Source organism: Triturus cristatus, chromosome 7, assembly GCF_964204655.1.
Source record: "Triturus cristatus chromosome 7, aTriCri1.1, whole genome shotgun sequence".
Classification (NCBI taxonomy): domain Eukaryota; kingdom Metazoa; phylum Chordata; class Amphibia; order Caudata; family Salamandridae; genus Triturus; species Triturus cristatus.
The window spans coordinates 813,625,697-813,914,054 of NC_140590.1; the positions used below are offsets into that span (position 1 = coordinate 813,625,697).

Genomic DNA, 288,358 nt, shown 5'->3' on the forward strand with positions numbered 1-288,358 from the left:
GGTCTTTCCGAATTGAGGATTGTTACTCAATTAGCAGAAACTATTGAATTGAAGTGCAGTACTGGCATTTTTTTGTTGACTCTTGTATTGGCGCAGCCTTACTGCGTTGGAGCCAGAACCCCTATTGTTGCCACTGATCCATGCGCGAGCAGCTCCTCCAGTTCAGGTTTTTCGCTGTGCCTTCAAAGACTTGTAGCCCTACTTTTAACTCAGTGTTACAGGAGGACTATAAAATAATAATTGTAAGATAAATCTGGATAAATGTTAATGCACTTGCTGGAAAGATCTATGATTTGTCTAGCCTCAGTTTTGACTCACAGTAGCACAGAGGGTTAATGCAAAGCACATCATGTAACATGCAAATGACAGATTTTATTTATGTAGCTAGGTAAGTGGGTTACTGCTTTGAACACAGAGATCCTTATGTTACATGCAGTTGCATTGTACATTTTTTGACATAGCACAGTGAGCTATGAAAGATGATATGTGACTTCTACACCTTGTAATCCCCTACTGTTGTATGTAACGCATCCTGTACAATGATTTACAAATGCATATGATTTAGTGTAAATGTAATATGTAAGTGTGATGTAAAGCGTTCTGACACCCTGCATTAGGACGAGTGGCACTACACAGGAAAACATAATGGCATTCAATTGATTTCCTCAGGGGTAGTAAACACTATCTAAATCACATTTATTTTGTGTAAATACTGGGAAAGACCATCACATCTGACATTGTTACAGTGCATGGATATCTTGTAAACAGAGCCTGAACAAAGTGAAAAGCTGCCTCCTTAAAATGTGTGTGAAGTGCTACCAATGTGTGAGCCTTTGTTTCCCCTCTGCTGTGTTTGCTTCTAGGTGTGAGGGCCCTGCATGTTCCCAGCCAAGAGACTCAAACAAAAGGAGGCCTGATGACCCCCTCAGATTTGGCCTTTGTTGTGGGGCCAGCAGGAGTCTGAACCAAGAAAGTGCACTCCCTGCCTGCACGGTGTTACAGATGGAAAACAGACAACGTGCACGCGCTGCTGAATGTGTCCCGGAGTTTGAAAACAACACCGGGACCAGTTCAGCGTACTTCTGTGGGGCCCAAATTCTTGGCAGGGTGCACGGCGTCCACGCTGTGAAAATAGTGGGTGGACGCCGCCCACCTGCGCGTACCCCCGACTTGTGCCCTGCCCAGACAGATGTCATCTATTATGTCGCTGTCATGCGGACCACTGCAGCCCGCAAAGAAGGTCAGACATTATCAGCCAACCTATTAGAAAATGATTAGAATGCGCGTGCACGTGCGCTATGCCATGCAATTACATTGGCGCTGTTGCATCTGTTCAAATGTTTACAGGCGAAGACTGTTTTGGAGTCAAAGTAGATGTTCGTATAGTAGGTATGTTTAAACACGTTTAATCTAATTGCGTGTCACACTTGGACACACTTACTACTTACAGCATATATTATAGTACATGGTATAGTAATATACATTTGACGAGTTCTGCTGTGATTGCATTATTTGCTTCTTAAATTAATCTGACATTTAAAACATGCGACACTACTAACTAACTCGAAGAAGGCGATGTGAACGTAAGGCCGAGGTTTGATGTCCACCTCACACCCAGCATGGATAGTATTGACACCTCGAGGGTCACCCGCAGAGACCATGTAACTTTTCCATCTTGGAAAATCTGCTGCGGCTGGTGGGATCCTCATACGTTCGGAATATAAAGGGGGGGGGGGGGGGGGTCGGGTTGTCAGAAGCAGTAGGGCTGACAGAACTCCAGACACGCCTCCACTTGCTGCATTTTCTGAGTTCTCATGTGCCCTGATCCATGCGCGAGCAGCTCCTCCAGTTCAGGTTTTTCGCCGTGCCTTCAAAGACTTGAAGCCCAACTTTTAACTCAGTGTTACAGGAGGACTATAAAATAAACCCGGGTATGATTAACTACCCTCGCGAGGACTAAGGAAACTACACGACCCATCATGCATCTGAAGCTGAGCTCACACACATGTAAGCAGAGCGCGTTGCCCCGAACAGTCATAGGCTGTTTCCTTTAATCTCCCCCCTCACACGTACTCCCAAACGTTCCCTTCCCACCACGGCCGCACCACAATCACTATTATTTCCGAATTACCTTAGTTTTGCTCACTGCACCACATTGTTTTGCAACTACCAGCGCTGCCTATCACAGGCCACTGGGAAATTCCCTCAGAGGCGGGGCAAGGGGAAGCGAGCGATGGCGGAAGTGATGCTGTCACAGCAAGGCAGTGCGGGCATGAGACGGAGGACACTGGCAGGCACCCTCAAAAGAGCCAGGTAAGATTTTTGTCCACGGGTCTCAATATCTGCCATGCCTCCGAGGGGGTATCTCCGGGGAGCCTCCCCCGTTGCACAGTCGAGGATTCTTCTTGTGGTGTGTTTGTAAGAAGGATGCAGGTTCGTCCTGGCCAGGCTACTAGTTAGTGCCTGTAGAGGGTATGGGCTTTAATATGGACACAGTGAGTGAGGGGTACATACTGAAGAAGGGCGAATAACTTTGTCAGCTGTGTTGTAGAAAGAGTTGAGGACACACGCCGGGTTCTCTGGTTGGGTACTGGTTATGGTGTGTGTTGGAAGGGAGGAAAGATTGAGGGATGTTGCAGTTGGGGCACTGCTGCATGTGAGCCCCCTTGGATTGCTCAGCGAGGTAAGCTCTCGCTGTTGAGATGTGTGTTTAACTTACTGGTCAAAGACTCGAACACCGGATAGATCGTTTGTTACTGTACTGGGGTGGACAGAGTTAACAGTGCCCCGGTGGTCATTACACTAACTGGGGTTTTATAAAGGATGCTCCGCTGCAAGTGTGGACACCACAGTGCTAAATATATTGAAGTTTAGACGTGCACAAGCCTATGGTCAATAAGGGGTAAGTAGGTTGTCGTGTGCAGGGCCGGCTTTAGCGCTGGTGGCGCCCTGTGCGACAGTGTTTGTTGGCGCCCCCCAATGTCCACCTCCACCACAGATTCTCTCACTAGCACCCTTTAACAGTCTCCATAACTACACTCTCTCATATACATTGAATTAGTTATATAGCGCCACTCATACCAGTGTAGGGTGTCAGAGCACTTTGCATCACACACACATTACACAGAGACAATCAATCATACGTGTTTTAAATCAGAATATAGGAAATGTTTACATAAGCCAAAGGACTAAAAGTGTAGGAGTCACATGTCATCCATACTGGTAGGCAGTATAGGTTAAGAGTGCTTGGTGTGGAGAAGCACACACTCGAAAAAGAAACAGCATAGTTGGGAGTTTTCTTTAATAATAAGAATCGATTTCTAGTCAAATTAACCCTTTATGCAACATTAATCAATGTCCTAATGTATGCTTTGCAGTGTGTATGCAGTTCTATGATGAAAGTTAATAGCTCACTGTTGAATATTAGGACTTTAAGTTATAAATTGCAAGTAACAAAAGGATGTCTCTTTTAAAAGCAGTAACCTGCTGATGTGTTCACATTATATGCACTCTGAAATCGACTTGGTACACGTTCTTTGCAGCAGGCATATTAACCCTCTGCACTAACTTCACAGAGGTCAAAACCTCAACTATACAAAACACTGAGCTCTCTCCAGGAAGATAATTAATCACACGAGTTATTTTGACATTTTTGTGAGTCCTGGCAATTGCCGGAGGAAAGAAACACTGCAGCAGGTGCTTCAAAAACATAACAAACTTGCAAACACGGCGCCCATAGGAAGCCAGCACCCGGTGCGGTGGCACCGGTCGCACCGCCCTAAAGCCGGCCCTGGTCGTGTGCCTCGGAGGTATCACTCTCTGAACCGGGGAGTGTTGAGAACAAGATTCCAACAAGCATTATCTACCATTAGATAACGTCCCTCTGGGCGCTACGAAGGAGAATCGCGTGGGTGAAATTTAAGTAGGTTGGTGAGGTTCAATCAAAATCTTGTGCCAAGAATTGCAAGTATACTTTATTTCTTTCATTAAGATGAATTCAATTCATGTCAATGATGTGGAACAACATCCTGATGCGATTGCAAAATCTTTCATATATGGTCCCAATGCATTTCGGGCTCACTGGGGGCCCTTCATCAGGGGAATCTAAACAATGAAGTAAGCTAGTGTCAAATGAGGGACCACGTCAATAGCAACATTATATTCATGTAATTGGTGGTTAGTTTATGGTGCCCATATTGGAAAGAAAAAAATTCACCGGCTGTGATCAGTCAACTCTGTGGATGCATGCTTAGTACGCTCTGTGGAGGTGGTGGGATGAACAGACGAACATTGATCTAAATCTCCCTTCTGGTTGCTAAAGATATTCAGTCACAGTGTGTCAAGAAATGTGCGGGACGCAAGTGCAGTTAAACGGACAAACGGGCACAATGAAAGAGAAATAATAGCGGCAAATATAAAAAAATCAAAACAAGTGCACTGATGTATAACCAGAGGCGGACGTAAACGCCGAACTGTGGACTTGTCTGCGTTGCTGATCGATGCGATTCGAAGGTTGTAACAGAGCATTGGAAGCTTTGGTAATGGCATTTAGTAGAATTTCATGCGGGTATCCGCGGTCTTGGAACCGACGGATCATCTTCTTAGTCTGTGACTGCAATTCCAGGTCATCTGATACTATCCTCTTTACCCTGAGTAGTTGTGAGAAAGGTAAATGATTTTTCAATGACGGTTGATGGAAACGTTTGTAATGTAGGAAGTTGTTGCGGTCAGTTGATTTTCTGAACATAGTGGTGGTAAGTTTATTGCCATGTTTAGTCAAAAGTACATCCAGATAGGCTATGGAAGTTTTGTGGATGTTAAAGGTGAATTGTATACGGTCATTGATCGTGTTCAGATTTTCCAAAGCTGATGTTAGGGTGGCGAACGTGCCACGCCATAATACAAAGATGTCATCGATATAGTGTAGGAACAACCATGCGTGTTTCTTCCAGGTGTCAAGGCTTAAAATGTGTTTATTTTCGAAGACGTGCATGAAGATATTCGCATATGCCGGTGCGGCACAATTGCCCATTGAAGTGCCGGTTAATTGTAAATCGTATTCATCTTTCCACCTGAAGTAGCTTTGGTACAATGTGAAGGTGAGTAATTCCATGATAAACACTTGGAAATCGTGATCCAATTCTGATTGTAGAAGTGTTTCTTCTATTGCTTCTATCCCGAGGTTATGAGGGATCGAGGTGTAGAGGAATTTTCCGTCGATGGTACATAGCCATATTTCTTCATCGGTAGGAAATTCCAATTGTTTGATTTTTGTCAAAAAGTCAGTGGTGTCCTTGACATAGGTATTCATTTTTACCACAAATTGCTGTAAGTGTGCTCTCACATTTCCCAGTCCCATGTGTATAGAGCACACAGGCTACGATTTTTGCTTTGGACCCGTACCCATGATTTTATAATGTGATACACAACACTACTTGTCCCAGAATGCAAAGCAAAATCCTGAATTGACAAGCAACTCGACTGGGAAGCCTCAGAATTCTGGACATTAGCGTAGGGACCTATCAACCTGAACTATAATACAGAGTTCAGGAAGGACCAGATTCTGGGGAAGAAACCGGTAGGGGGAAGGGGGCTGCCACCACCTCTATCCTCCAAATGGGAGCCGTATGGACCACCCGTGGTTCATTCATATTTGGAAAAGCTGTAGAGTTCCAAAAAACGTGGAGTGTAGTTTTTGTCCTCTCTCGCACTCCCCAGCATCAAGTGGCGAGCAAGGAAAATGCACCTTCCGGCGAGATTTTTGCTTGCGCTCCCCAACGTCAAGTTTACGAGCATGAGTGAGAAAATTCCACCTTCTGGCGAGATTTCTCGATGCAGGCGGTCGGATTTCTCAATAAGGGGGGTAGCGACCGCTCGGTTTGAGAAACCTTTTGTTCACCTTGAGAAAGTTGCCGCTCGAGTAGAAAATCTTCTCGAGGGGCACTAAAGAAGCAGTGCCCTTTTGCACTGCACATGCTGTTTGTGTTAATTTTCCAGCACAGGACAAACACACAGCACTGAAAACCAACGCAAACAGGCATTACCAGGTGCACTCCGCTGCTCACGGAAGTTCCGTGTAGCGCGGCAGATTTTTTTGGTCACTCAGAGTTCCACGTAGTAGTAGTAAATCTTTATTCGGTTATATAGAAACAATTATAACCATAAAAGTACATACAAAGAACATATCATCCGCAATAAACTCAATGTATAAGATTATTTAAGGTAGCAGTGATTATTTCAACCAAGATTTGTTCTATGATAATAAATAAACTTTAAAAATGTCACAACAGTTTTTGTGATAAGTACAGTATTCAAGAATTGTAAGTGCAGCATAGCAGGGCGACATCGTCTGAAACCAAGAGTTCTTAGTGATGGAATTAGCCATATATTACGGTGCTCAGCGTAAAACTTACAGAACAGGACAGTGTGCATTGTTGTTTGAGCCGAAGTTTCATCACAGGGACACGCCCCTAGAACCTCTTTCCATGAATTGCATTTAGGAAATGCTACGAGCCTGTGAAAAACATTCAGTCTAAAACGTGTTAACAAAAAACGCTCAAATTGGGAGTCAACATAGGTCAAATATGGTCCAATGTACATTGTGGTCGCGACTATCATGGAGTGTTGAACAGATGTCTTACTTATCTCTTTGGTTAACCGTATTTCATCCAAAAAGGAGAGAGCTATTGTTTTTAATTCTTTCTTTGAGATCTCGGACATTAGTTCAGGGTTAACATAATATTTGGACAAACCCAAATCAATAAAAAACTTTTTTACATAAAGCAGCCACTCAATTTTCCCTGCATGCCCCAGAGACATGCAGTCTGCTACAATCTCCTTAGTAAGGAAATTTTTTGATGATGTCCAGATACGGCGCCACAAGAGGAGGGGTTGAATTTTGGCCAAATCCTCAATGTGGGCCATACCAAGTTCAGCATGACAGGAAAAAGTGGATGCGCGTTTGGAGGTCATCAGGAGAAATCTCATGAAGGTGTTCTCTGCAACTTGCAGCGCAGTCGTGTTTTTATGCCCCCACACGCCTGCCCCGTAGAGTGCGATTGAATGGCACTTCGCTACATAGATGCGAAGCAATTCTACGGGTGGTCTCTTTCCTAATTTCTGGGAAAATTTTATGAGGGCCGTTATTGCGCGCATAAGTTGGTGTTTACGAGCTTCAATAGCCACTTTCCAATTAAGTTTTTCATCAATCATGACTCCAAGGTACGGGTATTGGGTTGTAGAATCCAGCCTCTCTTTGTCTAGGAAAATGGACTTTCCTCTTTTCATATCCCTTCCTGCCACCATCACATAGGTTTTTTTTATATTTATTTTCAGATCCAGGGTGCCCATAAACGTCGAGTACCTATCTAGGGATTTCTGCAATTCTCGCGGAGTACGCGCTAAGATTACTGCGTCATCCGCATACAGAAGCGCTGGAATGAGGTGATCTTTTGTTTGAGGGAGGTCAAGGGCCCCTCTCAACATCTCTACTTCCAGACCGTTAGTGTAGAGTGAGAAGAGAAAGGGGGCCAAGACACAACCCTGCCTCACGCCGCGTTCCACCCTAAAGGACTCGGATAATTCACCCATTGTTCCAAAACGAACCCTGGACGATGCATTAGAGTATAATGCACGAAGAAGATTTACCAGGGCTGGATCTATACCCATCTCAATAAGGACAGACCAGAGCTTTGAGTGGGAAACACAGTCGAATGCCGCAGTAAGGTCGACATAGACCATGTAGAGTCTTCCTTCTTTTGCTGTAACATATTTTCCCATCAGTAGGCTTAAATTCAATGCCTGTTCTATTGTACCAAAGCCCTCCCGGAAACCAAACTGAAAAACAGATAATATATTATGGTCTTCTGCCCACTCCTGAAGTCGCTGTAATACCACCCTACCCAAAACTTTGCCAAGAGAATCTAGTAATGATATTGGCCGATAGCAGGAGGCCTCCTCTCTATTTCCTTTCTTGAAAATCGGAATCATAATTGATTGAGTCCAAGTTTCAATTAACCCGTGATTCATTGCCGCATCGAACACCCCCTTCAGGATTGGCGCCCACAGGTCGAGTTTAAATTTAAAAAAGTCAACTGGTACACCATCTGGTCCGGGGGCTTTTCCCGATTTACTTGCTTTAACGGCATTTATAACTTCGTGTAATTCAAAGGTTAATGGAATCGGAAATAAGACTTCTTGAGGACTATCATTCGTCTTCTCTAATGGGTCCACTGCTTGTGTTTTACTAAAGACTTTAGAGAAGTGGTTTACCCATGTTACGCCATCAATCGCCACTTCAACTCTTGGCTGATCACAACTATCCGTCAGGAAGGGAGTCTTTACCACCTTCCAAAACATCTCACCATTTTTTGCCTGAGAACTCTCATATAATTGATCCCATAAAGATTTTTTTAATTCCTGTTTCCTTTTTTTACAGGCTAGGCGGTAAGTCCTCCTTAAGTTACTAATTTCCTCTTGATCTCTTACGGGTTTTGTCAAGGCTTTTTTTAAGAGTTTATGAGCTAGGGTGCATTCATGACTAAACCACCCTCTTTTCTCGCCCTTTTCCCCTTTATTAGTGCGCGTTAAAAAATCTTTTACTTTCTCCAATATTATTCTAAAATTATGCAGTAATTCTAATTGATTAGTATCACTGTCTAAACATTTCCCAATGGCGGGATATGCCGCCTGGACCACCTTCTTGGTTAGTACTTCTGGTTCTATCTTGCCCCAACCTATAGTGAAGCCATTTAATTTTGTAAGGTGGATATTATTCTGAGCAAGAACAGTCATCATCGTGTATGGGTTAAATTTCCCCGCATCGATGATCAAGGTGAAAACCAGGGCTGCATGATCACTTAATATATTATTTATTAATCTAAAGCCCTGAGCTTTATTTTCCAATATAGCCGAGACCAGGAAATAATCGATTGTTGTCTCCCAGCCCCTACCCAAATAGGTAGGCTGTAACTGTCCTGAAGAGATATTTATTTTATTTAAAATCACCAGGCCTAATTCTGACATCATTTCATTTAGTGAATCTCCTAACTTTGTGTGACTAAAATGAGTCACATGATTATCAGTTTCTTCCCCCACCCCACAAATGTTACTATTTTTCACGCTGCAGGGGTGGTGATTGAAGTCACCGCCCCAAACGATGCTTGGGACTTCTAACCCTTGTATTTTTTTTGTCAATGTGAGGAGTTTATTACGAAGTGCGCCAAACAGTTCTAGTCTCTCACATTCAGGGAGGTTATCATAGAAATTTACTAGAAATACTACCCCCTTCCTTATAAATGTGAGTTTCAGAACCTGATAGTTAGTGTGGAGTCTAAGGGGGGTTACTTTTAACCCAGGTATGGTGTTTTTTATAAATATCGTCAAGCCCCCCTTTGCCCTGCCATGAGGACCCGCAACTGCCGGTGAAAAATATGTTTTATAGCCCATCAAATGTTGTTCATTGGTGGACCATGTCTCTTGTAAACAGATTACATGGTGGTCTTCAACAAAGTCCATTAAGGACCCGTCCATTATTTTGGGGCGTAGGCCTGCGATGTTCCATGACATTTGTAGTGTAATGTCAGATTCTCTTATAACAGAGCTTTTGTTTATATTAATTGCTTCCACTACGGGGGGATTCTCTGAAGCTCTTAATTCTACGGACCCCGACTGACCATGAGAATCACTACAAATATTCCTCGTTGGGGTAGTTACTATGCCACCAATTTGTAGAAGATTTTGTACCATTTGAGGACCAGTATTTTCTGTTATTTGAGTTTCCACGTTTTCAGTTACAAGATCATTAACATTAATAGGAGATTGACAAAATTCTATGGGTTTCCATGGTTGAGTATCTCCATCTTTGAGTCAGTCTACATTTTCCAAACTATACAGAACTGCGTAAGGATTAGCAGTAGGTATATTGAACCTCTGATGTGTGTAGGGATAATTATTCCAAGAAGATGGATTTAAATCCTGACAAAACTGATGGTTATTGTTCCGGAACCCATCACTTAAGTGGGGATTGGAAAAGTGATTGCGAGGGGCTTGATAGGAGGAATAATGCTCTACTGCCCTCCGATTAAGAGGGGGATCTTTTCTAGCATGGGGTTTAAGATGGGAAATCAATTCTCTTGGGTAGAAGTAGTTGACAAGGTGTGTGGAGATTGCTTCCTCCCCTCTAGCTTCGTACCAATCCCCTATGCATCTAACCGCTCTGTGATCTCTAAAATTTATGATAATCACGTCCCCCTTTTTTTCCTTTGGTCTTGTTCCTACCCAACATGTACGTCTCACCATAAGAATTTCTCCATTTATATGTGCAGGGAGGGGTCTATTATGGGTCAACCAATAAATGGTTTTGTTTTTTAACGCATAAAAGTCCTCCCTTACACCCTCTGGTAGTTCAGGAACCCCTGTCAGGATAATTGTGTATGGGGCTGATTCTGGGGGTAAGTCCACTCTTCTACTTGCCGGAATATATTGGGACTGAGGTAACCAATCACTATTCTCTTGATCTTTTATAACCCTTTTCCTCACATTAGTTGTTGCCGGGGAAATATTAGCGTTTTTGCTTTTTGTCTCTTCAGTTACTTCTGGAAAGCCAATTTTAGGACTATTAACCACCTTTTTCTCCCCATCCAATTCTTTGCCGTTTATTGCATGGTGGGTTTTGCCAGACTCTGTAGTTTTATTAGATACTATTGCCACAGAGTTTTCCCCCCGAGCAATAGTCAATGTCGGCAAGTTATCAGTAGATGGGGATCGCATTGCCGCGAGAGATGTAGAAGGGGGTTGTTCATTAATACTGCTTTTGGTGTAAATATTAAGCAATTCAGAGGTAACTGAGTTATTTCTTTCCACTTGTTTACTTAAATCTTCCAGGTGTACATTTATTAATCTAGACCTTTCCAAAAGTGGAAGTAATAGGGATTTAATCAAAATCTCTATTTTTGTAAGTAGGTTGGTCATAATATCATGGCTAGAAGATACTCCCAAAGCATTAGTGGTTGAGTGAGAGTTTTTTTGCGGTACAAAACCTGGTAGATTCGGGTTTTGGGCTGAGGATTTAGCCTTCTTCTTTTTAGCCACGGATGACTTCATTGAGGTACATCGTCTCTTTCTTACTGGTTGTCTGTTGACCTCTGGTTCCACAATCGGCGGGGGGGGTGATAGCTAGGTTCGGTGAATCTGATAGCCCTGACAGTGTTAGGCTGCTTATGTTATCAGAAAAAGGAACCGTGCCTGAGGAATCAACATGTGGAACTTTTTTTGTCCTTCCGTGCGTAGAGTGGGATTTAAAGGTACCTGCGCCCTCATTTAGGACATCTGGGGAGAGAGCATTACCAATCATACCCAATGAGGAACGCTTGCCTGTTAGCAGATCTAAAGATAAACGCTTTTCAGTATCCGCTATTTCTTTCTCCAAAACGGTAGTTACGCGTTTGAAGAACTGATCGATTGTTCCTGACACTGGACCTTTAGAGGTGTTAACTGTTAAGGTACGGGGATTGTCAGCGTCAAGAGGCATCTTATGAGCTATAGAGGAAAATAGGTATACAAATAAGGTCCGACTGTGCTCTAAAAACAAAAATATCCACAATATACTAGAACTTTAGGTAATACACAAACAATACTCTCACCGAGCTGAGAAGGTTAGAGGGGTGGCCCGTCCCGTCCACGATCGTCCTCGGACGGCCTCAGACGGCCCACCCTTTGCCCAGGCTTCGCCCCAGTCTACGCCCCGCACGCGTCCCGCTCACGCGTTCAGGGGCTAAAGGCTAAATAGCGAGAGGAGGAGGGGCCGGGAAGAGGCACCAGGTGTGTGGGTTTACAGCAGTCCAAGGCACCCTGGTCCTCGCAGTCCCAGCGATTGGTCAGCGCAGCCTTCAGAGGTTGGTTAGCATCACAATGTTCCACCGGCTCCAGCCACGTAAAAATGTGATTGTTAAAATATTATCCGCAGTCTACGCCTACGAGCGGCACCCGCGAAGCGGGGGCCGTGAGGCGTTTTATGGAGAAAGTTGGCGGGAGGAGGGGCCGGGAAGAGGCACCAGGTGTGTGGGTTTACAGCAGTCCAAGGCACCCTGGTCCTCGCAGTCCCAGCGATTGGTCAGCGCAGCCTTCAGAGGTTGGTTAGCATCACAATGTTCCACCGGCTCCAGCCACGTAAAAATGTGATTGTTAAAATATTATCCGCAGTCTACGCCTACGAGCGGCACCCGCGAAGCGGGGGCCGTGAGGCGTTTTATGGAGAAAGTTGGCGGGAGGAGGGGCCGGGAAGAGGCACCAGGTGTGTGGGTTTACAGCAGTCCAAGGCACCCTGGTCCTCGCAGTCCCAGCGATTGGTCAGCGCAGCCTTCAGAGGTTGGTTAGCATCACAATGTTCCACCGGCTCCAGCCACGTAAAAATGTGATTGTTAAAATATTATCCGCAGTCTACGCCTACGAGCGGCACCCGCGAAGCGGGGGCCGTGAGGCGTTTTATGGAGAAAGTTGGCGGGAGGAGGGGCCGGGAAGAGGCACCAGGTGTGTGGGTTTACAGCAGTCCAAGGCACCCTGGTCCTCGCAGTCCCAGCGATTGGTCAGCGCAGCCTTCAGAGGTTGGTTAGCATCACAATGTTCCACCGGCTCCAGCCACGTAAAAATGTGATTGTTAAAATATTATCCGCAGTCTACGCCTACGAGCGGCACCCGCGAAGCGGGGGCCGTGAGGCGTTTTATGGAGAAAGTTGGCGGGAGGAGGGGCCGGGAAGAGGCACCAGGTGTGTGGGTTTACAGCAGTCCAAGGCACCCTGGTCCTCGCAGTCCCAGCGATTGGTCAGCGCAGCCTTCAGAGGTTGGTTAGCATCACAATGTTCCACCGGCTCCAGCCACGTAAAAATGTGATTGTTAAAATATTATCCGCAGTCTACGCCTACGAGCGGCACCCGCGAAGCGGGGGCCGTGAGGCGTTTTATGGAGAAAGTTGGCGGGAGGAGGGGCCGGGAAGAGGCACCAGGTGTGTGGGTTTACAGCAGTCCAAGGCACCCTGGTCCTCGCAGTCCCAGCGATTGGTCAGCGCAGCCTTCAGAGGTTGGTTAGCATCACAATGTTCCACCGGCTCCAGCCACGTAAAAATGTGATTGTTAAAATATTATCCGCAGTCTACGCCTACGAGCGGCTCCCGCGAAGCGGGGGCCGTGAGGCGTTTTATGGAGAAAGTTGGCGGGAGGAGGGGCCGGGAAGAGGCACCAGGTGTGTGGGTTTACAGCAGTCCAAGGCACCCTGGTCCTCGCAGTCCCAGCGATTGGTCAGCGCAGCCTTCAGAGGTTGGTTAGCATCACAATGTTCCACCGGCTCCAGCCACGTAAAAATGTGATTGTTAAAATATTATCCGCAGTCTACGCCTACGAGCGGCACCCGCGAAGCGGGGGCCGTGAGGCGTTTTATGGAGAAAGTTGGCGGGAGGAGGGGCCGGGAAGAGGCACCAGGTGTGTGGGTTTACAGCAGTCCAAGGCACCCTGGTCCTCGCAGTCCCAGCGATTGGTCAGCGCAGCCTTCAGAGGTTGGTTAGCATCACAATGTTCCACCGGCTCCAGCCACGTAAAAATGTGATTGTTAAAATATTATCCGCAGTCTACGCCTACGAGCGGCACCCGCGAAGCGGGGGCCGTGAGGCGTTTTATGGAGAAAGTTGGCGGGAGGAGGGGCCGGGAAGAGGCACCAGGTGTGTGGGTTTACAGCAGTCCAAGGCACCCTGGTCCTCGCAGTCCCAGCGATTGGTCAGCGCAGCCTTCAGAGGTTGGTTAGCATCACAATGTTCCACCGGCTCCAGCCACGTAAAAATGTGATTGTTAAAATATTATCCGCAGTCTACGCCTACGAGCGGCACCCGCGAAGCGGGGGCCGTGAGGCGTTTTATGGAGAAAGTTGGCGGGAGGAGGGGCCGGGAAGAGGCACCAGGTGTGTGGGTTTACAGCAGTCCAAGGCACCCTGGTCCTCGCAGTCCCAGCGATTGGTCAGCGCAGCCTTCAGAGGTTGGTTAGCATCACAATGTTCCACCGGCTCCAGCCACGTAAAAATGTGATTGTTAAAATATTATCCGCAGTCTACGCCTACGAGCGGCACCCGCGAAGCGGGGGCCGTGAGGCGTTTTATGGAGAAAGTTGGCTGGAGGAGGGGCCGGGAAGAGGCACCAGGTGTGTGGGTTTACAGCAGTCCAAGGCACCCTGGTCCTCGCAGTCCCAGCGATTGGTCAGCGCAGCCTTCAGAGGTTGGTTAGCATCACAATGTTCCACCGGCTCCAGCCACGTAAAAATGTGATTGTTAAAATATTATCCGCAGTCTACGCCTACGAGCGGCACCCGCGAAGCGGGGGCCGTGAGGCGTTTTATGGAGAAAGTTGGCGGGAGGAGGGGCCGGGAAGAGGCACCAGGTGTGTGGGTTTACAGCAGTCCAAGGCACCCTGGTCCTCGCAGTCCCAGCGATTGGTCAGCGCAGCCTTCAGAGGTTGGTTAGCATCACAATGTTTCACCGGCTCCAGCCACGTAAAAATGTGATTGTTAAAATATTATCCGCAGTCTACGCCTACGAGCGGCACCCGCGAAGCGGGGGCCGTGAGGCGTTTTATGGAGAAAGTTGGCGGGAGGAGGGGCCGGGAAGAGGCACCAGGTGTGTGGGTTTACAGCAGTCCAAGGCACCCTGGTCCTCGCAGTCCCAGCGATTGGTCAGCGCAGCCTTCAGAGGTTGGTTAGCATCACAATGTTCCACCGGCTCCAGCCACGTAAAAATGTGATTGTTAAAATATTATCCGCAGTCTACGCCTACGAGCGGCACCCGCGAAGCGGGGGCCGTGAGGCGTTTTATGGAGAAAGTTGGCGGGAGGAGGGGCCGGGAAGAGGCACCAGGTGTGTGGGTTTACAGCAGTCCAAGGCACCCTGGTCCTCGCAGTCCCAGCGATTGGTCAGCGCAGCCTTCAGAGGTTGGTTAGCATCACAATGTTCCACCGGCTCCAGCCACGTAAAAATGTGATTGTTAAAATATTATCCGCAGTCTACGCCTACGAGCGGCACCCGCGAAGCGGGGGCCGTGAGGCGTTTTATGGAGAAAGTTGGCGGGAGGAGGGGCCGGGAAGAGGCACCAGGTGTGTGGGTTTACAGCAGTCCAAGGCACCCTGGTCCTCGCAGTCCCAGCGATTGGTCAGCGCAGCCTTCAGAGGTTGGTTAGCATCACAATGTTCCACCGGCTCCAGCCACGTAAAAATGTGATTGTTAAAATATTATCCGCAGTCTACGCCTACGAGCGGCACCCGCGAAGCGGGGGCCGTGAGGCGTTTTATGGAGAAAGTTGGCGGGAGGAGGGGCCGGGAAGAGGCACCAGGTGTGTGGGTTTACAGCAGTCCAAGGCACCCTGGTCCTCGCAGTCCCAGCGATTGGTCAGCGCAGCCTTCAGAGGTTGGTTCGCATCACAATGTTCCACCGGCTCCAGCCACGTAAAAATGTGATTGTTAAAATATTATCCGCAGTCTACGCCTACGAGCGGCACCCGCGAAGCGGGGGCCGTGAGGCGTTTTATGGAGAAAGTTGGCGGGAGGAGGGGCCGGGAAGAGGCACCAGGTGTGTGGGTTTACAGCAGTCCAAGGCACCCTGGTCCTCGCAGTCCCAGCGATTGGTCAGCGCAGCCTTCAGAGGTTGGTTAGCATCACAATGTTCCACCGGCTCCAGCCACGTAAAAATGTGATTGTTAAAATATTATCCGCAGTCTACGCCTACGAGCGGCTCCCGCGAAGCGGGGGCCGTGAGGCGTTTTATGGAGAAAGTTGGCGGGAGGAGGGGCCGGGAAGAGGCACCAGGTGTGTGGGTTTACAGCAGTCCAAGGCACCCTGGTCCTCGCAGTCCCAGCGATTGGTCAGCGCAGCCTTCAGAGGTTGGTTAGCATCACAATGTTCCACCGGCTCCAGCCACGTAAAAATGTGATTGTTAAAATATTATCCGCAGTCTACGCCTACGAGCGGCACCCGCGAAGCGGGGGCCGTGAGGCGTTTTATGGAGAAAGTTGGCGGGAGGAGGGGCCGGGAAGAGGCACCAGGTGTGTGGGTTTACAGCAGTCCAAGGCACCCTGGTCCTCGCAGTCCCAGCGATTGGTCAGCGCAGCCTTCAGAGGTTGGTTAGCATCACAATGTTCCACCGGCTCCAGCCACATAAAAATGTGATTGTTAAAATATTATCCGCAGTCTACGCCTACGAGCGGCACCCGCGAAGCGGGGGCCGTGAGGCGTTTTATGGAGAAAGTTGGCGGGAGGAGGGGCCGGGAAGAGGCACCAGGTGTGTGGGTTTACAGCAGTCCAAGGCACCCTGGTCCTCGCAGTCCCAGCGATTGGTCAGCGCAGCCTTCAGAGGTTGGTTAGCATCACAATGTTCCACCGGCTCCAGCCACGTAAAAATGTGATTGTTAAAATATTATCCGCAGTCTACGCCTACGAGCGGCACCCGCGAAGCGGGGGCCGTGAGGCGTTTTATGGAGAAAGTTGGCGGGAGGAGGGGCCGGGAAGAGGCACCAGGTGTGTGGGTTTACAGCAGTCCAAGGCACCCTGGTCCTCGCAGTCCCAGCGATTGGTCAGCGCAGCCTTCAGAGGTTGGTTAGCATCACAATGTTCCACCGGCTCCAGCCACGTAAAAATGTGATTGTTAAAATATTATCCGCAGTCTACGCCTACGAGCGGCACCCGCGAAGCGGGGGCCGTGAGGCGTTTTATGGAGAAAGTTGGCGGGAGGAGGGGCCGGGAAGAGGCACCAGGTGTGTGGGTTTACAGCAGTCCAAGGCACCCTGGTCCTCGCAGTCCCAGCGATTGGTCAGCGCAGCCTTCAGAGGTTGGTTAGCATCACAATGTTCCACCGGCTCCAGCCACGTAAAAATGTGATTGTTAAAATATTATCCGCAGTCTACGCCTACGAGCGGCTCCCGCGAAGCGGGGGCCGTGAGGCGTTTTATGGAGAAAGTTGGCGGGAGGAGGGGCCGGGAAGAGGCACCAGGTGTGTGGGTTTACAGCAGTCCAAGGCACCCTGGTCCTCGCAGTCCCAGCGATTGGTCAGCGCAGCCTTCAGAGGTTGGTTAGCATCACAATGTTCCACCGGCTCCAGCCACGTAAAAATGTGATTGTTAAAATATTATCCGCAGTCTACGCCTACGAGCGGCACCCGCGAAGCGGGGGCCGTGAGGCGTTTTATGGAGAAAGTTGGCGGGAGGAGGGGCCGGGAAGAGGCACCAGGTGTGTGGGTTTACAGCAGTCCAAGGCACCCTGGTCCTCGCAGTCCCAGCGATTGGTCAGCGCAGCCTTCAGAGGTTGGTTAGCATCACAATGTTCCACCGGCTCCAGCCACGTAAAAATGTGATTGTTAAAATATTATCCGCAGTCTACGCCTACGAGCGGCCCCCGCGAAGCGGGGGCCGGGAGGCGTTTTATGGAGAAAGTTGGCGGGAGGAGGGGCCGGGAAGAGGCACCAGGTGTGTGGGTTTACAGCAGTCCAAGGCACCCTGGTCCTCGCAGTCCCAGCGATTGGTCAGCGCAGCCTTCAGAGGTTGGTTAGCATCACAATGTTCCACCGGCTCCAGCCACGTAAAAATGTGATTGTTAAAATATTATCCGCAGTCTACGCCTACGAGCGGCACCCGCGAAGCGGGGGCCGTGAGGCGTTTTATGGAGAAAGTTGGCGGGAGGAGGGGCCGGGAAGAGGCACCAGGTGTGTGGGTTTACAGCAGTCCAAGGCACCCTGGTCCTCGCAGTCCCAGCGATTGGTCAGCGCAGCCTTCAGAGGTTGGTTAGCATCACAATGTTCCACCGGCTCCAGGCACGTAAAAATGTGATTGTTAAAATATTATCCGCAGTCTACGCCTACGAGCGGCACCCGCGAAGCGGGGGCCGTGAGGCGTTTTATGGAGAAAGTTGGCGGGAGGAGGGGCCGGGAAGAGGCACCAGGTGTGTGGGTTTACAGCAGTCCAAGGCACCCTGGTCCTCGCAGTCCCAGCGATTGGTCAGCGCAGCCTTCAGAGGTTGGTTAGCATCACAATGTTCCACCGGCTCCAGCCACGTAAAAATGTGATTGTTAAAATATTATCCGCAGTCTACGCCTACGAGCGGCACCCGCGAAGCGGGGGCCGTGAGGCGTTTTATGGAGAAAGTTGGCGGGAGGAGGGGCCGGGAAGAGGCACCAGGTGTGTGGGTTTACAGCAGTCCAAGGCACCCTGGTCCTCGCAGTCCCAGCGATTGGTCAGCGCAGCCTTCAGAGGTTGGTTAGCATCACAATGTTCCACCGGCTCCAGCCACGTAAAAATGTGATTGTTAAAATATTATCCGCAGTCTACGCCTACGAGCGGCTCCCGCGAAGCGGGGGCCGTGAGGCGTTTTATGGAGAAAGTTGGCGGGAGGAGGGGCCGGGAAGAGGCACCAGGTGTGTGGGTTTACAGCAGTCCAAGGCACCCTGGTCCTCGCAGTCCCAGCGATTGGTCAGCGCAGCCTTCAGAGGTTGGTTAGCATCACAATGTTCCACCGGCTCCAGCCACGTAAAAATGTGATTGTTAAAATATTATCCGCAGTCTACGCCTACGAGCGGCACCCGCGAAGCGGGGGCCGTGAGGCGTTTTATGGAGAAAGTTGGCGGGAGGAGGGGCCGGGAAGAGGCACCAGGTGTGTGGGTTTACAGCAGTCCAAGGCACCCTGGTCCTCGCAGTCCCAGCGATTGGTCAGCGCAGCCTTCAGAGGTTGGTTAGCATCACAATGTTCCACCGGCTCCAGCCACGTAAAAATGTGATTGTTAAAATATTATCCGCAGTCTACGCCTACGAGCGGCACCCGCGAAGCGGGGGCCGTGAGGCGTTTTATGGAGAAAGTTGGCGGGAGGAGGGGCCGGGAAGAGGCACCAGGTGTGTGGGTTTACAGCAGTCCAAGGCACCCTGGTCCTCGCAGTCCCAGCGATTGGTCAGCGCAGCCTTCAGAGGTTGGTTAGCATCACAATGTTCCACCGGCTCCAGCCACGTAAAAATGTGATTGTTAAAATATTATCCGCAGTCTACGCCTACGAGCGGCTCCCGCGAAGCGGGGGCCGTGAGGCGTTTTATGGAGAAAGATGGCGGGAGGAGGGGCCGGGAAGAGGCACCAGGTGTGTGGGTTTACAGCAGTCCAAGGCACCCTGGTCCTCGCAGTCCCAGCGATTGGTCAGCGCAGCCTTCAGAGGTTGGTTAGCATCACAATGTTCCACCGGCTCCAGCCACGTAAAAATGTGATTGTTAAAATATTATCCGCAGTCTACGCCTACGAGCGGCACCCGCGAAGCGGGGGCCGTGAAGCGTTTTATGGAGAAAGTTGGCGGGAGGAGGGGCCGGGAAGAGGCACCAGGTGTGTGGGTTTACAGCAGTCCAAGGCACCCTGGTCCTCGCAGTCCCAGCGATTGGTCAGCGCAGCCTTCAGAGGTTGGTTAGCATCACAATGTTCCACCGGCTCCAGCCACGTAAAAATGTGATTGTTAAAATATTATCCGCAGTCTACGCCTACGAGCGGCGCCCGCGAAGCGGGGGCCGTGAGGGGTTTTATGGAGAAAGTTGGCGGGAGGTGGGCCGGGAAGAGGCACCAGGTGTGTGGGTTTACAGCAGTCCAAGGCACCCTGGTCCTCGCAGTCCCAGCGATTGGTCAGCGCAGCCTTCAGAGGTTGGTTAGCATCACAATGTTCCACCGGCTCCAGCCACGTAAAAATGTGATTGTTAAAATATTATCCGCAGTCTACGCCTACGAGCGGCACGTAACTCCATGAACTCCGCCCAGGCTTAGTTTCGGGCTGGTTAAACGTGGTATTTCAGTGCTTCATTTTGGGGTCTGCATGTGCTGCAGTAACTTCCATTATGGTAGGATTACCACCATTTTGTTCCATTTCAACAGAGCTGCACTTTCCAGGCCCAGTCTGTCATTTATGAATTATAATAGAAATTGTTACCTTGTTTTGCATCATCTGAGTCACTTGAACCAGTGCACCATCAAAATTAGGGAAATAAAATCTGAATTTCTTGAACTATATATCAGCCTTGCAGCACCACGCTGGGCAACTTTGAGAGGGGCAGCGTCGGCTTCGATAGTACATGGGGTTGAGTCACTCGGGCAGAGGATGTAGCCTTACGGCTAGAGCGATCGGCCTCGAAGCTGGAGAACCGGGTTTGCGTCTTGGCAACGACGCTCAACATCCTGTGATTCTGGGCAAATCACTTAATCCCTCCGTGCCTAACAAAAAAAAAAAAATGTGTCCATCTGTTATGAAACTGGTGCTCATGTAAAGCGCTCTGATACCCGATGTCTCTGGTCTAGTTCTCGCTATATAAACCCCCGCCCCTCCCCCAAAAAATAAAACTTGTCGGAATTCATCTTCTGTGAGGTTGGGAGGTAAGCTGTAATACCTCAGAGGACCAGTGAGTTGTTGTGCGTTGATAGGATACATTCTTGTACAAGGGGAGAGGAGTTGGCCTAACGGCTAGGGCGGTCGACCTTGGATCTGGGGAACTGGGTTCGAGTCTCGGCAATGACACTAAACATCCTGTGATTCTGGCCAAATCACTTAATCTCCCAGTGCCTAACAAAAATGAATGTGTCCTCATGTAACGCAACTGGTGTTATGTAAAGCGCTCTGATAGCCGATACCTTCGGGTCAAGTTTGCGCTATATAAATTTCTGTAAAATAAAAATAAAAGATGAAGCTAAGAAATTTGTGCTTCCTACAGTGCTGGTTTGGTCGTTCAACACAGTAGAGTGCGTTGAGCCAGCCTGCAGCAGGGGTGGAGCAGTTAGATGGGGAGATTAGGAGAAACACTGCATGAAGCGGCTTCTATTTTATAATGCACCATCCTCCCTGGCTCGTCCATCAGCCAAAACATAGGCTTTTTAGGGGCAATCTTTAAGGGAGGACATTTAAAAAAATAGATTTGAGTACCATGCACATTGAGGCCTTCTGGGGTTTTGGAGTGTTTGAGGTTGGAGCTAAAAGATCCTTAAAAAGACTGAAAAGAGCATGTGCGAGATAGAAACCTCGAGGAACACCTTGCTGGAGTGTGAAGGGGTTGGGATGGGTGATTTGTGTACTGACATTGGTTTTCACACTAGTATACTACCCAGCTGAGTACAGGGGACGTTAAGCTTATGCTGTCTAGTTGGAAAAGACCTATTATGAGTTTACCAAGAAATTACACAGGGTCTACAGCCTGCCAGTTGTTAACAATTGTTTGACTTTATTGTCATTCTCATTTACGTGTTCCTTATTCAATGGCTTTCCTTGTCCAATTTGTCCCATAACCTATTGAGCATCCTTTGGCTTGGCTTGCTTGTATCCTTCCACTGCTCACTTTTAGGGAACTACTTTGTAGGTCATGCCTAGACGTTGCATGTGCGGTCTATTCCAGACATTTTGTTTCTTATCAGTGAGCATTGTCACCATCATTTGCACAATTATTTCTTTAGATTAAAAGACTATTTTTTTTTTGCTGGCTCTCTAATGTTTGAAAGTGCTTTTTTAGGTCTCGCCTGCGTTGCAGCATATGCGCTGCTCGCCTGGGCGAGATCTATAGTGGTTGGTTTTCTGTCTGTCTTCTTTGGAAGTGGAGTTTGTGTCCGCCATATCTCCTTTAGGCCCCGCCCACACTGACTGGCGATTCTGCTCGCGCACAGCATCAGCGCAACACAGGACCCTCAGGCAGTCTTGTAACACAGTCCGCCGTCACGCCCGCAGCCTGCCCAGGCCGCCGCACACTCACCGCTATGTCCATCCAAGTCCTCCGGCAGTGCAGCAGGTCAGCCGCGTCTTCGTTCAGCGTGCCTGCCCTGCACACGCCTGGACTCCTCTTTGCCGTCTCCTCTTTTCCGTGCCTGCACGCGCCCGGACAGGGCATGTGCACACGCCTGGACTCCTCTTTGCCGTCTCCTCGCGTTTGCTGTGCGGGCAAATCTTTACAGTGCGACATTTTGCCAAAAACGAGATAGTGAACAAAGGCTTTTTGTACCCCCTTGTCAGGCAGAGTTTGTGATTTTTATACTTTGATAAAAGCAGTTTTATTTGCCTGCGTGCAATATGTGTGTGCGTGTGCGTGCAATAGTGTGTGTGTGTGTGTGTGTGTGTTGGACTCGGAGTGTCCCGTGAGAGTGCGTTTGTCTCTATCAGGTATCCCAAGGCCTGCTGATAAGACTCCCCCAGCCAGTTGCAGGGCTTCATGACAGTCACTGTCCAATGAATCACAGGTGCTGCCTCAGGGCTGCTTTTTCTCACAGTGAGTCTGGCATTCTTAGTACTTAGACTGAGAATAATAAAATATTTCCGTCGCCTGTGCCCATTACCTTCCACAGAGTTCTCTGTGCACCCAAACCCCAGCAGGGCTCGGTACACCTAAGCATCATTCTAAAGGGGCACAGTGCGCAAAACACTCACCAGGTCTCCGTGCACAAAATATCTTTAGAAATACTGACCGTCCCACTGACCTCTGCTCACCAAAGCTTCTCTAGGGATCCGTGCACCTAAGTATCCACAGGGCTCTGCACGTCTAATACACACAAGCATATTTAAAGGGCCTCTCAATCTGTAGGGCCCTCTTCTGTGCCCCAAGCAGCCACGGAGACTATGCATAAAACATACACGTTCATATACATCTAAAAGGCTGTCCGCACCAACATTTCTACTGTGCGCCAAAATAACTACTATGCACTCTCCCCCCCTGAACAAAAAACGACTATAGAGCTCTGTATGCCTCGGATCTATAGGGATCCACACACTTGAAACAATCATTTATAAATCTCTGTAAACACACATAAATATAAATATATCTATAATGTACACCAACATATCTATAGGGTACTATACAATAAATATCTATAGGGTTCTTGTCTTATACACCTGGCCAGTCCGAGGGCTCTGAACCAAAATATCTCTAACAGAGAGTAGTGTAGACTCGCTTATCCCAGTGCTTACAATCCAGCACATTTCACCAGCACCAAAAACAAACCACTGATTCACAGAAGCGCCTAGTGGCCAGTCAGTTGGCACTGTATGGTACACAAGTCAACTCACTCAGAGCCATCCAATTAGTCACTCACTCAGAACCAACCCATTTACCCACCACTTATTCGCTCCCCCACCCACTATCCACACACACATCATCTGTCTCACTCACCAATCAATCATTCCATGATACATTCACACATTGATCCATCGACCCACCTCCTCTCATTTACCTAGCCACTCATTCACAACCTCCCACCTCACCCACCATCTCACTAGCTCTCACCACACCAACTCACTCATTCATTTTCTCGTACACACTTTTTCTGAACGGGTTTTCCTTTAAGGAGTGGAAGGGGCTTGTTCTAACTTAATCAAAAGAGAAAGTGTGAAATATATATCCAAAGACACTGACGGGCAGGAATGTCTGTTGAGCTCGATGTATGTCCACTCCACTCCACGGGACATTGCACCACTATAAACCCTACGTTTCCAAGCAGGGTCGGATTGGGACCGAAAAGGCCCAGGCACCAAAATAAAAGTGTCCGCCAATACTGTAGTAGAAAGCTAAAAAAGTGGGTCATGGTTGCAATTTGGGGCAATTCTGAACTTGTAAAGGCACACTGTATATGTGTTTTGCAAGGTATGGAAGATTGCGTGGATTTGCAGGCAGTGTTTGTTTTAATATCTGGGAAATTAACAGTAAAAACCGGCCCAGAAGATCATAAAACAGGCCCACAAACGGCCAAAGCAAGCATTTGCAATGCAACAGGTTTCACATTTGTAGCAGTTTAAGCTATTGCCATTTTAAATGACAATGCCTTTTATTTATGTTTTTAAAAACATCACATAAATAAAAGGCATTGTCATTTACAATGCCAATAGCTTAAACTCTCGCAAATGCGAGACCTATTTCAATTAACTTTCAGCCATGTGGCAAAGTAGTCGTGTTGCTGCACAAAATAGCTAAAATACCATTGACAGAGCCAATACCTCACGTATGTAAGACCTGTCGGCCTTTCCAATGCTTGTTTCTTTTGCTTAAGCATTTTAGTGCATGTTTTCCAACTCCTTTCTTATTGTGCTTCTGGTCCCCCCAAGTAACCCCCCCACCATGCTTTGATGTGTTTTTTCTGTTGCAAGTTCTCTCTCTCTTTCGTGAGCTTCTACCCCCACCAACCCACAACCTTAGTGTTGCTTTCTTGCTCATTTGCTTAGCTGCCCACCTCTATATAGCTCTTCCTCGTGTGCTGCTTTTCTACTCCCCCCGCAAACTCCACATTAAGTACCTAAGTTGCCCCCACTGTATTTTTTTTTCTGTCAAGATTATATAATGGGTTTTTTTTGGTGGGGGGGGGGGGGGGCAGAATCGGGCATCAAAGTGTTGTTTTGCTCTCTGTTACCTGGGATCTTTGGTGTGTTTTTTTCCCCTGTCTTTTTTGCTTTTGACCTTCTGTTTTTGACTGTGTGCTGTATTTGTTTTTTGCTGGTTTTAGAACTCTGGGTACTTTACCACTGCTGATCAGTGCTAAAGTGCAAGTGCTCCCTGTGTAAACTGTAATTGGTTATCCATGATTGGCATATTTCATTTACTTGTAGGACCCTAGTAAAGTGCAATGTGTGTGCGCATAGGGCCTATAAATCAAATCCTACTAGAGGGCCTGCTTCACTGGTTGTGCCACCCATATGAGTAGCCCTGCAAACATTTCTCAGGCCTGCCACTGCAGTGTCTGTGTGGGCAGATTTAAACTACCATGTCAACCTGGCAAGTGCACCCACTTGCCAGGCCCAAACATTCTCTTTTACTACATGCAAGGCGCCCCTAAAGTAGGCCCAAGGTAGCCCCTTGGGCAAGGTGCAGTGTATTTAAAAGGTAGGACATGTATTGGCGTGTTTTACATGTCCTTCTAGTGAAATACTGTGAATTTCGTTTCACTATTGCAAAGACTATCTCTCCCATAGGTTATCATTGGAGCTGCCTTGTAATCTCTTACAAGTGTGACTTCCAATAGACGTAGAAATGGAGTTTGGGGTCCCAGAATTCACAATTTAAAAATACATCTTTTAGTGAAGTAGGTTTTTAAATTGTGTGTTGGAAAATGCCACTTTAAAAAAAGTGGGCATTTTCATGCTTTACCATTCTGTGCCTCTGCCTGCCTGTGGAATCCAGGTCTGGTTTAGACTGACAGTTGGGCTGTTTGTGGATTCAGTCTAGACAGTCACACAAAGGGAGCTGAGGTGTGCCCTGCATATCCTGATGGTCCATCACCAGGCTGCTGGGTCTTTCCGAGCTAGAGTGGTGGAATGAGTTGTCACTGACACCTTAATAGGGCTATGCCTGTCCTCACACAGAGCTGTCACCACCCCCTTGTAGTGTGTCTGGAGCGAGGTGAGGGAAAGGCAGAGTCTTGTGCACTACAAAGACTTTCCCATGAAGTTTGCCTGCTTCAAAGCCAAAAACTGGTATAAGTACTGGAGCTGTGACACCATAACTTCAGAACATTTGTGGACTAAGAAGACATTCTGCCAGGAAGAAGAACTGGATGCTGTAGGAGGGGAAGTGCACTCTACTTGTTGCTTTGTTGTGCTAGCCTACTGCTTGCTGCTTCTGTCTTGGGCAGTGAAAGGACTGGACTTTGCTTTTTGTATCATGTTTGCCAATGTTCTCCAGGAGCTTGTGTGTGCTTGCCTCCTGTTAAGAAGTCTCAGGGCCATCAAAGACTTCATCGGCAGCCCTTGAGCTCCTCTGCTGGGAGTTTTGACCTTCCAAGTGGTGCCAATTCCAGTACTGGGCTCTTGGGGGTGGCTGTTGCTGCAAAGAAGCCCGAAAATCCACATACTGACCTTCAGCATCTGTTTTTCCTGATGCAGCGCCTGCCGTGCTGCTAAATGATCGCCGCAGACTGAGCTCAAGCACCATGTCTCGACGTCCGAGGCATCTGCTTCAAAGCAGGCTGTGAGGCTGAAGAAATCGACACATCACCTACTTCACAGCTGGAAAATCAACTGCGCCTGTTTCCCCACCACATTGATTCAGTGTGTCCGGATTTTCTATGAATCGCACCTGTGCACCAAGTTTTTCATCGGCGTAGCCTGGCAGTACGAACTGCGGCTGTGTTCGCATTAAGGAATTGCCGCATCACCTACCCTGCGCAGCAGTGAGGACTTGATGCATCACCTACCCTGAGAGTAAGGAATGGACGCATCACTTTGTTTTTCCGGTGCATCATTTCTCCTGCATCTGTTTTCGAGGAATTATTGCTCTACTTCTATTTAATCTTTTAGTTCTAATTACCAATCCATCTCGGGTTGTTAAATTTAAAAGCAAATGGTGCATGTGCGCAGACACATCATCACCCATGCACACGCCTACCAAACGATGCAGCGGCATCACCATGCCTTTTATTTCACCATGCTGCACAGCATCTTTCTGATGCTGTACATCATCACCAAAAGCCATTGGCCAAGTCAATACATCCCAAAGGCGGGGCCTATTTTGCCTGTTTTCTTTGAGTATTTTCAGGAGCGCGGAGTGCTTTATAAGTAGATAGAATTCTTCTTTCCCCTGTAGGTATAGTGCATTTATTTTTAGTTCTGTGCTGCATCCTAAACCGAAACTTGAATGCTCTTGGATTTTTCAGTAGCTGGGATTTCTCTCCCATCGTTAGATGGTAAGGGACTGTCCCTCATGAAATATTTGAGGGGTTGTTAATTAGTTGTCCCAGTGGGGTGCAATGGAAAAGCTTGTCTCATTGTGAAGTGTACAGGGAATAAATACTAGGAAATGGGACAAAGGTATGGTTTACAATTAGTGTGACTTCTCTGAAGGAAGTCCATGTAGCCCTAGATTTCTGTACGGTGTCAAATCGATACTCCTCATCTCAATCAAGGAGTTCTATCTTTAAACTGTCCTCTCAAAAAGTGGAGAACTTCTCATGTTTGTCTTATTTCACTCCAAAGGAGTGTGAGTAGAAACTCCGTATTTAAAAAATCTCTTTAGTTTTTTTTTGTAGGTCAATCTATGATCTGATAAAATTTATTTTTGTGTTAAAGATGAAGGACTCCAAGAATATGTCCAAAAGTATTTTTCTAAGCTGATCAATAGGAACAGGGGAGAGCCAGGCAACACGGCTTCCAGTCCAAGATATCGCTAACAATTGAACTCCTGGACTGGAACACCTTTCTCGACCACCTCTTTTTTTCAAACCAATTTCAGAAGCTATAAAGCAGGGGTCTCCAACCATTTCTGTAGTGAGAGCTACTTCTGCTCAAGGAAAGTCTTCCTGAGCTACTAGCAAATTTTATACCTGTAAAATAGTGACTATAACTACATTATGACCACCCAAAGCAAGATTTTCAGTAGTTACCACCCAAGTATACCAAGTGCAGTTACCAGCAGAAATGCTGGGATAAAGTTCTTCAGGACGGTTAGAGGGGAGGCAACCTAGGGTGAGGTACAGTCAGGATACAGCCCCAGGAGAAGACCCACCTGCAGAGGATATAAATTACCCTCATTGCACCATGGTCGAAACGTCGACACTCTCCCCCAGTGGGCCTGTACCGGATATCATCCCAGCCTGCCTTTTCACAGATGAATGTTCTCTATGCATCATCAGAAAATCATGAAATGAATATTTGTAAATCCATAAGAGACTGGCCTATCTGTAAAACTGGTGCCAGTATGCACCACGTCCAGTTTTACTAGGGATACCAGAATGTGTAATTGATTGGTTATTTGAATTTGCCTTTTGGATTCCCCTCCTGTATATCTGTCCTACCTCACGAACACTTTCCTTTTTCACACTCACCTTGGAGCAACCTCTTTCTCTATTTGGAGCATTGAATATGGTGATCTGTTATACAAGTAACTAAATAATAAACAGTCACTATTGGAGCTATATTTTGTGCCTTTGTGTCTTTTGAGTATATACTTGTTTGCATTGTAAAGAAAATGGTGGTATATTAATGATACAATGCTAATTCTATATGTACTGGATGCCCTTTGACTAATGAATGTTTTTCAAAACTGAATTGTTGCTTTAAAGAAGTCTAGGACTGTTGTTTCCTAAACAAATCTATATCCAGGTCCCTGGACAATTGTGGGTTACCCCATTATATCATAATGGATGCTCACCATAGCACCACGGATGCCTGGATTATGCCAGTAATGCCCACCATTATACTAGGGCCACAGTTGTGCCAAGGCTGGAAACCAGAAGGATCAGGGATAAGACCACATATCAGTCATGACCATTTAGATGCCAGGAATAGGTACATATAGGCCAGTCATGCTCAGAGTAGGTCTATGATGGCTGCCAGCATAACACAACTAGACCAAAAAAACTAAAATAGTCAAGGATGACCATAATTATGCCATTGGCACTATTATGTCAGGAATGAACACAATTATGCCAAATATAACACTTTTATCATAGGGCTAGTATATATATTTGGCGGTTCTTGGCACCAGGCATAGTTTCAGGAAGCAATAGTGTTTATTATGGGCGCACACATAAATGTTGATGAATCTCTTCATTTTGTCTGGTTTGGATCATACCCTGTTCTCCTCAGGTCTTGAGCTGATCATGCATCTAACTGACACATTTTCACTCTGACTCCTGCAGTCCCGCACTTTGGTGGGTCAGCACCGATTACAGCTCGGGCTATTGCTGCCATACTTTTTTGATGGTGCACTGTTCACACACATGTTGTGACTGATAAAGGAGGGACTGCAACATTGTCAATCTCCTTGTGGCTTAATTATATTGAGATTGGATACAGACTGTCATGTAGCAGGTCCTATAAGTTGGCACAGTGTGTGTTTGAGTGTTAGTATGAGTTACTGTGACAAGTTTGGCTGGCTGTCACTCTTAGGGTCTTGAGATGATCAGTGCTGCCTTCTTTAATATGCACCTACTCTGAAATTGATACTGGGTTTGACTTCACCTCAGAGAGCTACTTTGAAGGTACTGGCGAGCTACCAGTAGCTCCCGAGCTACTCGTTGGAGACCCCTGCTATAAAGGATTGGATGGTACTTTGATTGTTTAAAGAAATCTTCCATTAACTCTGTCCTTCACACCATTAGCATGCATAATTTCTCTTCGCATGACACCAACATTTTCACCTGAACCTAAGTGAACTGCACATCCTTCGCACCATGACTCCTATCATATTAGAATTTACTCTTATTGCACACATCCACCAATCTGCTTTTAACCGCATCCGCTGACCACTGTCCTACCATACTATCATAAAGCGAAGCTGGAGTGAACTTACACCAGGGTTTTCTACCTCTAATAATATTAAAAGGAGACAAACCAATAGCATCATGAGTGGTGACCCTATAAGCCCAAACAGCCTTTTGTAATTCCAACTTCCAATCTTTTTGCTTGCACATAGCTGCTTGAATGACCCTCTTCAACACACTGTTGAAGCGCTCAACGGTGCCATTACCACTGGGGTTGTAAAGAGCTGTGGTCTCATGCTTGATACCAACTCTAGCAATATACTCCATGGCACTCCCAGATGTGAATTGCACCCCACTGTCACTCAAAAGACTGACCGGTAAGCCTACCATCACAAACATTTTGTCAAGACATTTAAGAACAGTATCAGTGTCCACCTTTTCTACTATTTTTACAACTGGCCCTTTAGAAAATAAATCGATGGCAACTAAACCATACTCGCTTGACTCTCCAACAGGGCCAAAAATATCCACAGCAACAACCTCCCATGGCAAACTTGGAATCAACCCCTCACTCATTGGTGGTCTTAAGGACACTTGTCGGCAGAAGAACATATCTCACATTCTCTCCACAGCCTTGTCAACACCTGGCCACCAAAAGACACCTTTGACAATAGTCTTGGTTCTTACCACCCCAAAATGTCCTTCATGACACAACTGTAAAACCTTGTTTCTCAAACTCTCAGGTGGTATGACTCTGTCGCCTCGCAAGATCAAATCTTCGTCCATAGACAACTCCATTCTCACCTCCCAAAAAGGTCTCAAAACATCAGTTACACCATCCTTCTTGGTCCAACCTTTGCACAAATACTCCAGAACCAATTGTAACCTACCATCCTTCAGTTGTTCCTCCATCCACTCATCTTTCTTCATAGCTGGTACTCCAGAATCTTGAACCAGTGCAATGTTGAAATTTCACCATGGATCATCCAAACATTCTTCCATTGGAACTGGCAACCTTCACAGAAAATCGGCTACAACGTTCTCTCTGCCAGGTACATAAACTAATTTGTACACCTATTCCTTCATCCTCGTTGAGATACTTGCTAACCTGGCTGACGTTGCTACACTCCTCTCCTTGTTCAAACTTTTTACCAGAGGACGGTGATCGGTACGAATTATGACAGGCTGTCCCCAAACAAAGGCACGGAAATGCTCCAGAAGCCAAGTGCAACCTAGAGCCTCTCTCTCAATAATCAGATATTTACTTTTTGTAGGTGATAATGACCTGGATGCAAATAGAATAATTTTTTCACAACCATTCACACACTTCTGCGATAAAACCGCTTCTAACCCTCTGTCACTGGCATCAGTTGTCAAAAAACATTCCAAATTGGGGTCAAAACTACTTAAAGCATTCACATTTTGCAAATCTCTTTTAACCTGACACAACTCTGTCTCACAGTCCATTTAAATTGTGTATTTTTCTTCAACAGTGAACAAATGTTATATACCTTGCTAGCAAAATTTGAAATGAACTTTGTACAATACTCTGCCATGCCTAAAAATGACCTCCCTTCTTCCTTACTTGTCGGAGCAGGCGAACCAACAATGGAATTGACTAATGCAGGTTTAGGTTTTACACCATCCTCACAAATTACATTTCCCAAATAAGACACACTTCTTTGTGCAAACTTGCATTTACTGAGCTCCACAGTCAAACCAACCTCTTGTAACACACCCAAAACTTCCTTCAACTTGCAATCATGTTCCTCCTTGCACTTAGCAGAAACCAAAATGTCGTCCTGAAAGAACCTCACTCCACTCATTTTGCCAAACAACTTATGCATTGACCGCTGAAAGACTGCAGCCGCCGAGGCAAGGCCAAAAGGCATGCATTTAAATTGGTAGCAACCATAGGGTGTTATGAAAGCTGTAAGTTTCCTTGATTCAGGCTTTAATATGACCTGGTGGTATGCCGCCGAAAGATCAATGGTGGAAAACCAAGTTGCTCCCTTGAGAGATGATACCATCTCATTGATCTTGGGCAACGGAAACCTTTTGATGACAATATTATTAATCAGATGGAGCAAGTCAATGCATAAACAAATCTTCCCGTTACTCTTGCGTGCCACCACCACCGGAGAAATCCATTCAGAACTTTCCACCTCTTTAATCGCATTCCTATCAATCAACCCTTCTAACTCTTTAGCAACTTCGTCTCTTATCCTTTCTGAGCACAATAGTGTGCTTGAATCCTTTAAGAGCACCACATTTCTTACTAAAAACTTTAACAAAACATTCTAGTCATTACGTCTTTCAGTCTACTTTAATCATCCACAATGAGCACCCTTTGCTATTCGGGTCCAGGATAATGTGCAAATTCTTTTGATCCATCCAACCTAAAACAGACGGACCAAGTTTAGCCACGTAAAGTTTCTCTCTCGCTGACCTTCCTTTAAACAAGAATGTCAACCACCTGAACCCCAACATATTGATTTTTTTCACCAGTGAAGCTCAGCGGGTTGACACCAGTAGGAACCAATTGCTGACCTATTTTCTTTATGAACTTTTCCTTCCAACTTTCTTCATTTATTATAGTATAAGGTGACCCTGAGTCCACAAACATCTTAACAGATACACCCCCTATGGATATGTCACATACAGGTTTCTTTTTCACAGAACCATCAGAAATATTTATCACTAAGTTCCCCTGCAAGCTCTTCACACATTCCCACTCAGTCATCATTCTCTACCTCACAATCATTAGGACTGTCCTCCTCCCACACATACTTCACATTGCCTTTTCTCCTCCTACACACTTTACTAAAGTGTCCTATTAATCCGCAAATACTACATTTCTTTTTAGCTGCAGGACAATTTTTGCTGAACGCCAAATGTTCTTTGCTGCTACAACGATCACATGGTCTTTCCTCCGCTTCCTTTTCCTTCCAGGTACTCCTCTGCATTTGACTAGGACCTCTGCCCATGCTTTGTTGATATTGGCCTCGGCTCATGTTCCAATATCCATGTCAGATTCTTTAAGTTCTGTTGCACATCTCCCTGACATTTCCGCCTTCCTTACTATAGTTAGTGCATCTTCCAACGGCGCATCCCCATTGATCCATAAACGCACTTGGATTGCCGAATTATTACTATGCATGACTAACTGATCACGTATAAGGTTGTCCTGTAAGCTTCCAAACTTGCAATCAATAGCAAGTTTCTTAGATCATCAATATACTCATCCACAGGTTCCCCTTTGTTCTGTTTCCTTTGAAAGAATTTATAGCGCACAACATCAATGCAAACCTTTGGTGAAAAATACTTGTCTAAGTCTTTCAATGGTGCCTCAAACATTTATTTCTTCACTTCCGACCATCATGGGCATACGAGTATACGTTCTCAGACCTACTGGCCACAAGGATTGCAAAAGAAGTCTCTTCATTTGATCTGCCTTTATTTTGCCAGCCTCATCCACAGCTTTGATGTAATTCACTAAGTAATCTTTCCACTCCAACCACTTCATTGCTGGATGTGGTCCTGTTGCCCAAAAAACATGTGAAGGACTGATAATAAAACTTTGCTGAGCCATGACTTCCTCAACCTCGTGATCACCTTGTTCCATACAATTCTTCCACTACTTAAATATTGAAACGTATTCCTATTGCTGTCCGTGAAGGTAAAGGGTACTACAGTGCTCTCTCCACTAAATAATACACATTACAGATTAGTTATACATAAAGTCAATGGTTGCTGCTCAACCGGTACAAATCAAGTAAAGTGAAGGAAAAAAAAAAAAGAATCCGCCTCCCGACTCTCTCACCTGTTCCCAATTTCAATTCTGTCGTAGAGATCAGCACTTGGTTAATAGAATAGTCCTTATTGAATCGTAGCTGGGCCGGAACTCCCAGTTTACATCTTGCTTGGTGATCACCTGATACTGAAGATGCTTGCCATCAATAAAACATAGAGCAACTTTTCCAAAATGGCCGTCACGCTGCTCGACCTCGCGTGATGACGTGATACCCTCCGTAATGCACCACGTTCATCAGCGTCACAACAGATTCCATCACAGCCGGTCCAAGGACGTACCTCGCAGAAGCTCAGAACGTTGCCGCCGCTCGAAAAAGAGCGGGCGAAAGACCGTTTCAACAGCTTCAGGAGTCCCCGTAAAAAAAAAAGTACGCTTCCTTCTGCTTACTCACCAGAATGCTAGTAGTGAGCACATCCACGAATTGTAATCCGCAAAAGTATTCCTTCCAATACCTCCGAGTATTCAGCCACTCCAAATAGTAAAGGAAAGGTTTTTTTAAATTAAAAAAAAAAAATCCTTTCTTTGTTTCACGCGTGGATAATCCAGTCGTTGCCAATTGTTAAAGATGAAGGACTCCAAGATTATGTCCAAAAGTATTTATTTAAGCTGACCAATAGGAACAGGCGAGAGCCAGGCACCACAGCTTCCAGTTCAAGATATCGCTAACAACTTAACTCCTGGACTGGAACTCCGTGAAAGAATGCAACAAGCATTCCATGCCTCGCTCCCAGCCAAGCTCTCAACATAAGCAGTACATAACATTTTGCTTTTAAGATATGCTTTTTGTATTTATCAGTTGTGTGAGGTTCTCTATCGGGAGATTTTAGTAATTTGTTTTCCAAGTCCGTTCCACACATTCGGGAGCACAGTCTATAAATCGGAAACTTACATATTCACATCTCCGTCTCTTGCCCTGCTATTACTGAGTGGAGCATAGCATACATCCAGACGTGTTTATTTTCATTTGTAAACCTAACTTAGTCATCACTGTTGGCTTTCGCATGTTAAGTGGGGAGCCAGAACTGGGTAAAGGCGGATTTTTATCCAATTTGGCTTCAAGAGCGAGCAAGACCAAATTCCATATATCAGTGACTTTGCCTCCATACCTGTGCAACATGCCAAATGCCTCTTTCTCAGCTTTAACCCATTTTTAGTGTGAGGAAACAATAGCTCGTGTGGATTAATGTTTATCAATACAGTATATAGTATATAATAATAGAAAAGAAAGGGGTTTAAACGAGATGTCAGAAGAAAAGGCAAAGCCATACACAGTGGGTCTTATTGTAAAGAATATTTTTCCTTTATATTACAAGAATATTTTCATAGAAAGTAGACATAAATACAAAATACAAATTGACATTATACATACAATTTACAAAATAGTGTCCCAATGAAAAAAAAAAATAATAAACCTAAACAAACAGTTAACATAAAGTGCAACATACAAAAAAGGTTTTCATTTTTCTTTTCCAAGGCAATCATAAACAAATAATAATTCAAGTTAACACTCAAGCATTCTGAGTGTTGCTTTATTGATTTGCCTTTCAAGTCAACGGCGTTTCGACCCTGTTCCAATTTAAAGGGTCTCGTCAGGACAGTCTAATAAGGGGACACCTTATCGTCCGGGGCAGGTCTTGCGTTTAAGTATACGGTGACACCGTGCTTAAGGTGAAAATTAAATACTCACAGGTACCCAGCCGGGTGCCCTGTGAGGAAGAACTCACACGGAGGCAGTTGCCCACTGTTAGTATGTCAGCTCTTGAATTAGCTCGATGCGAGAATTTAATAATATACCCAACCCACGGAGGCTCCAAACTGCTAAATAGGGTCGAAACGCCGTTGACTTGAAAGGCAAATCAATAAAGCAACACTCAGAATGCTTGAGTGTTAACTTGAATTATTATTTGTTTATGATTGCCTTGGAAAAGAAAAATGAAAACCTTTTTTGTATGTTGCACTTTATGTTAACTGTTTGTTTAGGTTTATTATTATTTTTTTTCATTGGGACACTATTTTGTAAATTGTATGTATAATGTCAATTTGTATTTTGTATTTATGTCTACTTTCTATGAAAATAAATATTCTTGTAATATATAAAGGAAAAATATTCTTTACAATAAGACCCACTGTGTATGGCTTTGCCTTTTCTTCTGACATCTCGTTTAAACCCCTTTCTTTTCTATTATTATATACTATATACTGTATTGATAAACATTAATCCACACGAGCTATTGTTTCCTCACAACACATAATACCCAGGCTCCTTGTGGGTAGGGTCTCCTTGTCTCCCATTCAATTTAACCCATTTTTAGGTTGAAGCCTGCTAGGAAGCAGAGCCGTCGGGTTTGCAGAGACATCTTTGGGACATTAACCCCTTCTGTGCCCATGACGAGATAGTCTCGTCATGGAGCGCGGTTGCGCTGTGCCCATGACGAGACTGTGCCCATGACGAGACTATCTCGTCATGGACCCCGCCCGCTAATACAATGCCCGGCACAGGAGGGGGAAAGGGCGGGGCACTCAAGGGGTTAAAAGAGCTTCCCTGGGAATGCATTATACCCATTCCTTACCATTGGCTTTGTGGTTTATAACTCACATTTGCCTGTATTTTATTTGCTGGCTTCATTTAATTTAGGCTCTCCAGCATGTCTCTGTTCCTCCCTTGGAGCATAGCCTGTTCACCATTGCTCCCTGTATTCTACCATCAGTGCTCATTTTCTGTAAACAGGCCTTTACATTTTGTTTTTACTGTGTCACGTTTGCTGTACATTCAAAGACAGTGGCCCAATGTCAGGCCCTGTCTTCCAAACGAGCTTGATGTTTACTTTTCTTTCTCTGACTTCAAAGTAAGAGGATTGATGTGACAATCATGCTGGGTACCCAAGTGAGAAGAAAGACTGTAGGGTGTTAATTTTTCTAGCACACAACAAAAATATAAATGTCTGATACACTCTAAAATATTTGCATAATTAATTTAATGAGTTAGGAAAGCACAAATGAAACACTTTTTTGTGGTAATTTTGAAGTGTGGAGATAAAATATTTGAATATGATCAAATCAATACACATGTTTATGCCATTTCCACACATTATCATTTGTGCGCTGAATAGTTTAATCAATAAAACTGAATGTCTATGCAATTATAATGGTCATTTCAATTGAAAATGTGTTGTCTGTAATGGCAGTGAGCAAACAATACTATGCATTTTCCACTCTTCCCAACTCCTATCTATGCCACTTCCATCCACTACGCCACTCCACTCTAGGCCACTCTATGCCAATCCACTTTGACATTCCATTCTGACATTCAACTCCTGTCTACTCTACGCCTCTCCACTATACGACACTCTAGGCCATTCTACTCCATTGTTTGCCACTCCAATCTGCCACTCTACGACCTTCCATGGCACTTTATGATAGGCTACTTTATGACACTGCACTCTGACACTTCAAACTACAACACTCCAATCTGACACTTGAATCCACTCTATGCTTCGACATTCCACTCTACTCCTCTGTGCGGCACTCCACTGCATTCCACTCTGCGCCCCTGGCTGCCACTCTGCGCCCCTGGCTGCCACTCTGCGCCCCTGGCTGCCACTCTGCGCCCCTGGCTGCCACTCTGCGCCCCTGGCTGCCACTCTGCGCCCCTGGCTGCCACTCTGCGCCCCTGGCTGCCACTCTGCGCCCCTGGCTGCCACTCTGCGCCCCTGGCTGCCACTCTGCGCCCTGCAACTCTAGGCCTCTCTGCTCCACTCTACTCAGTGACACTCCACTCTTGTCTACACCACAAACTTTTAGCCTCGCTGAACAGCAACCACGCTGATATACAACATGGATAAAACACATTGGCAAAGCCAATAGCCCTTGCATAGGCTTATTGTTTTTCCAGTGCTTGTTTCACATCTTGTAAACGTTTTTTCACTTCCGGTGCCTTAAAGTCTTGGCTATACCACGCTTAAATAATACTTTGGCCAGAACGATCACTCTGCAAGCGGTTTCATTTCTGAATTAGTTAGCATGTGACCCAGCAGGCCTGAGCCTAGTCTCAACACCACCTCTTGAACTGTCACCTCCCCAATCCTATCTACTAGCTCTGTCCAAAACTGTCTCATATGGGCACACTCCTAAACAGTGTGGAAGAACTCAGCATTACTCTGCCGATAACTGGGATACTCGTCAACCGCCCCTGTATACGTTATGACTACACGCGCCGGTGAGAGGGAAGTCTGATGCAGGAAATTCCGTAATGTGAATTGGAATGCAAAATTTCCTAGCTAGCGTGCAGGAAAGTTTCAATTCTATTAAGGACGCGGAGGCGAGGATTAGGCTTCAACTTTCTCCATTTTATTACTCCAGCAGCTCTGTTAACATTACAATATTCATTTTTTGAACTACGTTTCCCATAGGCATAGGGAAAAAGTGAACACTAAAAATGTCCAACAACATCATCCAATCACGAGTCAGGCTGCCTCATATCCTCCCCTGCGGGCGCTCTGTCCTCCTCTTTCTTCCTGCGACACTTTCATGGTAGTCTTCCACTTAATCCTGCTTACCAGAATCCGAACCTACGGAAGAAGAGACCACTTAAGCGCAGGGAAGTGAACTCCAATACAATCATACATCGCAATATCTCAGACCACAGTACCAAACCAATAACTTTACTATGAATCAAGTCCATAACCAAAAAGTGTTCAGAAAGAGTTTACTCCCCATCGGAACGCAGAGTTCTGGGAGGGCTAGATGAAAAAACCCGGGTGGACTAATCCTCGCCTCCTTAATAGAATTGAAACTTTCCTGCATGCTAGCAAGGAAATTTTGCATTCTATGGCAGGAGCGGAGGCTTCTGATTAGGCTAGTTTAAAGCTTATCCACCACCAAAGAGCCCAGGGATACCACAGGTTTAAAGTAGAACCTTTTGAAGGTGGAATCGGAGGACCAGTCCGCGTCATTTAAAATATCTTCCAGTTGTGCCTCAAGGGTAAACGCCTTCGATGCCATCGCACCCCTGACAGAATGCGCTCCAAACCGGGAGATATCAATACCGACCTCCTGCATAACCCATCGCACCCATCTCGCGATATTAGGAGACGACACCACCCGTGTGGTTTTGTAAGAGCAATAAATGACACCCTGAGGGCGTATATCTATCGTTGCCACCTCATAGGCTTTGAGAGCTCGAACCACACACAGTTTGGGTTCATCGGGAAATGCAGGATAGGATACCGAGCGCGAATTGCACTTCGTACACCTGGAGATGTAAAAGGTAACTCCTTCCAGAGTAAAACTCGACCTGAGAGGTCTAGCGCTCGCACATCCGAAACTCTTTGACAAGAAATCAAACACAGCAACATGGCCAGCTTAGCCGACATCTGTTTGCGGGATAAATACTTATTAGAAGGCCAAGAGCGAAACCGGAGTAGAACTTTGTTCACATCCCATAACACGGAGTAACGCGGCTCCGGGGTGAGTGGAAAGTCTAGTACCCCTCAACAATTTGCAGACTAACGGGTGTTCTCCCACCGGGCGATTATCCAAGGGAACATGGCCCGCCGAAATCGCTAAGCGAAAGGTGTTAACTCACCGATAGGCCAACCCCTCTCGAGCCAGGGAGGCTAGAAAGTTAAGGATGTGGACAACATCCGCCCCCACCGGATCCACCTGTTGTTGCACACACCAACCACTCCATCAGGACCAAGCTGAACGGTATCTCTTATTGGTACTGTCAGCCCAGGATTTTGCAAGCAACATGGCAGCGTGCTGCGAAAGGACTGGGACTTTCCAACGTTGCCTGTAACCCGCCAGGCCATCAGACGTAGACTGCCCGTGGTCAGAAGGTGGTGAAGATTCCCTTGAGGATCTCTGAGCAGATGTGGACTGAGGGGTAGAGGGATTGTAAAATCCCAGGAAAGTTCCATCAGAACCGGAAACCAGGCTTGAGATCTCTATATCGGGTGAAATCAGAACTAGGTCCGCCTGCTGTCTCCTCACCTGGGTGGATAATCTCATGATAATCGCAAAGGGGGGAAACGCATTTCCCCTATCCTTGCTCCAATCCTGAAGAAACGCATCCACCGCCAATGCGTGTGGATCCGGCCGCCAACTGTAGTACCTCGGCAGTTGCGTGTCCAGCCGGGACACGAAGAGATCCACCCCGAAAACGGACCCCATCGAGTCTGGAGGGCTCTGAAGACACTGGGATGGAGTTGCCAGAGGCTGGCGTCCTTCCAGTGGCGAGAGCACCAGTCCGCCACCCGATTGGAAGATCCCGGAAGGTGCTCCGCGAGAAGGGAGATCTGATTGGCCAGACAATACTCCCAGAGATCGCGGGCGAGGTTGGACAATGCTTTCGATCAAGTCCCCCCGAGATGGTTGATGTAGCACACCGCCGCCACGTTGTCCATCTTGAGCAGGACACAGGTCTGAATCTTGTCCTTTGTCCAGCACTTTACTGCAAATGAACCCGCCATCAATTCCAAACAGTTGATGTGCAGGCTTTTTTCTGACGAGGACAATCTTCCACCTGTAGAAACCTCCCCGCAGCGAGCGCCCCAACCCGAGCCACTGGCATCGGGCTCGATTACAAGATCCGGTTTGGACCCAAAATTCGCCCTGCCGTTCCAGGCTTCCATATGCTCGATCCACCATTGTAACTCCGTCCTTGCCTCCTGCGTGAGAACCACCGCCTGCGAGTAGGTGAGACCTTTGCGCAAGTGGAAGGCCTTGAGACGTTGAAGAGCCCTGTAGTGCAAAGGGCCTGGAAATATCGCCTGAATTGACGATGAAAGAAGGCCCACCACTCTGGCCAGATGTAGAAGCAACATTTTGGGCCGCGCCAAAGTGCGCCTCAGTTCGTGTCTGATCTTGGACAACTTCCGGGAGGGCAGGGACAAGGTGGCCGCCACCGAGTCTATCGTGAATCCCAGAAATTGCATTTTCTGGGAAGGAAGAAGATCCGACTTTCCCTCATTGATAACGAATCCTAGCGACTCCAAGAGGGACACTGCTTGGCTCAAGTGAGAGACCAGTCTGCGTGGACATTGACTCATGATGAGTATGTCGTCGAGATAAATTATCAACCGGATGCCCTCCGAGCGGAGACGCTCCACCACCGGCTTCATCACCTTGGTGAAGCACCACGGAGCGGAAGACGGTCCGAAAGGAAGGGAGGTGAATTCGAAGATCTGTGAGTCCCACTGGAATTGAAGGAACCGTCTGTGAGGTGCAAATATTGGGATCGTAAGGTACGCATCCTTCAGGTCCAGACAGACCATCCAATCCCCTTCCTGTAGCAAATCCCGTAGGAGGTGGGTGCCCTCCATTTTGAAATGGCGGTAAGTGAGCCACCCGTTGAATTCTTTGAGATTGATCACTGGGCGATAGCCCCCGTCCCGTTTCTCCACTAAGAAAATATTGCTGAGAAACCCCCGGGGGTGTAGAGTGGAAGGAACAATCGCACCTTTCGTTAGCAGGTCCGCTATCTCGTTGTCTATCAACATTCTCTGCTCCTGAGTAAAGGCTATAGGTCGTGGTCGGAGGGGTTGGATAGGGGTGTCGGAGTATTCGATTTGAAACCCTTGTACGGTCTGCAAGACCCAGGCGTCGGAGATAAGTAAAGACCATCTGGGAAGAAAAAACTGGAGTATGCCCCCCAACGGCACCCCCATTGCATTTTGAATTCTCACCTTTCTGATAGTTGTGACCTCTGTCTCCTCTGCCACCTCGGCGACGGGTGAAACTCCTAGTCTGGTATAAGTTCCCAAACTTGTCAGGGTCCTGATATTGCCCTCTGTGGGATTCGCCTTGTCTGAAGGAGGCTCTATTAGAGGATCGGCCGGCAGAGCGCCCCCTGCATCGACTGGCTGCGCCAAAAACACGCGGGCAAAAAATGCGTTTGATGGACGACTGGGCTTTGTCTAATGAATTGAAAGTGTTGACAAACTTGCCAAGCTCCTTGACGAAGGGGTCTCCAAAGAGATAACCCTCCGCCACTGGTCTTGCCTCAGAAGTGGCCACCTCCCCTAACTTGGGGTCGATTTTAATGAGAATAGACCTGCGGTGCTCCGTAGAGATGGCCACATTCGCATTCCCCAGGAATATTATCGCTCTCTGCGCCCATCCGGAGAGAGTATACGGGGAAATTAGGGTCCCGGAGGCCTTGGCGTCCTCAGCCATGTCTAAGATTTTTGCCAAAAGCCCCGCCATGTCCAAAAGCTTATCTTGATACGCTCTCCACGACCAGTCGATTCCTTTTTTGGGGTCCTTTTGGAATTTCGACAGATAGGTGGTCATCTTTGGGTCATCTTTGGGTCTATCTCAGGGGTAACCGCGACCTTACCCTCCAGGGTAGGACGCGGGCACTCCGCGCGCAGACAGCTCCGCACCTCCTGATCCAGGGGTTTACGTAGCCTGGCCGCCAAATAGGCCGCCACCTTGGGGGCTGGAGCCCACTGTGATGAACGAGGATGTAAGAGTTCGTCGGGGTTTAGCATGTCCGCGCTAAGCTCTGAAGGTGCGGACTGATCAGAATGCGAGGGGCGCCATGGGCGATCCGGTTCCCCCTCCCCATCGGAAGACCGAGGAGAGTCAACTGTATCCCGTGGGGACCCATCGTCCGTAATCGCAGAAGGACCCGCCGGACTTTCCTCCGGAGTACTAGGGACTGTAGGGGCCTTAGTTTCCAGAAAACTTTTTCAGGCGCGAAAACGCGTCCTGATCCACTCCGGCAGTCCCTGAACGCTTCCGTTTGGGCAGAGTGGTATCCGCGGCAGGTTGGCCTGGAGGTGAGGGGGCTGAGGACCCTGAGAAACCTTCCCTCTGTGAAAGGGGTTGGCACTGAGCCTGAAGCATGTCGATCCTCCTCTCCAGTGGCGCAACCACCTGGGATACCGCCTTATATATGGATGAATCCATGACATGACAGAAATGGTCATCCACAGGCAAATACATCTCCTCCTCCTCCTCCTCCTCATAGTACTCATCATACTCCATCATAAAGTACTTTATAATCTGTGACTACGAACAGGGGATAAACGAGGGCAGTACCCAGAACTCTGAACCCAGAATGGGAATATGAGGAAAAACAGGACCAATCCCCCTCTCTATTCTGAGGGAAAAACACTTTGCAGCTTGCTTGGGCCGGTCCTGAAAGGTCAACCTACACGCATCGCGTGTGTTCAAATATGCAAGAGATGTCCTACACGCAGCGCATGTGTTCAGGCTCCAGGCAGGGGCTCTGAATAATGCAAGACTTGGCCCAAGCGCTCTTCTATAAAATAAAGCGTGTCGTCCCCCGCGGCGCGCGAGTCCGTCTAAACCGCCGATGTCCCCGAAGCGGAACTAAATGACTCGCGGCCGCCCGGGGGTAAGCTCGTACACGAGCGAGAGCGCTTAGGCGCGCGGTCCCCTAGCGGCGGGAGGCCGCACCGCGCGCAGAGCCTGAGGGAGAGCGATGCCGCGAAAGGAGTGGAGAGTCACTCCCGCGGAGCCTCCCCGTGAGATCGGGGGAATTACCAATAACCCAGCGCTTGCGCACAGCGCTACCAGCACACAATCCCAAAAACAACACAATTATCCACTAGTAGTAACATTTGAAAAGTAAAGGAAAAGCACTCATCTGAACGCTGCTGGAGCAGCGAACAAAGAGGAGGACAGAGCGCCCGCAGGGGAGGATATGAGGCAGCCTGACTCGTGATTGGATGATGTTGTTGGACATTTTTAGTGTTAACTTTTTCCCTATGCCTATGGGAAATGTAGTTCGAAAAATGAATATTGTGATGTTAACAGAGCTGCTGGAGTAATAAAATTGAGAAAGTTGAAGCCTAATCAGAAGCTTCCGCTCTTGCCATAGAATCTAGAATCCCTGGTCACGTACTTTGTGTGTTGCAGAGCGTGTTCCCTCTGTGTCAGTCATCTCTTTCCCCAGCTTCAGTCCCCAATCTTGTTGGAGTTTTGTCATGTCATTACAAAAGACTGGCAAAATCTGAGACACCGGAACAGTCACCCCATGCCTCCCCTCAAAGTGCGATAATCAAACAGTATTGTCGACCTCTCTGGCTCAGTGTTTTCTGACTTCCATATTTGCCTTACACTCCAGGTCACAGCATAGTATGCCAAAACCACCTCAACATAAAGCCCATACTCCTGCATAAATTCACCAAAGAAAAGGAGAAAACCTCCCGCAAAAAGGACCCCACCTGCGATATTCTAGTCTCTTGCCATTGTGTTACATCACATACCCACATCAGGTCCTCTTGTCTCAGTAGACTCCAGAGGGGAATATCCGATATGTGAATGGGTCCCATGGCTGCCTTCTTGGCATATCTCTGCCAGCAATACATTGCTGCTCTAAGGTATGTCCTCAGGCATGGGGTCGGCCCCAACAACACCCCTAGAACCGTTCTCCCCTTAATTACCATCTTCATTTCTCGCCCCTCATAATCATCCACCCTGTAAGTCACATGATGGACCACACCAATTGTGCTGCCAAGTAATCCGCTTTGAAGTTAGACATCCCCATTCCTTCCAAGGGATGCATACCTTTCACTATTGCAATCCTTCTTCAGCTGTGGCCCCATATAAATTCCCACAACAGACCATTCAGATCCCTGAAAAAGGGTCCATGCAGCACTACGGGAAGTGCCACAAAGTGGTGCAGCAGTCTTAGAAGTAGCAACATTTTCGTTCCAAATAGGAGAGAGTCTGATGGTACTGCTGGACTTCCTTACCCGAATCTGCTGCTTTCTGACTCACCTTGTGCAGAAGTATAGCCAATTCAGGAGGGAGGAGATCCAGTTCATGTTGTTTTTTTTTAACTAAAAATGGCTTCATTTCATCTTCGTCGACAGTAGAATAAGGGTGTTGCTTCCATCTCTCTGCGTGGAAGTTTAGTGGACAGTGTTACTATGTCTAGCGACTCTCTACACCCCACTAGATAAGTTGAGTTCTTTTGTTAACTGAATGCCTTGCCTCGGTTTTTTATGCAGCTAGACCTGTCCTCAGGCAGGTCTTTATTTTTCCGCAGGTTGCCCTCGTCTCTTTTTTTGTTTTTTTGCAGAAAGAAAGAGTTTGTCCTCCTGTCTTTTTTCCTCTCCATTCCTCTCATGAGCACTTTGCGGTATATTTGATGTACAAAGGAGATATCGATGGTATAAGCATGTCTGACTTCCACAATGATGGCCTTTATTGTTGTTGTAACATCTTGTCATAGACTTTTTTCAGCCCTGGCCTTTGCCATATTCTTTCCTTTGTCAGAATTAAGATTCCAGCTGCAGGGCAAGTCCATCAGTAGGGTACAAATGCTTTGTGCAGCTGGTTTCAGTGGGACGAAGGAGTCTACTTTTAATGTCCAAAGGAGATGTCTCCCTAGCTTGGGTCGAATGTAGCTAGGCACATGCATGGCCGTTGCCCTTAAGTTGCAACATTTGCTCTGAGGTAGGGTTCGTCTGGTTTCAGTGGAATGAGACCAAGGTGAAGGCAGGAATAAACGTTAAACAACCTTCATGGTTAAACACTGAAGAGTTTTAAAAAACAGTTGTTTAAATACTTAGAAATTCCTGTAGTTTTCACTTTAAACACAATAAAATTCATAAGTTGTGGCAATAAACATACCCCCAATTCATTCCCAATGCACTTCTCTAGCCCTCAAATATGATGTTACCGAAGAAATGAAATGATTTAGATGACATATCATCTCACCATTGACCTCACGGATGATGTGATGTCCCTGTAAACTGAGTGAAAGCAGTGTATCCCTGTACCAACAAAAAACCCTTTGATGCGAAATGCAGCATGACCTTTGCCTTTGACTGAGTGCCCTGGTGTCGTTATTGCCAATAAATAATTTTTTATTTGATGATTCTAAGGAGGGAAAATCACTGGATGGAAGCAACTAGGGCTTTGCTTCAGTTCAGTTATTGTTGCGTGTATTTGTGTACGCCCCCAAGAAAAGAAATCCAAAAACTGTAGTAGATCCAAAATAATGCTGTCAAACTGACTTGATCTCTTCACGCATTTTGTTCCGAAATCAGCAATCATTGGACTAGTAATCTAATAGAGAAACAAATGCAGGATTATACAATATATATGGAACATACAACAATCCTAACTATAATACCTACAGATACTTAAGCCTCATTAGATCCCCCCTCACCCAATCGTACCCAGCGGTTCCAGATCGGTGAACGGATCTCCTTCCTAGGCACATGGCCCCACAAACACTATTTGCGGATCAACCTACCCTATTCTTAGAAGGGTTCTTCTAGAGATACCAAGCTCTACTTAAGATGTGTGTCTCTTCCTTTGTTATAGAGGTGGGCCTAAATAAATAAAATGACAATTTGGTGAAGTGTTGGTGCTACATAATAAAACAAAGAATGAGAGTTTATGCAGGCTAATTCCAACAGAGAGATCAATCGAAAAAACCTCAAACGACTGAGCACTGATACATTTATAGCACACGTCGGTGTGTGAGATGTGGATATGTTGCGGATTCTAGAAACCATTGTTGTAACCACAACTGTGGTCCGTCACCAAAAATGTGTAATTCTTGGCAAACTTCAATCTCCAGTTGATGAAATTGTAAATTTTCTGCATGTCAAAATTAAATGTAGATTGGGCTGCCTACCACTGTCCCAACTCTACCCATTCTCCCGAATCTGTATAACGTCCTGGTTTCTGAAGCTCATTCTTGCGAAGACCTCGCTCGTTGCACAGTTCTATGTACCCATCTTGGTGTTTGGTATGGTCCTGCTACAATGAAAATATTTTCTGGAGACTCTTATTGGTTTTTAGGTCTGGCTTGACAGCAAAACATGTCTTCTTACCAATCTTTAACATATCATACATAGAGTAGTCTACTGGCTCTCATGCTATTGGCTGCTCAATGTATCAATCTGTTTTCCGGGAAGTGCTTCCATAGGAATGCACGGAGGACTATTTTACTTCTTAACAGAACACTGTATGTCACAGTTAATTTTTTTATCTCTCCTATTCATCTGTAAAGAAAGCAATCCTTTTTTCATTCTTTTTTTCCCCAGCATTGACAAAGCCAATAGGGCTGGTTGTAGTGTGATAAACGGCATTAGTGCATACGGCACATGTAAACAGAATCTGACAATGCATGTGCCAAAGCTTGTTGTTAATCCTTGTCCTGCCTCCTGCAGCTAGAGCCAAGCTGGAGTACTTAAGCCAGAAAGATTCATAAGGAGAAAATGCCTACTGTAGACCACCAGTATGCGCTGTGGATTTCATTACAAGACCGGAGGCTGCCATTATGCATAACTTCTTTTATTGCCACTCCTGCAGCACCTTCAAAGACAATAGAGTAAAACACTAGAACGGGAACACACAAGTCCATAAATATTCCTTCCCTCCAACATTCTTCCTATCTTTTAATTGCAGCTCCTGAATCAGATAAGTCATACTCATTTTGTTTCCTTGTATGAAAGTATGTTAAAAGAATATTGTGATTTGGTAATGTGTAATGTTTGTGATTTAGGTCAGAGCCGACTTCTAATATATGGAAGCATGCTCTTTGTATTTTTATTGTTGTTTTGAGTTAATTTGTTTTTGGCTGAAATAGAAGAACATAAAAAAAAGAAAAGGGGTAAAATTCGAAGTAATATCTTTAATATAAGTATTTTTTAATTAATGTGCATTAAACATGCTTTTTCGACGTGGTTTAAAGCATATTTTTAAAAAGATGCGGCTTTACTGTTGAAATGAAGTGTAGCTGATGCGCGAGATACCAAGAGAATCTTTGGCTGACGCGCGAGGATCCGTTCGCATTTCAGCTGAGTTGGATTTCAAGGGGAACCTTTGGCTGACACACGAGGATCTGCTTGCGTCTCAGCAGACATGAAATCAGATGCGCGGTCAGCTAGAGGCTCCAACGTGCAAGGGAAAGAGAATATCAAGAGATTCACGCAGAGGCACGTTGCTTCATGCGTGTTCTCGTGAGAGTGATGCCTTCTTGGATTTCGGCACAAATACAATATTTAAGTCCGTTATATGCAAACGTAGTGAACAGTTTAACTATTGTTTCCCTAGCGTTTATAGCGTCGGAAATATATCCGCTGTTTTGGTGCACAGTGATTTATCGGAGAGAGTTATTTGTAGGTACTGCGGAAAAAGTTGTTTTTTAGCTTTTTACTAGAAAAGTGAATATATATATAATTAATTTTCAATTAATAGAAGCGGTAGCAAATTAGGAAATGGAGAGTGATGAAGACAGATGTGGAGATTACAGGAGAAAAAATGTATGAAGAAATTGTTAAAAGACTAATTGAATTAGAAATAAGGCAACAGGTTAAAGAATCTATGGAAGACATTTTGAAAAGTAAAAAAAGGAGCGGTAATGAATCTGGAGAAGAGTTTTATTCTTTGTCAGAGGGTGAAGGAATGAGTTCAGAGGTAGTAGGAAGGAAAAGAACAAAGAAAACCAGACACATTGAGGAAGTGGAAATGGCACAAAAAGAAAAGGTTGGTAGTTTAACAACTGAAAACAAAGGTGTCCTTGAGGGCACAAAAAGGAAAGGTGTTCATAGCGGCACACAAGGAGAGGATGCCCTTTGCGGCACACAGGAGGAGGAAAATTTTGAAGAAGGGATGCTAAATTATTTGTCTGGGAAAAATTATGATAATTTGGATGAATATGTCTTAGATTTAGAAGAAGATGATAGATATGAGGATTTTGAAAATATGGGGGTCGAGGCTTCTGGTGAAAGTATTAAAGATCCTTTTGGAGGGGATATGTTTAGTCCAATAAATATTAAGCATCCAAGAAGTGGAGAATGGTGGCCTATAGATCACGTTACGAAATGTATTAAAAATTTGATTAAAAAACCCTTAGACAGAGAGATGAGGAGGCTGTTGAGAGCTGAATGCTCAAGACCTAGAATTGAAGAGAAGGTATATGCTACCCCTAATCTGGATCCTGACCTGATAAGTTATCTGTTCAGACTCGGGAGACACCAGAGTAAGGATCTGGAGAGATCCCTGAAAATATGTCAGGACAAGTTGTTGAATGTTTTAGGTCCGTTGGGTAGAATTCCGGATATGGCTGAGGACGCATATGCAAATGAGGAACAGGTTGATGTAGAAGGTTTAGAGACAGAGGGTAGTAGTTCTTTTGGGGAAATGCAGATGCCAGACTACTGCAAGAAAGAAGGAAAGCGATCTTGATGAAGATCCATCCCAAATTGGGAGATCTGGCTCAGAAAGATGGTCAAGAAGACACTAAGAGTTTGTTATTTGGAGATTTGATTAGTTAACTGAATAGGTAAATATGTAGGTACATTTACAGCCTTAGACAAAGCGCGGGGAAATATGCGTAATATGTTTTGAGTTTTTATAAGGGCCGGTAGAAGGGGACCCTTTACTGGCCGTGGCATGCAGAGGTCCCAATATGGATTATGGTACAGTCTGCAATTTGGTTTTCAGAGCAGAGGAAGAGGATATAAACCAAATTCAAGTTTTTAATCCGTCCATAGGAAGATCAGGTTTAGTTAGAACATATTTGAGAGGTCACGGATTACCAAATGGAGGAGGACACGGTGAGTATGGGATTAATTCTGGTTCTTCCCAAAAAGGAGTAGGAGGTAGTCTGAAGTTTTTCAAGGAGCAATGGAAAAAAATTACAAAAGATCCTTGGGTCTTGCAAACAATTCAAGGTTTTGTATTAGAGTGTATAAGCACTCCTTTTCAAGATTTGGAACCAAGGGAGGTAAATATATCTCTAGATCAAGAAACAAAAGTAGACCAAGAGATAATCTCTTTAAATCGGAAAAATGCAATAAAGGAAGTGGAAGAATGGGAAATGTGTTTTGTAAGCAATTTATTTTGTGTAGAGAAGGACAAAGGATGGCGTCCAGTGATAAATCTCAGAGGGTTGAACAAATTCTCAGTGTATCGTCATTTCAAGATGGAAGGGATACATTGCCTGAGGGATTTATTAATGGAAGAGGATTGGATGGTAAAGTTAGACCTAAGGGATGCTTATTTTACGATTCCGATGGCAGAAGAAAGTCAAAACATTTTGCAATTCAAATGGAAAGGGAAATTTAATCAATTCCAATGTTTGCCTTTCGGACTATCCTCAGCACCTTGGTGTTTCACAAAGGTGATGAGGGTAGTAGTTGCTTATTTTCCAAAAAGAGGAATTAGGATGATTATTTATTTGGACGATATTTTGATAATATCACAATGCCAAATGGAGTTGAACAATATTATGATGGAAGTGGTGAAGATGTTGGAGGAGTTAGGATTCATTTTGAACAGGGAAAAGTCTTGTATGGTTCCTTCACAAATGCTAGAGTTTTTAAGTTTTATGGTAGACACAACGTTATGTCAATTAAGTCTTACAAGGAAAAAGATTAATATGATCAGGAAAGAAATTCAACAGAATTTAAAGAGGGATTTGGTTTCTTTAAGGGAATTGGCAAGGATTATAGGACTTTTGTCTTCTTCAGTCCAAGCTATTTTTCCAGGTCTGCTGCATTACCGTGCGCTGCAGAGATTGAAATGGGATGCTCTAAGAAATGGATTGTGGTATGGAGAGAAGATAGCTTGGGATGTGGAAGCAAGGAAGGAACTCTGTTGGTGGTTAGACAACATGGAGGCATGGAATGGGAGAGCGATTTTTGGATTAACACCGGATTTTGTGATAGTCAGATGCGAGCATGACTGGCTGGGGAGCACGTCTGGGAGAATTGGAGAGATATGGTCCATGTTCAAAAGAAGAGAGCATGAAACAAATCATTTGTCTGGAATTAACGGCTGGGTTTTATGCCTTGCAGAGCTTCAAGGAGAATTTAAAAGGGCATACAGTTCTGATGAGAATGGACAATGTTTCTGTGGTTTCATAAATAAACAAATTGGGGGGGGACGAAGTCCCGGAATTTTGCAGATTTAGCGAAAGATTTTTGGTATTTTTGTCTGGAGCACAAGGTGGAAGTGAAAGCAGAATATTTACCAGGAGAGTTGAATGTGGATGCAGACTGGAATATCAGGAGTTTGAAGGATTACAGCGATTGGAAGTTGGATGTAAGTTGTTTTACAAAGAAACTTTTTGTGGGGTCCTTTGGAGGTGGATCTCTTGCGAGTCGATTGACTACCCAGTTGAAGGTGTATTACAGTTGGAGAGCGGATCCGAAAGCATCTGCTGTAGAAGCATTCTAGCAGAAGTGGCAAGGGAAGAAGGTTTATGCTTTTCCCCTTTTGCAATGATTCAGAGGGTTTTGTTGAGGTTGAAACAGGAGAAGAGTCAATTGATTTTAGTGACTCTGTTTTGGGTGTCTCCGGTGTGGTTCCCGTCAGTAATGGAGTTAGCTTGTGCAGAAACCTTGTGACTGAGTGCCAGGGTAGGTCTGCTCAGAGATGCAGAGGAGAAGGAACATCCTTTAGTTTTAAGCAGGGTTTTGAAACGTCTTGCTTGGAAAGTGTCAGGAGATCTTTCTGAGTCGAAGGCCTTTCGAAGGAGGCTGCCGAATTATTGGAGGATTCATGGGCACCAGGAACTAGTAGGTACAAAGGAATTTGGAAAGTTTGGGCTAGTTGGTGCTTGGCAAGGAGTCTGGATCTCGTGGAAGATCCAGTAGTGAAGGTGATTAATTTTTTAACAGAAAAGTTTCATGAAGGTTTGGAGTATAGGACGAATCATTGCTATAGGTCCGCAATTTCGGCTGGACATTCACAATTAAATGGGAAGTCTATAGGGAGAGATGTGATTGTGTGCAGGATTCTGAAGAGTATGAGGATTAAGAGACCACCTAAGGCTCGATATAGGGTCTTATGTGATGTAAATATGATGTTGTCTATGTTTTTGCAGTGGCCAGTTAATAGGTTTTTGGATATTAAAAGACTTAGTGAGAAGTTAGCCTGTTTGTTATCCCATGTGTCATGTAAAAGGGTGTCAGATGTTAAGGCATTGGTGATAGATATGAAAATAATGGGTCCAGATGGAGTATTTTTAAGAGAATGAAGACTATGTCCACTTCGGTCTTTTATCCAATTTACACGGAAGAAAATAAGTTGTGTGTAGTTGATTGTATTCAAGAGTATGCAAACAGAGTTTTGGAAAACAGAAGGGATGGTGATAAGCAACTTTTGATCTCTTATGTTAAACCCTTTCGTATGGTAAGCACTGCTACTATCTCTAGATGGGTGAAAGATGTAATGTCTGAATGTGGGATAGATGTGAGTAAGTTTAAGTCACACTCTTTGCGTGGTGGTATGGCAAGTAGGATGTATTGGTCAGGTGCTTGTTTAGAGGAAATGTTTAATCCGACAGATTGGGCTAATGCAGGCACTTTTACGAAACATTATTTTAGGCCAATTAGGCAGGTTTCAAACTTTTGTTTTTAGAGGCTTTGAACATGCATAACGGTAGCCTCCGGTCTTGTAATGAAATGGCAATTCTCCAAGCATAGTGAAATGAGAATCCAGATTTCATTAAAGACACGGAGGCTAACATTTTCCCTCCCTCCGCAACCCTTTGGTTAAGAGTGGGGGGGATAAGGTTGCAAGTTGAACCTAATTAGTGTAATACTGTTGTAAGTGGAGAGAAGCGTTAAGTTTAAGTTTTTATATTGATGTTTTTCTTTTATCTTATGCAGAATAATGGATGGCGTATTTCAAGAGGTCGTGGTTGCCGAAAAGAAGTGTATTAGAAGTTTTCAGTTTTCAGCATTAAAAGAGGAAGAATGTTTTAGGGAAGGAATATTTATGGACTTGTGTGTTCCAGTTCTAGTGTTTTACTCTATTGTGATGTCTTTGAAGGTGCTGCAGGAGAGGCAATAAAAGATGTTATGCATAATGTTAGCCTCCGTGTCTTTAATGAAATTTTGATTCTCATTTCACTATGCTTGGAGAAGCGCCATTGCCGCTTATCAACCTAGAGCCTCCATCATTTCAGACATCCTTAAAACCCGGCTCTGTCCATTCGCGTAACTGGTATGCGCCGTCTTGCCTGCTGTCACAATGTGCTGCGTCTCCTCGTGCTTCTCGGGTAGATGTTCGCGGGGTCAGAAAGGAGCACCTGTGCAGCTCTGCGCATACAAGCCTGTCTACACTCTGGGGCCATTTCAGCCATGTTGTGTGCAAGGTAGGGTGACCAGACGTCCCCGTTTTCCCAGGACGGTCCCCGTTTTTGGGGAAGTGTCCCCGTGTCCCGACACTTTTCTCCAAGTGACTCAAATGTCCCTGTTTTCAAACAGTGTCCCCATTAAACACAGAAATGTCCCTGTTTTTCATTGTTCCGGTTGAGCATGCGCGTGCATGCTCTCTTTGCACTGTTTACGGCATGTGTCGTCACTGAGGTGAGCGCTGTAGCAAGAAGGGAAATCCTTTGAAGAGAGACATTTTACATGCAGCGCCACCTATGTCATCGTGCCAGCCAAAGTTTCTTCTTTGGATAAAACAATATTTCTTCGTCCTGTAGCTTGTATTCATAGTCATACAAACTTTTCAGTAGCCCTTATGCATACCGTGCAAGGATTAATGCATTGCTCATTGCATGTTTTATTCATAACCAATTGATGCATGCTTTGTGTTCTCCATATCAAAGCTATGACTTGACCTTTTGACTGACCTTTCAGATCACGGCAAACTGTTTAGCTGGAGAGGACTTAAAGGAGCAGGGTTAACGCCTGTGGGAGAGGCGAGCAGCGCTGCTCCAGCTTTTTGCTCAGGTCTTCACACTATTGCACTATGAGATGATACCAATGGCTAGAGTGCACTATAAATACCCCAGTAAGGTAACATCTCAGCAATAACTACGCAAATGTGGGAGAACAGTGTGGTCGGCCAACCTTTGCCACCCTTAAGACCCTAAGGCAGTAATACCTGGAGAGAAGTTTTTTTTTGTACATTGGTCCATGGCTGCCATTTGGCAATTTAGCATTCCGCAGTTTCCCTCCCATGGTTTTCTGTCATGCGCAACAAAGCAACATTGGTGAGTTGTACTTTATGTGGTGCTGAAGTGCAGCTATAGAAACAAGCATTGATAAAGCTATTAAATCTGGCGTTTGCTAGCCTGTGATGTTTTATTGATTTTTGGCAAATATATGCTATAGTCCTTAAAAGTGTAAATGTAATAAAAAGTACTAATGCTGCTGTGTGAAGGAGAGGGTTGCCAATAAAAGGCCGTGGATTTGTTGTCTGTAATGCTTCATCTCGGTCTGTGGAGGGAGCTGTAATTGTAGTCCTTTTTCTATGCCTATGACAGCTGTCAAATAGTCCTACTTTTATGTCGATGATTACTGCAAACCATAGTCCTACTTCTATGTCTATGACCTGTCCCCGTTTTTTGTTTTGAGAATCTGGTCACCCTAGTGCAAGGGCCTCCCAGGAACCTGGTGTTAACCAGAGTAACGCCTCGTCTGCAGTGGCTGAACTTTGCCAAAAATAATGTTTGGGAACTGCGACCGTAGGGGTAGGGTCGGTTACTGAGACGAGGCTAAAAAGAACAAAATATTCGGGAAATATTTTGTTATTTCACCTGGAAGTAAATGCATATAATTTATAACGCATTCACCTTAAATTAAATATAGATGCAAGTTCATGTAATCAGTCGGAAATGCTTCCCTTCACATTCTGAAAGGTCATCGGGTTAATGCGATTGTTGCAGATGTCTGGGTGTGTGAAACCAAATAGACACAGAACTGAATCGTGGTTGGCGCAGTGTGAAAGACTGATGTGTACTTCTAGCGCCGTGAGGTCCCAGTCGGTGACTAAAAGCAATGTAAATGCAAGTCATTATTTTAAAATTTTATTGCACGCATTATAAGAACGGTTGTCACAAACTGTGCCAAGAGGTTTAGTGATTAAGATTTAAAGAGTACTTTCAAAATATGTATTTTTAGTATTACGCAGTCAAGACTGTACCTAGTGCTAGCCGTTGTTATAGGTTTTCATTAAAATAACACACTCCAGAGTTCACCTGCTAGCACTCTTGCATTACCTCCCAGAAGAATACATCTTTGACACCATAAAGTCCCCAATGCCAACATCAATCAACCCAACATACTAGCTCACAAGTAGCCTTTACATTTTTGTGATTAACCAATGGCACACAGTTACATTTATTTCAGGTATCTGGCCCCCCCTGGTGACAAAGCTTGTTTCTTCTACCCCTGTCTGCCTCTTCCATGGTTTCACAGTACAGGAGAACCTGTCCTTCCCTTCCAAAGACACCTCAGAATGGTCGTTAATTCTTCAGAAGTGTTTTATTCCTTAACAACAATTTGTGGAAAAAAAAAAATTAAAAAAAGTGCTGTTCCTGATTGATCCTGCCCACTTCAACCACTGCTCGTCAGGAATGAAAAGCGCTTTACATGGTCTGCAATACTATATGTGCCGTGAGGTTAGACATACTGCATCATCCTCAGTACCTGTACTTACTTCTTCGGAGGGATATTAGATAGAGGTTTTAATCTCAAATTGACAAAAAAAAACGTTTTTTCTTCTTTTCATTAAGTTTTCAATATACATCAGTTAACCAACATTTAACCAGGGCCTAGTCTCTATCGACTGTTTAAAAAAAATATATATATATTTTTTTTAACAGGAAGGCTGGAAAACCTACAGTATACTGTGGAACAGGGGACATAGCAAAATTGGTTAATAATAATGTCCCTAGGGCAAAGCATGCCTTACATTAGAACATTACCAGAAATTGGGTTTCACCTCGGATGCCAGGGCCCTCCCTTTCCTGTAAATAAAACCAGCAGTTATCACTTTCATACTGAAGTAGCAAAGGCTGCTCAGAAGGGAATTTTGCAGCTGTGATGGGAAGGTAGGGTATATTTTATCACTCGCATAGCAGCACTCCATCAACAGTCACTCCAGTGACTTTCACTTTTGCTTCCACATCTAAGGCACTGGCAATAGTCATATAAACGAGCATTTGTAATGCAATATATCTCCCCCTTGGGACTTTATACGTTTTTAGCTATGCAGCACATTATCCTGGGTGCTACAACATCTAGTGTTCTTTAACGTGGAAGTTTTTTTGTTTTTTCTTTTTGCAGTTTTATATAGTGCGAACTAGACTTGAAGGTTTTGCAGCGCTTAACATGAGCCCCTGTTACATAACACAAGCGCACATAAGCATATTCTCGAACTGCATTGAGAAGTACTTATTTAAAGTGTTATTTTTGTATAGCTGGCTGGTAAGAGCGCATTGTATTGATCCGAGGGCGGGCTGCGAGGAAATGGCACTTCCATTTTGTAAAACATTAATCCAAACACAAAGGAGAAAAAGGAATAACTCCTCCCACTTATTTCTATTTTACTTGTATTCCTGTCCAAAGACAGATTACAAACCTTCGAAATCCGTGCAGGGCTAAAAAAAAATCAGACAAGGGCTGGCTCCGAATACAACAAAGTGCCATTACCAGGCTGCAGAAAGAAACTGGATTTATGTTTTTGGGGGAAAAAGCTGATCATATCCTATAGTTTCTAAAATTAACAGCAGATCAGAGCAGCATGCAAAGTACCAGCTCCCTGGGGGTCAGAGTAAAGTTGCAGCACCTCTCAACAACTTAACATAGAAGTACCCCCAGTTGCAGCACTCTGGTAACAGTGTAAGGGATCATTACCCACGGACAGCGAAGATATGCAGCACTGCGAGAGTAACGTGCAGTGGTAGTGCTGCAGGGGCAGCGCAAAGCGCGATGCAACAACTTACAATAACACAGCAGCACCTTGGGATAGTAAAAGCTAGCCACCCCCATGGCACCGCATGAAGTAGCATCTCCCTGAAGGCAGTTTACCATAGTAGCATCCTGGAAGTAGCATAAATTAACAATCTGGTAGCAGCAAAGAGCTGCACTATTGGAAAAAAAGAAGCAGCCTGGCAGCAGTAAAAAGCAACAGCAACTTAGGAGACTCACCCCGGTTGCCCAGCTCCAAAGTTTGCAGCTCAGGCCGTACGCCACATCGTCTGCCAAATGACATACAATTATTAAAATTAAGAAAATCGTAGCGAAAAGCATATGGTCAAGTTACATATGATCAGGTTTCTGCTGATGCATAGTAAATTGAGCTTCCTATGCATGCATCTTTGGTTGTGAGGCGCAAGATCCTTTGAAATGAGACGGCAGACTACTTTGGCCATGGATAATCTCACCGCCAAGTGGCGCAAAAAAAGCTGTCAAGGGACACCCTCAGCCAGTCCTTGCAGTTCTTTAACGAACACCACTGTGCTATCCGCAGTTCCAGATTACCAAATAGGCAAATTAGGCACCGGCCTATGGCCCCCACTCCTTTTGGGGGCCCGCGACAATGAGTAGGACATCTTGCAAAAGGTAGGCTTCCATGATATCCTGAAAGATTCACCACAAACCAATTGAGGAAAGTAAATATTTAAAGTTTTGTTGGATTATTAATTTTATTTTTAAATAAAAGGTTTGTTTAATAATTGTTAATTTTTCCTTTTCTGTAATAAAATTGGTTTATTAAAGTTGTTGGTTGGCAAAATTGAAAACGTATTAGGAGATCATTTTCAAGGGATGGCCCTGAAATTACGCTGCGTCGGGGCCTTCACAGGGTTCAATCCGGCACTGGTTATCCGAGGCATGCTGTTTTTTGTTTTTAGCAGTACGTGCATGGGATTGAAAAGTTCCAGCATGCAGATAGTTGCTGTGTGCAGATCAAGGGCTGGCAGAAGTTGTCATGCATGACACAAGGCCCTTTGGCAGCTGTGCACTCTTGTGCCAGACTTTACATCATCCACCGGGAGTTGGGTAATGCTGCCCTGTCTGAGGGACAATCTCATGAGCAGGGGATCCTTGCCCTGCCAATTTCTCTGCTCTTGGAGATGTGGGGGATGGGAGGTTGAGTGACAGTAATTTTCCCCTGTCCCTTATATAGCTTTTTGAGTAGCCCCGTAGATCCATGAAACAGCTGTCTCACTGGATCTCATGTTTTTGTTTTTTACTTTGGAAAGATAACATGCTTATGCAGTCAAGCATGATGATAAAGCTATCCCGCTGTATAGGGAACTCTGCAGAAGGAGCTTGAACCTGCTAAGCTGAACGGTCATCTATAATAAGATGCAGCCCTACTGCCTATTGCTTCTCTTTTAAACCGGGTTAGGGCAGCTGAAGTGACTCACAGAGGGGGCAGTGCACAGGCAGTGCACGAGATCACAGCGCTCTTCTCCTTACTAATGTAGGACCTCCGAGGCGAACTCTCCCTCTTCCCGTCTCTCATCTGCAGAACGGCATCAAAGGCTTCACGGGACTGATCGTGAAATATGTGGCGCCTCCAGCAGCGACGGGCGGGAGGTGATGCTGTGTGTGTGTGCAGGGAGGACCGGGCCAGGAATGGTTGAAGCAACACGAGGCAGAGTGAGAAAATTGGGTGAAACAGAGGAGTAGGGAAATTAGAGGGGCATCAGGGGGCAGAGAACCACAACCACGAGAGCATGGAATACAGATGTGTATTTCACAGAAACACACAGCCTCATGGAGCGCGAGGGTTAATATAAAAAAAAGTGCAAACCCAAAGGGAACAGCACTACAGAACAAGGATACACTTTATAGACCAATACACCAGGGGAGGGGCAAGCACAAGAGGGTGGGACCTATAACGCTAAGCAACCATATAGAAACAAGCTTTTCGGAAGGACAAACATTTTAACCAATCCGCATCGAGGGTGTGGCCAAAGCCCTTGAAGTGAATACAGCATGCCTTGCAAAGCAGCGCATAAACGCTGCTAGGGTCCACCTAAAAATATTAGAGCTTGGGAGTAATACGGTCCCCATTAATTCACCTGACTACACAACTATATTATCATACTTTTTATTCATTTTGTCCTTTGAGTAAAGTATACAGCCAGAGTGTGCGCTTCGCAAACTAGTGTTTCTTCAGTGCACATACAACATCATGATAATATGATTCCTTGGAACTCACTGTTCTGACGCAGCACGTTTTGTTTAATTTCTGATTATTGATGGTTAACAGGATAGGGAGGATAAGGAAGTATGTCAGGGCTATGTATTTACATACGCACATGTGCTCTCTCACTCAGTCTGCAGACTTGAATAATTGCTTCAGATGTAGAAATGGTTACATTTAATATACATTAGACAATTCCAGGTTTGGTTATCTTAATAACTTTGGGCATTTCTTACCAATCAAAACCTCGCCAACATCGGAATCAAACAGCTAGTCACCTCACCGACCCACAGGACGGGACACGCCCTCAACCCCATCTTCGCAGCAGGAAACAGCGTCCACTTCAGCCACACAACGTAACCCCCCTGGACCGACCACCACTACGTACACTTTACCGTCAACAAACCCAAGACACCCAAACCAGCCCCACGCCCACCGCAAAGGAACTGGAGCAAGGTCACCGATGAACAACTCGACTCCACCCTCGCTCGAGACAACCTCACCTCGGCATCAGACGCCAAGGTCGTAGCCAGAGAACTCCACACTTGGATCTCCACCTGCGCAGATGAGCTCGCCCCACTACGCAACCCTGACAAACAGCGCCCCATGAAAGCCGATTGGTTCACTACCGATCTCCAAAAAACCAGACACACCTGGAGACGCCTGGAGAAGAACTGGAGAAACACCAAGACTCCGAGAATTACACCGCCTACAAAGACGCCATGACGGACTACCACAACCAAATCAAAACCACCAAGAAGACTTTCATCCACAACAAAATCCTCGCCAACGCCACCAACTCCAAGGAACTCTTCAGTGTCATTCAAGAGTTCACCAACCTCCGCAGCGATGCCACAGACATCACCCCGTCCCAAGACCTCTGCTATAAACTCAGAACCTACTTCCACCTCAAGATCAAAAACCTTTACGACCACTTCATCGACCACTCTCCAGACGCCACAGCCCGCCCGCCCCCCAGACACACCAGCCAGCCCACCATCTCCATCTGAACGCCGATCACGGCCGAAGACACCGACTTGATCATGAAAGGCATCCAGTCAGTGTCCCCCACCAACCCCTGCTCTCCACAGAGCCGCCGCCACCACCACCATCGCACCCAAACTACAAAACACCATCACCACTACCCTCGAAACAGGCACCTTCCCAGACGACTGGAAATGCGCAGAAGTCAGGCCCCTAATCAAGAAGCCCACAGCTGACCCCACTGACCTCAAGAACTACCGGCCCATCTCGCTCCTCCCCTTCACGGCCAAAGTTGCAGGGAAAACAGTCAACAGTCAACAGGGAACTGACACGATTCATCGAAGACAACGCCGTCCTCGACCCATCCCAATCCGGATTCCGCAGCAACCACAGCACCGAGACCGCCCTACTCGCTGCCACAGACAACATCCGCACCCTCCTGGGCCAAGGACACTCCGCAGCCCTTATCCTACTCGTCCTTTCAGCAACCTTAGACACCGGCCCCCACTGCACACTCCTCACCAGACTACAAAACATCACGATCATTCCTCACCGGAAGAAGCCAAAAGATTAGACTGACACCCTTCCTCTCCGATCCCACGAAAATCACCTGAAGAGTCCCACAGGGGTCATCACTTAGCCCTACAGGTGATTTTCGTGGAATCGGGGAGTAAGGGTGGCAGTCTAATTCTTTGGCTTCAACATCTACATGGCCACCCTGGCCAACATAGTCCGACAACACGGCCTCAACACCGTATCCTACGCTGACAACACCAAGCTCATCCTCTCCCTCACCAAAGACCCCACCACCGCCAGACTCAACTTCCAGGAAGTGCCCTCAAGGTGTGAGACTCCTTTCCATTGGACATTAGGACCCCTTCATCCAATATAATGTTCAAAAGTGTTTAAGAGCCGGCCATGGGAATCAAGTGCTGACCCTGATGCTGCTAATAATAATGTAAATGTGTTTTATTTCTGTAGTGACCCCCTATTTCCTGTTCCTTTTAAAACTTTTTGTTAGTGTTTGCACTCACCCTGTATTTTAAAACTTTTATAATTATAACTAACAATAATTATTTGATCTTGTATTTATAATAATTGTACTGTTACAAGTATTTGTAATGTTATTTTATTAGTGTTACGGCTACCTCACTCCCCCCCCCCCCACCTTTCATTTTGATAAGATATACTTATTTTGATAATATTAAGAGTAAATCATTATTTATATTTGTTTTTATTCGATGTTGTCTCTCCAACTACATTGAATCATCTTGAAGTTTTACCCTGCTTTTACAAAGCACTCTACAGCATTTTGACTCTTGTCCTCACTAGAGGAAATTGCACAAGAAATAAATAAATCCTCATTTATTTCTTTTCTCCGCTACAGCATAGATTTATGGACAGTTACAGCAAAGATGAAGAAAAAACTTTGATAAGAAATAGGGTGTTTGGGGGATTTTGGTTAAGTCTGATCATAGTACCTTTTGAAAATCTAGTATTCAAGTATAGAGAGCTAGGGAGACCCTTTGGAAGTTCTACTTTCATTCTTTGGCAGGTTTGCGAATCCTATTTTCTTAAATCTCAATCCAACCAGATACTTTTGAAACCTGTAAATGCAAGGTAAGCACATCTCAGGCTCAGGGGGTTAAATAAGGACACTCCTGATCAGAGAGGACAATTTTGAAATTTCATGGGAAAAAGCCAGGAAGGGCACCTGGAAGCTTCAATGCGGTATTGCAAATTCGAAAAGCATGCCTGGTCCTCCGAATCTCGAACTAATGATTCGAGAAAAAAAGGAAATAACTAAACACTTGCAAAGAGTTGCAACAGAAACCGCATTGAATATTGAATGCAGTTGGTAAAGTACAAATCATAATAAAAAAAAAATCTGAAAATCACTTAGTAAGCGAATCTAAAAGTAGTGTAAGCTGAACTCTAATGAGATGAAGCCTGTATTTGGGTTGTGCGTTAGAGAGAAAATGATTAAATACAGCATATTTATTATGATTTGTCTATACATGTTAAAAGTGAATATTTGTAATGTACGTGCCAAATCATAATTTGTTTTAGAACTGTCTGTAAACACTATTTGGACATCCCTGGAGGAATTGTCTGTAAATAAGGAGCTTAGTATTCTGTGTTTCAATCCAACATCAAGCCTTATCCTCTTATTTTTCACTCCATTATTAGCGTATCCGGCCTCTATGCATAGACTTACCATTTCCCAATCTGGCTCTCACTCACTTATGTGTCTATGCAGGCCCTGTCCTGTTCACGTTACTACCAGTGTTCAGCTAGATTATAAGTATTTCCATTGCTGGAAAAAACTGAAGCAGAGGAATATGGTCAAACACAATTGCCCAACAGTGTCCAATTTGGTGACATGGAAAAACCTGGATTGAAAGCAATGTCTCCTTGCTCCAAAGGTTCCAAAAGCTGACTAAACCACAACTTGGTGGGGGTGCATATGATAGCTTGCGGACTGCTATACTGTTGTGTTAGAGGGCCAGCCTATAATTTTAATACCATGTTTACTAGTAAAGTGAGAACTGGGTGTAAGGTTGCTTTGTTCCATGGCCAAACCTATGCACTGCCACTGGACCATACACAGTGATGGAGGTGGCGAATGACCAAATCCATTCATAGCTGCCCTGTCAAGTGAATTGCCCGGCATCTTGGTGGTCCAGTAGAGGTGCTTTCTGTTTTTGAATCTCATTCACAACCAGAATTGAATTGAATTGAATTGATCCTGCATAAAGGAGGAAAAAGGCTGTGAGGCCTTTTTTCTGAGTCCTGGGACTGAAGAAGGGTACAGTTGTTTGCCACTGGTGTCGCTGGGCCTAAGATACTATTACAACCCAGATGGGTCACCAGGTAAACGCCCTTTATATGCTTGACTCTCCAAGGATAGGGATAACAGGTAGGCAAATCTTACTCCAGGAGTTAGTTGAGGAATTGACACTCAATGCTGTAAATCAGTGTCTAGTCACAGCTTTGTTTTAAAGAGACTGGGTGCTTGATTTTGAAGAAGGCAGTAATGCATACAGCCAAATAAATGTGCTTTGTGACTTCTATACCTCTAAATAAATGTGCAAATGCGGGTGCACAGGTGCAATGTGTCCTGGAAAGAGATGATGTAACGGTTGCCACTCTTGGGTGCTTTTAGTAAAAAAGCATGATGGCATGATTGGGACTGTGTACACCACGGAGTACAGCTCAACCTCGACCTCTGGAAGAGCAAAGCGGTCTAAGAATGAGGAAGTAGAGTTGGAGAGCGAAAACTGATCAATGTCAATAGGAGGAAATGAATGAAGGAGGCCTGAAAGGGAACTATGGTAGCGAACTCAAGGGAAGAAAAGGTCAAAAAGACTCTGAGGAAAATAAGAAGTGAGAGGACAATTGGGCAGAGGTGTAATAAGTAGAGCGAGGAAGGGTGCAAGTAAAGAGAAGAATGGAGTCTGGATAAGAGGAAAGGGAGAAGTAAGATGGCAGTGGTGAAAATAAGGTAAAGGGCTGAAATGGGTAAATGGTTGGTTATGTCATGAGAGAAGGAAAGGAAAGTATGAGGATATAGAAGTGGAATGAAGAGAAGGCTGGGGAAAAAAATCTGAAGGACCCGAGAGGAGAAAGCGGTCAAGACAAATATGAAAATAAAGGCTATGGGTTAAGAGAGGAGATGACCGTAGGCGAGGTAAAGAGAGGAACATGGGTTGGATAAGAGCAAAAAGAGGGTGACTAAGTGAGTGGCAAAAGCATGTTCAAGAACTCTGAAGATGAAAAGGAAGTATGACGAGTGGAAAAGAGCCGGCGAAAAGAAGGGAGAAGAATGAGGGTTAGGCAAAGGTAAGTGGCAATAGTGGTAAAATAATGAAAAGGGCTTAGAGGAGAGGATGGACGAAGGGCTGGGTAAAGAATTCTGGTTTTACAGCATATAGCTTATATACCCCCTAACTCACCCCGCAGTTAACTTGTGAAATGTCAAGATCTGCAATTGCGTAACTGTAGCAACTGTAAATGCATTTATATAGTGCTTTGTACCCCCGACAAGAGATTGTAGCGCTTTAGGCCAGGTAGCATACTGTTTTGGAGCCCAAGTTTAGTGGTTAGTCTAGTTATATTGGTTATTGCACACTATCGGGATATATCATTTGTGCCCAGCAAAATATTATTCCATACATTCACTCCAGTTTCTTTGTGGTGGATTAGATGAATGTCCTTTTTTTATCCCATTTCTGGCCCTCCTGATACTAGAACCTGTCATTCAGATTCCTGCCCACAGTTGCAACCACTGTTTAAACAAGCATCGGCATAGCCAATAGTTCTCGCCTTATAAGTGTTTAGCCATGCAACAGTTGCATAACTAAATACTTATAAGGTCCCAAAAGCGAGACCTATTGGCTATGCAAAGCGACTGTGCGGCCGCGAAAGTGAAAGTGATCGCGATCAAACATCAAAGCGGCCGCGAAAGTGAAAGTAATCGCGGTAAAGCGCGGCGCGCGCCCGCACACATGCACTGTAGCTCTAGGCTGTCCTGGTAGCACTTTTTGGAGCCCTCTCAATAAGTCTCGCCAGAACAGCGCATGCGCTGGGTCAGGCGAGACCTAAAATAAAATTACAGATCAGGCCCTTATTTGTCCAACTTGATATTTTGTATTCCTCACTTTCAAGCCCACATTGGCCAAGTTATCAGGCACAACACTACACTCACTGTTTTCCTGTATTGTGTGATATTTTTAGGTCATTACTTTGGCTTCTTGGCACAGTTCCGGATCTTGCATTGCAAACTACTGTTTGTAGTACAGTCTTAATTTATTAATCTATTTAAGATTGATGCCAATTGACATACTGTTTTGGGGAAAACTGTCCAATGAGGGGCTTGAGGAATGTGGTGTGTCAAACTTTGGTACATTTCATAAAACCTGTTTTGGCAGTAAATTTTCCATAGAGTTTGCAGCGCAGCCTAGCTAGGCGCTTTCATAATGTCACTGGATCAGTGGTGGCCTGCTTAAGAAATGCAACTGATGCTGCTCGTCAACTCTTGCAACAAGTCCTCCTCCTGCCCCCAGGGTCTGGGACTTTCCAATCTCGCAACAGAGAACAATCAGTGAAATTACATATCTCCTGCCCGCATAGTTGGCTTGTTTAAGAACCAAGTGCTATATTACGGAAACTTTGCAGTGGTGTCAATATAGCAAGGCGCTCAGATTGCACAGTATTTTAATGTATTTTCTAAATAAAACAAGGGAGCAAATTCCTTTTGTCCACCTTTCGAATGTGGTGTATGAAACTAAATTTGAAGCAAAATTACTTACCTCCGTTTCATTATTTATAAAGAGACACTAGAGAAGCTGGAGTTTGCTCTTTATCAGCAAAATGTTTTTTATGCACTAGGATTTCTTTGTTTAAATCCCTATCATGCATAACATAATTCACAATTTAATAAATGTTTAGCTATGGTTCAGTTATCCATGTCCTTTTGCTTTTGCTTTAATGCAAAAATCTTTCTTTATTATGGTTTGGAAAAGCATGTGCTTTTTCCATAACACAAGTATTGAAATAAAACCAGCAATTCAGATGACCTAGAAATCGAACATGTGATTAATGCAAAATTAGCAAGTGGCACAGCAAATAATCGGGTGACAATTGTCATTTCAACAAACTGAGCTATCGCTCAAAAAGCCAATTGGAACATGTTTTGCTAAAATGCACACAAATCGTTTTTCTCTCAGTAATAGTTTGCGGCGCATAAACATATAACTGATATTTACTGCAATGAAACTAATGAGCAGGAGGGTCTCATGGAGAGAATGTGAAGTTCTTGAGATGAAGGTTAAGAAATACATACACACAATCCTGAATTCACTATATGCCTAAAATCACATTTCTGTGTGCCAACATTGAAAGTGAGACTATGCTTTACTATGCAATGCGGTAAATTTACAGATGTACCACATCAAATAAAATTTCCTTCAGGCCTGTGGGAATTATCAAATTTAGCACGCACATTAATGTTAATGAATACCTTAGGTAGTATAAAAACGATCTCCAAAATCGATTATGTAATATATCCGTGCACACTGTGGTATACGTGTGAAAGGAAGTGTTAATATTCAAGGCAACAGGAATACAAGGTTAGGTTTTCCCAACAAACAAAAAAGTAGTGCAAAATTGACTTACCCTGCTTTTGCACCACTATTGAATTCTGTAACAAGGCATAAGCATTAGAAAAATATGATGTATTTTTAATTTCTACTTGATACGTATTTTACAGGGTATTTGGTTGCAGTTTATGCACAGCATGGGGACCTTTTAATCACAGGGACGCGTATAGTCTCTGGAAGGAAAAAAATAGGCCAATATATTCTGATTGGAGTGTTAATCTCCGTCTATGCCAAAGGAGCAGTATATGTTTGACTCAGAAATGAAAACAACAAACTTTATTAACGGTATAAAATGGCCATGTATCCCAGACAACTGGTTCTCATCCCACTTGTGAGTTGTCTAATGAGGACATGGCATAAGATACTCCAGTTTCAGAAAGAGTGATTCCACAAGAAAACAATACTTGCTGACTGAGTAGGCTTTAATGGATTGGTGCCTGGCAAGAGCGTAACATATTTCAAGATGGCGGTAATGGAGCCGTGAAGTAGAGGGACAAAGAATCCAGGGCCTAGTACAGTAGCTCTATTTTTATTTCCCAGTGAAGAGCATTCATGCTGCTGACAATTATCTCTTGGCTCTCTGGCTCAAACCAACATACTGAATGTTGTACTGTTGATCGATTGATCTCAAATGCCCAGTAATGCCAATGGATGAGCAGGATGTATTTCAGTTTCTTTCTTTGAAATCGGGATGACCATTGCATCTTGACCACATTCAGGATTGTGTTTGGTCATTCCCAAGATCAAAGGGTTTGCATTGCAGCCATCATTGCTGATTAATTTGGTTCTAGCAATTCAATCAAAGGTATTTACAAAATTAAAACTGGATGATTTAAATTATGCCTGCAAAAAACATTCATGATCAGGTTTCTTGCGTGGTCTGTGTGGGTGGGTGTAGGACACAGTTCCGGTGGCCACCTGGAGGAGTCGCAGGGGGAGTTCTTATTTCTGAAGATAAGGACCTCTGTTTTATCCCTGTTGAGTTAGAGGCAGTTCTCTTGCATCAAGTTTGCTATGTTGGACATGCAAGAGGTCAAGTTGTTCCTGTTGGTGGTGGTGTCGTCAAGTGAGAGGATGAGCTGAGTGTCATCTGTGTAGGAGACGATGTTGGTGCTGTCGGTTCTTATGATGCGGACAAGAGGTGCCATGTACATTTTGAACAGGGTCAGTCTGAGGAAGGAGCCCTGGGGGACTTCACAGATGAGTTTCTTGGGTTTGGAGGTGAAAGTGCAGAGTCTGACCCACTGTGTCCCATTGAAGAGGAAGTAGGAAAGCCAACTGAAGGCGAGTCCTTGGACTTCTGATTCCTGGAGTGTAGCGATGAGGGTACCATAGAAGATGGTGTCAAATGCTGCTGAGAGGTCGAGCAAGATGAAACGGTTTCTTCTCTGGCCATGATTAGGCTGATGTCATTTGTTGCTGCTAGGAGGGCGGTCTTCTGGCTGTGAAACCCAGATTGACTGGAGTCCAGGAGGTGGTACTCTTTTAAATGGGTGGAGAGCTGTTTGTTGATTTTTCTCCAGGACCTTGGATGGAAAGGGTAGGAGTGAGATGGGCCTGCAATTGCTAAGGTCTTTGTGATTGGCCTAGGGTTCCTTCAGCATAGCAGTGACCTCCGCATGTTTCCATCTATCTGTGAAGTATCCGCTGAGGATGGAGGAGTGGATGATGGTGGTGAGGTTTCCGCTAATCAGTGTGCTTCCCAGGTTGTACATGTGGTGAGAACAGGGGTCTGAGGGGTTCCTGAGCTGATGGCCTGCAAGATTCTGGTGGTATCCTCTGTGGTGATTGAGCTCCATTGTGTTAGAAAGTGGATGCTCCAGGTAGTGGGTGTTGCTTTGTGATGTCCTCAATGGTAGGTTAGTGTAAGAAGTTGGAGTAGATCTTGTGGATTTTGTTGTGGAAAGGTCCGAGAGGTTGTTGGAGAGATTCTGTGAGGGGATGATGGCTGCCATTGGGTGGTGAATTCCTTGACGATGATGAATGTTTGTTCTCTGTGATCGCGCAGCATTCGAATCTGATCACATGAACCGCTTTCCTGCTTTTTTGATCTGTATGTGGGCTGATTTGTAGGTGTATCTGGAGATGTTGTCTCGAATGGTCCTCCAGCTGATTGCAGTGGCGCTTGGAGTCTCTGAGGTCCTCGGTGTACCAGCACGCTTGAGTGCGAGTTCTAGCATCTGATTTTATTTTTATTTTTTCTTCATGGGGGTCGGGTTGTTGGAGCAGTCTGAAATCCAGTTGTCAGATGTGGGTAAGTCATTCTGTAGGTTGCCAGTGAGGGTTGGATCTTAGGGTGTGGGTCCAGTCTGGTTCTATTTGTTGCTCCAGATATGGCTGAGTTTGATGGTCGGTTTGGGTACTGTGAGCTGAGAGGCACTGATGGAGTGGTCTGTCCATGTGAACAGGGAGGTGTGACCGAAGGTGATCTTGTTGCAGGACATGAAGATAGGGCGGAGTGTGTGTGCCGGGCCCTGTACAAGCTGAGTGATGCTGATGTGGTTGAGGCTTTCTAAGAGGTCAGTGGTGTTTCGGTCCTTGTAGTAGTCTAGATGAATGAGGTCGCCGAGTAGGAAGAAGTCGTTGGGTCTGTGGTGATGAAGATGGTGAGGAGGCTACTGAAGGAGGTTCAGGGTCCAAGCCTGTGGTTAGCACTGTTAAATGTTGGAGTTGCAGAATACCTGACTCCATTTTGTGCCTCTTTCATCTAGCGCTTTACATTTTAATCCTTGGTCAAAGTTTCCTGAATGAAAAATAAATCCCAGTCACCAAAAATGAGTGTTGGACGCCGCCTGCAGCCTCCAGCTCAAATTAAGCACTGCTGCTGCCTAAATTGGTAGGGTTAGCAAGTATATCATGGTGGTTTGGTTTTTGGGGGGGCAGAGCCGACCGAGGAAGATGTCATCTGACTCAATAGGAAGGAGGGAGTTAGAAGTGGCGATTGACAGGTGCTCCAAGGCTGAACGTAGTTCAGCTTCAATCTTAGTTGTCTTATCAGAGAAGAAGTCTGCAAATTCATCGCAGTTGGTCTGCGGACCTAGCCCCAGTGTGGAAAGGTTCGGTTGACTGTTTGATTGAAGCTTGATGAGCTCGAACAACTTTTTTGGAAATTGTTTTGCATGCTCTAATTGGTTTCTGAAAAAGGTGGCTTTAGAGCATCTGATGCGCTTGTTATAGATATGTCTTACATATCTCAGCTGGTTGAGATGTTCAAGGGAGGGAGAGGATCTCCACAATCTTTCTGCTAGTCTCAGACTCTGTCTTTCAGTATTTAGACTATCATTGTACCAAGGTTTGGAGACTTTGGAGGACCATCTTTTTAGCTGCAGAGGCGCCATAGAGTCTAGAACAGTAGTCATGGAACTGTTATAGTGGTCCATAAGGTCCTGAGCGTCGGACATATCCACTGAAGGGGGCAGGGTGTTATCACAGTGAGCAGTCAGATCATTCAAGTTTATGTTTCACATACATCTTTTCCAATGCCTGGGGTACTTAGGCTGGGCTCTGTTAGCTCTCACAAGATCTGAGAGGAGGAAGGTAATGCAAATTAGACTCACAAAGGTAGAACTTTCCATAATTAGAGTACTGCAACTTCCATAAGAATTCTAAACAGATCACTAATTATATCAATAACTTGATGTTTGTACATTTCCTGATATCAAACTTCTGCCTCTCCTAGGAACTGTAAATAACTAGAGTAGGATGTCATAGATTCATATTAATACTACTTTATCAGGCTCAAATGTATGAAAGACAGTTGGCCGTGCCAGGATTCGAACCTTTCAGCTACAGGTCACAAGTAGATATCTGTGGTGAGTTCTTAACTCGCTGAGCCATCTTGTCGGCTGGTGGTGAGCTATTTTACTCCCACATCTGATGCAGTTATCTTTCAGTAATGGTATGTGATGCTACTAAGGGTGGTGTGTTTTTGTCTGGGTGATGTGATTTGACCTGCAGCCAGGGACAGTGTATTTTCGCAGTGATGAGTTGTCCTTCTTTTGGTTGTATTGTACTGTATTTTAAATACATTTGTTTTGTTCTTCATAGCTTTCTCAAGGTGGCTTAGTGCTCTAAGTCAATGTGGGAGCAGGCGCCTCCATAGGCTGGGGGTTTTGAAGAGTATGGCTTTATAATGTTGTAGATGTGGGAAGTGTCCTGGTGTGCGTGAATGCCAGAGGGGTGGTGGTATATCACTTGCAACAGCACTTGAAAGTGGAGTAGAGTGGTGTGGAGAGAAGTGAGAAAGAATTGCTCTTGCATATCGTAGCATCATTGTTTATAGTTGGGACGGTGAGAATCCAAAGTGTGGTCTATGACTGAAGGTTTTCATTGTCAGTGTGATGATCAGAGGGGAGCTGTTATCCTGCTGCTGTGATCATGCTTACCTGCAGCTACCAGAAGTGCAGTGTAAAGTAGTGAAGGTTCGCCGAAGCAGTTTCCTACCATCTTTGTGTGGCAATTGATTCTGTTTCTTGTGAGGTACAAACTGGATGCATCTTCACTGCTTTAGTGAGTGTCATTTGGTCTTGCTTGTTTCTTGTCTTTGCAAGGAGGGAACTTCACCATTTGCTGAATGGTCTTAGAAGTTTTCACTGACTTGTTATCTCTTGGTGGATAACATGGTTGGTAGAAGTCCCACTGTAGGGCATGGACTACAAGAATCTTTAAAGTTTGAATTGAATGAAAGATAGTCCAGTGCCCTGTGAGCAATGCAGAATGCATTGAAGGAGGAGAATCTGGACATGGGTAACCATATGAACATTTGCCTGGCAGAGCTGACCTTCTCGCTTCGGTATTAGGTGTAGTAAATGATTTGCTGCTACATTACTCATTCTTTGAAGTTTTTGTGTTGAGTATATTGGTTCGCCTAGATTGTCTGTTTTCATAGTTCTGGCACAAAATAATTAAGCCAGTGGCAACCTGGAGCTTCAGCATAAAACCCTAGGTACAGAAGGATGTGTCAAAGGGTTCTCTTGGTGAAGAAGGGACTTCAGGTGACTTTCACGTAACGATTAAGTTATAGACTGGAGTCTATTAAAGCCTTCAGTTGATGTCCCCAGTGGATGATAGAGTCCCTGGGGTTAGATGGTCATTTATTTATTTTATTTTTGGAGTTTTATATAGCGCAAACTTGACCCAAGGTATCAGCGCACTTTACATTAGAACCAGTTACGTTACACAAGGACACATTCATTTTTGTTAGGCACAGAGAGATTAAGTGATTTCCCCAGAATCACAGGATGTTGAACGTCATTGCAGAGACTCGAAACCGGTTCCCCAGATTTGAGATTCACTGCCCTAGTCCATTAAGCCACTTCTTCTCCCCATAGGTTGGTGGTTTTTCCATTTTGGCTGACATTTCTCTCGGTTTTGGATGAGTTGAGTTTCAGATGGTTCATCAGCATCCATTGTTGATGGCTCAGAAAGAGTGTCTTAGCCAGAAGCATCTTGGTCTGTCAGACGTTCCAGCTTCAGGGTGATGTGGGAATCATCTGTGTAAGTATAGAATGTTAATTTTGAACAATTTGATGAGGCGAAGGTTGGGCTGAGGTCTACGTTAAAGAGTAGTAGAGAGATGTTGGACTTTGAGATACCCTGGCGTTTGTGTGAAAAGGAGTTGATATCGAAGGGGGTAATGGGATGGTGATTGACCTACCAAAATAGTTAGTAGGAAATCTAGTCAAAGATAGTTCCCTGAATGCCAAGTTCCACTAGTCTCAGTAACCTGGAGTAGTGGTGATCAACCCTCCTGCAAGTGAGAATAAATAATAGCCCAGGTCAGTGTTACTATAAAACAAATGTGAATGTCTCTGAGTAAAGGCACTCTGAGTGTACAGAACCAAAGTGGGGCATCTTGAGGTTGGAATTTGTAACCAAGACCCTCTTTGAGTATCTGATTAATCTGAAACTCCTAATAAAAGGAGACTCTTCAGGCGATGTACAGGTGACCTCTTCTTACCATTTAGTTTTCTCCCAAAACGGTATTATCAATCCTCTGGTTATACTACATCGTTTTCGGAGGACAAGTCCTCGAGGTCAACCATGGAGGACTTTGTCCCTGGTTAAAGGTCTGGAATTAAAAGTTCATAGGAGTAGCACTGATTTCCGCATGCTATGCCCTATTCCATAGGAGCCTACAAATAGGGGATAGTTCCCATGTAATACTGCTACCTGGAGTTATTAATACTCTGGGTTATCAGGCACCGGGTGCGTAGTATTGCATACAATATTACCTCGGGACAATGGGCGCTCGTAATGGGGGCCTTCCCCTAGGCAAGTCAAACCTCTTGGTGGCTGATGTGGTTGGTAGCAGAAGTAATCAGGTGTCGTCTGAAGGGGGAAGTGGTGTAATTGGGTGCTGGGGAATATCCTGCAAAAATATATTTTCAAATATGTGACTGGTTATGGTTGTTTAGTGCATATAAATTTTGATTATCAATAGTTTGCTGTGCACTGAGTGTCAGCAGGGGCATAGCTATCCTTTGTGCAGCAGGTGAACTGGGACCTATGGCCCAGGAATACTCCCACACTCTAATTCTGGTGGTTAGCTAGTACGCCGAAGAGGTCAGGATGACCCATTGTCCTTGCTTGCAATAGGGCCCATAATGCGCTTGCTAAGTCATTGTGCAAAGCCTCCCTTAGCGGGCAGCGAGCAACTAAAAGGCTGAGCCAGGTGCAGATCCTCTTGACCCTCAAGTCCAAAAAGAGCCGAGCTTTCATATGGCTTCTGCCTGCTACCCAAGTTCTAACCTCATGTTACAAGAACTAAAAGAAGAAGCATTAACATTTCATGTAAAAAAGCAGAGCAAAAGAAATGCTCATCTAGTGGCAGAGTTGCGCAACGCGAAACAAGAAAACCTGGGGCTTAATCCCAGCTCCCTGCTTGACAAAACTGTCTGATTCTAGCCAAACCTCTTTTTTTTTCATGATCACATATGAGAGTGCCTTCAAATATAAGAGTTCAGGACATATGCTTTGCACACACCATTTGTGCTTGATTTAATAGGCTATAACGTTGCTCCATGAATAATAAGATTTTAAGCCACATATAGAATACACATAAAACCTCAATGTAGTGATATAGTCTGATGTACTAAGATGAAAAGCTTCCGCTTGTTAAAGAATTACACTTTTTTCTAATTTTGAAGCCACTCAATAACATTTCTCTATGGTGTTTGTTGCATGCTTTACTTGCTAAGTATTTTCATATATTGGTGCGTGCACTAGCGCATAGAGTCAAACCAAACCCTTGGCTTGGCTGATGGTTTCTCCTTAATTTGTTGCCTCGCCCACCTCACACCTGCTCTCCCCGCCTCACACCTGCTCTCCTCACCTCCCACCTGCTGCTGATCCCTGCCGTGTTAGTGACCGCATGGTTAATTTGCTTTATCGAAATATGTCTGGCTGCTTTAGTTTCTTTCCTCTGCGATTGAGTAAAAACCACAGCAAGGGACGGGGGCGAGTATGGAACATTACAACATCACTATCTCAAGCTGGGAAGCAGTCAAGTCGGTTTTTGGCGAGGCGCCTACCTGGAAAGCGGGGTCTGACGCAAGGTAGGAGTTTTCTTTATTTTGAATGCCTTTGTGGTTTACCGCCCCAGATTCAGCTTTTCAGGAACACGGCCTTCGTCATCACGCCGCAGGTTGTGCAATAGATCCCGTTATCCTCAATCAGTGCTCCTCATTGGCTGGCCCTGAGCCCGGAGCAACCCTGCTGGCCGGGTACCAGCTGTCTCCGCGCGTGCCACGGTGTCCACATCCTGTAGTGAGAGAGGGACGCCTGCCGCGCGTACAGATTCTCCACATTTACGCAATCCTATTGTTGTCTGTATAATCGCTCTTTGCTGCTAATGTACAGGGTGTGCCGTGGGACAATGGGCGTACAATAGGCGCGCAGTCCCGAGCACATTACTCACACAGGGCAACTCAGTTCATGCCTTCAGAATTTCTTTAGGTTTTTATAGTTCGTAGAACACCAAGGACGTCGAGAGAGGGCGTGCGTGCTTCAAATGGAAAAAACATAAGTGCAGGTACTCAAATTGATTTGTTGACTGAGAGGGGGGTTTGGGTGCGGGACTATAGGCGCTGCTACGAGGCGGGGCCAGGAGTACATATTTAATTTGAATGGGCTTCCCATGGTTCAACACTTAAATCTCTTATGACTTGCACAAGCTAATTTCCTCAATGTTCTTTGGAAACGTTTAACTACGGTAAAATCCCTTGTCTCATTGCCGCCTAGCAGGCATCACCCAGCCGCTCCTAGATGGCACTACTTTGCCTCAAAGCTCCTTACCTGCTGAAAAATTAGATTCTCTCTTCCCGGAGGTGGACAAGCTCCTGAAAGCTCGAGCAGGATCAAGCCAGATGCCTAGCTCTGGCTCAGTTCCAGGTCATTTAACACCCTCAAGCCCAAAATGAACTAAACTTTGATGTTGCACCACCCTGACACCCAAACTTAAATCTTACTTGTAAAGAATAAAGACCAAATAGTGCCCTTTTTTTGTAAAAACATCTGGGATCAGTCCTGGCTTCCCCACTTGACCAAATTGTGTGATCCCTGGCAAATATTTTCTCATCAAACCACCTTTTTGTTCATTATCACGTATGACCGTATATTCAAATACACAAGTTCAGAAAGTACGCTGTTCAATCCCATCTTGTTTTAAATTTAATACACTGTAATGTTGCCTCATTCATGAAGAAAACAGGCCATACATAATGTACACATGAAAATGTACTTGCTTCTTAGTCACTAGTGGCATTGACATCATGGTGGGAGCTCCAAAGTTTCCAGCTACACTATCACTTTTCATAAAACCCTCTCGATGCTATGATGTAAGCTTATGTACCAAGGTGAAATGCTTCCACGTGTTAAATAACACACTTTTATTTAAATTTTTAATGTGTTCATGACTTGACTTATGTAAGGGCTCTTCAAACCAAGCCAGACTCTTGGTTCGACTCTGACTTGCTATCCTTGTTTATTTGTGGGCTCGCCTGCCTCTCTCTCTTTCTCTCTACAGAGAGAGCTATAGATATGCAATATCGTAAAAGTCTTGTAAACTTGGCAAACTAGTGGCATAGTGGCTACAGGAGAATGTTCACTGGAGAATTTGCTGTGCTATTCCAGCCCTCATGGGAATGCCAGATGGTGGCGGTTTACAGATGTCTTGAAGGAAGACAACACCTTGAAATTTCATGGGTCTGCATAAGAATAACCGATGAGCCACTTCGGACTTTGCAGCACTCTTAGCTCCTGCGGCAAGCTGAATAAAACAGCACAACGTGTTCCTTAATGGTCTTAGGAGGAAGTCGGAGAGCTGGTTGGTCTACCGTGTTAAACAGGATTCAGTCCCTCAGACCCTCTGGCAGGGCTTTAAGTGGGATGAAAAAAACTGGGTGTCTCAAAGGGGTGGAGCCAATGTAATTCAGGGCGCAGCTTAAAACACTTAAGCTAAAAACCTGTTCTTATCTTAGTGTGCCGCCCAACTGGTATTTTACTGTCTGTCATTGCATCCATATATAGAAGACAACAAGTAACATTACACCTACAACAACCTAGGACTATTGGCTTTGCCGGTGGTTGTTAGTTGCCTAAAAGAAATAAGCAACAACGTTGGCTTTGTGGTATAGCATATTGAAAGTCTTCAGTTCTGAAATGATGAGACTGTAAAAGAACTATAACAGGTCTCTTTGAAGAGACATCAAAGGCAGTGAAGGGTGGCACTGCTGCAGAGTTAAGATATTTTTTTTCATCCTGAGGATGAGGGCAATAATGGAGAGCCCGATAGTCTCGCCTCAGCACCTGCTTTTTTGGTCTCGCTCCTAGCGTTGCAGTGCGTAACACTGCTCGCGCAGTGCAAGTCTTCTTGTAGGGGCTTCAGAAAGCTGACCACACGCTCGTGCGTGTGGTTTTGTTATCGTTGCAGGCTATTGGGCATTGCGTGCGTCTCTCTAACAAAGACAGCACGCAATTGGGTAAATGTGGGCGCATGTCCCGCATTTGCCCCGCCCACTGCCTATTGGTGTCTGTTACCCGCACGTCCGACATCTGTTTTGCATTGTCGTGCCCAGACTTGTGCGCCATAATGCAAAACAGATGGCCTGCTCCCTCACACAAGAACGTGCGCGTTCTCGCGCACCACTCGTTATCTGTTGCTGTGCACTTCGCTAATGCTTCGAGGCCCAAAAGAACAGAAACGTACGCACAAATATTAAGGGCCACCCCTCATTCTCGTGAAGTTGGTCGGCCCGAGCTCTGGGGCGCAAAGCCGGCATGATGTTACATTAATTCATGTCCAAGCGCTACCGGTTGGCAAGCAAAGGCAGAGGATCAATAGGAGCTGCGTGGAGCAGCCGGGACCTCGGATGTGGAAATGCCCAAGACTCTAAAGCTACATCGCCCCAGAGGGTGATGCTGCTGAGGCGAGGGTGGTGGCAGATGAAGCCTCCTGATCCAGATGCACCCTGTGGCACCTCGGCCGGGACCGAGAGTACCCGCTGTGTCCATCAACACACATTCTGAGTGAGGAAGGTGGCGTGTGCGCCGCTTCCCAGCCTGCCAGGAGGGAGGACCACAATTAGCCTGGGGTTGCCCTCATTCATTTCGCAGGATGCTCACAGTGCCTCACACAGTTAGACTTCGCCTTGCTTGTTAATGTTTGCACATCGTTTGCACATCGTTTGCACATCGACAGAAGCTCATGTGCACTCAGAATCCAGTCACAGGGATGCGGTGCGTCAAGTATAATGCCAGACAGTACATGTGGTTAAAGCACCAGCTACAAAAATCTGTGCGCAACTTGCAGGAAACAAGTATATATGTCATCGAGTGGCGGGGTGGCTAGCAGGGGTTGCCATGCTCTAAAGGAGTACCATTCAGTTGGGTGACTAACATACGTTTTTTTTAGCTTTAGTTGCGTAAACTAGACCCGAAGTTATCAGAGCATTTTTTGTTACGCACAGGGAGGTTCATTGATTTTCCCAGAATCCTAGGTGTTTTGAGCGTCCCTGCCAAGACTCGCACCCAGTTCCGCCGTTTCGGGGTGGGACTCCTCTAGCCATGAATATAGAGAGGAAGAAAGCTACCTCATAGTCTCTAGAATGCGTGTGGGAAGGAGAGCTCAGAGAAGCTGTACCCCTAGTGCTTCTGTAAACGTAACTGCATTCAAGAATCAGACTAGAGGCTCTGGATTTCCGGTCTCTTCCTCTGGTCATCCTAATGCCCCTTTCAGTCTCATTGGGGCGCTCACAGCAATCCCAGATTTGCAGGGCTCATCGTTCTTCTTAAGGCTTGAACAACTGCCCTGCTGAGAGCTGTAATTAAAGACCGCTCTAGCTGACCCCTGTGACCCGGAATAAAAAGAAATCTGGAGAACTGGATCCTGACACAGTGCTCTTTCACAGGCTGCTCCTTCCCATGACTGTTGACAGGACGGTACCACGCCTCGTAGCTACCTTTGAATTAGTTGTAAGTGCATGCCTGTGTTTAGAGGGGCTGTGACGTGTAATCCTCACTTCACACACCCTCACAAATCAGGGGTCCGCCACCAACTGGAAACCAGCAGACCTGTCCGATTGACTTTTCCTTGCCTGTTATAGAACACAACTATGAATCTTCGCTTTTCCAACCATTTCCCCAGCCACTGATGGGAATCTGAATGTTACACCGGATAGGGCCCAGCACTGATCACACATACATGACTTGCACTATTAAGTACGGTAGAGCCGCCAACTTTGCAGTTGGGGAACCAGCTTCGAGCCTTGGTATTGTAAATGACAATGCATTTTAATATTATAAAAGGCATTGCCATTTACAATGCCAACAGCTCAAAATGTCACAATTGCAAGACCTATTGCATTGTAAATGCTTGTTAGAACTGCCGGTGCTCAGCACTGGCAGGACTTGGCCCTCTTGAAGCCTCGGCATCTGGTAAAGTACGACTGTCTCCTTCCCTCAAGAATCGCAGAGAGCCTTCGCGTTCCAGAGCTGTTGTCAGGCTTCTATCATGCAGTAAATAGGTGGATATAGGGTGGGTTTGGCACACTTTCTAGTGTTCAAATCTCATATGTGACTTTATGGGATGTAAAAATTGTAGGAAAGCTCAAATTTTGCATAAAACTTTTCTGTTTTTTCTCTCTCCATGTTTAGAGGGAAACTACATGGAAGCTGGGTTCTGATTTACTCATATTAAGAATGAAAGGGTCCTTACCTGCATAACTTGTATGAAATGTCCTGAAGTTAATTCCTAAGCTATGATCTGCGTTGATGATAGCTTCTTTAGAAATGCATCACAGAGAGCAGGGCTGTACTGGGAACCAAAGTAGCCTTGACAATTTAGGACCAGCCCCGCCACCCCTCCTCCTGGGGGTAGGGGGCGGGTGCAAGTGTGACGCACTGCTGATTTTATTACCGGGGTGAGATATTGCAGCAACGCTTCAAAACCGGCCCCCAGTAACAAACACCCCACCCTTCCAGCCTCCCAGGAAAGTGCCCCATGCCTGCAATGGCCAGTCCGGCCCTGATAGAGAGCCACGGTTTCAAAACTGTTATTCAGTGCTCTGATGTCACAGCTTGATAAACGAGTTTCTATTTTCACAGCTCTGATATTAGAGTAGTATGTAGGGTGGGAGGGGGTGGGGATGTCATGGCAGAGGATGAATGGGAAGGTGGGGCAGAACACCAGGCATTGGTTTGTAGGTCGAGCCTACCAGACAACACAGCTGTCTGGTTGAAAAAGACCTATTGCCAGCTTACCAAGAACTTACAGTGGGCTTAAAGCCTACTTGTTGCTTACCATAGGCTGCGTTTATTGTCACTCTCAGTAAAATTTGACATAATTATAATTTGCACCGCCGTAGATTTCAGATGTCATCAGCGATGTATTATGTGAAGTTGTAAGCAGTGCATCACAACAATTATATATATATATATAACAGTGCAACTTATACTTGTCAGTTACTTATAACTGGCAAACTTCACTGTTTAAAAAAAAAAAAATGTAAACAGTGGTGCTTTTTTAGTGAATTTCTAAGGATTTTTTTTTAACATAAATTAAAATCTTACTTTTATCTTCACATATAACTCCACGTTAACAGTAGTTATTTTAGTGAATTTCTCTGTGTTTTTCTTCTTAACATAAAGTAATATGTTATTATATGTTTGCAGTTAAACCATCGACACATGCAGCTGAAGGGCATGCACGGCAGTGTTCAACATCTGCCGGGCACGGCTACTGCGGCAGCAGATTGGCCACACGGCAGACAGGCCGACTGCCCCCAAGGGTATTCTTCTTTCTTCTTTTAAGCTTTATTTCGGCTTATATAGCCATAAAAGCAAGAATACATAAAACATTTCCAACATGTAAATACAAATACACAGACCAAATCTTCAAGATAATACATACGGAGGGGCAAACAACAATTAATCACGTCTCGGTTGTGCAACTTACAGCTTTAAAATCAAAGACATACATTATAATTTAATTTAAAATGCCAGATTTTTTTTTTTTTAACTTTTTTCTAAAAGCATATTAAAAAGTAGGAATCAGTGCAATTCATAATAACTAACTAGGCCAAGGAAGGGTGCAAACCGCATCTGTACATTACAACTTGCAACCTATCTGTTTCCTTATAAGGTACACGTTAAATAGGAACCTACTTGTACAAAACACTACTAGTTGCGAGGTATTTGACTTTTTACGTTCTGCCTCTTTATATGACCTAATCCCCATGTTTTTACATAAGGGTTTGATCCAACGGTCCCTTGATTTTTTTTTATAGGCTGGGCAGAAAAGCAATAGATGGGCATCATCTTCTTTTGCTTTTTGAAAGCAAAGGGTACACAGCCCACTGGCCTCCTTACCCCCCCACCTACAAGTGTTTGCAGAAGTCTGTAAGACCCAATATCTAAATTGCAGATATAATGTTTTTGCTAAGGGTGGTCTTATCTCGTCCATGAATTGTTCAAATTCAGGAATATCCTTTATGGTCAGAAATCTCTGGGTCAATGTGCCAAATGTTGAACTAAAAAATAGTTCGCCATTGATATGTGTCCAGAAAGTAGACTTCACAAGCTTTTTGAAGGGCGGAGTCAAATTCTGAGGTTCTTCCCAAAAGTGGGAGAACCCTAGCCTGGTAAACCACTGGGAAATGTGCTTTAACCACGCAATCTTCTTATACCCATCAATCCGGATTATTTCTATCAGTCCACTCTTATAGTCACTCAACTCCGGGGTTGTCCATAACCTAACCCAGTACAATAGTGGCCTTAGTATGGCTTGGTAGTCTGTCCTTTTAAGATTAATATCCATAAACACTGGAACTATGGGGGTTCTAATTGGTATTTTAAGCAACCTGCGTATAAAATAATTTTCTTCCTTCTCAAAGTTGCTTTTACAAGAATGCCCCCATACTTCAGCGCCATAAAGTGCCGCTGATTGAGCCTTCGCTTTAAATAATTCAAGTGCCGGCGTAATAGCTTTAGAGTGACTACTGCCGTGCACCTTTTAGAATAGGCATCGAATTTTGTTTTAAGATTAATGTACTTTTTTCCAACTGCCCCTTCCAAGAAGGCGTACTATCCAGCATGATTCCTAGATAATTAAAACTCTCCACATACTCCAATTTTTGATTGTTTAAGGCCAGATTCTTCCTAAAAGACTTCTGGGGATTTATGGACATATATTTTGTTTTAGATACATTTATTTCTAACCCCTTCCCCACACAGTAATTATTAAAGGAATTCACTAAGTTTTGCAGACCCTTTGGAGTCTGTGAGATGAGAATTGTATCATCGGCAAAAAGTAATGCCGTGACCGCCTCATCTCCTAGTTTCGGGGAGTCATGTTTACAGTCTCTTAGGTAAGTAGGTATATCATTAACATATAATGAGAAGAGTGTAGGCCCCAGCACACAGCCTTGGCGTACACCCCGTCCTACTGGAATAGCTTTTGAGGTTTCACCTCCCTTCCCCCATCTAACTTTGGCATAATTCCCTGTGTGTAGTCTAATGAGTTCTTTACGTAGCTCACTAGGGACCGCCATGTTCTCAAGAGTAGACCACAACAATTTACGTGGTACGAGGTCAAAGGCGGCCCTCAAGTCAATAAATGCCACATACAAACTGCCCTTCCTTATGTTAATGTATTTCCAGCAGATGCACGTAAACCTGAATACTTTATCAACCATGCTGGTTTTTGACCTAAACCCTGCCTGGTATTTAGTTAATATCTGAGTCCCCTCTATCCATACTAAAAGTCTATTTAAAATATGTCTGGCAAAAACCTTTTGTAAAAGATCTATTAAACTTATAGGACTATAATTGGCCGGATTATAATGGTCGCCTTTCTTAAAAATCGTTACAATTTCAGCCCCTTTCCAGGTTTCGGGAATTGGCATTCCGGCCACTATAGAATTACATAGGAAATTAATATAGGGCCCCCAAACATCCACATCGTGCTTTAATAGATCACCAGGGATTTTGTCAGGACCAGGGGCTTTACCCATTTTGACGGCCTGTAATGCCTCGATAGTCTCTTCTAGACCAAATCGCAAGTGAGAGTTATCCGATGATAGATTAGTCTCTTGGTCCCCCATGGTCAACCCCTCATTGACATTAGAATATAGTTTAGAAAAATGGTCACACCATGTTTTTTCATTTAAATAGATATCCCTAGGTGATCTGCCCTTTTTATTTCCTTTTGAGATTAAATTCCAAAAAGCGCCCTGATCTCTCAGTTTAGCCGCATTTAGAAGGTCATCCCATAGGGCATCGTCCCACGCTTTTTTTGCTTGGGTCAGTGTTTTATTATATACCTGTCTGCTATCACTTATACCCTGAGGGTTCTTTAGTCTAACAGCCTGGATCAAATTGGACTTGGCTACACGACAATCCTTATTATACCATTTGATTAACTACCTCTAAATGGTTTTCTTTCTGATTCTTATCCTTTTTGTTAATTTTACTTAAGTGAGGAGTTAGCGCATCTACCAATTTATAATGCAGATCTAAAACACCCTGGGTGCCCAATAAGGGCATCTGGCATGCTTCAATGGTATCAGCAAAGGTACTGTAAATATTTAGCATCGTCTCTTCTTTAGCCAGGATGTAGGGCCATCTTATAGCACGCCTATTGTTTGTTACCTGGAGTTCCCCAGGGGGGCTACTTAACATAACTTCTTCAGCTATGTTAGATATAAAAGGCTCTGAGTATAACCATAGTTGAAGAGGAAAATGGTCACTCTCTGTCCTATGATCTATTTTAAAATCAATTATTAAGTACCATAGGCTCATGGAGACCAATATAAAATCTATATGTGACCTACAGTTGCCTTTACAAAATGTTGAAGCCGATGGTCTATCGGACTGAAAACGGCCATTACATGCCCTTAAATCATGGGTCACTGACTTTTGTAAAATCTGCATAGCAGGTATGGAGTTTTTAGCTGAACCAGTGGAATCCAGAGGCAGGACATTGTTTGCAATATCCTGTTCGTCAAATAGAATGTCCAGGCCCAACACTGGTTCATATTTACAATTAAAATCCCCTCCAAGTACTACCTGTACATTTGGTCTTGGTGTATCTAAAAAAGAATCCAAGAGCTCTACCACCTTCGATTCCTTATTAAGAGGGTGTGGTCTATTATAAATATTTAGTAAATATATAGTTTCTTTTCCCCTAGTCACCATTTTTAATCCCAGTAAATCGGGGGAAGAAATCGACAGTTGGGTGATATCTAGTTCCAGAGTAACCCTTACCCAAATCACCAAGCCCCCTGACGCTCTTCCTCTTACTGACGGAATTGCGCCACAACAGAATGTTTTGTACCCTAGTCTATGCGGCATTTCTATAGCCCAAGTCTCCTGAAGGAGAATGATATCATACTCCTCAATATAAGAACACCAGGCTGCATCCCGTAGGTTCCTGGCTATCCCTGCTATATTCCATGATGTTAATCTAACAGGTAAATTTTCTTTTGGGCAAGGTAAAGATACATTCACCAATCTGTCATGCCTTGCTGCACCATCTACAGGGCTACTTGAGGTATTAGTTCCATCAACTGGGAGTTTTACAATATTAATCCCCTCTATCTCAGTACTCCTAATGCAACACTGTCCAGCCTCACCCAGACTAGCATTACTAGCTCCTATATTGTTTGGGAGCTCATCAATTACCACAGCTTTGAGAGTCGAGACAGGCCTAGCTCTAGCATCATAAGATAATGTGGGAGCCTCCATCTTTGTTTGTTCAGGCTCTACAATACTCAAATTCATATCCCCAGCCTGAATGACTATAGTAGCCTCTAAATCAGAATTACCGACCGCCGAAAGTCAATCATTCTGATCCAGAGTACTTAATGCCAGGTATCTGTTATTTGTAGGGTATTCAAACACCCCCCCCCCGCCCCTCTTTCAAACGGCCATCCAGCCACAGACCCCCCTCACTCCTCATTTTATTTTTTTAGGGGGTCAGGGATCGAGGCCCAGAGTCCTAAAATGGCAACAACAACATTTTTGTTCATGGTGCGGTTGCCAATGATTTCACACTGTCCCTGACCAATCAGTTTGGACATTTGTTCCCAGCGGACTCTTGCTGGAGTCCCACAGTAATATATGTCTATACATTTTAAGCCATAATTTCTCTGAAACAACAGAACTTACTTCTACACAATAAAAAAACTTCTGGATAAATATCTAGTTTCCTGCCAGATTTGGTATAATTTGATGTAATTCTGTTCAGCTGTTTTTTCTGTATTGTCTAATTATCCTATGGATAAAGCACGGGGGGACAAGTGTTTTAGCACCCTCCCTTTTTCTCAACCCCAGTATGGCGGATCACCCCAAACCTCTCCAGGAAGGAGCTGAGGCAGATCTGTTTTTTTGTTTTGTTTGCTTTGTTTGGAGAGGTTCGTGAAGACTCATCAGGCGGCACCAAAGTTATGACCAAAGTAAACAATGCTCTTCCTATGGACACTGTTTTGAGTCACACTTGTATTCTCCCTCTTTCCGAACATCATTGATAATTTGCTACCACAGCCTGTAGCAAGGGGCAGTGGGTTGCCTAATTAAGCCATTGCCTCTTTCCACTGAGTCGCAGCATTTTTCTCTTGCACATGTGCCCATCTGTCTATGAAGTAGTGCACTTGAGCATTGGGGCTTTTTAAAACAAAAAAGTATTTGTTTTTGTAATGGGTCTTTTATTTACATTTTTTGCAAACATAACCTCGACACCTTTGCATGGCGACATTTACTTTTTTTTTTTTACTTTTACACTTATAATATTTATTTCACTTTTGCAAAAAGAAATTACATTACAGGTTTCCAAACTTCATAGTTATTGGCTTTGTTAATGATTGTATTTCTTGGTAAGGGTGAGGAGTGTTTTGCAAAGGGTGTTGAGCTCAGGTAGCTGGACACCCCTGTATACATGATTCCACTACCCCTGTGCTGATCATCTGAGCAGGTGAAGAAAGTGTGTGTATTGGGTGGCGGAGGGGCGGGGGTCATACATAACAAAATCATACAGGAGTAATGGTAAATAAAGGGAAGCTTTTTGCCTCTTGGTTCAAGACAACTTCATAGACCATTCTTGCTTCCCTCTCGTTGTCTATTTGATGTTCCACAGAACCCTTTGCAGATAAATATTCTATTATGTATTCCTCCATCTATAATTATGTCTTTCTCAAGGAGACTAATCGCCATTTGTTAAATCTGTTCATTCAGTAAAAACAAAGGTACTATGGCAGCAGTTTGCATACACAAGGTAGTAGCTGCATTCTCCTGTGGAATTTTACAACCTTTTTATAAATTGATCATTTGGAAGCATACCTTTGCAAAATATGAAACTTGTGTGCTACTGTTTAAATTACCACTTGTAATTTTCCTAAGGATGACTGCCCCATCGAGAAGTTGTGAATGTATCCATTAAGGTGACTGTGGTTCTTTTTAATATATTGGCCTGCAGGTCGGTGAGTGTTAGAAATGGTGGGCTCTAGTTGGCAGAAGTAGGTACCTTTGTCCAAATAGGGACCCTTGCTTTTAGTCAGGGTTAGGGAGATACACACTTTAGATACCCCTGCTCACCTTCTTGGTAGCTTGGCACGAGCAGACAGGCTTATCCCATAGGCAATGTGAAAATAATTTTACTCAAACACACAGTAATACAGTGATAACACCACAAATGGACACTACACCAGTTTAGAAAAAGAAAGTATCTTTATCTAAACTGAACAAGACCAAAACGACAAAAGTCCAGCTTACTAGTATTAAGAAAAATGACTTTCAAAAGGTTTTAGCAACTGAGATCAGAGAAAACTATGGATGCGTGATTTCTTGCAAAGTACATGTCGTTGCGACAAAATTCACCAAGCCAAACAGCCGCATCGCTGGAAAGCGTAGAAAAACAAAGAGATGCGTTGTTTCCTGAGACCTTTGTGGATGCAATGCGACAGTTCCGCTGGGCACAGGGAAGTGGTGCATCAGGTCCGGTCTCTAGGGAGAAGCTATGCGTCAATTCTGAGATGACTCCATTCCGCGGGTGATGCATCGGGGCAAACTTGCCACACAGGGATGATGCGTGGAAATCTGGCATGCGTCAGCGAGCAAAGTGGCGTTGAGCGGCGCTGCATCGGTTTCTTCAGCCACGATCCCTCAATGCGTCGATTCTTGCTGCAGTGACAGGCGCTGCATCAGTTTCAGGCGTGGCGGTGCGGGGAGATTCTTCTCACGCCACGATGTTGTGTCAGAAAAACTGTTGCAAGAAGAACGATGCATCAATTTTCTTGTTTTGTTGCTTTCCAGCTCCCGGCAGCAGAAACAACTTCAAGAGGCCCCACATAGTCAGAGGCGCTTCTTGGCAGGTCAGAACTCCCAGCAAGGAAGTTCGGGGGAGCTGGGGTTGAAGTCTTGTGTTCATGAGACTTCAAAACAGGAGGCAAGCTCTATTCAAGCCCTTGGAGACTTTGCTCAAGCAGGGGACACAGCACACAGCAAAGTTCTTCTCCATTCATTGTCAGAAACAGCAACTGCAGGCCAATCCCAGACACACAAGCACGGGCAGTACTTCTCCTCAGTTTCTCCAGCTCTGCTCCATGGCAAAGGTTCCTCTTGATTCCAGAAGTAGTCTAAAGTTCAGGGGTTTTAGGTCTAATACTTATACCCCAACAATGTCTTTGTTCTCTTTGTGAAGAGAAGCCCAGTGCTCAGTCAAAACCAATTCTGAGGGGCACTTTGCAAGTGCACAGTAACCTCCATTGTCAGTGTGAGCCCTGCCTCCAGACACACCATGGGGGGAGGGAGGCAGGCGGAACCATCATTGTGGAAGGCAGGCACAGCCCTATTCAGGTGCAGGTGCTACTCCTCACACCAATCCAAATGCAGACCACGCCTATTCAGCCTAGCGCTGACTCATCCAGACTCTCTGGAGCCACTGCACATCCCCAGCCCCTGCCTCTCCAAAGCCAAACAGTCAATACACATCCTAGCAAAGGCACACTGGATGGCTAAGCAAGAAAATACCTACTTTTTAAAAGTGGTATTTTCAAACACAGATTGTAAAATCACCCTCAATAAAAGATGCATTTTAACATTCTGAGTACAGGCATACTAAACTTTATTTTCATATCTGGTTCCCAGGGGCAGTTATGCTAATAAGATGAAATAAGCAAACTCCCAATTCTATCCTATGAGAACAAATAGCCTTACAATAGTGAAATCGAAATTGGAAGCATTAAACTATCAGGACATGCCACACACATCAGGGCATGTCCTGCCTTTCAAATACACTGTACCCTGACCACAGGGGTACCTTGGGCCTACCTTAGGGGTGATAACATGTAAGAAAAGGGAAGGTGAGGGCCTGGCAAGTCACTTGCCATGTCGACATGGCAGTTATCAACTGCACACAGACACTGCAGTGGCAGATCTGAGTTACCTTTTAAGGGCTGCTCATGTGGGTGGCACAATCAGTGCTGCAGGCCCACTAGTAGTAGTTGATTTGCAGGCCCTGGTACACTCAGTGCACTTTACTAGGAGCTGATTGGTTATTCATGATTGGCATATTTGATTTACTAATCATGGATAACAATTTACACAGAGAGCATATGCACTTTAGTTCTGATTAGCAGTGGTAACGTGCTCAGAGTCCTAAAACCAACAACTGGTCAGGAACAAATAGGAGGAAGTAGGAAAAAGTTTGTGGATAACCCTGCAAAAAGGGCCAAGTCCAACAGTGTGTGTGCCATTTTTCACTAGAATGTGAAACAAGCAGAATCAACTTATTGCAGCATTTTACTGAAAATTAAATGTTAAGGGCTTTCGGATTTATTAGTCCTTTTTACTAAAGTCATCCTTGAGTACACCTGTGCAGAAAGCTGCACCCCATAACTCCATAAACGGCAAACCTTGCGCAAATTAGAGTGGGACTGTCCTGGCTACTCAGATTTTTTTCTGGGCAACGAATCGGCATTCAGTCAACACAGGAGTCCGCTCTGTTCAGTTGAAATGCTGCCAGTCAGATTGGTTGAAACATCCTATTGTTCACAAACCGGTCAATCAGATTTGCTAAAAGAAGCCAAATTGATGTCTGTTTAACTATTCTGACTGGCTGCATTAGAAGAGGCTAGCTGCTTCTTTCGAGACCGCTTTGAGGTACAAGAAGGTGCAGGGTGCCTGTTCGGGATGAGTGGAGAAGTCCAGCACCGGGAATGTTACATTGGATCCTGTCCTGCTGCGGGCGTGGATGCGTGTAATGGCTAATCTGACTAGAGAGCCTTGTGCATAATCAACATTAACTGTGATGTGTAGGTTTTATATGTACCACCGTTTGTGACTAATGACAGAAATCTGCAGTTGGAAAGAAATTAAATTTTTCTGCTCTGTGCTTTTAAGAGAAGAGTGCTGTAGAAGTTCCTCAAGCTTTAATATAGAAGACATGAACAAGTCTATATCAAAACAACGTCCTTAAATTTACAACATTAGGCCTGATTCCCTACAATTGTTACCAATGTGCTGTGCTTTTTAACAGAGACACCTGAAGGCTGAGGAGGACCAAGACAGGTGTCGCCTGCCTCAACCCCTCTTATGCAGTACAGAAACTAGAAAGACTTGTGTCTATAGCCGAGCTCTTTCTTTAGGCATAATAGTCGTTTCATTGTGTCAGTGGTGGGTGGTAGCAGAGGACAGTTGTCAGTGCAGCTGGATTTAAATAGCTGCCCCGAATCTGTGCGCGCGGCAGCTGCGCTCACAGCCTGGCGGCTCGCACAGCCTGCAGGCCATGCTTGTGGACCAGGACCTGCATAATGTAAGAAAGGCTACTTATGACCTTTGTAAACACTGGCATAACAATAGCCATAATGAGTTATCTTCTGCCTCCTTTCTTCACTTTATGCATTGCATGCAGCTGCCGTTCAAGAATGTAAAACAAGTACTTAACAAACAAAAACCAATTGTTCTAGGATGTGACACTGGGAATGTGCCTTGTTGCTCATGTTGTGGATATTGTCGTGCATTGTAGGTTTTAACGCGTTGTCTGTATTACAGGAATGCTTGTCCTTGATATCAATGACTGAGGCCCGCCCCGATGGATGGGAAAGCGCCGTATCGGATCTATGACCCCGGAGGAGCCAGAGATACCACCCTGGAGCGGCTGGTGGAGGAGAATGCAGCACTGAAGGAGAGGATGAAGGGCATCAGGAGTCTAGGTAAGAGCAGACACTTCTACTCTAGGTTGCTCACACTGCATGACAAGATTGAGGCCATTGGTAAAGGGGTTATTCCTTGCTCATTCATTTAGCATACGAGCATTCATGTCCCTGCCCCCCCTCCCCCCTCATAACCCCGGTTCTTTCCTAAAACCCCAGCCACCTCACTATTACCTTGCCCTTAAATTGCAATATTTGAGTTTGGAGCAGGACATGTCAAACATAGGTCCACTGTTATAGGGACTAGTAACAAGTGCTGCGATGCATCGAAGCAAGTTGGCATGCTGGTAAGCTTCCGAGTCACCATTTCAGCCATCTGATGGATTCACTTCTGCCAGTATTGAGTGGTGCATGCTGGAGCAGCAGTAGCATGACACTGCTTCCTGCTCTCTCTTTAACTAACAGAATCCCCTGCGAGTCCTTCTGAAGATCTCAGGTTCTGCGTGCTGAGAACATGCACGAGCTTTCCTTTGCCTTTTCAGCTGAAATGTTCCAAAGATCGTGTCGGAACCCCAGAGTCTTGTATTAGAAGGGGTTCACCTGTAGCTCTGGGACGGGGCCAATAGAAACCTAGACACTTACTGCTGCTGGGAAACATCACATAGCTACAGTATGAGGACGTATGAATGCGAAGCTAGCTCTTTCAAGGAAAGAAACCCCATTGCAATTTGTTCAAGGCTTGAAAGTGTGACAGAAAGCATTACAGGGAGTTGAAGATTCTTGGTGCCGGAAAAGGAGCAGAGCCAGAGGCTCCTATAAGGTAATACCAAGAAGCTGGGCTCTTGTCTAATCCACGCCCAAATCATTCAACCTTTTCAAAGGCAATAGGCATGACTTTTGCACTGCACATGCACATACTGTGCCGCCACATGCTAAGGATCCGTGCACATTGAGACCAGCACACCTACAGTAACCCATACACTAAGACCCATCCGGGGACACAGATGGGAGCAGATTTTTTCTATATCATAGAAAACCACCTGATTGCTGGTAACAGTGGCTGATCATCATTGGCAGTGATACTCTTCTTTTTCATAGTCTTTTCCACAATAGACCATGGAGTCCTATACGAAAGACTGAAGTAAGAAGTGTTCCATGGAGAGGACTTCTTTGCTTTTCTCTGTTTTGAGGGAATCACATCTACAGACTGTAAAGAATCTTTAGACGCCCCCACAATCACCATGAAGGGGGCTGTTGCTGGAGGATTGCCCTTTCCTCCTCATTTACGTAATATTTGTTTGCAATAGCGAGACTGACTGTCCTCTAGTAGAACAATTGCTTTGCAAAACTGTGCTGATAATAAGCAGATGTATTTGGAAGTATCCAAGAACAACTATCTGGCTGAAAAAGTGACCACCACAAGGGTCTTAGCCTGAAAGGCAGAAGAACTACTCAGACCTCCAACATGTATTGGCACAATCATCAGAAGAGTATCTATCTTCTGTTTTGAACATTGCCAGAATGAAAAGGTAAAGAAGGTATAAGCCTTGTAAATAACAGTCAACCCACGCTATACACAGAGCAGCAGCATAACGCTGCGTCCAACAGCCAACTGTCATTGGATGCGGTGTGAGAACTTGTCCCCGACCAGAAGAATCAAAGTTGGCCACCTTGGCCAGAGTGAGAATCTGTGCGCACGTCGATTATAGAGATGTGCTGTTCGCAGACATTCCCACTAAAGCTGCACTACAGGCAGCAAGGAAAACAAATCTGTAAACTAAGTGTGTAGTTACGGTTCCGAGAGGGAACCCTTTGTCCATGACACTGCGAAGACCACACTGGCTCAATGCGGAGGCACATCCAGGTCAGTATGGTAGTATTTAAAAAGAAAAAAAATGTTTTTTTTTTGTAGTTTGAACATACAATCAAAGAAATCATGAATACACAATACAAGTTGAATGTCGGGCAGGAGCATTTCGTGTAGGGCAAAAAATATAGCAACATTTTCTCTGAAAGAGAGCATGCGGTTAGATTCGAAACTATACATGTACAAGTGTCGAGGGTCGCATTGGAATTATCCACACTTATCGAAAATGGGTCAGGTACCACAATTTTCAAGGTTCTTTCCCCGATCTCCCCGGTAACAAGTCCAATCCCTCCTCCTCCACCCATTTCCAAGCCATAATATTTTATCCATGGAGCCCATATCTTTCAGAATTTTCGGGGACAACCCCTTGCTTTTTTATGTCACTTTATTCGGCAACCATTGAGATCTAGGCATGCTCTCCACTCTTTGAGTGTATGGAGTTGGGGGGCACCCCAGTATCGAGCTATGTCCCTCTTGGCTACCACCAGACCCAAATTAGCCAACGTGAGTTTATGACGTGGCAGGTCCACATCTGTGGGGATTCTCAGTAGGAGAAACCTAGCTTCCAACTTGAGTTGGGCTTCCAGTATACTGTTTAATTCCTTCACTATCTTATTCCAGTATATTTGAATCCAGCTGCACTCCCAGAGGGTGTGTATAAATGTACCGCATTCTGTGTGGCATCTGAGGCAGCCTGGGGTGTCTGCTCTCCCCATATGGTGTAGCCTTGCTCTGTCAAAGTAAGTCTTGTGAAGGATTTTATATTGAATGAGACGTAATCTTAGTTTAATCGCCACTTTACGTGGGTGCATAAAGGCGGCCTCCCAGTCGATGTCTTCCATTGGGCCAGTGGTGAGTTCCCATTTAGCTCTAAGTGGACCTAGTTTGTCAGGCATGTTGTTGATTAGTGTTTTGTATGTCAGCGAGATGGCCTTAGCAGGAATCTCTTCTTGCAAGAGTCTGCCTTCTAATGAGGCACATTCCGGCAGCCTCTGCTTGCCACGCATAATTCAGTCTAAGATAGGCATAGGATTGAGTGGCGTGGAGCTGATATGTGGCTTGAAGCGTGCTGAATGGAGCCAATGTCCCTTTCCCTATTACATCCCCTATTTTGGAGTTGCCTCTTAGATCCCACTGTCTGAAGCCTCTCAGTTTTCGGATCTCAGCTCGTCTTGTTCCCTCCCATAATGGGGTCTCCCTTGTAGGTTTCATGTCCCATTTCATTTGCTTCTCAGCACTATTCCACGCTTCCAGCACCCTTGAGCCGGGTACTGCCTTTACCTCCATATATATAGTGTAATAGTGTGCGTTCTTGGAATTGTAGTCTTTCCAACATGTATGTGGGGTGTTCTCTCCGAGCGTGGTTCCATTTATTAATTACAATGCGATGGGCCGCTCTATAGTAGGCCCTGATGTCCAGTAGGGCCAAACCCCCATTATACGGGTTTCGGTGCAGCGTTTACAGCGCTATTCATGGGTGGGCCCCGTCCCATAGAAGCAAGCGTATCCCGCTGTTGAGGGTTGCAAACGGTCTCTGGTATTTTGGAGTAGGTGTTTTGCAACACATAAAGCAACTGGGGGGAGTGTGATCATCTTTTACATAGCAGCCCTCCCCATGATCATCAGAGGGAGTTTCCTCCACCTCTTGACATTTTCTTTAAAGTTTAAGAGAACCTGCCTAATATTATGTTCTAAGCTGGTTGCTACCTCAATGGGGATATAGAGTCCAAGGTAAGTGAACCCCTCTGTTGACATTCGTAGCCAGCTTGGGTAGGTCCCGGGCTCCACTGCCCCTCCCACTGGGTAAAAGGTAGATTTACTCCAGTTAATCTTGTACCCCGCGTGGCGGCCATATTCTTTAAAGATTGGCAAAATTTTGGAGAGTGTCGCTGTTGGGTCCGCAACATATAATAAAATACCGTCCGCATATAGGGGTATGCGTTCTTCCTCTAAAAATCGGGACTCGACTATGAAACCACCCAACCCTTGGTAGGCTCTAACAACACAGGCCAAAGGCTCCAATATGTGGGCAAACAGTAGGGGAGACAGGGGACAACCCTGTCTAGTGTCCCTTTGAATCGGCCAGCTCCTCGAGGTAACCCCATTTACCCAGACTTTTAGCCTCAGGAGCATTGTACAGAAGTGCCAACCATTCCCGAAATACTAGACCAAATCCAATTTTTTCCAAGGCACATCTCATAAAGGTCCAATGAATGGTATTGAATGCCTTCTGGGCGTCAAGTGAAAGGAGCAGATGGGGGCTATCTCTCTCGACTCTGAACCGTGTCCATACAATTAGCCCGTCACCATAGGTTAAAGCGTGTGGCTCGCTTTGGCATAAAACCCGATTGGTCTCTATGTATCAGGGGGGCGATAACCGTCAAGAGGCGCATCGCAAGATTTGTGGCCAGAATCTTTTTCAGTATTGAGCAGTTTTGAGATAAGACCCAGAATCTTCTGGAGGTTTCCCTATTTTATGAATTACCACTACCGTTGCCATTCTGAGATATTTTGGGAGAATCCCTTGCTCTTTTGACATCCTGAACATATTTAGTAAAGGTGGGGCCACTAGGCTACTATTTATTTTAAAAAAATTCCCCCGGGAGTCCATTTGGGCCTGGGTTTTTCCTGACTTTTGGCCGCCAATGGCCTCCGTCACTTCTTCGAGAGCTAGGTCTTACTCTAGCCTATCCCTCTCCTCCTGGGAGAGTGAAGGAAGCTCAATTGTGTCTAAGTAGTGGGTTGTTTGTGCCTCACTCGTCTGTGGGCTAGCTGCATAGAGTTCTGTGTAATACCGGGAAAGGCCCCCCGCTATATCTTTGGGTGTGGTGTGTGTATGACTTCGTTCTTAAATGGACATTACCCAGCTCGTCTCAATTTCCTTCCTGCATAGCCATGCGAGTAGTTTACCCGCCCTATCTCCTGTCTCGTACAGCCGGTGTTGGACTGACAGTTGGTGAGCCTTTGTCTCTTGAGTTACCAGCGCCTGGTACTCCCTTTTGGTTAGTTCAATTTGGCGAGGGGTATGACTACTCAATGCGGAGGTTCCACTTCCTTCTAGACTTAACATTTTACGTTCTAAGGCCTCTATCTCTTGGGTTTCTCTTCGTTTTTTATGGGCAATTATATTTTGTGCTCTATTTCTGATCACTGTCTTGAATGCTTCCCATAAAGTGACTTCCGGCTGTCTTGAGCAGTCATTTTCCTTAAAATAGAGCTCCGAGTCCACCCTGAGCTCTTTAGCAGCCCCTTTATCTTTCAAGGCCCATGAGATCAATCTCCAGTTCGCTACCTGGTTGCCACCCCTCCCTCCCACCGTTAATAGAAGCGGTAAATGGTCTGAGATGCCCCGAGCTAAGTATTCCACCATCTCTACATGTCCGACCTCCCCCCGCTGGAGCGAAGAGGTAGTCCAGTCTCGAACACCCTGTGAGCTCCTGAGAAATGGTAATAGACACGTGTGTTCGGGTGATGCCGTCGCCATAGGTCGGTTAACCCAAGGTCAGCCTGGAACTTTGCAATGATGTGGGTCCATGCGGTTCAGGTCGTGATTGAGTTCGATCTAAAGAGGTTTCTCTCGCGTCATTGAAGTCCCCCCTCTGGAATGTAATAGGAGTTCCGTCAGTTTATCTAGCGTACGCTGCTGCAGTCGTGGGGGAGCGTATGCACTGATAAGTAAAAGCGTCTTACGATTCCAAATTCCCTGTACAGCAACATATGTCTCATCAGGGTCCACCCATTGTTGAGTAACACGAAAGGGGGGGGTGACTTTTTAATGAGAATTGCCACTCCTCTCGAACCCTTGGTAAAGCCTGCATGTACCAGGGTAGTGTAGTACCCTCTTCCTAGGAAAGAACAATGCGAACCCATCAGGTGCGTCTCCTGCAAATATATTATATCGGGTTTGAGTCTTTTAAGGTAGTTGGATACTAAACCTAGTTTATTTTGTTTCCTAACCCATTGACATTCCATGTCAGTACCGTGTACCTGCCCTCAGCCATTGCAATAAAGCTATTGAATCATCACATGCCCGGCCCTCTCCCGGAGTAGTGCCCACACCTCTCATCCCCATCTCAATCTCGATATTCATTTGAACTAACTGAAGAGAACATTCCCCCTCGCTCGCAATAAACTTAGTCCACAACATTTGACGGTGTCCAACATGCCCCCCACCCTACACTCTTCAGGTACCCACACCACCCCCCAATTTGTCAACATGACAACTCTGGCACGGGTAGTCCATCAAGAGGTCTGTAAACCTCCCTCCCACACCGATTCAATTACCTACACAACAATGTAGTATCAACACAAGGTATACTTCCCTTTATCAGGCCAAGGTTCTACAATGTCTGCCAGGCCCTGCAGTTATCTTACTGCCTTTTGGCAGCTGTCAGGCCCCTGCATCTCATTCCTCTTCGCAATTGCTGGACGGCTGCAGTTGTTGTGCACTTGCTTCTAGCAGGATCGGGTCTGGAGCTTCCAGCCGTTGAATACTCTCAAGAAGTGGATGCTCGCTATCTGCATCTGCTGACTCTTCTCTCTCTGACAGTTCAGTGTTGATGTTGTCACTCGATCTCCGAAGGGTTTGTGCGGCGTGTTCCTGGATGGTGTCATCTTCTGAGTCAGATATTTGTGACTTGTTTTCTCTAGGCCTCAAAGACCTCCCCGGTTTTCCCACGGCGGTACTCCGGACTTTCAACACTCGTCTCAGACGTTTTTCTTTAGGCCTTTCCTGGCTGGAACCCATCCTCTTTTCTGTGTACAGATCTTGAAGCGTTCTACGTCTTAACAGGGGCCGTTCCTCAATCCACGAACATGCCTCGTCTGGGTTCTGAAAAAACTGTATGGTGCATTGGAAGATGACTTTAAGTTTAGCTGGGAACAGTAACATGTATTGGATCCCGAGTGCTTAAGTTTCGCCTTGATAGGGTCAAAGTTCATTTTTGCTTTTGCACGTCATGTGAATAGTCCGAGAATACCATCACTCGTGTATTTTCCTATTTAATCTCCCCTTTTTTCTGCAGCTCACAAAGTATTAGATTCTTATCCTGAAAGTTCAAGAAACGGGCTATCAAGGGTCGAGGGAGAGCCCCCGGTGGTGGGCAGACATTGGGCATCCGGTGCACCCTCTCTATGACAAAACAGGTCAAGAACTGTGTATCTGGAAGGGGTTCTTTTAGAAATGTCAGGAGAAACTGTCCCGGATCGGTTCACTCCCCATCTTCCAGAAAACCGATGAATCTAAGGTTATTCCTGCGGGCCCTATTTTCAGCGTCATCCACCCTCCAGGGCACCTCTTTCATTGAAGCTAAGAGTCCTGTCACGTCTTTCCGCGTGGAGTGGGAGGTATCTTTAAGTTCCGAGATGCAGTGTTCCGCCTCGGTGACTCTCTCAGAAACTTTTCGTAGATCGTGGCGTAGTAATGTGACCTCCGAATGTATCTCTGCCATCTCCTCTCCAAGCTCTCTCTTGATGCATGAATCGCTTGTAGTATGGCTGCATTATCTGGGAAGGGGAGCAAGACCGCCCTCTGCACCCGCCAGTGCGGGGAGCACTTTGGCAGCTTTCCCAGTCTCGATGTTTTAGGGTCCTTGTCTCTCGCCATCTTGAGCAGTCTGGTGCTAGGTTGTGGCCAGGCGCGCGCTCTCACAATCGTGGCCCCTATATCACTGTTGGTGGCCTCCTTAAAACCTACATCCTAGGTTGTATTGTGGCTCTTAGATCAGCGTGCATAGTGTCTGCCGGACCGTGGAGGCTAGTGTGATGGCATCATTTCCCCTTCTGCTGTGTCCGAGTTCCAAAGAGGGCACCGAGGCCCACGTCTCCGTCCACCCTCTTGCCGCTTACTCCAGTGCTCTGCTCAGTGGGCATAGAGACTTGCAGAGGGGGGAGAGGCAGAGCCCAGGCCCACCAGACTACTTTTAGCTTGTCCTCATGTCTCACTACGCACGGAAGCTGGACTAGTACGTCCCTCGTAGCTCTGTATCACCCTTTGCTGCTTCTGCAGAATTACACCTTGAGCTTTGGTGAATCCCAGACTGATGTATCTGGTCACTTCTCAGTCCACAGTGCGAGGCCACAGTCTCCTTCTGACCTCATCCATGGATCCCAGAAATGCGCACTGGAGCCCGCGACCCCATCATCCCTCTCATCGCACACCCCGGCAGCCCACACAGGCGATATGGAAATCTGGGGGGGGGGGGGTTCAGCCCAGAAATGCCTTACCGGGATCCAACACTCAATCCAATCCACAGCCAGTTATGTGACCTGGAGGTAGGGAGCCACTCCGCCGCCGGCAAGGCGCGTTCAGTCTGCCCACTCCGTCTCCACAGTTCCGGATCTCCTCCTCCACTGGGAGGACATTCAACGCTCTTCGTCACGGTTCCAGTGGATGGTGGGGGCACTGTTCTCTGCCAAGTCCATTGCGAAAGTATGTGTCCCTGCGGTGTACCCCACTTCTACCTCTCAGCCCATGTTCTTCATGGGCCCAGTACATACATGCCAACATTTCAGAAGAGCAAAGTGGGAGATTCTTTAAAAAAAAAAATCGGGAGAATGGAGCCTTGAATCGGGTTACTGTCCTGTATGGGCCTTGGAAGTGTGCTGCTGCAGGATCGGACATTTGAAACACAAATGCACGTTTTTTTCTTACCTTTCAGAAGTATGGAGCGCAATGGCAGGCAGAGAGAGGGTTATGCAGGTGTTCTACACTCACTGGCCTGGCAGGTTGCTGGCAGTGCATACACCAACGGCCCCCCTTCCCCCCCACCGTGTGGCAGCCCAGGCACACACACAGCCGCCCCGAGTACTTCACAGGTCTTTAAAAGACCATTCGCTTGTTAATGGGGCTTTGTTGGTTTTTCACCCCTTCCAGAGCCCCTGCATCGCCACTCTGACTATTGCTGGAAGAATTAGCACATTACACAATACCAAGCCCTGTCTGCTGAAATCCCGAGGAATCGGGTTTTTGCTTGCAGGAATCGGGAATCGGGAGGCGGGAGACTAGCCTTGAAATCGGTAGTCTCCCGCCTGAATCGGGAGTGTTGGCATGTATGCCAGTATGTCTCCGCGGGCAGCTCCAGCAGGACGCCATCTTGACGAGCGTCGCCGATTTCATTTCAGAAAGGGCTCGAATTACGGTGGTAATCGCCCGTTCACCGTTCTTCCAGCATGCCTCTGCCTCAGAGCGCCTTCCGGTCACCACTGGGGTCATTTTCTGGCATCGAGGGTCAGGATTTAGTCGGGCCGGCTGAGCTAGCAGAGAACGCAGCTACCCGGCCATGCTGTTGGCCACGCCCCCCCCCCCTATGATAGTATTAACCCATGAAGCCCTGCCAATCTAGCGCCTGATGTATTTAAGGAGCCCATTTAAATGTCACCAGCTCATCCAGGATCTTCGACTAGCATCTGAGGGGCATTTAGTCGTTCTGATACGTTAGAATAGCAAAGGGGAAAGATCATTAGTGACCAGATGAAAACTTTAGATTAAGCTGCCTCTTAGACTAAAATTGTGAGGAAAATGTATTTGCGTTAAGAAAAAAAGTTGACATTTTTTATTTCATATAAGCGATGCGATCATGAATTACCAAAAACACACGGGTCCGTGCCCCCGTAACCCCTGTTTACAGCGCTTCTAAATGGAAATCCTGAGGCTGTGAATGCTTTTAAAGAAACATTACTATATATTTTTTTTTTTATTATTAATAGTAGATCTGTTGCAATAGTATTAGAATATTCAGAATATTATTTTAACATCAGTGAACACAGACACCATACGCAGGGAAGCACACACTTAGACAATATGTAGACATACACACATACTCTCACAGACAACACACATCTAAGAGACAGATGACTATACAGATAGACAGAGGTGTAACCGAATGACCGACAGACATGCACGTCACCAAGCATACAGACAAAACCTCTAAATTGGCCACATCTATAAACTCTCATTTCCAAAGACCAGCACATGCTTCACATAGACCCCATGCAGGTCAAAGATCACGCATGCATTCAAGCTCCCAGACAGACATACCGGCGTCCATGTACTTGCACGCACTCAAACATACACACAGACCGCACACAGTGGCGCGCATAGACACTCACACACGTGACCTACATCCAGGATCACAGGGGTGGATGGGCGGCTTCGTGATTGATTTTGGCTTCTGTCCACTTAGTTCTTAATCTCGGAGCAAAGAAAAAGAAGTTTGGGGTGGAGAAAGGAATGTACACAGCCTGGGTGAGGCTCATCCAAAGATTACCGCAGAGTCACAATTGTTGTACTTCATTGTGCTTTACATCTCGCTTCATAACAGTCCACGTGCGACACAGATGCTCTGGATGAAAGACTATCGCCCTAATCCTTTACGCCCTCCTTGCAGGTGAGCTCCTAGAGGAGTCCCAGCTGGAGGCAACCAAATTGCGCCAAAGGGTGGAGGACCTGGTGAAGGAAAACCCAGTGCTGGAGTCGTCTCCACCGTTCTCCTCCTCCTCTGGTAAGCTGGGTACCGCTGAGGCAGCCCTTCCGGCAGGTAAGGGGATTCTAGGAGTGCGCGTGTTCGCTCCTTCCGTGTTTCTGTAAGTCTTCTCTCGCCTCCTCGACAGAATCTCTCGCCTTGTCATGTGTGTGTGTCCCACTCCTCTGCTTGGGCTTGCACCCTTCACTTGACACCTGTCTTACCTTTCCATGCCTGTCCGCTTCTGTCTTCCGGTTTGGTTCTGCTCCTTTCTCTGCAGTCTTCCACTCTTCTGTGTGTCACCAGACTCTCCTTCTTTCCTCGCTCCCATCTCCTTTTTGTTGCAAGTTCTTTCTTTCTTTGCCACAGGTCTAAAAGTGCCCTGCTCCTGACATTATCTGCTCTCTTTGTAATCCTTGCTCTCTGGGCCCGTGTGAGGGGCTTCTCCAGCGACCACAGCTGAGCCCTGCCGCTCCCCTACAGTAATGCACTTGCAGGTTTTGCTGTTAATAAAAACCTCTGCAATAGTGAGACAGGAGTCACCTAAAGTGCCTTTTGTTCGTCTGAAAGATAAACAACTCCAATGTAAATGCGTTTGCAATAACCAATAATCAAAATCCGTACTCGATAGAGTGAAGACGGGATCATGTGGTCTTAAACAATGGAGGATCTCTTTTTTGTGGCTCACTTTTGAAAGACTAGCTGCATGCCAAGTATTTGTGGATGACTGTTCCAGCATGCAACGTTTCGGATGCTTGCCATTTCGTTCTGTCCTTCCTCTGCATGCACAGCAGAGAATACAACCCAGGGGCAAGGAGAGCGTGGGACTAAAGGTGGGACAGAGAGCGGCGGGGGGGGGGGGGGGGGGGGGGGTGCTGATCTCATTGGCCAGCAATGTTTCAAGTGTCGAATTGAGAATATTAGAGTCAGTACAAATTGTTTCAAGTCTTGTTGGTAATGATAGGATGAACTATCTTCAGTAGGTAAATTAATATTTTGATCAATTTTGAAATGAAGTTCTGAAGATTAATCGGGTGGCCAGAGTGAATCCTTTAGACTTTGATACTGGTACCGTTGTTTTGCGCAATTCCCAAGTGTTTAATTGCCATTTTTCTTTTTGGACAGTGTTTCACTGGAATTTACATTTGTGAAAAGTAAGCCATTGAATTGTAGAGTTCTCCAGTAAGGATTTAAAGTTTCTAAGTCATTTGGTGAGAACACTCTCAAGCTGACCTGAGTGTAATCTGCTGTTGGAAACCGTCTCAATCCTTTCCTGGTTTGGAGCTCCCGAAAGTCCATGTAGTTGTCAAACCCGATGGGTGAATATCCAAGTCTTCAGGCATTCTAGATGACCAAGTGAGAGGGGGTGTAGAAGATTCCCTTCATATCAGTTGATTTCTATCTGTGGGATAAGGGGTGAAACTATCCGAGTCAAAGCATTTCAGTAGTAGTAAGGGTCTAGTGGTGGGATATTCAGGTGCTGGACAACGAAAAGGAGAAGAACTAACCCTTTATGGGTTCTGGAGTAGTGAGCTACACCTCATCAGGGGTCGCAAGCACTATATAATTGCAAACCTTTTCCCTCTGCTATCCCTCCTCTATCCTTCTGAATCCAAATAACTGACTAACATAGCCACCACCCAATTTATTTCACTATACTAATTCACCACTGATCCTTTATGGGTTCTGGATTAGCGTGCTATTCGCCGAAAAAGCGCTTCAACGCCTCACCAGGGGTAGTAAGCACTATCTAATTACAATTACAACATTGGTTAGAACTGGTACCTTTCCATATAATTTTCTGAATGCTCAGAGAACCAAATAATTACGTTTCTTCAAAGATCGTTCCAGAAGTTGGCAGCAGGCTAAAACAAAGCTCCCGCTTCAAAGTCTAGAACCTTGGGACTTTACGGAGGCATTTATCACAGAGGCAAAGATTTTTTCTAATGTTTATAGAGAGCAAATATAGTGTGTGGAAATCCCATAAATACCCTGATGAGTCACTCTAGCAGGAATGTAAGTCTTTACTGGTAGCTGGTGCAGTCTTTTCAGCAAAGGGTGATCGGCATCCGACTGTGGGTTTCTCGTCATTTTGAAAGACCTGAAGGAGTTGCTAGAGATATTGTGAGAGCACTGCATAATGTGTGTTGCTGAAGATTAGTACCTATTATTGTGTGTGGAGTGGTTGCATAGGGATCATGAGAGGCCGTTCCACTAATCCGCTATCTTGTGGAAAGAATATTTAGTAGTGTCTCATGATTGTGGGCATAAAATGCCGCTGAGGGCTGCAGTTTTAGTAGATGGCAGGTTTCGGCACTGTCCATCACCTGCAGAGCTTCATCCAGTTCCACTTTGGATGCTGTCTCTGCATAGTTTTGGTGTGAACCCCAATTGACCATGTATTTTTGAAGTTGTTAACTGTTATCTGAGATTTCCCAGGAACGGCATTTTGGAAACTAGTAAAAGCTTCATCAGGATTTCAGTACCCATTACCACAAAAGAGGGGGAGTTTGCCCTGTGATTAGAGATAATGGGAAAGAAAGAGGCAGACACCAATCCCCCTGGTATGTATCTGGCTCCATAGTGTGCAGTGCTTCATACTGACACATTGGGCTGCATATTTTGTCTGTCAGCGGGATGTTTCCACAAGCAAGAAGCTAAAGGGATTGTGTGTCTCAAATGCCAAAAGAAGACATAGTTGGGGCAAACAGCCACCACCACTGTATTGCTATTATAAGGATATGAGGTAAACTGAAATGTGGTACACACAGGTAGCGACTAACAGTAAAGAAATCTTTTAGAGTTAGTGACTGACAGAACTGCAGCTCCATGGCATGATTGCTGTTCACTTTTCCATGCCATACCCTACGAAGGTGAACTCGTTCCATGTAAAGGTACGTCCACTTCACAGATGAGTGTACCAGACTAGTGCCACATACACCTGTAGCACAGCGGAATGTGGCTTTTCACTCCATTACCAAGACTGGATCAGTACTGGAACATGATTTTCCTTCATACTGCTTCTGCAAGATCTTTTTATTTTTTTCCACTTTAATTTTTTGGGTTTGTCCCTTTACCTTCTATAGTCTCCCCTTAATGCTTCTCACCTGGCCACAATCTCCTGAACGGTTTCGGACACTGATGTAAATTCCCGAGATTGAAAGCGCAGAAGAACTGACGTCGGGCACGGTTTGAATAGTTAACCTCTTATCCTGCGCACCTCTTGCTCCTCCAAGGGTTCCTATTTGCCACTGAGGGGCTAGGGGTGTAGGGCGTGGAAACCGCAGGTAGGGAAACAAAGCCACTGTCTATTACTTGCCATTTTGAACTTTGAGGAGTAGCAAAGAGCAAGCCATTGATGGCAGATGTTACTATAGGATGCCCCTAATAAATGTCTTTTGTTCTCCATCCCCCATTCCACTTTGCGTCTGCGCGACCTCCCGCTCATGTTTACGGGGTCTCTTGTGCTCTTGCTTCTTACAGAAAATGATCCGCTTCTTGGCTCGTTTGTTCTCCCAGATCAAGATGAGAAAGAGCAGAAACCGCAACCCAAGAGTGATCAGAAATCCCCAGGCAGTGTGAGTATGGAAAGAAAATGGCCTAAAGGGGGCGAGGGGGGGCTATAGTGGTCAGGGATGGGGTGAAATGCTCATGCCTTGCAGGTGATGGCTTGGACACGCCAAGAGTTTTGCACCATGGACTTCATGAATCTCTTGTTTGTCAGCGATGGCACCATCTGTTCAGGTATACTGGGGTGGTGGGAAAGGGAAGGTTTAAAGAAAGTCTCTCACTTTCACTTTACCTACAGGGATCTTCATCGGAATTTGAAATTGTACCAGCGGATGAGAAGGGGTCCTCGCGAGGCAGTGAGAAATCGGTAAGTCCATGCAATGGATGATTGCCTGTAATTACTCATGGCCCATGGGATATGGTGAGGGCGGCCCATGTAGTTCTTTGCCTACAGGCCCCGGTTCCTTGTGCTTTGGTGAAGGCAATGGACGTAATGCAGGAGTGGGGTTTGCCACTGGATAACACTTTAAACGATGCTCCCAGTGAATGACAAGAGTCCATGAGCTGTCGCTCATTGTTTGCCCTGCTTGAGGCTGGATGGCCTCATCCAGTGTTGCAGGTGTTACAAGGCTGGGGGTCTGAGAATTGAGATGCACTTGTGCAAAAACGTAAATATATGTTTGCCTTTGTCACACACGTGAAAGATGCTCTGTGTCCTGTGATAGCTCCATGATTGGAACCGTGGAGGTGTGTTGTGTATATTTGTGTAGTGCACTATCACCCGCGCGAGGGTCTCCTGGGGTTGAAAATAAGGGGTAACCTTACAAAGCCCCACCGGTGATTCTGGTGTTGGGTCACAAGAGAGCTCTCCCAGTTCAAGAGAGGGTGTCCTCTGTTCTGTATTGATGCCTCTATCCCTCACACGGTCAGGTAACTGAATGTATCTCGACTCAATAAAACGTTGAGGACGGAAGCAAACTTCCTCCAGGGCGTCTTGACTGCAAGGGTACATAGGAGAGCAAGCAGTAGGATGTTCAGGTCTACAGTAAGTGTCTTCGAGTCGGGGGTAACAAGCGGTTCCTTCAAGCTTGTGGGACTGCACAGCTGAGGAAGGTTCCGAGTTCACCCGGAGGCTGCCGCACACTTCTCATGCTTTGCTTGGCAGAAGTATGCGGATGAATGAATCCGATCCTGTTCAAGCGTGGTTCCTTTGGAAGCTATTTGGAGACGCGGCCAAGTGTCCGATGTGGGGGGGGATCTTCTTGCCCATTCTTTTGCGTCAGCCCTGTGCAGACAGACCCTGTCACCCCTGCTCCTTGCGCAGGTTGCTAATGCTAGCTACGCTGGCCGCTGCCCTGCCAGGCCTGCCTGGTGAATGCTGACTGCTGAACAGTCACTCACCCCTGCTCTCACTCTCACCCCAGGGTACTCATGCCCTCTGCTGACTGTAGAGTAAACGGGGAAAGCCCCTTCACATCTTTCCTCCCACGCGGCTTTTTTTGCTCTTTCTCTGCCGGGAAACACTGGGGATCCAGTGAGTCACTGCAGCCAGGAGGCGTTTGTTTCTTTTTAGGAAAAGGAATCGGATGCGGAACCTTCTGTGCCGGCCTCACTCTTCGGTCTGCTCGTCGCCGGTGCCCATGGGTCATCGCTCGGGCAGCCGCCGTAATACCCTGTAGAGAGCGCACAGGGGGAGGGGCGCAAAACCCAGTGCCCCGCTTCTTTTACTAAGTGTAAAGGGTAGGATTCAATCAAACCCCGTAAAGCTATCGCTGCATATAGCGATGCTCCTGAGCTATACATTCCCTTATGTACACAGTGTCCGCCTTTAAACATAATACAGACCTAAACCTGAACATACAGGCAGGGACATGAGACAAACTCTGGCCATAACTCGGCTCCCACAACACATTCCTGTTGAGGAAACCGGTGGCCGAGCCGAGGGCTGAAGCCTGAGGGGTTATCCTTGCCCACCGAGGCAGCACTGACGAGCTTGGGTAAATACAAGGAAAATTCAACAAGTTGACAATGAAGGCTTCAATCCCCACGTGTTCAGTATCTCGCACAGAGACCAAGCACTCCATAGAACACTGCTGATACTCTGATAAACATTTGGAAACAAATGGCCTTCCCAGATATAATGGGCAACCGGTGGATGGGGAGGCAGTGGTGGTGGAGGAGGACTGAAGAGCCAGGCCCCGGGCTCCAAGGGCTCGAGGGCCTCAGTGTTGCCCAGTGCTGGCATCCCACTCACCGCACAGGGGCTCTTGCTGTCCCACCAGTGCTTGTGAAACTGAGCAGAAGAGCAGGATCGGCAACTGTGGCGGAGCAATTGTGCCATAGGCTCTAAAGCAGGGAACAATAAACGTCCCTCTGTACTCTAGTCGAATTGTAAAGCCTTACAGTCAACCATAACTGGGGCGCGATGAGCCCCTCACACCCCTTTCAACCAGTGCCACTGTACTTGCCGGACTAGGGACTGCTATACTGTTGGCAGTTCCGTTCCCTTCTTCTGCAGGTCCGAGTTGCCCAAGTGTTCTCCAGTGATAATGATTCATGGACTTCCGCATCCCTCTGTTGTTAAGACGCATCAGGCCTGACTAACACTCTCTGGCCCATATTTACACTGATGTGAGTTTGGTGGAAGCTCAGAGTACCCGATGCTCCTAAAAAGTTCTCCTCTACTGGCACAACTCGCAAGCAGTTGTTTGAATCCAAAACGCACACAGTACCAAGAACCATGGAAATGGAAAATGCAGCACTATAAAAAAAAATGTTAAAAACCTGTAACTGGCTGAAGTGCAAATTGCTACAAACGCAAGCCCCTCCCAGTTGAGAAGGTTGAAGCTCTTACAGCAAGAGTATTTTGCGTTAGCCAAAAGAGATGTACAACATGCCATACAAGCAATGCATAGGAAGTTGTACGAAGTGAGTGATAAAACGGGTAGGCTACTTGCTTGGCTCAGTAGGAAGGAGCTGGAAAATAGATGGGTGACCCAGTTACAGATGGAAGATGATCAGGTCCATGTAACCCCAGAGGCCATAGCGCATGCCTTTGCAGGTTACTACGAGGCCTTCTATGCGAAAAGATCCTTAGCGGATGATGAACAGATCCACATGTATTTACAATCCATACAGCTCCCTCGACTGGAGTCCAGCGAAACACAAGCGCTGGAGGCAGAGTTGACGGCAAAAGAAATTCTGGAGGCCATAGGCCAGATGAAAACGAGGAAGTCTGCGGGTCCCAATTGACTCCCACCAGAATTATTTAAACAACATGGGGCACTTTATAGCAAGCATCTCTTGCAGATGTATCTTGAGGCGCGAGATGTGGGTACATTCCCCGAAGATTAGAGGGCAGCCACTATTGTGGTGATACCTAAAGAAGGACATCCGCCACAGAGATGTAGTTTGTACAGGCCCATCTCCCTAATAAATATGGAGACTAAGATCCTGGCCAGAACTCTGGCCAATAGACTTACGCAGGTTATTACGGGACTTGTTCATAGGGACCAGTCTGGCTTTATGCCTAAGAGATCGAGACACAACTTTAGACGCGTCTCTAACTGGTTGGAGATGGTAAAACATAGAACCGAGCCCCACCTTATACTCTCCCTGGACGCCGAGAAGGCCTTCGATACAGTCCATTGGCCGTTTCTCATGGCAGTCCTGGATAGACTGGGATTTGGTCCTGAGTTCAGGAAGTGGATAGCCCTACTGTATGAACGACCTGTGGCAAGGGTCAGGGTCAACGGGGTTACGTCTCGGAAGTTTCCGATTGAAAGGGGAACCCGACAGGGCTGCCCCCTGTCTCCCCTGCTTTTTGCAATCGTCCTAGAGCCCCTTGCATGTATAATTAGAGCACATCCAAGCATAACGGGTTTCCGAGCGAATGACAAAGACAATCTTGATGAGCGTATTTCATTGTATGCCGATGATATAATTCTATATGTCACGAACCCCGGCAAGACACTCCCTACCTTTATGACGTGCTGCGAGGAATATGGTAAACACACGGGGTACAGAATCAATTGGGAAAAGTCATGTATTTACCCGGCAGGACAAGGTGTTGGGACCGCAGTGTATCCCAGCCAACTCCAGGTTGCACCTAGAGGGATAAAATACCTGGGTCTTCAAGTCACGCTGGATAAGTCGCTGGCACTGGAGCGAAACCTGTATAAGATATTAGGAGAATTCCGCTTAGACGCAGAACGTTGGGCCTCGTTGCCCCTGACGCTGCTTGGAAGAGTGGCACTCTTTAAAATGATAACTTTACCAACATTTTTATATGTGCTGCAAAATACCTACCATCCAATCCCGGAAGAGGTGTTGATCAAGATTGATGACATCCTAAGAAAGTTTCTTTGGGGAGGGAAGCCCCCTAGGGTAGCACCGGGGAAGCTACAATGCAACCAATACAGTGGCGGCATTTCCTTGCCGGACCTTCGCTCCTATTACTGGGCTGCCCACTTGATAGTTATCAATGACTGGGAATTCGGAGACAGGGATCACCCTACCTATGCGCTTGAACACACACAATTCTTCAAAAAAACATTTCTGCATTATCTCTATGGAGGTAAAGGGGTCGCGAGATTGTTGCCAGCAACACAGACTGTAATCATGGCCTGGAAGAAAGTGGAGAGGCGGACGAAATGGGAAGGCAAGGTAACCAAGGAAACTCCGCTGTGGGTGGGAACACGACTCATGGAATTTGCTAAGCTGACAGGTTTCCGGAAATGGGACTTGGTAGGCATTTCCCAACTTAAAGATATAGTATACCAGAAGGAACTGGTGACGTTTTCGCGCCTCCAGACTGAATATAACATGAGCCGGATGCAGCATTTTAAATATTTACAACTGAGGCATGCATGGAGGGCGCAGCGTATTGATATGGAGGGCCTCCCGGAATACTCCCCACTGCAGGGTAGGCTTTTCATATACGAATTTGGGGTGAAAGTAATGTCCTGGACCTATAGAACAATCATGAATAACACACCGGACCCTTTGCAGACACTGAGGTCACGTTGGGAAGCCGATCTGGGGGACATAGATAACTTGGACTGGGAAATGGCTCTGATGCATCCTAGGGAGGTAGCTATTAGGTCCAGACTTCGATTGATTAAATTTAAGTACCTACACAGAATGTACTATGATAGAGCCCGACTGCATAGGATTGGAAGAGCGGAATCTCCCAACTGCCTGAAATGTCACACCATGGAAGGTACCTTCTTCCACACTGTTTGGGGATGCCCACAAGTGCATGTATATTGGGGAAAATTGTTGAAGGAGCTGGAGAATGTATTGCAAGACTCAATACCCCCAGATCCTCTGTTTATTCTGTTGGGCGTACCTACGGACATTGATCTCCCCAAGGCAAAACTAACATTGCTCCAGCTGGGACTGGTGGTGGCCAAATGGGACTTGGCAAAAGCGTGGGGTGCTGTATCTAATCCAACGCTAAAAGAATGGCGGAGGAGTATGGATATGTATATGTTGGGGGAAAAAACAACCTATACAGCAAGTGGGTGCCCGAAAAAATGTAGAAAAATATGGAAGCCTTGGTGGACTTACTACGGACTTACACTCACAGTGAACTGAGGGGGAGAGGGGCGGTGGGGAGGGGGAGAGGCAAGCAACTGATCACGTTGACACGTAATATTTTGGTAATGTTGAATGATTGTGTAATAGTACTGTTGAACTCCGCTCTGCATGTGAGGAACAAGAAAATTAGTTGCTCTGACTACTTGGAATGTTTTTGTAATGTAATTGGAAAAATGCACATAAATACATTCCCAAAAAAACAAAAAAAACATGTAACTTAACATAACATGACTAACCATCAGTGTATATCTCAATAACTTCTTCTTGGAAAATGCTTTTATGGTCATCGTTTTTTACCACTGACTTCACAATAAATAGGGTTACCGTTGATCCAGGTCCTATTTGACCAATGTGTTTTTATTTTTGTGGCCAATGATGTGTGCACACTTAGACCTGTTCCTCCTTCTTGTATATGACATACTTCTGTTTACAGGGCAGGCGCATAGCATCTCCTATTGATTTGAGCTCCGCCCTCTCAGTGTCTGTCTTCATTTTTTTAAATCTCTTTTTAGTTTTCACAGTCTTCAAGGTATCAGAAGTCCCCTTTCAGTGGGCCACGGAGCAAGCAGAAGTTACTAGGACCACCCGTGGTAATTGAGGCCTTTTACTCCGATGTCCCGGGGCCTGACATACTATGAATCCTGCTCAACAGGGCCATGCACCCCTTCTGCACCTGACTCTGTTAGGTAGCATTGGACAAGCAGCCAAGGCTCCTTCAGGGAGAAGCGCAGATACAGTTCATTGAACACGACCCCTAGCTCAGCGTGCAAAAACACGAACAATAAATCCATGTCCAGTCAAATACTCATTTTTGTATTGAAAGAAAGAAGTAAATAAATTCTAGTTCTACATATGCAAAGTGAAAAGGTAAACAATAACACAATCCCTCTTGAAGTCAGGGATCTAGTTGTTGTCAGCCCACTCCCTGTCCCACTTACTTTAGTGCAATGGGTTCGATGTTAATCCCCATTCACTGATGGCCACATCCATGGAATGTAAACTATTTGGCCATACTCAAGTTCTCCCTTCAAGAGTTCTCCCCTCTGACTCCTTTCGGATGTTTAGTCACAAGAGTCTATGGGGTCGCAATTCCGATTGCTGTATGCCTCCTGGGCCCCAAAGACTTAGTTCATGGTTTACTGGCAGTATGGAACACCTCAGCGGTGCAGCAAAGTCCTGCTCCGGATCAGCAAAGTCGGGCAGCACGCAGTGACAAGCGGCCGCACCTGGCAGGCGCAGGCTCTCTCTCCTCCGAGCCCCGCTAACGGCTGGTTCTAGTGATCTGGGTGTTCCAGCTTGGGTGATTGCACGATAAGTCACACTGCCCTTTGTGGGGGGGGGGGGGGTAGTTGATCTTCTTCCTCCAGCGGTGCTTCAGCAATGTCCTTTGAACCTCAGGCTTCCTTCTGTAGCCTTGGTCACAATCAGCAGTTTGTCATCCTGGGCGATGGCCCGAACCCTTGGCCTCAGCCTGTCCGTTGTCCTTCCTGGCATATGGGGTCACCGCCATGGCACTCACCCGTCAGGTCACACTGACCTGGCATTTATGTTCATGGTGCACACAAGGCTACCCACCATTGGGTCATGCAGGCCTGACGCACATTACCAAACCCTCGCTCCTTGGCTCAGTCCATTGGAGCCCCTGCTGGCACATGGGGGTAGCCGCATCAATCCAGCACACGGGCTATGCCCTGATCAATGCAAGGGCGTATTTCTCACAACCCACACAGGGATTTCTCAAGATAGGGTGCCCCTCTGGACCTTTCTCTTTCCAACTCTCTCCTCTTCTTCACAGGGCGCACTGGTTTTGGTGAGCAGGCAAGTACTGGTGCTCCTCAGCAGGTGCTTTTAGTTTCCCTGGGTGATGCTCCCATTTTACAGGGATGCAGCAATACACAAATCTGGGGGGAGGCCTGGGCTTCCCAAAATCGAACCCAAAGTCCTCCATATAACATACCAGTGCAGGCACACTTTCACTCACTGTACATCCACAGCACTCTTACTGCACAGCACTGTTATCCTCATGTATTATGCCCCCACAAGCATAACTATATGCAGCAAACTCATTCAGTCTGCACACACTGGTACAGTATGGAAAGGCCGCAGTACTGAACGGAGTGCGTTATTTTTAAAAACACACAATGCCAGCATGCACACATTTTCCATGCACGCAGTGTACCACACTTCACCCTTTGTGTAGTGTACTTCTTGCAAGCACACACGCACTCAGCACGTTTCCATCATGCACGACCTTCCACATCTACCCCTTGTAGGGCAGGGGTGAGTTAAGCACACAGCAGTGGAACTTTTAAATAGGGAAATGTGCCTATAGGCCTCACTCCAGTGACACAGCTAAAAAGATTCTGTTCGCTACTACTGATCACTAAAGTTATGATACCATCACCACACTTGTGCTGCTTAACTCCTGGTGAAGGCGGTAGCCTTCCAAAACGGAGGGCAGCGCTTTGGGCACCTCTCCTGGTCCAACAAGACCACAATCTGTGAGAGAGATCTATGTCATGCTGCACATGCATTATCCGTGTTCGCCCTATCAGCATTAGGGATTTGTACAGTACAGCTGGGCACTCAAGGCAGGCGTACACATCTTTACCATGCAGAGGGCTTTTCTGTCCCAATAAAAGGTCATGACAATGTCCGCAAGCAGAAACTTTGCAAAGTATCGTTACGGGGTAGAAATCTCGGCAGGCGGATAGCAGAAAATATCTACACCATAAGAAAGCATTAAGATTACATCTAAGAAACATGGGTTTTCCAAATAAGTACTTGTCCTATGAAAAAAAGAGTAACCATCCGGATATATCTAAAACTATAATCTCATGTAACAGAAGGAAAGACTGTGGGAAACTGGGCAGGGGAGGGCACCCTGGTGAGTTGAGCTGAAACACAGCTCAGTGTTTGTGTTTAAACCTCCTCTTGCTATGGGCCGCAGGCTCTTCATGCTGCTCTTTGCCTCAGAATCATAATACTTACTAGAAATGTGCCCGAAGAACTTCACACTTTGTGCCTCAAGCTCCTCGGGCCGTGTGTCGGGGTGCTGTAGCTCCTCAGCTTAGTCTGTGTCCTCAGTTGCCCCAACATGCACTTCCTGCCTGTCTCAAGTCTTTGCTGAGTGTGGGGAGTGCTTGAACGGGTGACTCGTAAGAATGGAGCACTGGAAGGATCTCACCCCCTGGTATCCATGTTCTATGAGGAGCCTTGGACCGTGCCAAGAACTTTACAAAATGGAGTTGAGCCTTCGTTTTTGGAATATTCCATCACGCGGTCATCTGAGACACGGGAACACTCCCAGAACCCCACAATTCCATGGCCTATTCTTTATTTATTGTAAGCATCACCTGTGTGTCTCCTTCAGTCTCTCAAAATGGAGAAAGAGAAAACAAAGTTTGTAAGAAAGACGCAGAGAAAAGCGGTAGCAGCAAAAGAGAGACAGTCAAATGGAGACAGAGAGGTGGAGATGAAAAATAGAAAATGCAGAAATCAGGGTAGAGAGAAGACAGGCAGAGAGAATGGTGGGGAGTGAGAAGGTGTGAGGGAGAGGGGAAAGCATAGAGACGGCAAAAAAGGAAGGGAAAGCGAGAGAGGTTATGAGAGGAGAGAGCGACTGAATGGGAGAAAAAGAGAGGAGCTGAGAGAAAATGAGATGGACAGCCTGAAAGAGAGACAGGCAATATTCAAGGAGAAGGGGAAAAGACAAAAACTCTGAGAGGCAACAAACCAGAGACGCACAGGAAGAAAGAGAAAAAACAGAAGGGGCAGGATGGAGAAAGGTAAATAGAAAGGTTACAGTAGAGAAGTTAGAAAGAAGTTAGTGAGAAAGCAAAATGGAGAATACAAAGGATAGAGATAGAGCAAGAGCAGAGACTAGAGGAGTAAAGATTGCGCGAAAAAGAGACCGACATACAGAGAGGGGAATGAGTTCAGCAGCAAGAAAGACAGCTACAAATAGGAAGAGAGAAAGATTGACTAAGAGAGAGGGAGAGAGTTCGATGGAAAAGAAAGTGTGCTGTAATCATGGGGTGGACAAGAGATGGAGGATTTTGGAAAACAGACCAAAATACATGTTCGTGCGTGGTGAGAAAATTAAACAAACTGGTTTAGATTAAAAGTAGCAATGTTAGACTTTCCTAGACATTAGAAAGTTATTTAGTTCCAAACTTGGTCCAAAACTGCCTAGGTTATCCTGGAGCACAATGCGTGGTACAGATAGCTGTGGGCCCCAGTACCACTGCAGTGGCTGCAACTCTAGGAGGAACGCCTCAAGTTGCCCAGGCTCGGCCTTTGCCACCTTTGGGACAATCCTACCATATTCATGGTGATGCTGACACATTGGTGGTAGTCCATCTCTCTGCTCCAAGCAAGTTTAGTTACTGAACCCACTTTGCACTAGAGCTGCCATTCTCTGTATCACTGTGCCAACCTCCTGAGCTCGCACATCCCTAGAAGTGAGAGGCGGTGTCACTGTGCCAGTCCCCTGAGAGCAGCGTGCCCTAAAAGTGACAAACCCCAGCATAACCCTACGAGTGCCTGACCCAGTATCACATTGCCAGTCTTTTGAAACTTCTGAGATTCAAGCTCAGCCCTCTGTGACTTCATCCCCCGACTCTACAAGTCTCCAGTGATGGAATCATGCATCCCCATATCAATGCACAGAGCTCTGCACTCCTAGCGGTATAAGGCTCTATGTACCATTGCTAATCTCCTGGGTCCCTCCAGTCCAGGAAGGTACAGTTTTCAGAGCCTGTACTTGTTCAGAGATGGCTTGTCAATCCCCTATGCACATGCAGCCCCGAGGTAACAGGCTCTCTAGCCCTGTGCTAACCCCTTAGATGCTAAGTAACACAAGTAAGGCCTCGTAAAGGCATGTGGAATGTGTACATGACATACCCACACAATGCATGCACAAGAACACCAAGCATACACATGCACCTCACACATTGGAATCTCCGGAAAACAACAGATGGAGAGCCTGCGTGCAACCATAAAGAGACACAGCATCTGCACACAAAATGTCCTCATTGTATTTCTTCACATGCTGTTAGTGCACCACAGAAACACACCACTGCACACTTCGACCCCACAAAAACATACACAGCCTTCATATGTTCCACTAAGATCCCCACTGCTGCATTCATCTGCCCTCAAAAACAGGGTTAGCTTCCACAAAGTGATAAGTGGCGGACAGAAGCACACTGTGTTCAAAGGGCTCGCACAGACTCAATGTAGACTCCAAACACAGAGCGCGCACACAAACATGTGCACGGAGTGAACAACCAGCCCCTGAAGATTCCCACATCCATTCGAAAAAAAATGCGATTTCTCCAAGTGCGATGATCATGGTAATGTGTGCAGGTAAAAACACAAGTTTGGCACCTCAGCAGGCAGTGTTTCTTGCGTGGGTGCTGGAAGCCCCTAAAATTGTACACCATAAATTAATAACTCAAAAACATGCCTGCTAGTTGAGGAGTTGTAGATTATGTTAAGCCACCATGTCAAGAGACAATGTGTCCTCAAGATAAGGCACCTCACAACATATCAAAATGACGCCAATTAACCAGGGATGGACTCAATGATCGAGTTCTAGAGCAGGAATAATATGTTTACAGGTTTATTACAAAAATTCAAAAGGTGCAGTACAGAAACAATAATACAGAGGCATAAAGTCAGTTGCTGTAAAGGCTCTCAGTAAATAGGGCAATACAAAATAAAGTCCGAAATCAGAATAATTCTATGTCCCATTAGAGAAGCAAAACCAATAAGAAAACAAACCTTGGTAGCATTAGAAAGTCTCCCGTTTCCCTCCCACAACTGATGCTTTATGTAAAGTTCTCTGGCATAGGTAATAATCAAATTCTGCTAATTCATCATGTGAGAAAAAGAATTATACTCCGCAAATCAGAGCACTGTTTTATGAAACGTCATATTGCTTTAGCATCTAAGCACTATTTCGCTACATGACCTTTGATTCTGTCCACTAGCTGCTAATGTCATCCGGACATAGCGGGACAAACTATTTACATGAACAACACTGCTATTGTGAATAAATGAGGTACAGTGAGTTAGCGGAGAGCCTTGAAAAAAGAAACATTACGATGTCTTTGTTGAAAAAAATCTTCGAGAACAGAATCAATGGAAATAAACCAATATGATTCTGCTTGAATGCGTGCTGCAGAAATGATGAACTGTGAGCATGCAGGAGGAGACCTCCATTGTGAACAAGATGACATCTAGGTTAAATTGAGGCCTAATAAACACACTTCTATAAGTCATAGGAAATTTGTTTCAGATGCAGTAGCATCATGTCAGTGTGCACATGTAAATTCAAAAATGAATTTACATTCTGCAAACTATTAATAATGCACAAAAATATAAAATGCAGAAAACGTCAACACTTCTGCCTCGTTTGACTAAATTGTGCTTTTTAAATTTTGGTTGTGAACTTTTATGGATGGTTTTTGAAATCCGAATAAAGTCTATTTGAATTGAATTGACTAAAGTAATGGTGTGAGATAAAGGCAGCCAAAGTCACAACAATGAAGAATGTGCAGGCCATGTGCAATTTCAGCTCCAAGCCTCTCATGTACGCTATCGCGGCAGCGGGTGCTGGACCTGCAGGATGCGTGAGTGCATTTGGGAAAGACAGGCGCTCCCGCTGACTCACCGTCAGTCTGTCGCCTCTTGTAGTTCGGGAATCCCCTGTGAGGAGTGTGTGAGTGGACAAAGCAGAGGGTGTGTGACTCAAACAGAGAGGCCATCCCTTGAAGGACACACATTCCTCTCTAGTGTGCTGTCACCCATCACCCGGGGCTGCCTGCATGACTTTCCTCCCTGTCCTATTCCGAGCCACACCTCAGGGACGTCTTACTTGTGTTACTTAACATCTAAGGCAGTGGTCTTCAATCTGTGGGGCGCGACCCCCAGGGGGGCCGTGGAGTCCTGGGAAGGGGGTCGCGCTCTTCCTTTGCTAAAAGAAAACGTTCCAGACATGGTCGTTAAAATGCCTTCCCTGGAGTGGTATTCAGGGACTCTGCCATGCTGGGAAACAGAAACCAGGCAGACAGTTAAACTCACCTTTCTGCCAGTGTACTGCTGGCCTGAAAGAAATGCAAATGTGCACAACGAGTTAATCTGCAAATCCTTTACATTTGCAGATTAACTCGTTGTGCACATTTGCATTTCTTTCAGGCCAGCAGTACACTTTCAGAAAGGTGTGTTTAACTATCTGCCTGGCTTTGATTTCTCAGGAAAGGAGAGTGCTGTTGAAGTTCATACTTGAAACTTTTGGAGTGGTAGTGCACAGAGTTAACTGAGCTGTGAAGTGCTTGCTTTTAATTGTCATTGTATTTAGATAGCTTTTACTATCCCTGAGAATGTGTTGAAGGGACAGTTATGTTTAAAAAAAAAATGCATTACATAGGGTCTAGATATTACTAAAATCTATGGGACTCATTTACAATGAAATGGTGTAGGGCAGCTCCGCAAGTATTTTTGCTGCGCTGCCCTATGCCAATTTAAAAGGGCAGGATTGGACTGTATTTTTAAAATACAGTGCATTCCTTTCCTTTCTGGCTGCACACAATTTGGTGCATGGCGCCAACGCAGGCAACCTTGCACCATGGTGCAAGGGTGTCTGCATTGCTTGCAGGATTGTTTTTGTGTAAGAAGGCACGCCTTTCTGCGCAACAAAAACTCATGGAGGCTTTTTCCTCTTTCTATGTGTGCCACACAAAGAAAGAGGAAACAATTGAGGAGAAATAGATATTTCTCCTCATTACGCATCTCCGGGGGCAGCATACAGTTTTGACGCATCCTCAGGTTTACAGAACCCACCGCAACGCCCATGGAACGCCCCCACCCCCCTGATGCAGTGTAAGGCAACCCATCAACTTGCGCAGCGTTGCCTTACACCATATGTTAGAGTCCATGAAACACTACACAAAATGACTTTGCGTGGCCTCATAGATATGCGTCTGCGCAACCAGAGCGCCATAAAAAATTATTCAGCGCGAGGGGCTTATAAATAAGCCCATATATTTTGGAAGCACCATTTTATCATAAAACATTTTGCGCATTTTGTAGCAGTCTATCTTATACTGTGTGCAATGCAAATATAAAATAAAGGCATGTCCCACTGAGTAACAATTTTTTTAAATGTAGCTATTATTCATTGAAGCTGCCTGTTATTTTATATGTAGCTACTGGATGGTGAAAGACCTAAAAAATATATGTATGTTTTAAATATGATGAATGATGTTCAGCCATCTCCAGTTACATGCAGCTGTAAATGCCAAGCTGTCAGCATCCCCTAAAATATAATATGCTGTTCCTCTAATGCTGTGCAATAATGTTGCAGCCCGTGCATTACAGCTATTATACCAAGGGCCACTGGAATTATGTGATTGTGAGGCTGCAGAGATTTTAAGCATGATTATAGATTTGTCGCATTTGCCACATAATCCATCATCTGCCACATAATCTGCTGATTTTAACCAAAAAATACGTATTTATTCAAAATGTTCAAAAGTTAATAAAAAGCAGCAACAGGTGTTGACGCTTAGTAGAAGGCCATTTGTAGAGCTGTGCTGGTCACCTTTTTGTTGCTTATTGCTATATTTGGGTGATAAACTGGTACTAAGGAGGTGCAACCACAGATTGACCGTTTCTCTGGTAAACATTTATGGTTGTCAATGATACAGAGTGCCAGGTTTTAGAAATTTTTGTTGGGTCCTTATGCCTAAAAAATGTTGATGGGGGGGTCTCTGCATCAAAAAGTTTGAAGACCACTGATCTAAAGGGTTAGCAAAGGGCATGTGCATGAACAAGAACCACAAGCATACACATGCAGCTCACACATCTGGAGAGCCTGTGCGCACCATAAAGACACACAGCATCTGCACACAAAACGAAACGTTCCTCATAGTATTTCATCACATGCTGTTAATCCGCCACAGAAACACACCACTGCACACTTCGAGTCCACAAAAAACATACACAGCCTTCACACAGGCCACCAAGATCCCCACTGCTTCAATGTACTGCCCCCCAAAACAAGGTTAGCTTCCACAAAGTGGACAAGTGGCAATTTATATCCTAGTGACAATCTATTCCCTACCTAATGGTGGACAGACTCACACTGTGTTTAAGGGGCTCGCACAGACTTAATCTAGACTCCAAACACAGACCACACACACAAACATGTGCACGGAGTGAACAACCAGCCTCTGTTGATTCACACATCCATTCGAAAAAAGGGACGTCTCCAAATGCGATGATCATGGTAATGTGTGCAGGTAAAAACACAAGCTTGGCTCATCACCAGGCAGAGTTTCTTGCGTGGGTGATGGAAACCCCTAAAGTTGCACACCATAAATGAATAACTCAAAATCATGCCCACTAGTTGATGAATTGTAGATTGTGTTAAACCTCAATGTCAAGAAGCAATGTGTCTTTGAGATAAGGCACCTCACAACATATCCTACCCGAAATACTATGAGTGCCATTAAGTTGGGTAACAATAGACATCTGTTATTCAGCATCAAGAGGCCTACGGGTGAGCATGCGCTTTACAAATACACGTTATGTTTTATCAAAATACATTAAAAAAAACAAGGATGGACTCCGTGTTTTAGTTCTAGAGCAGGAATAATATGTTCAGAGATTTATTATATAAATTCAAAAGGCACAGTATAGAGAACAACAATACAAAGGTATAAAGTCAGTTGCTGTAAAGGCTCTCAGTAAATAGGGCAATACAAAATAAAGTCCAAAATCAGAATAATTCTGAGTCCCAGTTGAGCAACAAAATTATTAAGAAAACGAACTGCATCCTTAGTAGCATTGGAAAGTCTCCTGTTCATTCCCAAAAACTGTTGCTTTGTGTAAAGGTTTCCGGCATAGTTAATAATCAAATTCTGCTAATTCATCATGTGAGAAAAAGAATTACTCTCAGCAAATCAGAGCACTGTTTTATGAAACGCCATAATGCCTGATCATCTAAGATCTTTCTTACTACATGAAAATTGATTCTGTCTGGGACTAACTATTTACATGAACAACACTTTGCTATTGTGAATGAATGAGGTACAATGAGTTAGCGGGAGGGCCTTAAAAAATAAACATTACTGTGTCCTTGTTTGATTTCTTTCTTAGGGAACATTATCAATGGAAATAAACAAGCATGACTGCTTGAATGCGGCCTGCAGAAATGATGAACAGTGAACATGCAGGAGGAGACATCAATTTTGAACAAGATTACGTCTAGGCCTAAATTGAGGCCTAGTTCACATAAGCAAGAAAAACCTTCATATAAGTCATAGGAATTTTTTTCCAGATGCAGTAGGATCATGTCATTTTGCACATGTAAATTCAAAAATAAATTTACATTCTGCAAACTATTAATAATGCACAAAAATATCAATTGCAAAAAACGTCAACACTTCTGACTGAATTTATGGTGAGATAAAAGCAACCAAAGTCTCAACAATGAACAATTTGCAGGCAGGCCCTTTGCAATTTTAGCTCCAATCCTCTCATGTACGCTTTCGCGGCAGCGCGTGCTGGACCTGCAGGGTGCTGAGGCAGTTGGGAAAGCCAGGCGCTCCCGCTGACTCACCGTCAGTCTGTCGCCTCTTGTAGTTCGGGAATCCCCTGTGTACAAAGCAGAGGGTGTGACTCACCCCTAGAAGGACACACATTCCTCTCCAGTGTGCGGTCTCCCGTCACCCTGGGCGGCCTGCATGACTTTCCTCCCCGTCACACTCCGAGCCACACCTCTGGGAGGCCGCACAGGCCACGTGGAGATAGATGGAGAGGAGCCTTTCTCTTAATCCTGAGGAGGTGGGGACGGTGTTGGGAGCGCGGAATTCGGGTGCGCGAGAAAGCGACGGGCAGCACCATTTGGGGCAGAGAGAGGGGGTGACGGTAAATAGAGCTGTATTACCTGAGATATTCGGCGTGCGTGAGGGGTCAAGTGCAGCTAACTCAGGGGTGGGTGAGTCGGTCTGTGTCCTGGCGTTCCCATAGATATTAGGGCAGAGAGAGGGGTGAGTCACGTTAAATACAGTGCGTATGACCGAAGGACAGACGAACCTGTCTAGTTTTGGTTAGTATTTATAATTTATATTTTGTGTTGTATGAATTTTCATTTAGTGTAATTCAACTAAAAGGCAGGGGCATCTATACCGTACTCTCCGAAAGTAAACTTTTTTTCGCATTTAGGGTCATAACTTGACTAATTTGTGAACTATCTGCACCTGGACACAGTAGCCGCCAGTTTATGCCTCGGACATCAGGTGCGAAGCCCTGAAGGTGTAACCGTGATGGCGGCTCGAGCTACAGAAATAGAACGCCAGTGTGAAAAACACACTATGAAGACATTACCTGCACGGGCCTGCCTCGGTGCCGCTGCTGCAGACACGGCACGAGCAGGGCCTGTAGCGGCCAGTGACGCAGGATATAATTTTTCACTGAGCTACACTGCTGTGACTATGGCCCCGTGGGCAGAGGCACTATCCCTGGGTCATGCCTCGGATGCTATTGTTGCCCCGCATCTACAGCACGACTCGATAATCTTTTTGTGCTGCTACGCATGTACTGACCGCCAAAGCACAGAATTCCTATTGGGTACGATTTCAAACACACATTAACGCGTCCGTTTTCTCCGAGATTCCTACTGATTTGGAAATTACAACGATGGAGGTCTGCAACGGACAGCAAACCTCCGTGACTGCATCACATTCGCACAATGGGACAGGGTGTAGTGTACATGTTGGCGCTATTCGCTCTCCGCGATGTCCCGTATTTGCAAAGTGGAAGCTTGCTTGCGGAAGCTTACACTCTGTGATCGCATACCAACCCCTTGCCTCAGGCGCGCCGCAGTCGGTGGCTTGCGGTCGAAAACAATTGATGCGCATCTTCCCAGGGAACCAGTGGAGACATCCCTTTCTCACCTCGCTTTCCTTGTAAGGTGTTGCGGATATGGACATTGCCATTGGACTCTTAATGAACCTTTACTGACTTTACTACATTTGCTCTCAAAGTTTGCACTCGTACAACCTTGGGTCACCAAAGTATCAGACTGTTTTCTACATCAGGCTTTACGAGCCCTCTCCCGGCTCAGCGGAAGCGGTTCACGATCCAGTCTTTGGTAAAGGAATGCCCTCTAGTGCCCAATAATGTGAACTGCACCTACAAGACTACTTTCATTGCTCCTAAACAGAGACAGTTTCAGCCTGGCGTGCCCGTTACTGGCATGCGGTTAGTTTATTATAATTAAGGCTCCCGGTTTTATGGTATTTATTTTTCTTCCATTTCCGTCTGTATTTATCCATATTCATTTTTGGGGCATTTTATCTGTATTTATCCACATTTATTTTTCCCACAAGTAAGACGACGCTGCAGCTAGTATTTTTCCACATTTATTTAAATTGATAAGAAGTGTATTTGTGAGAGGGTGGGGCAAATTTTACTATTTTCGTTGGTGCATTGAAAACGACTTTTCTTGAGAAGCTATCACCAACAGGTGTGTGTGGGGGGAGGCAGTTCATGGGACTCTATTTCTTGTTTACTTATTTAAAAATGCATCTATTTAAAAATGATATAGACCGGATATTTGTAATTTAAAGTTTGTTTAGCCATGTCGGCATAATATCCAACTTAATTAACTAAACTGAAACTGCACTCTCAATAAAACATTAATAAATCCCGCTGTAGTGTGGGGAAAAAAACTAGGGAAAACGTATTGGCTTTTCTAGGCAAAGTATATATGAGAACTAATTTTATGTAATGGTTTAGTGTGCATTTGAGATGCAATACAGTCCTGCACTGCACTGCAAGTGACCTATAGGAGGTGGAATGATACAAAATAACAGCTTATGGCTAGAGGTGAGAAGGAAATGGTCTTCTGTGAGCAGCCAGACCCCAGTCTGTCTAGATTTTAAATATTTGGAAACAATAGGTGTATAATTGGGGCACTGATAAGCCGGGCATAAAAGGAGCATATCTGGACTTACTAACTGCATAATGTCTTCTGTACATAAGTAAGGGTGTCATAGCATAAGCACCTACAGGGATCAGCGTTCATACTTGGGACAAGTACCGAGAACATAATGATAATAATAGCTAGGGGTGTCCTTCCCTCAGAACACCTCATCACAGTAGAAACAAGAGACTTTGGTACTAATCCCGGCTTCCCAACTAGGCCGTATTTCCATGCTCCTGGGCAAGTCACTTCAGCTCCATACCTCCCCTGACGAAACTCAGTTAATCTATTGTAAAGGGCACTTAAAAAAAATATTTTCCTTTTGGATATCGGAACTGGAGTACGGAGGAAAATAACGCTATGTCTGTCATGTCACTGGACCTGTAACTAATTAAACATCTGTTTTTTCAAAACTCCCCATGAGGCTGAAAGCATGCTTCGCAGCCCGTCTTAGGCATGGCGACCTTTCTCTTTCACAATACCTCCCCCCTACGTTATGTGTGGCAGCCCGGGCTGAGACAGCTTCCCGGGCACACACAGCCACACCCGAGTACTTCACAGGTCTTTAAAAGACCATTCACTTGTTAACGAGGCTTTGTTTAAATACTGATAACACCAGAGGCGATTGCTCTGCGAGCAATCACCATACCATCCTGTCTTTCAACTCTCTGCTGGAGCATGCAAAATTTGCTAGCGTTTTCCCGTTTATAGATATAAATACAGACAAAGGAAAACTTGTTTCCGTCTGTATTTATATGTAAAAATCAGTTTAAACGGAAAACCGGGATCCCTATTTATAATGAGGTCGGGCATCCACCCACTATTTTCACAGGATAAACCCCGTCCACCCTGAAAGAACTTGGCCCCATTGAAGTATGCTGAACTTGTCACATGTAATTTTCAGACACCAGGGCACATTTAGCAGCTGCTTTCTTTCGTAGCAGCAAGTAGCATGTGGCAAGGGAGCTTTAATATTTCAGACTCCAGCTGAGTCCATTGCACAGGCCGAATTTAATGGGCCATCAGGCCTCTTTTTTCCCCACTATCCTGCCTGGGAGCTATCTGAGCTACCTAGATGCAACAGAAGGGAAACAGACAGCTTATTATCACTTCACAAATACTTGAGAGGCACGAATTTTACTTTGTTCAACCCATGTATATGAGAAATATGCATGCCCGGTAAGAATATCCAACGTGTTGGTCTGTCCCAGTATTTACACAAATGACAATTTAAATACCAATATTTTGTTTTATTTCTTTTACAGTGCTACTCATCCTAGTGCAGGGTGTTGGAGCGCTTTACTTCACATGTAAACCTTATACATTGACGATAAATCTTATAAATGTGTAAATCAATGTAAAGGATGTGTAACATAAGACAGTGAGGGTTACAAAGGGGAGGAGTCACATTTTCTTTTTAGCTCTCTATGCTATTTTAAACTGATTATAATTTATGAACTGCAAGTAGCAAAAGGATCTCTCTCTTAAAAGCAGTAGCCAACTTACATATCTACATAAAACAACAATCTGTCATCTGCATGTTAGATTATGTGCTTTGCAGGAGATACATTAACCGTCTATGCTATTTTGTTTCAAAACTGGGACTAGAAAAAACACAGATCCCTCCATCAAACGTGTTACCCTCCAAAGTTATCTTGCCATTAATATTGTTCCCAAGGATTCACTGTGCACACAAAGATTTCTGCAGCAGGTGCCTTAACCCCATAAGGTATTTTAAAATGCAGACTTTGCAACCAATTAAGGAGATTAGATTTACTACCACATTTTTCTTTGTTGGCAATTTGTTTGTGGCAGAGATAAAAAAAAAAAAAAAAATTTATAAGTTGAGGCGCACATTTTGCGGCGGGGATGCATCCTTTTTTGGAACAACCCTGATGCAAAATCTAATTTGTTAAATCTCGTATTGTGCTCAAATGTACTCATGATAGACTTGCAAAACATATGTGTGAGGTGTTATGATATAATGCTTTTGGGATGTCACTTTCTGTGAGTTCATGGGTTGTAATGCTACTTCCTGTGATTTCATTCCCTGTGATGCCGCATTGTGATGTCATGAGCCATGATATCACTTGCATACTGCCTAACTTGGTCAGTCCTCCCACTTCATTTTTGGGGACTTGTGCCCTGTTTATAATATTTGACGGTACGGCCGCCGTGGCAGCAGGCACGTGTTTGCCCAGGGGACGCCTTCTGTGCATTGCAGAAGATGTCCACTGTGTATTTTCTTACTATTCTATTTTGAGAAATAATTTGACTGGACTTGCCAGCACGTTAATTTTTCACGATCACTATCACCTTACCAGCCGACTGTAGCATAGTATGCTGTGCGGAACGAAAGGAAGCATTGCCCATTCCTTGATCTTAAAATTATCAGTTTTCTCCTGACAGTAATCCTCCATCCCCTTAGAGAATAGAAGACTCCCTTGAAAATATCACTGTATTCAAATACTGAAATATTTCCTTTAATAAGCCATTCTATACTTTTTGTTTCATGTAAATTATCATGTTTAATTTATAGGTCTGGCTTGACACCCCAGCTGTTGCTTAGCCAATGTGATCAGCCTAAAATAGAACTTCAGGTTGCTGGTGGGCAGGAGTATATATTTAGATGGGGCAGAAGTTTCTTTCACAGAAAAAGTGCTACCTTACAAGAGCTGTAATAATTTGTTTATTGAGATGCCTGAGCTCTTTATCCTGTCTAGCTATTTTGTTAGAACAGAACTTGACCTTTAGCTCAAATACACGCCACTGCAATGCAATATGTCTCATAGATGATTAAGATGCTTGTTGTTCTTTGGCAACAGCACATATGGAAGGAGGGCAGACACGAGGACAGCACTGCTGTCCCAGCCACCCTTTCTCTTTCCATTATAAACTTCAGAGATACCTTAAGATGCCACTCCTTGGGTGAAAGGCGTTTTTCTTTCTTAGTCCAAGTTTTAAGATTATGGGCCATAGATTCTTTTTAAGCTCCTCCGCTCCCAAAGTTAATATCATTATTACATTTAGTGTATTACATATTTATTCATTTTCTTTACTAATTTTCTTCAAAATGAATATTTTTGTATAGTAAACTAAGTTACTTATGTAATGTGTAGTACTTGTAAAATGTAACTTCCCTGAATCCTAAACTCCTTAAACAACTTAACATTACCCTTCTGTGAACCCCAATAACCCATTACTATCCCTTGATGCTGCTTCTCCCTGAACCCTAAAACCCATTACTACTCCTCAAGCTACCCTTATTATCTTCCTTACAAATACCATTCCGCGAACCCTAAAAACCCACAATACTGCATCCCTGAACGGCCTAAGCCCATTACTGCCCTTAATGCCACCCTTTCTGAACCCTACAAACCCCTTAGCACTACCCATCCCTGACCCCTAAAAACTCCTTAATAGCGCCTAATGCTCATTCATGGATTCTGCTTGCTGAAAGCAGGGGGAACCAAAGGATAAGATACTGGGATGAATTGGGAATCACTCACTGAGCCCCAGTAATTCCTAATTTCTAAGAGGACCTTCAAGGTTCTATTTATGATCCCTATAATTCTATCACCACCTCCCTCCCTGCTGTTATCAATGCCCCCACAATTGGGACTCTGGGAAGGAGTTGCAGGGTAATCTCCTGGTTGTCTTTTTTGTGGCCCTTAGTGGTGTCAAGCAACATGGAAAAGCTTACTTCTTTAAAGAGTTTGTAGAACAATTTTAGGGCACAGTGAGAGCACTTTCAGGACCACATTCTGCTATTTATGTACAGTGAAGCTGTGTAGCATTGTCATTTGAAACAAATGAGCACCGCCCTCCAATGGAGTCCTTTACAGAATATCAGATGTTTTGCTGTTATACTACACATTACTGTACATTTTTAGATAAATGTGCAAGCATTGTGCTTTTTTCCTGCAATTTTTGAGATAAAATTAGCACCAGCTTTTTGCTTCTGCTCTGCTACCATTTGTTCCAAAATGCACTAGTTTGCTGTTAATCCAAAGATAGCGTTAAATGCATTGAAAACCACTTTTCTCACATTTCACCAGATATCTTGCCGCTCCCCACATATTCTAAATGACCGCCAAAGTAGTATGTCAATGAATTACAAGATGCACCACATATTAATTTAAGACTATTCTAAATGTTTCATAATAATGTTCTATGTAGGTCAGGTAAACTTCCCTTTTTAGGTCTGCCTTGACAGCATGTCTGTCGAGATGGCATATTATTAGCAATTCTTTAACATATGGAATTAGTGGGTTTTTAGGTCTCGCCTGACCCAGCGCATGCGCTGGTCTGTCGAGACTTATTGAGAGGGCTCCAAAAAGTGCTACCAGGCCAGCCTAGAGCTACAGTGCATGTGCGCGGGCGCGCGCGCCACGCTTTACTTTCACTTTCGCGGCCGCACGGCCGCTTTGATGTTTGATCGCGATCACTTTCGCGGCCGCACGGCCGCTTGGCATAGCCAATAGGTCTCGCTTTTGGGACCTTATAAGTATTTAGTTATGCAACTGTTGCATGGCTAAACACTTATAAGGTCCCAAAGGCGAGACCTATTGGCTATGCCAATGCTTGTTTTTCTTGGGTCCACCCAGAGGAGTATTACTTTCCAACCTTATGCTTTCATCTTGTAATGCATCATTCTGCCTTCTGGGAAGTACTCACATTACATCACGAGATTTTATTCTAAATCTGGAAATAAATTCAATTTATGCTGTTTGTCACTATTACTTCTTTTTCTACCCATATGCAGTGTACACAGAAAGATTTTTTTTTTTTTACTACTTTAAAGCCCAACCTGCTGGCTTTGCATACAAAGCATGCACACAGCCTTTGTGAATGCCTATGTTTACATTTGTTGGTACATTACACCCAAACCTACCAGCCTTGCCAATGCTGGTTCTTTTCTTTTCCAGTAAAAGATAGGATTCGTATTCAGTGACCGATCATGCCCCTTTCCACTTGCAAGGCAATCCCTATTTTCTTTGTTGTCATGTTCAGATTTCTGACTGACATTTCCCCAATCCACAAGAGGACAAGGGCCCTCCATTCCTGTGTCTGTCTTGAGAATTGAATGTATTTTGGGTATATAAGCAACCCTTAAAGTTACAATGAAAAATCCGCTAAAACTTGCAATTGCAAAGCTAAGAGATCTGGCCATAATGGACTATTACATGCAAATGCAGATATTCACAAATGCTGTTTGCATGTGCTGCACTACCTAGGTGATGGAGAATACTCCAGCCGGTGGAGCCAAAGCCCACTCTGTGTATATTTTATAGAATTGGCCCGCTCGCCCTCTTCTCACACAAAATGTGCAAGGCCTGCACATTTGCGTTTGTGGCGAGGCTGGGTTTAGCTGCTTAAAAATCTATCAAACATGCAAACATGCAGTGCAATGATTAATATTAAGAGGATAACCTCTGACAAATCTTAAATCTCTGATCCTGAGGTGTGTGGGGGGACCAGGGAGTTTTCATCTGCAAAGTAATCACTCCATCATATCCAGAGTCCAGATCTATCCGCTCTGAGCAGTTTCTGGGGACCAGCCTCCCTGGTGCTTGGTCTTTTCTATCAGGAAGCCATCAGTAATGCTTGTGTATATGTTGATGTGGTAGTAATGGGTGCGGTGCCTGTTTCTTTCAGGAGATGGAGTCCCAGACGTTCTTGCCGAATACAGACTGCACCCTGCTCCTACAGCTGCAGCGACTGGAGACCTCTCTCAGCGAATTTGCAGTGGAGCCAGACCGGAACCAGCTTTTCACCCACTTGGGTAGAATGGCCCTGGAGTTCAACCGATTGGCAACAAAAGTGCACAAGAATGAGCAGAAGACTTCAGTTTTGCAGGTCGGTCTTAGGGGAGTCAGGGGTTTGTCACATCTGTTCAGCCGGTGAGTAGGTAGTGTGAAAGAAGCAGGGCGTCAAGCCTCTGTAGTGTGACTACAGATAGGAAATCCTGTGGCCAGGAGTGGATTGTATGCAGTAGGCAAAATGAGCATATGAAGGATTGAAATGTCCATCTGAGCCACTATGTGAAAAACGTGAACTCCATCTTCTAGGGATTATGCAGAATGAAAACGTTGATCAGAAAGATGTGGTATGTGAGCAATTGCGACCCACATCAGAAAAATGTGTGAGCAATGAGGATGTCCGCCAGGAGGATATGCTGAGTGATGGGCGTGTGCATCATGCAGATGAGACGTGTGAGGATTTGGGCGTCCAACCTGGAGGTGTGGGGTGTCAAGAGCATGCGCAGGTTGACATGTCCACACTGCATGCCAGCCTTATAAAGGGTCATTGGAGGCAGCCATTAAAATCTCTAAACCATGAAGTAAATAGTTAGTGCCATGAAGTAAGTCACCTTAGTACAGTTAAATAGTTAATTTGTTTAGCCCTTTGGGGTGGATTGCTGGCCCTTTAACACAGAGGTGTACAGTTCAATGCCAAAATATTGGTGTATTGTGAATATCACTGTACCAGAAGAATGAAAACTTTAGAGTCCAACAGATTTACTTGATAACCAGGGAGTCAAGCATAATATATAGCTGTTAGCTTCAAAACTGTTTCCCATATTAAGACATTTTGTAGGTTGTATCAGTTTCACTTTTACATGCTTTGTTTACTTCTGCAATGCAGTAGTTGGCATCAGTATATTTTAAAGAAGTTTTACAGGCAACAGTATGGATGACTGCTTGAGTGCATGGTTGAAACCCGGTCCCTTTTGTCCTCACAAGTGATTCTTGCTGCTGGAACAGGAGGAAAGATGGCAAGATCTCAACAAAGCCCCTGGTTCATCTGCCCCAAAAGACTATTGTTGAGTTGACTCAGTTGGCCTCTTAGTTTCCAGTGTCTTTGACTTTGAGTACTTCCATGTACAGGTTTGTTGATTGGGAGAGTTTGAGGCCTGAATTATTGATGCAGAGGATTTTCGATTCATCCATTTAGTTCCAACACCTGCAAAGTAATGCTTGGAGTTTTAGAATTGTGGAGCCAGCAATCGATACGGCTCCCCCAGGTCAGTAGTCCGCACAGACCACTTTGACATTGGTCACTGCTGGGCTTTCAAAGCCAATCCCTTTGAAATGTAGGTCTTTTCATTCTGGGCAAACAGCTGTAAAAACAATTCGATATTATGATGACAATAGGCGTGCATTGACATGACTTATGTGGAGTAATATCACAGTACCGGATTTCGTGGTGATAATACTGGGTCTAGGAAGATGACATCTTAAGGGCTTTATTACAAGGAATGCTTGGGGATTGCAGGGTTTATTTTGCAAGTGAATATCCTATTGTGGGAACGTTTATAGGAGCACCTGGGAAATCTGGAGTTACTGGGCTCAGATTATCTCAACCAGAGCCATTTTCAGCTGGCATCCTCGGGCTTAACCTTACTGTTGAACACAAAACCTCAACACCAAGCACACCCCTTCAGCGCCTGATCACCAGGATGGCAAAGTCAAGCACTCCAAGGCTTACTCAGGGAGGTGGCGTGGGGTTGGAGATTCAGAGCTCCAAAAAGAACCAGTAGCAGTTAATAATTCAATGTCCAGCCAATGCTTATTCTTTTGAAAAATAAGTATTTTGCTCAAATCACACACAAGGAAATATTGTATGTAGAGTTCTAGAAACAACAAATTATACCAGGTAGCACTAAACCTCTTCAGTTTCTACTGTAAAGGCAAACTATGCGGCTCCCACAAGAAAACCTCCTTTAATATTCTCTTTAGCCATGCAGGTGTTCTTCTGACTGGGTGCACTGCTCAACATGGTGTGCACTGCACAGCTGAAGGAGCATCTGGTGCATTGATCCTGCACCAGACTTGCCTGGTGCTCGAGTGGCTCGAGGTGATAGGAGGCAGCACGAGGCGAGTAGGCTGAGGGGAAGTCGCGATGCTTGTAACTCTACAGATCTTGTGGGATGGATTCTTCTTCATGCTCAATACAAAACCCACCAACCAAAACATACTAAGTGCACACTCTTCATGGTCTTGGTGTGTCCCTAGCTATGGATGTAAGGGGTCAAAGTGGTTCTCGAGTACACTTCGTTCTTTGCTTGGATCCTGGACTGCAGTCTGGCCTCGTTTAGCACTGTGTGTCCTCTCGTCACGTAGTTCTGAAATGGAACTCAACTGGGCACAGTTCCTCAGTACCCCTCTGTCCCACCATGGAGAGAACAGAATGTTTTTAACTACACATATTATTCCCCCTATGGGAACTATTAAGAGTTGAACATGAGATGTTTCCTCTTCAGCATGTAAAATGCCACTTAATGCTGTCTTTACTACGCCTAGCACAGGCCAGGGAGACATGTGCACCTGTTAGAGTGCTGCTTCCCACACAAATAAATCTCAAGCTGGACTTTTATGTTTAATAAATTCCATCTGAAAGGATTAAGAAGAAAATGATGCTACCAGATGACAGTCTGCTCCATCTTGTGAGCATAATGTAGTTGTGCTTTAGTTCATTAAGCCGGCCGTTGGAGTCCTTACACAAATGTGATGTTGAACACCTTCCATGGAATGCAGTGTTGTTGATCTCTCATGAAGCTCAGTGAACTACAAACTTTTCCAGTAGATGAAACTGTTGCAGCATTCCATAGTAGTGAGTTCATATTTGCTTCCAACATCCAAAGACTAAAGTAGTATTCGGGTTATACATTAACCAAACAATCTGACTTGTAATGTGTGGTCTTAATCTGGAGGAACATGGTGAAAGAATGGTTATTGCATGTCTAATTTGGAATTTCCAAGTGTGTCACACACATGCTCCACAAGAGAAAAAGAAAAAGTCACCACTACTATACCACTAGGTAAGTGTTACATCAGCAGACATAGAGTAGTGACAGACGTCTCTGTTGATGATCACCAAGTGAGGCTGTTTGGCCTCTGGTGCTCAGCAAAGGGCCAGTGTTCAAAGTTGAATATTAAGGATGAAGTGATCTCATGCGACGACTATACAAAACAGTCTGCAGATGTAGTTGAGTGTCGGCTGTCGACATCACCAGCATCCTACTACAGGTATTCCTTCATTCTTCCAGCTGTTCATTTCTACACATATTTTGTTTTTTTCCAAACTTTTGAAATGTACTCTAATGTATCAGCTTCTGAATGGGTCCAGAAGGGGATCTGCTTACCTGTGCTACTTTGCAGAACTGTACCAGGTTAGCCCAATCATTTTGCTTTCCTTAATTTGCCTATACAGAGGGGTTCGGTTGAACTAATTTTGACCCCAGTCTCTGCCCTGCCTGACTCCCAGAGGACAACTGTAATGTATATGATGTCTTATAAAGGTATGTCCTAATCCATGCTCTGGCCACAGCAGGCTGCACAATCAGGAAAGTGATTTGAGCCATAGAATGCCCTGTCACACAAAAAGGATAGCTCAGAAGTGTGTGTAAAACGAATAACATGAAGGCCACTGGCAAGGAAACTCATTTGAGAGTGCAGCTCAAACATAGTCTGACTTTCTCTGAGGAAGGCAGCTCTCTAGGCTTAGAAAGACATGTTAATACCCAGATGAAAAATGCTCCCTCTTCACTGATACAAACTTCATTACTTGAGGCAGGCGAAACTACCACGACGCAGGGTGCCATGGAGAGTTGGCACATGTTGGCCATTCTTCAGGACGGAATACTGTGCAGAGGTCAGGGAGGCACTTGATTCCCTCGGACCCTTGAATCTAATCCTTCCCTAAAATGAGCTTGATGTATAGATTTGTGTGACACTCACCGCTGACGTTTCTCTTATCCAGACCGGTTTTAAGAGGGATGGAAGAAAGAAATATTTAAAAAAATTGTGTAATAAATAAAGCATCGTGTTCTAAGATTTGTACCTTTTTTGTGAACTTTGGTTTGGAGAGTTTATTTGCTTCCTGGTGCGGGTGACTACGGAGTGTGAGTGAGAGACTGGGATGGCCCTATCACCTGACACCCCCAGACATTTGTGGAGGGAAGACATGAGGGGTGGCAAAATGATTTCATCTAAGGAAACCAATACTGCCAGCATGACTGCTTTATCGCCACGGTGATCAGCACGCTGAAGGCTTCTAAGCACATATGCTTCTCAATATCAGCCTTCCACGGGGTGTCACAAAAGAGAAAAATGCACTGCTTGAATTTGTTTTAACAAAAGTATTTTTTGTATGATTCCTTACTTTGGAGATACACAACCATTACCTTTAAAAAGGATTACAAGCAGAACTTTTAATTTACTTGGTAACAATGAAAAGTCTTTGTTTTTAGTGTACCAACCAAGTACTTGCACTTTGTTTTTAGGTCTCGCCTGACCCAGCGCATGCGCTGGTCTGGCGAGACTTATTGAGAGGGCTCCAAAAAGTGCTACCAGGCCGCGCTTTACCGAGATTACTTTCGCGGCCGCACGGCCGCTTTGATGTTTGATCGCGATCACTTTCGCGGCCGCTTTGCATAGCCAATCGGTCTCGCTTTTGGGACCTTATAAGTATTTAGTTATGCAACTGTTGCATGGCTAAACACTTATAAGGTCCCACAGGCGAGACCTATTGGCTATGCCAATGCTTGTTTAATATTTTCACTAAGATTGAACTCCTAGCCCAGTTACTCATTAAAGTGTGAACGTTATACATGGGATTGGATTTTCTCTTGTGTGTATTTGTTTGTGTGCATGCTGGGAAGGAGAAATTGTGATCTGCTGTACTTGGTCATTTTAGCCTAGGGCAGAAAAAAACTCTGTGGCAGGCCATAGCGCAAGGGAAAATGGATGCCCATCTTCTTACAGGTGAGGGTAGAACTCAAGGAGATCAGTACACCAACCTTGTAGGTGGTCAGTGAGTGCATGTGAGGAAAATCTTTGTAAATAGAGCTCCACATACTTTTTTACTATGGCAGGTGAACCTCATTCCTGTTCTAGGGAGTGATAGATTTCCAAGTACTGGCGACTACACACAGATCAACTAATGAACATCATTCCTGACCTGCAGTAATAACCATTTCAGGACCATCAAATAGAAATACAAAAGACACATGCCAATTTTTATCAGCAGAACCTTCTGCAGTTCAGTAATGTGACCCACGTGGTTCAGCTACACACCTCAATCCTGAACTGCAGCATCCCCTTCTAATTCAATATTAGGACCAATAAAGAGCTTTGCCACTCTACCTTCATGTATCCTTTTCCTAACTTAGCCTAAAGATTAGAATAATGGTTTTGAATTTGTGGTCCAGAAAAATATGCTTCCCTGTAGGTTCATTTTCTCCATAATTAAGATTCTGTTTAAGATTTGCAGTGCAGTACCACATTAACCCTCTGCTCTCTTAATTCCCAGACCCTCTGTGAGCAGCTGCGCAAGGAGAACGAAGATCTTCGAAAGAAACTAGAGGCAGATCTGGAACAGAGAAATCTGGCTTCGGAGAACCTGAGGTAAGTTCTGGCTAGGTCACTCACAACTCAACCATTTCATAAACATCAGCAATTCTTTTGAATAGTCTTCATCACTGGGCCTAGGCTGGAGTGATCGCTTTCTTGGTGAGGGAATAGCGCAAAGAATAGCTTTAATGTCTGAAGCTTTGCCTGCACATTTGGTACCTGAGCAATAACTCTGCTATCTAAAGCTTGCACTTTTAGGGTCTGTGTAAAGTGAGAGGTTGATGAGACTAAACAGCTAATGCGTCCCGAGACACCTTTGTTGTTGGAGGCTTAATCTGTGAATTGTACGTTGCCTGTGAAAATAGCTCTTCTATCTGAGGTCTTTGTCTTCAAGAGGGATACATTTGTTGGCCGGAGTCCTGAGCCTGTAAAATCTGTATGCACAGAGGGAGTAGCTCTCTTGGCTGAAGCCTAGACTTCTCTTTGTAAATTTGGGCAAGTGTTAATGTTAACATATTTGTTTCCATGTGTACTTCCTAGATAGGTATATTTTACTGCTCATTCTACTCGAACCAATAAGTCGTGGACTGTTTGCAGTTTTGTAGGGGATTGAGTGTGCCATTTGTAACACTATTGTGCTAGGGCTTATTGTGCAAAGTCTGCTTAGAGTGCCGCATGAATCCACATTTGTTGTTGATGAACTGCTACGGTTTTCTGGTGCTGCATGTGAGACAACGCAACCGCAGTGTTTTTCTTATGTAGATTCATTCTTCACCTGTGGCATTGGAGACATTACTCCTTGCATTAAATGCCCTGTTTACACAGCAGTGCACTCACTCACAAATAACTTTGCTGTTCAGCAAATCCCATCAGGCTTTGAAGACTAAACGCTCCTTCCCTCTAAACCGTGTGTTGATGGTACACAGCAGAGCACCTAATGGTGATAACACACACATTGTTGAGAAACAGCCCAATGCTACTATTCGTTCATTGTTCACAGGTATGTGTGCAGGGCACTTCCATTGCCAGCCACTGCCTCACATCTGTAAGTGATATGATCATATTGTTGATGGCTCTGATTAACTGCAGGGCAACCTGAAGAATTTAGCGTATCCCATGCATTTCATAGGTTGCTACCTCCTCCAGACCCGTTTTCCATCATTGTCATCCTGCATTGTCTCCTCTCTCTTCGTCTCTAAAGAGTTGAGAACATGGAACTGAAGCAGAAGGTCACCCTGGGTGGCAAAGAAGCCCAAAAAGAGGTGACAGCCGAAGCCAGCAGTGAATCAACAGCAAGTGGTGATGGAGTGAAGCTGGAACGTGTACAGCAGCAGCAGGTACCTTGCTATGGGAGTGCTAACGTCTCCTGATCTCGCTCAGAACTCATACATCTCATCTGGATATTAAACAGCCCTTCTCTCTCAGCTCCTGTTAATGTATTGAACCTCAATGTGCTTCAAAGCTTGATACAGTCATTGTGTTTTTTTTTTTTGTAGAATGCAAAGTTGGCAGATAATGCTGTGGTTAAAGATGTTGTGGGTGCAATGGAGAAGAAAGTGAAGGCTTTGGAGCATCAAAGGAATGAGGTAAGATACCTCCATCTAGGAATGATGCAAAACTCTCTGGCTGCTTCCCTGGCAATGAGACCATATTTAGTACCTCCAAATGTGATCCCACAGGAAGTCTCCTAGTATTTCCTAAAAAACACCAGTGACTCCCTCCCAAGGAGAAATATACAGTAGACTCAAACCCCCAGTTGGAATAGGTATAGGAAGGAAGCAAGGAGAACAACTGCTGGGGTGAGGCAGAAATAAAATGGAAGCTCTTAAGACAAGACAATGTTGGAGCTTGGAATATTGATCTTCCTACCCCAGATACCAAAACGAGAGTTCCATTAGGAGGTACTTACAAGAGTAGAGCTGTGTGGTACCCAACAATGGAAAGCAGGTGTCTTTGCAAGTTTGGTTTCACTTAGTCAGCAGAGCTGGCAGTAAATTTAGTAATAGAATAGTATGGGAGTGATACAGTAGGATTGATGTGCAGAACTAGGTAAGAAGGGTTAATCATGGAATAACAGTGGCGTAGCATTAGCAGTACTGTTTGTTTGGATCCTGTGTACTAGTATCACATGAATGCACTAGACCAGGATTGAGGTGCATTGGTAGAGCGGTCTGTGTAGATCTCAAGAGTGGTTGCTTGAGAATGGATGAGTTGGAACATCAGGTTATGTAGACAAATTAACCAATCCAAGAATCTCCCATAATATGTGCTGATTGGCTGCAATTACTAAGGCAGCTGTGCCACATTGCCATCTGGTTTTTGATTTTGTTTGACTTTTTTTTCTTGCATTCCAGTTGCTAGAGGTGAACAAGCAGTGGGACAAACACTTCCGCTCCATGAAACAGCAGTATGAACAGAAGGTGAGTTCAGTCCTTATTCGCTTAATAGCATCTAATGATCAAGCACATTCTGCCGACCTCCACAGCACCTTCCAACCAAAGCACTCAATAACTTGAGTCTCTAGGAAAGCCGTGTAAGCGAAGGGAATTGGTGCACATACCTTTTCTCTGACGTCCTCCATTACTCTAGCATTTGACCATGAAGAAAGGGGAAAAGCAGTGTACCGTACTGGATTGTGTTGTATGATCCCTTACAACCTGGAAAATTGCTTTGACTGCTTACAGATGAGTTTGTATTCATTTCACATTTTGGAAAGAGTATTTCTTGAGTTAATGGAAACAAGCAACTATTTAACAATAGGAAATACTACAGCAGGATTAAAATAAAAATACTTAGGTCTTGTAGTAACTTGGTTATTTTATAAAATAAATTTCTCCATTCATAGCTGGGAACAGTGCAGCTCTATTGATGTAACAAAATATGCGGTAAAACTGCTCTATTGTAGCCAAAGATGCATACCCGTCTCACCTACATGCCGCCTCTCCATTGCATACCTCTGACACTTACTATGACAATTCATAGCTCAAATGAGCTTGAGCTCTGGTTTCTTGGACGGGTCCCAACATGGCTTTAGAAAGCTGCATAGCACGGAGTCTGCTTTGACGAAAGTCATGGACAACATCCGCAGAAAAGTGGATTTGGGTCTAACCACCGTACTGGTGCTGCTGGATCTTTCAGCAGCATTTGACACCCTGTCTCCCCTTACTTTAACAACTAGGTTAAGGGAGGCAGGGGTAGAAGGACCGGCACTCAGTCTCCTGAGCTCCTTTCTTCAACAACGAGAGCAGCGTGTCATGCTAGGTGAATACCTCTCCCCCGCTAAGTCTTTGCAATGTGGGGTGCCACAGGGGTCGGCATTGAGTCCGACCCTGTTTAACATCTACGTGGCCCCACTTGCAAGACTAGTAAGATCTCAGGGGATGGAGGTAGTGTCGTATGCCGACGACACGCAGATTATGGTATCCCTGACTCACTCTGTGGGTGAAACCGCTTCTAACTTTAGGGCCTGCATGCAACTTGTTGCAGAGTGGATGATTGCCAACTCCCTAAAGTTGAACGGGGACAAGACAGAGGTCCTGGTCTTTGGCAAGGACCAGGGCATATGGTCACATGATTGGTGGCCTCCTTCTTTAGGTAGCTGCCCAACACCAACACAATCTGCCAGGAACCTAGGCGTCATCTTCGACACCCAGCTCTCCATGGAGCTTCAGGTCAACAGAACGGTGGCTACCTGTTGGGGAGTCATCAAGACCTTGAAAAGAATCGTACACTACTTGTCCCCTCAGGCACGGAAACAGGTGGTGATCGCCCTTGTTGGCTCAAGGCTTGATTACTGCAACTCAGTGTACGCCGGGGCCAACAAGGGCCTGCTTCAGCGTTTGCAGGTCATACAAAACGCGGCAGCGCGGTTTGCTCTCGCTTTGCCCTGGCTGGCCTCGATGATCTTAGCAAGGAAGAACCTCCACTGGCTCCCCATCTCCTCAAGGATCACTTTTAAACTCCTCTGCCTTACATATAAGGCTTTAACTGCAGGCCCGGCTGATGCCCTTGGATCACTTCTCTCTAGATACGTTCCGAGTAGATGTCTCCGATCCAGTGAGCTTAATCAACTGGTAATTCCCAGAGCCAAGAAGGCTAGATGGGGGAGCAAAGCTTTTTCCATACTGGCTCCTCTGATGTGGAATTCACTCCCCCTGGAAATCAAAACACTGCCCTCCCTTGACCTCTTTAGGAAGTCATTGAAAACCTGGCTCTTTATCAATGCTTACCAGTAGGCTCTGTTTCTTTTCGCTCACAGTCTTTATTTGGATTAGGCGCCTTGACGCCCATTGGGCATAGCTGCGCAATATAAATAATGTTTCATTCATTCATTCATAGATGGTGCTTTGTGGTGAATAGAGAGAGTAGGACTAGCAGTAGACCTGTTACCATAACCGTAACATACTGGCACTTACGGAATGTCCCCCATTCTACATCTGCAGAATGTTTGCAAAGGAAGAAAAGACAACTGGGGATGGTAACATTGGTTCTGCAAATAGGTATTTTAGGGCTAATTGTCCAAATGGAAGGGCTGTTTGTAGAAAGCTTGAAGGCTAACACACATGCTGGCCTATCATATTTATACATATGTACCCTTGCGTGAGAGTTCAGCTACCTCCTCTCTTCTGAGAGTACAGGTGTGTGGAGGTAGCAGAAGGATTTTGCCAGCACCTTGGGGAGATTCTTAGCCAAGTCTCACACCAGCAGACTCTAGCCTAGTGGCTTAAACATCTGGTTTAAAAGGGCACATATTCCTCCGTTAAAGAGCATAACACCTAGAGATGCTATGTTTTTCTAGTTATATTGCATCCTCGCATGGCTGTTACACATTTGTCCTGCTGTACACTTACAACGTGGGTGTGCAAAACCTTCTAATAGTTCTGCTCACCTCTTTCAACCACACGTTTGCCAGGTTCCGACCTAGCGTTATAAGGTACAAGAACCACACCACATAACAAGCTAACCCACACATCGGGGTTATTCAGTACAGACCTCTAAACCGTTAGTTTTCTCTCTGGCCATGCCATGTCTTTTGTGACACTGCACCAAAGGGTCATACAGGTACTTCATAACAGACCTAGTGAATTAGAAAAAGTATGGATCGAAAACTTGCAAAGCACTGATCTAAGACCGAAGTTGCAAAGACCTAGGGCCTGACTTATAGTTTAGCCAACCGGTTACTCTGTCACAAAGATAACAAATGTACCTTTTATTGTCTGCCTTATTACAAGTTTATTATATTATATAACACTTGTAATAAGGTGGATGGGATATCTATCGCGTTTGTGATGCAGTACTCTACTGCCAAAACTGCCAAACTCAAAATCAGTACGCTAATTCAATGTAAACACCATATTGCAACAATACTATGGCCTACCTGGTATATTACTTTAACCGAATCAGAAATGAAAGACGTTAACTGATAAAAACTACCACAAAATTCCTAATCCAAATGCCCAATAATATTCTTTGGCCAAATCAACTGCAATGAAGAGATTTTCCCCAAACTTTTTACTCTGATAAACCAATATCTGATCAAAACGTTTAGGACTAAAGGTAAGGGAACTTTACAGCCCTTAAAGCAGTGGTCTTCAAACTTTTTAATGCCACGCCCCTCCCCCCCCCCCCCCCCCAGTGAAAAAATCTAATTAATCAGGCCCCCCCCCCTTCACAATTATTCTAATAAGATGGCAATTTTTAGATATGTCTTGACTTAGTTAAACACAAAACATATTTAAATATTGCAGGTAAATTCTGTTTCTGTTTTAAAAATAAAACCTAATACATGATTGCTTAAAAATAAAGCATTACTTTCAGCTTAATGTTTCTTTAGGTCAGAGCCTGGTGCCCCCCCCTAGGATCACTTGAGGCCCCCCTAGGGAGGCCCGCCCCCTAGTTTGAAGACCTCTGCCTTAAAGGGTAGAGGGGTTCTCTTAAAAGAGAATGAAGGTGTTGGAAATGGCCCTTTTTGCCAGGTTATCCCCAATAATTTTGCTTCTTCCTCCTATTTTTTCCTCACCTGTTTGTTTTGGTTTTAGGATTCTGGATACTTTACCTCTGCTAATCAGTGCTAAAGTGCATACGCTCTCAGTGAAATGTGTTATGGATTGGGGTTTCCATGATTGGCCTATTTGATTTATGTGTCAGTCCCTAGCAAAGTGCACTGCGTGTGCCAGGGCCTGTAAATCAAATGCTGTTGGTGGGCTGCAGCACTAGATTGTGCCACCCACACAAACATAAATGTGACTCTGGCCGGCCATTGCAGAGCCTGTGTGCAGTCTGGTACTGCCATGTCTAGTTGGCAAGTGCACCCACTTGCCAGGCCCTACCCTTCCCTTTAAGTACATGTCAGCCACCCCTAAGGTAGGCCCAAGGGACCCTGTGGGCAGGGTGCAGTGTTTGTGAAAGGTAGGACATGCCCTGGTGTGTATGGCATGTCCTGATAGTGAATTGCTGCCGATCTCGTTTTTCACTATTGCAAGGCTACCTGTTCCCCATAGGACAGAATCAGGAGTTTGTTTATAACATCTTGTTAACATAACTGGCCTGGGGAATTAGGTAGGAAAATAAAATTTAGTATGCCTGAACTCAGAATCTAAAGATACATCTTTTAGTGAAGGTGATTTTTACATTCTGTGTTTGAAAATACCACTTTTAGAAAGTAGGTATTTTCTTGCTTAGTCATCCAGTTTACCTCTGCTAGAATGTGGATTTACTGTTTAGGTTTTGGATGACAGAGGGCTGGGAAGCAGGAGTGGCTCCGGATAGTCTAGGTGGGTCAGGAAAGGGCTGAATAGATCTGGGCTGCATTTAGAGTAGGGGAGAGGAGATTTCCTTGCACCTGAATGGGCCTGGTCTGCAGCTGACAATGCCGTCTCCACTCCTGCCACTAGGCCACACCAGAGAAGGCAGAACTGGTTTTGGCTGGGCACCGACACTCTCTGCCTAAGAGATCAAAGGATTTTGGGATATAAATATTGGGGCCCAGACCCCTGAACTTTAGAACTCTTTTGGACCAAGAAGAAGAGCTGGAGAAGCTGTGAGGAGGAACTACCACTTTGCTGTGTGCTTGGCTGTGTTGGCCTGCAGTGGCTGCTTCTGTCTTGGGCAGTGGAAGGACAGGACTGAACTTTCTGCAATCTGCTTTTGTGAGTTTCTCCAAGGGCTTGAGGTAGAGCTTGCCCCCTGTTCAAGAAGTCTCAGAAACAGCAGAGACTTCAAGTTCTTCTGCCATTAGCACTGGGACTGTGTGTTCTGTGCTGTAACAGAAGAAGAAGCAACCCGACTACGTCGACGACGACGTTGCCCACTCCGTGTCCTGAAGGCACTGCAGAGGGCACCGCCACAATGCCGCCCCGTGACCCCGGTCTCACGACACCTGCTGATGCCGCCAGCGAGCCGCTGCTCGCACAGCGACCTGTGGGCACCGCACTCCGCACCGCCTCGTTTCACGACGACATCTTGGTACCCCGACGACGACGCTCCACGCCGAAATCTACACCGCTGCTTGCACCGTGGTTCGAGGGCACTGCTCATAAAGTTACATGATGCAGCACCCTCATCCCGCACCGCAGCCTTGGCCTACCGACGCCAGCGACTCCAGTTCGTCAGCCGACAACAGAGCTTCAGCAACGACGCCGCCGCTGCTTGCACCGCAACCTACCAGCACCGCGATGAGCACCGCATTCACTTCGCACCGCGACCCTGGTCTCACCGATGACACTATCTGATGCCGCCACCGAGCCGCTGCTCGCACCGCGACCTGAGGGCACCGCATGCTGCACCGCTGTACTTCGCACCGCCCGATGCCTGCCGACCCCCGGAACCGACGCCTGCGGACGCCGTGCTTTCGGAAGCTCAACCAGAGGTCGCCGACGCCCTGCATTTCTAAAAGGTACTGTTTGCGGGTCTTCCCGACACCGTAGCTGGCCCGCGACGCCACGGTCCCCCAGAACTGTTTGGATTTGTTTGCTCACGATGCCGTGATAGCTCTGGACGAAGCTATTGACATCAAGGAACTATTTTTCAAGCATGTTTTGAGAACTGAAGATTTCTAAGTACTGTATTGTGGATTTTTATCGTTTTTGGTCTTGTCTTAAGTATATGAAAATATTGGATATTTTTCTAAACTGGTGTGGTGTCCTTTTGTAGTGCTCACACTGTATTACTGTTGGTTATGTGCAAATGCTTTACACGCTGCCTCTAAGATAAGCTTGACTGCTTGTGCCAAGCTACCAAGGGGGTGAACAGGGGTTATTTTCGGAATATAACTCCCTTATCCTAACTAGAGTGGTGGTTTCTGCCTGGCTTTGGCACATGCCCTAACCTACCAAAAATCCAATTTCTAACAGAAGGGATTCGCCCTCCCGATATAAATACTAATAATCAAAGAGTATGCCTTCTGGAGTTCAGACACATCCACAGTGAAAAAGAGGGGGTATTGTGTTTTGTGCCAAACCTATACACTACTCCAACTGGAGTAGGAAAGAAACCATTTTTTATACAACCCTCACCAACTCTACTAGTGGCATGCTTCATAATCCGGTTCACCCTGACTTCTAAAGGTAGGCTCGACCATATTCCAGGGAGCTCTTCTGAAGATTGTTAGTTAGGGGGTGTAACTTTAAAGATAAAATGTTCTCTTCCACTCTCAAGGTTATCCCTTTATTAGTGGGGTGGATGGGAAGGTCAAAAACAAAGACTGTATGGGTTTATTAGGATGTGATGGTCCTCTGACCCTAATTCACCAACATGTTTCAGCCCTATACTAACAGCCTAAGAAGGCCCGAGCTTTCATCAGCGTTGGTTTGTAAATATGTCACTCCCCCAATGATGTGTCTTACGTGTTGTTTTTGTGCGGCATGCTGATTACTCCAAGCATGCACGGAGCGTGTAATACTTGCCTCTTAGGGTTGTACCTCTTGATAAAACATTTTTGGAGGATCTTTGCTATCATGCACTACAACATTCATGACATGCACTTGTACCCTATTTGCATGCTAATTTGCATGTCACAGAATGTATTCACATTAGTATTACACTGACTAGTACTCACACATATATATCAAGAATGGTGCCAAAATCATGCTGGTGGAGAATGGCTCTGTAAAAGTGACATAGTTATGTTAGACCATCATACATGACCCTATCTGTGGGTTTTAAGCCAGCGTAGCATTCAGCTAGAGATGTCCATTTATACACGTTACCTTTAGGCACTGATTTGCAAGTCACTCACCCCAAGTGCTGGAGATGAATGTCGCCAAGGGGACAGGAGTGGGCGACCTGTAGTCAGACTCTAAAAGAAGGGCATTAAAAAAAACTACTGTCAAACAGAGGCATGATATATGGATGAAATGGAGTGGTCATAGTTTTAAAGCAGCAATTTGAGAGACCTATTTGAACTATAGCAGTGCAAGGCATGCGGTACACGAAAGATAAGACACTTCTTCAAGGGTCCCAAACCATTATGAGACCTACCAGCCTCTGCTCCCCCCCCTCTTTTTCCCAGGTATGTGCTACTGCTGAGCAGTCTAAATAGTCCCCAGGTCCTGTCGGAATTTTCAGGTTTTCTGAGAAAATTGGATAATTGAAGGCTCCTGTTGCTGCTGCATCATTAAACGCAATGCAGTTGTTCTCTTCGGGGAGGGCCTGGTCTGCACCGGTGCCGGGGAGGAAATAAAAATCCTCTAGCACAGCGCATTGGTCTGACTCCAGGCTGGGTCGGTGTGTCACACAATAAGCGCTGGCCTGGGAATCATGGGAGATGAAGTCACCTTCCTTCATTGTCTCGTCGGGCATGGTTGCTCAGGGCTCATTAAAACAATCATTGGCATAGCCAATAGGTTTCGCCTATGGGACCTTATAAGTATTTAGTTATGCAGCACAATATCCTTGGTGCAACAACAACTGTTGCATGGCTAAACACTTCTAAGGTCCCAAAGGCGAGACCTATTTGCTAAGCCAATGCGTGTTTTGTTGCTAGCTGTTCAATCTGTGGTTCATTTCACACCCAATCAAGAAAGCTATTCTTCTGTGTTAATCTAACAACACAGTCCTGGTGCTTACCATTGTAAACTGCTAAGGTTAAGAAATCATCTTTCCTACGGGGAGTCATCATGCAGTCACTCCCTTCCCTGAAGCAATTCTGTTGCTGAATGGGTTGGAGGAATGCAAGATGATATGAATACGGAAAACGTCACGCCGAATAATTTTAGCAGTAAGCCACAGTGCAGTATCAGAAAATGTATGCTTCTTCTTACCTGGAGAATCAAAGATTGGTTAAAACAGAATCCAAAAGTGGGCGGGGCTGTTTAGTTCAAATTCAACAAAGTTTTATGTATTTTTTCATATATATGATTTTAGCAGGCGTGGCCTACTTGTTTGAGTTCAGAGAGGGAGGCTGCAGTCTAGAGTGAGGTAGAGGAGAAACAGCGTGGGGAAGGAACTATAAGGGATGTGTGAGATTGTGGAAGAGAGAAGAAAGGTCAGAGAGACCGTGTGAGAGGGAGACAGGAATCAGTCTGGGAACAGAGCCATGATAAAAACCCATGTGAGAGACTTTGGAAGTGAGATAAATGTGTGAGACGGTGGAAGATTGAGGAAAGGGTGGCTAGACAATATTAGAGAGTAAAGAGAAACTATGAGGGAAAGGAACTGCGAAGTGTGTATGAGACTTTTGGAAGATAGAGGAAAGGGGAGACTATATGAAACAAAGAAGCGACACAGTGTGGGAAAAGAACTGCAAGGGGTGTGTGAGACTGTGGAAGATAGAGGAAAGGTAGGGAGAGGGAGAAGAGAAGAGAAACAGTGTGGGGAAGGAACTGTGAGGCATGTGTGAGACCGGTACATGAAAAGTAGGTGAAAAAAGGAGGAAGAGCGAGAAAATGATGGGCGAGTGGACCAACAGAGAGTGGAAATAAAACTATGCCAATTAATGTGTGGAAGGAGGAAATCAGTGCAAGGGCGAAGAGAAATAGGGCGAGGAAAGAGCTCTGCCAATGGTTTGTGAGAGTAGAAAACAGATGGGAGAATAAACAATGAGAGAAGAAGAGCGGAAGCTCCGTGGGAAAGAACTCTGACAATGATGTGTGAGACCAGAAGAGAAGTGCGGAGACACACAAGGAGAGGGAAAGAAAGTGTTTATAAGTGGAACTCTGAAAATGGGGCGTGAGACCCTAGAAGGAAAAGAATGGTTGGAGAGACAAGTAGAGAAGGGGAAATAAAGGGCAGGGAAAAGATCTCTGCAAGCCATGTTTGAGGCAGCGGAAGAGAGGGGATAGAAAGGCGAGAAAGCTGAGAATGGGAGGGGCATAACAGAGGGCGGAAAAAAAGAATTCTGTGAGCCGTGTGTGAGACTGGCAGAGAAGGAAACGGAGGTGAACCGTGTGCGAAACAATGGAAGAGAGAGGAAAGAAAATGGAAAAGTGAGAATAAAATGATTGGGGCATAATATAGGGCGGGAAAAACTCTGTGAGCTGTGTGTGAGACTGTGGAATAGAAGGAAAGGGAGGTGAGACACGCGTGAGACATTGGAAGAGGGAAAATATGAAATAGTGGAAACAGAATGACAGTGATATAATAAGGGTGTGAAAAAAAGAACACGGAGTGTGGGTGTGTAAGACCATGGAACAAAGAGAAAAGGGAGGTGAGCAATGTATGAAACAGTGGAAGCGAAGGAAAGAAATGTGAGCCAAGTGTGAGACAGTGGGAGAGAAGGGAAGGGAGATGAACCGTGTGTGAGTGGAAAAGAGAGAAAAGGGGAGAGTGAGAAGGGAACGGAGTGGGCGGGAAAAGAATTCTGTGAGCCGTGTGTGAGACAATGAAAGAGAAAGGAAACGTGAGGAAAGAAAACAAAGAATGAGATGGAAATTGAAGAGGAGAAACAGAGGGTGGAGACGAAACTCTGGCAATGTTGTGTGATACCAGAAGCAAGTAGGGTGAGACAATGAGTGAGGTGCAGGAGGAGACTTGAGAGAGGAAACTGGTTGCGAATAGGGCTATACCAATGTACTCTCCAAAGGGCGCGTGAGACTGTGGAAGATGGATCTATGGAAATAGTGAATGAGTGAGAGTAGGAGGGTGGGGAAAAAACAACAGAGTGGAAGTGGCCCTTATGCGAGCCAAGGATGTGTGAGATGGGTGAGAAACGGTTGGAAGGAAATGGAGAGGTGCGTATTAAAGGACTCGGAGTTGGAAAATAACTGTGTGGGCGCGTGAGTGAACTCTGCCAGGCACGCGAGGGAGGGAAAGAGAGGGGGAAGGGAGGAGAGCACAGAGCGCAAGAGAGCCTCTAGACAGGGCTAGCCAGCGAACTGCTGAGTAAATGGGGGAAAAATGTCCGAGATGAGTGATCTCAGAGACCGGGGTAAGAGGCCAGTAAAGAAAAGGGCATGGCCGCAGTCCAAGACAGGGAGAAGAGGCCAAGAAAGAAAGGAGCATTGCCGCGCTCTGGGACGGGGAGAAGAGGCCAAGAAAACAAGCCCGGAAGTGGTGCATGCGTGCGTGCGCAGGCTTCACTTTTCAAGCACTGCACTCGTGCTTGTGGCGCGCCCCTGCTCGCTCCCGCAAGGTGGATGCCGCCACAAGCACGAGTGTGTGCTTGAAAATGAGCAGAGCGATGGCTAAAGGACCTCCTAAGCAGCGCATGCACGCTGCGTAGGCGAGACCTAAAAAATGAGTCTGCCAAATGGAGACTTTACACAAAATTAAAGATAGCATGACACAAAATTTATGAAAAGGTGGTTGGGCTTGATGAGGAGACTGTCTTGGCGTTAATCCCTAATGTGCAACATGAGCTTGCGTATAACATTGCTCTGGTCATGCAAACAGTCATGGGAGCTGAAGTCTCCTTTCTTCTCTCCCTTGTTGAGCTGCGATGACTGCGGATACATATTTTAATACCTACTGGCGGTCGCCAGTAGGTAGATATAGTTAGGACCTATTTTCCATAGGATATCCGCAACATTCTATTTGGAATAACTTTGGCGCCTATTGACGAATCTTCGCAAAATTTTCCAAACTTTTGGCCAGCTCCGGTCCGCTCCTATCCTGAAAGTTTCACGGTGATTCGTCAAGCGGGGGCCGAGAAAAAAGGGGGGTCCCAAAACGCATTTTCCCCATGCATTTTCCCATAGGACCTTTAGCCGCAGCTACAGCCCGAACTGCTGAACGGAATTACACCAAATTTGGCAAAGAGGTAGTCCTCAGTTCAGACTCGTGCCTTTTGCTTAAATGGTGTAAATCCGTTCAGTAGTTCCTGAGAAAATTACAGTTAAAAGTACATATATATCTACGGCTTCGGAGGATCCGTGCACCCTCCCGATCACAAGCTGAATTTTAATTGGCTGCCAACACTCTGAATCAGGAAGTGTTGGCAGCAGTAGAACTGAGGCACAAGAAACCCCCCCCCCCCCCAAAAAAAATCACAAAACGTGAAAAGGGGGCAGGGTAGAAACACTCTGACCCCCTAGGCCTGCTCAGGGGGTCCCACAAGGACCCCCAAGGCCCCAAAAAAAAAATTAAAAAAAAAAAAAACTGGAGTGTGCGCGCTGTATGCGCGCATCCTGCCAATAGAAAAAAAAATCCAGCGCGGGCTCCAGCGCTAAATATGCAAATTTGCCCCCGGGGGCGTAATGAAAAATTAAGTGTGGGGGGGTCCCAAGCCCCCCACACTGTCCCAGGTACCACCACCCCCGGGGTTCTAACATAATATAGGCGGGGGGCTTATGGCCCCCCACAGCCCCGGGGACCGCCACCCCCCGGGCTTCTTTAAAATGGCTGTGGGGCTCTCAGGCCCCCCCAGCCCCGGGGACCGCCACCCCCGGGGCTTCAAAACATTTGGTGTGGGGAGGCTCTCAGGCCCCCCCAGCCCCGGGGACCGCCACCCCCCGGGGCAACTTCAAAATGTGGGAGGGGGCTGCGCGGCCCCCCTCCTGTAGCCTAGTATAGGCCCTGGGGACCGCCACCCCCCAGGGCCAGCTCTTGCAGTGTCCCGGGGTGCCCACCCCCGGGACACTGTAGTTTGCAATGACAGGGCGGGAGCCTCGCGGCTCCCGCCCTGTCATTGCAAACTGCTTTGCATCATTGAAGCAAGAGCAGGGAAACCTGCTCTCGCTTCAATGAAGCAAAGCACTGAGTGGGTGTTTAGAAAACTTGTATTGGTGTGTCAATGGTTTTAAATCTGGCACTCTGTATTTTAGAGTGAGTGATGAAAGGTTATACTAGTGTATGATGAGGTGTATCGGATTGTCACATGGATGATGTCATCAGTGATGTCATTTGAGATGTCATCAGTGATGTCACTGACCATGTCATGAATGATGTAATATGTGACATCGTCAGCAGTGGATTGCGGGCACGCGAGATGTAGTTAGTACAACTAACTATATCGGAGGAATTTCAATGATTTTGTTAGAGTGAAATGTCTAGCTAACTATAACACCCCTAAAACCTATTGTTTTTTCAGTGAATTTCTAAGGTTTTTTTAAATGCTAATTCCTAACTATATCCGGTCTGAAACCTATGGTTTTTTCAGTGTATACACATTGTTTCCGAGGCAAGTACGAATTCATTAAGAACGGAGTTGGAGCGGTTCTGTTTTTGTTAAAGTGACCTTTGCCAGTATATGGAACTTTTCCGTGAATGCGCGATTGAATTATAACGCACAAAGTGAAAAACAAACTTAAAGTTGAATTGGGAACTAATTATAAATGACTGAAGATGCTTGAGCAACAGGAATGGAGCATTATGGTAGTTGTGGTCGAGATGACTACTAAACAAAGAAATTTAAGGTATTTGATGATGGTATATTGAAAATACTTTATTTATAAAAGAGGAATTTACGAGGAAAATTGAAAAGAATATTTTTCATCAAAGCCAAAGTTTATTTATCTAAAACTCGAGAAATGCTTTTCACTGCTGCTTTAAATCTAACATGTGGGCTATCAGTCCGTTCTCAATGTTTACAGCTTTGAACATTTAAAAGAACCAATGAACTTGCCCAATGAATATGAGCATTTGACAAAGACTCGTTTGAGTTGAAACGCGTTATGCCTTCTGTTTGCCTTAAGATAAAGGATTTTGCGAAGCACTGATGGTGTGGCCTGCATCATGTTACGAAATAGTACATGTTTTCTTTTGGAATATTTAAGGTGTCTGGCGCACCTGGTTGGGCCCGACCCGAGAGGCTGTGGCGCCCCTCACGTCAGGAAGTCGTTTGGAGTTTATGGTAAAGGAGCGCCCACCGGCTGAAGAATTGAACATTAATAGAGTATTGATGGCAGGGCCATCGTTGAGAGGCCCGCTTCTATTCTAAGAAATGGACTTGGAATCAGCCAGGGTTTGCAGTTGGATTTCTGTGCTTCTGTGAACGTGAGCACTCGCTGGCTGGAGATGGGAACATTAACAGAGTATTGATGGCAGGGCCACTGTGAAGAGGCCCGCTTCTATTTTGGAAAGTGGACTTTTAATCAGCCAGCGTTGGGAGTATGCATGTCATCTGCACACAGTGCTTCCATGAACATTGTTTCCGAGGCAAGTACGAATTCATTAAGAATGGAGTTGGAGCGGTTCTGTTTTTGTTAAAGTGACCTTTGCCAGTATATGGAACTTTTCTGTGAATGCGCGATTAAATTATAAGGCACAAAGTGAAAAACAAACTTGGTTGAATTGGGAACTAATTATAAATGACTGAAGATGCTTGAGCAACAGGAATGGAGTATTATGGTAGTTGTGGTCGAGATGACTACTAAACAAAGAAATTTAAGGCATTTGATGATGGTATATTGAAAATACTTTATTTATAAAAGATGAATTTACGAAGAAAATTGAAAAGAATATTTTTCATCAAAGCCAAAGTTTATTTATCTAAGACTCGAGAAATGCTTTTCACTGCTGCTTTAAATCTAACATGTGGGCTATCAGTCCGTTCTCAATGTTTACAGCTTTGAACATTTAAAAGAACCAATGAACTTGCCCAATGAGTATGAGCATTTGACAAAGACTCGTTTGAGTTGAAACGCGTTATGCCTTCAGTTTGCCTTAAGATAAAGGATTTTGCGAAGCACTGATGGTGTGGCCTGCATCATGTTACGAAATAGTACATGTTTTCTTTTGGAATATTTAAGGTGTCTGGTGCACCTGGTTGGGTCCCGACCCGAGAGGCTGTGGCGCCCCTCACGTCAGGAAGTCGTTTGGTATATATTACCTACTGGCGGTCGCCAGTAGGTAGTTATAGTTAGGACCACGTTTCCATAGGAAATCCGCAACATTCTATTTTGAATAACTTTTGTGCCGGTCGACGAATCCTCGCGAATTTTTCAAAATAGGTGGGGCGCTACGCTCCGCTCCTACCCTAAAAGTCTCGGGGGGATTCGTCAAGCGGGGGCTGAGATAAAAGGGGGGTCCCAAAACGCGTTTTTCCCATGCATTTTTCCATAGGACCTTTAGACACAGCTACAGCCCGAACGGCTGAACAGAATTACTTGAAATTTGGCAGAGAGGTAGTCCTCAGGTCAAGGAAGTGCCTTTTGTAGGTTTGGTGTAAATCTGTTCAGTAGATTCTGAGAAAATAGCCTTTAAATCAATATATATATCTGAGCCAGCTTACGGTGCGCTTACGGTGCGCTTACCGTACGCGTACGGTGACGTGCGCGAGCGCGATTCTGATTGGCTCTTAGATCTTAGTAAACATTCGATTCGGCCGAAACCAGGAAGCGGCGGCCGCCATTTTCTCTCTCGCACTCTGAGTGGGGCAGCATAAATGAAGCCCAAAAATGTGTAAAGGGGCAGTTTATTGAGATAATATTCCCCCAGCAGTGATATACGGGCCCCCAAACAACCCCAATTATCTACCCCAAACACAAAGAAACCAAAGAGGAAAATGTAAGATTTATTACCACCTTTTCAGGACAAGCAACTGAAGTACGGAATATATTCCGCAAACACTGGCATGTGCTACTTACTGATGAACACCTTAGAAAAGATTTAGGTAGCAATCCCCAGATCACGTTCAGAAAGGGACGGTCCCTGGGAGATGAATTAAGCCACAATTACATCACGGATACGGATGGTGACTTTAACTCTGACAGTGTGGGTTTCAAGTGTTGTCGCAGGTGCAAGGCACGTAGCAATAGTATAGATTGCAACAAATTGCAGGTACCGAATTCCAAAAGGGAATTTACCATCAGTAGACAGCTGACATGCAATACGACACACTGTGTGTATGTTCTTATCTGCCCATGTGCAAAATGGTATGTGGGCAGTACGAAACATACAGCTAAAAAACGTGTGTTAGAACACTTACGGGCTATACGTAACAACAATAAATTGTATCCTATAGCGAGACACTTCTCGGAACAACACTTTCAAGATGAGACCAAGGTTCGCATGGTGGTAATAGACTCTGTGGATTTGGGGGTAAGAGGGGGAAACAGAGAATTATCATTGAGAAAACTAGAATCCCGTTACATTGTGGATTTTGAAAGCCTCGCACCGAAAGGGTTAAACATGAGCGAGGAATTAGCCATACATTTGCAAGAATAATGTAAGAATATTGTCTAGCAAGCTTGTTTCAAGGTTTTTATAAAGTTTTATATTTGTATTTCAGACGGTGTCACAACTTTAATCAACAGGAATATTGTTCTTGGAAGAAAGATGTATTTATTACAGTGACTCTTTATATTTAATAGAATATTTAGCTGTTTATTGGGGCTATCATATGTGTTTTGACCTAGAATTTGGTTTTTTGACCCTCAGCGGTTTGCCAGTAAGCTCGTAAGCCCACTCGGGCGGAATTGAGAGATGCAACTTTATTGAATTGACAGATATCGAGGTTACACCTTTAGGGATGGCCCACTTGGGCAAGTTACCTCATTATATGCAATACGCCAGCATTGGGTTGTATTCTACTACCTATTATGTGACATTAATCTTACTCAATCATGATTATACATGTTTATATAATTTAATAACATGCTGTCATTCACTGTGCATCTTACAATATTTTGATCTCTATTTTACTGCACTGTATATAGTTATACTGGTTTCAAACACCTGTACTTTACACACTCCACCATTACAAGATGGCCGCGACAGCGACATTAAGTCCTCTTGTTGTGACAAGTCCGTCTTTTAATGAACTTGTATATTTACCATGGTGATTTCTTGTGTATTCGAGCGTGACCAAGCCGTAATGGCGAAACGCGTCGTTTTGCACTTGTGCGAATAAACGAAACTGCATACAACTTTGGAGTCCGAGTTTCTTTCCCGTTACGACGAGATTGTGTGGAGCTCATATATATACACACATTCACGCCAATATAATATCTTATTAAAAATAATTCTTAATTTTTTTTTTTTTACACCTATGTATATAATGTATATGACCCATGTGTGTGTCATGGCACACAATCAAAATGGGAGTAGTGGTCTCCCTGCTCCAACGATACCCCAGAGGAAGAGGGTTATTTCAGGCCTGTAATGATGACGTGTGCAGTGACAGGCCCACGTCATGATGTAATTTGAATGGTAAATGTGTAGTAACACTGGGGTGGACCATGAGTCCAGCTTGGAATCACGGGTCATATACTAAGCTCTTCCTCTGTGGATATGCCTATGTAGTGTCTTAATGGCAAAGCCTTACAATATATATGAGCTAATTAGCTAAAATCTCCGCTAAGCGTAATGTCACACGTGGACAGGAAGATGACGTCTATCTACCAGTAGGAACTATCTATTTGGAGTGCTCAAAGTTTCGTTGTATCTTAGTCAAGATATGTGCGAGCTTCCGTTAACCATGATGTGTGAGAATGGGACTTGGGATGACTGCATGTTTTGCTGGTACACCAATGCCTCAGGTAATGTTAGTCTTCTTATCCAACAGATCACAACCCTGCGGCAGAAGCTAGCGGACTCTCAGAAGCTTGTGGCTGACTTGGAAGCAGAGCGGGAACAAAAACAGTGCGACTTTGAACGCAAGCTGCTGCTAGCAAAGTCCAAAATTGAAACGGAAGAGGTATGATGCCCAGCAGGGAGAGATGGGTGAGAGAAATGGCAGAGAGGCATGGAGAAGGATGAAAGAAAAGGAGGGATCCAAAAGGGTGTAACGAGGAGAAAAAAGGAAGACTCTGAGTCGAGTGCCAAGGACTGGGACTCAATAAGAGCATATCTAGGGTGGAAGAAAGAGGCAAGCTGAGAGAGTTTAGAGGATAAATTTAGAGAGTGATGAGAAGAGGGTAGTGAGACATAGGCTGGAGACCAAAGAGGGTGGAATAAGGAGTGCATCAAATGAAGTGGATAAAAAGGAGGGTGAGGAGAAGGAAAGGAAGGAGCCGATAGAAATTAGTGGAAAATTTAGGGAGACCCTAGAGTAGAAGTGATACTGAAACAAAGGAGGACCGTGATATTAGAAAATATGGTTACAGAGATGTTTTGAGAGCAGAAGGGAGTAAGTGAGGTGAAGGAGGATACTAAAAAGAGACAGAGAAATGTGAAACTCATAATGAGAAGGGTAAAAGGAAGAGATTGGGGCACAAACAATGGAAGAAAGAAATGATTAATTAAATGAAAGAATGATTAAGAAGACTAATGACCAAGAGATAAGTAGGCAGTTCATGTGGACAGAGACCAGAGAGGAAGGGAAAGATGAGAAGACTAAATAAAGATAAACTAGGAGTGTGAGATGAGAAAAGCAGACGATGCAAAGTGAGCCAAGGATCATCAGATTAATTGAAAGGAGGTATACGGGAGGCCCAACTGGGAAAGAATGAGTAGAATGTGGAATACTAAAGGTAGCGGGCTAAGGAGTAGAGGTAATCAAGGAGTCAAGGGGGCAGAAGATGGTGAGAGGCATAGATTATCATGAAGAGAAACGATGGAGAGAAGAGCAGAGCTCCATGGGTGGATAGATAAGTAGACGAAAAGGAACCAGAAGAGGAAGCCTGAAGATGGAGAAATGGGAGAATAGTGAAACTCGAACAAAATAGAAAGCATTGTGATGTGGAGATCTGTAAATGCAAAGATGGCTTAATGTGCCAATTTACGAAAGAAGGGAGGACACATTTCCTGTGGCCTGCTGCTTGGACTTTGCTCATGTAGCAGATATTTGTCAGGGTTGCTTGTAGTGAGTGTAGTTACCACTGTAGGCTCACTTAGTAGCCAGCTGTATTCAGCCAGATCTTACCATATGTACATAAGAGAACACTTATTCTCATCCTGGCGTTGGATTTACTTGGTGACCTGGTAGAGGCTCTTCCAAGAACTTATTTCCAATCAAAGTGGATAGTGAGGGACACTGAGGGATGTGGGTGATGAAAGTAGAGCAAACAAATGATTAGTAAGAGTGCACACCCATGTCGCCTGATGGGAAAGATTGTAATATGAGCAGGATGTGCTTTTGCTTCCTGAATATTTCCAGAGTAAAACACATTTCCCATTTGACTTGTGCACACTTTCAAAATGAAAAATGTGGACGTTTGAGTCTTTTGGTCTGGTAACTGGAAGATTATAAATGAATTAATTTAGCATTGTTTTGTTAAAAAAAGGACTGTTTTTTAGATCACTTTTTCTCCCCTGGCCTTCTCTTCTGTGATCTCAGGAGAGTAAGCAGATGATGCGATCAGCTAAGACAATGCTGTCCTAGATGCTGGTGGTGATTTCTGGTTGTTATTGGGGTGATTGAGCATTTAAAAAGACTCTTATGAGGTGTGCACACAACTCCTCCTGTGGACAGTTAATTGCTGCTGAGGGCGTTCAGCTAGTGACGAGGATGATGAGACTAGTTCCTTAGCTTATCATACCAGTGTCTACCATTATGGGATGAACATTATCTTAGCGTGGGAACGACAACCCTGACTGTTTGGTAATCCATCATTCATTCATCCATACACACAATAACCCAGAAGGAGGATGGGTGCATATGGCATCACAGAAAGAACATAACAAGGAAAGAGATCAACATGGGGACCATTAACCAGCAGGTGTTTTTGCTCCACCAGGGCGAGAAAAAGGCACTGGAGGAGGAAGTTAAAGAACTAATTCAGAAGAACAGGTTCCTGCAGGACCAGCTCTCTCCTGTCAGCAGGCAGCGGGAGTACCAGGAAAAGGAGATTCAGCGACTCAACAAGGTGAATTGTGCTCCGTGCACCTGCCTCATCCCACTGCTCTTCATGATGTGCGTAACCGACTGCCCCAGCCAGTCACAGCACACCATGCGGTTCCAGCCTTTTACTGCCCACTCTGCCCATCCTCCTTCTCTTACCCTTCTCCAATAATCCACTCATGGCCATGCTGTGCGCACCATCCTGTCCTTCTTTCTTAAGGTTTCCAATTCTGGAATATCTGCTCACTGTGCTTCTTCAAACCTTTTCCAGACTAAATGTTTGTCAGACTCTTCTCTACCAACAGTGCTTTGTGACCATTCTTCTCCCAGTCTGCTTTATCCGCTCTGTGACCACCCTGTTGCCTAAAGCCTTCGTTGCCGTGTTGCTCTGACTGTGCTCTGACCATGGTGGTCTGCTTCGGGCCTTGTTTGTCCATCACCTGCTTCATTCCTATGTAATGTACATAGACAGACAGTTGTTCTCTATCGGCTCATTTGTCATATACTTGTATAATAAGCTAGCTAATTGCTGGGAGGTCAACAGATGATCCAGTTGAGAAGCCCTTTACAGTTGTAATAGATTAGGAACACTTTATTTACAATATTTCAGTTTAAAGCAATAGACCTTTCGTAGCTGATACTGTGCTATGTACTCAAAAGTGTTCACACAGTAAAATAATGTAGAAAGTATAAAGTGTGGGCATATATATTTGACCGATGAGTAACAACGAAAGGCATTCATACAGAGGAGTTACAGGAAAGGGGATTATTATGTTGTGTGGTTGTGAGATCTTGTCATGCAGTTCTGTCACAATCTCTGTCAGGCCTAGTTAGGTTCTTTAACATAATCCTTATTTCAGTCCTGGGTAGGGGTGGATCGGAGCAGTCAGGCTTATTAAAAAAGAAAAAGTGAAAGCAGTTACAAGTACCCAGACAGTTAATAAGTAAGAAACACAACACAATAAAAACTCTACATCAGTTTATAACAATAGTGTATTTTTATCTTGAACTAGGCACTAAAACAACAAATGTCTTTCAAGGGGGACCGGAGATATGATTTTTCTATAGTAAGTAAAATACTTTAACCTTTCAGATAAAATAAATTGTTGGAAATGGATAGTAGCAAACTGGCAAAACCGCCTGTTAGAATCCTCTTGTACTAGCCACCATGGGCCGGGCCAGTCACAGGGACCACTCGGTTCCAGGGGGGACACTTTACCTGTCATAGTCTGCAGCCTTTGGGTCCTCAATGTACTTCTCTCCTCTAGGTTTAAATCTTTTTGTTGTTATTATTATTATCGTTATGGAGCAACGCAAATGAAAAGTGCAATATCTTCGGGCCACGCAGGGCTTGCCAACTTCAAAGTGAAACGCTTTAAGATATGTAGGCTCCAAAGAAAAACCACTATCCCACCACCCACCTCAATAAACAGGAAAGATCGCGGCACTTTACTTTTCTCCTTTAAAGCTGTCCAGCTAAGAAGTTACCATGATGCTGGGGATGAAGTATGCTGAAGAAGTTCAATTAGTTTGCTGGGACTTCCTGGGAACCACAAACTTCAGGGGCTGTCTCCGGCCTCAGGACTAATGTCCACAATGCAGCAGGGTAGTCCAATGCAGGAACAGTTGCCCGTGGTTAACTGGTCTCCTGGTTACAGCAGGTTCAGCTGTTGCTTACAGTTAAGCGAGTCCTTTTTTTGGAGGAACCAGATTCCACTGCAGCTATGGGCTTCATGGCCCGGTGACACCCCTGGAAGGTTCGTACAGGTGCAGGTTTCTTTAGTTTTATTTTGGCCCTGAAGCTTAACAGGAGACCAGCCACCTAGCCCTTGAAGTCGGACTCACTTCTTCTATCCTGGCGGAAGGGTAGCCCTTTTCCTTGAGTGAGGACAGCAGGCACAGTCCTGTTTGCGGATCCCATGGGTGCAGCAGGTACAATCCAGTCTTTGACCCCGATGCTTGAGAGCTGCTCCCCCTGCAATAGAACCATGACAGAGGACTTCTCCTCAGCCGCAGCTCCTCGAGGCCCCAGGTTCGGTTCCTGCCTGCCTGCTGACAGTGTTGAGATCTTTTCTCCATTTCGCCCCTGCTGCCACTGTTCCAATTGTGTTTCACTCTGTTGTACACCTGCTACCACTGTTGTAGACTTTTCTGTTCAGCCCCTTCTGCCACTGTTATTTTGTATTTTGCTTTGTTGTTCCCCCTGCTGCAACTGTTGTAGTTGCTGTTTAATTGTTCTTAACTTAGTTTCCTTCCACCGTTGCTGTTTTCCCACTCCTGCACCCTCAGCCACACCCACAACCTTGGCATAATCTTGGACAGTGACCTCTCCATGAAGTGCCTGGTCAACAAAGTAGTCTCCTCCTGCTTCCACAACTGCCGCATGCTTCATACGGTTTTCATATGGACCCCCGTCAACACTAGGAGAACAGTGACTGAAGCCCTAGTCACCCTCAGACTGGACTATGGAATTGCTGTATATGCTGGAACAACCTCCTATCTTTTCAAATGACTAGAGACTATACAGAACACCACAACCAGACTCATCCTCGACCTCCTCAAGTGGACTAGCATCACCCCCATCTTAGAAACCTCCAGTGGCTCCCCATCCAGAAGAGATTCCAGTTCAAGGTCCTGGCCCACGCCTGCAAGCTCCTCCATAATGCTGGACCCTCCTACATCAATCACTGCCTGACTTTCCACCAGGCTACCAGACAACTCAGATCCGCCTCACCCGCCTTTGCTCACGTCCCCCGCATCTGGTGGAGCAGTAGGGGAGGTTGCTCCTTCTCTCATTACCTTGACCTCAAGCCCTGGAACAACCTCCCACTCCACTTCCGAACCTCTCCCTCACTCGCCGACTTCAGGAAGGGACTCGAGACCTGGCTCTTCGGCTAAGGCTCCCCTCCCCTCTCCTCAACACCTGGATACCCCAGTGTTGATAAGCCATGCTATATTAATACTGATTGATTGGTGCAGCCTCTATTTGCTGGGTCCAGTCTAATTGCAGTCCAGTTGTAATCTGATGACTGTGGGTTCAGGGTACTACTTTTATGCAATCTTCTCATTTGTACTAGGGGAGAACTCACGAACCATTGGGTCAGTAGTTCCCACAAGCCTACCCTTTCCACTCTACATCACTTCCTAGGGGTTTGGACACTAGACAATCCCAGCATACCCCTGTCTACCCAAATCCAAGATGGCACAAGCCTTCTTCCATTGTGACGAGCCCTGAGCACACACATGGGGTGTGACCAGCATAATGAGTCACTCTTCCTGTGAAACCGATTTTCCAACTGGGTTTCGTCTCTGGACGAGATGCCATCCTGTCTGCATACACAAAGGAGTTTTTAGGTGAAGATGATCACCATTTGCTTCACTGAGCCAGTAGCCTCTTTGAAGCTGGGCCATCTGTGGCCACCACCCAGTAGTCATCCTGCTGGAGAAGGTCGTACCTCTTCCCTGCGGCAAATCTTTGTTCCCTGTTCCGGGGTGGAGGGGAGATGGCGAAGGGGGCTTCAAGCTTCCTAGCAGGGGGAGCAGTATGTTTTCTTGTGTGACAATTGCTGCAGATAGTCAGAAAAGTCTTCAAAAGTTTTGGTGGTGAATTTCTGAAATAACCTTTCTAGTAACAGTTACCTTAAATCAGATCTCAGCAAAAAGTCAGGTTTAATGTAATAATTAATTTGATACCTCGGATTAATATCTTTGGTGGTCCCAATTGGAAGTGAGCACTTAGCGCGGCGGCTAGTGAAACTTTGTGTAGGCCAATAAGAACCATCTGCTTTGCTCAGTGAAACCTGCAATTTTGTCTTTTGACTGTCATGACATCTTACAGAAATGTAACTTTTTTATTTTTTGTATTTTCAGCACTCTACCTGTTGGGCTTCCAAAGCCTTCACTAGGGGTGGCTTATTAATATTAAAAATAAAGGATTTCACCAGGGAAAAGTGTTTATTTCGCCATGTCAAATTGGCAGGTTTAAAAGGTACCAGACCAGGTTTCAGTGGCAGGCTTAGAGTCACGTTTTCACCTTCAATCAATCAGTCCATTTATAGAGCGCGCTACTCACCCGCGAGGGTCTCAAGGCGCTGAAGGGAGGGGGGGGGGGTCGCTACTGCTCGAATAGCCAGGTCTTGTGGTGTTTCCTGAAGGTGAGATGGTCCTGGGTCAGTCGCAGGTGTGCAGGGAGGGAGTTCCATGTCTTGGCAGCCAGGTAGGAGAATGGTCTTCCGGTGGTGGTTCTGCGAATCCGTGGGACGGTGGCGAGTGCGAGGCTGGCGGAGTGGAGCTGGCGGGTAGGAGTGTAGAACGAGAGGCGGTTGTTGAGGTATTCGGGGCCCATGTCGTGGAGTGCTTTGTGTGCGTGGGTGAGGAGCCTGAACGTGATCCTCTTGCTGACGGGGAGCCAGTGCAGGTTTCTCAGGTGGGCTGATATGTGGCTGTGGCGAGGGATGTCGAGGATGAGTCGTGCGGAGGTGTTCTGTATGCGCTGAAGTCGTTTCTGAAGTTTGGCTGTGGTTCCTGCATAAAGGGCGTTCCCGTAGTCAAGTCGGCTGGTGACGAGGGCCTGGGTGACCGTCTTTCTAGTTTCGGTGGGAATCCACCGGAAGATCTTTCAGAGCATGTGCAGGGTGTTGAGGCAAGAGGATGAGATGGCGTTGACTTGTTTGGTCATCGTGAGGGAGGAGTCCAGGATGAATCCCAGGTTGTGTGCGTGGTCCGCAGGTGTTGGTGCGGTGCCCAGTGCTGTGGGCCACCAGGAGTCGTCCCAGGCGGATGGGGATTGTCCGAGGATGAGGACCTCCGTCTTGTCTGAGTTCAGTTTCAGCCGACTGAGCTTCATCCATTCCGCGACGTTTTCATTCCATCCTGGAGGTTGGTTTTGGCAGTGGCTGGGTCTTTGGTGAGGGAGAGTATTAGCTGGGTGTTGTCGGCGTAGGAGATGATGTTGAGGTGATGTTTGCGTGCGATGGCGGCGAGGGGGCTCATGTAGATATTGAAGAGGGTTGGGCTGAGCGAGGAGCCTTGGGGTATGCCGCAGATGATCTTGGTGGCCGCGGAGCGAAACGGCGGGAGGCGGACTCTCTGGGTTCTGTTGGTGAGGAACGAGGTGATCCAGTCCAGGGCTTTTCCTTGCATCCTAGTGTTGTAGAGGCGGTTTATTAGGGTGCGCTGGCAGACGGTATCGAAGGTGGCTGAGAGGTCTAGGAGGATGAGGGCGGTTGTCTCCCCGTTGTCCATCAGGGTCCTGATGTCGTCGGTGGCTGCGATGAGGGCGGTCTCGGTGCTGTGGTTGGCTCGAAATCCGGACTGGGATGGGTCGAGCGAGTTGGTTGCCTCGAGGAATGTAGTCAGCTGTTTGTTGACGGTCTTATCGATGACTTTCGCCAGGAAGGGAAGAAGGGAGATGGGGCGGAAGTTCTTGAGGTCTTTAGGGTCTGCTGTGGGTTTTTTCAGAAGGGCGTTGATCTCTGCGTGCTTCCAGCTCTCTGGGAAGGTGGCTGATGCGAAGGAGTTGTTTATGACGTTCCGGAGGTGGGGTGCAATGATGGTGTCGGCTTTGTTGTAGATGTGATGGGGGCATGGGTCAGAGGGCGATCCAGAATGGATGGTGTTCATGACGTGGTTTGTGTCTTCAGTGCTGATGGGGGTCCAGGCGCTGAGGGTGGTGGTGGGGGTCATTGGTTTGGTGACTGGAGTCTGGCCGTCAAAGCTGTTGTGTATATCTGCGATCTTGCGGTTGAAGAACGTGGCAAGGGAGTTGTAGAGGTCTTGCGATGGTGTGATGTCATTGTTGCTGGCGCTGGGGTTGGAGAGCTCTTTTACTATGTTGAAGAGTTCCTTGCTGTTGTGGGTATTGTTGTCTAGCCGCTCTTTGAACGATGTCCTTTTGGTTGTGCGGATCAGCTGGTGGTGTTCACGAGTGGCGTTCTTGAGGGCTGTTATGTTTTCTGTCGTCCGTTCGTGGCGCCAGGTTTTTTCAAGAGTACGGCAGGATTTCTTTGAGTATTTGATGGCGTCGGTGAACCATGTGGTTTTCCTGTTGCTGGTCTTGCCTGGGTTCTTCAGTGGAGCAAGGTTGTCGGCGCAGTTGGTGATCCACTGTGCGAGATTGTGGGCTGCGTCGTTGGTGTCAGAGGCGTCGGCTGGAGGGTTCTGGCTCAGTGATGTGGTTAGCTGGTCTGTGGTGATTTTGCTCCAGTATCTGCGGGGGATCTGTAGTGTGCGGTGGTGGGATGTAGTCTTCGTGAAGGTGAAGTGGATGCAGCTGTGGTCGGTCCAGTGTAGTCCGGTGGCGTGGCTGAAGGAGACGTGGTTGCTAGCGGAGAAGATGGGGTCCAGCATGTGGCTGCGTAGTGGGTGGGGGTGTTCACCAGTTGCTTGAGTCAGAGGTTGGCGAGGTTGTCGAGCAGGGTGGTGGTGATGGTGGTGGTGTTGTCGTTGTTGTTCTCCAGGTGGAAGTTCAGGTCCCCTAAGAGGATGTATTCTGGTGAGATTAGTGCGTGCGGGCTGACAGTCGGCGATGGTTTCGCTGAATTGTGTGCACGGGCCCGGGTGTCTGTAGATGAGGGTTCCTCTGAGTGTGGTTTTGGGGTCGGTGTGGATTTGGAAGTGTAGGTGTTCGGCGGCGGAGAGTGTGTCACTGTAGTAGTGGTACAATTAAGTGCTGCAGTGACATTTTAACTTACTAGCCCAGAGTACCTCTTATACCATACATTAGGGACTTTAGGTAAATCAAGTCAATCGGGTATTAGCCAATTGTACACATACTTTGGGGGTCCCAGCACATGCACTGCGGCCTGGGCAGCAGGATCAAGTGTACTGCAGAGCAGAAAAAACTTCAGGAGAAGTCCGAAATCTTAAGAGAAGAGGGAGTAATTCTACAAAAAGAGGTTCTTTCCTATAGGACTATACAGAAGTAATTGTTCCATACAACGTTAAACATCCCTTGTCTCATTTTATTCATGGCAATTGCATTTTGACCTTAAGTTATAAGGTCATCATCAGGACAATAATAACTTGGAGCCCGAGCCCCATCATGCACGAGGGTGTCACATGATCACCAAAACAATATCCACTGGGACTGGGCCTGAAGAGCACAAAATCCCATGGTAATAGGCATGTCGAAAGCATTGAAGCTAGCAAACCCTTCTCCGACCATTGTGTTGCTCTACCTCTTTTCTACCCATTTTATTGTTCTCTGCCTCCTGCAGTGCCCTGTGATGTTCCATCTCTTCCCTATCAATTTTGATGTGCCTGTTTCCTTTTGTAGTCCCAATTCATATATGTGACCCAGCACTACTTACATGAAGTCATGACCAAATTGCAAGAGTTTAGAAAAAGCCCTTCCTTATTAACCGTCGACAGGGCACAATATATCAAAAACAAGTTGCAGAAAATAAATGAGAAAAATGCAAATTCAGCCTAGTTGCAGCCAAATCATTGCAACAAAAAACGCAAACGAATGACAAAAACAATTGCCCAGCTAAACCTGTTGGAATTTGTAAGACTCAGACTAAATTGAATTCTGGCGCCCTTGTACAGCAGCCTTAAAAAACAGAAAAAAAACTTTTTGAATGAAATCTGACTATTATAATGAAATCAATGCACCCACCAGTACCTATTGTTAGAACACCCATTTTCTAAAACTAAAACCTGACCCGTGAACGTAATTGGGATTTTTAGCAAGCAAGAACCTCAACAATGTTTTCTCACCATAAGACAACTGGATTCTGGATTGTCACAATTATCTCCCTCATCATGAAAGATCTGCCGAGCATCTCAACCCCACACAACATTGTCATCATCTTACTGCAATAACACCCTTTCTCCTTGAAACACTTTCTAGATTTATCAAATAATGTAATTACTACTTCTTCTCCGAATAGCAGTTCAAAGAATATTTAATAAAAAATGTCTTCCCAAATGCCAGATTTAGAAGAAAGCGCGAAAAAAAACATGATGCACCTTATTCGGTCACGTCAGTTTTATTCACTGTACATCTCTGCTTACATCGGGGAGCAGAAGAGTTTAGTAAAGAAACATGAGTGTGTATTGAACATCTGTGTTTATGGAGGACCCCAGAAGAATCTAATGACGTTAAAGGGTTCTCAGGCTGGTGTAGAGATGCAGCACTGACAAAGCAATGTTGGTTGACAAAGAAATACCACATCGAGGCACACTGGTGGCACCAGCCTACTTATTTGATTACTCAACCATTCAACGTCATTCAACATGATCTATTGCATGGTAACATCTCAAGGACATGTTCAGGCATTGGACAAGACTAGATCTACTCTTCTTGTGGTATTAACTTACAAACTATCAATATCTGTTACCTACAGAGCCATGCAAGAGTTAGTTGTTCACCTTTCCTGCTCAGCCTCTACCTTGTTTATCTTACAGCAGTGTTCAGATGAGATGCCTTTGAGGGTGTAGTTAATGGCGTGCAGTGCATTAGCACTTCTTAAATGGCATTTACAATGTCCTGTCATTAACTTGATCTCAATCCACATAGACAGACCTCCCAAGCCTCAGACCCAGCAGTAACTGGTTAAACCCCTCGTGATAAATGCATGGCTTTCCCTAGTGGGAGTGGACTCTAAACTGCATGACAAAACTGGTACCTCGAAGCAGCCTGCAAAAATGTTTAACTATTTAAATATGTTTAAAACAACATCGTTGCAGGTTCACATTCCTCCTATCACATGAATCTAAATGTTCATTCATTAGCTTCCCCTGGACGTTGGACATGATTTTAAAATAGAAGCTGTCTGATATGACTCCAGCAGTTTCAAATTTGCACAATGTGTCACTAAATGACCAGTTGTTTCCAGAACCACATATATAGTTCTAAAGCCATGTCTATCGGCAGTCACCGATTGGGTGTTTCTAAAGCCCTGTCTATCGGCAATCAGTGATTGGGTGTTTCTAAAGCCATGTCCATCTGCAGTCAGTGATTGGGTGTTCCTAAAGCCATATCTAAGCCATATCTATCGACAGTCGGTGATTGGGTGTTTCTAAAGCCATGTCTATCGGCAGTCCGTGATTGGGTGTCCTCAAACATTCTGGTGCCTCCAGCAACATCGTTTGACAGATTCTTGTTATGTGGGCGCGGGAGTGAGAAATTTCATGTTGGGCTGCTTTAAATGGAACAATCATGGCCCACAGTTTACAGTGAACATCATCTGTGGATAGTTGCAACATGGTTACTGGTAAGTATCAATTAAAAGAAAAGCTGAAACATTCCACAATAAATTTCATCTGTGAAGAAAGTAATAACAAGGCAACAAGGCAGCAAGGTAGATATCAGTTAAAGGAGTAGAGTCAGCAATAATCGGGGGGGGGGGCAGAATAAGTAGGCAAGAAGCAGAGTTTTTTAGATTGACAGACCTAGTACAAAGAATTTAGATTTCAGATGTTTGCAGAAAGACATCAGCAGCAGTGCAACAGTGTCCGAGATTTATTGCTGCTGCGTGTGTTTGGTTTTGGAAGCAAGTAACTTGAGTATATTTCTATGTCTACTTATTGAGGCTCTGGCACTGCCTGGCTGTTGAAGCAAGGCAGCAAGGTAGGGTGGGGAGTTTAGGTGAAAAGCGTTGTACGCCAGACATCCCAGCTCAAACTTTAATCAGGCTTCAATGGTAAGCAGATGTAACTCAGTCAGGATAGGCTAATGTGTTAATTTTGTTCATGAACTGCACAGGTTTTGCTGTAGTGAAAAGAACAGTGCTCAATTGCATGAGGGCACTTTGCGAAATGTCGGTTAAGGCAGCGTTGCCAAAGTCAAGCTGAGAGAGAATTGGAGCATGAGCTGCTGGTCTTAGAAGGACAAGGGATAATACACAATGTAATTTCTTCAAAGCAAATACATTTCCTGTGGACCTAGTGTTACTTGTCTGACTGCCAGTTTATTAATGCACTCCATTTAAATCACTGTGTTCTGTCCCTGGGGCTTTGTAATTAAGGCTCTGATTCTTTACTTTATTTCCCCAGTCTGGGCATTGAGAGTGGCTCCAGCCAAGCTGTTAACTCTTTGCCCGTTCAGAAGAAAATAAATGAGGTTTGTGCCTTCTTGGGGACTCAGTTTGCCTTGTGGAGTCCTCTTCTGTTGGCCTCTCAGAACAACAGAACACACATGGCATTAAGAAATGGTGCAGGTCAGCCCTTGCCTTTATATGGTTATCTACTGCACATGTAGAAGATCATGCTGATGCTAAAGCATGAACACTCCACAGCAAGAGCAACATACTGACCCAGCACCATGTTTAGAAAAAAACAGATACATTTGCTGTCTTTCTCCTCAAACCTTAAAGTATTTGCCTTGTGGGTAAATCATGCATCAAGCTTGCTGAAACAAAATATAAGAAAGGATGTAATGTGGGAATAAAAGTTAGATAAGTACAGAAAAGCTGTGAATTATCCATTGTAATCAGCAGTCAGTGATTGTGTTTCTAAAGCCATGTCTATCAGCAGTCAGTGATTGGTTGTTTCTAAAGTCGTGTCTATTGACAGTCAGTGATTGGTTGTGCTCAAACATTCTAGAGCTGAATGCCAGCAACAACGTTTGACAGATTCTTGTTTTGTGGGCGCTGGAGTGAGAAAAAATGTTGGGCCTCTAGTGTCTTTTCTCAAATCTATTGGAACCGCAAAGCACCTGTGTGGTCGGGTACAACTGGTTTGGGCGCTGATCTAATATATCCCACTTTCGAATTAACAGAAATCTCGAAGAGCTGGTTGTGTCATGTGAAGGAGCTGTGTAGAGGACTCTGTTACTAGTCGCACTGGCAGTATCGCCAGCCAAGCAATATATTTTAAAGAACACTATTTTTGCATTTAGGCGGCTGCAATGATTCTGGTATGGGTAATGGTACTTTATTAGTTTATTCTCACAGTACTGACATGTTGCTGATAGGGATGCGGGTGTACTGACTGTCTTTTTTCCTTAGGCTCTGGAAGAGGCTCTGAATGTGCAGGCTTCAGCACCCCCAGCCTCGGTGTTCAGCATGTCAGCGGAAGCAGGAGGCAGCATGAGACAAGAACAGCACACCCAAATACAGCTACTCAAGCAGCAGGTAAAACCAGGGCATGATGGTAGAGCCTTGTGCCTGCTTCGCCTCACTGACAAGCTGCTAACTGTGTGTCCTGGGTTAGAGTGTGAGCATGACCTTATTGTTCACAGAGAACATTTATGTCTCTTAAATTGAATGTTTGGAAAGACCTATTTGCCTGAGCATGCAAAATGCATCAGCAGGTTCTGACGTTGGTGCTAGAACAGTCCGAATTAGCTTAATGGTTACAGAAAATGAGACGCACCCAAAGGCCTGAATTTCTGAGATGTATACAACGTTTTGTGCTTAGTATATAGTAACTGAATTCTAGGATTTACAATTCAGCATTGCGAATCTCTTATAGAATCACATGCTGTAGATTATCTTCCAATCCTGTAGTTGATTTTGAAATAGTACTTTGTATTTGTCAAAGGCTGTAAAGAGCATGGACAATCGCCATGCCTGTAATGAGACTTCCCTCTGATGTTCAGGCAAGAATGTCAGTCCTTTCGTCCAATTGTTTTTCAACCGTCAAGTTTATTTAAAAGCAGGGAATAGAGATACGAAACAGAAGAATTGCCAAAGGCTCACCTACTTTTCGAAGGCGGACCCATTTTTCCTATTACTCTGGCAATGTCTTGGCTATCCATATTTGTCTCTGAAGAACAACAGCAACATTATTTGCAGATTCTTGAGATTCAAGCCAAATAGTTTGAAACTCTTCAGGGCAGAATGCAGATCCACTTGTACAGTGACGTCCAGTGACTGTTAATAACAGAATCTTTAAGGAGTCCGTGGAGATCCAGCTTTCGGTGGCTGAGTGGCAATCATTCATAGTCAAAGAAGGAGAGCCTCACTCACTAGAACAGAGAGCACGGACGAAGTGGGATTCTTAGTGAAAATATGTTAAATGGCTCTAGAGCGTTCTAGTCATAGTCTCAGCAGACATGATTGCATAGGTTAATAGAAAAGACCAGGAGACGGGGCAAGCTGTGCTCACTAATTGATTGAAAACTGCTTCAATCTTTCAGCCGCAGTCTACTTGTAAATTTGAGCACATCAAGTAAATTTATAAATGATATTTACTCCCAAAAAGAGTTGCTTAACTGGAACCTCAGTTTAGGCAATTCATAACTGGTAAGGATTCCCGGGGAAACGCTTTCTCCCCTGCCAAGCAGGATTAAGATGTGCCAAGAAGAATACTTAGATGAGTTACTCAATTGCCTGTAGAAGCGCAGAGGAGATTGGAAAAACTCACATTGCTATCGTACGTGACCCCGTACCACTGTGAACCCAGCACCTGTGAGGTCCTTGGTTAAGGTTTGGAGCTGAGCAGCTTTCGTTGGAGAAATCCTGCTTGTGTGTCTTTCCCTGTATGCTTCTTATAATAGGCACTGTACATTTTAGATCCTAAACAATAACTTCACTATTGTGAAGAATGACAATACAGGTAGATGGGTAAAGAGAAAAATGGCCTGCACAGTGTGAGTACTGTGGTTGATCGCTCATGGCATGAAGCATTCAAATAGTAGTCATGAATCACACTGTAGGCTCGGGGATGGGCGTGTAAGAGGTGGGAATGCCTTTGTTTTGAGTCTAAATAGTTTTGTCTCGGTTTCTCCTAGGTGAAGATTTTTGAGGAGGACTTCCAGCGAGAACGCAGTGACCGTGAGCGAATGAGTGAGGAAAAGGAAGACCTCAAGCATCAGATGGGACAGCTGCAGACTCAAATCACACAACAGAATGTCCAGGTGGTTATGCAGTCCTAGCCAGCTCAAGAGATCCTCGTGGTTTTATTGGGGTCAGAGATGGAGAGGTCTACCTCATCCAAGACTCTTGAGTGGTTGAGGTCTGGGAGAAATGGGAGCTTTTACCAGTCCACCCTCTCCTTTCCAAGTGCAGTGCTAGATGCCACAGGTCACCTTCTCTCCTGGTACTTTTTTGTATGTTTGTGAGATCTACTACTTCTCATGTCCGGGTTCAGGTTAAAAGTCTGTGCTGATAACACGTAGCTGTGTCTCCAAGTTAGTGAAGAGAAGCTTGGGGACCGTCTCCTTCAAACCGCAATCTGGATGAAGTGTAGTTGAGTCCAGGCTGATGCAGAGTAAATGTCCTTCGATCTGCTAAACTGGACAAGACTCTACACTTTATATTCCTGTATTAGATTCCTTTGATCATGATAGCTCTTGTACAACTATTGGCTGTAACCTGCATTTCCTTATAAGACTGACCTAGGACTTTTTCACACCAAGTGAAGGTGTTGGGTAGGTTCACACGGTCAGGAATGTTGGACATTTTATGCCTGTGGCATCATGAAAATCGCCTCTAGCATCAGTCCCCGCATGGAATATAATAACTCCTGTTTTCTTCCGGAATCTAAACTTCCTACATCCAAATAGTTTACAATACATGAGTTAGACTGGCCCTTGGTTTTATGTGATTATTATTATTCACAATAATATTGTTTTTGTAGTGCTTCAAGCTGCACTCCATTGTTTCTTAACAGTTCTCATAATACCAATCTAGGAAGGATAAAAAGCAGTCTGCTTTCCTGGGGTTTCATCTTGTGAACTCATCGTTGGTGGCAAATGACCATATGTTAGCTGTCTGGTGGAGCCTCCAGTGGTTGGTTTAGAGGACAAAATCAACAACTGTTTAAGCCACCGGTGCTAGTATTGCACCAGGAACCTAAGTACCAATGTACTAGAAGTTCCACTGTACTAGCTAAAGACCAAATGGGGTTGTCGGTTCAGCACCTCAAGTCCAAGACAATGAAACCTTACTGTGCACCTCTGTTAGGAGCTCAGCACTTCGGGTAGTGGTGGCACGTCCAAATTACTTTTCGTATCAATACGGTGTCTAGAAATGGCTTCCTCCATGTAGTGGACTAGGGATGTTCGCCTGTAACGCTCTTCCATCTTATTTCTTTAAACAGAAGGCTACGTTCCCCTCTTGAAGATGACATGAGCCTTGCCCTATGAATATTATTTCCTAATTTCTTAAGTTATAGTGCCTAGACTTTTAGCTATTAAGACTTCAACAAGTTAAATATCGAAAGGGCTAAAAGCTCTGTATCCATAAAACGTTTTATGGCAGCCCTAAGCAGTAAGATTTAGGTGGCAGTACATAAAGACTGAAATATTTGCATTTTAGTCGCTTTCAAAAGGGCAGAAAGTACAAAGTTTCAGTTACTGGTATATGATCATTCTCTTACATGCATAACTGGAATGAAAATCTAGCAAACCATACTCTGCTCTTCCCTGCTGGTTTTTATGGGACGTAAAGATGTTCTGAAAAGACCTACTACTTCTGAACCGCTTTTCCTTCATGATGAGAAAGAGCTAGCCCTGATGTCCTATTTTATTTAAGGAGGTTCATAGTAGCCTCTCTGCTTCCTGTTTCTTGAGTCCAGAGCACCCCTATTCAGAGAGCTGTCATTTGCTGTAGTTTGCTGTGTGGCTTCTTCTCTGAAACAGAAGAGGTGCCTGCTAATGGTACAAGAAAGTGCACCTGGCACTGAGTATCTCTGAGCACAGGATCTGTCAGAAAAAAAATGTATTCATTGTATAATTCTTGGCCAACAGTTTTCAAATCAAAGTTCCAAATCAATTTTTTACGAGACCCGTTGTATTTGTTCCGCTATGATTTGGTCACATAACTCGTCGGTTAAAAATAAGCTTTTTATGCACAAACACCAAATGCATTAAACTTTAAAGAACACAGTATTATAGTTTGTTATAGCCAATCTTTAGAAACCATAGTTTTTGGACTGTTTTCAAGTCTCACAAGGCACACATTGATAAATATATTGGTGAGTGTCGCAATTAAGCAGAGAGCTCAGAACACCCAGCCCATATTTGGAATGCGTAACCATGGGAAACCTGTTTTAACATTATCAGAGAAGCCTAGAGACAGCTCACGAGCCCCAGTTTTGTTTTAGCCAGGCTGGCCTATATCGCGGAAAGAGAGTCCCCGTCATTAACATTAATAGCACTTTTAAACATTCTCCGCAGTATGCAGTGAGAGGGGAGGTGGAATTCTAGAATTCAGTTTGTCATTTGCTTTATTGCAGATGAATTCACCCCAATTTCGTCCTGTGAATTTAGCATTTGATGTGACCGTGACCTGGACTGTAGATTGCCCATCTCTCAGTCTTTTCCCATTCTGTTCTATAGCTTGCAGATGATCGTCTTTCTAACTTCCACAGTAATATAACCTGAGCTTTTACCTCTTACAATGATTAGTTCTTTATCAAAATGTATTTTTTTTCTGATCGGATCATGTTAAACCAAATTCCTATCACTGGCTTCACCCACTCACAAATGTTGAACATTGGAAATGAGATTTCATCACAGTTGTACAATTAGTTTAGGGCGGAAGAGAATGCGTCTTAACTCAATCCATAAAAAGCTTCTAAGTGTGCATAATTTAGAAATGGCTTGAGAATGGACAGGTCTGGTGTCCAGTTTGCTAAAACACACTATTAAAACCACTGTAAGTAAGTTGACCACCTTGCTCCATATTATCATGACCAAATGGTTCAAGTTCTGGGCTTTTCTGTTACGAATTGTTATCACACATTTTAGTCCACCTGCCCCAGTGGAAAGCAAGCTTAGACTATAACACGCAGAAATCATTAGATTGTGTTATAAAGTTGATGGCGGGAAACAAGGTGCCTATATGACATTACATGAAGTGGTAACCCTAATTCTATGGGCTGAGCTTGCATCAACTGTTTTTCCAGTGCACAGCTGTCTTTTTCCAGACGTGGCAATGCCCTTCTTCCGAGAACTAGAGTGGGCACCTGTTGTGGTTTCCATATTTACACCTTGTTCACCCTCCTTAGTTGGTTGTTAGTTGGGTTTCCGAGTTCTAACAGTCTGGAAAATTGGCCTCTTGGGGCCAGCTTCTGCCTGAAGTTAGCAAGGTAGACAGCCAAGGTATTCTTGCTTAGGAAGTATTATACGTCAACTCGCCTATAATATCCTTTGTCCTCCATCAATCTTAACAACTCCTTTATTAACCAGTTGTATTACTAATGCACTAACTTAAAGGGGCCAGCACCTCTCAGGGCCACTGCTCTTCCCATTCCTTCTCATAGCTGCTCCTCCCTCCCACTTGGCCTTAAATGGAGACCGCGCGGCGCAGGTGAGTGTGACCTGTCCTCAGGACACCCCCGCGCCGCACGGCCCTCCAGCTGTGTCTGTGCCACCTCGCTGCTGCTCGTTGTGTCGTTTTTGCCCTCCTGTGCCCTGACTGCTTGTCACTGTTGCCTCTGTTGTATTTAGTATTTGTATTTGTTTTTTGATTCTGTACCTCTGTTTCCTGCTTCATTGCCTCCCCTGGTGTGACCCCCGCTCCCCGCTTCCTGCCGCCGTGACATTGCGGCCCCGCCCCCTTTTCTTCTGTGTCCTCCCCGCTCCCAGCTGCTCCTCCCTCCCACTTCACCTTAAATGGAGACCGCGCGGACGCGCAGCGGGCGCGCCGATTGTGCGCCGAAGGCGCGCCAAAGGCAAGCCCGTCTGCGCCCGTCCGCGCCTGGACTGCGCCCAGCGCCAGGACCCCTGGCCCCCGCCGACCCCAGACCAAACGACGGACCTACGACGCCGCCACCCTCAACGCACTAAACGCCGTCCGGAACCCCGCCTGCTACCAAGCCACCCCGAAACGCACCCACGGACCCTTCGCCTGCCAAGCCTGCCGATTCACCTGCCTCCGGACCTGCACCGCACCCGCCAAGCCAGGCACCAGCAACGAGCACCTCAAGTGCATCCTGCTCAACACCCGCTCCGTCCACAGACACGCCGTGGAACTCTGGAACCTGCTCGACACAACATCACCAGACGTCTCCTTCCTCACGGAAACCTGGATGAACGCCTCCTCAGCACCTGACATCGCCATCGCCATCCCGGACGGATACAAGATCACCCGGAGGGACCGCATCAACCAGACTGGAGGAGGCATCGCCATCGTACACAAGAACACCATCCACATCACGACCAACTCTGACGACACCCTCACCGCCGCCGAACACCTCCACTTCCAGATACACACCGACCCCAAGACGACCCTCAGAGGCACCCTCATCTACAGACCCCCGGGACCACGCACACAATTCAGCGAAGACATCGCAGACTTCATCAGCCCGCACGCCCTCCCTTCTGCTGACTACATCCTCCCAGGGGACCTCAACTTCCACCTGGAGAACAACAACGACAGCAACACCGCCGCCCTGCTGGACAACCTCGGACTCAAGCAACTGGTGAACACCCCCACCCACTACGCCGGCCTCACGCTTGACCCAGTCTTCTCCTCCAGCAAATACATCTCCTTCAGCCACTCCACTGGACTTCATTGGACTGACCACAGGTGCGTCCACTTCAGCTTCAGAAGGACCACGGCCCACCTCCACCCGCAACAGGTTCCTCGCAGGAGCTGGAACAAGATCACCGCTGACCAGCTCACCACCGCTCTCAGCCAGAACCCTCCCGCCAGCACGACAGACCCCAACGAAGCAGCCAGCAACCTCACACAGTGGATCACCAACTGCGCAGACAGCCTCGCACCACTGAAGACCCCTCCCAGCAGACCCGGCAGCAAGAAAGCCTCTTGGTTCACCGACGAACTTAAGAACTCCAAGAAGAACTGCCGCACCCTCGAGAAAGCCTGGAGCAACGACCAGACCACAGACAACATGACTGCCCTCAAGCACGCTACCCGCAAACACCACCAGCTGATCCGCACCACCAAGAAGACAGCATTCAAAGAACGACTGGACAACAACGCCCACAACAGCAAGGAACTCTTCAGCATCGTCAAAGAGCTCTCCAACCCCAGCACCGGAAACAACAACATCACTCCCTCGCAAGACCTCTGCGACTCACTCGCCTCGTTCTTCCACAGCAAGATCGCCGACATACACAACAGCTTCGGCGCACAGACCACGCACCCAACCTCCGGACCAACGCCCCCCATCACCACCCTCTGCGCCTGGACCCCGGTCACCGAAGACACCACCCGCATGATGAACGCCATCCACTCCGGATCACCAACCGACCCCCTGCCCCCACCACCTCTTCAACAAAGCCGATTCCATCATCGCACCCCGACTCCGGGACATCATCAACACCTCCTTCAACACCCCACCTTCCCGTAGAGCTGGAAGCATGCCGACCTCATCGCCCTCCTGAAGAAACCAACAGCAGACCCCACCGACCTCAAGAACTTCCGCCCCATCTCGCTCCTCCCTTTTCCCGCCAAAGTCATCGAGAAGACCGTCAACAGACAGCTTGCCGCCTTCCTCGAGACGAACGGATCCCTCGACCACTCGCAATCCGGTTTCCGAGCCAACCACAGCACCGAGACCGCCCTCATCGCAGCCACAGATGACATCAGATCCATGCTCGAAAATGGGGACACATCGGCCCTCATCCTCCTGGACCTCTCCGCAGCGTTCGACACTGTCTGTCACCGCACCCTAGTGCAGCGCCTCAGCAACATTGGAATCCAAGACAGGGCACTGGAGTGGATCATCTCGTTCCTCACCGGAAGAACCCAGAGAGTCCGCCTCCCCCCATTCGTATCCGAGGCCACCGAAGTCATCTGCGGCATACCACAAGGATCTTCACTCAGCCCCACCCTCTTCAACATCTACATGAGCCCCCTCGCAGCCATCGCACGCCAACACAACCTCAACATCATCTCCTACGCCGACGACACCCAGCTGATCCTCTCCCTCACCAACGACCCGCCACCGCCAGAACCAGCCTACACGATGGGATGAAAGACGTCGCCGAGTGGATGAAGAACAGCCGCCTGAAACTGAACTCAGACAAAACGGAAGTCCTTATCCTGGGATCATCACCCTCCGCCTGGGACGACTCCTGGTGGCCCCCTGCCCTGGGCACCACTCCCAAACCAACGGACCACGCACGCAACCTGGGCTTCATCCTGGACTCCTCCCTCTCGATGACCAGACAAGTCAACGCCGTCTCATCATCGTGCTTCAACACCCTGCGCATGCTCCAAAAGATCTTCCGGTGGATCCCCACCGAAACCAGGAGGACGGTCACCCAGGCTCTCGTCACCAGCCGTCTGGACTACGGAAACACCCTCTACGCCGGAACCACAGCCAAACTTCAGAAAAGACTCCAACGCATCCAGAACGCCTCCGCACGTCTCATCCTGGACATCCCCCGTCACAGCCACATCTTCGGCCACCTGAGAGACCTGCACTGGCTCCCCGTCAGCAAGAGGATCACGTTCAGACTCCTCACCCACGCACACAAGGCCCTCCACGACCTGGGCCCCAAGTACCTCAACAACCGCCTGAACTTCTACACTCCCACCCGCCAGCTACGATCAACCAGCCTCGCCCTCGCCGACGTTCCACGCATCCGCAGAGCCACCACCGGAGGAAGATCCTTCTCCTACCTGGCAGCCAAGACATGGAACTCCCTCCCCATCCACCTCCGGCTAACCCAGGACCATTTCTCCTTCAGGAAGCAACTCAAGACCTGGCTTTTCGAGCAGTAACGTTCCCCTCTTCCCCCAGCGCCTTGAGACCCCTCCGGGTGAGTAGCGCGCTATACAAATGTTATGATTGATTGATTGATTGATAGGTGTTTCTGTGCATGGGTCATATATCAGTGCCAGGGCCTTGGGTCTTTCCTCCATCCTTCTCTTACTCTGCATTGCCGTTGAACTGCTCCACTTTTGTTTGTGCATGTTTTCTTCTGTGTTTAGGTATTTGTAGTTTCTAGACTGTGAATGCACGTTTTATGTATTTAGTTGGATTTAATTGCGTGACTGCCAAGTGTGCCTTTTTTCTTCACTTCGGGTCAGGCGTGACATTGGGTGTGGTGAGTACAAGCAGGTGTATGGCCTTTGTTCAGGACCATATCCAAATGAAAGCTTGTGTTAATAATACACTTTTCTAAAAAACTACAATGAAAAATAAAATAATACAGACTGGAGGTTGAAGTGAGGCATTCCTCACTGACTGGGCAGGTAGATCCCACCAGATTTAGTTTCACACTAGGGATCTCATGCACAAGTCACTGAGGAAGCATGATGCTATCAGTAATTCCCAATTAAATAGGGGTCCAAGGTTGCATTCTCATTTATAGAAAAACACTAGACCAGGGAGCACCCATTTTCCCCAAAAATGAGGAGACTAAAGACTCATGTATTGTCTGCCTCAGATAGCCGTCCTTGAGTATCCTCTATGTCCACTGTGGGTGGATTGAACATTACATTTATTAGTACACTTTTGAATTGGCCCAGCATTATGCTTCCGGTGTGTTTATGAGTTAGTACTACTTAAAACAGTCTGTTTTATATCAATGTGTGCTTACATGCTACTTCTCTCTCTCTCTCTCTCTTCTTTGTCCTTTTCCCTCTTCCTTTCCTTCTCACCTTCACATACCCGTGTTTCATTATACCTCCCCTCTTCCTTTCTACTTCCCTACCCCATTCATCTCTTCACCTTGCACTCTCTCCATGTTCTCTCTCCTGCATCTCCCTTTCTCAGCTGCGTGCTTGTATGGAGGACCTTCAGCGAGAGAAGGGGGAAAAGGAGAAGCTGCGAAAGCTGCTGAAGCAGCACAAGCAGGTACTGAAGAGACACATGTGGTGCCTTGGTGCTGGGGTGTGGGCATGGTTGTTTCTAGCCAGACTATGTATGGTCAATATCAAGAGACAGAAAAAAGTGTTAAGTTGCGCAGATGTGGCACAGGAAGGTTTCAAAAATCCTAGTGCTACAGAGAGAAATAGAGTGAGAAGTTGTGTTGACCTAAGGGTTGATGCCAAAGGGGTGTGGGCATCAGTCTGTTTCAGCAAAGGTGGCACTCCTTGGGTCGGTTTTGTGACATAGAAAGACTCTTTCTCAGTAAGGTTTAGGCTGCCAGGAATGTATGGAAAAGTGTTGTGCTGCACCTGTGAGTGTGTGTGTGTGTGTGTGTGTTTGTGTGAGTGTGTGTGCACATGTGTGTGTTTGTGTTTCAGGGTGAAGTGCACTAGAGTTGTCTGTGAGCAGAGGTGGCAATGGTAGAAGCGTGTGGGCAGGAGTGACAATGAGTAACGTTGGCCTTACCAGGCTGATGTGTGGCGCAACAAGTAATATTTATGGGCATGAATAGCACTTATATGAATTTGTGTGTACAGAGAGGTGACTTTCCAGTGGATATTTTCTGCAGAAACATGCATGGGAGGCTTACATGCTTTCTCTGCCAGAACAGTACACTTTTACATAATAAATATTGTTGGCACTTTGTTTTCACTGACCTCCCACTCAGTTAGTGGATATTAATATTTGCCTGCATTGTTTATAGGCAGAGGTAAAGCTGTAGGTGTAATACTTGCCGAGAGGTCCCACTCTTTCGAAATAGTACTTGTGACTCATCTTTTCACAGCCCACCTCCCTCCAACTTCACCTTATTATGAGGGTTTAGATTGCAGTGAGTGCCACATTCAGTGAAGAGATGATAGATCTGCATTAGGGAGAACTTACTAATAAGATGACCAGTTTTCATGTTGTCTGTTGAAGGGAGTTGTTTTTATTGCATGCAGCCTTAGGGAGAGAGCCCCATTTCTACCATTGTTAGAATAGAGCCTCTGGTTCAAGGCGCTGTTGGTTTGGCAAGCAGATTCTTCCATTGGTTGAGCACGATCCTGGTAACAGTCTAGGCGGAGAGTAGCAGGAGTGCTTTGCTTTGTTTCCAACATAAGGCACATCAGTGGGCTATGATTGGTCAGTTACTCTGGGATTAACATGATTCGAGAAACCTTTTCAGGTGCAGTTCTCCAACAAAATACACTCTCTACTGCAGCACCAAGTGGGGTATCCATGGTACTCAATGAAAACTTATGGACAGGCCAAGGGAACACAGGGACACTGTGATTGAGGGCACATAGTTATGGATCTTGTGATAACCACATTCAACGTACATATGTTTTTTGTAACCTACCCTTTTTTTTGTTTTATATTTGCTAATACCCTGAGCCCATAGTAGAACCCCCAAGATGATCTATGAGTGACGTAGGGGCTTACAGCAGTTAGCCACTCTGAGCATGGAGCCACATAGGTTTCCTTACTCTGTAGGAACTGCAGTTGAATATCATCTCACCTCATTACCTGACTGAGGGTGGATTTGTAGTTGTGCCACCTAATAGTGTGTAATCCAATACCTCACTTCTTAGACATCATATTGATTTTTTTCTGTGACTGGGCTCAGGAGAAGGTGTAGCATTGGGAAGAAAAACTGAACAAAAGGATGCTTTTTGTTCGGTGTTAAACTCTATTGAAGGAGAAATTGGAGTTATGCATTGAATATGTATTTGTTCTCTGTTTTCTCAGCGTTGAGTATGTAAAGAAATTCCATTTGAGTTTTTCCCAAGTTGACATCTGGAATTTACATCGGCAGACATTCAATTTGTGTCTTGTTTTGGGATAAAGATACTATAAACATGAAGAAGTTTACACTGGGCAAGATCACTTCCTAGTTATAGTCAGTGTACGGAAACTGCAGGGAGATCTGGCACACAACTCTAAAATGGAGACCTCCGATGTTGAGAAAGACAAGTCAGAAGAGACTCCTAAACAGGTGAAAAACTGAGCTCACACTCCATTTACACAAACAAAATTCCTGTAGTTATTTTGAACCTTAATAAAAAGGATTGGCTAAAGACCACATAAAACATTGGTTTCATTGGCTAGGAAGATTTTAGGATTAGTTTGCTACCTTCAGACCTGCAAAATCGTGGATCTGTAGTTGAAACAGTTATGACCCAAAATTGAAAACTGTCCATTGAGTAGGAGGAGAAAAGATGTTAAAATCAACTTCAAAAACAATCTATCAACCTGGAGTCGGAAAAGGATTCTAAAGCATTCCCAAAATTGTTTCATTTCCTTAATCCTACATCCTCGAAAGGGTTGCATGCCCTTCAGTTTAAAAAGTTCTACCTAACAAGTCAACGATCAAGTTATCATTTCAGGAGGTCAATACCACATTCCTAAGAATCCCATTCATAAAGAGATCTGGAGAATAGTAAAGATTTACAAATGCCATAATACACATACCTGTAACACATGCTCCACAGAGGAAGGAAGACTCCTAGTATGATTTTAAATCTTACATACAATGTACAGCATTATGAGAATAGCATGGGAATGCATTGTAGGATAAAGATGACGATTACGAAGAACTATGCAAGGAGTTTCCGTCTAATTCTCTATCAGAAAATTTGTGGTAATATCCATTTGAGCCATCATCACTTATGATAATCTAATAGGAAACATAGGCAATAGATAAGGAAATGACTAGAACTAACAATTCTCATGTATGATAAAGATAACTACTCTGGCGTAGATCGAGGACACAAGAACAGAGAGTAAACACATACCGACACCACAAGATCTAACAAACGTCAGAGCCAACTTGGCAACTGATAGAGCAGGTCGAGGCCACTCAACTCATGCAGAACACGATGAATATTGCCTGGAAAATTAAACTTTCATTGGCAACGCCGACTGGTCTCGCCCATGAGTGCTGTTGGCTTTGGCAATGTTTTGTAGCCATACTGTACAGCTGAACTGATGTTTTGCAGTGTGGCTATAACTAATTTTAGAAAAGTGCTGTGATGCAGCCAGGGTTAATGGCATTTAATATATATATATATATATTACCTACTGGCGATAGCCAGTAGGTAGTTATAGTTAGGACCACGTTTCCATAGGAAAACCTCAACATTCTATTTTGAATAACTTTGGCGCCGGTCGACGAATCCTCGCGAATTTCTCAAAATAGGTGGGGCGCTACGCTCCGCTCCTACCCTGAAAGTCTCGGGGGGATTCGTCAAGCGGGGGCTGAGATAAAAGGGGGGTCCCAAAACGCGTTTTTCCCATGCATTTTTCCATAGGACCTTTAGAACGAGCTACAGCCCGAATGGCTGAACAGAATTACTCAAAATTTGGCAGAGAGGTAGTCCCTAGGTCAAGGAAGTGCCTTTTGTAGGTTTGGTGTAAATCTGTTCAGTAGATTCTGAGAAAATAGCCTTTAAATCAATATATATATCTGAGCCAGCTTACGGTACGCTTACCGTACGCTTACGGTAAGCGTACGGTGGCGTGCGCGAGCGCGATTCTGATTGGCTCTTAGATCTTAGTAAACATTCGAATCGGCCGAAACCAGGAAGCGGCGGCCGCCATTTTGTCTCTCGCACTGAGAGAGATTTTTAAAATCGGAAGCCCAAAAACATGTAAAGGGGCTGTTTTGACAACTCCCTCCCACATAGTCATGTTGAGGGAGTCCCCAAACATCCCCCAAGTGCAAAAACGGTTTTATTTTTTTTTCGGCAATTTCGCGGGGTACGCTTACCGTACGCTTACGGTAAGCGTACGGTAAAAAAATAAAAATAAAAAAAACACTATCCACACTTACCCCACCCCCTGTGCTTTTGGTGGCCGAAGGCCACCAAATGTGCTGGGCTTATTACAATGGAAAAAAACACTATCCACACTTACCCCACCCCCTGTGCTTTTGGTGGCCGTAGGCCACCAAATGTACAGGGCTTATTATAAGGGAAAAAAACTTAGCATTTAAAAAACCGTACTAATTCACTGAAAAAACCATAGGTTTCACACACGTTATAGTTAGGAATTAGCATTTAAAAAACCTTGCAAATTCACTGAAAAAACCATAGGTTTCACACATGTTATAGTTAGTGGAAATTTTACTGATAAAAAACCAATGAAATTGCCCCGTTATAGTTAGCGCAGGCAACTATAACTCACGCGACCGCAATCCTCTGCTGATGACATATGTGTCTTTATGAAAAAAAAATATTTGTAATATATGTATAGCTAAAAATGTATGGAAGAAGACATGGGCAAATAAGTGTCTAAATACAGTATTAGCATCAGCAGAGGATTGTGGTCGCGTGAGTTATAGTTGCCTGCGCTAACTATAACGGGGCAATTTCATTGGTTTTTTATCAGTAAAATTTCCACTAACTATAACATGTGTGAAACCTATGGTTTTTTCAGTGAATATATATATATATATATATATATATATATATATATATATATATATACACACTTTATTTATTTATTTATTTGTTAACACTGGTATAGAGGAAGGCTACTATCAATTTCCAAAGTCTGGAATAACCATGCTGTGCAGCACAAACAAAAGGCAATGGCTGATCCAGTAGTCTCAACAGCGAGACCTATTGACTTTGCCAATCCTTGTTAGGTCTCAAAACAACAGCCTTGTGATTCTGAGCAAATCAGTTAATCTCCCCAAGCGTGAAAAAAAGTAATTTGGCAAAAAATCCTATCACATAAAGAAACCAATTGCGCCGATGTCCATATCTTAGTGAAAATACATTTGGAAGCAGATAACATCTGTTGTCACAATATAAGCAGCTATGATCTGTTGTCACAATAAACATACATTTCAAAAGAGAAAAGGGCTCTTTCAAAGTGTGTGTGGCATAGTAAAACATAGGTACAAATGGCAAGAAGTTCAGCAAGGACAACAGGAAAGAAGAAAAAATAAAAGTAGAGCCTTAATAACAGCACAATCAGCCAAAGGACAGCAATCAAGCTGAAGCAATCAGTACTTGGTCCATGCTCCAGCTGAAAGAAGAGGATGTTAAGCCAACACACGCTGCCCAATTAGAAGGCAGCAAATATGATTGTCAATGAAGCCAGCAAGTGTTAAGCAATGGGCGGGCTGCAAGCCCCTTGTTGTATACAATATTTCTCACAAGAGAGCGCGCATTACATGCGCTGTCGCAAGCAAGACCTATTTCTCCTGTAGATTTGATAGATCTGGCTGCCAACAGTGATAATTAAGAACATTTTTAGGTCTCGCGTACGCAGTGCGCATGCGCTGCCTAGGAGACCTTTAGCCTTCGTACAGCTCTTTTTCCAAGCACATACTCGTGCTTGTGGCCGCATACAGCTTGCGGGAGTGCGCAGCGGCGCGCCACAAGCTCGAGTGTGTGCTTTGAAAAACAGCAGACTGCGCACGCACACACGCACGTGCGCGGCCAATTCTTGTTGGGGAGAGATCTCATTTTGTGCTTCAGGGCGCCTCATTGCGTTACCCCAATCCTGTAATGTCTGGCATTGTTCAGGGATTTTAACTCGAAGCTGCCACCAGGAAACCCTTTAACCCTCACATCTTATTCGTGTCTCATGTATATGATTACTAAGAAGTTTTGCATAGTGCTGAGTTTAGGAATGCAGTCATTTTAGAGCGCTAAATTCAGCTACACATGCGTGAAGCAGTCCTCCCAGCTAACAAACAGACTTTACAGCAGCGGCTTGTACCTTAGGACCCCTGAGCGCCACCCCTCTGAACTGCAGGTATGTTCATTAAAATGTATTATTTATCTTTTTTAAACTATTGCTTTTTAAGAACGTCACTACCTGGCTGGCCCGAGGTACATAGTGAGACTGCCAGGCACTGGCAGGCCAGTCAAGTGCATTTGCGCATGCATCAGATCTCGATGCCTGGGTGACGGCATGATGCTGGGCTTACCTTTTTACAACTCGTGTTTCCTCTTGAGAAGAACTGGATACTTCGTATTATTCAGCGCAGATTAATCTGAGGCCTGGTCGGGCGCTGCAATCTGAAGCCCTGCGTGCTATAAGCCATGTCACACATGGGCAGTCACTCCACTCGTTAGACTATTTCATTGGCCCCCCACCGTTCACGGCAGTCTATCTTTACGGCAATCTGTCTTTACTTTAAAAAAAAAAAAAAAAACAGGCTGCCTGCTACCGAGATTGTCTGATTTTTTGCTACTAAGCACCAGATAGTAATGGTGAAAGGAAGGCTTGACTCGGAGATCAGCAGAGCCTGATTCATGTGAGTGTCTAATTAATTGTGCCACTTGGGTCAAAGCTACTTCATTAACAGTAGGTACACTAACAGAGCTGTTGCTGCTGCCCCAGGTAAGACGTTCAGCAGCAGGAAGTAACTTATTGCAAGGGAAAGCCCTGGAGCGAAGTCGATCTGGTTTCCAAAGAGTCCATACCACTATAATCATATAGTGCTTTTTTGGCTGTTGGTGCTTGCTGCTATGTCCCTATTTTGTTTTAAAATTGCATGCCTTTAAATAATACCAGCAAAGATGGATCATTAAGTCATTCAAAGGAACTGAAGGGGCCGCGAAAACCCATCTCACTCGCATGCCAGTTTTTTCAGTCACCGCCTCTCTTCTCGGATCTGGGAGTATGCATGAGAACTTTTAAAAAAAAAAATACTTTCTGTGGCCTGCGTGGTCAACAATTTTGTGCACACACATGCACGCAAACTCTGTCTCTCCTTGTAAAGTCAGAAGCCTAACGACCTTTGTGACTGGAGGTATAGATGAAATATTGCATTTGCTGACAGTGGCACACGAGTGTACACAGCTGCTTTAAACAAGGGGCAATGGTGCCATTGGCCCTGGTGCATGCACTCAAAATCTCCCAACTATTTCCTCGTTTTTAAAGTAAAAGCATCTAAACTTTGTTTCTGGTTGAGGAAGAGCACATTAATCAATGTTAACAATACACAATAAAGTCCACAAAGTGAGTTTTAATATTCTTGTTAAAGAAGCAAAAAACAGTCAACGTATATCATTCCTTCTGACTGTGGAACTTCGGGTGAGAGAATGTTTTTGTTCATCACATTGAACTGCTGATGCACTAATTCCTTGCCCGTATGTGTTTTTACGTGCAGTCACAAGTCAATCAAGCTGCATGTGCTCCACATTTCATGTACAATTTGGTTGCATGGGGCACCTCTGACCTGGCAGCACAGCACTACTGATAGTTATGTCCCTTTGCCTCTCTCAAAGACAATGTGACAGACCATGTCTGAGCTCTCTCGCGAAAAACGTTCTCTGCACACAGTATGTACACAATGACCGTGCTCTCAGCCCCTCAAAACCAAACATGGGGCCTTCCTTGAGCACTTGCAACCACCGTACTTTGCACACAGACAACTATGCACAATTCCTTCTGTCATAGAGACAGTATTCCAGATGCACTCTTCTGCTGTCTACATGCCCAGACCATAGTCTCTCAATTCCACAGTTTATTTTCACATGACACACGTGCACACAACTTTATCATATTTTCATGAAATAGCACGAAGCCCATCAGTGGGTGTGCAGCCTTTCACCAGTGCACCTGAAGTAGCAGTAGATGTTTCAGCACCCAGGATAATGTGCTTCATGGCTAAATACTTATAAGGTCCAAATAGAGAAACCTATTGGCTATGCCAATGCTTGTTACAATACTTATTGGGAGAGCATAAGAGGAAGGCTAGGGGTCTTTTGCAGGAGGAGAAGGTTGCTTTGAACACTGCTGTTAATTAACACATCTTGTAATGCAGCTGACGCAGCAAGTAAATAGACCCTTAGACTAAAACCGCAGTAAAGGCTGCAGGTGTGGGGTTCAAACTCGGGTAATTGATGTTCCTTTTTTGGTACCCATCTATTCTTTCAACAGCATGTTGATGCTCTAGAGCCCATCGAAAAGAACTAAGACATTGAAGTCCATGAATGAACACATTAAGTAGTTTTTTTACCTGCTTGTAATCGGATCACCCAGGATGCCATCTAAACAATGATCCATCACACAGCATTACCAGTCAGCTTAGTTTCAGTGTATCATATTTTCATAATTCTGCATTCAGTGCACACAACAAAAAAAATACCTGTATTAGGTATAAAACATTTCAGATCTTTGTTCTAGAATTCTGCATAAAACTATCCATGCAGTTAAGTGCTATAGATGTACCCCATACCTAGGTACCTGGCTGAGAAAGGAGAGTTCATTACAGTATCACACAGCAAAAAACAGATAGTACTAGTAGTACTTCACCGTCAATATGCAAAATCTGCCAGCACTGTGGAGAGTACTTAATTGGAGGGTCAGGTTTGAGAAACTGGGCATTTAGCGAATGTTGTGACCATCGAACATGTGTTTGAATGTCCACTTAAGTATAAACTCGTAGATATTCATGAACAGTTTGGAGGTCATTCTCACACCCTAAAAACACCTGCAAGCTTGCTGTAGTGAAGAAATGGAGTCAGTGATGTAACAATAGCCCCCGCAGCCTCTGCGGCGCGAAGGGTCCCTGAACTAGAGGCAGCCCCCTCCGGCACTGTGCACGGACTGACGGGAGAACTCTTGACTGGGTCCGGAGCGTGGAGGCCCCCCTCCATATACTTGCAGGGGGGTGAACTGACTGAAGTAGGTGCTTTGCCTGGGTGGCCAAGGAATGAGATCCCCTCCTATTTTATAGGGGTATGGAGGAAAGGGTTTGACCTTGGGGATAGTGTTTTGCACATTTAGAAAGAAAATGTAAACATTACTTTTTGCAAATAATTTTAACTGTAGTATGTTGCTTTTTAGTCTGCATGCTGAACAGTACTACGTCTGGAATTCTATTATTTACTTAGATTTACTACTTCTGCTGAATCTGCCACTGCAAAAAATCTGATTCTTAGTTTTAAGCATTTTTGGAGATTCTGCTATTGAGAGTTATGTGGCGCTTTTCCCTAAAGGGCCATCTATATTCTATTCAAGTCAGGATGTAGAATTGTCTGACTGCTATCCCTTAGTTGGCATAAGAGGCGTCTCTACATATCCTCTACCTGATGGGACAATACTGTTCATGAAAACGTATCGTTTCGTAGTATCATTTGATTCTCCACAACAGCGTTCATATTACCAAGACCAGTATTTTCCACCAGGTGGTAGGTTGCATTGCTATGTCATTCATCAGATCACAAGACACTGCTCTAGGCATCAAAAAGACATTGTTTATACAAACAAGGAGCAACCTGCTATTTTATTGGATACATTCTTCTCTTGGATCTATGTAATGCTGCAAGATAAATGCCCTTGAATCCACCCCCAGGCATTACAATCTGGATATTCAATGCAGACGAGCAGCACAGCACACCCTTTTTCAGAATCTTTTTGCTGCTACTCAGTCACCCCCACCAAAAATGGGAATATGGCTACTGAATTTATTACAGCATACAGCAAAAGAAGCAAATTATTTAGCTGTTAACATTTTAAATCATGAACAAAGAAGCAAATGCCCCACAAGCCCACGCACCTTATCCTGACCAGCTCTCATCCCTGTCCCGCTCCTACTAACCTATTTTAAGTCAATTGAAATCTACGACTACCACAACACTTTCAGCATCAGCCAGCCCTCCTAGAACAGCCCAGCCCAGAACAGTAGAGAGAGTGCCCAACAAGCCACAAGTCCTGGCCCTACCCAGCTGATTCTCTACTTCCAGGCCTTCAGATAATCAAAGGCACACCAAAGTCTCTCGACAACAGAACTTCAGATATCTGCGAGTACTCACTTAAGGTCCAGAACAATACAGCAAGCATCCCTGTGCTCATTCCCATCCAGCTGACTACCTGCTGCCAACATTTCTGACCAATCACAGGCCAGCATAAGTCTGCGGAGAGCACTGTTTTTAAAACATCTTCGCTGTCAAGACCCAATCTAATTGACTCCTTTGTTGTCTTTGGGCCCAGGTATTGTGTGCAAAGGGCTGATATAGTCATCACCTGATTGCGCCAGGAAAGACTTGGGACCAAGGGCAGAATCCCTGACTCGTAGGTAAGCATACATCAACATGTGCATCACACACACTGTACTGCCCCCACACACTCACTTCAAAACCAGGCAACATTTGCTTTCAATCAAACGCCAATCCACATGCACATTCTGCCAGCAGTTCAAGCCAATAACCTCTTCCTTATCAAAGCATACTCCGCAATCATGCTTGCGTTGACATAGCTGTCTGTCATTGAGCACAATCCAGATGCACTATTTATTATAGAGGCATTATGTAGCTAGAGGGCAGGATCATCATACAAGAGGTCGGGTAGAAGTAAGTTCTTTATCTGAAGATCTCCGGGTACGAGGTAAGTACATTTTAGGCCCTTATGTTACAGCAACATCAGATAGGTCCTGCAAAGGCTTCATTCTCCCTCCAACTGTCCCCATCTCCTAGCTTCCACTGCAGACAACAAAATAAAGGACATGTCAACAAAGAATGAAGTGAGACAACTAGGTTGTGACAAACATTGCACAATGGCCCACTATATGCAAACCTGCGACCTCCTTGGACATATATGAACACATACAACATTTATGCATGCAGGCTGTATAATCACAGACAGCCATTTATGCGACAGCCAGGACCCCACTGGCTTCCTTCGAAAAAGGGTTTCCTTTTCCTAGTGTAAACATTCAAAGCTCAAACAACAGAAACAGAAGGTTTAACGATACATCACCTTAACTCAAAACGTCCTTAGGCAGACTCCAAACCAAGACCTGTCAAACATATACAGTCCTAGACAATGCCCCCAGACATGAACCTAACCTTACTAAACTAAACAGGTAACACAAACTCCACTCTCCCACTTTCTCCATTTTCCACAAGCAACACACATTACCCCAGAAGGACAAGACACTCCACCACACACTCACATACAGCAATGCAGCCCACCACTCCAACATGCCCCACAAACAGTCACACTAGCTGACCAAACCAGCATGACCAGGTGCCAGGAGGAAGAAAGCACTCAATCTGCAACCACTACTACACCCCCTGGAAACTGCTGCAGAAAAAGTCAGGAATCCTCTAAACACAGCGATGACAGCCTGTAGTAGACACATACTCAAAAATTGTTGGCAAAACATAACGATTAAACACTGCAGCAGTCCAGCAATACAACCACTGACACCAGACCACTTCAGAAGGCAAATAACTCTTCTACCATGGACCGAAGCTATATCAAACGCTACCATTCAAACACAACACTGATTGACTTCATAATACACAAACTGAATAAAACTGATCACCAAACAATCACAAACCTACCCTGCCTCCTGTACCAGACACCTGTCAAACCTGCTCGTTTGTACACCTTGACATCTCAAGTGAAACCTGTGGCTTTCACCCATAACATCACAGGGTAAGACTTCCCCACATTTTCACCCCATGAGCTACTCTAAATTGCAGCTTCTTGCAACTTAGTACTTCCCTGCTTTCACATTGCACCCATGAAGTACTCGCCCATGCAACTTTTAATGACAAGAAGTTACTCTTTCCCAACTTAGTGCAATATGGGATACTCCTCTGTGAATCTGTTTTTACGGCAGGGTTCTACACTTCCTCTAACTTTGCATACCATGGGTTCCTCACTGCATACAGCCTCTAACCTCTAGAGACAGGATGGTACTCTTACTGATTTCACACCAATCGAGTCCGCTACATCCAAATTTCTTGTGACAGAGTACTACTGTTTGTCACAAATGCATTGCTTGGAAAAGCACAATCACAACGTATCCATACAACAACATGCAGATGAGTACTACACTCTCTTCCTGAAGCTGCTAACTAGGCTTCATATGGAGTCAAAAGAAAATGCTCATACTGTACTCCCAAAGCAATTCACAGGTGGATAATTTAAATTCCCCAACCTGTCTTGTAGTGCTAATCATTCTCATACCATTAGCATAGACTGTAATTCACAAGCAACAATAACTTAAACAGAAACGAAATAACCTGTTACATGCATTACAAAATGGATGTATATGGTACATGCCAATATGCAAGAATCACCAACCAAACTGTTCCCCAAACTAATGCATTTCCCAGTTAGTGGGAAACAATTAATATTTCTTATCCAAAGCACATAGACCATGAATGCCAAATAGCCTTGATGGTTACTTAACTGAATATCCTATTTCTGTTTTAACATTGCAAATGGTCAAATGCCAGATAGGCAATATTTCAATTTCCCATGACTTCAGCACACAGTTTACCTTCAAACAACATGGTTTGATTTCTATCACCAGTTCCTTAGAGGTAGTTTTTGTTTTCTTTCTAAATTAACCAGGAGGCGTTGGTTAGACTTCAATAAAAGTTCAGCTTACTACTATCCCTCATGATGTTAAAGTCTACATACCCATTAGACACCCAGATCTGCAATCCAAGGCATTGATGAGGCTCTCTCACAAACAAGTTGTGCTGCTATGTCCACATACATCGCATCCTCTTCCAGGACAAACTCATGCCACAGAGGAAATTGCCTAGCTTCCTGGTGCTGCACAATGTCAAATCCCCTTTGTCCTTCACGGTGACCTCCACACCATGAGCGGCATCATCTCTTGTGGTCACTCCATGGTGGACGCCATAAAATATGTGAAAAGCACAAAGGAACCTCAAAAGACTAGCCTGCGCTACAGTGTGGTTAACTGAGAAATCCTACTGCTTACTCACCAAGTTATGCTTTCTCTTTAGAGAGATTTTCTGTCTCCATGCTGCCCTCTCGGTGCTGTCATTCTATTGTGTTCTATGATATGTTTTTATTTACACGGCACTCTATCACAAAAGGTGTATAGGCTCATGATTTCATATAGGAGGAAGATAGAACAACTCAAATCCCTAAAGCGGTTGAAATCATTCTTTTCCAGAAAGCTTGGTGAAAGAGCCAGGTTTCTAGATGTTTCTGAAAATCCAGAAAGGAAGATGACAACTGTTGCGACGCTGGGGGGGAAGCCCACACTTTGGTTGCTGCCACTGAGAAAGAACAACCACTCTCTTTGTTCCTTGAATATGCAAACTGTAGGAGAGTTAGTCATAACACTGTCTTTGTAACATTGTCCTTAAGCTTAGGACTATTTACAGGAATACATCTCCTCAGTTTATAAATCCCCTGAGCCGGCTCCTTATCCATGCCAGATCAAGCCCAGCCTCCTCACTGGGCTCCTTCTGCCCAGCATGCTGAGCCAACATCACTTGCTGGTGGATTTGTGGTTGGGCAGCCCCAAACAAGTTCTCCATGACCACAGGGCCATCATCCTTCTCCGAAAGCCCACCTCCCTTACTATAAATGGCTCCCAACTGCCAACAGAATCTTACTGCATTTTCACTCAGGCCATTACCAACTTGTCGCCACAATGTTGCAGCAGGAGGGCAGGGTTTTCATACATGACTCTAGAGCTACTCAGGTGGGAGATAATTTCTATATTTCTTTTTAAGCCCTTAGGTTAGAGCAGGGGTCTCCAACCTTTTCTGTTCTAAGGTCTAGTTTTGTTCTATGAAAATCATCCTGAGCTACTAATACAAGTGATGTAATGGTGGCCATCCCTTTAAGATTATCAGCAGTGATAATGTCAGTACATTAAGAAGAGTTTCCATCAGTAGAATAAACCAATATTATCGATTTGAAATACCTCTATATGGTAATGCATAAAAGCCATAGCTACAATCCCCTTGGCGCCAAGGTAATATTATGAGTAATAAATCTCTCCAACTCAAATAGAAGCTTTAAATACATTTTGAAAAGTCAACCATTTTTCTCAGAACATCAGCTTATGAGTTATAAAATACACACATTTTTGTCTCGAATACATGCTTTTGTACTTTTGGTATACATATAATAATTAAACCAAGCTAAAGCTTCTATAATAATACACTGGTCTGCACCTAGGAGAGCTACTCCTAGGTACCCGGAGAGCTACTGGTAGCTCACAAGCTACTCGTTGGAGACACCTGGGTTAGAGCAACTGGTGGTAGGTCCTATCAGGGCTCTATCCTCCCCAACTGTCCCCCTCTTGTAGCTTCCACTTCAGACCACATACCAACATTTGTTTGCATCATTCACTGTCGGCATTCCATCCACGAGCTCAGACATACAGGAAATGGGAATACACAGGATACTTTTAGACACTTAAAAGGATGCTATAAAATTGCTACCTGAATATTCAAGATGTACGTCACAGCAAAGCAATACGGTAGTTGACCCATGTGGAACAAAAAACATTGTTTTTGTTTAAAGACCACCACCCACTCTAGTAGTGGCATGCTTCATCAGCTGGTCGCATCCTGGTCCCTATAAAAAGGCTGGGCTCAACAATATTCCAGTATTCCAGGAAGCACTATAAGATAGTTTCCTGCTGGGGTCTTCTAAAGGATGTGCCTTTTTTAATAATGGGTGTTTGTGGGATGGATACAAATCTATATGTGGGGTGCTTATGGGGTATAATGGCCCTACACTCCTATCTATGTCGACATACTTCAGCCCATGTAAGAAAAAGCCCACAGGGGTCCCAGGCTTTCGTCAAGACTATATTTATGCCCCAAGACTTGCTGATCTGTTATCTCAGTAAGTCAAAACTGGTCTGGGGTTGCTTGCGGTCCCTTCTACAGGGGGCCAGGCCTGGCAGTTCGGACTGGACTGTTCCTATTGGAGCAGAACCAAGAAAGATTTGAATAAGGTGGGTCACTGTTTTCAATAACCCAGTGGGCAAAAAATGATGGTCTGAAATGGGGCCACAAGTGATTGCCAGTGATTTGAAGTTAGTTCAAGCATGCCTTCCATCACTATGTTGTATGTTTTGCAATTGATGCCCTAAATGTGCTGGGTATGCCCAGACTTGGGGTTTCATGCTTACTATGCCATTTGGCTTAAGCTTTACCTAACTGAGAAGACCTAAGAATGTAAAACCCAGTTCGGGGTTGCTTGTGTTCCTATCTAGTGTGGACCTGGCCTGGAAGTTCAGGCAAGATTGTTCCATTATACAGACTTTGTGGCGTGTCATTATTGCGGATGGGCATTTCTTCACGAGTACAGCAGCGCCTTATTAAACAGTGCTGCAGTTGCAGTTGGCGAAATGCCAGTCAGCAAGATGAGAAAGGGAACTGGGACACGGGATGGGCCACCAAGGGGGGAAAAAGAAAAAGCATTAATCACCGGCGTTAAATTCAAGTCAGTGTTTGCCCCTTTGGTGAAATGACTGCAAATCCACTGTTCTTATTAGTGCATGGCCAAGACTGATTTGCATAAGGTGAGTCCCTGTCTAGAATTGCACGGTGAATGAAAAACATTGGTCTGGAATGCAGACTGGATTGATTTCCAGTGACTGAGAATAATTCAAGCATTCCTTTCATAACCCTGTTGCTTTTGCAGTAGACTTCATAAATGCAAAGGGTATGCCCAGACTTGGGTTCATGCTCACTCATTCAGTCAATCCGGAGGTTTATAAAGCGGGCTACTCACCCGTGAGGGTCTCAAGGCCCGGGGGGGGGGGGGGGGGGATCCAGCTCTGGATCAATCGAAGAGCCAGGTCTTGAGGCTCTTCCTGAAGGTGTGCAGAGTGAAGGCTCACTGTGCCACAGAACTCAAGCTATACCTTACTGATGAAACCTAAGTTGGTAAAAACCAATCTGGGTTTGCTTGTGTTCCTGTTATTGAAGTAGAACCAGGACTGATTTGCAAAAAGCGAGTCTCTGTTTAGAATGGAACAGTGGGCAAAAAAACAATGGTCTAGAATGCAACCCGAGTGATTGACAGTGTTTGAGATTAATTCAAGCATTCCTTCCATACTTGTTGGTGTTTTACACTTCATATTTTTAGCATCTCAGATGCCACCATCAACCTGGCCTACAGAACCGCTGGATCCAACAGGAATTTCATTGAAGAACTCTCAAGCCTATTCCTCCATGTTGGCTTCCATACTACTTTCCTCAGAAACTTTAACTTATCCAACAACTCTAGCACCAAGACAAGGAAGGAATCCATCAACATATTGCTTAATACCCTTGAAATCAAATGTGGGCATTCCAAAGGCAACACCCTCGATCTTATTTTGCTATTCCTGTCTAATTTCTACACACCAATCCAATGCACTGAGATTAACGTAAGAATGAAAAAATAACTTTGTACAGCATGAAAGGTCTCCCCATGGGTGCCCTCCAAGAAGACCTCTTAAATCTGTCAAAAACCTTCAAGACCACATCAGATGTCATCACATTCCTTGATATCTACAACTCAACACTGAAATGTGTATAATACAAAGTTCCCTAAAAACACGATCCTCAATACTGAAACCCTCCGCCCTATGGAACACCCCAGAACTCTCTGACAAAAAGTCCCCCATTTGCAAACTGTAAAAAAAAAAAACATAGCCAGACCAAATTTCCTAACAACCTCCCCAAATTAAAGAACTCCTTCATGCATTTAGAACCCCCATCTTCCATAAAGCCACATATAGGTAAACCATAAGCAAAACCACAAACAGCAGCAAAATACACTTCGAAGCCACCAAAGACCCTCTTCGCAATCCTTCCATCATCCATCAGTCATTTGGCAAGTGCAATGCTGTTCGTCATTTCTTCCCCAACAAGATCAGCACATTCAGATGCCTCATGGACAACACAAGAGCAATGCATCATCTACGTCCCATCCCCCATCTCTCTACCCCCAAGTGAACGTTCTAGATGTCGACCTCGTATCTCAAACAGAACTGCCAAACATCATGAACTCATTCAAGGCCACCTCATATGAAGATGACATTCCACATTCTTCAACAATAAATTTCTCACTTTCCTTCTAACATACACCAAGTTTTATCTCATCCCAGAAACCTTTTCTAGATGCCCTTAATTTATGGGCATATCCTCTGAAGTCGGTCTTAAAACTATATGACTTTTCCAATTCCATACTCCTCATTCACCTACCCTTCTTAGGATAAATCATTTAGAAAGCAGTCTCCACCGAAATCTTCAAACAGATGGACAAGAACAATCTTCTACTGGAGTTTAATTCAGCTTTAAGAACACACTATGACATGGGAGGCAACTGCTCTACAAATATTTGAAAGTGCCCTTTGATTATTAATAAAATTGAACCCTCCTACTCATCTTGCTTGAGCTCTGCAGCCTGGGGCAACGTCAATGATCATGCACTGATTTATACACTCTGTACACACATGGGCTTCACTCGCATAGCCTTACCATGATTCACCTCTAACCTCAGCAACTGCCAGCAGTCTGTACAGAGAGTATCTGAAAGAGCTCAGAAACTCCCCATCTCCTGCAGAGTACCTCAAGGATCCATCCTCGTTCGCATCATCTTCAATCTCCACATCGAACCACTGATTCCTGTTCACCGACAACATCTAGATACCCCAATGACAGATAGCTGATCCTTAAAGGCTCCTCAGGCAGTGACATTCAGCATCTTTCAAACTGCCACAAGCTCATTCAGAATTTGATGTCTAGCACTTACTTTCCTTAAGTTCAACATGTCAAGATGCTGCAAGCAACCACATATCCAATTGCTGCGCTCAAAAGTGAACCTGGAGAGGTTCACTCCCCAGCTGACTGCCAATGCAAGATTTCCGTGGATTTAGCCTCTACACAGAACTCCCCTTTAAAGAACTCATTGCTAAGAAAATGACCACTTCTCACAGGTTCTCCCTCCTGAAAAAAAGTGAAATCTTTCCTTCCTGAAATGGATTTCAGAATAACAATGCATCTGCTCCATGGTCTATTCAACACCCACATAACACTCCTTAAAAGCGTCTGATAGATTACATAATGTCTGATAAAGGGCCTCAGGAGACCAACCACATCAACCCTACCATGAAGGAACTTCATTCTATAATGAAGAAACTTCATTGGCTCCTACTCAAGGCCCCAAATGCATCACCTACAAGGCCTTTATAAACACCATCCCGACTTACCGTAACAGGAAACTAATAACCTCAGTCGACCAATGCCAAGATATCCCTAGACCAGAGACAATAATGTGCAAGAAAGAATAAACACAAAGCAGTCCTTCTTTGTTGCCAGAATATAGAACAACATCCACGCTGACAGAACAACATCCACGCTGACATTATAACTGCTTCGAACATCCTGCAATTCTGAAAAAAACTAAGACTCACCTTTGCGAGGTACATCACCCATCTCGCAGCAGGAACCCAGCTATCGCCTCTCTTGCTGTAACATCCTCAGACTGCAACCATGGGCTTTGGACATTTTTGTTCTGCGCTCTGTTGCCTCCCAGCTATGTTTGCACTATACAAATACCCATTTATTTACTTTAAAAAAAACAAATATTAAAGTGATATTATAGTTTGGTGAATATGTCAGTTTAAACGTAGTGCTCTAAACAAAAGAAAAAACACAAACTCAACAGTTAAAGATATTTGCAAACCACAAAACACTCTTCAAGTGGTGATTTATATACAATAAATATAATATAATAAATATTATATACATATTTTTTTTAGTTTGATATAGTGCAAACTCGACCCAAAAGTATCATAGTGCTTTACATGAGCACCAGTTACATTACAGATGGACACATTCATTTTTGGTAGGCACGGAGAGATTAAGTGATTTGCCCAGAATCACAGGATGTTGAGCGTCTCTGCCTAGATTTGAACCCGGTTCCCCAGCATCAAGGTCAACCCCTCTAGCCATTAGGCCACGTCCTCTAGATGGATAGGTAGGTAGGTAGATAGATCTATCTCTACATACAGTGGGGGTCGCCACTGCGTACCTATACGTGTGTAAAATGTTTCCATAGGAAGAGCATTTTTTTCCTAATAACTTTGGCACCATCTTACAAACCTTAACAAAGCGTTACTTCCTGAAAGCTTTTAGGGTGATCTGTCAAGCAAGGCCAAGAAAAGGAGGTGGGGGGGGGGCATCAAAATACTTTTCCCCCATGCATTTTCTATATGTAAAATTAGAGGATACAGCTGAACAGATTGACACCAAATTTGGCAGAAAGATGTATCTTTCCTCAAAAAGTGTAAATTTTGTTATGTGGTGTAAATCAATGGTTTTTGTGAAATTAGGTTTCTAAATTTACAGATACATTGATAATTGATCCCGCAAGACTCCAGAGGGGGAGTGATCAGATTTGCTGGTTGCAACATGAAAGAAAATGTTGTGACTGCCACTTGGTCCCCGTGTCCTGAAGGTGTAAAAAAACAAAAATATAAAATGTAAGATACTAGAGTGCAAGGTAGGGGTAGCCTGACTCCCCCATCCCTTAAGGGCGGCTCCCTGATCGCCTCCCCAATGCTCACCCCTAACCCTCCCTCCCCAGGGCTAACATTTTTTATAAAATGTGGTCTTTTCCTGATCCCACGGGAGTCACCGTTACACCCCTACCCCGCCCAAACCCTCCTTTCACCCCTTTTTCACATGGCCAGAGGCCGTTCAACCAATTGGTTGGGTGCAGAGCCTGGTCGCTGGCTATTCCTTGTGGCCAACCCTACCCCCTGACTGTGCACAGACCAAGGCCAATTATGGCGAGTGGTTGGCTACGAATTATTATAATACGATATAACTTTACTTTTAAAAAAAACTGTAGATATTTGCTAAAAAACAAATGTTGGAGTGGAGTTATACGCATGGAAGGTAGTAAGATTTTAACATGTTAAGAACAAGCCTTGGCATAGCCAATAAGTCTCACCTTTGGGACCTTATAAGTGTTTAGCCATGCAACAGTTGATGTTGTTGCATCACGGATATTGTGCTGCATAACTAAATACGTATAAGGTCTCAAAAGCGAGACCTACTGGCTAGGCCAATGCTTGTTTTGTAATGCATCTCTGTTATTCTCTTTGTGTTATCAACCTTTATTTCATGAAATCACAAGTGTGCTATATTGACAAAGAATTATTAATCAACAAGCATTTGCAGAACGCAGCACTGTCACCCCTGAGGGTGACAATAAAGAAAGAACATTACTCTCAAGTCCAACACAGCACTGACAGTCCAGTTAGCGAGCATGCCACAGTTAGAACATCTATAAATCCTCAGCAATGAGTATGTCACCGACCTAAGACCCTTGCAAGTAAATCAGAAAACCTGTGGGCCACTACTCTTTGACACCAAAATAGTATGTTCACATCTCATTCAATAGGATATTGGCTTCAAATCTCCCAACACATCAACAGAGGATTAACTGCATATGAAAACTGATGCCCAGCCTCACCATGCTAGTTACACTAAACAATCTTTAGTCTTGGGAGTAAATAATACCCACATCATATCACACAATACAGCTTAGACTACAGTCTCTGAGAACATGTTCAGAACAGAGTGGGAAACCAAGTTTGGCTTCTCAATACTGTCTTACTCTTCTTCTATTAAGATAGTTTGGACAAATCATTTTGCAAAGGATTCTGCATTTTTAAGATTCCATCCTTTTGCCTCTTTGCCATGTAGTGGACCTTAGGAAATTCTGGAGCTACTTCGTGGCCTACCCAGGGTCAGCCTGGAAACCAAAATCAGCCCAGCCCTGCCAAACATGCTCAAACCAGCCCCACCAAGCAGGAAGCCACAATTAGAATGGGGACGTGGACATGGTTGGGTCATGACAGCTTATCCTGCTCTGCAACGGCCCTCTATCTAGCCACCTACTGGGAAAATGCCAAAGTGGCCAGTCCAGCTCTGGACCCATATCTTCTGTCACGCTTTTAGTCTAAAATATTTTAACACCTCTGCCTGCTCTTCTGATTCTCCCCATTACGCTGCCAGTCCCCTGAAACAAAATTAAAACTCAGAACAACATAATGTATCGACCTATCTCTTTCTGTACATACCTGTATGTTATTATGTTATCCTGTATTATATTATTATGATTTTTTTGTGCATCAGAGAGAGCGCGAGACAAAGGAAGTAAGAAAAACCAAATATAAAAAAATAAATGCAGAAAGATTTTTTTAAAAAGGAAACCTGAAAAGGGACGATGTACTACTATAAGGGGAGTCCTGTCTGGAATGTTGGGTATTTATAGGGCTACACTGTAATAAAGCATGTCCCTTGAGTGTGAAAGGAAAGGAGTAGAGCTCAGCTAACGGGCAGCACATAATGGAACGTTTTGGCGGGTTTATTTCAGTACCATCGATACCTTGAGCATGTCACGGAGCAGTAATTCATACTTTAGTAAGAAATAGTCCCCAAAGACTCCGCGTTACTTGTGAGGTCACATAGTAGGAAAGTAACCTAAAGGTACTTCAAACATGCTGATGATTAAAAACTTCTGCCAGTTCCCACCGCAACATATTTATTTTAAACTTTATTTACAAAAGAGGGCTAAGCGAATATTGTCTGAAATGAAGAAATGCTCTCAGAAGAATGTCGAAAAAAGACTCCCCTTTCTACTGCCCCAGCCCCATCTGTTCTGCTGCAGACACACAGTAATAAACCACAGTGGGCTCGGGAATCGGATGACGAGCTGCCGAAGGATTAAGGGCAATTTTATCCTATTGGCATGCCCCTTGGAATTCGTATTAAAATGACCTTGGATGTGATGAGAGAGGAATTTGACCCATACGGCTGAGAAACATAAACATCCTGGTCGAAAAGACACAAACGGAGATGAAATGGGGACAACTGGAAGTTCTTAACTCTGTTTACAGCCCCTCTCCAGTGCCACCGGAAGCTCTGCGCCCGAGAGGCGATTTTTATGGATCTCTAAATGGCGGTCCATTAATTTGTTAATGACGGATCCTTGGGGTGTTGGGCTGCTATTCATCTTTTATCACAGCCTGAAAACGGTTTCAGCCTAAACGCATATGTCTAATTCCTTACTCCATGGCCCCCAAAAAACAGGCGCATGTGCTGCGAACTGGTGCCTACTGTTTCTTGCACTCGTACTGTTGTTGTGCTAAGACAAGGTTAACAAGGTGAAGCCAGTGACAGGCACAAGGAAACATGCCCGCTGGTGGTGGGCGAGACTGCAGAGGAGCCGGAGATTGTGAAATGCCCCAGCTCTCTGTCACAATCGCTTCACCTCAGTCTGTTGGGGTCACTGGAGTCGTCGCTAAACCCGAGTGAAACTTCGGGTGCCTCTTTCTTGTGCACAGACAACGAAACAACCAAAAGGCGAGGAATGAGGAAGAGAAGGGCTAACCAGGGACATGAGGGGCCGCACGGTGCGTGCTATGGCTTGAATGTGCTGGCAGGGTAAACCAGGAAGCAGGTGGGGGTGGCTGAGGCTGGAGACAGCGCGTGGAACGCGACACTAGCAGCGTAAAACTACCAATGCGGCCTCCAGCTTTCGCTTTGGAGCATTACTTCACTGTAAATATTTGGTTTCCTGTGCACACCCTGCCAAAGTACAAGAACCTGAAAAAAAAAAACAGATGGCCCGCAAGGTGGATGCCGCCACAAGCACGAGTGTTTGGAAAGAGTTGACCGATTCCAAAAGGTCATCTCCTTGAGCAACGCATGCGCGCTGCCTAGGCGAGACCTAAAAACGGGGAAAAAAACGAGTCCACTGAATAGAACTACGATTTAAGAACTAAAACAACCAGGGAATTCGACATTTATATGCAACTGATATAGGAATACCTTGCACCCCCCACCGCCCCAAAGCCATGAGTATCAGCTCTCGTAAAAATGAAGACAGTAAGAAGTGATTTCCCTGTGGCTATCTTTCAAATGTCTGCATGTCAGATTGTATTCTTAAGTGCTTCAACCCTGTTGACTACCTTGGGTGACTTAGGTGTAGCAAACTAGATTATTATTGCAGATGTTGACATTACACTTTTTACCTCACTCTTCAAATCTTGTGAGGAAAAATTCAGTCCGAAGATGGCTTCTGGGATGTTGTACCTTTTTGGTATTTTCCTGATGATGTTTTAGGTTATTCCAGCCTTGTCTTTGGTTACACCTATACCTAAGGCCTTATTACGAGGTGTCGGCCTAACCACCGCTACAATGTGGGCCTGCACGCAGTATTAGGAGTGTTGCGGTCGGACCGCCACAGGACCACTGCGTACACCAGGATCCTGCAGTGGTCAGGAGCACTAAAATGCTGGTATTGCCGATGTGGCACCCCCAAGCATATTAGGAGTTGCCTGTCCACCGCCCTTATAATGGCGGTGAGCCTGCCATGAAACGGGTGGCAGAGAGGCAACAAATGGGGGCCTAACAGGGCCCCCTGTTGTTCCTGGGGCCACATGCAGGGGGGCACATTTTGTGCCTCCCCTGGAATTGCACCCCTGTTCCTGCAGGGTGTGACATGCACGACATGGTGCATGCCACACCGTGCAGGAACATGATGCAGGCACTCTCACAGCAGCAGTCTGCATGTTAGGCTCTCCTATGTGCCTAACAGACCACCACCGTGAGACCGCCTCAGCACAGCCTGCCCGACCAGTATTAAACTCATAATCCGGTGGGCATGCACACCACAGTTTTGGCAGTCCTCTTGCAGACAGCGAGGTGGTGGTGCCACAGGAGGACCACTAAACTCGTAATAAGACCCTAAATATTTTGAAGACTACAGAACACTGTTACAAGTTTAGACACAAGATGGTGGAATTATACATTGCATGTGAGCCAATAAAAGCTTCAGAATTCATAATTATTGTTTCGGTAAGTGTAGGAGAGTAGGATCTGCACTTATGTTGCCCCCACTTTTTTTCTGATGTTAACACTGGTTTCTGGCTATAGTCGGACTGGGTCCCTGCTAATCAGGGCCCCAGTCTCTCTGTTCTCTCTAAACAACTTGGAGTGCATATTAGATGCACTAGTGATTGGATACTGTGGTACCTTATGAGCCCCTAGTATAAGGGCATAGGTACTTCACAGGCCTACCAGGGGCTGAAGCATGTATTATGCCGTCCCTGGGAAGCAGACTAAATCTGACACCACAGGCCTGCTACTGCAGCCTGGGTGAGGTAGTGTTAGCACTCCTGAGGTATAGGTTCCTTATATCTCACCTTACACACACATATAAACCTGTCAGTCACCCCTAAGGCAGGCCCTATCAATTCTGAGGGCAGGGTGCTTGGTTTACAATGTGAGGGGGTGCCTCTGCATGAGCAGGGCCTCTCTGCAGCTGGCAGAGTCTATTCTGTGTGGCTGTTTGTGGATATGGTTAAACCATATACTCTTAAGTGCATTATAACCTACCGGTAAATGCTAACTTTGGAATGACTGCATCAAAACATGTCGTGTTTGGTGTCAAACAACTTGGAATCATACCCCCAAACCAGTAACTGGTGTGGGAGTATGATCCCACCCTTCTAGAGGGGAAGACATGTACCTACTGTGGAAACACGGTAGAAATCTGAAAGAGCCTGGCATCACAAAATGGATGGCACCAGCACAGACACTGGACTGCCCTCCGGCTGCTGACTGAAACTCGCAGTAGAGGAGGCCCAACAATAGGTATCCTGTCACAGGGAGGTGTCACCACCTTCCAGACAGGATTTAGTGTATTGGGGCTGGGTGGGTGCACTCCTCGAGTGCTTTGAAGTCCTTCACTGGGGAAGCAGTAGGCACCTCTGTGCATATGCCAGCTCAAACCGGTTCAGGGGCTACCTGCCCCTGCTCTGGCGTGAAACTGGACAAAGGGAAGTGGGTGTAACCACCCACTCCCCTGACCCTCCCAGAGGAGTGGTCATAGAGCTAGTCCCTCCCTTTCCTTTAGTATAAGATATGGAACCCTTGCCACTGCAAACTAGATATCCCTGGACGACGCTCTACAAGAAGAATCCTGGACCTTCGACGTTACACTACCTTGGGATGACTGAAGAATCTCCCTTGGAGTCAAGGAGTGACTCCCCTGCTTGGCAGGCACCAAAACTTTGAATCAACGGTCGCAAACGTTCCCGCTCCCGCCGGAGTCCGAAGTCCCTGCAGCCCCGTAAGTGGATTTCCTGGCTTGTCGACGGCCATTGTGAATCCCGAGCAAAGCTGAGGCGAGTGGACCCCACGAGTGACGGGGAACAGCAATACCCGGGTACCGTGCACTATGGTCGGGTGCAACCCCTTCACGACGTTCTTCGAACTTGTGCATTGGACCACGTGTGGTCCAATCCTCCAGCAGGATTTCCACTGAAGATCAGTGGCCTACCTCGTCCCGAGTGACCGTGGGCTCCTGTAAAGTGAAACCTCATGAGGCGTCTTCGCGATCCCTTGCCCGTTGGCTTGTGGGTCCCCTGAAGACTTTCTCATCGAACCAAAAGGCTCCCCTGGTTGCTCCAGGCCTGCCCGGACTTACCCTCGCTGGGTGAGTCCCTCAGACCTTGCTGGTCTGCACCGCTGACTTTCTTCATTTTCCACGAGACGTGCTGTTGCCAAGGCGTGCTGGCTCCAATCCGGTTGCCGACACCTCAGTAAGCTACAGACTTTGTGGGACACTCCGAATCCAGCTCCTGGTCATCGTCAATGCCTCCTGGACCTCGTGGCTGAAGAGTCAAGACACCCATGAATCACCTGAAATCACCCGACTACCGTGGGCATCCATCTTCCTGGCCCGGGCCACTGGCAAGTGACTGTGAACACCGTCCCTTCTGCTTTCAGGTCTTCCTTCTTCAGAATCCAGCCTTGGATTCCACCGGACACTTCTCCAGTCTTCACAAGCAGCAAATCTTCTTCAGCTTCCATTGAAAACGACGCCGCGACCCGACACCAAAAGACACCTATGCACCCGGTTTCCCTGGGTGAGGTAACTTGTGCACTCCGGTGCTCCTGTGCGTGTTGGCCTTCGAAGTACTTACCTTGTAAGTGGCTTGCTTGTAGACTCTTCCGAAGTACCCTAAAACTTAAAAATCCAACCGCGACTTGCTCCATTGAAATCAATAGGGAACCCGCGGCTGTGTTCTCACACTGCACTCGTCTCCCGTGGGCTCTTTACTTACCTGCCTTGGGTGGATTAGTGAGGCCCCAGCTATTCTAAAGGCCATAGGCCTTGTCCACTTGCAAGTCGACATTCCTATACCTCTTTTTTAGTATATGGTCTGGTACGCCTCTAGGGCCCCAGCCATACAAGTGCTTAATTTGTGGCGAAACATTGATTTGTGCATATGTTCCTGACTTCTAATCTCATAAAGAGATTAGTAGAGTGTGTCTAAAAATAAATACATATATATTTTATATATATATATATATATACCTGCGAGGTGTCCTTTCATTTGGTAATTCAAGAGATTATAAGGTAAAACAAGCTGCTTTACATTCCTCAGAGACTTAGCCTGAAGGCTGCTCTCCACAGCTACCACTAGGATAGCTTTCTTTAAAAGGTTGTCTTAAACCTATCTACCATAAGAGTCGAATTATACTGGTGCAAGGTGGCCACTTTAACTAGTGACCAGCATATGCCAGGCCAACTTTTCACAGTAAGTAATTTGTTTATTTATTTATAGGGACACACCTTTCTTTTAGGATGTGACTAAGTGTTGTGCAGTGTGCAGATTTCATTGCCACCTGCCTTCAGTCCCTACATGACCTTTGTAGTTTGTATCTTTCATAGATTCATATGCTCACTGGCATTTTCTGCTTGCTTGTGGCTGGATGAACCATGAAGAGGGAAAAATATGCATGGATGTGAAGCTATGAAAGATGCAACCCTACTGGTTCTCACAAGTAGATTATCTATGTTTGCCAAACTGTGTTGTTTAAAGTACTTCCCTTGGAACATACTCTCTGAATAACCTCTTGTTGCTATATGTACGCGAGGAAGAATAGTCAAGCCAGGGTTCTTATGCCCATCCAGGGTTCCTTAGGTCATAATTCCATGTTGTACATATTTGTGCCTTATCCAAGCTTAATATGTTTGCCAGCAGCCACCTTTCATTAGCTGTAGTCGGTGTCAGCTGCCACCTGTGCAAGCTGTTTGACATAAGACAACAAAGGACAGGTTTGATGCTTTACTCTCTTTCTTTCTATCGTCGCAGGTTGTGGCTGAAAGGATACCACCAGAGCACCACCCTGGCACACTTGGCCCCATGTACCCGCCATATCAGTACCCTTATACCCCACCTATGCCTCATGCAGTGTACCAGGGCTTTGATGATTGGCAGATCCATTTCCCACCTACAGCACTACCAGCCGAACGCCCTCCGGTGCAGGATTCCAGACACCTCCCTCCGGTGAGGACCATTGAAAAGTTATTTTATACCTTCATTGCTATGCAAACTTGCAGTCACGTTGATGTTTCCCAGTATGTGAAGATGATACTTGTGTTGGAAAACGAGAGTAGGAATTAATTTGAAGAAATCTTTAACTTGTCCTCTAAGATGGCACAGGCCTAGAAGGAGAGGTCCACCTAGTGACTAGAGGGACCTTGGTTTCAATATGTTACATGTTCTTTGATACTCTGGAAGACAGTGTTCGATGGTCTTTTGCCACAATGACTAGACTCTTTCCTGGGGATTACTCACTGTGTGCCAACATTACACTTCTGTCTTAGTTCTCAAGGTCTTTTCCTGTCCTCTTTTACAAGGTGCTTTCCTGCACTTCCCTTTAGCCAGGGAATTCACCTTGTTCTGCCACAGTTCGACAGCACACCCTCAATTGCATTACGTGTGGCTTGACACACCATCCCGCACCAGTCGTGCTCTTTGCTCACTACGTTTTGTGTGAACTTTGCACTCTGTTGTTGTAGGATCAGGATGTGACTATGTAGAGATCAGGAAAGGCACCTTGTGTTTTCACATCCATCATAGACTCTACTCCTTACTTCTCCTACACTTGTTAACCATCACATCCTCCTCTTCTACACATTAGTGGCTGCTTCCATCTTTGTAATGAATTTTACAACCACGTCTGTACCGAGAAAAGTTGGTGATATGCAGCAACGGGTTCTACTCGCACGCCACTTGTTGACTTAAATGGCCTGGGTATAGAGTGCCTCGGAGCCTGCATTGACGTTCGCAGAGGCTCTCTGAGCATCGTGGACATGTCAGTGCTTTTAGTGGGGAGGTGCTGAGTATCAGCATTTCTTTATTTTGAGAGGTGGCGATCAAATATTCTCAATTGATGAGCAATTTTTTTCTATTTTTCCATTTCAAGCACTGGTACATAACGTTTCGCTTGAGGATTAAAGAAACCTTCTATGTGCTTCTCCCTCGATCTCCTTTACTCAAAGCCGTACAGCTTTCACCCTCTGTCTTGTAAATCTATTGTCCAAATTTGTGCAGTTTCATAGTCTGCAGATGTGACCATTATTCCTGGCACTTACTTCTGTTTCCTTTCCTCTGTGACTCCTTTAGGGAAATAACCTCGACTTTGCTTTGTAGACTTAGCACCATTGTCTTCAGCATGTTTATTTTAAGTATTTATATTGGAACGATCACTGCCCCAGGGGCACAAGAGAGTCTTACTATATTATTTACAGTTCATAGTATAATATAGTGCACATAATTAGTAAAAAAGTGTTGCGCAAGTTATATTTCTTGTAAAAAAAACATTTTTTTAAAGCATTACAGGAGATGCATTTTTCTAAGTCTGTTGTTCAACAGTCTTCCAGGTATGAGCTGTGAACGGCTCTTAAAGGGTCACATGGTCATTTTAATAGAGTAGTCGGATATCCTTAATCAAGGTGATTCTCGGGGAGATGCATTTTCGGGGAGGTCTTAAATAATCTGAAGAAGTTAAGCATTCTTGTGAGGTTATGTAGTTTAGGTGCACAGCCTGAGAATGACCAAGAAAGCGAGGATCTTTTTTCACTTGTTTGATCCAGTGGCAATAGTTTACTTTGCTTCTAACCAAGTGGGCACTTCCGTAAACGGTGGGCGTCTGGCAATGGTATTTGGGAGTATTTGAATGCAGAGCCATGCTTTCTAAGCAGGGAGTTTTAAAGGTGCCACTTGCATCTATTGAAGCGTTTTCAGTAGAACGCGTCCCATGTGATGTCAAACTTGCTGGAAGGTTTAGAATAGCCTAGCTAAGACACGGAGGACAGCCTTTAAAGGGTACAGGATGTCCTTCAGATGTTCTGTGAGAAGGGCATTGAGTTGCCGAGGCAGGAGGGAACAAAGGATTGCACAGCAGATTTTAGGCCACCAGATTGTAGAAAAGGTTAATTAGAGTTTGAAAAATTCCTCCTCGGCCACATTTTAAGATTAAGCTAGTAGGTTACAAGATTAAGTTTATCTAATATGACTCCTAGGAATTTGGGCAATTGATCAATTTTATGCTCAGAGTCAGCTTTACGGATTATGTTTATCCGATTTACATTCATATGGCAGTCAGAGATTGACGAATGAAGACATTATGTTTATAGGTTTCAGGTGGCTACTTTTCAGCCACTGTCATATATTGGTTAAACATGAGGACCGGATAGAGTGAGATAGAGCGGTAAGAGTTAGAAGTCACTTTAAGGTATTACTGGGTTTTATCTGCAAATTGTATTTATTTATTTTAGGAAATGGTTTTTACAGCAGATACCATACCGCATGGATGTCAGAACGCATTATAGATTTACAGAGGTTTCCATTTTATGGCGATGGGCAGTCAGTACCGTTGATATTCATAGGCCGCAGTCTTAAAAGTCTTAAGTATGTACATATTTGAATTGTGAAGAAATATCTGAGGAGCTGTGTGAGTAGAGCAGGTAGGCAGGTGAAGCTCCGTGCATCACATTTGTCAATGCTGCTGTAATCAACGAGAGGTCCTTTGTGAACTTCTTAAAAGAATCATAGGCTGGGTGTGTAAGGGTCTCCAGATCTTTTCAGCACTCCTTGTGAAGGATTGTGAATGAGTTTCTGGAGATGATCCCAAATCCCTAAGCCACACATTAGGGGTGGAATGATTAAACATATATAGTGAACAATTAGGGTGTCTGTATTGAGCACTGGGGTACATCGCAGTTTAAAGAGATGATTTAGAAAGAGTATCACTTATTTTTTAACATTGATACTTGTTAGAGATATGATTCAAAGCTGTGTTGAAACAGTATTTGTAATTATGAGCCTTTATTTTAGGGGTTAAAGCAGTATTTTATGGTCCCCCATAACATGGGCTGGGCATGATTTTCATATGAAATAGCATTACCTTGATAGGATTGACATTCTCAAGGCAGTCAGTTCATCATCTTGCAGAGATCTTCGTCCCCATAACCCAGGTGTCCCACTTAGTGTTTTTTGCAAGTCCTATTACTGACATTGCTCTCTAGCCCTTTGGTGAAGGTTCTTATAAATGAAATGATGACAGAGTTCAGCTATTTGACCTCTCAGTGTCCAATTTTCTTCCATCCTCCATTCACCCATCACCTTAGTCCTCAGCAGTTTCTGGGGTGCCCTGTAGTAGGCCGGCTCTGGAGTCTGTGGCTCGTCTGGGAGCTTGCATCTGTGTCCGAGTATCAAACCAACAAATATGAAAGACATTCTACATCCCACCGAACACTGTGTGTGAGTACCATAAGTCTTGTAGCCTTAGATTTGGGAGGAACAGAACCTTTTTTACACAAGGTCGGCATTATTTCTCCAGTGAAGTCCATGATTTTCACCACCAAATGTCATCTGCCTCGGATATTAAATGCCTTCCCAAATAACTGTAATAGCCAAAGTACTGAGTCAAGATTTGAATACTCTGTGTTTGAGAGGTGCTGTGACTCCACTTATCCCCCACCACAGTCAGTGGGAGATTGCGGAGTCAGCCTCACCGAGTCATCCTAACAGAGGCTAGAACCCTGGAAGTCCATGATAATGAAAAGTAGCAACACTTATTTCGCAGCCTGAATCCTTTTCTGGGTTCACATGCTGTGCATTATTCCGCCATCTAGTGGTTGGGTCCTGATTTTTTTTTCTTCTTGTTTTGGTCGCTGTCGACCACCATTTAGTGCCAGATACGTCCCCTGTGTGATGTCAGACTGTATCCTGGAGGTCGACGTGTGTGGTAGTCATCTTCAGATTCTTTTTTCCGCTGTTGGGTCTGGAAGCACGACGGAAAGCTCGGAAGAAAGTTTGGTGTTTTTTCCCGAAAAAACGTCAAGAAGGAAGATTATCACCGAAAGTTCAACAGAACATTGTCGGAGAACAACCGGAGGAACACTCCAGGTCACAAATGGCGAGTTAGGGGCCATGGAGAAGACCCCCTTCAAATTTTGTCCGAAGTGCCATCACAAATACGCACAACGAGACCCACACACCGTGTGCAACCTCTGCCTGCCGTTAGATCTCCAAGACGAAGACTGTGGGGCCTGTTCAGCGTTCCTGCCGAAGACACTCAGGACGCGGCGAAACCAGAGACAGGCCCACTTCACCACGATGTCTCAGGCCTCGAAGAAACCTACCATGAGCGAAATGGGGTTCTCCAGTGACGAGGAGGAGCTTGCAGCTCCAGCAGAATCGACACACAAAGGTTCGGACGTCGAACTTATAAAAAAGGACGCCGAAAAGAGACACGCTAATAAGATGGTGAAAGAGACAAAAAAGAAGACGGAGAAGGTAAGAAACAAAGATCCATATGAACCGAAGGGCCACAATCCAAATCCGGCAAAGGCAGCCTCGACGTCGAACAAAAAGGCGATCGAAGGACATCTGCGATTGAAAGAAACCCACGGGACCCAGCCAAAGGTCTCCGATGAGAGAAAATCGCTTAAGCCGTCGAAAACAAGGGTTGACAGCAAACCCGTGAAAAAAGGCGCAACGCCGACAACAACCGTCGACACCGAAAAGAGTAGAAAGTCCGCAGACTCTGATGCCGAAAGGGCCCTCTAAGTCCAAAACAAAAGGAGACAGCTCGAGGAAGAAATGGTTGCTCTCTTACAAAGAAAGAGGGAGTTCGACAAATCTTTGTAGGATTTCCAAATCCCTAAGCACCAGAAGCAGAACCAGAGAACGTCTACACCGAAGAGGCAGAAGACACTATCTTCAACTCTCCACCAACACCGGAACCTCGAAGCGAAGGCCCGAGGAATACAGGAACTTACCTGAGGATAACAAAGACGAAGGAAACTTCGAAGACGACTGGAACGATCTCGACACCGAGAGTCCAGAGGAAGAAATCTGCAGCTATCCTTCTAAAGCATTCCCCCCCAGATGACATCGCTTTCTACAACAAAGTGGTCAAGAGGGCAGCAAACCAGTTTGGGGTGCCCCTAGAGGTAGAAAAAGGGGCACATGTTTCCGGCTGGAAACTGTGGCTTCTACAACAAGAGGCACACAATACCTCCCCATGCTCCCAAGTGTTTTGGACCAAGGCAAGCAGGTGTTCAAAGAACCAGCTTCCATCAAGAGTCGAGAAGAAATACAAAGCTTCTGCAAAAGACCCTAAATACATACCGGGAAACATCACAGCTGATTCAGTCATCGTTACCACGGCTAGGAGGAGAGCAACACAGGACCTCCTCCAGAGAAGGAGAGCAAAAGGATGGACTTAGTGGGGAGAAGAAAGGAAAAGGAGGCAGCGACGCAGTGGTGCATTGCCAACTCAAATGCCTTGCTCAACAGATATGGCCATCAACATTGGGACGAAATGGAGGAGTTTATCAACAAACTCCCAGAGGATGACAAGAAGAGAGCAAAGGCAGTAATCTAAGAGGGAAAGAACATAGTCAACACATGCCTCAAATCTGCACTAGACACAGCAGATACTGCAAGCAGGCAAATGTGCACAGGAACCATACTTCGAAGACATGCCTGGCTCAGGATATCTGGATTCAAGCAAGAAGTTCAGACATCAATAATAAATAGACCCTTTAACGGACAGGAGCTATTGGGAAAGAAAGTAGATGAATCACTACAACAAATAAAAAAGGACAACGAGACAGCAAGGGCAATGGGTTCCCTGCATCAAAGATGTTCTTTCAAAAGAGGAGGCTTCTCTAACAGAAATACCACCGGAAGAGGCAGATTCAACAAAAAGGCCAACAGCTACCTCAACAAAGCCAGGGACAAAATCCTAACCAGCAAACAAGTCAGCAATCTAGCTACCAGGGATGGCAGCAGCAGAAACAGCCCTTTCGATGGTGAGGTAATGGGAGAGGAAATGGCTCAAACTGACACCAACACAAGAAGGGACCCACACAAAACACCAGTGGGGGCAAGATTATCCTTTTACCACAAACGTCGGAAAGGGATTACAACAGACAAATGGATACTCAATTTAATACAACATGGATATTGCTTAGAGCTAACAAACGCGCCTCCTGCAAATCCTCCAGAAACAAAAAGACTATCCCTTTCAGAACATACTCTGCTAAACACAGAGATCAAAGAACTGTACCAAAAAAAAAGGTACCAAGACAAGAATGACACACAGGAAACTACTCCCCATACTTCCTGGTACCAAAACAAGACCTAATCCTAAGGCCAGTCATGGACTTATGATTCATAAACAAATTCATTCAGACTCAATACTTCAAAATGAGCACACTTCAAGAAATAATACCACAAATCCAAAGAGGGGATTTTTTGGGAACACTAGACCTCAAAGACGCTTATCTGCACATCCCGGTGAACATAAAACACAGAAAATACCTACAGTTCCTACACAACAGAACACATTACCAGTTCAAGGTACTCCAGTTCGGAATAAAATCAGCTCCACGGGTGTTCACAAAGTGCTTAGCAGAGGTGGCCGCACACCTAAGAAAAGACAAGGTCCACGTATACCCCTACTTGGACGATTGGCTAATAAGGAGACGCACAAAACAAATATGCCGCCTTCACGTCCAGAAGACAATTCGGACACTGGAAAATCTGGGTTTCTCAATAAACCACAAGCAATCTTCAATCGCCCCGGAAAGAGAATAGAGATTTCTAGGAGCAAGACTCAATACAAAAGACGCAAAGGTTTATCCCATACAGGAGAGGATACAAGCCATCCACAGCAAAACAGCCCTCTACCACAAGGGACAGTCTCTGACAGTGAGGAAGGTGATGAAACGAATGAGCATGATGGCATCCTGCACCTCACTCATTCCCCATGCTCGCCTACACATGCGCCCATTCCAGGAATGGCTCACCAACAGCTGGTCGTAAGCCACAGGGAGTTGGGAGGATCTAGTGGTTGTTACACAAGGGATGCAAGCACAGACAAAATGGTGGGCATCCAACAACATAGCATGGGGGAGACCTTTCAGGGACCCAAATCCATCGGTGACAATCACAACAGATGCATCCCTCAACGGATGGGGGGCACATCTAAACAATTCAAAAATACATGGACAATGGAGCGAGGAGGACTCCACGAAACACATCAACTACTTGGAGTTGAAAACTGTTCTTCTGGCCATAAAGGCATTCCAGAAACATATTCAGAAGAGAACAATCCTGTTACAAACAGACAATACTACCACAATGTTCTACCTCAACAAGCAAGGTGGAACGAAGTGCTTTCCTCTAAGCAAGCTCGCACATAAAATATGGCATTGGGCAATACCGCAGGACATACATCTGCAAACTGTACATCTAGCAGGAGTAGACAACATTGAGGACTTGATTTAGGGTTTGGCGAACAGGTGCTGTATTACATGCCGGATATTCCATCCACCTTATTACAAGTCTATTGTATCTTAATGCATTTGTAATAAGGCAGTCAGGATTTCTGTGTCACATTTTCTATGTAGTGCCCATCCACCAAACTCTAAATCGGGCTGCAAGTGCTATGAACATTGTGTAAAAGCAAATCATTATTTTGATTGTTAGTATTATTTTCTGTGTTTGAAATGTACTTGTGAACAAATACTTAGTTGAATAGGAAAACGCAGGGTGTAGACTAACCACACAAGAATAAAGAAACAAGGAAGAAAGTGTTAAATGTGTGTATTATCTGGTTGCTATATCAGTAAGAGATCCCTAAGAGGTGCACATTTCTCAAGTACATTTCGTCTACATGCTAGGCACTGGCTCAGCTAGGACCTATGGTGCTTTGTGCGCTGACTTACTTTTTTCATAACGGAGAGGTGTGCCTCGCAAGTTACATAGGGGCCTTTTGAGGGCCAACAGGGACACATTTTATACCCCATGGCTATAATGGCTTCATGGTTTTTAAATTGCTATGATGGTTTCTGGTTAGGTCACAACTTGGCTCAAGGTCCCCTCACACTGGCAGTAGAGAGTATCCTGTCTGTGTGTGTGTGTGTTTGTGGACACTATGTCGTCATTTGAGTGCTATTTCTTATTTACCTCTGCTGATGCACTGTACAGCGGGTGCTTTATGTTCAGTCACATGCACCCAGGGTTGCCACATTTTCACGTGCTAGAATAGCAGCATGCTCTTTTTATCCACACCACCCTGGCAAATTAGTGGCCTTATTCCAAAGTTCACTAAATGCTGTTTATTAGCGTGTCTTATCGTGTCTAACATCTGTCCATCTGCACTATACACAGATAGCCGGCTCTGGCTTGGTGGCATCCAGTATTTGACTCTATCTAACTCCTTACTCCTCCCTCTACTGACCATTTCCTCTGCAGCTGACCACACAAAAGAGCTAGGAATTTACTCCTTTATTATTAATCCAGTTACTATTAACTGGCTGTCCACACACAATGATATGATGTCAAGATCAGCATAGATTCTACAGTCTGAGACACATCTAATGTTTTACATTGTTTTTGCTTCTTCAAAACAGCCTGACTACCCCTGGTGGGTGCCATGCCGCATTGCCCGGAATATGCCTCCCTGTGGAGGGGGTGGGAGTCAAGGGATGACCAAAGATTCAGGTAAGAGTAAATTCTGCTTTTGTGATCAGAAATAGTTCCCAGGGAACATCCCCAGTGTGCTCAAATGCACAAACCCCGTATGTATCTCATGATTGTTTTCTGGTCCTTGGTATGGTGTAACGTCTCTGTGGACACCACGATGCTTTCATATCATGAAGCTTCTAAAAGAAGTCCCTTCTTGACAGTCCACAATTACACTTGCTTGTAATCAGGTGCATTGAGAATAGAGACTCTGGTATTTATTTAAGACTGTTATTTTATGTAATGCTATGTGTCACTAAAGCCCTGGAATAGCACATTTTTTCTCCAAAATAAAATTTCACCTTTCTGCATATTTTATTTTTTAAAATGCCCAGCAAGCAGGCGGTGTAAACAATGAATGCTAATTTTCATCTTGAGAAGCTTCCTAGTGTCTTATGGGTGTTTAGAGCTGTATTACCACCAGCACTGCTAGATCCATGCCACATTTATATGATAACGACTAAACGTGCACATTAGTTCTCTTGGAATTTGCTACATGCATATTTATCTTATCTGTAGAACCCAAATTTCTGGGCTGTATCTAGCTTTGTTGGACATACGTCAGCTGACCTTGTAGTTTAGTTTCATGCAAATTACAAGTTTACTAATGGGTGCAGAAAGTTATCCATCCAAGGGATTTGCTCATTAGTTGTCTTCCCCAAAGGTCAATGCTTGTGTGTCTTTGGCCTCTTCTCAAGTTCTGCAAAGCGTCTTTTCCACTTGAGGCGTTGACCCAGAAAGGGTCAGGAAATGTGTTGGGGGGAAAAAACAGTGTTTTGTGTCTAAACTTGAGAATCTTCTGAATGCTATGTATAGTACAGCAAATTCTTATTTCTTGTGAGGACTATAACTCAAATTTTAATAGGATTTTTGCGGCCAGGGTTGTGGTTTTAGGAAAGATATTTTTCTCGTTGATGATTTTGATTACTAAGGAGAATAAGAGGATCCATTTGCTAAAATATTAGATTCCAATGAACAGATCTTACTTTTGTAAATTAGTTTTCAAACAAATAAAAACAGCTATTGCCTTTGTAGTCTTTAATTTATTCTGTTGGAATACCTCTATTTTGCTTCTTTATTTTACTTTGCCAAACATTGAACTTTGGATTATTCAGATGTTTAAAAACGGAACAGCAATGTATAAAAAAGCATGTAGAGAAGTGCTTCCCAAATGTTTTAGAATGAAACACAATTTGTAGATCTACAAACTTTCACAACGCACCTCGGCTTAATTGACATAAGGCAGGTGATTTTTTTTTCCATGCATCTAAAGCATCGTGTGGCAGTGCACTGTTATTTACAGACAGCACATGTTCTATTGAAATGTTCACTACATTTGCACAAATAAATAATAATGTATGAAATCTTGTTTCAGTGAATATTTTTCATTTTTGCAGCAGCAAGAAAAGTGTATTCATTTGCTTTGATCTTGTTAAAATTATTTGTCTCCATCACATTTCAGAATGACAAAAACTGTGCTCCATTTTTACTTTCTCAATTGCTTAATGTGTACAGTTCATTTGTAGTTATTTACGTTTTGTTGTGTGCTATAAAAAAAACATTGTGCAGTCTTTCATTTCACACTTCCTGTGCCCCAGCAAGATTGTCACATACGTCACTTTACTTTTATTTCTGACTGCAAAGTGAGAGGAGTTTGTATACACCAATCCCCATGTTAAAAAATAAGCACTTATTTATCGGAATACATAGACCGACATTTGACCTCTGTCTTTGAAGCACAGCAACTACAACAAGATAAATACAAAATTTAAAGGCATCTTCACTTACTGTGTGGACTTTCGCAACCCACGAAAAATCAGCTTATAACCCATCGGTCCGCGGCCCACAGTTTGTGAAACACTGATGTAAAACCTTTCTAGCAGATGTTTAAAAAATTACAGGGAAGTTCTGCTTTTGATTATGTGGATCCTGCAGTGAGGGCTTTAGTTTTTTCCAAAGGTTCCGCATGTACACCGCAAAAATGAGAAGAGAAATACTGATTGGGTGGAATACAATTGGGATTTTGATGCAGTGCTGGTGCTGAAGCATAATTGTTCAACAAAAACGGAATTAAACTGTGTTGAAGAGCCTGCATCAGATCAAGGATGGCTAGGTTTTAATTTTTATTACCCCTGCCAGATCAATAGGAATTTTACCTATTAAACATAGTTATTTGCTTTAACCAAAAGCATAAGCCAGGAGTATAATGTAACAATTCAATTGTTCTTTTACAATACACCGCGGTCATTCTACTAAATGGCGCTGCGTGTTCAGATGTATAATGATGGCATCCACTAGTGCTTCTGCAGATTGCATTTCCAAACAAGTGTTGGCAATTCCAACAATTCTTGCTTACCTGTCCTACATGGAATAGACTCGTTGTGGTGCCATCGTTACATGCATGCATGATAGAGAAGCTGAAAACGTGTCAACTTGCAACATAATTGGGGCATTTAAACAATATGCACATCTGCGTTGCCAATAGGTCAGCAGCATGAACTTCATTAGTGTCTGGAGCAAGACTCGAAAAATTAATGCCTTTGTTGGTCTGGAGAAGAAAATAGAGCTTGTAAAAAGATTGGGTAAGAACAGTCCTTCTGGATCAAAAGCACCCCTGTACCTACTAGAAAAACATAACAGATTCCTTTTTGGGTAGTTATCAAGCAGGGCGTTCAATTTGAAATCCTTATGCTGGTCAATCTGGAAGTGGCCTTTTCTATTCAAAAACCGTAATTACTGTACACACTCTCTTAAGACCTCTTCCTTCCAGGAATCTGTATGCTCTTGCTCGATGCTCACCCGCCTTTCACATAGTAAGAGAGTGGGAGAGAGCCGCAGGTCTCTCCCAGTGCATCTGCAGCCTAAGGCTCTTGAATGCAATAGAGTCTTTACCATATCTGGACTCAAGCCTTTCCAAGTCAAAATAAATTCAGACAGGGAAACGCTTTGTTAGCACTGCGTATTATTTATATCTAGAAATCGGATAAAAAGGGCAAACTGGGACCCTTAGTCATAACTGTTTTGGTTGGAAACACTTTCATGCACTTGTATTTGCTTGCAATAATCTGACATATTATATTAATCAAGAATATTAAATACCTACCTCACTTTCATGAATGTGCCTATTTTTTGCTTAGCGTATCAATCCCCTGTTAAAAAAAAAAAAAAACCTTGTGTTTCCATTCTAAAACGTCAATATCACTGAGAGAGAGAGATAAAACGTTGTTTATTTAGACCATAGTCTTTAAACCATACATAAAATATGAATCAGATCCGCATAGTGATAACATTATTAGTTCTACAGAGAAAAAATAAACAATTTAACATACAGGGGCAAAACAATGTAGCCCCGAATCATAATTAATTTAACACAGTTTACAAAAATCTAAATCCGTAAAATTCTCATCAATGGGAGAACACTAAAAGCATTTAAAATCAATGCCCCTCCTTTAATTTCTCCCTTACAAAGTCTTTTGTTGCTTTCAGAAATTTTCCCAATGCAATTGTAATATCTAGAGATGACATATCTGTAAGTAGACAAACTGCTTGGGCACGTGAGTTAACCTTATGTTTTAAGAATATTGGACATAAGAAAAATTTCCGTATGGCTAAAATCAGTGTGCAATCAAGCAATATGTGCAAAGTATCATCTGTTATTCCCAGGCCGCATTTACAAATACCATCTGATTGTATCAACACTGCCTTTATTTTTCCTTCCGTCTTCCAAGGATTAATACCAACACGAACCCTTAGAATTTCGTGTCTTAACCCTTTATTGGGCAGAATACCCAAATATGGGAACCAAGCTGCATTTTCCCATGAGCTCTTTAGCTACTTGACCAATTTTTTTCTCACTCATATAATCTAGATCTTGCGATCTTGTGTATAAGAGCCCTTGGTCTCTAAGCATTCTCTTTGTAAAATCTACCTCCAGGGATGTCTGCGAAAGTTTCACCTTAAGGTGCACTGGTGTATTCTGGAGGATTCTTCTTACATCCTTTGCCCAACTGAGGCTACTTGTTTGAATCACCTCTCTGCACCAGAGTGAGACCTTCTGCACACCACCTAAGTCCTGGCGTTTCCAGAATCTTAATAAGGACATTTGGGTCTTTTGTCAGACAGTCTCTACTTTTGAATGCGATCCCCTCGGAAGCAGATGACTTTACCCCAAATCCTTCCAGCCGATGCCAGCGACAGGTGATTAACTACTGTCTCTAACTTCAGCCTGGGGGAAAGGGGAAGTGGAAGACAAAACAAGAGAGACTGCCTCCAGACACTGGTTCCTCTCTTATGGTTCCTCTCCTATGCTTCACGGGGGGAAGAGAAGATACCTGTAAGAGAAGCATAAACATTCACCTCTCCTATGTACTCAAACGCAAATTCTATAATCTCTCTTAATGTGTAATCTTTACCTGCATCTATTTGAGGAATTGCTCCTCTCCTGAATGTTTTGTCTGTATCAATTATTTCATCTGATTAATCGGAAGAACCCCTGGTTATGACTTGTTTGTAGTTCTTATCTTTACAATCTTTTCTTAAATTACACAAGCATGATTCTTGCTTTTAGATTGAGTATATTAAGTCTTTCAGCTCTTTTTCTTGGATTCTCCCTTATGGCATTACTCTTTCTTAAATTAGCGAAGAGTTCTTTTATTTTAATTAAGTTGCGCAAAAAATGTCTCTTCAGGAAAAAACTACTTGTCACTCCTGTACAGTCTTTTAGATGTTTTACTGTGCCTGGAATTGAATAATCCTAACCTCATATGCGGAGGCAAGGAAATCTCCTGACTGCCAAAATCCAGAGGAACAATAAACAAACTTTTCTCCTCCAAGGCTTAGGAAAACTTCAGAACGAAAGTCACGTCGGTCACTGCTCAAAATACGCTTACTTGAATTCGAAGCGCTTCTCTTCACAGAAGCTGCTTCCTTGAAAGTCTTTATCACTCACTGACTTCTTTTCTTCTCACACTCCGTAACTCTCAGCAGCCTATATTTGGTCACTGTAGCGCTGGCGAAGTTTTCTGCTGAGGAAATTTGTACCTAGGTTAATAAACATTTAAAAAACAAGAAAACGCTATAAGCCTTATTAACTTCCGTTTTTAAATAAGGCCAACAGTCGCAGAACTAGATTCACTTCTTCAAAACTAGAAGCGCGAAGGGTAAACGCACCTGACAGGATTTTCCTTCGGTTGAAGTGAGCAGCGCTATAATCACACATGCGCAATAAACACTTTCAAAGGTCTTCAGCAAGAACAACTAGACCGCGACCCCAAATAGGAAGTGAGGGCGGTCGGTTATCGATCACCAACTACAGAATGCTTCAACTCCTGCAATATTACGTGCAAAACGGCTCTCCAGCCAGGATTCAATTTTCTCCTACGAGGGTACCGTCTGTGAGCAATACTAAGGCAGGCGAAGGGGTTCCTGACACCTTTACACTCCATGCCATTAGCCCTAACTCCATTCTGATTGCTTGGATCATTGTACCGCTTGGTAAGGACAATATCACTGGTTACTGTTATAACACCTTCTCACTGTCTCAGCAATTCTCACGAGTTTGAGTTTTTTATAACATTTCTTAGCCGTTGGGCCTGCTTTGTACATGGGCACATCCCGGGTAGCATAGACTCTGCAGGCTTACCCTTCTCTCTCTCCCACATCGGTCTGGATTGTGTTATCATTAGAGAACGGGCTATTTCAAGTTAATCTCCCCCTTCTCTATGGCTTTATCAGACTTAATCTAAGTCGGCTGTTTATCCAAACACACAAATGCATAAAATACTAGGTGTTCTCAAAATAATGTGGAGAATTCTAGGTATATCTGGATATTTTGAAAATAGTTACATTTTCCAAATTCAGTCCAGATATTTGGTGAATATGGCCTTTTGATAGCTCGAGTCGTATCTGGAGTTTCATTCAAACCGGTGTGATCTGCCAGGCTGATTTCAGTGGGCTACAGCGCTTACTTGGTGTCTGTGGACCCATAAGAAAATGTTTTCTTGAACTTGATGTTTCAAGGGATTTTGACACTGTTGACCCTAACATCATGATACCTAAATTGGTGAATGTGCGTCAGGGTGCCTGAATCAGCTGAAGTTGGCATTTTGACTTTCATATCAGACTATGTATGTGACCTTATCTAGGACTTATTGTGTTTCTCCTGAAGTCACCTGTGTTATACCTTTAGGACATAGTGTCTTGCATGTTTCGTTTACATTTACATCCAGCTCCCGCATCAGATTTACATAGGAGGGTTTTGAAATTTTTTATGAGCCTGTGATAACTAATATTTACACTCGCGGGTCTTTGCTGAGAAACCATAAGTCCTTTATGAGCATGTTAAGCCTTTCAGGGCAAATACTGCCCACTTAGCTGAGATTCAGTATCAGCACACAAAGTTCCTCTGAGGTTGGCTGACATCAGGACTCCTTCTGAATAACTATAGGACTAGAATGAATCAGAATGAAAATGTTTGTTCTGCTTCCATGCTGCCACTCCAAAAGATAAATCATTCCTCATTCTAACTTGAACGGTTTCAAGGATTAGCCATTTCCTTTTCCAGAGGTTTTCTGGGTGCTGTTGTCTGTGCTTTCGTAGACGCAAAAGTGTATTACTTCTATCCTTACATACAGGAGAGATGCAAGGTAAGCTGCATCTGTTAAAAGTTTCCCAAAAGCAAGCATCTGCGTTTTTTTTTCCAACACCTCCAAGATTGACACATATATCTCCATTATTTGGCCAGTTGGCGTAGGTCTAGGTTAATGACACAGGTGCCTTTCAACTTCTTATTTTGGATGTGTTGTGACTCCATGAGTCTTGTCCCACTGTTTAAAGAAAGCACTGCAACTGGATTTCCTTTTATAGCGTTGACATCTCAAGACTATTGTCTCCTCATTAATCTGAAGGTGAAATGTCCTGTAATAGGTAAAAAGCGCACCCCTCCTCAGGTGCGTTACTATGGAAAGCAGCCACTCAATGTATTCTGCGCTGATGGTGACATTTTCCTTTTCAGAGTTTGTGTCATTCAATCTCTCATTGCTTTCATGGATACTTGTAACCACAGGTTCTTCACCTTGGAATACTCCCAAGGTCCCAGACTTTATCCCGGAAACATTTTTCAGCAGTGCTCCAGCATTCTGCTAGGTGATGCTATGCTGCTTCATGCTGGCTCCTTACTGCTCTGGAAGTGCCAGAGTGGAGCTGCATGTAAGCTCCACCCTTGCACACTGACATCAGTTCCTTTCTTCCCACACCTTCCAATGCAGATATGGAGCTCCTCCCCTCAAATTTGTTGGTCTACTAACAAACACGAAAATGAAATCGATTTTGCTACACAAAGATGTGCTGTCTGAAAACGACAGGTTTCAAAACCATACCTTGATTGTAAAACAAAATCAGTATCGGTCCCAGACCCACTCAGTGTCTCTCTTTGATTTTTTGGCTCAAGAATTACTCTAACCTGTGCGATAAGTGTGCCCTCATGCACCTGAAGGCGATCTGGAATGAAGAAGCAAAGTTGTACATCGCCGAATATAAGAAGAAATTGCAGCCCTCATGTAAGCTACGTTCCAGGTTGTGTGCACAGACACAGTCTCGCTCCCAGGGCCTTTCCTGCAAGAGGTCTTATTCTGCGCCAAAAGTCCTCCAGTAGGTCCAAATTAAAATGTAAGTGCAAACATAAAATGGCAAATTAGGACTCTACCGCATCCCACAACTTCTTATCCCAGGAGAAGGTGTGAGGGTGTCACAATAACAGTCAATATCCCCCATGGTCCCTTGGTGGTAGAGCCAGTTCCCTAACTGATCTCAGTGTGCTCTGAGTTGCCCAGGCCATCGGCAAGGCCGCAACACATCAAGGCCTTCATAGAGGCCACGCCACTGATTTTTGGTGCACCCCTGTCTCCCATTGTTACACCTTTGGGCCCCCAGAACCTACTGGGTCTTCCAGTTTGGTTCCTGTCGGCATGCCAATCTCCGGCACAATCTGACCCCTTAAGCTCTGTTCCAGGTCCCGTACCAACTCCAGTACTTAAGTTTACTCCAGCTCCAGGAACTGCACCGTACCGATTGTCGAAGTTTGTGCTTATGCGGCCAGTGCCAAAAAAAGTTGTGGTGGCGATTCCAGTGTCTGTTCTCGAACCAACTTCAGCATGTTCTCAACTGATTCCCTGGTACAAATTAATAAAGCAGAACCAGTCTGCATACAGAATGTTTCTGTACCAGTGCCGCTACCAGGGTGGACGTACCAGCTGTGACTCAATTATCTTTTTGAAGGTGATGATGGGCAGGGGACCGTGATATCCCCCTCTCATTATGACATTGACACTTTTATATGGATTTGCAAGAGTCTAGTGGTCTTGGTATCTGTCCTGATACAGGGTTTGACTCACTACTTGGGCCATCAATGGAAGATAGTGCATCATTTGCAGTAGTAGGCCAAAAGGCAGCTGAGGTTGTGGAATTTCAGCGGTCTCCAGTCGTAACCAATACTAATATCCTTATGGAAATTGTGCAGTCCAGACCAGTTACGTCTGAGCCCTTCCTTCCCTTTAATGAAGCCATCACTGATACATTGATGGGCACTTGATCACATGCCCTGTTGTGGACCACCAGTGAATAGGCAGGTGGCCAGGTATCAAAGACTTGACCTGGTGAGCCTCATTTTAACACTAACTACCCCCAGATGGCGGTTCCGGCTTCAAGCTGCAAGGTGAAACCCAATTCATTCGTCATGGCTCCTCTGGATAGGAAGTCCAAGAGGATTGAGGCATTTGGAAAATAACTGCTCTCCTTGGCTATCCTGGCATTAAAATCAGTGAATACAATCTGTCTGTTGGGTCGCTACACATATGCACTCTGGGTCATGGCCATCGAGATATTGCCATGTGTCCCAGAAAACCTTTGGGCCTCTCTGATTGAACCCATTCATGATGGTCACGATGATGCCAAATACATGATTAGTGCTCACCTACATTTTACTAATGGCCTGGGAAGGGCTGTTGGCACCTCTGTTGTGTTCACCACTATGCATAGATGTGTTCCACGGGATTTTTTGAGCTATACAAGCATCTCTCATAATGTATATGCCATTTGATGGCTCACGTCTTCTTGGTGGAAAATCTGATACTACCCTGGAGCATTTTAAGAACAAAGCCATCACACAATCTCTGCGTCCCAGAGCTTGGGCTCAGATAATTAAGAGGCTACTCCAGGGTGTTAGCATATAGACAGCAACATTTGCTGCAACTGCTTCAGCCTATCGCTTGGGGTTGGGGGATCCATAATGCTTGATAGATGGATCATTCAAACCATTCTGAACAGCTAAGCCCTCCCCTTTCTTTTTGCTCCACCAAATTCCCCCCCCCCCTCCCCCCCCCCCCCAACATATGATCACCTTTCAGATGAGCACTTCTCCATTCTGTTACAGGAGGTGCAAGTGTTGCTCTCCAGAGATGCTATTGAGAGGGTTCTGGACTCAGAAAGAGGAGAGGGTTGTAACACCCGTTACTGCTTTGTGCTAAAAAAGGATCGAGGTCTCTGGCCTACATTGAACCTTCACCCTCTGAAGGCTGTTACAGGAGGTGCGAGTGTTGCTTTCCAAAGGTGCTATTGAGAGGGTTCTAGACTCAGAAAGAAGAGAGGGTTGTTACTCTCATTATTGATTTGGGCTGAATAAGGATGAAATGCCCATTCTCTCTGGCATCCATATAGGTGGTGAGATGTTGAACTGGGAGGGGGGCATCTACAGCCTCCATCAAGTCCTTGAACAGGGTGCCCTTAAATTCTTTGCTGCGCCCCGCGAAGAATTCAGTCTCCCATCAGTGCTGACCATATTTGCAGCTACAGCATTGCCTCAATTGTCACCTGATGTATGGCCCTGGGTCCTACAGCCCTCTTCTGTAGCATCCTACCCTAGAACATGGGACCGCTTCCGCAGGGTTATGTCTGGCCTCTATAGCCTTTTGAGCCACCATCTTCTCTCCCTGTCCCTTCTAAATAGCCTCCGTATCACATGGCACACCTGACAGAATATGAAATGGATGACTGGGTAGACCTTCTGGAGGCAATGGATCACGGGCCCTGGAGGCACGATTAAAGTTCTGTCTCTTTAAGTCACTGCATGACTGGCACTGGCCTTCCATAAAACTGTGGGAAGTGGGCCTGTTCTCTCATGCAAATTGCTGGCGCTTCTCCCACGATCGCTGTGACCTTATGCACTTCCTCTGTGATTGCCCCTTGGGACAACCTTTTTGGGTGGTAGTCGGCACCTTGCTGAGCGAGACCCTTCCAATCCCGTAACCCCGGCCTTATCCTCTGATCCTTCTACATGATCTTGCAACCTCCCCAAACCTTTCACACCTTCAGGGCCGTCTACTGCATACGACTGTTCTCGCCACGGCCAAGATCTGCATTCTCCACCCCTGGTGTTCCCCCACACCACCTCTCATGATGAATGGCTCTCAGCAGTGTATCCGCAGCCTCCAATGAACGGGTCATTTATAAACTACAGGATAAGACAGCGACTTCCCTCCTCATATAGGCACCTTTCCTCCAGGATGAAGCCCTCTAGCTCTTAGTTGATAGTGCACCTGTCCCCTAAAGGGTGACCACATTTTATATCAGACTGACACTGCCCTTGAGATCCCATCTGGTCATGATCCTTAACGGAACGTGCCTACTTTTCCCACTTTCTTCTCCTGCCTTTTCCGCTTCTCTCTTCTTCTTTGCCCCATCTTTTCTTTTACCTCTCGCCCCCCTTCTATACCCTTTCCCCCTCCAGCCCCTGGATGTGTGGATATGAGCATGAATACCCTTTTTGCTTTTTCTCTATTCATTTTCTTTTCTCATGTTACATTTTTCTAGTTCCCCCCCCCCCCCCCCGCCCTCATCCCGCAGAATATTCTGTGTACAGATGTGGACCTGTGTCTCCTAAATATTGCCTTTCCTTGTCCTTCAGGGGCCACTGCCTCATGGGAACAACACCTTCTGCTCGATTTCCTCTTGCACTGTGTTTTTTCGTACAGTATTACTGTTTCACATATGGTACCTTATGTTCCCCGTCCCTCCTTCCCCTATACACTGTTTTGTTTTAATCTTCCAATAAAGAATTGTGAAACAAAAAACAAAGAAAAAGGATGAAGGCCTACTTTCGACCTTCTACTTCTGAATGTCTTCATGTGGAAGGATAATTTCAAACCACTCTCATTAGCCCAGATCTTGGCTGCTCTGTACTTGATAGGACTGGATGGTGACCTTGTGGGACTGGAGCGTGTCAAGACTCCTATTTTTATATACACAGTCTGAAGTCCCTCAGACATTTCCTACAGTTCAAGGTCAGAGGCCTCTGTTCAGCCTCACCAGATACCAATTTTCCCTATGTTGATGACTGGCTGCTGAAGGCGGGCTCACCATAGACACTGGTAGACCACCTCCAGATGACGGCAAACCTTTTGAAATCTTTGGGGTTCATGACCAATAAGCTATGTGGATACAGTGCAGTTCAAGTCTTCCCTCCTCTACAATGAGACCAGGATATTCAGGCTATGGTCCCGATGCCTCATCCTCGAAACTGAATCTCACTGAGAGTAGTTCTAAGGTATCTTGGGCTCTTAGCCTCCTGCCTTTTCCTTGTGGACTATGCCAGTTGGCAAACATGGGCTTTCATGTAATGAAATCTGACGTTCCGGTGGGCCCAGCACTGAAAAAATCTATTGAATGCCATTCTGATGTCAAAAGACGGTTCACGATTTTAAGTGGTGGTTGCTCAAATGCTATTGATCCAGCAGCATGCCCATTTTCCTTCCCCTCCCAGAGCTGATGGTGGTGATGGATGCAACAGTACTGGGTTCGGGAGGTCATCTGGGGTAAGCAGAGATCAGAAGACTCTGATCTTTGATACAGGTCAAGCACTGGATTTGCGGGCTATTTGTCTAGTGCCAACGGCTTACCTGCCATCCAGGCTGGTGCAGGTCCTCATGTACAACACCATAGCCATATTGTATTGCAACAAGCAGGGCGGAGTGGAGTCCTGGGTAAGGTGCAACAAGGCTGTGCACCTCTGGAGTTGGTTGAAGCATCAGCGCATTTCCCTGACCATGAACCAGTTGGCGGGATCCTTGAAAGCCATTGCTGATGAGCTATGCAGGCGATATCTAGTAGATTACAAATCGCATCTATATCCTAAAGAGGCATCTCCCGACTGTGGGGGAATTCCAGGCAGATCTTTTCACCACCATTGAGAACTTGTAGTGTCAAAGGTTTTACGTTCTGGAATCTCCAAAATAACACTCATAGGAGAAGCATTTCGGCTAGAATGGAAAAAAGTGGATAATGTATGCCTTCCCGCTCCTGCCATTAATGTCCCAAGTTCTGAAAAAGATCAAGAGCGAACGGGCCAAGTCATTTCAGTTTGGGTCACCTCAGTTTGGACCCATCTATATGCAAATCAGTCTTGACCCTGCTCCAGTTGGAACAGTCCAGCCTGAGCTTCCAAGTCAGGTCTTCTCTGTACCGAAATACAAGCAACCCAGAACTGATTTCACCCTAGTTATTGGTTCATCTGCCTGTGCACACTGTCACTGGATCTAGGCTATACCTGACTGATGGGCCGGTCCTGTGTTGCTTCTTGTCCGGGTCAAGGAGGACCTGGCTTTGAAGTTCATGCTGGACTAGCACCTGGGGATTTTCTGTTGTTGGGTAGAATAGCCACTAGAAAGAACATTACCAAAGGTAAGTAAATTCTTAGTTTGTTTCCATTTTTTTGCGATTTGATACCTTTTTTGCAGATTTTATTGCTTACCACAGTTGCTTTTGGTCAGATTGTAGTTTCAATGTATTTCTGTTCTGAAAATGTAATTTGTCATTCCTAATTTTCAGTTAAAGCCCCCAGTAGTGGCAAATACCATTAGTGATTTGTGAGGTGTAAGCGTTGCCACACATTCATTTTCACAGCTAAGCCAACGCTATTTGTTCTGCTGGTTTTAGCCCTGCAGAGGCCAACATTTAAGATTTATTGTCCTCGATATTGGAAAGAAGTTGACTGATCCGTTTTTCACCAGCCATGGATGAGAGATAATAGAAGCCGCATCACACTACAAGGAACCGTTCGGTACTTTCATAGTCCCCTATAAACCCTTCTGTTTTTTAAGGAATGGAAAAAATATACTTGGGTAGTGTCTGTGAGAAAGATGACATTAAGACACAGTTGCTTCGTTCCACTGAAGTCCTTTTTTTTTTTTTAAAGTATTTTAAGAAATGTAATAATAAGTCTTTTTTTCTGTCTTTTTTTGTTTCCTAATGTCATATTTTTCTGTCTTTTTGCAGATTCTTCAGCATCTGCAACTCCTAAAAATCAGCAGCCAATGTGAAGCCTGCAGATCAGTTATTTCCAGAGGCACCCTGTTGTATCGTGTTCCTATATAAACGTATATATACATATTTATAGATTGCTTTCCTCCAAATTCACTCTGCATCTGTTTATCTGTGTAGAGAGATGTTTGGCATTGTAGGGATTTATATGCACAGTTCCAATTTTCCTGGCATCCTATGCCCAGAATAACAAGTGTCATGCTAGAATACTGGTCTAGTCTGAAAGCGTAGGGCAGGTGGGCAACCGGCAGAACTCTCAGAGAAAGGCATTCAAACGTTAATTTAGTTTGCATAGTGTTGGGCAGTTGCACAACTGCCCTGTGCAATGGGATTTCACCAGACCAGGGTGAGACTTGAAGGACACCATCCGAATGGCCTGCCTTGGCATGTTAGCAGGGCATGTGAAGGAAGTGCTGGTTGCTTTAAGCACTTGGGCCTGCATATTGTAGTTATCACTGTGGGCACAGCCACCCTGTGCACAACTTTTATCAGCCTATGCTGTTACTAACTCTGGAGTTGCTGCAATAACACTGCTTCTCATGGAGGGCAAGGTCACTGAAACTTGTCTCAGTGGGTCCACTAAGGAGTGTTCAGTGGAATGTGTTGGGGTGCCAGCAGTCATACCACAAGCATTACTATATTTTACCCTCCATATTGGTCTTTCCAATATATGTGGGAGTTACATCGATTTGCAAACGCAAGGCATAGGCAACATGTCATGAAGGAATCCCATTGTGTTTCTCTAGGACCTCAGACTTTCAACCAGAAGGAGCAAAGACAGATGTATTTTCCATTGTGATGGTTTCTCACTGAACAATTATTTTCACTGTTAAGAGTGGAAGTTGATTTTTTAAAATTCAATATGAAGGGGCAGGAGAGGACAATGAAAAATGTAGCAAAGGCTAGCCTTTTATGAGGGGCAACCCCCTCACCGAAGTGGCAGGGTGCCACTGCATATGGGCATTTGCCGGTTTGAATGTTAGTTGATAGACAATGGTTAATTAAGAGGTCTCTGTAATCAGCCATGAATGTGGATGCTTTTGACCATGGCACGTTAGCCAGAAAACTTCACCTGTAGCTCCTGTTTCTTGAGTACTGAAACGGCATAAAAATTTGGAAGTCCTTTCTGGTAATTCTATAGAGCTGAAGCAAGATATCTATCCTCTTGTACCATTTTCTTCTTGCAAAGGCAAGTACCTGAATTTTAATCTATTTGCTAAGATTTATTTTATGAAAGTGGTTTATTTTCTTTATCCACGTATTTTTCTTTATTGCAACAAATATAAATCCTAATATTCCTAACCTGAGAACAAGAACGATGGTTCAGAAGTGTGTAAATTAAAATAAACAGAATATGAGTTTGACTTATCTTCGTTACGACGTATTTTTGCATGTGTTCACTGGTTAGGGCATAGAATAAATACTGTCACAGACTTGGTGTGTGACAACTTATGTTTGGTTCCATACATAAACACTAGAAGTATGTGCCTTTCTTAGCTCATTTGCACGGTTAACCAAGGTTGCTTCACTAAGACCCAAGATTGAATTTATCACAAAGAACAAAGCGATTATACTAAAAGCTGAGTGTTAGAACAAAGATTGACAGACATGCTGTGCCAGTTTTGAATCAATGGCTTAGTTTAGATTCACATGCTATGCATTATCCCTTGTTTAGAGACTGGGCGCAGACAAGCATGCAGGAGTATGACTGTGGATTAGATCAACCTAGCTGTTATGCCCATCACCTGCAGAGGAGGTATACCAGTACTACACACTAATACACAGAGCAGCTCTATGGAGTCTACTTTGAGGAAGAAGAGTAATCTTTCTTCCTTTGTGAGAATTTTAGCACTTCATAACAGAAGAGCTGTATTCACTGACTCTGCCACAAGTCTCTCAACAAGGATATTTCTAGGATGCCAGCAACAACAAAGGATGCGTACAGGTTTTGGACTGCACCTCAAGATATGAAATGTGTGAATCTGGCTGTCTTCTTGTTGCGGCTGCTCGCAAGAACTGCATAAACTTGAACCAGATTTGGAGAGTAGACGTTTAGATGCCACGGACAAGAAAATCACCTCGGCCTTCAGCAATATCAGAACATTCAGTATTTACCAGATGAGCAAACAAATATGGAAAACCATAAGTAATAGGAAAGACCATTGCTCTTTACTTCTTCAAGGATTCTATGAATGTAAAAAATACGTCCAACTACAAGTTCAACTATGTATTACTGCACTTGGTTTTACATATTGGACCTTTGGAGACTGAAAGCCATTCAATGCAGACCATCTCGCTAAACAAAGCGCATCTGAAAATAAATTACACACCATGCACTAAAACGCATTAAAAAGGCATGGAGCTGTCCATGTATATTCTATTTTTTGCTTCAGAGATTATGCTCTGTGCAAACCTCTAGGCAGACATCAGTATATCAAGCAAGCTTATCACCATACACCTGGATATGGGCAGCCTGATCGGAATGCTGAGGTAGCATTGGTTCAAAAACAACATTACTTTTTGGGCAAAGTAATAGGCCAAAGCCTTAGAGGCTCTTGCACGACAAACAAGTGGCACTCCGTTCTCTTCCCCCAACCATGCCACTCCTAGTGGTGGAGATTAAAAAGTATGTGCATATCTTTGGCAAGAGAAAGCTTGAGATCAATGTATTCTTGAGGTTCAACATATTTACCAAGGCAAAGTCCTCATCAAACCATGCAGTCACAAACTCAAAGAGACCACGAGATCAAAGACCTCTCTCACTGGAAGAAGTGGGGTCATTCCTGTACAAGGGGTTTCTTCAGGAAGTACCACCCATGAATGATGCCAAGGGGTGTAGTCCGTACAGTTTATAAGTCTGAAATTAGACCTTACATTGTTAAGGATCCCAGAGGAGTTTCCTCTCATTTGATGCATCTGAGCCACCAAGTTCAAGATGATACTCCAAGATGTTTCACACTTGGAAGAGGGTAACTCCCTGGTCAGTTCCGACTTAAAATGGATATGATCCAGCAGAAGCGGTGTACAATCATTCACAAAACCCTCAATACACCATAAACCAAATTTCGATCATTTACTATACCAACGAGTTTGGGCCCATAGAGACTCTACAATCACTTACAAAATCATGAGGTCCTCCGATAGAGCTTTCTAGGAGCTAATAGGGACTCCGATAATTAGAGACGGATGCTATTTCCTTCATGAGAACCTGTAATGAAGAAAATGCCTAACAACAGTCAAAATACATATCATATCAATAAAACATTTCAATAAAGACAAACTCTGTATATTTATCAAGGTACCTTTATTTAAATTATCAAATATGAGTTGTCAATACATAAAACACATTAGAACTGTTGGTACTTTTGGTATTTCAATGAATACGGGTAAATTCACAATAGAAACTACAGATCATGGTAAAATATATCAAAAATAAATAACTAGAGTGAGTAGAGAGAGATGGAGAAAGAAAGAAATACACATTTCAATTTCGGTATGCAATTTGAGATTCATATGCACCTAAGATCAATGAGCTAATGCATAGTGTGCAAAAGTCTGAAATAGCCAACCCTTCAGCCGACAAGGTATAGCTTGTACAACATCACCAGCCGATGAAGTGCAAGAAAATCAGGATAGTTCAGTTCAGGGAAGAGTCAAAGTTCGGACCGACAGCATGTCACCCCCAAAAATTGCAAGGATAATAGCCAGCCAGCCAAAGAATCATTGCGAGATGAGCAGCAGCCCAGTTCTTTTTCTCAGAGTAGTTATACCTCCAAATGTTCTCAATTCCAGCCCCCAAATGTAACTACTTCAGTTTTACATGTTTCCATTGGTTAGGATCCATGGTGTGGTCGTCATCCAACCTAGTTCATCCGGAACTTTATTAATATGCTTTTGTTTATTCTCAAAACGTCATGTCACCGCGGAAAAAAGAAGCACATCGAAACTTTTTCATATCCACGCGCTCGCTTCCACAATAGCTTGCAACATAGTCAACACAAGTATTCATAGGAAGAAATACTCTAACCTTAGGAAGGAAACTCTAGTGATAAACATTCACAGCGAAAGCAAATTAATCAGCATGTTAGAAATAAAGATGAAACAAAATACAGTCTTCTCAGGGCTACGTTAGAAAAGAAAATAATACACTAACCGGTTTTGAGGCCTAAATGGAAAAATCACAAATCATAATTGTTGTAAAGAATAAAACACACCATTATTAATAATGTATAAGAAGATAGAAACATCACAAGAAACAATATAAGAAAACACCCTTTCAATCAAATTTATAAGCCTAGTCTGAATACAATATTTTAAAACTACAAGCAACCACTTTTATAACAGGATTTTCATGTTCAGAGAAAAACATAAGTAAGAATCATTGTACTTTAAGCATTTTCATTATCATATTTTCTATAATACTACTTCCAAGTTACTTGCAAGTTACTATATTGTTTAGTAAGCTTCTCTCTCGTGACATAAATGTCTCTCATTTCACCAGTTTGCAACCTTTCTGCATATTTCTCATTGCAGCTTTTGGATTCTAAATGTGTTGTCACTCCTGCACATTTTTATGTTGCACTTTAAAACACTCAATTTTTTTTAAAATTACCACACTGTTAGACAGATTAAAAAATATGTATATATATTAGTTCACACTTAATGAGCAGCCTTGATCAAGCATAATCATTCTCAAATAATCATGCTCCATCACATATTTACACAATCTGATGCATCACAAATGCTTCTGTTAAGCGGTGGGTTCCAAACATTATCTGTACCTCGAGATAGCTTCCTGTGTTCACAAAATGCTGTTGGTGGTGGCAGGGAATGTATAGCATTGAAGATTACATATGTACCCATGAAAGAATAAGTGGTTTGTGAAGGTATTTTTTTTCCAGTGATGCCACATCAAAACGAACAGGATTATTAAACTTTTGGACCTGTTACTTTTAACAGCTGACCCTCAGAAGTCACCTCTAACATCTATGCAACATAAGATGTTCCGAGGTGGACATATCGGCTCTGTGAAAGGGGTGGCTACTCTCCAACAAGCCAATTCCGGAATTTACCTTCAATTGTTAATACACGTGGCAGAAATGTTTTAAGTTGACACATCTATACGAACGCAGTAGTACAAATTTGTGGGTGCGTCTTGATGCTCCCACTTATTGCTAATGATGCAAAGACAGCCAAACATGTGACAGATGTGAGGCTTTCTTGAAAAGCACTTAATGCAGGGGCTTGTTCTATGAGTAATTTAACCTGACGGAAAGCAGTTTCCATGTCCTGAGACCATTTGAATTTGGTTCCTTTCTTGAGCAATGATTGGAGGGGTTCCACAGTTTGGGCATACATGGGAACAAATCTGGCATAGTATTCTGCTAGGCCTAAGAAGAAGCGTAAAACATCCTTATCAACGGGTGCCCTAGCTTCTTTGATAGCTCTGATGAGTAACATTTCAGGTTTTATGCTTGAGCTAGAAATGGTGTGACCCAGGTAATTTAATTCATTTGTGGCAAACTTACATTTATTCTCCCTGATGGTCATGTTTTTAATTAAAAAAAATAAAGTGTCTAAAACTATGCTCAGTAAGCGATTATGTTCTAGAGGATCAGCATGAATAAGAACATCATCTTGATAAGCCTGTACACCCCTGAGATTGCCAAACAGATGGTCCATTCGTTTTTTTGAAAGACGCTTGCGGCGGATGCCAAACCGAATTTCAACTTCAGGTACTTATATTCTCCGAATGAAATGGAGTAACGAATTGGTGAGTTCTTGTGAGTCCTTGTTTAGAGCAACTTGGTGGTAGGCGGACTGCAAATCGATCAGTGAGAACAATTTGGAACTACCCAAGTTGGCTAATAACTCTTGGGAAGGGGATGACAGTCTATGAAGATGTTGGCATTGAGACTCCTCAAATCCGCGCAAAGTCTGATTTCACCAGATTTTTTGTGAGCAACGACTATGGGTGCAACCCAAAGCAAGGAGTCACAAGGTTTAATAATCCCTAGAGAGCACAAGTTTTGCAACATGACTTTGAGTTCTCCCTTAACACTGAGGGGAACAGGTCTTACCTTGTGTACAACTGCTTGGGCATGAGGTTTGAGCCTAATGGCCTGTACAAAACCTTTCACACTGCCTACCTCTTCACGAAATACATTCTCAAAATGTGTGAGTATGCTTTGTACAGGGTCTGTGATCTTACATATATAGTTCTCAGGGCCTTCTCCTAAAACAATGGGATTATCATAACCTGGCTTCAAAATAATGCCCATTTTGGCTAGATCACACCACACAATGATGTTGTTGCTCTTGACTGCCGCATACTTTTTTGTTAAGGTCTCTCTGCCCAAACAAAGTAGTTTTGCGGAAAAAAAATCCTAGCATGTCTATATCCTTTTCTCCGAATGCTTTAGGATTCATATCACTAGGGAGCAGTTCTTTGTCCCAGAGTTCATGGAAAGTAGTGTCTCTCAAGATGGTGATCGAAATGCCAGAATCTGCCATAATTTGCAAATTTATACCATCGATGCTAGCTTCATAGGTGGGACCTTTGATTGAAGTGTCTACAGAATTGAATTCTACTGTTAAAAATACGTTGCTGATAGTCAGTGCACTCGTCTACTTATGTGTCAATCAAACTGACTCTTATGGTGTTTCTGCTTCTACAGACTGATTGAAAATGTCCCAGTTTTTTGCATAAAGGTCAACGTTTTCCTGAAACAGAACATCCAGGAAAGTTACCTTTGTGCGGTTTAGATCCACATCTGAAACTGTAAGAACCAGATTTGTTTGTAGTTGGTTTGCTATTTTTGTACTTGGCGTTAAGGGCACAAACAAGATCAACCTGAGATTTGGCTTCCATTATTGAGGTGCTGACAGAAGCATCGCCATGTAAAAGTGTATTTCAAATAAGAGAACACTCTATGCTCTTAGCTAAGTTGATGACCTCATCGAGTTTGGGATTACGACAATATAGGATTCTTTCTTGAATTTTACATGATGCACAGTTGAATACGAACTGGTCAATTATGCTAGTGTCGACAGTTAGACCAAATTCGCAAGAGGATGCAAGAATCCTGAGTTCTGCAATGTATTCTTCTACACTTTCACCTTCATTTTGTTTGCTTTTGAAGAACTTATGGTGCTCTAACATTATGTTGGGTACAGTCGCAATTTTTTTTCTTTCACTCTTTTTATTAACAAACATCGGCAATGTCACATTACAGAAGATCGGGCGAGTCAGTTAGCACATTTCACACATTTAAAGGGTCAAGCATTAATTCTAATCTTAGGGAGTGTTACGGGGAGTCAGGGTCTTCCCGGTCCTCAGTACAGGGTGGCATACAAATCTCCCCTCTATAGTTATTCCATTGGCCCCAGACACGCGACCACTTCTTGGGGCATCCCCTTGCCAGATACACCGTTTTTTCTCTAAACATGCACCAATCAAGATTTCTTTCCAAGTCTTCTAGGGTGGGTGCGCTGCTCCCCATAGCTGAGCGATGTTACGTTTAGCTAACATAAATCCAAGAGTGGCCCACTGAGTCTGCAATGTATTCAAATCTGTAGGCTCCCATATATTTAGTAGGCATCTCCTTGCCTCCGGTCTGAGAGTGATGTGTAATACCTCGCTGATTATGTCATGTATCTGAAGCCAATATGAGCTAATATATGTGCATTCCCAGATAGTGTGCATGTAGGTGCCCGTAAGTCCACATTGTCTCCTGAATTCCCTCGCGGCAGCCCACCCCATGCTCACCAATCGGGGCCCCGATATATATATTCTGTGAAGGATTTTCAACTGAACTAGCCTTAATCTCGCTGGGATCGCCACTACTTTGGGAGAGGATATCGCGATTGCCAGTCCTCATCATCCATTTCTATCCCATCCTGGACCCACTTTTCTCTCAGAGCCTGAAGAGGGTCCGCCATATGATTGACCAACTTTTTGTATATCAGAGAAATCTTTCTCTCGGGGAGGAGGCCATCCAGAATCCTATCCTCTAGCGGGGGGCCACCGTCTTTGGTACCTACCCCTAGCGAGATGGGGAGCTTCCTCCAATTGGCAATGTCGCTCTTGAGTCTCTGGAGGGGGGAGAGCAGGTTGCGAGCATATCGAACTGAAGGGTCAAGGGAGACAAAGATCCCTAAATATTTAAACCCACTATCACTAACCTGTATCTGACATCCTCGGGTCCCACTAAGCACAAATAATAGAGATTTCCCCAATTAATATTGAGTCCCGAGAACCTCCCAAAGACTGCCAGAATATCGAGGACTACCTTTAGGGATTTCTGCGGTGAGGCCAGATAGAGCAAGATGTCATCGGCGTATAATGAAATACGATCTTCCCACCCGGGGACCACTTCAGTCCTCGTATCATTGGGTCCCAATGAATCCATGCTGCGAAGGGTTCCAAGGCCAGCGCAAAAAGAAGGGGGGACAGTGGGAAGCCCTGACGCGTCCCACGACTAAGTGGAAATGAGGCTGATACCTTCCCGTTCACCGCCACTTGTGCCAGAGGTGCGGAGTACAGTAGATGCACCCACTGGATAAATTCTGGACCAAACCCAAACTTGGCCAGAACTGCCCACAGATAGGGCCACTCCACGGTGTCAAACGCCATTGTTGCGTCCAATGATACAATCACCGCTGGTTCTTGAAGAGTGCGGGCTCTATCTATTACCCCGTGTACTCTGCGCAGGTTAAGTGCGGTGTTTCTACGGGGCATAAAGCCAGACTGATCAGGGTGTATCAGGGTTGTGATCACCTTTGTCAATCGATTTAGCTAATAGTTTAGCCAACATTTTGGGCTCTGCCTTCAAAAGTGATATGGGCCTATATGAGGCACAATCCGTTTCAGCCTTTCCCTCCTTATGGATGGTGACAATGGCGGCTAGCCTCTGCTCCCGGGGTAACACCCCAACCTCCGTAGACCCCTCAAACATTGACTTTACGTGGGGGACAGTTTATCTGGCCAAAGTTTATAAAGTTCAATAGGGAGCCCATTTGGGCCCAGTGCTTTGCCTGAGTTTAAGGAGCGAATCGCCAGAACAACCCCATCATTTGTTAGGGGACTATCCATATATATTCGGTTGTCAGGGGAGAGACAAGAAAGCCCGATATCCCGAAGCATCTCATGGGAGTCCACCTCCGAGTGGGGGGAAATGGTAGTGTATACCGTTTGAAAGTGTTCTGCAAATCTGTCCACTATTTCCTGCGGTTCCGTGAGAAGGACACCTCCCTCTAATCTAAGTACCGGCACTAGACAGCTTGCCCATTCCTTCCTGTCTAGCCAGGCTATTAATTTCCCGGCCTTGTCTCCCAAATCATATAGCTTGCCCTGCTGCTCTCTACTAAGAGATTTGGCTGTCTCAGTCGCCAGCATGTAATCCTGTTGCTTTAAGCTTAGTAGATGCAACTTGTCCGGTGTCACCCCGAATTCCAGGTCGCCCTCCAGACCATAAATCTGTCTCAAGTTCGACAATGTCTTTTTGCTTATCCTTCTTGGAACCGGATATCAGCGATAAAGCCTGCCCACGGATTACCCTTTTAAACGCTTCCCATAAAGACTGAGCGGAATTCACTGAGCCCACATTATTGGTGAAATATTCGTCTTTAGACTTGAGAAGGCCTTTACGGATCTTAGGGTTCCGCAGGTACCAGGGGTTAATTGGGGCCAGTCTCCCCGACGATCCCAGGCTCAAACGGAGCTGGATCCAAAGTGGGGAATGATCAGAAATGCCTCTGGCCAAGTGGCTGACGGTATGTATGTAGGTGGCTTGCGCAGCGGGTACTAGACAGTAGTCCAGCCTGGAGAGGCTGTGGTGAGCTCCAGAATGATAAGTGTATTGCAACTGCTCTGGGTGGCGAAGTCTCCAGCTATCCACTAGACCCATGGCCTCTAGGAAGTCAGGCAGCCAGCGGGACGCCCGCCCCATTTCCCGGGGAGGAAACCTATCCAATTTCCCGGAGACGACAGCGTTAAAGTCGCCCCCCAGCATCAGAAGTCCCTCAGGCACCGTGAGAAGAGCCGTACCCAAATCAGTAAACGTGGTACTCTGAAAACCCGGGGGAACATAAACTGACATAACGGTGATCAAGCGGCCTTCCCACATCCCGGTGACCCCCACATATCTGCCACGATCATCTGTCCATGTGGAATTCACTGCCTGGGGGAAAGTGTTTTTCATCATTATGCCCACACCCCTAGAACCTGACGTAAATCCCGCGTGAGCAATCATTTTGTATCCTCCCCTGTGCATTGCTCTGCAGGTATTGCCAACTAAGTGCGTTTCCCGCAGTAGGACCATATCTGGGGAATGTTTTTTAATATGTTGAGTACTATACTTCGCTTAATTTTATCCCCTAACCCATTCACGTTCCAACTCAGAACTTTAATCTCTCTATCCCCCATCCTTGTAGAGATACTCGCTCACTTGGATCGCCACCTTCTGATTGCTATTGTCCCCTGACCCACCCACGCTCCAGTTCCAGATCTCTACACCCCTATTCCCATTTTCTCTGACATGACCATGGACCCACCAACATTCCCTTGCTGCCATCTTTGCATTAGGACTTTTGCCAAAACACTCATATACTGTGGTATATGGTTGCAGACCACGGCGGACACAGTGACCACACTATCCTATTGTGTACCCTTAGTGTAAAGGTCCGTAATTCGTATAGATAAGGTGTGCATAAACCACTTCCAGCACCTGCCGTTGTTTGGTGCTAACTGCTGAGCAGAGAAATGCTGAATCCAAATTGTTGGAGTGGCGCACCACCAAGGTGTAAATAAAGTTGTTTTGGCAATGAGTCTCAAAGTCTTATGGTGGGTAATCAAACAGTGTCTTTAATTGGAAGAAGTTAGATATTTTAGGTGATTGTCAGCCAACGCGTTTCGTTCATACTATGAACTTCTTCAGGGCATGAAAGAGTATCGTCTTGTGCGCAATGAGGGGTGTTGATTGCCAGTCTGGGCCTCCTTGATAAGGGCTCCTCCCTGGACGGAGCAGGAAGCAGCTTTTCTCTGATCAACAAGACCACAAGTCCTTATCAAGGAGGCCCAGACTGGCAATCAACACGCCTCATTGCGCACAAGACGATACTCTTTCATGCCCTGAAGAAGTTCATTGTATGAACGAAACGCGTTGGCTGACAATCACCTAAAATATCTAACCTCTTCCAATTAAAGACATTGTTTGATTACCCACCATAAGACTTTGAGACTCATTGCCAAAACAACTTTATTTACACCTTGGTGGTGCACCACTCCAACAATTTGGATTCACTCATATACTGTACCGATCATAAACAAAAAAAACCCAACCTTCCAACTCAAAACCCCACCCCAACATCCCCCCTCCCTGCTGCCCTGCACTCTGGGCTCTGAACTGCCCATTAAAAACTTGCAGAGTGCCTGTCGCCCTAACTAAGATCAAAGAAAGAAAAAACCCGGGGGGAAAAGGAGCGGCCCCCGTGCCCCCTCCCCAGGCAAATAATTTGTTACATTATCGGTTGCCATCATAACTAGAAGACAGTAGACATTTACCAGTCTCTTGAGCGAAGCGCAGCCTTCCCCCCCCCCCCCCCCCCCCCCAAGCACCCCACTGTATCATTGCATTCTTTAGAAAGTTGCCTGCATCGAGAGTCCCTTCTCAGGGCGGTTGCGTGCCCGTCGTGTCCCTGGCTCCCCGATCTGTTGGACTCCCAGCGCCTCTATGCTCCATCCACTCCGTCGCCGCCTCCGGTTGATCAAAAAACCACACTTTTCCGTCTGCCTCTACCCGGAGGCGTGCTGGAAATAGCATTGAGTATTTAAGGCCTCTGTCTCTCAGGTCTCGCTTCACTGCTAGGAATGTCCTCCTTTGCCTCTGACCTCTTTGTGTAAAGTCCGGGAAGAAGGAAATGTTCGCATTATCATAGCGGAGAGGGGCGGCCGCCCTGGTATTTTGGAGGATAACATCTCTATCTCGGAAGTTTAAGACCCGAGCCAACATGGGCCGCAGGGGAGCGCCCGGCCTGGGTCGGCCGTCCGGGACCCTGTGGGCTCGCTCGATCACAAAGAATTTACTGAGGCCTTTAGGTTTCAAATGATTAAGAATGAGTTCCTCTACAAAGAGGTCCAGGGTTTGCCCCTCGACCTCTCGGCAACTCCCAGGATGCAGAGGTTGTTTCGACGAAGACGGCCCTCATAGTCCTCCAGCTAAAGGTCCGCAGAAGTGCGAGAGTCCCGAAGGTCCCTGACCTCTTTTTGTAGCTGTGCGAGGTCTTCCCACCAAACTGGCCGCTGTAAATGCCACCTGTTTAACTTTTTCATTTAGTTTCCCCATGTCCGCCCTAATAAGGTTTATGTCAATGGCCATAGTGGGCATTTTATGCTCCAAGGAGGTCTTGACACCGGAGATGGCTTCCATGACATCTTTGAGGGAAAGTTCCTGTTCCTCCCCCCGGGCCACAACCCGCGTCGTCGTCCGACAATTGGCCCCGCTGCGTCTCTTTAGCGATCGTGTATTGGTCCAGCTTGTTGGATTGAACTGGTTTTGGCCCCCGGGACCCGGCTCCCTTCACGCGATCCATCGGTGCGTTCTAGGCAAAGATAGGGCTGGCCCGAGGTGTGGGATGGGGAGGGGGGGGACACCAGCTACACTCTACCCCCGGCCCCAATCCGACTCCGACTCGCAACTCACCGCTAATCCAGCGCTCCGGGCCGTCTCATGCAGGCGCAGGGCTCGCCTCCAGATTTCACCCCCCTGGGGCTACTGTAAAAAGAACAAGCTGGGACGTTATTGCCAAGGTTGGCGAGGCACACCCTCACTCCGGTCTTCCCGACTCCAGGACCCCAATCAGCAAGACTCCACAGCGACGGGGGGGGCGGGGGGGGGCAGATATTCAGGGCAAGGGTTCTCCCTAATCCTGGAGGCAACCACTACACATAGAAGGAACGGCCCCTCACCGCCGACACCGCCGAACGGTGTGCCACCTGTGCAGAACAGAGAGTCTTATCGCTGTGGGTGCCCGGTCTGCTCATTAACCCAGGTCTCCGACCACTGTCTGGTGGTTAATGGACTCCAGCCTATAGGGGGGGGGGCTCACCCCCGGTCACACCGCCACTCACCCCCATCTGTGTGCTCAGTTCACCGCCGGCCCTCCAATCAGGAGCACAGCCGTCTCATTGTCCCTATATTCTGTTTAGGCAGTTAGGAAATTACTGCCTCCACTGAGATGCGGCAACCAGCAGAGTCAGACTTAAATAGGAAGACGCGGCACCGCCGCCATTTTCGTATGTCGCGGCCGGCGAGTGGATCACCTGCAGTGGTTGCTGTTCAGGGGGTGGGGAGATCTCCGGAGTGCCGACGGGGCCCACACGCCACCTCCGCCGCCTGCACCAAACGTTCGCCGGGCTCTCCGGCTCTGAGGCGTTGCCGTTGCTCCCGGATTCGGGGCTGCACCCCCAGGCCGCCAAGATGCTTCCACGGCCGGACCGTCGACTGTGGGTCCCAGCTTCGAGCTCTGCCACAGGCCGCCACCCTCCGAGGTGTCAGTCCTCCGGCTACAGACGCACCCAAGGAATCTGGGTAAGCGGGTTGGGCTCCACTAGCGCTCCGCCGCTGAGAACTGGAAATCTGTAACTTGTATGGTCATTCAGGATAGATAGGGGCGACGACAGGTGACGGAGCTCACTCGCTACGTGGCCATATTCTCTCCGCACTTGGCCACGCCCCCCGCAAATTGTTTTTTTAAATGCTCAAGAGCCTCAATGTAAATGTTCCATTGTGAATCACCAGATTCCCCTGCAGGAGCTTGGATAGGTGGTACATTGTCAAATATTTGTTGAGCAGTGCATCCATGACTTCCGAATAATAAGCTGAATTTCCTTTGACAGCATCAATTGCAACCAGATGGTTTTCAAAGAGCCTTAGCCATTCTGACCATTTAATGGTTGGTTTATCTGGTTTGGCCAGAAAGGGAGGTGGCTGAGTGGTTTGTTGGGGAGTTGCCATGTTGGATGAAGAAAAAAAAATAGTCTAGAATAAAATTGAAATGAAACGCCCTTTTTTTTAAAAAAGTTTACTTTTTTATTTATTTTTAAATAATGAAAATTGTTAAAATTGTACATGTGTAGAACCAGTACGCTGAAAAAGGACAATGCACATTTAAAAACGGAAAATCAATGGTTGAAAACGCTGAAGAAATAGTGTAAAATATGATTAAACGCTGGAGAAACACTGTCAGTGAAGCTTTGAAGGCCAAACTGTACCAATATGGCCACCATGTTGCACGTAAGATAACGTGATAAATGATGGGAGAAGCATGCACAATACAGAGCTTGGAGCAGATGAAGGATGAGCACGTGCAGCACACTGCTTGAGGCCGAGGTCCGTAGGGCGAGAGGGAGAGGCTTGCGCAGCACACGGCTCAATGAGGGGGTTCATGAAGTAAGTAAAGGCAAAACTTACTGTTAGAGACCAGACTCACTGCGTTAATGTTCAAGTTGAGGCTGCAGAAGAACAGATTGTGATCTGGATCACAGCAGGAAGTTGCACCGCAGCAAGCGGTGAACGAAGGGTCGGTCGTGGGCTTTCAGTTCAATCCCATCCTTGTCGCCAATATGTAAAAATCATGAAGCGACACTGGAGCGGTAATTTGATGAGGATTTATTGATAGCGTACAAGCCCATGATGCTCCCAGGCATCCGGTTGTGAATCCACAGCAGGAGGAACTGCCATGGAACCAGACCGTCGCCTTAGAGTCCCGAGGGAACTGCATAAGGATACATTCGAGGGCGCGCAGGGAACCGTGCGTCCTCAACTACTAATGCAGCAGATATGTGTACACACTACAGTAAGTTAAAGAACTCCAAGTTTGTTAGTAAAATGCAGGAGCACAGCTGGCCCCTCTGATTGGTGCTTCTCCCCAGAGAGATGTCCGTATTCCAGTTCTAAGCAGCAAATTAAAGATCCACTTGCAACACCCCCTCAATGTTCCATTTCTACTTCCAGTACACGCAGCACACTCACATACCTCAGCTATACACCCTCGACCACTCATAAGGTTTGTGCTTATGACACAAACCTTATGATGTACCACACTCAGGACTGAGTTTCAATAGCAATCTACTCCGGGACTAAGCTCCCTAGTGGTGATAGCCTGCTTCGCTATAATTAAATTGTAGCATTCATTGACTGGAAAAGCAGACTTGGGGAACATGACGTTTTCTACAATAAAACTAGATGACATATTTTTAAAACATACACACATTTTCCTTACACACAAAAGAATAGATCAAAGACCAATGCACAACCTAGAAGTAATAGTGGGTGCAAATCAATTAAAGAGTAAATGAACCATGACTAGGGAAATATTAGTCCTATCTAACTGACAAGACACGAGTTCTGGTGCTCATTTGCCTACTTCACACTGCATCTCCTTCCTTTTTCCCCATTACTGCTGTCATCCCCAGCTCCAGTATCTCTTACCACCAAACATTTCAGACACTCCTGTTCAACAGCAAGTCTTCATCATCAATCAACATAAATCCACTACACTCCTGTGCACTCTTCCTTCAGAGCACATTTTTATCACCATACTCCTTCTTTCTCTGGTGTAACATAACTTTTCAGATCCAAAATGTACTTTTGGCAGTAAAATATGCATATCCTATACTTGTTTCACTACACATGATTCTAAAAAAGTGATAGTTTCTCCCATTAAGAATTTTTTTGCTCCTCCTCAATAATTCTCCCATAGACTCTGGTTTATGGGAAAGCTTTTCAGAAATTCGAGTAATACTCACTCAAACCCATAAATGATCCTATTACTTACCGGTAGTTACATTGCTCTGACTCCTGATCCCTTACATCCAATCATCACAAATGAGGCCATTGTGCCTCAACAGGCATCAATTACCACGTCATGATCTTAAAAGAATAAAAGACCCCTCCCTGTCTCCAGTTTAGACCCAGGCCACAATCTCCACAACATTGGTTGGCCTGAAACAACAGGGAGGGTGGGAATGGATATCCTGATTGGAGGCGCGGGATCAGAACTCCGCCTAATGCAATCACTGGCAATTAATTGGAGCATTACCTCATAGTCCTTTACCCTCGCTTCCCCTCATTACAAAGAAGATATACAAAGCTAATCAGGACAACCATAAGTTGCTGTCAACAAATCCAATCCTATTGAATATATCAGATGTGAGAGAAAATATCACAATTACATCATTGTGGATAAGACTCTAGAACCAAAAGCTTCACTAAGATCCATCTCTTGCACAATCCAATAGTGGGAAGCAAAAGTTAGTGGAGAAACCCAAATAGCTGCTCTACATATTTCAGCTATGTATGCCCCCTGAAGCTCGACCTAAAAGGTAGACAAGCCCCTCATAGACCTGCTTTTAACCCCTAAAGGAGAAACCTGACCTACTGACTGATGAACTAAGGAAATCAATGTCCTAACCCACCATCTCAAGAAGAAGTGGAACGCTTGTGCCCTTTCTTAACTGACCCAAAATTTAAAAGTAAGGAATCCGAGAACCGAAAAGAAGCTACTCTATCCAAATAAATCAAAAGAGCTCTCCGAACGTTAAGATGATGCAGTCAGATCTCCTCCTCTGAGGTAGGGGAATCAAAAAAATCAAAAAGAATCTCCTGTTTGCTTTGCAAACTGCTATTAATTTTGGGAACAAATGAAGAAAGATGATGGAAAATTATTCTGTCTTTAAGAACTCTGGAAAAAGGATGTTTGAGAGACAAAGCACCTAGCTCTCCGAAACGACTAGCTGAAGTGATAACCACTAAAAAGACAGATTTATGAGTCAAAGTTTTGCAAGAAGATGTGCGTCGCTGGAGGACGCTGCCTCTCTCCCTATTAGGGAGAGCTGCCCTCTTTAAAATGATGGCACTCCCCTGTATCCCATATATTCTGCAAAGCACACCATATCCAGTTCCTTCTAAGTATTTCCAGACAAATAGAAAGTGAACAAAGGATATTATAGGACGGGAAGCATTTGAAATGGCACTTCAGAAACTGGTCTGGGGGTGGTACGATGGGGGTATTGCATTGCCCACCATACAGAAATACCATTGGGCAGAACAACTAGTAGCCATCAATCAATTTATGTATCAGTCGCCAGATGAGCCTGCTTATCGAATGGATAGACATGTATTTGGTAAAAGGGAATATACCAAAGCGCTCTACACCTCTTCCTGGCATCTATCCCTGACGGGCCCAATAAAGACTACAGTCAAACTTTGGCACATGGTCAAGAAACGGATGAGATGGGACAACAAAATAACACAGTACACCCCACTGTGGGATGCAGAAATGCTATGTACCAGGGGCAGAATTCATGGCTTTGACAGATGGGACCTAATAGGCATACCCCACGTAGGCGACCTATGGGCAAGGGGGGTGGCTTGATATCTTCCGTAACATTCCAGCAAGAATACAAGTGTTTAGATGCAGAGACATTTTGTTATCTGCAAATTTAACACGCACTACAAGCAGCAATACCCAAAGATACAGAGCTTCCAGAGTCTTTCCCACTAGAGGACAGAATCCTGATAGACCACATGGACCGTAAGGCAATATCCCTCACATACCAGAAATTGGTCAATAAGTCCCATCACCCCCTCATTAGGCTCCAGGAATGGTGGCAAGCAGACATAGGCGACCTGGACGACGAGGACTAGCAAGAAGCTTTGGCGTCCCCGAGAAAAGTGGCCATATAAGCAAATTCCGCTTACTACAAATGAAAATACTCCACAGAATATACTACTCTTGTTGTAGTTTGGCTAAAATGGGTAGAGGGAATGACCCTACTTGCAGGAGGATATGTGGCCAAGAGAGAACGTACTATCACACACTATGGAACTGCCCTCTCATACAACAGTACTGGGCAGCCATTGTCCGCAACTTGAGCGGGGTCCCAGGAGTAGAGATGGCCCCTACTTCGAAATGGTGCCTCTTCAATGTATGGTAAACCACTGATTTTGGTGTCAAAGAAAGAACCTGGGTTAAAATGGGACTGGTAATTGCCAAGCGCAATATAGCCAAGATTTGGGGGGCGCCAGACATACCAAGGCTGGATGGAAGACCTTGATTGGTGTGCGATAGCGGAATAAACAGTGTATGAAAGCAGGGGCTGCCCCAGGAGTTAGGTACAGGTCTGGAGTAGGTGGAACAATTACCGATGGAACCTATGTGGGAACCCGGTAGGGGGATTGCTGCAAGGGACTGACCGATGGAATGACTCCCCTTTGAGATCGAGGCTGAATGCTGTAGAGGAAAAAAGGGAAACTGCAAATTGGCGTTTGACTAAATTTTGTGCTCGATATCAGCAACAGAACATTGTAAATTGTAGTGTACCCTGTCATTTTCCAATAAACAGATTATTAAAAAAAGAGAGTCAAAGTTTGGAAATCTACATTCTCCAGTGGCTCAAAGGGAGGATCTATGGGAGCTTCTAAACCCAAAGAAAGATCACAGGTATAGAATTGTTTGACTGGGGAAGGAAAATGTTACTCAAACCTTTTAACAATCAAGAAATGAAGCCCTCCTCATCCGAGCGGTTGCTCCAAGGACTTCTGAATGCCCCAATTGCCTCCCACTGCAGTTTTATAGTCAACACTTCCAACCCTAGGGAGCTCGATCACGGAAAAAAGACACCACAGAAAACCAGTCAGAAGAAGTCGGGTCTAACTCTTTAGCATGGCACCATCTGCTAAAAGAATGTCACTGTTTAATTAGTCGATCTGGCCTAGACACCTGAAGGGTTCCTGCAATTTCTACTTGACCTCCCCTATTTAGAAGACCTAGCCTTTCAACCTTCAAGCCACTAGGTTCAGTTTGGACCATTCCTCTGACTGCGTCACCACACTAGGAGAGGAAACCAGGAAGAGCGGGTCGTACTGGAGCTATTGTTATCACTGAAGCTTTCTCCCTCCTGGGAATCAGAGGGAAGTGAGGAAATGTATAAAGAAGGCTCATGGGTCAACTGCATGAAAGAGCATCCATAGCCCAGGCATGTTTCTCCTTGATACTGGAACAAAATGTCTTCACCTTTGTGCTGAGGAGAGAACCAAGCAGATCTGTTACCGGAGAACTCCAACCGAGAAGTCAGTTCCACAAACGCCCTCGGCTGGTGACAAAAAGTGACTGAAGATGGAACACCTCTGCTGAGATTGTCCACCAAGTTTTTGGATATTTCCTGAATATGGATTGCTGAAATAGATATCAGTCTGGGTCCCTCCAACAAAACAGCTTGTCTACAGTCCTCATGAGGGAATGAGACTTCTTTCTCTCCTGCTGATGGACATAGGTGTTGCTGTCATATTGTCCGTTCTGACCAGAACCACTGTAACCTTCAATAGATGAGAAAAGGACCTCAGAGATAGACAAATGGCTTCCAGCTCCCTCCAACTGAATAATCTCTTTCTCTGGTAGAGTGACCAGAAACCCTTGATCTGGGAATCACCCAGCCATGCCCCCAACCTGACAAGCTGGCATCCGTTGCCACAATCCTTGGGGTTGGAGGATATAGAGGGAGCCCTTCAAGATGCTGTTCTTTTGTAACCAAGAATCTGTTTGTGGTGTGCCATGTCTGGAACAGCGTCCCCTTGGCGCACTACTGAATTTGTCCCAACGTGATTAATGCTTGATTAGACCAATGTTCATTCAATTAATTAACCAGTTCAGTAGCTCCAATATGTGTTTAACCAGTAATGTACTGAATGTGAATGAAGCTCATAGACTGTTTTCCACTCGTTATTCTTTTTTTTCCCATTCATTCATGATCCCATCGTTTCATGTGCACATTGCGTTTAAACCATCCATGGTATGATAAATCATAAATCCCAATGCATTTCGGGCTGTGTGCCCTTCATCCGGAGTCTTATTTCTGTAAAAAAAGCAAATTTAAATCAATTATAGGATCAGTAAATTATTAATATACAAACAGAACTACTAAATGTAAAACTCACTAAACTCAATAAGTTGCATGCTTCACTGCTGCGCATGATTATATATTTATTGGCAAAAATAGCAAAGTACATGATTAAATAAACATGGTTATATAAACATGATTCCTGGCATTATTCTTTAACTCTTCATTCCTGGAAGTAGAGGTCATGGCGATGACTTAATGTGCGAGAGGGTCCTTAGTCCTGAAGCTCACTCCTCGCTCATTATGAGAGTGTCCCTCCTTAAACTTTTAACATTAGACTCACTGAGTCTAATGCTCGTGCGTCTACGGGCAGAGAAATCTTAAAGCGCGGCTCACTCTTTGTCTCTGTGTGAAACTTAGCCATTTATCGCACTGAAAATACAGATAACCAGACTGTTGAACTGTAACGATAATTCATCTGTTTAAAGTATAACTACCCATGTGAATAATGCAGGGTCAAGAGTCCTTGAAACTGTAAACAGTGAAATCTTGGGCACACTAAGGTTTGTGCATAAACCCCACCTGGGTATTATCATGTAAGCTTCTAGAAACTGAAGCTTTGATATGAAGGCTTCAAACCAGAGAAACAAACATGTAAACATGAAAAGAGCAGGCCCACTAGGTCTCTTTATCGCATTTGCTCTGTGCATTGTCAATCTTTCTTATTATAACCACCACCTCAAGTCCTTTAGAACTTTTAAAGACGGTAATCATAAAAAAGAGAGGCTGAAACTGGGAAGCCCATGGAGCTACCATGCTTTGCCGCCTGTTCCAACCTTCAATGCCTTTGCCCCCTTGGGCTTCCTTGATGTCTGATTGACTGGGAGGACCCGTGTTCTAGCTTCCCGTGTCATCTTCCCCATGCCTGGATCGCATAAACCAAAGGGAAAGCGAAACCTCGGGGCTGCATCCCAGGGATACAGCACGCCTCTCCCCTATCTCCTGGATCATAGCCGGTTTAGCAAGCAAGTTTCCTGTCCCAGAATGGCGTAGTGCCGTCAAGGCGTTTGACATTATTTGCTTGCAGGAGACTTGGGCTGTGGACAATCTTTTTTTGTTGGAAGGGTATAAAACTTTCTTTGTCCCTGCAAGCCCGTCCATCTCTGGTCGAGCTAAGGGGGGACTTGTGGTTTATGCATCTCTAAGGCTGGAATGTGGAATAGCTGCACTCAAGATTGATAATCAATGCCTGCAGGCCTTGCTCTTCTCACGAGGGTCTAGTAGTCTGTTGCTCTTAAATTTTTATAATGTTGTTTCCTCCTATCCTGTGACATGTAACATAACTCGGTTTGGTAAATTTCTGGACGGCTTTAGTACCTCTACAAGCTACACCCCTAATATTGTGCTGGTAGGTGATTTCAATGTTCACCCTTGTGGGGATCTAAAAACCCAGGGTTTAGGGGTTTCTGACTGTCCACACTATTCGGGAGGGCATGTTGAACATCAGGGGCAGGGAGATCCTCTTAATGCCCAAATATGTGATTTTGATCTACAATCTGCAATGGATACGTTGGACCCCGCACAAATCACTCACACCAACCTTCAAAGGTCACGGTAATAACTTGTTTATTGACTTTATCCTTGTCCCCACCCCTTTATTCCATTTAATAGCTGATTTCTCAATCAACACAAGTATTTACAGTGACCATAACCCTCTCTGTCTTAAAACCAGATGCCTTGTTGTAGGTCTTAAAAAGGGGAGTAGGGGTGGAGGTGACCTACAGCCTACTGACAGGAGGCTTAAATGGGCACAGATTACCCCAGGCCGTTTTCACGCGTCATTTTTTGGCTAAGTGCCAAGAGGAAATCCAGATCTGTGTGGTGGCCCAGTGGTATCCGGACGCACAAGTGGTTAAAGCTTTTGAATCCATTTCCTGCTCCATTGCTGGTCTACTGACGATCCCCACCCTGAACAACCAACGAGTCAGGGCCCGAGATGGTTTGATATAACATGTTTTCGTGCGGCTAGGTCCCTTAAGGTGGCCTTTCACGCTGTCCCAAGAGACAGAGGTCTAGTCAGAACCTGTAGAATACAATATAAAATGGCCCTTAAAAAACACAAATAAAGCTTGAAGGAGGAGGACTGGGAGAAACTAATGGAGCCTAGTACCATTAGGAACAGCACTAAGTTTTGGGGTATTATCAACAGCCCAATCCTGGGAGTAGAGACTGCTAGTGCTCTCGATGCGCACATTACAGAGGATGACTGAGTCAGTCACTATAAGGGTATGTTTGGGGGTACCACAAACCAGATCCCAGCGACTACGGGAGTATACGAAAGGTCTTTACTAACAGTCTCGGAGGAAGAGGTGAAGTGAGGCGGGGAATAGCGGGCATGACGCGAAACAAGGCCCCCAGTCTGGACGGCATTCCGCCCGACCTTTACATGTCCAACATGGAGTTCTGGGCACCGGTGCTTACTGCTGTTATTAATGAGGCTGTCAGGGCTGGTTGTCCGGCCTCATGGGCCAATTCCACCATTGTTTCCGTTTTTAAAAAAGGGAATAGAGAGGGCACACAATGCTATAGGCCCATTTCTCAGTTGGACTCTGTGGTCAAGGTGGTTGGACGAATCCTGTTAGACTATCCACCTGGGCTGCAGAGAACAACATTTTGTCAGACACTCAATGTGGGTTTTGTTCTGGTCGCTCAACTATAGAGCTTTGTCTGAACCTCTCCCTGATAGTGAACAAGTACACGGTTGCCCGCTCTGGTACTGTTTTCTTGGCCTTCATGGACCTCTTTTCCGCATTCAATTGTGTGAATAGAGGCAGGCTGTGGCAGACCCTGCTCTCCTTGGGGGCGGACACGGAAATAGTCCTTTTCCTGCGGGATATTCATCTAGATACCAGGGCAGCTGTGCGTTACTCTGGAAGTATAAAGGCCTCATGCTTGTTCCCTATCAGGAGAGGGGTAGGACAGGGTTGTATCCTGGCCCCATTCCTATTCAGTGTATACATCAATGGTCTAGAGAAGACCCTCCTAGGGTCCAGGGCAGATTTTTCGCAAGCAGGACGGCGTGGTCTTCCCATCTAGCTGAATGCAGACGCGCCGTCCTGATGGCCAGGACGGAATGGGGCTTACAAACGTTAATTAACTCCTTTGTTCTGTTGATGGGGAGCAGGACCTCGTGGTTAACAACTCTAAATCTTATATCATGCAAATAGGGACCCGCCAGAGTAGGCCATATACCTTTATGGTAGGGTCAACTACTGTCCCAAGAATGAGTTTTTTATCTTATCTATGAGTCCTATTGGACAAGAAAGTGAAGTGGGGGCCCCAACTCACTTGCAAAAGAAAGAGAGAGAGATCGCAGCCATATTTAATTTCACAACTAGACTGGGGAAAAGACCTGTGGGAGCACTATTAAATCTATATAGCGCCAAGTGTCTCTCTAAGTCATTATATGGCAGCGAAATCTGGGGATTACTAACCTTCAAATCATGGAAAATAAGTTCTTGAGACGGCTCCTGTCGGTCCCTCAAGGCACCCCTTCGTGCATGAAATGCATAACTGATATGATAGCGATATGCCCAGTCTCATTATGGTTAAACATTTGGGCTGGTGAGGGGACAACATTAAACAAACTCATCTTAAACGATTGTCTGGCACTTGATCACGCCGCACAAATATCATGGTTGAAGTATATTGAAGACTCCTTAACAGGCGTGGGGAGGCGTGATCTTTTCACTAACCCGGATCGGATAACCAAGAGTGATCTGGACCCCTTAAAGGAGAACTTCATTGAGCAGAGGGTCATGACAAGGGAAGAGAGGGAGCTCCTAAAGCCTAGTGTATGCTGTTCTATCATATTGAAAACTACCAAGACGGCGGAGCCTTACCTACTGGGATCCATAAATTAGCATGATAGATTCTTGCTCACGAGGTTATGGTTTAACCTTTTCCATCTCCTTTTTGCTCATCCTAGGGGCTGTACCAGGGGCCAAATCCTGCTGTCCTGTGGCTGCGATGGTCTATCTGCACAGGCCATGACTCATTTTTATGATGTTTTGTAGTTTTTATGAAACCCCTATAAAGTATTTTATAATCTCAATTTTGAAAAGAGCTAATTTTACGCAAGTATACCCAGCTTTTATTTATCTACAAATGTTGACAGGCAACACTGTGTTCTATGTACTTGAATTTTTATAATCTGCTATCAGACTTAGATCTAGCTGTGAGTAACTAGCCTGTTCCCCTCAAGCGTACTCCTTGCAAAGCCCATGGTGTCTTGTTTTTATTAATGTACAATTTATGTAATACATAGCCTATGGTCTGCTTGGATTTCAAATGGCACAAGTTATTTTAATAATCCACCGGCTGCGGTCTGTTTTTATTTCCATCAGATTTATTATTGGATTTTATATTTATTGTGTTCTTTTATGGTTTTAATATTTGAAACCGAATAAAGATTATTGATGATTGATTGATACCATGTGGATGACCAATCTGTGAAGATGAAACCTGGCCTAAGGAACCGAGAACAAGGTTGCAGCCACATCTCCCTGTCCTTGAAGCCAAGCCAAGGCTCTTGGAGCAAACTGTACGAGCAGGGACATGTGTGCCTAAATGTTTGCTACCCTTCTCTCTGTCAAGGTGACAATCCCCATGTCAGTGCGAAACCTTGCTCCAATGAAACTCCAATCCTGCGCTGGAAGAAGATTGGACTTCTCCCAATTGATTGGAAACCCATGGTTTTAAAGAATTGAGGGCCATATTATCAAGGAACGGCAATAACGTTATCGCCTCTTTAGCGGCAGGAAACTGCCGCTAAAGCGGCGATAATGGGCTTGATAATATGCCCTTGTGAATTCCCATAGAAGCCCAGGTTCTGGTGTGAACCACCAACTCTTTGGAAAGGCCATGGATCATCCTATAGTCTAGATAAGGATGGAGTAAAATACCCTGGTGATGAATTCATGCCAATAAAGGAGCCAGGATCTTAGTGAACACTAGTGGGGCGGACTTCCGGCCCAATGGCAATATTCCGAATTGAAAACGGTGACAGCCCACGTGAATTGAAGATACTTTTTATGATCCTCCACTATTGGCACATGTAGGTAGTCATCCTGAAGTTCTATAGAAGTCATGTAGTCCTGAATGCCCACCATGGGAATTATGAACTGAAGCGTCACCGTCATGAAGTGCACTGTCTTGATTCAAACATTCACGCTTTCAAGATCTAGAATGGGTCTGTAGGAACCTGAAGCTTTATGCACCAGGAATACAATGGAATAAGTAGCTCTTCCTTGCTCTGCCATGAGACCAGGCACAATTGCTTTTTCCTCCTAAAGAGTTTGAACCCCTTCCCACAAGCAGCAAATGGTTTTGGGTCTTTGGGAACTGGAGTATGGATGGAACCCTATTTGGGAGGTAACTTGACAAAGCATATGAGATCGCTATTCGTGATTATATTCAATGCCCATTGATCCATCACATTCGTTTCCATATGTCTTGGAAAACAAAAGTCTGTCTCCTACTCAATGGATCTCCTTTGACCAGTAATTGTCAGGGTGTTCCGTTCAGACATGCTCTGCTGAGCCTTAGCCTCCGTTTTGGATGAAGATTTCCTTGGCTGGAACTTCTTTTAGCGATCTGCAAAAGGCTTAGATTCTTTCATGAATAAGCCATTAGATGTCCCCAATTGCTTTGGAAAGAAGGTGGTCTGCTTATATAAGGCAATGTATGTTTCGGATCCTTTTCAGTTAATGTCACTTTTAATGATTTTTATCCACTTTCCATAAGCGAAGAACTATTGGATAAAGTAGTGTGTATTTTAAAGTTAGACTTGCAAGGAGCTTGCAGTTCAGCACATGGGGTATTTGAAAAACTATTTCTAAATTAGATTGGGTCATATTCAAAATAAATCCATGCTATGTCACTTGTATAATACACAAGCAGAATTAACAGTGTTTCGCTATGCAAGTCAATTTAGGGCTGTTTCTGGTGAATTATATTGGTGACATTCGGATCTGGACAAAAGACTCGACTGTTCTTTATGTAAGGATAACCTGCATAAACAAAATGTTATGCCTATATGGAAATTACTTAGGCTTGGGTATCAACTGATTTAAGTCCACTATATTCAGGGCCACTGGAATTATGCAATTCTGCGGCTGCTGCGATTTCGCATTATTATAAATTTGGTGCATTTGCCACATAATCCATCATATGCCGCATAATCTGCAGATTTTAACCCCAAAAAGTTTTCTAGCTCAAATGATTCAAAAGTTAATATAAATGCAGCAACCCATGTTGCCACGCAGTTGAAGGCACTTTGCAAAGCTGAACCGATCACCTTTCTGTTGCTTAAAGCTATATTTGGTTGTTAAACTGGTACTAATGAGGTGCAACCAATGCCCATACAGTGAAACCAAGTTTAAAAATGACGAAATTACATATTTTTACAAAATGTGCAGCATTATGGCGCATGATTTGCCTTTTCTTGCTGCATAATTTGCTGAACCCTACAGCATAATTTGGCCCTCTCCTGACGCATAATTCCAGTGGCCCTGACTTTATTCCCAAAGATGGACAGGTCCCCACAGGAGGGGATGTATCTGGGAATTTAAGTGACCAGAGATAAGGAAAGTTTAAAATCTTCATAAATACATTTGGGCTTTGTAATGTCAGTAATGGCTGCGGATGCAGCATCCTACAAGAACCATGTTTGCGCATAGGCAGGCAATGGGAACATGAGACCATTTATCTGTGTTATATGGTGGGAAAATGCCTACTATGTGGCCACACCATACATCTACAGTGGCTAAAATGTATTAGAAAACTTCAGAATTGGGTGGAAGGGTATACCTACACTAGGAACCCCATTGGGGAGACTCTGAGATACCGAGAGAACTGCAGACTCTTTAGAGCTTTCAGAATTGGGCCTAATTGACAACTCCAAGCTGGAGGGCATCTGGAGATCATAGAGACTTAAATCCTTCAACAAGCTACAGGAGGAATATGAACTACTAGACTCCCAGGAATAGAAGTACATTCAAATGAAACATGCATTGCAAAAACACTCCCTATGTTGGCGAGAAATTAAAAAGGCATCCTCACCTTAAAAAAAGATGTTCTCTGCCCCACTACACAAGGCTCCAGTATTCCTAGTGTACAGAACTGTAGTGAATAATATGCAAGAAGCACACACAAAACTGAGAAGGAATATTAAAAAGATACACGTAAACTGGAGGATGAGGATTGGAACAAGGCGTGTAGTTACCTGCCAGAGGCAGGCTTTAGATTAATCCAGATTAAAAAGCTCCATTATATGTACTACACCTGAAAGCAATTGATAACATTTAGAATGATCAGGAGATAATAAATATGTAAGAGAGATGCCGGTGATCCAGCGCCAATACCAATAATTGATCAGGGATCGATACTCAACAACATCATTGCAATGGCCCATACACATTCACCCAGTAACCCCGATGCGCTGGGGTTAATTTGTTCATTTCACCAAATATTTCTTTTATAGATCTCTTAGGGACATCCATTAAATAACTAATCTTGATATCAACTCTTCTTCTACTTGGTCGATGAACCAATTAGTTGAATAGTTGATGGCAATGATTTTTTTTAAACTTTGTTTTTATTGATTTTACAACAATTTGTAGTTCACAGTGTATTATGCCTCAGCCCCACACTGTTTAATGTGTATATGGCACCCCTGGCGGAGATAGTGGCTCCTTTTGGGGTTCAGTTGGTGAGTTACGCCGACGACACCCAGTTGGTGTTCTCCTTGAATCAGGCTGCACATCCCTCTTCGAATCTGTGTAACTGCCTAGAAGCCGTCGCAAGCTGGATGGATAAGTCCCATCTTAGGCTGAATGGCGGAAAGACAGAGTTGATGTTGTTGGGACGACAGGCCATATTTGATAACTCTACTTCCTGGCCCTCTTGCATGGGTCCTGGCCCCATCCCTAAGTCTGAAATCAAAAGCCTGGGGTTCTGGCTCGATGTAGAACTGTCGTTTAGAACTCAGGCTAGAAAAACAGCTGCCACCTGCTTTGGGCTCCTGAAATCCATGCGTAAAATCCTTCCACAATTGCCGGAAAAAGCAAGAAAAATCTTAATACAGTCATTGATTCTATCCAGGATAGATTATGGGAATGCAATCTATTTAGGAGCCCCGGTCTCCGCGATTAAACAACTTCAGGTTGTTCAGAATTCGGCGGCAAGGCTACTTACGGGCACCAGTCACCGCTTATCAGCCAGACCCGCATTAAAAACCCTCCACTGGCTTCCAGTGAAGGAGCGGGTCCATTTTAAGTCATTGTGTATGGCACATAAAATCATCCATGGGAAAAGCCCTCCCATTTTAGAAAACATGGTAATGCCCTACAAGTCCTCTCTAAACCTTCGCTCTAACGACCAGAATCTTGCAGTGATTCCAAGAATCAACAGATCCCGCTCTGGTGGCCGTCTTTTTTCACTGAATGTATCCAAATTGTGGAATTCTCTTCCTTCATCCTTTCATCAGGAGCCCAGTCTCCTTGTGTTCCGGAAGAAGCTAAAAACATGGCTCTTTCCGAGAAAGTAGAGATTGCAGATTAGCTAATGTTTCCTTTATTATCCCCTGGTTATCTTCCCTGAGCGCTGGGATGCTTTCGAGTAGCCATGCGCTATATAAGAGCCTTTTCAATTCAATTCAATTATTATCTTTTTCGTGTTTGGTCCTCGGTATTAATACAAGACAGATCATGGTGTTCTAAAAATAAATCCCGCCTTTACTTCTCGCACATCAGTCAGCTTCAACCAGTACAGGGTTCTTGTCCAATTATCGAATGATGAATATGTAGTCAACAACATAACATAAAACTGAATGACCCACACCCGGAACACTTGCAGCTCACCCATACTCGCCTTGTGTTATATCCGCAATTCCCCCCCCAACCACGCACCCGACCCAACATATTATTTCATCTGTGCTTTTTGTTTACTCAGTCACCCAATCCCCGTAATACATAATGAATACCAGACATATGATATACTCTGTAATGTGGGGGCTAAGTATATACTCCTAAGCAGGAAGGCCAACTATGCACTCCTGTGTCCGTGTAGGATGGCCAAGCGAGGCAGTGATCACCTCCCACCCTCCCCGTCTTATAAGCCTTCAACACTCGTATGCCCGCTATCAAGTGCGGCCATCCCCCGTGGCGACGGCGGGCGGTCACGCCAAGCTATACGAAAGTCCGAAGGTCTGCGTCCCACGCCGCGGCTAGCGGTTGCTTACGCAGTCCCCTAGCATCCTCTTGCTTAAGAGCCATGCTTTCTGCCTGCGCCCAGCAAAGTAGTGATTGGTACCACCCTCCACTGTTGGGGGGTCCGGAGATTTCCAACAGTGTTTGAGCAGCCTCTTGGCGACTATGAGTCCCAGGTCTATGTACCTGGAAGTCACCTTGTGTTTTTTGGATCTGGGGTAAAGCCCCAAGACACATTGTTCCCATGTCCAGTTCAGTTTCCGATCCGTGCACTGAGCCAAACAACCGGTGACCACGCTCCAGTAGGTACGGATGGCGGCACATGACCACAGCATATGTAGTAGGTCTGCTCCTATTTCATCGCATCTCGCACGTCTGGCATCAGTGCGATTAAAATATCTATTTTTGCGCTCTGGTGCTAGGTAAGTTCTGTGAATAATATAGTATTGTATGAGCTGGAATCGAGCGCTCGAAGGTATTCGCACCGGACTCTCGAGAATATTTTCCCAGTCCCTGTCCGTGGCGGGTCTCCTCAAGTCTGCGTCCTACCGGGCTCGGAGGAATAACAGGTGCGGCGCCGTGTGTGTTCGGAGGGACTCCACAAACCACTTGGTTAGGTGTCTGCCTGTGCCCATCTCGTGCAAATACTGTATAGTTAAGTGTGTGGCAGGTTCCTGCGCTACATCACCCCACAGCATGCCTAGTGACCGAACTATTGGAGTATGCAGGAGGAATTGGCTGTGTGGCAAGTCCAAACTCTCGGCTAGGTCTGCAAACGGAAGGAGCAGCCCATCATTATACAAGTCAGACAGCGACTGCACCCCGGCGTCATCCCAACACGCAAGCTCTGCACTGGTTATTGCTCGGTGTCGTCTGGGGGGTACCCAGGATCGGGAGTGATGGTGCGTATGGCGCGACACCACGTGTGATGTATAGGCTGCGCCGGTAACATCGATATGCCACCTCCACCAAGAGCTGTAGAGGCACGGGTGAAACAATGTTATTATCTGGGCCTGTGTGAGGTCAGGTTCCAGTGTCGCTGTGTCCGACAGCTGACGTGCGCCAATCCAACGTGCCACCCACTAGAGCTGCGACGCTAAATAATATTTCTCCAAATTGGGGAGTGAGAGTCCGCCCTGGTTGGTCGGCTGAAACATTTTAGCTAGTGACACCCTACTATGTGTCCCATACCATATGAATCGCTGCACATCCGATTCCAGAGCTTTAAAAAAATGGTGGTCTAAGGTGTAACGGCAAATTTATAAAATGGTAGAGAAGGTGCGGCAGTACCACCATTTTGAGTAGTGCAATCCTGCCCATGACTGTCAGTGGCAAGGTGGACCAAAATGACATTTGCGCTCGAATTGCTGTGACAGCTCGGGTCAGGTTCCCCTCCAGCAGTTCCTGTGTGTCTCTATAAATCAGGATCCCCAGATACCGAAACGCCTCGGTCTGCCAATGGACACGCCTGCCACTGATAACTAGGTGCTGATCGGGAGTAGCTACTGTGAAAGGGTTTAAGCACGACTTGTCCCAGTTCACTTTCAGGCCTGACACTGAAGCAAACTCAAGAAGTGTGGCTTCAATCGCTGCATGCCCCTGCCCCACGTCCCTAAAATAGATCAGCAGGTCGTCTGCATAGTGAAATTGCTCCCCCCCCCCCTCGCAGCTCCACCATCAAGTGAGGCCTTCCCCCGAGTCCCTGCACTCTCGAGTGCTGGTGTTCGAGGCCCTCCTTCACCCGCAGGTTTTACCTGCGCCTCATCCCTGGTAGTCAAGAGGACCTCTGTCTCCTTTCTCTCGCTCTGCTCTTTCTCTCCGTTTTCACTCGTTTTTCACTGATTTCAATCTCCCCCTTTTATTCTCCTTCTGTGTCTTTCCTCCGTTTTCACTAGTTTTTTTACTAATTTCAATCTCCCCCTTTCACTCCCCCTCTGTGTCTTTCCTCCATTTCACTCGTTTTTTACTGATTTTAATCTCCCCCTTTCACTCCCCCTTCTGTGTCTTTCCTCCGTTTTCACTCGTTTTTCACTGATTTAATCTCCCCCTCTCACTCTCCTTCTGTCTTTCCCTCACTTTTTCTTGCACCTTTTACTGCCTCATTTCCACTCTTCCCTCTCTTTTTGCCTTTTTCTGCCTGTTTTTCCCTGCCGCTGCTGCCCCCGCAGCCCCTCCCCCCCAGCACGACCAACGCGACTGGCACAATGCAGCTCCCCTCCAAGCTACCGGCTCCCAGCTGTCCAGCCCTCCCCGACCCCTACTTAATGGCACCAAAGGCAAGCTCATCTGCGCCCGTCCACGACCCAACCGCGACCAGTGCCAGAAACCCTGGACCTCTGCAACGTCAACGCTACTACCCAGCGGCACTCCGCGCTCTCAACCCAGGACTCAACAACAACTGCAAGCAAGCATCACCAGCCGACACCCACGGACCCTTCAGCTGTCATTGCTGCCGGCACACCTGCAGTACCGCCAAGACCACAGACCCGGCGCAACCCGCCCGCAAGACCCCAACCGAAGACCCTGCAATGCATCCTCCTCAACGTCCGATCCCTCCACAAACATGCCACTGAAATCTGGGACCTCCTCGACAGCACCACCACGGACGTAGCGTTCTTCACCGAAACATGGACCAACACCACCTTGAGACCGGACATCGCCATCGCCATTCCCCGAGGATACAAGATCTCCAGGAAGGACCGCCCCACCCACCCGAGAGGAGGAATTGCACCCTCCGCCTGACCACACTCGCTGACGAGCCCACAAACCGGATGGAATACCTTCACTTCAAGATGCTGGCCAGCCCTACCACCACCCTCCGAGGAACCCTCATCTACCGACCCCTGACCCCAGCGGACTTTTTGCTAACTCCATCATGGACATCATCTCCCCACATGCCATCGCGTCCACCAATTACACCCTACTGGTAGACCTCAACTTCCACCTCGACAACCAACTGGACCACAGCACCACATCCTCCCTGGACAACCTCCACAACATTGGACTCCACCAGATCGTGACCGAACCCACGCACTCAGCAGGACACACACTCGACCCCCTCTTCACAACAGGTAACTCCATCACCTCCAGCCACACCACCAAACTCCCATGGACTGACCATCAATGTGTCCACTTCACCTTCAGAACACCCACCATCCACAGACACCTGCACCTGCTCCTACGAAGAAACTGGTCCAGAATCACTGACGACCAGCTAACCTCATCACTCAGCAACTCCACCCCAAACATCGTGGAAAACGACGACCCCAACCATGCACAGATGGATCTCCCACAGTGCCAACACCATAGCCCCCCCTCAAGAAAAACAACAACACCCACGCCAAGAAAGCCAGTTGGTTTACCACCGAATTCAAGAGTCCAGACGCACTTGCTGCCGCCTCAAAAAGGCCTGGGGGAACACCAAATCCACAGAAGCCCACCACCAACTCATCAGAAAAACGAGGAAAGAAGCGATTGAAGACAGAATCTCCAATCACGCGCACAACAGCAAAGAACTCTTCAACATCATCAAGGAGTTCGCCCAACCCACCAGCGAGTCCACCGACATCCCTCCCTCACAAGACCTGTGCGACAAACTCAGCACCATTTTTCACCACAAGATCAAGAGCATCTACGACAACTTCGACGAAGACAACCAACACACTGAACCCTCACCAACCACCCCCGACACTCTGAAGCCAGCGATCGACAACTGGACAGCCCTCACTACCATTTTTCACCACCAACTCATCAGAAAAACGAGGAAAGAAGCAATTGAAGACAGAATCTCCAATCACGCACACAACAGCAAAGAACTCTTCAACATCATCAAGGATTTCGCCCAACCCACCAGCGAGTCCACCGACATCCCTCCCTCACAAGACCTCTGCGACAAACTCAGCACCATTTTTCACCACAAGATCAAGAGCATCTACGACAACTTCGACGAAGACAACCAACAAACTGAACCCTCACCAACCACCCCGACACCCTGAAGACAGCGATCGACAACTGGACAGCCCTCACCACCGAAGACACACTGAAGACGATGAAGTCAATCCACTCCAGGGGCCCCACAGACCCATGCCCACCACATTTTCAACAGAGCCACTGACACCATCGCACCCATGCTCTGCCACACCATCAACCGCTCCCTGGCAACCGCCACATTCCCCTACGACTGGAAACGCGCCGAGGTCAACCCCCTCCTGAAGAAACCCTCGGCGGACCCCACCGACCTCAAAAACTACAGACCCATCTCCCTGCTCCCGTTCCCAGCAAAAGTCATCAAGAAAGCCATCAACAGCCAACTCTCCACATTCATCGAAGATCACAACATCCTCGACTCCTCCCAATCCGGCTTCAGAAAAAACCACAGTACGGAAACCGCCCTGCTCGCTGCAACAGACGACATCCTCACCCTACTGGACAAAGGAGAAACAGCAGTACTCATCCTTCTCGACCTCTCAGCGGCAGTCTCTCACCGCACCCTAATACACAGACTCCACAACGCAGGGATCCGAGACAAAGCCCTCAACTGGATCCACTCCTTCGTCTTCGGCAGAATGCAGTGGGTCAGACTCCCCCCCTTTCCTCTCTGACCCTACACCTACCACCTGCAGAGTCCCCCAGGGGTCCTCCCTCAGCCCTACACTCTTCAACATCTACATGGCTCTGCTCGCCACCATCATCAGAACCTACGGACTCAACATTGTGTCATAAGCAGATGACATCCAACTCATCCTCTCCCTATCCAATGAACTCAATACCGCCAGACACAATTTATGAGAAGGCATAGAAGCCGTCGCCAAATGGATGAAAAACAGCTGCCTACAACTAAACACCAACAAAACAGAAGTACTCATCATGGGCCCAAACCCCAATGCCTGGAACGACACCTGGTTGCCCCCCGCCCTGGGAAGCCCGCCCACCCCCAAGGACCACGCACGCAACCTGGGAATCATCCTGGACTCTGAGCTCAAAATGGACCACCAGATCAACTCCGTCTCGTCCTCATGCTTCCACACCCTCTGCCTCCTACATAAGACCTTCAAATGGATCCCCCTCAAACACAGAAAGACCGTCACTCACACTCTGTTCACCAGCAGACTCAACTATGGCAATGCACTCTACGCCGGAATAAACAAAAACCTCACCCGCAAGCTATAGAACATCCAGAATGCCGCCGCAAGACTGGTCCTTGACCTGCCAAGACACTGCCACATCTCCCAGCACCTGCGCACACTCCACTGGCTCCCCATCGAAGCTAGAGTCACCTTCAAGATGCTCACCCACGCCCACAAGGCCCTCCACGACACCAGACCTGAATAGCCGACTCAAATTCCACGCACCCCAGAGGACCCTACGATCAGCCCAGCTCTCCTACGCCGTGGTTCCCCACACCGGAAAGACCAGATCCGGAGGCCGCTCCTTCTCCTTCCTCGCGGACCGAGCCTGGAAAGCCCTTCTGCTCCACCTCAGACAGACAACTTCGCTCCCCATCTTCGCAAGAAACCTCAAAACCTGGCTCTTTGACAGACCCCCCCCCCCCTTGATGGACTGAAGCCTGCTATGACGCCCCCCCAGCGCCTTGAGACCCTTACGGGTTAGTAGTCATGCTTAACAAATGACTGATTGATTGATTGCATATAAAAAGACGGCATGTATACCGTCCCTCAGCGGTATTCCCCATTTGTCCTGTGTGGCCCGAAGTGCCGCCGCCAATGGTTCAATGGCGAGCGCGAATAGCAGGGGGGAGAGCGGGCAGCCCTGTCTCGTTCCCCGCTCAATGGAGACGGGCTCTGAAACATACGGGCCTGTCTTGACTCTGGCCGTGGGACATGTATAGAGCAGCTGGACAAGATTCAAAAAGGCGTCCCCCTGGCCATAGCGATGCAGCGCAGCAAACAGAAACCCCCACTCGAGGGTGTCAAACGCCTTCTCAAGGTCTAACACTAGGCATCAAGCTTGCGACCAGCTGTGCCCCGAATAATTCGCCACGCGAAAGAATCGTCACAGGCTTAGTGATGTGTTGCACGCTGGCACGAAGCCATTCTGGTCCACACGCACTAAATGCGGCACCAGGGGGGCCAGCCTAACCGCAAGTATTTTTGCGAGGATCTTATAATCCGAGTTGAGTAGTGCCAGGGGGCGATAGAACCCCAGTAGTTCCGCATTTCTGTGCGGCTTGGGCAGGGACACCAGTAGAGACTCTCGAAGTGTATCCGAAAGAATGCCCTTCTCCTGGGCACTTTGGTAGATTGCAAGTAGGCCCGGCGCCAGAGTCTGTGCATAGGCTTTATAATATTCAGCCGGGTAGCCGTCTGGCCCTGGTACCTTGCCGGTGGCAAAGAAGCCGATGGCCATCTGCACTTCTGACAGTGTGAGCGGCTCATCTAACTCGGCATTTTGGTCATCTGTAATCTGGCCCAGGGGTAGAGGGGCAAGGAATTCATCCATTTCCTCTAGTGTCTCGCAGCATATCACCTTGTAAACACTAGTGTAGTGGCTGTTGAACGCACCATGTGTGTCGTGTTGTGTACTAAGTGTCACCCCCTCCGCAGACCGAAGACTTAGTATAGGTGTCCTTGTGGTTTCCTGTCTAATCATGCATGCCAACAACCTGCCCACCCTATCTGCTGCTGCATGCGTGCACGCCGCATGGGAAGCATAATTCAGGCAGCGCAGCCACTCCATCATCTCAGCATGCTAAGCGCGCAGCGCCTCTATGTCATGCCAAGTCAGCCTCTAGCCAAGTCAAGGTGTCATCAACGCTTTTCACTTCGTCGACCAACTGCTTCTTAATGTTCCAACTCAACCCACTGCGGCCTCCTACTACCGCCTTGCTAGTTGATGGCAATGATAAATACTAACTTACCAACCATTTAGTCAAAATTAATTACAGACTCTCGGTAAGGTTAATAATGAAATTTTATCTCAATTAAAAAGTAAATGTTCATCTGCATTAGGTCACAATTATAAACATTGAATCTCATTATGCAATGACATTATGCAAGATTCAGTAAATGATTATGCCAAACAATAATATATCTAACGGAGGGATAGATGAAGAGACAATAGGTTCATCTAAAATAATGCATATCAATATATTGTTGATGGAGTGGATAGGTGGAGAGACAAAAGATTCAGAGACAAATACATTAATGCTGAGATTCTGAGAACGATATAAACTAAATACAAAACTATCGGTCTGTAGGAAAAAAAAAAAAACCTGGACCCAGGAGATGATGGAGGTTCCCCAAGAGGTAATCAGGAAACACAGGATATAAGGACAGGAACAGGACAGGACAGAAACAGCTAGGCATCTCTACAAACCGACGCATCTCCCCTCTGCTCTCCTGTCAGCCTAAGCTTCTTCAAGCACACTCCTAAAGGCACCCTAGTTATAGTCTAAAATGACATGTCCATCCCTCAAAGGTTGCATTTTTCCCTCTAACTTTCACAGGGATTGGTGGACTAGGGAGGTGGTGTTATCATGCCACCATGACTTTACCTTTATTCATTAACTTTATTGTGTAAAACAGTCCCCATGGTTTGAATCTCAGCTTATTCACATGTTCCCCTCATAAGTTACAAATTTACATTCTTTTTCTTATGAATTAAAGTTAGTCGCAGAGAACATCTCCGGTCCCACGCTCTGGTACAATAGTTGGCAGGCGACTGACACACTGGCCTTCACTCCTTCATGTCATCCGAGGTGCACAGCGCATCTTTTTCTCCTCATGGCAGAACAAACTTGCTCCTAACAGCTCCCCCCTCCCACCATAGCGAAGTTAAATGAAATGGCATCTTCCTCCAGCACGCTAAAGTAAATAGAAATTATTATTTATTAATTATGTGATAACAAAACCATCACTGTTTACCTCCCACGATCCACTACTTCCCATTAATATTAACTAGCATAAGCTTAGTGCGAAAAGCGGCATTATTCATTACTTTATAGCATGATGCAATAGGGAAAATACTGGAGCATATGCGGCCTATTCATGCAATTTCTTTTAAACCACAAAGTTATTGCATTATTATTCATTTACATGTCAGTTCAGGCATGCGCAGTGCAGTTTCGCCATGTTTATGTTGGGTGCACGTTAATTTTACTAGATCTACTTATTGTTAGTACGTATTATAGGGGTACTCGATTTGAGCAGGTTTCATTTTCACGAAACCCTGCTCCAACAATTCCCCCCCCTCTGATGGCTTTTAGGAGCCATCATAAAATACCAACCATACCAAGTGCCATCTTTATTCAATTTTAAAACTCCGTACTCTTTTCTCTTTTTATGGCACCCTCATCTAAATCTTTCATTAAGTCATAGTATTCTCCTTTCACCTCTTCTAATTCTATTTCTTCTCATTTTCTCTTTCTTTCTCTTTCTTGCTCTTTCTTGCTCTTCTTTTATTCTTTAATTCTGTTATTTCCTTTCTTTCTCCTTTCCACTTACAACATTTATATGCTGTTATTATTACTAGTGCTATGATTGCTATTGAGACTATTGGCATAATTATTTTCCCTAACAGAATATTTCCAAAGGTAGAAAACCAATTACCTATTGAGTAGAAACTCTTACCAAGTCTCTCCCAAACACCGTCAACCTCCAGTTGGGTCAAATCTTCAAGTCATTTCACAATATTCTTTATATATCCCTCAATTCCTTTACTCTTATCATGGATATAAGTGCAACAATGTTGGACTTTCAACATACCACAGACTCCACCCTCTTTTGCCAATAAAATGTAAAGGGCAAGTTGATTTTGCAAAACCATTGATCTGATTGCAACCATTTCTGTGTCGATCATCAAGAACCCACCAGCAGTATCCGTAGATAAACGATCAACCACTGTGGATAATTTTCGAATTTTGTGTGAATTCAGAACGAATCCAACTGAGGGTTTGGGTGCACCAAAAATATCACCTACTATTTCAGAGAAACTTGCTCTTTTCTTACGTGTTAGTCCTTGCCTTATTTTGTTTAGTTTATGATTGCTTCAGTCCATGTGGTACACCTTAGGAAAAACAATAGCAAAATAACAGCTTCATACCAATGTGCAGGCAATCTATAATAGGCTTTCTTGCCACACACATAATACATTCCTGGAAAGACAGGATCAGTTCCACCCTTCAATCCCCAACCTCCAGTAATTTGAAAGGTATGCTCACATTCACTAGAACCAATGAAGTAGTTATTATAGTTAGTTTTAGTTCTAAGCAGACAAATCTTCCCTTTTTGTGACCAGTCCAGAGACATTGCAGCGTATTTTTTTGCCCTTCTCATAATTTCCTTCTCTGAAGTACCATGGTGGTTTTCCTGACTTTTGTTCAGTAGCTTTCTTTTGGAAACCTTCTCTTCTATTTTCCACCATTTCTGCTCCAATTTTCTCTTCAACCCTTAAACTACAGGTTAAATTATTCTTATAAGCATATTCTATATCTAAAGTTTTAGTAATATGGAAAAATTCTCCCATATACCGTGCATTCTTACCACTTAACACCTTGTTTAATTCTTTAATAACAGGAATTTCAGAAAATACTAAGTCTATATTGGAGAAGTGATACTCAAGTTTCCCCGTTACACAGAATAGGCTGGTAAGTATACTACAAGACACACCATAGGTTAATGGAAGGTGGTGATCAAGTCACCCCTTCAGAAACAGATGAAGGTAATTGCCTGCACACATAACAATCATTCACATTCATAGTTTCAACATACTCATAGAGTAACTTGGTAAAGCCGTTTAACGAGAAATCACTAGTTCACTTATCATGAGGGAGAATGCTTCCATCAAAGGGTACTGTTTTAGTACTTGGGGTTTCATTAGTGACAACAATCATTCTTTCACTTGTTACATCATTAGTATTGTTTCTTTTGTCAGTTACCATTAGAATAGGTATGAGAATAGTTAATAGTATCCACATAAATGTTAATAACAAGGCACTACATAAGCAAGCTTTAATACACCTAAGTTTTAAACTAGGTTTTTGAAGTTCAGTTACTTCAGCATCAGCCATTTTTCTTTCTATAAAAAAAAACTATCTATACTTCTACATTCATAAAAAAAAAAAAAAAAAAATTGTAGTGTAATCCTACACTTCAAGGCTTTCTTCTTTACACCCTTTCTTATATTCTTTTTTCTTCGGTCTGCTTTGGATTTTTATTCCATTTTCTTTCAATCAACAAGGTTGCACCTTAATTTATCATAGTTCTTTTAAGGAGGTCTTAGTTTGCTTTCATCAACTTGCTCAGTGTCAGAATTTTCCTTTTCTTCACTTGGATCTGAGCTTTCAATTTCTTCCCGAATCACGTAAGTCCAATCAGGTGCTCTGTATTTTCTACTTTTCAACGATTCTTTTCCTGGCTTGATGAATACAGGCCCCAGCTAGGCCCACAGGACACAAGGGTTCGGTCTCCTGTAATGGAATCTATAAGGAAGTTGGCACGGAAACTGCAAAGTACAAAGACAGCATTTATTAACCCTTAAGGGTGGTCCTACAATCCACACAACACTCTTCAGTATTGCATAGAGTAGCACAAAGAACTTACGTACACGGTCCCCTTTTATACACAATAGAGGGGCTCATAAGTGGGTGGATACAACATGAGGCCAGAGAACATTACCATTTATGGTCATTTTCGATACTGAATCAATATGCGGGCGGAGCTAACACACTCCTTGAGCCCGCGAAAACATGGTCAAGCAAGGCTAACTGATAACAGATGTGGTCAAGTCTGGGCATGCGCCAGATGGACAAAGGAGCTATTTATAGACTGTTACTAGGCAGATTACAAGAGCAACTAACACAGAGGTTGGACTCTTCTCATGGGGAACACGTGGAAGCATGACAATACAAAATGGAGTCCGAACTTCGGTCAACATAACAGAGAAAACATGATCTAAGGAAGGGAATTAATGTCTTTAGTAAATGCTTAATCACATCGTGGTTTCAATTTACAACAGACGACCCTTTCAGCATTTACTGAAGACATCCGGTTTGTTAGGGTAATCATCATATATGTCAATTGTCATCATTTCTTCGACTTCTTTAGCTAAGCGTTTCTGATGAGCCACATTGGCAATAGCTTTCTTAACGGGGATACAAATGATACGCATAAGGAGCAGAGCAAGGGACCACATTGAACACAGATACAGCACGAAAACAGAACTGCTACAATAATACAGAGACCAGTTAAAACCTTCTATCCCCAGGCAGTAATTAACGCCCAAAACCATCCAGAAAAGGACCAAGTGCCGTTTTCTGTATGGATCTCAGCTGCAATTTTATGCAGTTTATTGATGGCATTATAAACTGATGGCGTATGATCAGGGATAAACACACAACAGCTACTTCCAATAATTTTACATGCTCCTCCTCTGTCAGCTAGCATAACGTCTAATACCATACGATTCTGCAATGCAACAATTCTAGTGATTTGCAATTCCTCTGTAAGATTCCCAAGAGCAGCAGCAGTCTGATTTGTCACAGCCTCTACCACTCTTGTTAATCTTCGGATCTTTCTACTGTTCAGAGCAGCTCCAACAAAGAAAAACAGTCCTAAGTTAAAATCAATATACTGTTGCAGACTGGTATCAGTCTGATCTACATCATCAATTGATAAAGTACGTTTATACCTATTTACAGTCACGTTATTCAATAATTTCAGATCCTTATGATAAGATGCGGGTGCTAGGAATACAGGAGGTAATAGGAATGATACATAGCATACCCCAGACCACCCAGCCGGCAGACGGTAATAACCTTTATTTCCACACACAAAGTACGTATTATGGGAGGCTAAAAAGGTACTATTGTTCAACCCATCAATGTTCAGAACAGTAATACAATCACTAACACCAACAGGAATAAAACCCACACTCTGGACACACAGATCCGCTTGAGCTTGCGCTACTTGAATCACAAATTTGTCCTTTCCCACAGTGTCTCTTGTGTTCGTGAAGATGTAGGGAATGGATTCATTGTCTGGTCGATACTCTTCCCACTCCCAAATTGGCCCATTCGCTTGTGGATACCCATTTTTATCTTGATGGCATTCTTTATTGAGTCTGAAGAGCAATCGTCCCACTGTGGTAAATAATTTAATTACCGGGACTTAATTTGATACAGAAACATAATAGAAATAGCTCAGTAAATAAGAGGCAGAATCCGTGGTATTAGAGGTTCGGAATGGGCTTTATTCCAATGGACGATTCGAATCGGTTGCTCCAAGTTCCATCACCACGAAGGTTCAGGAAGTGAAGTACATACATTATTGATAATTAATCACTTTTATACAATAGGCATTACAGTGAAGCAAATGCAAGAGGCGTAACAATTGATAGTGTAGATAAGACATACATACGTAGCAAAAGTAGGTGTAACTGGGTGTGATTAAAGAACGTCATCAGGTGTGATGTCATAATAGGGTGGTTCCAGGAAAGAATTTCGCAATGTCAGCAGAAATACTTGGCAGAAATGCGCGCACAGCAGCATGACGTGTGATTGACGTGCAACTAGGGGGTGAAGGGGACTTGACATTTAGCTCTACATGTGGCGACAGAAGTCTGGAGGGTCAAGTCAACCTAATCCCAAATCATATCTAACATCCTATGTTTAAAGAACTATGTTATCCAAAAGAGAGGTCTCTTAGAGTAGAATCTTATTCTATACTGACTATACTGACTGTTAGTGCGTGTACAAGCGTCTAAGTGTCTACACTAGATGCGAGGGCAGAAGTCTTCCATAATAATAAGGCTATGAATTACTTGCATAAAGACAGAGAAGCCGGGCCTTTGCTCGGTAGCTGGAAGAATGTTTACTTAAACTACTAGACAGGAATGCATTGGGCAGGGAGCGGAGCAGATAATTTCGAAGGTGAAATACAGTTTTTGGCAGGCAACAGGCTGATGTCAGGCTTCGTGAGCCGCGCAGGGAATGAGACAAAGTTCATGGTCACAGATGCAGGCTCAGACTGGAGCTTCAGAGGCAGAAAGCAAGAAGAGCTTGATGACAGAATCAGGGCCTACTTGCCTGGACTGTAAAATGGCATAAGTGAACCATATAAAGCCGATGGCCTTTCATACTTAGGAATGGAATATCCAGCCTATTCATGGCGGATCTGAAAGAGGACATGTTGACGGTGGACGCACATGTGTTTGCGTCTTCATAACTGGAACTGGAGGGAACATACATGTACTTGTGATTCATACATGAAACCGTTGGGGTCCAAGATAGGGGACATAACTGATCATAAAAATCCATATTTCCACATTCCCTCCTTGTCCCCTACTTGCCCGTCAAGAGATATCAATCTTCATCAATCCATTGATCTGTTCATATAGCATCATTTGTTCTTCTTTTTTCTTCTGGGACGAATGAAATCTTGGTGTTGGAATACACGATGTGGCACACAGACCACAAATCGCTGGTCCACATTGTAGGCATAGACAGCAACTGAATAGTATGAGAAAGCCAATACCTAGGAAGGATAGGACCTTCCATCCAAAGGTAGATAATACACTCCAAAACCAACCGGACCAAGTCCAGGTGCCTGGATTCTGGTGTATCTGGCTTACAATCTTATGAAGGCGAGTTATGGCTTTATATACAGATGGCGAATTTTCTGGTATGAAAATGCAACAACGTGATCCGATGACCCTACAAGCTCCGCCCCTATCGGCCAGGATGACGTCAAGGACAAGACGATTTTGAAGCACAACAATCCGCATAGCAGACTGTTCTTCTGTTAAATTGCCTAAGGCGGAAATAGTTTCATTCACTACTGCTTCAAGGGTTCTAGTTAATCTACGTATCAGCTTACTATTAGTAACGGTACCTATATAGGGAAAGAGACCTTTATTGAAATCTGTGTATTTTTCCCATGCTGTTTCAGTGTAATCGACAATTGGGAGATCTCTCCTTTCTCTATTGTGTACTAAATGAGTATTTCTGTGATAATCAGGAGGAGCTAGGAAAACAGGTGGCAAAAGAAATCCGATGTAGCAGGTACCATCCCAATCTAGAGGCAAACGTACATATGCCGTCTGACCACATATAAAATAGGAATGGCGGGAAGCTCTAAATGTCAACTTGCCTTGATCACTAAATTCTATTACAGTGGTGCATCTACTATGGCCCATATGTATGGAACCATTCTTTCTTACACATAATTCACCTTTTACTGGAAATATTGACATAGCGGGCAAAATTGGAGTAGCTTCGGATTCGACATTTAGGATCATAAGATTAAGCGTAAAATTACCTAATCCATATACTTCATTTTCTAGATCAGTTCCTGTTCTCTTGGGAAGTCCCTCCTTGTTAGGGTAGCAGACTTTAAGTAAAACTAAGTTTAAATTTCCCCATACCCAGTTGTCTTGATAAACTGCAGAATTTGAATCTAGGGGATTAATTAAACTAAACCATGCTCCACAGGAGCCGTTGTGTGTGAATGGGTATGGAAAGAGAGGTAGAATTCCTTTATAATTCTGATAGGGAGGGAGTCGGCCACATATCCAACAATTTGTAGCATTGCTAACCTGATGGGAATGATGTAACATACTAATAAACGTATTATTGCGCAGCGCAAATCTATAAGACAACTCATGCGGAGGTAATTCACTAAAAGAATGTTCAGCAGTAACATTATAAACATGTCTAGAAATAGGATAATATATGTGCAACAATATACTTGCAGTAATTATTAAAAGACTTAAGAAAAACAAAATTAATAACGTCACTGTGCAATGACTACGCAGTGATTTACAGTATGCATGTCGTTTCAACATTTTTCGGGTGTTTTCTCGATTCAGATCTAAGGGATACATGTCAGAGACAAATTCAACCGCTTCACCTTGGAGAGGACTTAAACAATCAAATTTCCCGACTGGTTAGATCTGAGTTTTAGTTTATATTGTTCGTGACTACTTGATTCAACAAAAGGAAGTTTTGAGTCAATGGGTGAAGACACACGAGGTGTGGTATTTACATCCGATGGTAGTCCATGAAATTTCTTGATATGACTTGAATGTATCCAGCCTTTTCTGCCTTCGATCTTCACGGCTGTCCTTGTGGTGAGCAAGACCAGTTGCGGCGACCTCCACCTAGGATCCAGCTGAGTCTTTCGATCAAAGTTCCTCACGAGGACCAGGTGCCCCGGAATTACATCATGGGGTTTCACCTCAGTGTTGTCGGGAAAGGCTGCAGCTACCTGTGAACGACAAGATTGTAGTGCAGACATCAAGGAAGCCAAATAATCTGTCAGCATATTACAGTCAATATCAGTTATTTTTCGTGGTATAGGCGTCCCCCACATATTTGGTGGTCTGCCAAAGATCACCTCATACGGGGATAGCCCTGTTCGAGAGTGTGCTACCATTCTCATATAAAAGAGTGCAACTGGTAACGCTACTACCCAGTCGACACCTTTCTCTCTGCATATTTTGGACAATCTGATTTTCAGGATCTGATTATGTCTTTCTACGAGACCTGCTGCCTCGGGGTGTCGGACACAGTGGAATTTCCACTGATAGCCTAACAAAAGTGAAACGTGTTTCATTAGTTCGGATGAGAACGGCTGGCCGTTATCTGAGTAGACAACACGTGGTAAACCGTACCGTGGGAAGAATTCTCGAACTAACTGTTTGGCAGTAGTCGGGGCAGTGTAATCTGAAACCGGGTATGCCTCTGTCCAACGGGAAAGAGCACAGACAACTACGAGAACATATTTGAATCCTCGACATCGTTCCATCTGGATATAATCCATCTGGAGCACTTCAAAAGGGTGATCAGGAGGCTGAAATCCACCCTGTTCTACGGGAACGCTTTTTCCTGGGTTGAACTGACAACAGATCATACAGGTACGAACTTTTTGCTTGGCTGCTGCTCGTAAATGTTTATTGAACCAAATGTGTTGGATGCTGTCTAGCATAGCTTTTTCTCCTAGATGCGCTGGACTATGTATAGTGTTAATAATAACTTGGACCATTGAATCAGGAAGGAACCACACAGATTTTTCCTTCGTCATCCATCCTTGATCCGTTTGGATCCCTCCTAATTCAGTCCATTTCTTTATTTCGTCTGGTGTAGCATGCGTCTGTATGTCAATTACGTCAAGAGTAGGATCTTTAATCGTCATACAATGTGTTGGCGTCGGGACTTTTGTCTTTGTCATGTCGGATGTTTGAGTTTGAGCAGTCTGTTTAGCTGTTCTGTCAGCTAGATCATTGCCTTGAGAAATGATATCAATAACTTTCGTATGAGCTTTACATTTCATAATTGATATTGCAGTGGGTAGATGTATTGCATCTAATAAGGCATGAATGAGGGGTCCGTGCTGAATGTGGGCACCGTGAGAAGTTAAATAACCTCTCTCTCGCCACAGCACGCCGAAGTCATGTACAACTCCGAATGCATAACGTGAATCAGTGTATATGTTGACTCTTTTATTTGTGGCTTGAATACAGGCTTGTGTCAGAGCGACGAGCTCTGCTGCTTGAGCGGACAAGGTATTTATGCAATTTGTTTCAATGATTTCAGTGTCTGTTGTGACTGCGTAAGCGGCCACTAACTCTCCTGTACTTGTTCTCATACATGAACCATCTACATACAACGTCAGGTCTGGGTCTGACAATGGGACATCTGTCAAGTCTTGTCTGGGTTTCGTCGTGATTGTAATAACGTCAATACAGTCATGAGCTAGTGGGTCTGTTCCAATTACGGGTAAAAGTGTGGCAGGATTCAATGTGTTACAACGTCTGATTTCTATATGTGGCTGGAACAATGTTAATTCATACCCTGTAAGTCGCGCTATAGTTAAGTGTTGTGTTTGCGTTCGATTCACGAGAACCTCTACTGCATGTGGTACTTGAACTGTCAATGGATGTCCTAACACTATGGCATCGCTTTGTCTGATTGCTAAAGCTGTTGCTGCCACTGATTTTAGGCATGCAGGCAAAGCCTGAGCTACGGGATCTAATGTACTAGAAAAATAAGCACATGGTTTGTGGGATCCTGCCTGTTCCTGTGTGAGTACTGACAAGGCAGTACCTTCGCGTTCTGTAACAAAAAGTGTAAACTGTTTATTGTAACATGGTGTTGCTAAAACCGGTGCTTGACATAAAGCTTTCTTTAAGCTTTCAAAAGCTTGTGTATGTTCCTGAGTCCAAGGGAGAACAGTCGATGTGGCTGCCTCCTGTGTTGTCAATTGAATGAGTGGTTTTGCTAGAAATGCATACTGAGGGATCCACTGCCTACAATATGAAGTGAGGCCTATGAAAGCCCGCACCTCCTTTTGTGTCTTGGGTATTGGCATGTTAGCTATTAACTGAATGCGGTCGGGTGTAAGCTGCCTTCCCTCCTTGGACAGCGAGTGTCCAAGATAAACAACTCGCTGGACACAGAATTGCAGCTTAGAAGGGGACACCTTGTGCCCCTTTTCGGCTAGAAATTGTAAAACTGTCAGTGATGCTTTCTCACATTCAGGTTCGCTTCTAGCGGTGATCAGCAGATCATCGACATATTGAAGCAGGGCAGTGTTTACTGGCATGAGGATACTGTCGAGTTCTCGTTTCAGTGCTTGGCTATAGATGCTGGGGCTTTCTGTAAATCCTTGAGGTGCGCGTGAGAATTTAAAGCTACGTCCATTTAAACTAAATCCGAACAAGTATTGGCTTTCCGGATCTATAGGGACGCTGAAAAAGGCATTCTTGAGATCAATTACAGTAAAGAATGTTGCTTCAGAATCAATAGCTGTCAGTAATGACGAGATATCTGGGACCACAGGGAATTGTGGCACAATGCATTTGTTCAATTCGCGCAGATCAATAACCAATCGATATACTAGCGGGGCCTTTGGATCTGTTCGTTTAAGAATCGGAATTATCGGTGAATTACATACATTGGAGTCTGTTTCCACAACCACTCCTTGGGCAATGAGCTCGTCAATGATTTGTAGTAAAGCCACTACAGCATCTGGTGGTAACTTGTATTGTCGCATTCGTGGTAGTACCACTCCTGCCTTTAGTGTAACTCGATATGGTGTAATATTCATGCAACCAACATCAGTAGGGCCTTGTGCCCATAGATGTGTAGGTAAAGTCTGCAGTTGGGGATCCATGTCTCGAGACACATAGTGACCTTTGAAATCACGTAAAAACAATCTTACTCCTTCCGGAGAACAACATATTATAGCTCCTAGAGCTTTCAGTGTTTTTATACCTAACAAGTTTTCTGGACATGATTTAGTAAGCAATAAATCTGTAGTTCGGGTCAAAGGTCCTATCGTAAGTGGGAGAGGCTGTGATACTTCATTAACAATAGGTTTTCCTGAAAAACCAAGGGAAATATTCTGTGAGCCTGAGAGGGGTACCCCTGGAACTTCACTACGTTTTATGGTTGTTCGACTTGCCCCTGTATCAAGTAAAAATTTTCTATCTTGGCCTAATAATTCACTATGTACATAAGGTCCTTCTTGGTCTACTGGGACCTCGATAAGGGGTAAGTCAACTTCCCTCTCTAGGCTGGTTCATGCGTATCGTTGATAATCAGGATAGTCGTACTGTGCGGTCTGGTACAGCTGTCGTGTCGTGGTTTGTGTGGCAGCAACAGGCAGCGCTGGTGCAGCTGGCACAAACTGTATAGACTGTTGTGGAGCTGGCATGGACTGTGCATGCTGCGGGGCTCCTTGTTCATTCTGATCCTGTCTAAGTGGCCGTGGTCTTTCTTTTGTAATACCTGTGGCGATATTACGCTTCAGGACTGGGCAATCGTGTATATAATGACCTGGTTGTTTACAATAGTTGCATGTCCCTTTTACAGGTCCTGCTGAATCACCGGAATGTGTCGTACCCTTTTTATGTCCTTCAGCTGGAACTGTCTGGGAGACTAGCATTTTCATTTTCGTGTCTTTCATGCGTCTTTGTTCATGTTCTTGTTCCTCTCTAATTCTATTGTAATGGTACTGTAACATTTGTAACATTTGTGATGGGGTATTACCTTGCCAGGTACTCTCGAATTTTAATACTCTATTCTTCACTTGGGGCAAGGAATTTTCAACTAATTTTGTCACAAACAGATGTGGGTATGATTCGCTACTTGCTTTTATGCCACTATTTATACCAAAACATTTTTCAAATCGTGCATAGAAATCACTAGTGTCTTCATCTTGCTTTTGTTTACAGGCTGAAATTGCACCCCAGTCTTCCTTTTTCGTAGTTAATAAACGTGGCAGTACCTGTACTAGTAAACCTGGTAGTGCTTTAGTTTTATCCCCAAGCCCCGAACCTGGACCTCGGGCCTTTTCTTCATTTTCTAATGCTGTCCAGTCTATCTTTTGGTCTCCCACCTCCCACTCTTTTTCCTTGAGTTTTTCATAAATGCCAGCAGGCATCAATACCTTTAATATTGTCATAATGTCGGGATAGGTATACTCTCCCATGAGTAACATGTCTTTAATTTCTCGGTGGAAACCCGCTGGGTCTTTGTCATGACTGGGTACCACTTTCTTCATTTCTAACAATTCTATTTTCGATATGGGCGTATATACAAATACACGTTTAAACTGATTGTCCTCGCCCTTTATTGGGTGTACTTCTCGTAAGGGATTCTGTCTGTCCATGTAATACATCGGTCTTTCCTTGATGGGCAGTGAGACATGTTCTGGGCATACAAAAAGAATGTACTGCTTTCTTGATTCTAGTATTTCTTTAATTAGCTTAGTACCTGAACCTCTCCATTTATTCGTGAGTAATTCAGTCAATATATCAGGTAAAGGACCAGGATCTGAATGTTGGCTTTTATATAGTATAAGAAGTTGTTGAATCATATAAATCCCAGCTAAACGCTGTTCATCTGGGGTGAGGTTCAAAAATGTGTGTGCTACTGTATCATCACCATATTTTCCGGGACTGTCAACCCAATGAACGGCTGACCTGGCTAATTCTTGTTCATCCATAGAATCGAGTAAATGATAACCCCTTCGTTCTCGGAGTAATTTGTCAGCGGCTTGGAACGAATGCTCGGGGGACCTTATATTTATTATAGGTGTTTGGAAATTCCTGTTATTATCTGGACATATCGGACGTATCGGGTCAGTAAAACATCTAGTACTATTACAAGATCTTCCTCTACCTACATAGGCTATGGTGTCTGACTGTCCTGTGGGCAGTCCTGATCCTTCCTCCTCGCTTTGTTCGAACTGGTCTACCGCTAATCTCTCTTCGTGTAGGCGTTCTATTTCTTTACGGATCTTTCGGCACATGGCTATTATACAGTTTTGCTTATCATGTCTCCCTTCTGATATATTCTGGCTCCATCTGGTAAGAGTTTGCATTGCTTCCGGGTCTACCCCCGGTCGGTCTTGATTTCTGATCACACAATTTATAAGGAAACGTAACAGTTCCCCTTGTATCTCCACTTTCTGGTATTCCATAGCTCTGTTAATACATTCAGAATCTCGCCCTGTTTGGACAAAATGGTATATATTATCTAGATGCATAGTCATTCCTGGTAACTTCCCTAAATACACCGCGGCTCGTCTGATACGTAATGATGCCAGGATCATTTCGTCCTCTTTGCCGGGCACAGGGTCATATCTACAATCTATAAGAAGTTCCTTAAGCGTACGGGCATTTATGAGTTTGGGGGGTACGTGGATGTGCTGATTCTTGAAAGGTAAGTTTATTTACTCTGGGTGGCGTAGAAAAAATATTGGTAGCACCTCCGGTAGCCCCGTCTGGGGTATCGGGCGTGAAAGGATTCGTAGAACGCGATACAGCAACTATAGGTGTGGACACAGCTATAGAAGTAGCTGTAGGAACAGATGTGGAAACAGATGTGCTTGCCGGAACTTGTGTCAGGATTTGTTGTTGTAGAGATACAGATACAGGATCTTGGCGTTGAACCTCCCCGGCCGACGGTCTATGTGGGGCGGGGTTAGCATACTCGGGAGCTGCGTCATCTAAATATGAGGAAAGAAAAACATCTTCTGCGGTTCTAGGATGCCCCTTAGGATGTACTTTTATTGGAAATAATGGGGGTGGCAAGTCTTTTGGTATCCCCGGAGTAGCCTTAGGTAATCCCTCGGCCAGAAGGGGATACATACCCTTCATAAGGGCATTTCTTTGTCTGTCTACTTGTTCTGATTTCACTCGTGTACCTTCTTCAATTAATAGATTTTCTCGGACTCTATTTGAATTCTCCTTATTTTTCTCTTCCTGTCGGAGTGCTTTTTCTGTACGTCTATGAGATTCTTTACGCCATAACTCAACGGCGTCTTTCTGTGACTGTCTGACTTTCCTTTTCCATAACTCTTCCTCTACTTTCATGATGCACTCTGCATCCCAGGTCCCAGCTGCGGGCCACCTCTGACTTTCTGGTAATTCCTTGGTGTAGTCTACCCATAAATCAAGAAATAATATAGCGTCTAAGCCGTGTTTATGATACATGAAGTACCCTGGAGTGTCCCTAGGAGGAATAGGAACAGCTTCTTCGAGTACCCCTTTTCTAGTTGTGATCTGTCTTAATTTCGAAAAGAGCGGCATATTGAGAACTGATCTGATACTTGATCTTGAACAAACTTAATACAAATAAACACAATAATGAACAGTCATTCATACCACAATATGCAGAACGTATTTAAAACATTTAACATTTAACATTTAACTGAGCAACACTGATGATGACGATCTAAGGAAAACTTAATCACTAAACATAATACTCGGCATTATCTGGATTATTCTGAATTTGTATACTTGATATACTAGATATACTGCTAAACAGTACAGATACACTGCTGAAACAGTGCAGACCGGATTTGTGTACCCAAACCCGTCTTGACCGGCACAACCTATGTGCACGTCAGAACGCCTCCCCAGTAATGGTACTCACCGGGTAGCTCGGAACGGAAGGCCTCGGAACGGAACTGAACTGAACTGGACCGGACTGGACTCGACTCGAAAACTTCGGTGCTTCGGGACATCGGAAACTTGGTGGGCCTCTGTATACCTCGGATCTTGCTCTCTCAGCTAGGCTCTGGTCGGGATACTTCGCACTTCTCACCGCCTCGTCTGGGTGTTGATCGCAGCCTCAGTCGCCCCCGCTTGACCGGAGGGAGATACAGGAAATCCTGCTGGTACGTGTTGTTGTCCGTCCAGCTGTGGCAGGAGACCGGGCCTGCAACGCACCGCCGGCGCGTGAGATGAGAAAGTGTCCCTATTCGGGCGCCATTCATGTGGTAAATAATTTAATTACCGGGACTTAATTTGATACAGAAACATAATAGAAATAGCTCAGTAAATAAGAGGCAGAATCCGTGGTATTAGAGGTTCGGAATGGGCTTTATTCCAATGGACGATTCGAATCGGTTGCTCCAAGTTCCATCACCACGAAGGTTCAGGAAGTGAAGTACATACATTATTGATAATTAATCACTTTTATACAATAGGCATTACAGTGAAGCAAATGCAAGAGGCGTAACAATTGATAGTGTAGATAAGACATACATACGTAGCAAAAGTAGGTGTAACTGGGTGTGATTAAAGAACGTCATCAGGTGTGATGTCATAATAGGGTGGTTCCAGGAAAGAATTTCGCAATGTCAGCAGAAATACTTGGCAGAAATGCGCGCACAGCAGCATGACGTGTGATTGACGTGCAACTAGGGGGTGAAGGGGACTTGACATTTAGCTCTACATGTGGCGACAGAAGTCTGGAGGGTCAAGTCAACCTAATCCCAAATCATATCTAACATCCTATGTTTAAAGAACTATGTTATCCAAAAGAGAGGTCTCTTAGAGTAGAATCTTATTCTATACTGACTATACTGACTGTTAGTGCGTGTACAAGCGTCTAAGTGTCTACACTAGATGCGAGGGCAGAAGTCTTCCATAATAATAAGGCTATGAATTACTTGCATAAAGACAGAGAAGCCGGGCCTTTGCTCGGTAGCTGGAAGAATGTTTACTTAAACTACTAGACAGGAATGCATTGGGCAGGGAGCGGAGCAGATAATTTCGAAGGTGAAATACAGTTTTTGGCAGGCAACAGGCTGATGTCAGGCTTCGTGAGCCGCGCAGGGAATGAGACAAAGTTCATGGTCACAGATGCAGGCTCAGACTGGAGCTTCAGAGGCAGAAAGCAAGAAGAGCTTGATGACAGAATCAGGGCCTACTTGCCTGGACTGTAAAATGGCATAAGTGAACCATATAAAGCCGATGGCCTTTCATACTTAGGAATGGAATATCCAGCCTATTCATGGCGGATCTGAAAGAGGACATGTTGACGGTGGACGCACATGTGTTTGCGTCTTCATAACTGGAACTGGAGGGAACATACATGTACTTGTGATTCATACATGAAACCGTTGGGGTCCAAGATAGGGGACATAACTGATCATAAAAATCCATATTTCCACACCACTGTCGGTTTCCGAGTGGCAAAAAGCAAAGTATACCATGCTCTACAAGAGCCATTATGAGAGAAAGGAAGTGGTATAAATGGCGTTCCTCCTTTCTTCTGATGAGCTGGCATCATCCCACATATCCAACAGTTCGTAGCGTTCGTAGCAACGTGGGTATGATGCAGCATCTGGATGAAAGTGTTGTTCAAGTAAGACTGTCGATGCTTCAACTCTTGATACGGTAATGTATAAAAGTAGTGCTCCTCAGGCGCCGGAGTTGTCAACACCAGAATTTTCCGAGCGGGAGTTACATTCTCCATGAACCATGTGGTTATCCCAACAATGGCTACTGTCAACATGAACCCCAATGCACAAAGGATTTTCTTTTTCTCCATATCAAAGTAAAAACCCAATATCTTCCTGAAGCTAAAAGTCTGTCAGAACTCTTCCCCTTGGGCAGCGGTCGATTTCTTCACCAGCGGGCCAAGACGGGTGTCGCTACACTAATGCAGGGCTGATCCCCCCCCTTGCCTCATCGGCTCTCCGTTTCACTAACCCAAGGGCCGTTCTGACAGTATGTCCCGGTACTGGAGAACTCACTTCCTTGGTCGAAGATGATATCGCCTTCCTCCAGAAATCGCGTGGTCCGGAAAGAGCTCCTCAGTGGCGTTTGGCTCCGCAGCACAGCCTGTCTCTGCAGCCAGGATTTCTCGTTGATCGGTCAGCACGGCAGGTTCCACCAATCCGGGCGGCACCTTCCTACAGTGCAGGGAATGGATCCAATTCTTTCTGTTGGAGACTCGCACAGCCGTCCTCGTTGCGAGGAGGACCTGCTCAGGACCCACCCATCTCGGTTCCAAACTGTTTGTTCTGTCAAAGATTTTCACCATCACGTGGTCACCAGGTCGGAGACCATGTCCTTCACCGGTGGACCGATCAGGGAGCGCCTCTCGGACCTGTTGATGAATAGAAACCAAGTTATCCGTTAACTGTGCCAGATAATCGTTCATCATTACACAAGGTACATCATACACAGCTTTAGGTTTTGGTGGACCCCAAATATTCATTGGGCGTCCAAAAACAATCTCGTACGGCGTAAGGCCAGTTCGAGAGTGTGGTACCGATCTAATTGACAATAACGCCAGTGGTAGAGCATCTGGCCAAGTCAAAGACGTCGAAGCTTGAATTTTAGCGATCTTGAGCTTCAGTGTACCATTATACTTCTCGACTAGTCCCGCAGACTGAGGGTGGAATACCGCGTGAAACTTCTGGGTGATGCCCAGGCCCTTCAAGACATACTTTATAACATCCGCTACAAAGTGAGGCCCATTATCACTCCACAGAAGTCTACAAACGCCATATCGAGGGAAGAACTCTTTCAGCAGCAGCTTCACAGTAGTCATTGCAGTATTGTCTTTCGTAGGGTACGCTTCAACCCATTTACTGAAGGCGCAAACCACTACTAGAACATACTTCAAGTTGTTACAGCGCTCAAGCTGGATGTAATCCATCTGCAAAACCTCGAAGGGTGCAGTGGGTGTCACGAATCCTCCTGCTGGAGTTCGAGTACCCTTTCCTGGGTTATACCTCAAGCAGATCATACAAGTCTGCACCACCCTCTTTGCCGTGCTAGCAATCTCTGGATGCTCCCAGACTTGGGTAAGCAATTTTACAATTGCGGAAGCTCCAACATGTGCTAGCCCATGTGCCATCTGAACCATAGGCTGTACAAAAGCCGTGGGTAATTTCCATCTATCCATCTGCTTATTTCTCCAGCAGCCCTCATCGTCCAGCTCTCCCTCACTAGCCCATTGTTCCCGCTCTTTGTCAGAAGCGGTCCTTTGCATATCCCGCACTTCCTCCTTCGCATCATGCCATCTCTCCACCTGTGACTTTACTACATACATGGCAGTAGCACCGGGCTGCATCGCAGTCTCCCGTGCTACTCGATCTGCTAACGCATTCCCTTCTCCAACTTTGTCAACTACTTTCCTATGGGCGCTACACTTAACAATGGCAATTTTCTTTGGGTATGTCAATGCAGTTAAAAGATTGTGAACTGACTCTCCATGCATTATCTGTACTCCATGTGACGTTAAAAACCCTCTCTCCTTCCAGAGTAGGCCGAAGTCATGCGCTACTCCGAAGGCATAGCGGCTATCTGTATAAACATTCACACATAATCCTGTACTGAGCTCGCATGCCCGTGTTAATGCTATCCGTTCCGCTGCTTGAGCTGATTTCTGTGGTATGCGTGCAGTCTCCACTATCGTTTGCAACGTGGTAATTGCATACGCTGCTGAAGTCGTACCATCTGGTAGCTTCAGACATGATCCGTCCACCCACAGTTCTCCATCTACATCTGGAAAGGGCGTATCCTGGAGATCAATACGACCCTTTGTTTGTTCCTCGGTCACGAGAATACAATCATGTACTCTCCGCGCCTCGGGCTGGGTTTCGTGGTATGGCAACAATGTTGCCGGGTTTAACGTTACGCACCTTTTCAACGTAATATGAGGAGCCAAAAGCGTCAACTCATATCCCGTTAAACGGGCACTGGTCAAATGCTGCGTCTTGATTAAGCAGGGCATCGACAGCATGGGGGACTAATACTAACAACTTATGAGATAACACAATTCCCTCACTTTGGCGTATTGACACAGCTGTCGCCGCAACCGAGCGAAAACACCCTGGTAATGCTCGGGCGACAGGATCAAGTACAGCCGAAAAATATGCACAAGGGCGCTGCTTATCGCCGTGCATCTGCACTAGAACTGACAATGCACATCCATCTTTCTCATGCACATACAACGAAAAGGGTTTTGCATAATCAGGGGTCCCTAACACTGGTGCTGAACAAAGGGCCTGCCGTAATTGCTGAAAAGCAGTATCACACTCATCTGACCAAGGGATTGGGATAGGCGTGTCCTTTGTCAAGAGGGCTAACAATGGCTTAGCTATGTGTGAAAACCCCAATATCCACTGTCTACAAAAAGAAACAAGGCCCAAAAATGCACGCACATCCTTCTGTGTGGACGGTCTCGGTGTGTCCAAAATGACTTGGATACGATCCGGTGTGAGTGCACGTCCCTCCTTAGACAAAAGGTGACCCAAATAAGTCACCTTTGGTCTAAAGAATTGCAATTTCTTCCTAGATACCTTATGATTGTGGGATGCTAAAAAGGAAAGCAAGGATAACGTACTTTTTTCACACAACTCCAGGGTGTCAGCCGCCAGCAAGATGTCATCGACATATTGAATGAGGGCGACCCCCTCGAGCAGAACAAAGGAATCCAATTGTCTTTTCAAAGCCTGACTGTAAATGCTAGGGCTTTCTGTGTAGCCCTGGGGGATCCTACAAAAACGATAAGATCTATTATTTAATGTAAACCCAAAAAGATATCGGCTATCAGGGTGAATGGGAATGGAAAAGAAGGCATTCTTCAAATCGATCACTGAGAACATAGTCGCCGTAGGTGGTACCAAAGTAAGCAACGTCGTGATATCAGAAACCACTGGGTACTGAGGTATCACGATCTTGTTTACTTCTCTCAAATCAATTATAAACCGATAAACTCTGGCGTCCGTATCCTTTTTCAGTATGGGAAGGATCGGACTGTTACAAATGTTGTAGGGGACTTCCTCCACAACCCCTACCGCCATCAAATCCTGCACTATCTGCATGAGAGCCTCCTCACCCTCCTGGGAAATACGGTACTGTGGGAGGCGTGGTAACACCGCCCCCTCCTGGACACTAATGTGGACCGGTGGAATCACCATTTGTCCCACATCAGTATCCGACGTTGCCCACAAAGCACGAGGGAGGGTAGCCAACAGCGCATCCTCTGACATCGCACACATCCGTTCAGACCGGGGGTAATTGTCATTTAATATTACCCGCACACCAGCAGGGGAGCAGCGGATCGTAGCCCTAAAATGTTTTAACATATCAAGGCCCATAATGTTGTCCGGTGTGTACGGGGCAAGCAGAAACGGACAGGGTGCAGAAAAAGAATCAACCTTAAACATGAGGGGCTGCGAAAGAGGGCTTCGGGAGAGTGTACCGTCAAACCCTACCGATGTGACCATTAAGCCGGATGGGGGAGCCCCCGGAACCAATTGCTTAGACAGCGCACTACGTGTCGCTCCTGTATCCACTAGGAACTGATCAGTAGAGCCCAAAACCTCAGCCGATACATAAGGACCCTTCTGATCGACCGGTACCTCAACTGATTCTAACCCCCATCCAACGCATTCCTATGCATGCTGAGAGTCATGGTACCCCGATCGGTCAATCCCCGACACTTGATACTGATGCTGTCGATCGAAAACATTTGATCTATCTCGGTGCTGCCCAGCAGAATCAAAACGAACCCGTTCGTTAGAATTCCCTCTAAAGTTCGAAAAACCCCCTCGACCTCGCGGGCCACCCTGGGTACGCCCCTGACGCGATGCCTGCAACACCGGGCAGTCCCTAACCCAATGACCCGATTGCTTACAATACGCACATTGGTTCCTATTCAAATCAGATCGGCCCGAGGGAGGACCATAAGATCCTCCCCTACCTCTGTTACTACCCCGTCGGGGCGGGCCATAGACTTGTGCCAACATCACCTTTGTTTTTAAATCTTTCGATTTCTTTTCCTCCTGGCCCTTTGCTTCTTGCTCCTGACGCTCATAATACTGGGCGATAGTCAGGAGGGCCGTCGGTGTTGCGGAAGACCAAGAACTTTCGCTCGCTTTTAAACGGGCCGCAACTGCCGGCAGCAGATTAGCCACATATTTATCCGCAAAGAGGTGGCGACCCGTATCATCAGTAAGCGACTGGCCACTAAAATCATGAAACGTCTCCTCAAAACGCGTAAAGAAGTCCGCAACCGACTCATCAACTTTCTGTTTACATGAAGCTAACATATTCCAATCAATCTTTTTAGGGGGGATAATTGTCTTCAACTTAGTCAAAATAGCAGTAGGGAGGTCTAAGATACTCTGGTGTGGTTTCTGCGCGGGCTTCCGCTCCCTATCCTCATCCTCAAGGTCAGACCACCGAGCCTTAAAGGCAACTACATCATCTACCTTTCGGACAGATCGCCACATATCCGGTGGTAGAATAAGGCCAAAGAACAGGTCTATATCTGCTAAGGTCATAACGCAAGAATTCAAGGCCCCCTCGACTTCTTCGTAGAAGGCCGCTGGATTCTTGCGGGGATCAGGCAACGCATTCTTTAATGCCATGACGTCAGCCCTGTGCCAGGGAGTATAAACCCAATTATACACAAAATATCCCTTAGCATCGGCGGAGGTAATATCCGAGCTAGTCCCCGCTCCTTTAGGAGGAACATACAGAGGCGCCGCCTCTCGCATTGGTTTAACATGCACTATGTCATCCTTATCTGACTGGGAGGTGGATGAGTGGCCTTCTGCTGTACATGGATCCGACTGCTTCACCTCCCCTGCTTGTTGGCGCGCTTTTCCTTTAAGGGCCAGCACCGCGTCCCGCAAAGCGAACAGCCGCCGAGCCGTGTCAGGAGCCTTAGAGGGAGAGAAAACACCATTATGCAATGCTTTAGCATCCAATGTCACATCATCAGGCTCAAAAACACTGGAATATTTCCGGTAAGCAGCAGTCACTTCATCAGCAAAGTGACCCAAAAAATACAATTTCTCTCTCTCCTGCCACGGCCCCCAAGTATGGAACAATTCATCCAGGGACACCTTGCCCTTAAGCGCACGGAAGGAAACTTGCCGAAGCTCAGCCATTTGCTCAGCCGATAACATGGACCGCGTGTCCACCTTACTCAAACCCGATCCAGAATCTTGTGGCCTCGGGGCAGACGCGCCGACATAAGGAGGCGGAGAACGATCTAATAAATAAAAATCATCGTCAGGATTATTAAGGACAGGATAGAGTGGCTGACGAACAGCGTATTGACCCGAGACTTGCAACCTATGTTCTTTCTCTTGCTTCTCCGTCTGTTCTCTTTCCTCCCGACGCCTCGCTTCCTGTGCTCGCACATGATCATTCTTCCGTTGTTCTTTATCAAACAGCGCTTTCTCACGCTTCTCTCGCTCCCGCACTTCCTTCACCCACAACCGCACACACTCAAACATATCCTGCCGAGCACGCCGTTTGCACATACACTGTTCCACATACTCAATCTTACGTATATCAAACGATCCATACAAAGGCCATCGCAACTCAGGATCTTTTTTAGTATATTTCCTCCATACTGTGCTGTACATTATGGAAGAAAGACCATGCTTCACATACATGTCCCTATTAGGAGTCCCCTCTGGGGGAGCCGGAGCAGAGTCCTCGAGGTTCAACCGGTTTCCAAAACAGCAACACCACTTACGGAGTGCGCTAAAAGCAGGCATGCTCAGGAATAATGCAAAATATGCAATATTATAAGAAAATGGCACTTGATCATTGCGCCGTTCAAGGTTACACAGCTCCGGAGAAATCTCTCCACATTACCTGCCTATATGTGTTGCAACGCATATATTTTCACAAAGACAAATACAAAATATGACTAGTCATCACAAATCAAACTCAAATAGCCAGGCCAGGCTTCAAAAACTCGGAGCAAGTACCGTACAACGGTTCTTACCAATCAAGAGTCCAGATTCCAACTGCCAAGCTCCAAAATCGCCCAAACGGCTTTCACGGCAGGGCCGACAGAAGAGGTCTCAGTCGAGGACCGGCGCCACCCAGACGGTCAGCTCGGAAGGGAAGGAAGAAAAAAAACCCCGGGATGCCAGGGCTAAGACGCCGCTGGCAGTGATCACGTCCCTGGCCAAATTCCTCACCTTCGTCGCGACCAGTCCTTCGAGCATCCGAGTCGCCGATGAGCCCCACGTGACGGGCGCCAATTGATGAATACAGGCCCCAGCTAGGCCCACAGGACACAAGGGTTCGCTCTCCTGTAATGGAATCTATAAGGAAGTTGGCACGGAAACTGCAAAGTACAAAGACAGCATTTATTAACCCTTAAGGGTGGTCCTACAATCCACACAACACTCTTCAGTATTGCATAGAGTAGCACAAAGAACTTACGTACACGGTCCCCTTTTATACACAATAGAGGGGCTCATAAGTGGGTGGATACAACATGAGGCCAGAGAACATTACCATTTATGGTCATTTTCGATACTGAATCAATATGCGGGCGGAGCTAACACACTCCTTGAGCCCGCGAAAACATGGTCAAGCAAGGCTAACTGATAACAGATGTGGTCAAGTCTGGGCATGCGCCAGATGGACAAAGGAGCTATTTATAGACTGTTACTAGGCAGATTACAAGAGCAACTAACACAGAGGTTGGACTCTTCTCATGGGGAACACGTGGAAGCATGACAATACAAAATGGAGTCCGAACTTCGGTCAACATAACAGAGAAAACATGATCTAAGGAAGGGAATTAATGTCTTTAGTAAATGCTTAATCACATCGTGGTTTCAATTTACAACAGGCTCTTCTTGATCTGTTTGGCTTGAGACTTCAATACTTTGTTCCGGTCTTTTTCTTAACCTTCTCTTCACTAGAGTGTATTTTAGTCTTTTCACTCCACTTGGCCAATTATCACCTTTCCTTGGTTTCTTTGCTTTGCCCTCGTTTTCATCTGCTACATCTGGTTCACATGTTCTTTTGCTTGCCCTTTCTTCTGGCTTATTTTCGTCTTGATTTTCAGTTTCTTCAGGTTCTTCTGTTTCTACAATAACTTCCCTTTCAACTGGGAACTCGCTTCCATCTGGTTCAAATACAGTTTCACCTGTTTCAGGTTCAGCTGAAAGTTTACTTTCTTCTGGATCATCAGTGAACTCACTTTTTTCTGGTTCAACAACAGTCTCTGAAACCCTAGAATCTCTCGTCCACTCTATTTGACTTGTGCTTGGCTGTTCGCCATCTGTTGGTTCGTCAGAATCTGTCACTCTAGATTCATCAGCTTCACACACTTCAGCCACTGACCTTGGATTTTGATTCAATCCAGTCTTTTTGTCAGGAATGCTTCTCAGACTCATCAGCACAAGGGGTAAAGCGTCAGGCCATTTCAGTGATGTGGATGCACACATTTTCCCTAACGTGGATTTTATAGTGCCATTCATTTGCTCGACTACTCCAGATGCTTCAGGTCGATAGGCACAGTGCAGCTTCTTTTCAATTGTAAATGCTGCACAAATCAGCCAAATTATTTCATTATTAAAAATGTGTTCCACTATCTGTCTCCAAAGTGACTGGAATTCCAAATCTAGGGATCAGTTCTCTCAAAAGAAGTTTGGCTACTGTGAGGTTGTCATTTCCTCTCGTGGGGTAGGCTTCCACCCAGCGAGAGAATAAGCAAACAATGACTAATACATATTTCAGCCCCTTGCAAGGGGGAAGCTCGAGAAAATCAAGCTGAAGTCGGGCAAATGGACCTCCTGCTCTCCCAATTCGTCCCCAACTTACAACTGTCTTTCTCCCTGAATTTTGCTGCTGACATATAATGCACCTCCGGCAAGGCTGTGAAAATGTGCCTTTCCAGGGGCACACCGGTGCATGGTTCACCATTAAGTTTGTGCACGGGTCCTTAGACTAACAAAGAAGAGATTGGCACTGAAGCTGGAATTCAAAATAACAAGTTTATTAATCACTCATGAGTGGGACTACATCAATACAACACCCTTGGGTGCTGTAGGAGGTTGTACATGGAATACAGAAACCATGGGCCTTTTATACACAGTTTGTTGCAGGGTAAGCATGTAGTTACAAATAGAAGGTACAGGCCTACACAGGAATAGATACTGACAAGCATGGGCAGATGAATATCACTTAGTCAGCAAAGTGGGAGGGGAAACATAACTGCTTACATCAGTAGGATATGATAGGTACTCAAGTATAGAGTACCTGCATTTCTATTATTCCATTAGTAGCACAGTGGACAGGGATTCACAGAGGGATACTTTGCAGGCACAAATGCATTTACTACTGTGGATTTCTCCTCATGAGTGCTGAGAAATCCACAGTAGTAAATCACAGACGAATTGTGGGAAGTAGGTATTACAAGTCATGTTTGTTTTATATTTTTGAAAGTTTGGTAATATCATGTACATTCGTGTGCATTCCCAAACTCCTCTCTGACCACTTCCACCTTTGACGTGGTGGTAGTTAAATTAAATCCAATCAAACCTGATTTACAAAGCGCGGCTAATCACCCACGAGGGTATCCAGGCACTGAGAACCAAGCTGCTCCAGTGGCATCAATTGAATAGCCAGGTCGAATCCGCTTCTGAATTCCTGGAGGGGGGTGAGGTCCAGAGAGGGAGGGGTAGGCTGTTCCAGGACTTTGCGGCAAGGTAGGAGAAGGAGCGTCCTCCGCAGTTTCTATGGCAGATGCGGGGGATGTGAGAGAGGGAGGCAGAGTGCAGGAGTCTGGAGGGTTGGTAGAAGCTGAGGCGTTTGTTTTATGTTTGGTGGTCCTTGGCTGTCCAGGACTTTGTAGGCATGAGTCAGAATATTGAAATGGCATCTCTTGTGGACGGGGAGCCAGTGGAGTTTCTTCACTTGAGGGGTGATGTGGGTCTGCCTGGGGAGGTCGATGATGAATCTGGCCACTGACTTCTGAATGGTCTGCACTCTTTTCAGGAGGTCTATGGTGATTCCTGTGTAGAGTGCGTTGCCATAGTCCAAGCGGCTGATGACGAGGGCTTGAGTGACGATGCGTCTGGTGGAGATTTGGAGCCATTTGAAGATCTTTCGGAGCATGCGTACGGTGAAGAAGCCGAGCGCTGGAGTAACTCCTCCTCCAGGATGGGAATGTGAACAAATCCCCTCCAGATTTTTGTGAGGGAACAGGAGGACTTTTCCCGCAGGGAAGTTTGCTCCATGGAGAGAAAAAATTGCATTGGACAGATGCCTGTGCAGAGCATTGTGCAGGAGGCCTGTGCTGAGTTCTCCTTAGCCGCCCCCTTGAAAAATGTCCTACGGCATTCCTACTCGGACATCCTAAAAAATCCTAAACATACAATCCGGCTTAGGTACACATCTCCCCTATACTTTTATGTTTTTTTCGTTAAAAGGGCCCATTGTTCTTACCAACAATTTTGCAATGTCATTTGACCTTTATCCGTTTATAATTCTTGCTGTGCCCACCTCTCTTATCGCTGGATACCCGGACCCCAGAGTTTATTGTTGGAAGTTCCTTGGAAAGTGCGCCGCCCGCCTCCTGGCCGCCCGCCTCCTGGCCTCTTCCTCCAGTGGACACGGCCTGCTTCCCCTTTCTTACGGCTCATTTCGCAAGACTCTACCATTGATTTTCTGACATGTGATATTCAGCCTGGAAGTTAAAGATTATATTTTATTTTTAGACTGCATTATTATGCTTTTTGCATCGCGGCAAAAAGCTGAACAGCTAATGCATCCATTTTTTTCTTATCTGGGAAACGGTGCAGAGAAAAACCTCGCTGAAGTTGTCCAAAACAAGATCTAGGAGAAACCGTACAGCGGAGTGAGTTTACATCCATTTATTTGCGTGGGAGTGACTAGATATTCACTGATTTAGTGAGGGTGTTACCTGCAAAATGTTTAGCCCAACCCGGCCCTTATGCTCTGATCAAATACCCCGTCCATCAGTGGTTATTGGTATAATTGGTCTGTTTACACACAAAAATGTTTTAAAATAATTTTAAACGGACAAAAATGCAGCAGTTAACGAGCATTCCCTGGCTTATAATGTCCTCATTTCTGGGCCCCTGACCAATCAGGGTGTGAGATTAGTTTGCCATTGTCCTTGGTCACACCTCTTAGGTTCATTCATTGGACTGGGCAGAGCACAACCAATAGGAAACTTTGCAAGGTGGAGCCTCAGCTACCCATATTGTGTTACCTTCACTACTTCCAAATCTTAAGCAGGTGCAGTGTATTACATCTAGCCCTATAGACCATGGGCTGTAGAATTCTGTGTTGTACCAGAACCAGACATCATTCAGTTTGGGCACTGCACTGTGTGCATTACAAAATTAACATTTGCTACTTTCTGTTTTAATTTTTGACAAATATTTTTATAACACACTTTATTAGATTTTATGAAGACCATACATACAAAGATAGGTATTAAAAGATTATTAAAAACAGTGACACTACAAGTGTAATCCCTTAGTATCCTATGACGTACAATGTTTACATTGATTATAAGGAAATCACGCTGTAATGTCTGCCGAATATCTGTGCCAGTGCCCCCAAACTTTAGAATGCTTCTCAAGCCATTCACTTGATTTGTGCACAGGCTGCTCTGCCTTGGCACAGTAGTCCATCCCACGGCTGCACTCCGCCACTAACTGTCTGAATAATGAACTTGCCCTTTAGTGCAAGTCCCTTCAATTGAAAATACTACTGAAATAGACCATTGTAGTCACCTACATCAAGAAAATCGAGATCATTGTTGAACCAAGCGAATACACACCTAGTACCCAATTCTCAAGCCTGTTTGCTCATGTGGCTTCCGCTCCAATGCACAAGAAGCTTTCTGTTCGTAGCAGGGTGGATAGGGATGTGGAAAGAATCGAAATCACCGCTGCGAAGGCCCAAAAAGAAATGCAGCACAAGAGCGGAGGGAGCCGCTGCAAGAGACGGAGTGGCTACCACGAGCACCTAGACGATGCGCCGCTGCGGCCTGCGAGCACTGGTAACAGTGAGTGAAGAGACTGGGCTGCGAGCTGGGGGTGCGGCAGCCAGCCCGAGGGGCTCTTATCCTCCCTGACTGAGCGGAATTCACAAGGATTAAGGGGAGTGAACATCAGGAATAGAGCCCATAACCCATGGTGTGTTGAGGCCCTAATTGCTGAGGACATTATGGCATGAGTGTAAATCAGCGAAGAGGAGGCGGCTTTCGCATCAGGGGCGAGACCCACTGGGTAGGCCACAATTAATAACCCACATATGGCTGAGGGAGAGCCTCATTGATCAAGGAAACAAAACAGATAACGCTACGCTGGCATAACTGCGCGCATGAGGACAGGAGCGCTTTGAAATTGAGGTGTTATCGACATAGGTGAATTTTGCCCAGACTACAATTTTCTAATAATGGCCACCATGAGTGGGCCCCTTTCCAAAGCACTCCTTCTCCCCAGCATGTATGCCCTAGAGTCTCAGAGACCCCTCTGAGAGAGTCCACAGCGACAAGGGAGTATCACACAGCGGAGGCCTGGGCTTTTATCCCATTACCGCTGGGAGCACAGCACCGTACACCGTGACCGGCACGCTCGATGGAAATTTTGGACTATCCCCCCCCCCAGGCGGAAACTATAACCTTTCTGTATGCACTGCGGTGCCCGAGCAATCTTTGGCCGATGACCGGTGGAGCTGTCCCACGCAGCTATAGAGGAGTTTGGCTCTGGTTCACCCCTCGGCCGTCACCTACCCAGCTGGACGTCGGACACTGTTTTTCCTCGTTTCCCTGCTGTGCTTCCTACATCCTCCCCCTCTGTGCCTCCTACACCCTCCCCTCCTCTTTCCTCCATTATTCTCCTCTATCTCCCCTATTCCTTCCCTCTCTCCCCTTGCCTATTTTTTTCCTCATGTTTATGCTATGCTTTTGTTCTCATGTAATTTCTGTAACTACGCTCCAGTAAATGATGTAACTTTGTAACCATGTTCTGAAACAATGTTTCTTCCTCATGTAAAGTGCTCGGATACCTCCAGGTCTAGCCAGCGCTATATAAAACTCAATAAATAAATAAATAAATAAAAATGATAGACAGTTACATTCTCAAACAGGTGCATTCTAGCAGCTACAGGCAATTCTGAGCTCATACATCCTTTGTGGTAGGATGCAGGTGCCAAAAACACAGGTGGTAGCAAAAAGTACACAAAACAGCTACCTGACCATCCAATATGTATGTGGTAATAGCCTTTATTTCCACAAATGAAATAGGTGTTATGTGATGACAAAAAACTACTATTGTTTATTCCAGTAATGTTCAGCACTGTAGTACAGTCACTTTTTCCCACAGGGATACTGCCAATACTGCTCACACAAAGGTCTGCTCGAGCTCTAGTAACAGCTATAACAGGAGGCCCATTACCCTTGACAGTTCAAGTGTTAGGGAAAACATAGTGCGTGAAGGAATTCCTTCGGCGATACTCCTCCATTTCCCATACAGTTCCTTTAGCTTGTGGATCTCATTCCTCATCAGGGTAACAGACTCTATATAACTTAGCGTTAAGTCTTCCTACATCAAAGTTGGTAATATTACCAATATGAGAAGCCCACAATATTGCAAACCAGGCTCTGCAGGAGCCATTGTGTAAAAACAGCAAAGGAATGAAAGGCGTTCCTCTCTTTTTCTGATGAGCTGGCATCATTCCACACACCCAACAGTTGGTAATGTTCGTAGCATTATTGGTGTGATGCAACATTTGTGTGAAAGTGTTATTGAGATATGACATTTGGTGCTTCTTTTAATGATAGGGAAGAGTGAAATATCGGTGCTCAATGGGGACAGGAGTAGTAGCAG

At 45.1% G+C, this 288,358-nt stretch overlaps 1 protein-coding gene across 8 annotated transcripts; it reads left to right on the forward strand.

Annotated features, from left to right (window-relative positions):
• The first annotated feature begins 2,253 nt into the window (after positions 1-2,253).
• Positions 2,254-223,651, forward strand: TNIP1 (TNFAIP3 interacting protein 1). 8 transcript variants are annotated; one of them, XM_085617685.1, is made up of 19 exons: positions 2,254-2,313; positions 87,590-87,750; positions 97,945-98,094; positions 101,503-101,597; positions 101,828-101,896; positions 125,786-125,986; positions 131,444-131,538; positions 132,686-132,821; positions 132,981-133,070; positions 133,839-133,904; positions 150,365-150,496; positions 152,478-152,606; positions 153,595-153,648; positions 163,534-163,659; positions 165,261-165,386; positions 173,168-173,248; positions 200,184-200,378; positions 208,808-208,898; positions 222,243-223,651. In XM_085617685.1, exons 2-19 carry the CDS (start codon positions 87,630-87,632, stop codon positions 222,284-222,286), a joined length of 2,001 nt encoding a protein of 666 aa, XP_085473811.1. In that variant the 5' UTR covers positions 2,254-2,313; positions 87,590-87,629; the 3' UTR covers positions 222,287-223,651. The 8 variants fall into 8 exon arrangements, with proteins under 8 accessions (XP_085473811.1, XP_085473812.1, XP_085473814.1 ...); XM_085617686.1 differs by having other exon boundaries at positions 97,945-98,058; XM_085617688.1 differs by lacking the exon at positions 173,168-173,248.
• The last annotated feature ends 64,707 nt before the right edge of the window (positions 223,652-288,358 follow it).

What these genes read in the sequence shown, in the direction of transcription:
- TNIP1 (XM_085617685.1), top strand. Translation starts at nt 87,630, where the DNA reads ATGGATGGGAAAGCGCCGTATCGGATCTATGACCCCGGAGGAGCCAGA. An exon ending in GAAGGGCATCAGGAGTCTAG is followed by an intron (nt 87,751 to 97,944) that starts GTAAGAGCAGAC and finishes CCCTCCTTGCAG; the next exon opens with GTGAGCTCCTAGAGGAGTCC. An exon ending in AGAAGACTTCAGTTTTGCAG is followed by an intron (nt 125,987 to 131,443) that starts GTCGGTCTTAGG and finishes CTTAATTCCCAG; the next exon opens with ACCCTCTGTGAGCAGCTGCG.